This window comes from Lemur catta, chromosome 2, assembly GCF_020740605.2.
Source record: "Lemur catta isolate mLemCat1 chromosome 2, mLemCat1.pri, whole genome shotgun sequence".
In the NCBI taxonomy this organism is placed as follows: Eukaryota; Metazoa; Chordata; class Mammalia; order Primates; family Lemuridae; genus Lemur; species Lemur catta.
In genome coordinates this window covers 238,349-509,813 of record NC_059129.1, presented here as the reverse complement: position 1 = coordinate 509,813, position 271,465 = coordinate 238,349, and the positions used below count along the sequence as shown (strand labels likewise).

Sequence of the window (271,465 nt, the reverse complement as noted above, 5' to 3'; positions counted from 1 at the left end):
CTTTGTGACTGCGGCTCCCGTCCCTCCCCAGTCGTTCCTGGGCACCGCCTGGGCTGGCTGTGTCAGGGCTCGTGTGGCTCCGTGGCCAGGGGCCGCTGGTCCAGCCAGTAGAGGGCTCGTGGCCCTGTAACCTCCAACCAGAGAGACAGCTGAAGTTGAGCCTGTTGGTCTGACAGCGGCGGCTCTTGCCAGCTCCCTGCAGAGTGACCAAGGGCTGCCCTGGAGGGGAGAGAGCCCACGCACCCAGCAGACGGCCGCAGGAGGAGCCTTCACGGCTGAGATTTCACCACCCGAGGGGGGAACTGAAGGGAATGGGAAGATGAGACGGGGTCTTTGGTGCCTCTGTGCAATGTGCAGTCACCGGAAAGACTGTGTCACAAGACAGCAGGCATCGCCCAGCCGGGCTGTGCCGCATGCTGCACAGAGAAGGGCCACTACATTGGGGCAGTCAGGGTTGCAAGGGAGAAAGGGTTTCATTCCACAGAGTGCTAAGCCGGGAGACCAGACAGGGGGAATTTCTCAAATGTGCCTCCCTGAGACGGGTTTGGTGGCAAACGATTTAGGGGTGTAGAAATCATCTTGTGTTGAGTCAGTTCCTGGGTTGGGGGCGGTCACAATTCTGGTTGAGCCAGTTTTCAGAAACTACCTTTAGGTTTGGAAAAGGTGATGTTATCTATGGAGAAAGTTAAGAATTTTTGAGAGTCCAGAGCAGCAATTATAGGGAACTAAACGGGACGGTGGCCGCTATTATTGTTATTTTCAGCTAGGCCCCCACCACAGCTTTCACCTTGCACCCCTTTGTTGATTTATAAAGGGCAGTTTCACAGGCGTGAATTTTAAGACTACAGAGCAGAAGTGACTTTGGATTATTGTTGATTGAGCCCTGTCCCTGTGCCTGTGCGGTCCCGGCCCGAGGACACAACCTCACATGAGACAGACCCGAGGAGCTAACACAGGACAGCCCGCCCAGGACGACCAGCCAGCCCGTGCTCTGGAGGCCCGACAGGAAGGCATGATTCCACCTGGAGAAGAGGCTGGGAGGGCCAGACAGGAAGAGCTGAGCAGAGGTGGGAAGTGTCCGTTCTGGCACCCTTGGGGACAGAGCAGTAAACAACGTAGACCCCACTGCCGCTGTGGAGCGCAGACTGCAGAGGAAAGAGCACACGGGGAGGCTGATGGGATGGGCACAGGTGCGTGCCGCGGCCGGCAAGTGGGCTGGCTCACCTCTGACCAAGCTCCGACCGTCCCGGTGGTGCTGTGACTACCTGCTTGTCAGCCGCACATCCCTGGGCCCCGGAGGAGGGCAGCCTACCTGCGGGTAAAATACTGTACACGGGCAAGGTCCCCGGCCAGAGCTTCTGCCCTCCCCTGGGCTTCCTTCTCCAGGTTGCTGGACTCCAGCAGGTAGAGGGGCCAGGGTGCCATCTGGGCAGCGCCATGGGGTCTGGCCAGGCTCAGGGCCACATCCACATGCCAGCGGATCTTCTTCGGGGGGGGGGGGGAAGGGGTGCGGGGCAGAACTGACCACAACTCAATCTTGAGTGTCACGAGCCAACCCGGACATGACCCAGACAGGACCTACCTGGGGGTGCTGGCAGCCCTTTGGCCAGGCCACTGCAAGGTTAGGGGTGGAAGGCCACCTCCCAGGAGGGACATGCTGAGGCTCCCTGAGGGTACAGGGCTCCTCTGAGCAGGTGGGAGGGCAGGAATTTGGCCTTGGACACACCCATACCCCCCGATCTTCTCTTCCATTCTGCCCCATGTAGCATCCAGGACTCCCAGTCCTGACCCTGTGGCCTTCTCTCCTGGCCCGTGGGCGCCCCCTGGGGCCGTGTGGGCTGCCAGGCCTGGGTCCTAAGACTCCCTGGGCCTCGGTTTCTGCATCTGCATGGTTTGCTCCTGCGATGCCTGGGCTGAGTGGCGAACTCTTCAAAGCATGTGTTATGGGGACTTCTGGTCACTTCCCCTTAGAACCTTCTTCCTGCTGTCCCTGTGACGACAGTGGCATCTCAATGCCTGTGGGCTGCCCAGCCTTGCCCTCCAGCCCCCGGAGCCCATCGCCATCCTGGGCCGGTGCCTCCTCGCCTTTGGTGGCATGCTCCGCGTGCCCGCCTCCGACATCACCACCCTGTTCACGTGATGTCCGTCCCTGGGGGCAAGGGCACGGTACCTGTGACCTGTGACACTCAGACAGCCCGTGCTGCCCCTATGCCCAGCCACCTCAGTGTCCCGTCAGCAGCCCTCCTGGGCTGAACTTGGGGACCGAGTCCTGCCGTGACAGGGATGTGTGAGGGCTGCAGGAGAGACAGCAGCCCCCGGAGCCCTGGGCAGAGCACCAGGACTTCAGGGTCCAGACCCTGCCCGGCTCCCACACTGGCCCAGCCTGCAGGTGCAAACCTGGGGCCCCAGCCAGGGTCTCGGCCTGACCAAGCTGCAGAGCTGGTCTCCCGCGGTCTGAGCCCAGAGGAACGATGGCCCCAGATGCCCTGGGGGAGGCCGGGCCAGGCCCAAGGAGCACCCCAAGCCCGCCCTGCCCCTTGGGCCCTCGGAGGAAGACGCCAGCCTCTGTGTGTGCGGTAACAGCTTTAATCAGTGGGGCCCCTCCCCCTCCTGCATTCGGGCGGGAAGAACCATTTCTCGGGACTGAAGCAGGCGCGGTGTGCGGAGGTGCCTGTGTGGTCCCCGCACTGTTCCCAGCAGCTCACGTTTACAGCCGGCACCGCTGCGCGGCAGCAGGACGCGAGCCCACGTCACCAGGCCAGACCTGGGCACAGAGAGGCAGGCTCCAGTATTTATATATTATACATATATATATATATATATATATATTTCATGTGTATACACAGATAGTTTTCTCTCTTGAAAGTATTAAAAAATTGATCAACCTTCAATCTATAAAAAATACCTACTCTACATGATAGAAAAATCTTTCCTCCAAGTTTACACTGATTTACACCCAAGGCTTTCCCCAAAATGTACAATAGGAGGCAACATCCTCAATCCTAGCGTGGAAGGTGGCCGCAGGGTGCAGGGCAGCACACGTGTGCATGCGCAGTGGGGCCTCAGCCCACCTGGGAACGCCCAGGGGCGGGGTGGCACTACTGCCCCTGGGCAGTGGGGTGCCAGGAAGCGCAGGGCGCAGGGCAGGAAGGCCTCCCGCTCTGCCCGGTGTCCCTGGAGACACTTCCCTGCCCCACCCTCCTGCAGAATGCACCCTGCAAAGAACAGCGATTTGCAGAGGAAACGGGGTTCCCGACAGTCGGCTCTGGCCTGGGAAACGCAGACTTCACCCAGGGCAGTGACTGTGCGGAGCGGGTGTGGACTCGGGAGGCCAGGTGAGGCCACACCTGTCGAGAAGCAGCACCTGCACCTGGGAGTCAGGGGGCTGGTGGCATCCACCTTGTCCAGGGAGAGTTCCGCAGTCAGAATGTCAGTCCTGATTTCAGAGAGGAGGGTCCCAATGGCTCCTGCCCAGCCCCCACAGGGGCCAGAGCCCCCAGGGGCAACTGCAGCGAGGGCTGGGCCGTGGCAATGGCCGAGTGGCCTGGAGGACCCTGGACCCAAGGCTGGACTGTGGTGGCCCTGTCAGGCGGGGTGACAGCCTGAGCCGCTCAGGGAGAGCCAGGTGGGGCCACAAGCCAACCACACCCACCCATCCTTCCCACACCGCCACGCCTGGCGTGAGGGCCCGGGGGCCTGTGTGCCATGCGAGCGTGGCCAGGCATGGGCAGCACAGCGTCAGGGTGCGCGTGGCAGGCAGCACCCCCAGTGGGACCCGTCTTCCTTCCTGACAGGGCTGGACAGCAGGAAGAGCCCGGCCCGAGAACCACCCACATCTCCGCACGGAGAGGCCCCGGAGCCCGTCACTGCTGGGCACAAGTGCGGACGTCCACGTCGGGCCGACTCGGGGCTGGGAGGCTCTGGCCCCCAGAAGGTCAGCGCTGACGGAAGGCCCAGCCCACCCTCCCCCGCCGTGGGCCCCAGCCCTGGGGGCTTCCCTTCCCCCCCCTGCCCCCGCCCCTTCCGCAGCCCCAGTCTTCACTGGGCCCAGCCCAGCTGTGGGAGGGCTCCCTGCAAGCTCTGGGCTCAGTTGGCCGTGGGACCTGCTGGTCTCAGCTCCTCATGGTGTGACGGGGCCACCCCAGGGTGCTGGCGGAGTCCTGAATTCAGCCTGGACTGGGCCCTCCTGCCTCTACTTGACCTCCAGGATGGACGGGTTGGTCTCCATGATGGCCACGACGATCCTGTCGATGTAGTCCTGCAGGCGGAAGCTTATTTCCTCCTGCTTCTGAATGGCTTCCATGAGCTGCAGGGACAGCAGGGGCAGACCGTGGTGCGCGAGCCTCAGCACACGGGCCACGGACCGCAGGGCACAGACCACAGCACAGACCACACGCTGCGGCACAGACTACATGCTACAGCACGCAGACATGCCACAGCACAGAGACCACACGCTACAGCACGCAGACCTTATAGCAAGCAGACCACACGCTACAGCACGCAGACCACACGCTACACCACACAGACATGCCACAGCACAGAGACCACATGCTATAGCACGCAGACCTTATAGCAAGCAGACCACACGCTACAGCACGCAGACCACACGCTACAGCACGCAGACATTACAGCAAGTAGACCACACAGTACAGCACACAGACCACACGGTACAGCACACAGACATGCCACAGCACAGAGACCACACGGTACAGCACACAGACATGCCACAGCACAGAGACCACATGCCACAGCACAGAGACCACATGCTACAGCACGCAGACCACACACTACAGCACGCAGACATTACAGCAAGTAGACCACACGGTACAGCACACAGACATGCCACAGCACAGAGACCACATGCCACAGCACAGAGACCACATGCTACAGCACGCAGACCACACACTACAGCACGCAGACCACACGCTACAGCACGTGGACGTGCCACGGCAGACAGACCACAGGCGACAGCCTACAGACAACAGTGCGCAGAGGAGGGTGCGTGACCTCGTCCCGGGAGACGGAGCTGATCTCTGCCGCCAGGGACTCAGAGAAGGCGGTGGAGAAGAGGCTCTTGGCGCCCTGGATGCTGAGGGTTATGATCTGCCCGTTCAGCTCCTCGTTCTGCTCCTTAAGGCTACGGTTGTCCTGGGGGGCACAACAGCGTCACCGCGGGGCCACGGCTCCTGCTGGTGGCTAAGCCCGGGCAGGACCTCCAGCTTGGACACTGGCCCTCCATGTGCTCCCCTTCCCACCCAGCCTCCCGGAAACTTCCACGGGGTGTGAGGGTGCGAGTGGCCCGCACGGGCCGCACCTGCTTCAGCCTGCGGACCTCCTGCTCCAGCTCGCTCTCCCGGGCGCGGCTGTGGTACTCCTGCAGGCCTGCGCTGCTGCTGCGGCCGCGCCGCTGCTCCGCCTCCAGCTTGAAGAGCTGCAGGTGCTCCAGCTGCTTCCGCAGGTCCTCGATCAGCTGCCGGGCAACCGCGGGGTGAGCACCGAGGGCCACTGTCAGCCGTCACTTGGCTCTGGGACCTTGGTGGTCCGGCCACCCTCTCTCGGGAGGACGACACGGTTTTCCAAAGCTGCCATGCACAGCAGCTGTGCCAGGAGTGACCCAGCCACGGGGACAGAGGGCTCCGCGCTGCCGCCCCCAGGAGCAGGCCGCGCCCGGCAGGGGGAGGGCAGAGCAGAGGGCACGGGGCACTCACTCACCTCCTGGGTGGCCTCCTTGTCCCTCTGGAACTGGTGCCTCTCCTGGCTCAGCCTGTCCCCCATCTTCCTCTTATTTGCCTGCTCCTCACTGAGCCGAAGTGTCAACTCTTCAATCTCATCCAGCAACTTCTGCTTCTCCTGCAAAGACAACACCCCTGCATGGACACGTGTCACCTGCCCAACCTGTCTGTCCCCCAGGACCATCCCTCCGTTCCCTGACGCTGGTGTGGTGGCCCCGTGCTCAGAGTGCTGCGGGGCTGTCCTAGCCTTCCCTCCAAGGCCACCCTGCCTCGTGGCTGAGGGGCACGCCTCAGTGGTGGGGAGGCAGAAAGGACCCCTGCAAGGACGGGACCTGACCCCGTGGCTGTGGGGTCCAGCCTGGCTGCTCTGGCTCAGGTGGTCTCGGAACATCCTCCAGTGCTGGAGATTTCCGGAAGACCCTTGGTGAGAAAGCAGGGGAGGGAGACTTCTCAGTGAAGCAGCTGGCACAGGGCGCCCCACGGTGCCCCGGAGGACTGCACTCCCTGGATTCAGACCCTCAGTCTAAGAGGGAACCTCCGGGCCCTGTGGATCCTGAACCCAGGGGGGGACCAGAGGCTGGGCCAGGCCGGTGTCTTCCAGCAAGGGACAGTGACCTGAGCCCTGAGCTGGCCTCGTTCCCTCACACATGGTATAGCTCCCTGGTCAGCAGCCGCCCCACACAGCACACCTGGCCGCTGTGCAAACCTGGCACGTGCCGGCCCCGCCGTGCGGAGAACAGCGGGCCCAGCACCACGGCCGCGGCACGCCGGCAGCTCACCTCCTCCAGGCGCTCGATGCCAGCCTTCAGGCAGGGCATGCAGGACCGCAGCTCGCTGTTCTCCTCGTCCAACTGCTGCAGCCTGGACACAAGGGCAGGGCTGGGGTCCGCTGCCCAGGAGACGGGCCTCCGCAGGGCAAGGAGCGAGTGCCCCAGCACGCCTTGCTAGGCGCTGCCGCATGACCCACAGATGCCCCCAAGTGACCACGGCCAGTCTTTCGGCCCCCACCCAAGCGCTCGAGAGCAAGGCTTTCTGTCATCCACAATGGCTTTTAAATACACTTTGGGTTTGGGGTAATTTTAAGCTCACAGGGCAATCACAGACACAGCGCAGTCTCCGGGGGCCCGCCCAGTTCTGCTGCCCTGCTGCTGCCACGGAGGTGCAGCCAGGACACCCACAATGGGACATGCTGCCGGCCAACAGCACACTCCGCATTTCCCACCCCCGCCCCCACCGTACTCGACTCGGTCCTTGCGTCTCCCACGTCCCTCTGGTCGCGACAAGTCTCCAGGCTCTCCTGCTTTGCCATGACCTTGACATTGTGAGCAGTCCTGGTCACGTAGTTTGTACAACATCCCTCAAACTGTGTTTGTCTGATGTTTTCTTTTTGTTTGTTTTGTTTTGTTTGGAGACAGAGTCTCATTCTGTCACCAGGGCTGGAGTGCAGTGGCCTCATCACAGCTCACGGCTGCCTCCACCTCCTGGGCTCAAGCCATCCTCCTGCCTCAGCCTCCCAAGTAGCTGGGACTACAGATGTGTGCCACCACGCCCGGCTAGTTTTTCTATTTTTTGTAGAGACAGGGTCTCCCTCTTGCTCAGGCTGGTCTCGAACTCCTGAGCACAAATGATCCTCCCACTTGGGCCTCCCGAAGTGTCAGGATTACAGGCGTGAGCCACCGCAGCTGGCCTGACGTTTTCTTGTGACTAGACTGGGTGAGGGGCCTTCTCGTTGCACGTGAGGGCACCTGGCACCGCAGGACTCTCGTCTCCTGGCTCAGGTGTGTCTGCCAGGTGCCCTCTAACAAGTCCCTGCTTTCCCACCCTCTGTCCTCTGGATGCCTGTCACGAGTCTTCTGCCCCATTTGTTTGTACGTCGTCACTGATCTGTGTCACTACAGACTCAGGCACTTTTATGTTATGCTCTGGCCGAGAGTCCAGGAGTGTCCTGACCAGCTTGTTGCTCAGATCATCCCAGTTTTGGTCACTGGGCGCTTTCAGTTGGTCCCTGTGTCCCTTTGACCCACCCCACCAGTGCGTACGTGTGTGTGCTGTTTCACTCTGAGCCCTTCCTTGCTCTCTGGGACTGTAAGATACTCCAGGCTTGGCCCCAGAATCAGCCATTTCTCCAAGGAGCCCTGGTTCCTTTCCGTAGTCCGGCTGTCCTCACCATCCTGTCACCCTGCTGTCCCTTCCAATTCACAGCATCTGCTGTGAGATGGGAACCTCTGGGCAGCACAGCGCTGGCAGAGGGAGGGGACTATTCCTGCTTTGCAGAACCGACAATTAAGCACAGTGGCAGAGCAAATCCACATCCCCCTTGCCCGATGACACCCCGCTGGCCTCTGGTCACCCCAGGAAGCAACAGGAGGCCGAGAGGGGCTAGAATGCAGTGGCACTGATGGGTGCCTGGGGCGGGCAGGAGGTGGCTCAGGAGAGGCAGTGACGCCGAGCTCCACTTGCCCTGCAGGCCTCACGTGCAAGGCAGGACGTCTGACACGGCTGTGCCCCCATCTGTGCCCCACCCCACAGTCCCAGTGGAAAGGTCCCAAAGGAGATGCCACCGGGGGCAGGCGGAGAAGCACACCCGCATCTGGGGCCCACTCACCCGCACTGAGCCCAGGCCAGGGAACACACACTGCCCTGCTGCCCCGGCTCGTGTCCCAGGAGAGAGCCCCACCGCAGCGGCGGGTAAGGAGGCCTCCCTGTCCCGGTGACCCCGGCACAGCTCTCTGACTGCGGTCTCTTCCTGCCACCCACTTCTGAAAACGCCTAGGAGCTCTTCTTAGACAAGGTACGAGTGTATCATCCTACCTTTAAGAGCTGCAGAGGAACACAAGCTAAAGAAGCTGGAATGCTCTCTCATGAGTATTTAAAGCCACTGAAATCTACAAGCAGTGCAGGCTCAGTTAAACTGTGAGAAACAGCTTGTCTCACTCTGAGCCAGCACACAGGAGAGGAGTGCTGGGGAGCAAGGGTCACGCTAGGGTGGGGACCCAGCTTCCTCTGCTAACATGTTTCCGTTACCTGCTGGTGGACACGTTCTACAACCGTGCAGAACCAGCCCTTGCGGGTGCCCCTATAAACCACACCGGGACCTGCGGACACAGACTGTGGGGGTCGCCCGGGCAGCACCGTGCTGCTTTGCCCTTCGTGCCTTCAGGGTGCATGTCACTGCAGCAGACAGCGTGGTCACTCCCCTCCTCGCCTCGTGTTTCCCACTTTCTGTGACTCCTCTAAGCCTTCTGCCTCCAGATGAGCATAAAAGTAATTTTGAAAAGTTCCCTTGAAAAAAGCCTGTGGCTATTTCGATAGGGAAACACCAACAGGACAGACATTTGGGGAAGCTGACGCCCACACAGGGCCAAGTCTTTGAACCCAGATCTGTGGCCTTTAGGAGAGTTTTAAGCATTTATCCACATAGGTTTTTCCATTTTCCCAGAATTAAGTTTATCCCTAGAGGATGCACCCCTGGGGGTGGCTGCCTTGGAGGGCCACGCCCTACCTGGCCTGCAGGTTCTCGATCTCGATACTCTTCTCTCTCTCCAGCCTGCACAGGAGCTCCTTCTGCCTCCGGGTCTCCTCCAGGACCACCTCGCAGGCTCGCAGCTCCTGCTCCTTCAGCTGCTCCTCCAGGGCGTTGGCTCTGGGAAGGCAGAGGGGAGGGGATGAGCCTGCCGAGGCCCTGGGGTGTGCGGCGGCTCCGGCTTCATCCTGTCCCCACCTGTGCCCAGGGCAGCACCAGGACTGGGGAGAGCACAGCCTCCACGGGGGTGGGGGGAGGACAGGGAGGGCGTCCCAGAGCCTGGTCGGGCAGCTCTGAAGCAGGGCACACGCCTCCCAAATGGCCTTGGGCCCCCACGATGAAGGCGCCGGAGTGGCAGGGACAGTCTCCCTGCCCCCTGCCCCCCCCGACACCCACAGGCGCCGTTTGCCCCTGGCGTGGGGTGTGGACAGAAGCTCTGCCCGAGGGCCCCAAGCCTGCCAGGTGCCCACCCCTGCGGCACTTTTCACTGACACCAGCGCCACCTGCAGCCACCAAACACGACGAGCAGCTCAGAGGCCAGAAAGCACCGGGATCCAAGGTCCACAGTCCCTTCCAGAAAGTGAACACGTGATCCAATACGCAGAACTCGGCAGCTGGACGCCAGGGTTCCGCAGTGTGCCGAGGGGCTGGTCTGTGCTTCGGCTGCAGCACGAGCAGCTCACAACCCATCTCCCAACGGCACACACAAGGCTCCCAGGTCCCGCTGGGGCCACACCACACCAAGGCCAGGTCTGGCATTGGCTGCTGGGCACATCTGGGCCCCAGAGGCTGCCATGGGGCCACGGCTGGAGGGGGTCCACTCTGCTCCCAGGCCCCTCCAGCCTGGGGACCTGCGTATGTGGACCAGCCCCATCCGGGTCACCTCATAGCAGAGTAGGGAGGGTGTCAGTGAGACCATGGGGAAAAGGGAACACTCCCGAGAAGGCCCTGAAACCGTGGCCCCTTCCTGGACCATCAAAACCCCCTGCAGGAGACAGGACTTGATTATCCCCGGGAGAAGGGCCACAGGCCCAGCCCATGGACGTGGCAGAGCCCAGGTCTTCAAGCCCTGTCTGTGCACACGGAGCCTCACACCTAAGAGCGAACGGACGGCCAAAGCCAGCAGACACAGAGGGACGCTTCTAACGCCAAGTGGCCAGAGCAGACATAAAAGCCCGTGCTTCTCCTGTGTGCGGTTCCTTACTTTCTGCAGCCCACATTTTTTCTTCTTTTACATATTCATTTTCTGAAGACATCCCCGGATAGTACCTGGACAAGGGTACATAGTAGCCAAGTTCTCTGAGATGGGGTGTCTGGAGATGTGTTTGTTCTCCCCATCCCCGCCTCCAGGTACGGTGTAGCTGCGGTGTAGCTGCGTGTAACATGCTAGGTCCGAAGTCGGGGTCCCTGAGAATTTGAAGACTTGCTCGGGTAGCTCCCACCCCAGAGCAGACAAGGAAGCACATCGTGCGAGAAACAGCAGGGAGAAGCCTGTAACTAACATTCTCAGAGAGCTGAGACAGCACATCTGTGAGTGAAAGCAGTATGTCGTAGAACGGATAATTAACAAAAAGTACCACTTAAAAATTAAAAGCATGAGAAGAACAATTTAAAAATCCAGTATAAGAGTTGAAGCAGAAAATTTAGGATATTCTGTGGGAAAAGAACATAAAGACAAAGAGATTGAGAAAGTAAAAGAAACTGCGAGGGAAGGTCCAGAAGTCACTGTGTGACCAGGAACAGACGGACAGGAGAGACTGCACAGAGAGGTAGTCCGGAAATCTTCCTGAAGCCGAAGGACACGCTTTCCAGATTTAAAGGCTGACAACGGGGTGCACAGCACAGAAAACAGCAGAAGATGCTCGCTGAGTACCCAGGTGGGACGCACAGCTGACACAGGGAACAGCAGCAACTGGAGCAGCCTGGGGTGGGAGCTACCGGAGCAAGTCTTCAAATTCTCAGGGACCCCGACTTCGGACCTAGCATGTTACACGCAGCTACACTGTACCTGGAGGCGGGGATGGGGAGAACAAACACATCTCCAGACACCCCATCTCAGAGAACTTGGCTACTATGTACCCTTGTCCAGGTACTATACGGGGATGTCTTCAGAAAATGAATATGTAAAAGAAGAAAAAATGTGGGCTCCAGAAAGTAAGGAACCGCACAAAGGAGAAGCCACACGGAATTCCTAGGATGGTGAACGCTGGAAACCGTGCAGCAGGGCTAGAGAGCAGCCAGCTCAGAGTGGGGCAGACACTGGAAATCGGGGAACACCAAGAAACAGCAGCATAAGCATGTTGCTCAGGAGAACTGAGTGGCTGAGCCTGGGGCTGAGGCCTGCCAGGGGCTGGTAGGAAGCAGAAACACAGATGTCACGCCACACGCACACGGATAACCGACAGACACACACCAGACTAGAGACTCTACAACAGAATCTCGGCCTTCAGCTCAAGAAGACACGGAGACATCAGCAACGGTCTCTGGAGACGCAACACGTACGCAGCGCACCACTGGGCCCCAAGCCCTTCGTGGATGTGGCCGGCACCTCCTGCGGCTCTGCAGCGGGGGCTCGTGGCAGGCCCTGCCCGGGGGGAATCCCAGAGACTGGGCAGCGGCCAAGCCCAGGGTCTCCCCTCCACAGGAGACTAGTTCTCGCTCTGTTAAAACGTGCAAGTTATGCCTACAACACGATGCATTCTACGTTCACAGGGCAGACACCTCCTGCAGCTGAAGGACGGGTCATGAACGTTAATTTGCAGCATGGTAACACCGAGGCAGAAGTCAAATGTCCGGGGTGGCAGCAGTGCCTGGGTCACACTGCGAATGCCCTGCTGCCGACACAAGTGCATGTGGGCCTGTGTCCAGCACTGTCCAGAGCTCTGCGTCCAGCTGCTCAGGGACAGGACGAGGAAGCTGAGGCGCAGAAGGTCTGAGCCCTGGCTGGAGGCTGCGGAGGAGCCAGGAGGTCGCCCAGGCAGCCAGGCCAGGACAGAGGCTCAGAGGGAAGAACCCCTTGTGCAGGCCCCACAAGTGCCTCTCGGGCCTCCCTGCTGCCTCTGCCCCCAGAGGGCTGTGTGTGCTCCCACCACGCCCAACTCCCTGGGACACACCTGCAGAGCTGACTCCCCTGGGCCAGGCCCATCTCACTCCGCACCTGAAATGTCCCTGCACACTGGTGCTGGTCTGAAACTCACACGGCGCTCTAAGAAAGGTCTGCAAACCCGGACCGGCAAAAGCAGCTCCACCCTCTCCCTCCCAGCACGGCAGTTACACGGCTTCCTCCTCGGCACTCCGGCCCAGTGGTGATCGGGCTGCCCCTTCTGTCACTGCTGTAGCAGTTTCCACTCATTTCATTCTCTGCCGTTAAGAACCTCTACAACCTCCACTCTTCAAGCACGGATCCGGCCCCTGCGCAGACACCGGTACCATCCCTGCTCCTCTGGTGCACAGGCCCGGGCTGCCCCTCACACCCAGGGCCTCCACCTGCCATCGGAGGCCCGGGGCAATCGCCTGAGCTCCCTGAGCCTCGGTTTCCTCATCTGTGAAACGCAGACGGCAGCAGTACCCACCCCCCAAGGACAGTGTGAGGATGGGTGGGATCAGGTCACAGAGCAGATGCCCCTCCAGGGACAAGTGCCCCAGCTGGGAGTGTTTCCTCAGGATGGGTCGATGGGGCTCAGACACGGGGCTGCACGCTGGAGGGCCCCGATGGTGACTGCCAACTAGCTGCAGGGGGACCTCCAGCCCGTCCTGTGCAGACTCCCAAGGTCCCCAGAGAACAGGCCAGGAGAGGCTCTGGGCACGGCACACCCAGCAGTGTGACGAGGAGCACGATGTCTCCTTGTGGCTTCATGCCACACCTCCCCAACTGCTTGTGGGCCAAGCATCAAGTCCTGTGTCCCTCTGCTGCCAGCCCCCTGCTTCTGCGTGGGTGCAGGTGTCAGCTGTTCCTGGGATGTGAGGCAGTGCCGTCCCTTGGCTTCTCCTCTAGGCCACCCGCCAGGCCACCCGCCACTGCCAGCACAGAACAGATGGGCAGCTCCAGGTGAGAGCCACACACTGCGCCGTGGCCGCCACCTGCTCTGTGCAGCACAGAGACTCAAATGGGCATGAGAGCGGCACGGTGACAGGAGCCACAGATCCCCGGTCCCCGCCCTGGCTCACCTGTGCACCAGGTGCAGGTTCCCCGCCCCGGCTCACCTGTGCACCAGGTGCAGGTTCCCCGCCCCGGCTCACCTGTGTACCAGCTGCAGGTTCCCCGCCCCTGCTCACCTGTGCACCAGCTGCAGGTTCTCCTGCCGCAGACGGCTGTGCTGCTCACCCGTGGCCACGGTGTCCTTCTCCAGCTCCAACACTCGCCTTTCCAGGAAGACGACCTTGGCAACGAGAGCACAGCTTGAGGGTCAAGCAGAAGGAAGCGGAGGCTGTGCCCAGGGAGCCCCCTAGAAGGCGGCACTGGCACAGAATCGGACCCGCCTGGCTGAGCTGAGGTTGGGTCTAACTCATTTTTGGAGACTGTCCCATAAGCCCCCTGAAGTGTGGCTCCCCAGGGAATGACGGCTTGGGGAGCAACGTCACTGGACAGCTCAAGTGCTCACATCACCGGGAGTGCTGAGGCCTAGGGGCAGAAGAGGCCCTGTGGGCTAAAGCTCACCTGGGGCCGCGAGGCCCAGGCCCCAGTCCACACCCAGGTGGGGGCCCAGCTCGGCAGACCCAGCCACAGAGGCAGCCATGTGCCCGTGGCTATGAGGGACAGAAAGGCCCAGGACTCAGTCCTTCCCTCAGGGAGCTTGCATCAAATGAGACAGACACCCACCAAGTGGGAGGAAGAGTGAAGGCAAGCAGAGGAAGGCAGAGTGTGAGAGGACAGATGTCACAGGGAAGGGGTTACAGCGGGAAGTGAGACAGGGCTGAAGAAGGAGGCAGGGGGGTGTAGGAGGTGGGGGGGTGCAGGAGGAGGTGGGGGGGTGCAGGAGGTGGGGGGGTGCAGGAGGAGGTGGGGGTGCAGGAGGAAGCAGGGGGTACAGGAGTCAGGGGGGTGCAGAAGGAGGCAGGGGGGTGCAGGAGGAGGCATGGGGGTGCAGGAGGAGGTGGGGGGGTTGCTGCCACCCTCCCTTCCTGGGGGTCGAGTGGTTCCCTGAGAAGCAGGGCCGTTACCACAGAGGCTGCCCTGCCTCCAGGTGTCATCCACTTGAGCAAAGCTCAGGGAAGAGCCCACTGCTTATGTTGGTGGCTCTGCCTCCCCTGCAGGCCAAGACCCTCATCTCCCACCCCTGCAGGCTCAGACCCTGCCTCCAAGGGCCTGGTGAGCTGAATCTCTGGGGTCCCCAGGATGCTGCCAGCATCAGCTGCCCTCCTGAACTGACTCGGGGAACGCAGGGTCACACACGCTAGAGGTGCCTCTCGCGGCCGTTCCCGCTGCCTCTTCACGTATGACACAAAGGGCTCCTGTTTTATCCCAGGGCCGCTACACCCTCGGGGAAGCTTGCCAGGGAACGTCAGGGCTGGACGGGTGGTCTCACTGGCCCTGTGGCCCCACTGCCACCCCTGCTGTGCTGTCCTAGTAAGGGTCACCCGACGCTGTTCTCGGCTCACAGGGCGGCACATCTGGCCAAGCTGCCCAGACAGTGGCTGTGTCCTCTCCAAGCTGCTCTCTGCCACCTACGGGGGCCTCCAGCCGTCTGGGCCTACCTTGTCAGCAATGTCCTCCTCCGGGCCCTCCGCCAGCTCGGTGGCAGGGTCCTCTAGGGCCTCCATGGTCAGGGCCCCCGACTGGTGCAGGTACCTATGGAAAAGAAACAGCAGCAGAGGAAAGGGGAAAAACCAAAGGACAAGTTCTTTAAACACGAGTATTTCCAGATCAATCTGAAAAGCAGACGACAGCATCGTGTGGGTTCGGGCCCTCCCCTGCTCTGCCGAGGTCACCTCCCAATCAAAGCACTAAATAAGCGGGTGTCCCGGGCCAGAAGCCATTACCAAGGGGCTGGGAGCGAGCAGTTCCCACTCTGTGGCCCAGGTTCTCCTGGCGCTCTTTGGAGCCTGATGTGGAACACGACCTTGCTCCGCGCCAGCTGATGGGACGAGGGTACTTGGTACTCGGGTGCAATAAAACAATGTCGCTCTTCACCGCAATACGGATTGGTCTCGTCTTCCACCAGAGGCCCATGAAACATTGATTCAGGATCTTGGCTTCTGCACACATCACCTCTGCACACTCCCGATGTCGGACTTTCAAAGGTACTCCCGTGGCAGTGACAGCAAGGGACCGAGGAACAGGTGGACCCCAGAAGCCTCGCTCAGGGTCACACTCAGAGCCCAGTCCCCCATGCTGGGGAAGCACACGGGCACCCATGTGCTCTGCGGGCCACGTGACCCTGCAGTCTTGCGTAAGCCCCCAGGGCCCCACATGCTGCAGCCCCAGGGCAGGAGCTGCTCCTCAGCTGTTGGTGCCTTAGCAGGTGGTTCCTAGTTACCCCAAGTTTAAACTAACGTCACTAGTGGTGGCAAATCTATATCCACCCTAATTTGCCTGGAGTACATAAAGCTCTCCGAGTGTCTGTATAGAAGTGCTAACAGCAAGTGTGCACCCTGAGTTTCTTTTTCTTTCTTCCTTTTTTTTAAAGACAGAGTCTCACTCTGTCACCCGGGCTAGAGTGCAGTGGCGTGACCATAGCTCACAGCAACCTCAAACTCCTGGGGGCTCAAGGGATCCTCCTGCCTCAGCCCCCAAGTAGCTGGGACTAGAGGTGTGCACCACTGTGCTGGGCTTATTTTTCTATTTTTACTAGAGACGAGGTCTCGCTCTTACTTGGGCTGGTCTTGAACTCTTGAGCTCAAGCAATCCTCCCGCCTCAGCCTCTGAGAGTGTTAGGATGACAGGCGTGAGCCACCGCACCAGGCCACGTTTGGTTTCTTACCAGATCCTGGGAGCCTCAGGACCGAACCAGGCTCCTCGCTGCACAGCCTTATGCTCAGAGCTGTGTGACCCCGAGACAGCATGGACCCTCCCCAAGCCTCCCTCTCCTACGACATGGGGGTCTGCAGGCAACTGTGAGGTTTAAACAGGGTCATGCACATAAACAGCTTCGCTAAGGACAAAGCATAAAGTAAGAACTCAATAAAATGCTAACAAAAATTACATGGAAAATTTCTACATTATCAAATATATGAAGTTCTATTTCCTTTTTAGTACCAACGGAGCTTATACATTTACTCTTTTTTTTTCTATAAATGTTCCAAGGGGGAGGGAACAAAGGGCATCTCCTCCCCTGGGGCTGCAGCTCCCCTGAGTGCACTCGGGACACACGGAGGCTGCTCTGGGGCTTTGTCCGTGGATCTCGCCACATTCTCAAAAGGTGCTGATGACGGACGTGTTCTTGGCCAACTGCTGCTCTTTTTTTCCCTTTCTTTTTTGTGACAGAGTCTCACTCTATTGCCGGGGCTGGAGTGCCGTGGCGTCAGCCTAGCTCACAGCAACCTCACACTCTTGGGCTCAAGCGATCCTCCTGCCTCAGCCTCCTGAGTAGCTGGAACTACAGGCACCATCACCACACCTGGCTAAGTTTTCTATTTTTTTGTATAGACAGGGTCTTGCTTTTGCTCAGGCTGGTCTTGAATTCCTGACCTCAAGCAATTTTCCTGCGTCGGCCTCCCAGATTACGGACGTGAGCCACTGCAGCTGGCCCACTGCTGCTCTTAAGCACCTGTGGCCTTGACTCCAAACATGATGCCACCCCCAGGGCAGGAAGCTGCCTACCCCAGACCCCAGAGGCCACCCTGAGGAGGGGCTGTGGCCTGGGCCCTATCACCCCTTCTGCACCTTACTAGAGGCTGAGGTGCTTCCGAGGGCTGACCCAAGGACGGGAGGACGTGCCCATCCCTAAGCACCCAGCACGCGGCCTTGGCACGTGGCCACCCAGGATGCAACTGAAAGTTCTCGGAATGGTGAGCTGGGGGATGTTCATATAAACCCATCAGAAAGGGAGAGCTCTTCAGCCATCCACCCCCACTTGGGAGACCCTCCCCCCAAGGAGAGGGAGCTGTGGAAATGCCTAATCCACCCAGAGGGAGGCAGGGAAAGTCTGGCAGGTGAACAAGGCACTAGGACCCCTGAGACTTGCCTTCCACCCCAGGGACAGGGCTGGGGGCCCCCCGGTGCCTCCTCCTGTCCCGGCTAGGGCCAGCTCTGCCAGGAGCCCTGGGCTCCCTACACCCACAGCTGACCTGGGAGGGCCACTTCCATCCCACAGGCAGGGAGGAACAGGGCTCAGAGAGGCTGGGGACGTAGTCGGGTCACAGAAGCTACAACCGGTGACCGCAAAGCCCACCGTCACAGCAACAATGCACACGCAAAGGGCTGAAAACTACAAAAAGTGAATTATGACAGTTATTTCGTGTTTCCTTAGAATTCTGGTGGCGGATTTGGGGCAAAACGGCAGCAGATTACAATTAAATTCTAGAGAGTGTTTCAAAGGAACAAGCGGACACAAAGCCCCAACAGCCAGCCCCAGGGTCTGTCCACGCCGCAGGCCTCCGGCCGCATGGCGATGACTCAGCCGGGTTTTTACCTTCCTTCCACCAGCTGTAGCCTGTCTGGGGTAAGGTCTGGGTGGGAGTGAGAAGGACGGTGGTGCTGAAACAGCACCTGAAGTGTCCTGGGAATTCTTAGCCTCTTCCTAAGAGCCTGATCCTTCTCTAAAAGGGTGTGAGCGAGAAAAACCACCAGAAGAGGTGGGGTGATGACAGTCTCCCTCTAGAGCCTGAGCCCTTGAGAGGCCGGGAAACAGAAAGCAAGGGGTTTCCGTCCTCAAGGCCACACAGCAGAAGAGGAGATGGCACCGGACACTGGGCAGCAGAGGACGAGGGACATGCGGACCAGAGAGCCCAGCAGAACTGGAACCTGAGCGCACGGAGGACAAGATGCACGTGGACGGAGGCCGTGCGAGGACCGTCGGCGCCACACTGGAGACCAGGGTGGGGAGGCCCCGACACACGGCCACAAGCAAGACAGGAAACTGGGAAGCCAGTGGTGGGCAGGCCCAGCACAGGGGCGCCAGCTGCCGGGCAGGACTCTGGCTGGAGAAGGGACCTGGGCCCGTCAGCCACACGCCCACCGCGGGCCACCCGCTGGCTGTGGCTGCTCACTCCAACACGACAGCACCCCCAGACACCTGAGGGGAAACCTCTGACAGGGAGCACGGGGCCCACAGGGAACTCGGGGGACAGAGACAGGGGAAGGCTTCAAAGACATGCAGGGCTTCAGTGCTCGGCTGCCGTGAAAAAGAAAATGCAGTGGGTTTTCTTGAGACAGGGCCTCACTCTGTTGCCTGGGCTTGAGTACAGTGGCGTCCTCACAGCTCACAGCAAACTCACACTCCTGGGCTCAAGCAATCCTCCCACCTCAGCCTCCCGAGTAGCTGGGACTACAGGTGTGTGTCACCATGCCTGGCTAATTTTTAAATTTTTTTGTTTTTTTTTTAATTTTTCCCCATGCTCACCTCAAACTCCAGGCCTCAAGCGATCCTCCCACCTTGGCTCCCAGAGTGCTAGGATGACAGCATGAGCCACCACGCCCAGCCAAGAAAATAATTTTTTTTTTTTTTTTTTTTTTTTTTTTGAGACAGAGTCTCGTTTTGTTGCCCGGGCTAGAGTGCCGTGGCGTCAGCCTCGCTCACAGCAACCTCAGACTCCTGGGCTCAAGCAATCCTCCTGCCTCAGCCTCCCGAGTAGCTGGGACTACAGGCATACGCCACCATGCCCGGCTAATTTTTTCCAGATATATTTTTTAGTTGTCCAGATAATTTCTTTCTATTTTTAGTAGAGACGGGGTCTTGCTCTTGCTCAGGCTGGTCTCGAACTCCTGACTTCAAGCGATCCTCCCACCTCGGCCTCCCAGAATGCTGGGATTACAGGCGTGAGCTACCGCGCCCGGCCTAGAAAATAATTTTTTAAAAACTGTACAGGAGGCGCAAAAGGCAGAGCTGGGACCCTGTCCCCAAAGGTGACGAAAGCAGCAGGAGGGTCCCCCTGCGCCCTGGCACCGGCCACATGAGGAGCTCCAGAAAGAGGGAAGAGAAGGCACGAAACTGTCAAAGACACAGGTCAAGAAAAGTTCCAGAATTAAGGGGCACCAGCTTCCAGAGGCAAAAGACACGTTCTTCGTTTTGCCCAGCAAAATTAATGAAAAACAAGGACTGGAAACAACATTCATCATAAAATTTCTGAACTTTAAGGACAAAGAAATCATTTTAAAAGCTTCCAGCAAGCTGAGTGTGGCGGCACACGCCTGCAGTCCCAGCGACCGGGGGGCTGAGGCAGGAGGATCACTCGAGCCCAGGAGGCTCAGGGCTACAGTGCCCCATGATCGTGCCCAAGAGTCGCCACTGCGCTCCAGCCTGGCCACACAGTGACCGACTAAAAAAAAAAAAAAAAAAAAAAAAATCCAGGGAGGGAAAAATAGTCACAAAGAAAGCAAATCAGAAGGCATTAAACCTCTCAGTAGCAACTCGAGCACTAGGAGAGAATGAACAATGCCTTCAAAAAGTCTAAAGGAAAATTATTTACGATCCGGAATTCCAATCCAAAATATAAAAGTAAAGTAACTACCAAAGTCTCAAAAAATGTGTCCCCTGGGGTACTGCTTTTCTCAAGAGGCGCAGGAAGATGTTCCAGACAAAACATGGAGGGAAACCCAAGAGGGCAGACGAGGGACCAGGGAGCTGGATGATCCAACCCAACACAAGGCAGCTCGGGGGGTGGGGGAGACACACCCAGGACCACAGCCGTGAGGCCTGAACAGCACCCTGTGCAAAGGGGTGGAAAGGAACGTTCCAGAACAAGCCAGAGCGGCATCTCGTGCCCTGCTGCAGTGACTCGAGGTGAAGCAGGTGAAGGCGTGGGGAGGCCATGGCCACTTCAGAGCGGCATGCCTCGTCCCAGAACGGGCGTGTGGCGAGTGGGCGCACAGCTCCCTGCAGGGCGCGGCCCCTGGCAGGCCGAGGATGCTTGTTTGGTGACACCCGGCAGGGGCGGGAGGGAAAGGTGCGCAGCCCCTCCCGCGGCAGGAAGCCTGCAGACCCTCCACAGCAGCAGATGAGCAAACGGTCCTGAGGCATCGGAGTCAGGCCTGGCCCGTCAACTGCGACTCCCCTTGGGAAGCACAGAGGATGGGGAGGGTGCAGGTGTGGTGGGGGCCCTGGGCCCCTTGCTGGGCCTCCCCCCGCCGGGGCTAACCCACAGCAGACACTTGGGTGGGCGGCCTCGTCCAGGCCTTGCAGCTGACGCACAACGAAACCGCACGCACGCCAAAAGCTTTCAACACACGCCTCCTGGTCCCAGGTCTGGGTCCAAATCCACAGCCCTGGAAATTCTTGTCACAGCCCATTCCCTCAAAATGCTCAGTCCCAATCCATGAAAAGAAACTTTTAAAAGTTTTTTAAAAATGCCTTGGAAAGGAATATTTTGTAAAATGACTTTTTAAAAACTATGGTGAGTCATACATTTCAGAAGAATATTTTTCGATCAGTAACCAAGGATCTACCTACCTTGCCACCTTCTTGCTGGATAGCCGCTTTGCTGGGCTGCGCAAAAACCAAAATAAACAGGAAAATCGTGTCAGAGCACAGTGAGGAACAGGAGGAGACAGGAAGCTCGGGCTAAAGAGATAGGGGTCGGGGTCGGGGACGGGGGCGGGGTGGCTTCTCCATGCTCAGGCGTGCAGCTCCCCTCCCCCCGGCAGGCTCCATGCACAGAAAGCCACTCAGCACACGGGCGAGGACACGGCACAGCACCAGGGCTCAGTCAAGGCCTCTGCCAAGTCTCACTGCTCCATCCCCCTAAGAAATTTCCAGAGGAGGCCACACCAGACCTCAATTCGGAGGCCGACCCCAATGCCTAAACCCGCCAGGTGGCTGCACCAGGTTTGAGCCATCAGCTGCTACGTCCCAGATGCTTCTGAAGCGATGTTACCCCGCAAACGCTTGGCCAACAGACGCCCCCACGTGAAACCGGACACGGGCTCATCTGTGGCAGGAAAGTTTGTCGTTCGTTCCAGCTCAGGTGCTGATACTTCATGCTGCCAACATTTGCCAGCATTTTCCTGCTGCCAGTTCAGGTCAGTAATGTGGCTAATTTCAGCCTGTCTGACTCAGCCACCTGCTGCAGCAGAAAGGGCCAAACTCACCTTCTCGCTCATTTCCGAATTCCGGTGTTTTATATTTCCCAATTTAACTGCTAAACTATTGGCCTCAACCTGCAAGAAGACACACTCATCTCCCCAAGCACGAGAACCATCCCTGCTCTTGAACTCGCAGGAGCCAGACAGGCCACCTTCCTCCTCCGCTTCCTCAACCTGGACACACCTAGGACTCTCTCTCGGGGACCAGGCAGAAACCCTGTGGGGAGAGACACGCTGTGCCCGTCACCAGCGTATTGCCTCTCGGCCCCAGCTCCTCCTTTCGACTCGCTGTGTGGAGGTGCAGTCGGGCCCCCCGAGTCTGTCTCCTCCGTGTGCTGCCCTCGGAGGCTGCTGGACGGAGACCTGCCGAGAAGAAGGCTTGGCCTCCTGGCTCCAGGGTACTCCCGGCAGGGTCCTGCAACACACACAGCCTCCCCGTGGCTGCCCTAGCGCCAGCTCCCGGGCAGTTCTGCAGGGCAGTGCCAGAGGGCGGTTGTTCCAGCAAGCTCTAGGTGAGACCAGCAAGTCTTAGCACAGCACCACGGCGATGTCTCTGCCACCCAGGGTGCCACAGCTGAGCCGTCCCCAGCAGGCCCGGGGCAGCCTGGGTGGGGGTGGCTCTCTTGGGGGGGTGGCTCCCCGCAGCCCTCGGGGCAGGGGCTGCTGCTCTGTGTCCGCAGAGCTCTCTTAGCTCGTCCTGGCCGACCCTCTCTAGTCCGGTCCTGCGGTTCTTTGCCTCACACTCTCCTATTCACCTTACGCTGCGGCTCCTCTTCTGACGGGCCCCTGACTAAAAACGTGCATTTTAATACAAATCTAATTTTATCCTAGTATCACTGACACTCCCTAAAACCAACAGGACAGGACAGACTGGCCACTCAGTTCACCTACTGACCTCTCAGGGACCGGGCGGCCATCCTGTGACAGGGACTGCAGCTGGACAGACTCTGGGCAGAGCAAAGCAGTGTCTCAGTTTCCACACAGTGTTTGCTGTGACAGGGGACCCGGGTGCCCGGAAACCACGGCCCCCGCTGGTGTGCTCTGCGGCTCACCAGGCAGGCACCACATGTGACATCACAGCTGCTGTGCCCAGTCTGCAGGACTGAGTCACCTTTTACCGTCCACCAAGCATGACCAAGTAAGGTTTTTTAGGCAATTCCATGGAAACCAGGAGGCAAGATTCGAATTTCCTTAACTGAGTGTTTCGGGAGACATTTCCTGAGAGCTGTGTGTGGTTACACTGGATTTAACAGCACGTTAACCGGCCGTGGGGCGTCTTTCCTAGGGAAAGAGGGGCCTGAGGCTGCACCCAGGGCCTGGACGTGCTCAGCCATGTCCTAGCCCCGCCTGCCCCACAGAGCCCGGCAGGGGCTACCATGGCCATCTCGGGGCCGGTTCTCCACGTGGGAAAAGACCACTTCCACGCCAAACCCTCCAGAGACTGAGAGACGAGACACGCATCTTGTGTTTACTCTAGAACACGGAGACGACAGACCTGTACTCGAGCCCACCTGGCCGAGGGCGAGTCTGCGTGGGGTGAACAGACGGCTCCTCACCAGCTAGGTGAGCCGCCTTCCCCAAGCACTGAACACCTGGCTGACCTGCACGAAAGGTAAACACTGGTTTCCCCTAAAGCAGATGCAAACAGACCTTTGGGATTGCCAGGTGCCAGACTGCCTCAAGTCTCCAGGAAGCCCCCTCAAAAAGCACTTCTGGTTTCTCGCCAACACTGCCAGGACGCCCTGGTGCGAATGCCAGGGCCCCGCCCGTCCTCTGCGCCTGCCTGGGCGTTTGCTGGAGGCCTAGTGTTTTGCAGTGTTGCACGAACCTAACCCTGGAACTAGAGGCAGGACAGCAGGTCCCGTGCGGCTGTCGGCACTGAGGATCCACAGAGCAGAACGAGCCAGCCTTGGCGGAAGCCCCGGGAGGTGGGGCAGGCATGGAGGCAGGCTCCCTGTGACAGGCAAGCAGCTTCCAAGAGACCATCAGGATGGTCCACCTTCCACCGCCTGTGATGAACCCTCCCACCGGGCCAAGGCCCCTCTTGCAGGAAGCCGCCCTGCAGCCCACAGCGCTGCTGCCCAGCACGGGCCTGACCCCGGCTGGACGGGGTCCAGGGATGAGTCGGGAGCTACAGGCTCGCAGGCCGACCGCCCCGGGGCTGGAGAACAGAGACAGAATGGGGACGGCAGGGCCAGGAAGCAGTGGCACACGCTGGGATCCCAGGCACCCATTTGTGACAACAGGGTAGCAAAGCTACCTCATGTGATAACATTTTTGTAACTCAGTTGCCAAAGGGGTTTCTGCTGGTAACTGAGCCTAAGGCAGCCTAACAAAAACGAGCTCCAGGAGGGCTCACCTTGAACATGCACAGCCCCGATTTAAACTCATGTTCCTGAAAGTGCTTACAAATTGGTTTTTACTTATTTATTTTGCTTTGCAAAGATTTTACTTTTTCTTAACATATGACTGCTTTTTGTTTTCTTAACACTGTTTTTCACAAGCAAAACTTTTGAATTTTATTTTCTCTTTATTTCAGCATATGACAGGGGTACAAATGTTTAGGTTACGTATATTGCCCTGGCCCCACCTGAGTCACAGCTCCTCTAAATCAGTTTTTAAAGACCCAATCTTTAAATTTCCCAATTCTGTCTCATGACTCCATTAAAGAAATCTTTTAGTAAAATGCAGCAAGTATCCTCTTTGACCAGATGGCCAGCACAGCATCTAAAGATCATTTCCACCCGAGACAGAATGGCTGGTTAGACCACTGCATGCACAGGAGAGGAGTTGGGGCACAGGCGGCTCGAGGCATGCAGGGGGTGGGCGGGGCCCCAGGAAGAGTCCCGCTGTCCCAGCACTCGCCTCGGGTCAGGCGCTGGGGCCGGGCTCCGAGGAAGCACCTCCCGCAGGCCCACTGCAGTGGCGCCCCAGGCCAGGCCGACAAGGGGGCCGTGGGCAACGGGAGTCTCCCTCTGGCCAGGCACCACGACAGTTACCTATTCATTTCAAGATCATTCAGGCGCGCAGAAAGATCCTCAAGGCGGTTGATTTGTTTGTGGCACTGGCTACAGTAAAACTCAAAAGCCTCGTCAGTGAGGATGCTGTGCAGCTTTGCGGCCAGCGGGTCAGCGCTAGAGAGACAGAAGCACCAGGTGAGGAGAGCGAAGGTCCAGCAGGTTACCTGCGACTCCTCTCGAGGGGTGAGGACAGGACAGGGCAGGGGCTGAACAGAAACACGTTGGAAGAGAATTCGCTGTGGGATATTCTGGCTCTCACTTTTGACTGCGGGGAGCCCACGGCACGCACCCGCCAGCAGGAGAGGCCTGCACACAAATGCTCCTTCCCGGCAGGTGCACAGCAGAAACGCGGTGTGGCCGAGAGCCTCATCGTAAAACAAAAGGCCCTTCTTTAAGGTAAGCGACTGAGCACGCTGCTTTCTCTTTTGCCAAAAACACATCAGTGCCTCAACGTGACAGCGAAGAATGTCTCCAGGTGGAGTTTTAGATACTGCGCTGTGTTAGTAACTGCTCTAAAAACCACCAGGATCAAAAACTGTGCATCGATGGTGAATCAATAAGAGTTTTGTGATTTTTAAGACCTGCATTAAAAACTCAGAATTTTAATTTCTGGTGATGCTAGCTGACCTCCTCGACCCCCGACTTGACCCCCGTGGGCTCCAGTGCGCTGTTGGCTGTGACATTCCACTGCTGGGAGAGAACAGCCAATGGCAGCCTTGTCCCTGGGGCAGCAGGACCCACGGGCTGTTGGAAACCATTCGGAAACTCAGTTTAAAGAAAGGTTAAAAGTGAAACATAAAATATAGCATAGAGTCACACTTTAGACAGAAAAAAATGAGGACAAAGACAAGGACAAACTGAACAAACTGGAAGAGACTACCAAGGCAGGACAGAAACCACGTTTGAGAGACCCAAGTCCTCAGTCTCTCTGTGGACGTCACCCTAAACACACGGTCCGCGGAGGACAGCTGCTAACAAGGCACCGCCCTGCGCTCCCAGCTCCCGAGGGACACCTGCCAGGAACCAGCGCACCGGCCCTGCCGGCCTGCACAGCGGACGGCGGCTTTGGGGCCGGCGCATGGAGCAGGAAGGGAAACAGGACCTGTCAGGCAGACGGCTGGCTCGGCTCAGGGGACAGCCCCTCTGGCCACTGCCCTACAACAAGTCTGGGGGGCCTCCCACTGGTGGGTAAAGGAAGAATCTTCGGGTTGCTGCTTTAAAGATATTCAGCCTCTTTCATTGGCAGAGATGGAGAATTTCGAGAACCCAGTAGCAAAGGGCTCCCCCTGTGTGACTGGGGGGGACAGGCCACTCCTCCAGGTGTGGGCCTCACAGAAGAGGCAGCAGTGCCCCGAGGGGCTGCACTCTGGCGAGGGGCTGCCCAGGCCCGCAGACATGGCGAGCTCAGATCCCGTGTTTGGATACGAGCCAGGCGGACTCTAGACTCTCCACTGACTTCCACACACACAGCCTAAGAGGACGTGCAGCTGGGAAGGCAAGAGCTCGGCACGAACGAGCACCTCCTCTGTAGACAGCGAGGGTCAGAGCTGGCAGACAGCTTGGGGACGTCAGGTAACTACAAGGAAATGCATCCCAGGACTCACTGATGACCCTAAAGCCTCCCTCAGAAGTCTGCCACAGACCACGACGTGACTCTGATAGCAGCCAAGGAACCCGAAAGCTCAGCTTCCCAACACGGCTGTGAATCGCAGGGTTCCGCTGGGGCCTGAGAAATTTGCAGTGATCTGGGAATATAACTAGATGAGAGGAACTTCAACCAATTTTCATCCAAGTCTAAATTTAAAATTTGTCAATGTGGCGTATTTAATTACATTTCATCAAATAAAGCAAGTCCTCTCTTAAAAGTTTATGAGCCAAAAGGGAAACTTCATCGTCACTAAGCCTGAGCGGGTGAGGGAGGAGTGTGCAGCGTGGCCGCCTCACCTGGGGGTGAGGAAGGCAGGGTCGCCACAGCCAAGCTGCCCGCTGTACGGCGTCTCCAGAGACAGCTCCGTCTCGCTGCCCTCTCCGTAGTCCTCGAAATGCTCCTCCCCGCCGATGACTGTGACAACAGACTGGCCACGTGGGTGGGACCTGCCAAGGAAAAACAGCAACGACACATTGTGGCTTAAGGTGCGGAGCGGAGCTTCCCGGCAGGCATGTGCTACACGCCACACGCATGAGTTCATGTCAGAGGAGCCACGTTAAAAAAAAAAATAGGTGAAATTGATTTTTTTTAAGAGACAGTCTCGCCATGTTGCCCAGCTGGTCTCGAACTCCTGGGCTTAAGCCCTCAGCCTGCAGAGCGGCTGGGACTACCGGCGTGAGCCAACACGCCGGCCATGAAACTGATTTTAGCAAAGTATCTTACTTAGCCCAACATACTCAAAATGTCATCCCTCCAGGAACGTGAGACTTCCCACATCTGCTGTCTCGCAGTGGGTGTGCACCGCATCTGCGCCGGCCTTGCTGCGGGTGCTCACAGCGCACGGCCCAGGTGCCGGCACAGACCAACGCTGGAGCCCAGCCAAGCTCCTCTGCCTCTTCCTCACGGAGCTGCTGTCCGCGCACAACCCCAACCAACCGAGTGCAAACGTCTGGTCGATGTGACATTTGGAAGGGCAGATCCCAGCTAGGAAAGGGAAGGGGTTCCAGGCACCCATCCTCCTTGTGACAGCAGAGCGGCTCCTCCACACCCACGCTCAGGGAAACAGATCTTGGAGACCAGGCACTCAGGCACAGGCCTGGCCAGCTCCGTGACTCCCAGGCCCGCGGAGAGCAGCTGCACCTTCGGGGCCCCTCTGCACCACTGGTCCTCGTGAGACCCTGCAAAGCAGGCTCGGGAGCTGCTCCTCCGGGAGGGAAAGGGGCCTGGCAGAAGGAGGTGGCTCCCCTCGCCCAGGGAGCCTGGCAGTCAGGAAGGCCACGGCGGAGAAGTTCCACTTCCACACCCACAAAATATGCACATCACTGACCAGTCCTGAGGCAACTTAGGATGAATCACGAGGTCTTAAACACATGTGCTCTCCGTAAAAATGACAGCACTGTGTTATTAACTTGGTATATGCCCAGACTCCGCCTAAATAAGCTGGAACAAGTTGGCTGTCAGCTGCCTGCGACCAGCCCCCAGCCCTCACGCAGCGACAGGAAGAATCACCTCCCCCCGACAGTCTCCATGTTGAATCAGGCTGTTCCACAAGACCTGTTTCTCAGGGCTGGGCGCTTACTCTATCAACACGCCCAGGCCCTGTGAGAGAACTGCCCTCAGAGGGGAGGGACAATCCCTGAGAGGGAAACGCACGTGGCTCCGGCAGCCCGGGGAGCCCTCCCTGCTCCCCACGGTGGGGTCACACTGGAGACAGACCCGGTCCCCCTCAGAGGAGATGATGAGGGACTCGGCGTCCTCCCCTCCCTGCCTCTCCTCAGGGCAGTTTTTCCTAAGTCTGACAGGGACCAGGGGGGCCACATGCACCGTGTTTAGAGACCGAGGCCCGGACCACACAGCCGCGGCTCCACAAACCTGACGTTCATCACATGGACACACTTCCGACACCAAGTCCACAGAAATGGGGTGACATCCACTGGTAATCAGAGCCTGGCCACTAATAAGCTTTTCAAATTATCTGCCCCCTAAAAGATCTAGACTTCTTAAAAACTAGTGAGAAAACAGAAAATATTTCTCACATAATATCTGTAGCAGCTTTATGCTTAAAACCAAAAAACGATAACTACCCAAGTGCCCATCAACAATAGGATAAATTTTAAAGTTTCCGCATATTCATACAACGGAATACTCTAATTATAATAAACAGTAGGCCGGGCACGGTGGCTCACGCCTGTAATCCTAGCACTCTGGGAGGCCTAGACAGGAGGATGGCTCGAGGTTAGGAGTTCGAGACCAGCCTGAACAAGAGTGAGACCCTGTCTCTACTAAAAATAGAAAGAAACTAGCTGGACAACTAAAAATATATATACATAAAAAATTAGCCAGGCATGGTGGCACATGCCTGTAGTCCCAGCTACTCGGGAGGCTGAGGCAGGAGGATCCCTTGAGCCCAGGAGTTTGAGGTTGCTGTGAGCTAGGTTGACGCCACAGCACTCTAGCCCAGGCAACAGAGTGAGACTCTGTCTCAAGAAAAACAAAACAAAAAAATAATAAATAGTAAATGATTTACAATTATGCACAACAGGGAAGAATCTCATATCCTCAATATTAAATGAGAGAATCTAAAAAGACACACTCCACGGAAGACACAGAGCCAGGGAGAGCTGTCAGCGCCTGGCTGCCTGGGAGGAGGGAGGAGGGGGGAGGGAGGAGGAGGGGGAGGAGGGAGGGAGGGGGAGGAGGGAGGGGGAGAGGAGGGGGGAGGGGGGGAGGGGGGGGAGGGGGAGGGAGGGGGAGGGGGGAGGGGGGAGGGAGGGGGAGGGGGGAGGGGGGGGAGGGAGGGAGGACGAAGGGGGGAGGGGAGCGCTCTGGTGCCGACCTGTTTTCCTCTTGGCCTGAGCACGCGAGTGGTCAGTCTGAAAAGCCAGCTGGCCCTGCACCCATGGCACGCGCACCTACTTGTAAGTATATTATGGTTATTGAAGAGTAAAAAGCCAAAAACTGTGAGGGCAAACCAAAAATGAAATGGAATAAGCAAAACGAAACAAAAAACACTTCCAAGCCCGGTAAATATGGTGACTTCCCAAGTAGTTCTGGGTAAAACCAAAAGCCACGGTTGGGGTCCCCGTGGGCCACCGGGCACCTCCCTGATCCGACCTCCTGCCATGACGCTCCCCCCTTCCCTCCCCTCTAAGCCTAAGGAGCTCCTGAAGACCCCCTGAGGGCAGGGAGGGGACAGGACAGAGGGGATGTGGTCTGGCTCAGGGTGCCGCAAGGATGAACAGGGTCAAGACCGTGCCGGGAGACAGTCACTGAACACGCTGTCCCCTTGCTCTGGTTTTAGGAACTGTGCTGACAAAATCCAAACGACTGAGTTAAAGTTTTCCTATTAGAATTTCCATCTCCACAGCCCAGGCAGCTGTGCAACACTTCCAAGCACAGCCACTTGCTGTGGCAGGAGGAGCTTCCTGACTGGGAAGTGAGGGGACAGGGAGGCTGCTCAGGGCAAGCGTGTGGCTCCTCCAAGGACGGTAACGAGCAGGGCCCAAGCCCCACCCGCATCCCGTCCCCTACCCGGCCACGAAACGGACCCTGAGCGAGTGTGGCACCCACGCCTCCAAGAACCAAAGTGCCCGTCAGACAGGTCCACAGGGTGCGACATGCCCAGTGGTGGCCTCCGGGCACGCGGTGGGCACAGACCTGCCTGGGAGCAGCAGCAGAGCGCCGTGGTCGGGCTCCTCCATGGCGTCCAGGCACTCGGAGGGCACGGCCGAGCCCCCAGCACTGTCCGCGTCCCCTTCGGGCTGCAGCTCGGGGTGCACCAGGGTGCTTGTGTCCTCGTCGGTGAAGGTCTCGCACTCGCTGTAGGTGCTCTCGGAGCCCATGTACGCGCTGTCGGTCACCTCGTTGGCCTAGGAGAGAGTACGCTGACCGTCAGTCTGGGCACACGCCAGGGACGGGAACCAGGGGCACCGCACAACGCACTGTGGCATGTCACGGAGCCAACAGGGGGCTCACGGCACAGAGGAGTCCTGGTTACTTCCGAGCAGAAACATTAGCTTAGAAAAAAAATTCAGTATCTTTAAAAATGAAAAACAGACACGTTTAAGAGTAAGAAAAGATTACCTGGAGCATCCCAACACCATTTGATAAATCCAGCAGAACCACTACTTGTGGCTTCCAACACTGGAACTATGTGTATCCAAGGAATTAACATTCAGTCGTGTAAGAATGTGCCTTTTCAAATTAAAGAGTCATAATCAACAGCTATTACATGTGTTCAGGCTACACTGCTTTGAAATTCGGATTAAAGGTCTAACCTCGGCTGGGCATGGTGGCTCACACCTGTAATCCCAGCACTCTGGGAGGCCGAGGTGGGAGGATCACTCAAGGTCAGGAGTTCGAGACCAACCTGAACAAGAGTGAGACCCCATCTCTACTAAAAATGGAAAGAAACTAGCTGGACAACTAAAAATATATAGAAAGAATTAGCCGGGCATGGTGGCGCATGCCCGTAGTCCCAGCTACTTGGGAGGCTGAGGCAGGAGGATCACTTGAGCCCAGGAGTGTGAGGTTGCTGTGAGCGAGGCTGACGCCACGGCACTCTAGCCCGGGCAACAGAGCGAGACTCTGTCTCAAAAAAAAAAAAAGGTCTAACCTCAAAATACTCATTAATCAATTATTTAACCAATCAATTTTACTGACTGGTTAAATGTCGACACATCTTTGTTTTCACTCCCATGCACTTAGCAACTAGCACAGGGCCCAGCGTATGGCAGACAGGAAATATATGCATAGACTGCACAAATGAACAAAAAACTAAAGAACCGTTAAACAGGACATTTTCAATTTATAATCTCAGCTTTAATTAAAATGAAATTGCAGGTTAGAAAAATTGGCCAACATTTCAGGCTCGGAAGATTCTGAGGTTAACAATTTGCAAACAAGATCTCTAAAAAGTTGCAATTCCAGCGGAAGGCGATGCCCTTTGTACTCTGGGCTGGTGTCACATGCAGCGAGGAGAGTGTGCTCGGACCGGTGCTCGGACTGTGAGGGCTGCCAGAGGGCCTCGCCCTGAGCAGCACCCGCCGGCCTCATCTGAAGAGACCCGAAGGGCCTGGGCTGAGCTGGCGGGAGCCTGGCGTGGCCGACGAGAGGCCAGTCCCACCCCTGGTCCACTTACTAAAAGCTGTGTGACTTTAGGTGGAGTCCTGCTGCCTCATCTGTCCAACAGGGGCTGTGAGGACCGATCTCACACGGCAGGGACCTCATGGGATCAGGAGAGACACAGCCGGGTGCTTTCAAAGCACGGAAGTGAAGACCGCAGGGTACGCACGGGTGGAAGACCCCTGCCAGCTGTGTGCAAAGCCAGAATAAAACACGGAGAAACACCCAAGGTGTCCAATCATGTCACTCATATTTCCAAGGAAAAACCCAATTCCCTAGAATTTAAGGAAGTAATTCAAGAAAACTAATTCATAAAAGGCATTCGCTTCAAAATCCCAAACCAGGAAATCACTTTGGGAGACCCGCTCAGCCGGGTGCAGTGGCTCATGCCTGGGAGGCTAGAGCGGGAGGATGGCTTGAGCCGGGAGTTGGAGGCTACGGTGAGCGGTGATCATGCCACTGCACACCAGCCTGGGTGACGCAGCGAGACAGGGGGCGTGGGGACATCAGCTCAGTTTTGTTCATTGCCACTGAGCCCCTCTCTCTCCAGGACCCACCACCCAGCACAGGGTGGCTCTGAGCTGTGCCCGTGGGAACCAGTCGGCACACACAGGCGTGGCCAGGACAGCAGGCCAGGATGTGCCGGAGCAAAGGCGCAGCACAGCAGGACCCAAAGCGAAGTGAACGCCGGCCCGACAGAACTGCGCAGGCACAGGGGACACGCCGCCTCGGTCTCTGCTAAAGACTCACCGGGTGCCAGGAAGACCCCACAGACTTCTAAAAAGTGTGGCTATCAACAGCAGCAGCACAGACCAGACCCAGCTATCTGGCGTGTAGCCAAAGACGTCCAGAAGAACACTGCTCCTGGCCTGCGAGGACAGTCCCACGGAGACCTCCCAGCCCTCAGCAGGCAGGCCCAGGGCCGCCCAGACGTCAGCGGGGGTCTGCTCCTCCCCGTTCCCTCAGAGACGGTGTCCTGCATGTAGCAGAACGTGACTTGAGGTCCGCTTTTAAAACAGCCAAAGAACTGGTACTTCTGACAGATGCCCAGCGCTCTTCTCTGGCCAGCGCAGACCCTGTGTCCCCGACCAGCAGCTCAGAGGTTTGTGAGACCTGTGCACTAAAATGAAATCTTAAGCCCCCGGCAGCCAACCAAATGGACCTCCTCTTGGCCAAGGAGATCCACCCCCAAAAAACAAACAACCAAAAACCCTTAAAGCTGAGTTGCTGGCCATGAGGAGAAGGGAGGGCACACTTGCCTCGTTGTGCCCTGTCACTTTTGGAGTTATTCTTTGTAACAATAAGATACAAAACGATTAACAAGCCCAAGGCCATGGAAGAAAAAAGTCATCAATTTACTTAACAGATCATTTGAGTCTGGGGATATGGCTGGTGGCTTGTCTCTGATTAACAGACATCCTTATCTTAACTCAAAAGTGTTCCAAACCTTTACACAAAGCTTCATTTCTTTAACCAATTACCAACCAAAGAATCTTTAAACCCATCTATAACCTGCAATCTCTCACTTCAAGATGTCCTGCCTTTTAGGGCCAAACCAGCACACGCCTTCCATGTATTGATTGCAACTTTACATGCAATTCCTGTCTCCCTGAGACGTATAAACTGTAACCCAGCCAAGGGTTCTTGGGCATGGCGCTGTGGGCCAGGGTTGCACATATTCGGCTCAGAATGAACCTCTTTAAACTATTTTACTGAGTTTGGGCTCTTCTCCATCGACAGAACAAACCTATACTTCCTTTCTCTCAAACATAGGTCTCAGGAAGGGGACAAGGACTAAGCAAAGGAGCCGGTAGCCTGAGCCCTCCGTGGAGCTTAGACAGGGCGGTCCCTGTGGGAAATAATCCTCCACAGACACAGGAACTAGGAGAACGCTACAGAGACTGGCACTCCCGCAAGTCAGAGCTGGGGCTCCCTCCTGGGCACGGAGGGCGGCTGCTCACCCACCTTCACGCCTTGTTTCCAGAGTAAGCCCTGGTCCCCCCTGCTGTATGGAGTGGCTCAAGTCCATCACGTTAACAGATCACGTTAACAGATCACACAGTGACAGTGACGGTCACAGCTGAGCACCCCTCGGTGCCTTCCTGTTTGCACTCACCCCATCTGCTCCAAATATCAACCAACAGGTTGTGGAGGTCCCTCCCCACACTGCTGCAGTGAACACCTGGAGACACCTGCTGGGCCCCGGGGAGGGGCACGGCGCCCCGAGGGTGGTCAGGAAGGCTGAGCGCCGGGGCTGTCCCACTGCCCAGCGCCTGCCTCAGCCGCTGCCTCCTGAGCTGGGTCACGGCTTCTACTGGCCAAGGCCGGGCTGTGTAAGTGTCGGTGAGCTGGGTGCTTTTCCAGCGCCGGGAGGCGAACCGCCTGCCTTTCGAGAGACACACAATCATCTCAGAGGACAGTGCGTGTTCGCTCACAGGCTGTGGATAAGCAGCTGCTGAGCTGGACCAGTTTACACTTGCCAGCCACAGGGGACGTAGCTTTGCCCAGAAGCCAACTTTTAAAATTTTTACAAATTACGAAAAATGTCAAGATGAATTCACTTGAAAATCAAAGTGCACCTTAGACACCTTTGCTACCTGTTAACATTACATTCGCTGATTAACAAGTCCTGTAAATTGCCAACAGAGAACACAGCCATGTTCGGAGCCATCATCAGGGACTCGGGTGTGGCCAACACCGGCGCGGCCGTGGCTCCTGCCTCCCTGACCCTTCCGTCCCCCCCGAACAGCGAACACGGCCCAGCGCAGCCCCGCGTCTCTTCTTACCCGCAAACGCCAGGCTGGGCGGCCTGCACGCGGGCTCCAAGGGCTACCTGTTGCAGACGGCCTCCCCAGGTACCTCCGCCGGGACCGACTCACTGGCTTTTCTCAAAGAACGACACCTCCTTCCCATTTGCTGGTCACACTGGGGTTTCTGCAAAGCCTCTGTGCTCACCTAAGGCACCTCACCGCCCGGGAGAAAGTTTAACTGCTCCCGACACGCTCCATTAAACCTCCCGTGGGTGCTGGCCAGGGAGGGGAGGCAAAGTGCAGGAAGTGTCCTTGCTGGCTCTGACAAATAGTCAGTCAGGGCTCGAAACAGAGAGGCTTTTGTTCCTGACTTTCTGATAAGAGGTTGCACAAAGACGTATTTCCCCATTGTCTCACTAGGGCAGCTCTGTCCTCCAGACACCACCCGAGGTGGGAGCAGAGGGGAGGGAGGGAGAAGGCACAGCAGGACTCCACAGGACACACCTCACCTTCAGTTTGCGCCTGTTCTGAGACTTCCCAGGGCCCTTCCCGAAGTCCTGACGAAGGCCCACTTGCCACCCTGCAAGCTGCTCCGCACCCCCGGCTGCCCGGTTCTTAGGGTCTTCTCATCACCGTACCCAAAATGCAGTGGCAAACCTCATCCCCTTCTCGCTCAGAGATCCCCCCATTCCCAGCTGCAGGCCAGGAGGACCCCTGGGAAAATGTCCCCGGCAGGACGCCACAGCTCATCAGTAAGCAGCAGCACACACCCCCCTGGCCAACGTGGCGCTTGAGCCCTGCAGTGTTACCAGCCCAAAACATGGGTTCTGGGCCGGGCGAGGTGGCGCATGCCTGTAATTCCAGCACTCTGGGAGGCTGAGGTGGAAGGATCGCTTGAGCCCAGGAGTTGGAGGCTGCAGTGAGCTAGGCTGATGCCGCTATACTCCAGCCTGGGTGACAGAGCGAAACTCTCTTGGGGCAGGGGGGAGGTTCTGACTAGAACCCATTTCATCAGAAAACCAATGAAAGGCTTACTCACCTCTGAAGGTCCAAAGTGGAGAGTCTCCACACGGCATATCTGGATGGAACACATATATTCTCCAGTCCTATTTTTATCAGACATTTTAAGATTATATGATGTAAAAGTTTTTTTTAAAGAGCAATCTTTCTTCTATAAGTTTCACAGTATCTAGTTTCACGCTCCTGAAAATTATACCCAAACTTCAAAAAGCAAGACGTGGAAGGATGTTAAACGCGTGTTACTGAGAAGCCCGTCTGTAAAGGCTGCACACTGGACGTCCCAACTCCACGCCGTTCTGGAAAAGGCAGAGCTGCGGAGACAGCAGGCCAGTGGCTGCCAGGGGCTGGGCTGGGGACTGACTCTGCAGGGCCCCCGACTTTCAGGACAGTGAAAGTCCTGCGTGATACTCTCAGGGTGGATCTAAGCCACTGCACATCTGTGAGAACCACAGAATGTTCAACACCAAGAGTGACGCCAATGTAAACCATGGACTTCAGTTATCAACAATGTATCGACACTGTATTTGTAAAGAATGCGCCGCACCAACCCACGACGTTCACGATGGAGGAAGTGGTACGGGGTGCACGGAACACCCTGTACTGTCTGCTCCATTTTCTGTCCTAAAAGCACTCTAAAACATGAAGCTATTAATTCTTTTTAAGTAGCAAGAACTTGAAAAGAAAGTTTCTGGCCGGGCATGGTGGCTCACGGCTGTAAATCCTAACACTCTGGGAGGCTGAGGTAGGTGGATTGTTTGAGCTCAGGAGTTTGAGACCAGCCTAAGCAAGAGCGAAACCCCGTCTCTACTAAAAATAGAAAAAAATTAGCTGAACAACTAAAAATATATAGAAAAAATTAGCCGGGCATGGTGGCAAATGCCTGTAGTCCCAGCTACTCGGGAGGCTGAGGCAGAAGGACTGCTTGAGCCCAGGAGTTTGAGGTTGCTGTGAGCTAGGCTGATGCCACAACACTCTAGCCTGGGCAACAGAGCAAGACTCTGTCTCAAAAAAAAAAAAAAAAAAAAAAAAAAAGAAAAGAAAAGAAATGTTTCTTCCATTCTAAGAAAGAAACCAGGATCTAAAAATCTGCGAAGCAATCATTCTCTTAAACGTTGGGTTCCCACCACTTCTGACAGTACCAAGTGTCAGGCTTGTGCCCCGCAGGCCGCAGGCAGGGTGGGCTGTGCGGGGTCTGCCCACACAGGCCAGCTCTGCTACGCTGTCCAGGCCGCAGGAGGCAGCCCCAGCCTCGGAGCTGGGCTCTCACCCTTCCAGACCAACCAAGTTCTCGGCAGGGCCGGGTCCTTCCTGCGGCTTTTGGGGAGGTCGTGCCCTCACCTCTTCAGCTCCTGGGAGCCCCAGAGTTCCTGGCTGTGGCCATCCATCCTCATCTCGCCTCCCCTCATGCCTCCTCCCCTCTTCCAGGGATTTAGGGGCCGATCCAGCATGATCTCATCTGGAGATCCTTAACAAATTATATCTGCAAAGACCCTTTTTCCAAATAAGGTCACGTTCACAGGCTCTGAGGGGACATATCTTTTGAAGGGCCACCCCTCAGCCCGCTGTACCTACCCAGGTGTAGATTGTAAAAACTCAACATACCGCCCTGGTAGAAATATGCAAAGAATAACCAGAAACCCTCATGAGGAGGAAGAGTGGGCACCGGCACGGCACAGGCCCATGGGGAGCACGGATCCCAGACACGCCGACCGACAACGCTCTTCCTCTGACTGAGGTCCAGGCCTGGGAAGTTCATCGTAGATGGAACCTGTGCAGGGCCCTTGGCCTGGGCCCTCCTCAGGTCCTGGAGGCCATCTTTGCACGGCCAGAGTCCTGCGCCCCGCAGCCAAGCAAGGGCCCCTGCCTCTGCCACGCTGCTGCACACCGGTCACGTGCCAAGAAGCACAAGGCACCTGACACAGGAGCCAAGTCCCCTGCCCTTGGGAGCTCAGGCCCTGCTGGTCGTTTGGGACAAAACAATGAGAGATGACGGCTCCCAGGTGGGGCTGGTCCCGGGCAGGGGTCTGTTGGCAGAAGTGACAGACCCAGTCAGCACACGGGCGTGGCCATCCGAAGGGTGATCAGTGCCTGGGGAAGGTTCTCAGAGCAGGGACGTGAACCGCTGGGGAGGCAGCGGGACCCCGTGAACCCCAAGGTGCACCAGCGCTCACACGCTACGTACAACTACCGTGTGTGAGCCTCACTTCACACGGGCTCACGAACAGCCCGGCCCTGCTGCCTGTCCCCTCCCCGGGAGGCAGGGGCTGAGCAGGGCTGGCGGCTGCCGCCTCTACCTTTTTGTAAAGAAAATGTTCCTGTCCTGATCCAGCCACGTGGCTCCCCTGGCATCTGACCCCTCCCCAGACGGGAGGGTGTGACTACAGTGGCCTGTCCCCCACAGCTATGCCGTCCCCGCAGCTATGCCACCAGGCTCCTCCCCAGCTGTGGGGAGAAGGAGGGACCCACAACTGCAGGAGACACACGTCAGCGTTACAAGCCCGGCTGCATCTGGGAGCGTGGGAGGAGGAGGGCCAAGCAGGAGGCAAATGTTAGTCAAATGTCCCCAACACAGAAAATCATCTCAAAATCGGCAAAAGGAAACCTCCCAAGTCCTCCACTCTGCCTTCGCCTGGCAGACCGGTAGCAGATGACCACAGTGTCACCACCCACCCACCCTTGGCCCAACAACGGGGTCAGGGAAGCCTCTTGCCCAGCCCTAGGGATGCATGTGGGGCAGACACCTGTCAACCTCCTGCCACGGCCACCGTCCCCCAGAGCCCAGGAACCACCAACCACAGAGACCCCCAACAGCGTATGCAGGGCGGGAGACCCCACCCTCTAGGCAAGTTTCTGCAATAAAGAGAACACAGCCCAGCGGGGACCTACGGGAAGCAGGATGCGAGGTGTACAAGGAGGGGGTATCAGATCTCATAGGTGGAAACCACTTGCCTCATAGGTGACAAAGTCGTCAAACTCATCGGGACAGGCCAGGGGCTCCTCGTCCTGGACAGGTGCGACGCCGCCGTACAGCTGGCCATCAGGACCTGTGGGGAGAAGACCCTGTGCTCAGCAGGCCGCCCGGAGCCATCCGGTGAGGTCAAGGGTGAAGGTGCATGACTGGCAGCCCCGGGAAGGAGGCCTCCTGTGGGCGCGGGGGGTCCTGGGGGGTCACGGGAAGTGAGGGGTGAGGGTGAGAAACCCGGGGGAAGAGCCGCTTCCTCCACTTCCTGCCAGGACTCCGGGAGACGGCGTACGGGTAGGAGGATGAACTTTTTATTTCTTAAAAGAACCGGACAGTGTGTACAAGTGAAAGAGCAAGATGTCCCGCTCTGTAAAACTGCTTACAGCCTTTAAAAAATGTTAGGTACCAATAAGATTTAATTTTTTAAAAACATTTACTTTGGGGAAGGTGTAGGTGTGACAAAATAATACTGAAATAACATCTTGCCCTGGGTGCTAGGCTCAAGGGCAGTTTTTATTTTTTTCTTTTTGCTTAACTTATCTTCTGTAATAAATGTTTTATTGTACATAAGAAAACATTAAAGAAAAGGCTATCTTCTCTCACAGACTGTAGTTCTGACATCAGCAACAGACACGACCCACAGCACCCGCCTGTCCCCTCCTGTAATGAAAGACACTCACTGCCGCCTCTTGGTGGCACTCAGAGGAACGAGGCAGGTTCCCAGGAGCACGCAAGTGACGGGAGATGCTGTTTCCCGACACTGCCCCACTGTGAATGCAGTTACTTACCTAACATAAACTAGTTACCTGTATCAGTCACTCAACATGTTTAACATAATCTCATCTAAACTTCGTTAAACGTGAGACTCTGCTGAGTCTCCTGAGGGCCAAGCAAGGCCCCACTGCTGACTCCACAATGCCTTGCAGTCACGGGAGCATCTCAGACACAGCGGACAGACAACCGAGAGCCTTGCCCTACACGGCAGAGAGAGAGATGTGAACCCAGCTCACGTTTTTATATGCTTGATAAGAACTAAGTACAGTGCTTTTATCAGTTTTCTCTATAAGAACTAAAACAATTTTCAATTAAGTGGGAATTTTTAATGTGCATTTATCTTTTACTTTCAGAGCCCGAGGGTGTGTGAGCCGGAGTAATGCCCTATTTGTAACAACTCCCTCTCTGTCTCATTCTATTCCTGAAATAAGGCCTGTGGCCGTGACGGCAAAGCTCCTCGCACTTCTTGCAAACTGGGTCAGCACGTCACGCCTTGCTCGGACTGGCATCAGCGGCGACACTGGAGGTAAAACCTGAAGCTGAAATGCAGTTTGGGTAATCATGTTTTCCTTGCTTTTAAATGTTACGAAATAATTTCAAAATCATCTTTGACTCGCCTTTATCCTACTTTCATTCTCCTTTTCCCTATGAAAAGTAAACGACTAAGTCCCATCACAAAAGAAGAAGAGCAGAGCCCGCGGCCTGCAGCCCAGCATGTGGAGTGCACGTGGCAGGGCGAGCCCACGCGGGTCCCACCACCGCTTCTGCCCGCCAAGCCCACCCCGCTCCGTGGTCACTTTGGAGCCCCGCCCCTCACGTCGGCTCTGAGAGGTGGTCCTGCCGAGCTGGCTCTGAGGCCGAGGGGCCACGCCACAGGCCAGCCTCCCCAGGAGCCCGGGGCTGAGGAGGGACCTGTGAGGCCTCAAAGACAAGGCCACGTCCTCCCGTGGCATCCACAGCCCAGTGCGCCTGCTACCCTCACCCCCACCTCTGACCCTGGTCTCCCTGGAGCCCCAGACGTGCCAGGTGCAGCCCGGCCAGGACGCGGCCACCTGGCCTGGACGTACTCAGGGAGCCTTCCTAGGCCCCACCTTGCTGTCTGCCTCCCACCAGGCCAGCTCCCAGGACGGGTTCCACGCCTCCCTTCCGGGCCATGACCTGAAGCCTGGAATGGCCACAGCGCTCGGGGCACTGCTGCTCCTTGTGTCCACGTCCTCGGTCCTTACAGGACTCAGCTGTGTCCTCCCACGGCCGAGGCCACCTCCGTCCAGCCTGATTCAAGCTCTCGTCCCTGCAGCCTCCCCACAGCCCGCCAGCCTCGGGGCCAGGCCCCTCCCAGCCTTGCCACAGCTCCACGCTTCTCTGCCCCTGAACCCCACACTGGGTACAGACTGTCCCCCAGGGTCTACTCCGCACGGGGGATGCCCCCTGCAATGCACCCTCAGCACAGCATTGGGGAGGCCAGGCCTCAGCCTCTGAGGCTACCTCTGTTCCCAGAATGTTCTCACCACTCAAGAAACACGGCACCACTTCCCGAGCACTCCCAGTAACTCCAGGACTGCCTAGATTTTCAGTTTTAATTAAATCAAAATGGAAACATTACTCAAAAACAATGTAAAGCTGAGATTTAAAACCACCACTGTGGGACTTGGCACGGAGCGGTGCTGGGGGTGGAGGCAGGTGTCGGCCCGGGGTCCGGCCTTGGGGGCTCCGGCGACGCAGGCTGCTCCCCAGTCCAGCTCCAGATGCCCCTGGACAGGCTTCACCGGCGTGTGAAGCACAGGGACGAGGCTGCGGCTCTCACAAGCAGGGGGGCCAGGAGAAGAGAAGCCGGGGCCACTGGGGCTGGGCAGGCAGCCACTGGGACCAGAGAGGCCAAGAGCAGGGGTGGCTCCCCGCACAGGAAGGCAGGGAGGGGACCCTGGGTGCAAACGGGAGACAGGCACTCTCAGACGACCACTTTCTCTCACCAGAGACTGTAAAGTGTCTGCACACTCCTTCAGTCACTAAACGAAGACACATGCGACCCGCGAGACGGCCACGGGGCAGCACCTGGCACCCCTGGCCTGACAGACGGAGAACCCGCGGAGAACAGACGCATCACAACCTGACGGGGCCCCGCCCACCCGAGGGCACAAGTTTCCTGGGAGGACCTGACTGCGGAGCCCAAGAGCAGGCACGTCCCACGCCAAGACAGCCCAGGGACCCTAGAGCGGAGACCGCCCCTTCCGCACTAACTGCCGTAGCCAGAACAGACTGACCACCAGCCCAATGACACGATCGTGGACTCTGGACCAGAGAGGGTCCCACACCGCCCATCTCCTGCTGGCTGCCACCGTGGGCGGTCTCCTGCCTGTGCCCAGGGTGCCAGGGGCCGCTGCTCCTCCCAGCCTTCCCCCTGCAGGGCAGTCTGAGCGCCGCAACTGCCCGAACCCACGAAAATCCTCTCTCGACTCCCTGACATGTTCACCGCTGACCCACAGAGCCTAGCACACCGGCCGGCCAGGCCACCGGGTGTTCTGTGTCCTGCGGCACCCAAAAATGGGTTACTGTGACGCTTGTAACCAGACAGGCAGTAAGGACAAAGAATTACACATCTTTGTACAAAACCGAGTCACAGTTACATGCAATTCCACGCGCACACGTCACTCCCGCCCGTGCCAGGAAACGACCAGTGACGAGGCTGGCGGAGACAAACAGTCCCAGTGTGCTCCCACTCCACGCCTGTCCTCTCCTTCCCTGCACGCGGCCAGACGGCTCCAATGAGCTCTTGAATTCCGGAATTTCCTACTGACAGCCTGCCACGGTACATGTCGAATTTAGCACACCCATCTTCCCACCCTCGATCTCCCAAAATGGTCACCATGTTTGGTTACACGAATATTCTATGTAATTGCTATGACTATGCAAAATGCTGTCCATCACCGGGCCAAGAAGTATTCTGGAAGTGCTCTCCCTCTCGCTCCACTTCCTGCTTTTCCTGGAAATGGCGACAGGGGTCCCCCGCTTGGCCTCTGGCACCCACCCCCTTCCAGCCCCAAACTCTCGGGCAGAGCTGGGCGAGGTCCCCAGTGACCAGCTGGTTCTGGGGGTCCCCAGGCGCCATCACTATCAGGCTAGAACAGCAGTCCCCAACCTTTTTGGCACCAGGGGCTGGTTTTATGGAAGACCACTTTTCCACAGACAGTGGGGGGGCGGGGTGGGGCTCAGGCGGTGCCGTGAGAGATGGGAGTAACTGCAAATACGCACGCTCGCCCACCTGTTGCTCACCTGCTGCTGTGCACCACGCCCCACCCCAACACGTTCCCGACTTTCATGGAAGACCACTTTTCCACGGATGGGGGTGTGGAGCTCTGCGGCTCACGGGTTGGGGACTGCAGGCCCAGAAGCTACACCCAGCGAATCTGTCACTTAAGAGTGAAGACAGGCTGGGGCTGGTGGCAAGCCTGTAGTCTCAGCTACTCGAGAGGCTGAGACAGGAGGATCGCTTGAGCCTGGGAGTTTGGAGTTTGCAGGGAGCTGTGATCACACCGCTGCACTCCAGCGACAGATGGAGACTCGGTCTCAAGAAAAGAGAAGTTACCTGTTTGCATCCGTTTGCACACAGATTCCTGTAACAGCTCTGGGAGAACGCCGGCTCCTCAGCGCCCAGCGCCCTTGGTGCCGCTGCAGGCCTCCCAGCCAGCCTGGTTCTCCTCACATCACTTCCTAGGGCCATGGCAGCTGCTCCTGACCCTCGGGGACAGCTCTGTCCTCTTGCAGCTCCCATTGGTTAACTCCGGGGAAATTCTAGGTATAGGCTTTTCTCTTAGTTTTAAAAATCCATTATGATTTCTTCTTTGGTTCATCAATGATTTAAAGGCTATCTTAATTTCTGAATGTATTTTAAAATCTTGTCATTAACTTCAAACCCAATTGTGTGCATAATAGAGAACACAATCTGTGCGACATCAACGCTTTGCCCTTCATCACCTTTGTTTCACGGTCTGACAGCTGGTCAGATTTTTTTTTTTTGAGACAGAGTCTCAGTCTGTCACCCAGGCTAGAGTGCCGTGGCGTCAGCCTAGCTCACAGCAACCTCAAACTCCTGGGCTCAAGCGATCCTCCTGCCTCAGCCTCCCGAGTAGCTGGGACTACAGGTGTTTACCACCACGCCTGGCTAATTTTTTGTTTCTATTTTTAATTGCCCGGCTAATTTTTCTATTTTTAGCTGGTCAGTTTTTATGCACGTAATGTGCAGGCTTGAAAGCCTGTTTCTTCTCTGTTGATTCGGAGTTCAGGTGTGTGCCAGCTGGAGACTCACTCACGTCTGCTACGGGGCAGTTGCAGAAAGGAGAGAGGACCCAAGGAAGGTGGTGTGAGCTTCTGTTTTGTACGGATTTATTTCGTCTTCGCTTTTTTTTTTTTTTGGAGACAGGGTCTCCCTCTGTTGCCCAGGCTGGAGTGCAGCGGCATGATCATAGCTCACTTCAACCTCAAACTTCCACGGCCTAGATGACATTTTAAATCTCATATCTACTCTCAAAAAGTTACTTAAGGGTTACAATTTATCACTTGGACTCCTACGGGCAGAGCTACCCCAGCCCCAACTTGCTGTCCCAGCCTGGAGACTGTGAGGTCGTCTGATCATCCTCTTCTCTACCAGCACCAGGTGGAGCTGCTCACCTTCCACCCCTGCCAATACCTCCTCCTCAAGGAGCCACCAGCTCTCTCTGCCCCTGTGCGGGTCTCGTGTCCCTGGGAGGTCGTCCATACCCTCCCTCAGCCTCCAGGGACTGTAGTCTGTCTCCACTCTTGTTCTGGGAGCCCCCGCACCCCGCCACCAGCTTGTCACACAGGCCAGCTCTCCCCACCTCAGGACGGCTCCCTCCCCTGAGCCAGGTATCCTTCCTCCTCCCAGCCCTCCTCAGCGAGCGCTGCCTGCCTAGAGCTGGCCTGTGCAGCTCTCGTCTCGGCCCCACCTGCTGCACGGACAGCACCTCACCCATCTGTCCTCGCGCCACTGCCCACTGGCCTCACTGCCACGCTGGTTCACCACAGAGTCCCCAGGGCTGAGATCGGTGCCAGGGCCATGCTGGTCCCACGACGTGTGTGTGGGTGAAAGAACCGCAGTCAAAGCCAGGGCAATAATAGGCGACAACACAGAGAACATCCCCCAGAGCCATCTGAGGATGGGTATTTTAGAAAACCCGGCACCTAAGTGACACTGCCGGGCAGTAATTTTGGGGAAAGGAGAGAGAAGACCGTTGCAGAGAAGAGCTGAGGTCCACGGGCCTCCCTCCACCTGACCACACCCTCTGCGGTCCCAGCCGAGGTCTGGTTCACCTACAAGTGCAGGAAGGAGGAAGGGGGCTGCCACCACCCACCCCCAACACCTGGCCAAAGCTAGGAAGCAAGAAGGGACGGCCCGTTCAGACCTTCAGAATGTGACTGAAGGAAGACTGCAGCTGCGTGCTGAGTGTCAAACGGCACAGCCGCTCTGAGGAACAGCCGTGGTTTTAAGGAACTAAGTTTACACCCGGTTCCTGACCAGCCATCCCACTCGAGACGAGGGCCCCAAGGACGTTTTCACATGCATCCACCCAAAGACGTACACTCATTCTTAGGAGCTTTATTCAAAGTAGCCCCAAGCTAAGCTGTCCATCACCAGGAGAGTGGACAAATAAAACGTGGCACAAGCACACAACAGAACACTACTCCACACCAGAAAAAGCAGATCACTGACATGCAAACCACACGGATCAACCCCAAAGACATCACGTTGAGAGCACATACTGATTGGCTTATTTACCTGACGTTCACGAGAGGTGACAGATGCCAGCAAGAACGTGGCGACGGGAGGGAACTGCAGGGTGACAGTGACGCCCTTGACAGGGACCTGCACCACAGGCTCAGGGGTCTGTCCAAACTCAGAACCGGCTGGACGCGGTAGCTCAGCCTGTAACCCCAACACTTTGGGAGGCCGAGGCAAGAGTTCAAGCCCAGTAGTTCAAGATCAGCCTGGGCAACACAGGGAGACCCCTCTCTACAAAAAAACTTTTTAAAAATTAGCCGGGCATGGTGGCATGTGCCTGTAGTCCCAGTTACTTGGGAGGTTGAGGCAGGAAGATCCCTGAAGCCCAGAAGTTTGGAGGCTGCAGTGAGCTATGAACATGCCACGGCACTCCAGCCTGGGCAAGAGGAAGACCCTGTCTCTTAAAAAAAAAAACAAAAACTCACAGAATGGTACACTTAAGATTTGTACATTTCATTATACGTAAATTTTTACTCAAGACTGCAAACAAATATTGAAATTCGATATAATGACTGATATGCACAATTAAGTTTAAAGTGTGTGAAAACATACTGATATGAAATGCATCCCACTAAGAAACGCACTTGTGGACAGACAGAAGGACGGGTGGAGATGGGAGGAGGGGATACAGCCAGTGGGTGCACGCAGTCCCTAGACCACAGGAGGTCAGTACCTATGCGAGTGCTCACTGTGGAATTCTTTCAGTATTTTTGTATGTCTGAAAATTTCCGTCACAAACCTTTGAGAAAGGGGCAGTAGCTTTCTAACATTATGGATAAATAGTTGAGTCAGTTGAGTCTGGAAGACGGTGTGAGGCACAAAGATAAGAAAGCAGAGAGATCATCTTAAAACCCAGGGTATTTTAGGGGCTTCAGGGAAAACGGAAGATGCCGGAGGAGTGAGGGTGGTTGAGAGGGTGGGGGATGACTGACCTCCGTTTCTGATGGCCGCGATCCCCTGGTAGAAGTCTTCAAAACTGATCACGCCGAGCCCACTGGGATCCAGGTACTTAGTCAAGTCCTTCACCTGCGATTGCAAAGGAGACTGTGTTACCCAAGGCCTTTGCTTGGTCGGGTGGGGGCACATCATGCACTTGACCCCTTGCCAGGTGTGGTGCCAAAAACAAGAGCTGTTGGTTCCTCTGATCCAGGAGGCAGAGGCGGCCACCAAAGGCCACTATAAACAGCTGCAGCCACAGGACAGTGGCACCCTGGGAAGGAGCTGCAAACAGCGCTCAGGATCCCGAATGATGGAAATAAGATCCTGGCTCAAAACGTCAACAGCCGCCTGCTCGAGAGGGAAGCCCGGGAGTCTGGGAGTTTCAAGTACGCGGGACACGTACGCAGAGCATGAACCCACACCCACCACCCACGCAGAAAGCTTCCCCAGCCGCGCAGAGACCTCGGCGGGAAATAACTCAGGCAAACAGACTCTGGTTTGTTTTTTTCAACATATTAAAAACAATTTTTAATTTAATAAAACAAGTACCTGTTTAGTCCAAAGGAAGAATTTCAAAATCCAATGTATTTTATCACCCCAGTGTGTGATTAGTAAAACAATTTACTCCTAAAATTATAATTCTTTCTTACCACGATACAGAAGAACACTAGTCTGAACACCCCCCTCAGGCGCCTCTCAGAGCACTATCAGGTCGGCCACAAAGCTCCTCTCCAGCTAGATATTCTTCATCTAGCTCACGTTTCGGGGTTTTTACTTTTCCACGGGAAAGTACACGGACGATGCCCACCTGACACCGAGGCCCCCTGACGGCTGACGTGGCAGCAGCCAGCACCTGTTTTCACACTGGCACCGCGAAAGAAAGCACATCTAGTGCTTTGAACACTGAACTGCACCAGTATTTCCTTCTTGAAAAATGCAAACAGTATATGTTAAATGTAATTATAACTCTCAAAAATTGATCTCCTCCGTTTAAACCTACATTCAGATAAATTATCTATTTTAACTGTATTATTATTATTATTTTTTTTTTTTGAGACAGAGTGTCACTTTGTTGCCCTGGCTAGAGTGAGTGCTGTGGCGTCAGCCTAGCTCACAGCAACCTCAAACTCCTGGGCTTAAGTGATCCTCCTGCCTCAGCCTCCCAAGTAGCTGGGACTACAGGCATGCGCCACCATGCCCGGCTAATTTTTTCTATATATATTTTTAGTTGGTCAGATAATTTCTTTCTATTTTTAGTAGAGACGGGGTCTCACTCTTGCTCAGGCTGGTCTTGAACTCCTGACCTTGAGCGATCCACCCGCCTCGGCCTCCCAGAGGGCTAGGATTACAGGCGTGAGCCACCGCACCCGGCCTTATTTTAACTGTATTATTATCTACAATCAACACCCTAATTTAAGGGGTGAACGTGTTAGTGCCTTAGTGCTTTCTACTGTGAATTCTCTGATGTTTATTTAGACGTGATTTTTAACTTTTTTTCAAATTTACTATATCTGTAATGTACCTTTAAGTATGAACTCTTTGTTGTTTTCTAAAATCAAAAATCATAAAAGGTAAGTAGGATAATTCACACACGATGTTACAGAGAAGGAAACTATTCAGGAAGAAGAAAGGTTTATATCACCAAGTATAAACTGGATTTCATAAAAATGTAAAACTTTACACTTAAAAGACAACATTAGGCCGGCCGGGCGCAGTGGCTCACCCCTCTAGTCCTGGCTCTCTGGGAGGCCGAGACAGGAGGATCGCTTGAGCTCAGGAGTTCGAGACCAGCCTGAGCAAGATCGAGACCCCGTCTCTACTAAAAATAGAAAGAAATGATATGGACAGCTAAAAAAAAAAAAATATATAGAAACAATTAGCCAGGCATAGTGGTACATGCCTATAGTCCCAGCTACTCGGGAGGCTGAGGCAGTAGGATGGCTTGAGCCCAGGAGTTTGAGGTTGCTGTGAGCTAGGCTGACGCCACAGCACTATAGCCCGGGCAACAGAGCGAGACTCTGTCTCAAAAAAAAAAAAAAAAAGAACAAGAGACGACACAGACTGGGAGAAAGTATTTGCAAATCATATATCTGACAAAGGACTTGTATCCAGAATAAAGAAATCTTACAATTCAATAAGATAAACAACCCAATTTTTTTAAGTGGGCAAAAGATTTAACCAGCCATCTCACCGCCCCACGTGAGGGAGGGCACAGGAAGGGTGTGACCGTGCTGAGAGCACAGAAGCCCCAAAACCCACAGACACTCCCAGGGCACTCTGGGGGGGCAGCTGGCCAGGGTGGGTGCAGCCCCACAGAAGGCCTCATGGAGCCCCTGTCCAGGAAAGGAGGTAGACAGACCACACCTGATCACCCGCTGAAATGAACAGGGTGTCAGGAAAGGACAGAGCTGAGCCCAGGATACCTGGGGAGGTGACGTCACAAGCATCACCTCCTCACAGCAGTGCCCGCCTGGGCCACTGCCCTCACTTCAGGGTCACACCTAGAGGGCCTCAGCTCAGGTGGGCTCAGGACAGGAAGATTCAGTCCCGAGGGCCTCCACTGGGAGTGAAGGAGGGGGTTTCAGAGGCACCACTGCCAAGACATGCAGGGGACAGACAGCCGGGGGCAGAAGAGCAAGAAGTGAGGCTGCCTCGCCGACAGGGACAGGCACGGTGAGGCGGGGCAGGCAGAGCACCCTGGGCCTCGAAGCCAGGCATCGACGGGAGTTGTCTGCTGGCCTTCGGGAGGCAGGGTGGTCGGGGGCTCACCGCCCAGGGCAGCTGTGCATGTGCACAGGACGATTACTGACGTCCAGCGGGGGCTGCCACTGAGGCAGAGAACAGACGTTAAGCGCAGCCCCCCGTGGAGAGGCAGAAAGAGAAGCCAGAGACACAGCCACAGGAGAGTGGTCAGCAAAGCCACAGACCGGGATGCAGGGAGTCGGGGAGTGCTGTGACACCCCACGGACCCCAGGACAGACCACCCTGCTCAGCCCCCCACCACCATTTGCCAACACACACCACAAAGTCAGACTCAGGGGGACCGGCCCCCGCTGCCTGTCTGCACAGGGCAGGATGCTCCAGCCCTCACGGTGAGAAGACCGCGGCAGCCGCCGTCCATGATCCCAGGATCAACGTCCTGTTTCAGCGTGACGCTGGGCTTGGAAGTCCGTTTATCAGCTGATTTCTTGGAAACAACTGAATTGGAGTTTTTTATAAAATGTGTCCCTTCTTATCTCACAAGAGCCTTCATCCCTAAAGCACGTGATGTCTGGAGAGAATCTCGCTGGGTACCTGAAGAGTCATCTCGTCTGGAATCCACACTGGCCCACCCGTCCTTAAGATTTCTAAAAATGTCAATACCCGAGCTACTAACTGAACACAAAGTACCAAGGTGTTCATTCTGAAACATTAACCAAACACTTTTTAAATAAATCATTAACTATGAATAGGCCCTTTAATATGTTACCATGTTAGAATGAGGAAGGGTGAGTCAAAATATACATTTTTAAAACTTCATTTTAACTACATTTTCTTTCTAATTTGGAGAACAGATCAACTTCCACGTAGCTGATGATCTGAGGATGGTTCTAATTCTCCAAACCCAAAGCACTCCATTCAGAGGCTTTCAGGAAAAGCAGTGACGCTGAAAAATAAGACCAGTTGCCCTTCCCTGCAAAATCCGCTAGAGCCAGAAAACCGGGCCCAGAGGCGTGAGCCAGAGCGGTCAAAGCCGGCCCACACCTCGCCAGGGAACGGACACAGCGAGTGACAGTGGCCCATGGGAGAGCGGCCACTCTGCCACCGGCTCGCAGCGCTGGCGTTGGCTCCTGGCAGGATGACGCCAATACGAGAAATTCACTAAAAATGTATATCGTTTCTACTACAGATGCGGAAACATAACCCAGTAATCAGAGAAGAAACCAGAACAAGTTCTCTGAGCACAGTTAACCAGCACTCCAGAGACTCCTCAAAGTGAAGACACGGCACGGCGGCTCCACAGCACCTCTCAGCAAAGTGTCCCCTGTAGGGACAAACTACTCCCATTTCTGCACCCTGTTACTACCACACGTCAATTGTAACGTTTTCAACCAAGCTCATCTTACCAGAAACCGTGGTAATAACAGGCAAAACGGTCCCAGGAGCTCCCTGCAGCTGCGAGTAACCTTCACACTAGATCAGCGCTGGGCAGCGGTGGGCAGGAGAGAGGCAGCTCACAGAAGCCTGATTATTGACGATTCTAAATGTCACACTGAACGCACAGCTCGCCCAGCTCCTGTGCCCACACTCCTGAGTGCCTACGAAGGAGCCAAACACAGACACGGGGGGGTTCCCTGATGCTCCTGAGAGCCCATCCTGGACATCCTAGCAGCCCTGTGCCCCAGCGATGACAACCCAAAGGGGCCGGCTCACATCCCCAGCACCTACACTCAGGACACCATTCCCAACTCCCCTGACTCAGATTTCAGAGAAGAGCAAAAACCAAATCGTTTTGATAAAATTAGAAAAGACTAAATTTCAAACGATTTTCAAAATCTATAAACAGGACAGGAAGGGCATCTGTGTTCTATTTTTTTACCGACACCTTTGGAAACATGCTTGCAGCATTCAGTTGCTTCTGCAGGACCATGGGAAGGAAAGACAAGGTGAAGAGAAAGGGCACACAAGAGGCTACAGCTGCATCTGTAACGTGTTATTTCTTTTTTTTTTTTCTTTTTGAGACAGAGTCTCGCTCTGTCGCCCGGGCTAGAGTGCTGTGGTGTCAGCCTCGCTCACAGCAACCTCAAACTCCTGGGCTCAAGCGATCCTCCTGCCTCAGCCTCCCGAGTAGCTGGGACTACAGGCATGCGCCACCATGCCCGGCTAATTTTTTTTCTATATTTTTAGTTGTCCAGCTAATTTCTTTCTATTTTTAGTAGAGACGGGGTCTCAATCTTGCTCAGGCAGGTTTCGAACTCCTGACCTCAAACGATCCGCCTGCCTCGGCCGCCCAGAGTGCTGGGATTACAGGCGTGAGCCACCGCGCTCGGCCCAACATGTTATTTCTTAAAAAGAACCACAGCAAATAGAGCAAGATGCTAGGACCCATTAACTCAGGGTGGTGCTGGCAAGATAGCTGATGATATGAAATAATTACTTTAACTATTTTTAAATGTGATAATGTTTTTTTAAAGAAAAACCATCCTTATCTTTTAGAAATACATACTGCAATATTTATATTTATGAATAAAATTATACGATGTCTGGGATTTATTGTGTCTGCTTTTATACATGCTTGAAAATTCCCAGAACAGTAAGACTTTTTTAAATCAGAGAATTATATACCTCAGTGAACAAAAAAAAAGGAGGGAAAGACACACAAAGCAAAACAAAAAACAAGAGTGTAGAAGGCATATTTGCATACTGTCTGTATTTCTCTATTAGATTATAAAAATGATGGAAACTTTTGTGTCAGATTCTTGCAAGACAAGTTGTGGATTGAGAGGACATTTTACCTGACGTGAAATTGTCTGGGAAAAGCCCGGCTGTAAATCCAAGTCCTCTGAGAGTCAGCACATCCCAAACCTCCTGTTGGTTACTCTGAGGCCTCCACTCCCCTCATGTAACTCGTTATTAGTAGCTTTTCCGCAGAATAAAAACTCAATCCCACAGAGAAAAATAACCTCTCTGATGTGGCATAAAAATCTGTTATTTGATTCAGGCAACAGGAAGGAGAACTGGAAGGGACATTTATTTCAGTTTCCTTCTTTTCCAGGAGCCACTCCAACTTCAAGAAGCCCAGCTGGCGGCGGGACCCCAGATCCTCAGGGTCCACTGAGTCTGCCCCCAGCGCTCCTGTCCCCACCCCTTCCCCCACCAGAGGGAGCTGACAGGACAGGGACAGGCTGCAGAAACCTCAAGTCTTAAGCATTACATTTAAAAAAACAAAAACTGATACTGATTTTCATATGGGTTTTGGGCAGTAGGGGATGAGTCAAACCTTTCAGCACTGTGTCAGTCTTCTTTATGAAGCCGTATTTCTTACAGGAATTTTTGTGACCCACAGTAATGACAAGAAGGTCACATATAATGACTCTCACAAAATCTAAGCACAACAGATACACATTAGAAGTCAGTGATGTGGCCGGCACGGTGGCTCACGCCTGTCATCCCAGCACCCTGCGAGGCTGATGCGGGAGGACTGACTGAGGCCAGGAGTTCCAGACCAGCCTGAGCAAGAGTGAGACCCCATCTCTACGAAAAATAGAAAAATCGGCAGGGTGTGGTGGCGCGTGCCTGTAGTCCCAGCTACTTGGGAGGATGGGGTGGGGGGGAAATCACTTCAGCCCAGGAGTGTGAAGTTTCAGTGAGCTGTGATCCCGCCATGGCACTCCAGTCCGGGCAACAGAGTGAGACTCTGTCTCAAAAAACAAACAAACAAAAACACAGAAGTTAGTGACGCGGACAGACGCATGAGCAGGACGAGCCGAGGGCGGAAGCACACATCTGCACTGACCTCACTGATCCAAGCAGTGCCCGTTTGTGGTGATAATGTTTTCCCTCCTTCACAGTAAGTAATTTCATTAGCAGATACCGGCATTTCACACAGCGGAGTTGTTAAGTTTTGACCTCATACATGTACAGTCTACAGTAACATAATCCTAATCTTTCTGTGACATTCCTATGAAAAGCATAGTTTCAAAAGCCACAAGCAGCAGGCATCTACAAACGATTTATTCTGGGTTGAACTCTGAAGAAGCTTAATTCTTTTTTTTTTTTCTTTTTTTGAGACAGAGTCTTGCTCTGTTGCCCGGGCTAGAGTGAGTGCCGTGGCGTCAGCCTAGCTCACAGCAACCTCAAACTCCTGGGCTCAAGCGATCCTCCTGCCTCAGCCTCCCGAGTAGCTGGGACTACAGGCATGCACCACCATGCCCAGCTAATTTTTTCTATATATATTTTTTTAGCTGTCCATATACTTTCTATTTTTAGTAGAGACGGGGTCTCACTCTTGCTCAGGCTGGTCTCGAACTCCTGACCTTGAGCGATCCACCCGCCTCGGCCTCCCAGAGTGCTAGGATTGCAGGCGTGAGCCACCGCGCCCAGCCAGAAGCTTAATTCTTGATATTAATATTTGTAAAGAGCTGATACGCACTCAGTTGGGGGAACCCTGCTAGTTCTGTTTTAACAGAGAGAACTGAAGAATTCTCAAAAATGTAAGACTATTGAAGAAAATATTTTAGTGACACATTTCATATAAAACCTGAATTAAACCAGACTGAAGTCGAAGTACCAGGGAGCACACGCTTCCGAGTCCCCACACGTGATCCTCTCCCAGGACGTGACACGCACTGCTGTGGTCCCTCCAGGGCAGGCGCTGGCTTCAATTCTCAGACCAGGAAAAAAACAAAGACGAAGAAATGCCCCTACTTTGTTCTCAGGGCTTTTGAAAGCTAGACACAATGACAGATGATGCAAGATTCCTCTAAGCCGTGATTTTACATGTGCAACTGCCCAGAAAACAAACCAAACAAGAAAGCTTACCCTTTGTTTTTTCACTCTTGATTAAGGAAAGGGAAGCTTATTCTTACAAGCTCGAAAGAGAGAGTCTTGCTGTCCCATATCCTACAGCCACAGGAAAGCTGGCTTCTGTGCCGGGTCACTCCAGGGCTCAGGGACCTTGGACAGAGTTCCAGAGACGGTTTTAACCCCCAGTTAGTCTGCTTAGCACCAACTACCACAGGAAGTGACTTTGGGGGGCTTACGCTTGACAATTTATGCTCAAACACCCTGTTTCAGAGATTGCTCTAGATGAAAAGAAACATTTTTTTAAAAATTGACTGGTCTTGTGAACACAAAACAAACACTCACTCACGGGATGTCATAACCACACTGAAATTACAGGGTCCTGCTGAACAAAAATGAAGTCATTCAAGTAAATCTAATGTCTGTTTTCTTGGCAACTTAAAAGGCAAGGTATGTTTGCCGCTAAACTTAAACTTAAACGACAGGTAGATTAAATAACATAAGAGTTTTCCAACACCGAATGTTCTCTTTTGGAGCCCAGATTTGGCTGAAGTCCAAAAATAGCTTTCTCGGTCACACAACTGCACTGATCACCTGTGATGACTGATTTGCTTTCCGTGGCTTGGGGGGAGAGCTTAGAAAAGTCTAGAACAAAAGCATTGTGCTGGTCGTACATGGAAAAGGTCACTCCACATGTCACCAGAGAGGCATAAAACACAGTTAGGAATCCATTTTCATCCATCAAAAACAGATGCCGAAACATCACCAGCCGCGTGTCCACCAGAGAAGCGGCTCGCTCAGTGCCCAGCTCTGAGTCTTCCAGTCACTGCGCCTGGTCCTCTCTTGACAGGCCCTGGGACAGGGATGTGGGTCTTGTGCAGCATGGGACCTGCTCTCTCCCTTACGTCCTCCGTGGTCACCAGGACTTTGGCGGACGGCTGCTCACCAGTAAGCTCAGGCTCCACACTCGGTGAGGGTCTCCCGGCGTGGGCGTGGGGGGCACAGGTGGGGGGGGAACTGCAGCTGCTGCAGGGACACAGCAGGGTGACCCCCAGGTTACTTCTCTTAGCAGCTTTATTGAAATATAACTCACATATCATAAAATCACCCACTTAAAGGGTACGATCCAACGGTTTTTAGTATTATACATTCAGAACTGTCTCCATGTTATTTTTAAGACAGTAAACTCTTCAAATGCACGTGAGAATACTTGGGGAAACAGTCAAGTGGATACCATCAAGCTTTAAACAAACATGCTGAGGAAAACAAACAATTTATAAAAGCAACGGAAGAACACACACACCCAGCACTTAAGTAACTGTGCTAATCAGAGAAAAGGGTGTCCCTGCAGGAAGCAGAGCCTGGGGGCTCAGCCCTTCAATTCGGGCTGTTGTCACGGAGAAGCTCCCTGTGCCCTGGGAGAGGACAGTGAGCAGCCCCTAGCAAGGGCACTCGCGGAGCCGGTGGCCACCCCCAGGGCTGGGTTTTCCAAGGGGCTAATGAAAAGCTCCCCCTCCTGGCTCTTTGCTGGAGTGCTAAGGGACTCTACGGCTCACAGGCCCTGCCACAAGCCGTCTTCGCAGCCAAGTGCCCTCTGACCTGGGAACACTCAGCACCTCCGTACCCTCAGTCTCCTCTGCACACAACAGAGCAGCGGAGCCCTCGCTCATCCCGCCTGAGCAAGGGCCCCCACCAGCCCCGATGGGGACACCCTGCAAATCCTGGCTCAAACCTAGACTCCTGAGAGTAAGCAGAAGAGGAAGAAACATCAACTAAAAAGCCATCGAATACAGGTGTGTAGTTCAAAGGCTGCTGCACGGCTCCCGGGCTTCCTCGTCCGCCTCCTGTTCTTGGGGCCACTTTCTGCTCTTTAGTGCCACCTCTGGTCCTGCCTCTGTATCTCATCTGCGTGCCGCAGGGCTGCTGCCTGGCTCTTCAGATACCCATGCTTCACTTAAGTGGAGGCCAGAGCTCTCCCGACCCTGGGGCTGGCGAGGTCTCTGCAGGGCTTCTGTCCTTGCTCCGCATTTCCCACTACTGAACCATGTTCACACTGCAACACTTTCTTAGATTTTTTCCCCCCTATACTTAGAAATTCTCTTGCCTTTTCACTGCCTTAATTTTCTGCAAACCTATTGTAAAGGCCTCTCAAGACTGTTTCCACACAACTGAGTTTTTCAGGTGCCCCCTCGGGACAGACAGGCCGCCCTGGGTCCCACAGAGTCTGCAGCTCCTGTCACCACCTCCCGCTGTGCTACACATCCCCCCTTTCCTTTCCTGGTTAACTCATTTTAGAGTCACCTGCTCTGGTAGCTTCCTGAGGATGCTATAAACATGGATGTGCAAATGTCCCTTTGAAACTTTTATCTTTTATTTTTTTGCTTTTATTTATTTTTTTTTTGAGATAGGGTCTTGCTCTGCTGCCCAGGCTGGAGTGCAGTGGCGTCCTCATAGCTCACTGCAGCCTCAAACTCCTGGGCTCAAGCAATTATCCCACCTCAGCCTCCCGAGTAGCTGGGACTACAGGCATGAGCCACCACACTGGCTAATTTTTCTATTTTTAGTAGAGACGGGGTCTCGTTCTTGCTCAGGCTGGTCTCCAACTCCTGGCCTCAAGTGATCCTCCAGCCTCAGCCTCCCGAGTAGATGGGATTACAGGCATGAGCCACCTTGCCTGGCCGACATCAGGTTCTTGATCCACAAATTACAAATGCCAAGATTTCTCCCACTGGATATTTCTTAGTCAACAAGAAAGCCAAATGTTCCTAAGTGCTGATTAAGCCTCACTGACTGGCATTTCTTGTGGGATGCATCACAAGGCAGGCTCCTTGAAGACAGTTCTTAAAAATCAAATCACAAAGAGGAAGTGTCCAGCGACGTCATGGCTCTGTCTCTCCTCACCAGCCAGAGTAAACCATGCTGATAGGGATGGACTTTCTCATAAAAAGGCTTTTCATACCCAGACTGAAATATAATCAAAAGAAAAAAAGAAGAAGGGTTTTTCATTTCCAACAGCAAAAAAATTCAGCCTTGTTTTTCTTGGATTTCAGTGAAGTAAACCAACCCACCCAATGCTGGAATAAAATAAAACTTTGTAAACAAGGAGAGAAAAACAAACGGGTGAGAAGGAGTGGTGGTGGAGGATGGTGAAGAGAGGAACAAACACCTGCGGAGTAACCTCTCTAGACAGGAATCTCTTCCCACTCTCAGGAGAATTGCACCCATAAGACAGACCAGCTGTCTTTTTTGTTCAAGACCCACCTGCGGAAGCAGCAGGGCAAACCTGGGCTCCCACGCACGGAGGGCCATTCACAGCGCCACCTGCGCAACCCAAAGGCAGACACAAAACGCTTCCTGCAGACCACACCTCTGTGCCGCTACGTCTGAAGAAAGCAGCACGGAGCAGAAAAGCCATTCCCCCTGCTCGACCCCTGGGGACGGCTGCTGCAGCAGCAGAGACCCACGGATGCGCCCAAACACTGGCGTGGCGGCCAAGCCAGGCAGGAGGAGCAGAGCGTGGGGTCATCAGCCGGACAGAGCCTCACGCGTCCGTGTGGCCAACCTTCAGCTCCTTCTGAAGTAATGATTCCCTTCATGAGAGTTATTAAAGGCTCCAGAATAAAAAGAAAAAAATACTTTCTTAAATCTGAAGCATGTGCACCCACACCCATAACGCCCCCAAATTTCCTGCTGCGTGCACTCCATGCTGACTGCACTGAGCTGGGCAGGGGCAGGACCAGCCAGGAAACCTCCATCTGACAAAAGAACACTACAGTGACAAGCACAAAGGAATCCTGTCCCCAGGGCAAAGCACTGACTTCGAAGCCTGACTTCGAAACAATGTATTTGTTTATTGATTACTTAAAAAGAACATCTGATTCGGCAACAAAGGCCCCACGGACACAAGGGGGGGGGTGCAGGCCAGTCACCAGTCTTTCCTGCCTGCCCCCCAGACCACCGCCCCCCCAGAAGCAGACCTAACGTGGAGTGCCATCAGGCTTTGGGTCTGACAGCTATAGGTTCAGATTTGCCCTGTCTCGTAAAATCTTTCTGGCCTTCTCAGACCTGTTCCCCAGACAAGCTTCCTGGCCTACAGTGACAAATGAGTCACAGTCTGCGCTGAGAATCACCAAACCGAGGTACCCCAACACCTGTTCCAAGTTCAAGTGCTCCCACCTGCTTTGGGAAGAACCAAGGTTTTCCTTCACACAGAGGTTTTTTTTTTTTTTTTTTTTTGAGACAGAGTCTCACTCTGTTGCCCGGGCTAGAGTGCCATGGTGTCAGCCTAGCTCACAGCAACCTCAAACTCCTGGGCTCAAGGGATCCTCCTGCCTCAGCCTCCTGAGTAGCTGGGACTACAGGCATGCGCCACCATGCCTGGCTAATTTTTTTTTTCTATATTTTTGGTTGTCCAGCTGATTTCTTTCTATTTTTAGTAGAGACGGGGTCTCACTCTTGCTCAGGCTGGTCTCGAACTCCTGACCTCGAGCAATCCACCCACCTCGGCCTCCCAGAGTGCTAGGATTATAGGCGTGAGCCACCGCGCCCGGCCGCTATCTCAAGTTTTTAAAGCCATTTTTAAGTCTTTAATAAAAAGAAAAATAAAGGAACACAGAAACTTATCGTGGTCCGGAAACATTCTTAGCACTTTCCATTTTCTGAAACTATCTACCACCTTACTGGGTCATGTAATATTTAATATAGCAATAATATAACAATATATAGGATACAATCGGGGAAATGTAACAATATTTTTACAACACGCCTCTATTTAGGAAGAAAAGATACAATGAATATGCTGCTCCCACCCATAGAAATGGGAACAGGGGATTCCTAGCAGGTAGAACAAACTTTTCACATAATAAAAGTAAAATATAAATCAACCAAGAAGAAAAATAAGGTCTGACCTGCCGCAGCCAGGCCAGGAGAGTGACCCTGACTGGTCTGAGCCAGTGGCTCTCCGGCGCCTGCCCCACACTGCTGGGGTCCGCAGTGCCCGCAGCTGCACTCTTAATCCTGACAAGGCCCCAGGCAACACTGCTGTAAGGGGTCCCAGGACCCCACCTTGGGAAGCAGGGCTGTGGCCAATGCCTTCCCGGCCTGGGGAGCCCCTGGTGAGCACTGGCGGCCAGCACAGGGTTGGGGCAGGAAGGAGACACAGAGGAGAAAGAGGATCGTCGTTCACGCAGTGAGCAGCAGGCTGGGCGGCAGAGACAGAGTCAGACCCCAGGACCACCCCAAGGTATCATCCGCCTCAGGTCTGTCAGAGAGACAATGCGAGTTCTTTACTATCTGAGCCACTTTTATGCGGCTTCCTGTGACTTTCTGCTGAAGTCACTCCTACTGCTGCACTCAGCCTCAGGACACCCCGTGGGTCTGCCCAGCCCGCCTGCAGCAGGCTCCAGCCCCTGCTACCTGCCCCCACAGCCCATCCTCTGTGGGTCTCTACCCAGCCAGCACTTCAAACAAAATGCCCGGGAAAAGCCCAGGCCGGCCTCCTTGCTCCAGCTCCGGGGTACCGCCCAGTCCCAGCAGTGGCCAGCCTTGGCCTGACCCTCCTGACCCGCCTCCCGTCCACTCCTGTCCTCTCCAAACTGAGCCACCTTTTGAAACACTCATCACACACCCTCCTCTACTTTAAACTCTTCGGTGCCTTCCAGAGGCTCTGGAGTGAAGACCAGCATCCTCCGCAGGCCCACTGCCACCCGCCCCTCCCCGTTCCCAGGCTCTCTGAAGGCGCAGAGAACCTTCCCCTTCCCTTCCGGGCTCTCCAGAGCTGGGCCTCCACTCAGAAGCCAGGAAGGCTCCCTCCTCTCCGGCCCTGTGCCTCACTGAGGCCACACAGCCTCAGAACTCAGTCCAAAAGGCACCTCAAAAAAAAGAGAGAGAGAAAAGAGTTTCCCTGAGGGAAACTTTCCTAAGTAGGTCAGGTTCCCTGTTAACCTCAAAACCACCTCTGCCTTTCCTTCACAGCACCTGGACCAGTCAGTCACTGCTGGCGACTACCTGTTTAATACCCGAAGGGAGACGGGAAACAGGCCAGTGCTGCTCATCGTTCCACCCCGGTCCTGTGGCCCTGCCCGGCACCCGGAGGTGTCAGTGGACATCGCACGTGTTTGCCCAGTGACCGAACGAGAAGTGGCTGAGCCAGCCGTGACACCCAGGTCTGTTCGAGGCCAAAGCCCAAACACCGTTTTGTGTCCCTGAATGTAGCATCCATTTTGCAGACAGAAAAAACAGCCCTCACATACGTAAACACGAAAGAACACTTGGCCAGAGACACCTGGCCAGAATGCCATCGACCGGAGCACCTCGCTCCTCAGAAGGGCTCCTCACAGACAGCCAAGCAGCTCACCTGACGCTCGGGTCCCCAGCCCCGCCTGCCGCAGGCCGGGAAGGGGAGGGCGCCCGGGCAGCCCGGCCCGCTGCCTCCCTTATGGCTTCAGGGATTGCATTTCAGAGCCAGCAGCAGGAAGCTTTTCCTGAAACAGATGACATATTTCCAAAAAGCACAGCCAAGAACTATCTTCTCCCTTCACTACCTATTTTGGATGCCACAGAAAAGCTCTGAAATGCTAAGAAAGCCTGACTAAACCTCATCTAAATATCTAAAACTCCAAAGCCCAAGACAATAACCTCAATTTTCCCAACACAAAAAATAGGTCTTGCTAGAAGTTAGGTACATGGAAAGTGACCTGCACAGTTGGAGGCAGTGGCACGACTCCCGACAGGGAGAAACGACGCCTGGCCCCAGTCTATCAACACAATGGGACATTCCAGGGTTAAGAAACTAATTTCACGTTCGTGGACTTCGTCAATATGAAAACTTCAGTGCGCACACACAGAGTGAGGAAGGCTGCACCAGACCATGTGCTGACACGCTGGGGTGAGACTGGAAAGGGGCAGAGTTGGCTCCCAGCCCGCCCTCCCCGCCACGTGGCGCTGACCACGTCTGCTCTGCTTGCGCCATTGGAGGGGGACGGAGCCTGATCTGACAGACATACACATGGGATACTGAGAAGAGGAAGGGGCTTAAACACGGTTAATCGTGGTGAACTAACGCAGGAGTTTACCTCAACACCATCCTAAGCCTGCTGGGAAAAGGCCTCCAGAGGGGAGACCCCATCGTTCCAGATGATGCACGAGGACAGGCAGGTGCAAGCTCAGAGCAAAGAGCCTGGAAACATCGGCGCCACAACGGGGATGCCAACGAGAACAGAACTCCGCAGGCCCAGCAAACTCATGCAGTGGAAGCTGAGGAAAAAAGCCTAGTCCAGAGCCCGGCTGTGGAACCTCAGGTCCTCCCCAACGCCCCGAGCCAATTCCGGAGACTCGGGAGAGACCACCAGAGGTGCTGCTGAAGCCGGACGCTAGGCCCAGAGAGGGTGGCAGTGGCCCGTGCCTGGAACCGGGGCTGACGGGCGACGGAAGCGCAAGCACACAGGCCGAGCGTGGGAGCTGCTGACGGGTGCACAGAAACTAACCAAGGAGAACAGGGACCTCCGACTCCAGGGAAGGCAGAACGCAGTGTCAGAAAGGGGACGTAATCACAGCACACTGTATGGGCCAGCTGTGAGCAGTGTCTGCAATCGAAATAAGATGCCAACAATGCAGATTTAACCAGAATTATGATTAATTCTAATGTAAGAATGAGGAGACACAGGGAAATATGTGGGTGCACCTTCCACAAGAGAAAGTCAACAGAAACCACCAAAACTGAAAACAAAACAAACGTTAGAAGGAAGCCGCTAAGAGCTGAACACGGCTGGGAGAGGGAGGTGGAGATGTAAGGAGAGCACAGCTACTACATGACTTTTTAAACTCCATACGTAGGCCGGGCGCGGGGGCTCACGCCTGTAATCCCAGCACTCTGGGAGGCCGAGGCAGGAGGATCGCTGGAGCTCAGGAGTTTGAGACCAGCCTGAGCAAGAGCGAGATCCCGTCTCTACTAAAAATAGAAAAAAATTAGCCAGGTGTAGTGGCGCATGCCTGTAATCCCAGCTACTCGGGAGGCTGAGGCAGGAGGATCGCTTGAGCCCAGGAGTTTGAGGTTGCTAACGCCACGGCACTCTAGCCCGGGCAACAAAGCGAGACTCTACCTCCAAAAAAAAAACAAAGAAAGCTTCTTCCAGTTGGCTGGCCTTGCTTCTGGAGCGTCTCGTGGAGCAGAAGACGCTGAACCCCTGAACTCTGCAAAGCCTTAGAGCAGGGGTCCCCAACCTATGGTGAGCTGCATACTTATTTCATTATATATTACAATGTAATAATAACAGAAATAAAGTGCACAATAAATGTAATGCACTTGAATCATCCCGAAACCATCCTCCCCTCTCCCCAGTCAGTGGAAAAATTGTCTTCCATGAAACCAGTCCCTGGTCCTGGTGCCAAAAACGTTGGGGACCGCGGCTTCAGAGGACACGCCGCCTCCACGATCAGGATGCAGAGGTTCACCGTCAGTGGTGAGAACCCACTGTTAGGCACAAGCACACGAAAGCATACACAAACGTGGAGCGCTTCCTGCAGGAGGATCAGGCCACAGGCACGCACCTTTCCAGCGAGCTGATGGTGAGTGAGGACTCCACACGACAGCAGCTCCCTCCAAGATGCTCTGAGCTGGCCGTGGAGCAGATGGATAGATCCTCTGCCGAGGCGTGGCTGAAATGCTATTTTAAAGAGGAAAGATCACAGCAAGATTCTCTGTCTCCTCCTAGCGTTGGTGGGACCAGGCTCCCACTGACCCTGGACATCAAAGGAAGGAGTATGTGGCTGCTTAAGCCATCAGCCAACAGCCTCGTCTTGCGAAGGAGTCTTGGCCCTTCTCCTTCCTAGAGGCTGGTCTCACCCAAGCACACACAAAAGGCAAACCCTCATCAACATGGTCTCCCACGCAGGGGCTGTGTGGCTGCCTCTGTCCCCCACCTTTTGACACTGATTCTGAAATGGAGCTGTTCTGTGATTTTAAGGCAGTCCCTCCATGCAAATGATTACAGATATCCGAGGTACACTGAAAACCTTGAACATTTTACAACAGTCCCCTCAGCATATGGCTGCACATGGCTATTTCTATAATCCCAGAAAGTCACATGGCTTCTATATACCGGGACCAGGGAACCTCATTTGAGGAGGTTCCTCTTCTAGCTCACTGACAAAAGATTCCGCAGAATTATTTTGATGGATATGTCCAATATTGAGATTTTTCCAAAATTTTAGTACTTTGTTTTTGCAAAAATACGGGATAAGGATCTAAGATGTATTAATAATAAAATGCAATGGATGTGGTTTTTCATTTTAAAAAATTGTGAAATTAATGCTGGAATGAATACAACAGAGTCAGGAAAAGAACGGTATTAAAATGTGACTCGAGGTTGAGAAGTCTTTTAAGACCAAACATGTTCGATACACTTTAGACTCGGCTTTCCAAGAGTGACCCAAGACCAGGAGCAGCAGGAACTGGCTAGAAACACGTTTATCAGGCCCCACCCAGAGCAGCTACATCCGACTCGGGGGTGGGGCCCAGCAACCAGTTTTGACAGTCTCCCCAGAGGATTCCTGAGCAGTGAGGCCGGTCTCAACCAGTGGTCCTGGCGCTCCTGGGGACCCTGGTGTTCCCGCAGGGACATGAGAAGGAGCCTCCAAGCTCAAAGTGAGCCTCGTAATATTGTAAGACATTCTTTGCTTTCTTTCCTTCTCACTCTCAAATGCACAGTGAAGTTTCCAGAGGCTGCATGATACAACGGATCGACTACAGAATCAGATATAATAATCCAGCTCTCTTCAGTTAAGCCAGACATTAAACACACCTGCAAAAACGTAAAACAAGCCATTCTCTTAATTTTCAGAAATGGCTGTTTTCATTAAAATGTCATTTATGTTAGCAGAATGGATTATTATCTTTAAATGGATTAATAGATAGTTTAGATTTTCACAGTGGCTCAATCATCGCTCACTGTAACCTCAAACTCCGGGGCTCAGGCGATCTTCCTGCCTCAGCCTCCCAAGTACCTAGGACTAAAAGTGTGCGCCACCACCCCCGGCTAATTTCTTATTTCTTGTAGAGACAGGGTGTCGTTATTGCCAAGGCTGGTCATTGCCCAGGCTGGTGTCCGAACTCCTGGCCTCAAGTAATGCTCCCACCTTGGCTAGGATTACAGGCATGAGCCACTTTTTGCTTTTAAAAAGCACCAAATGCATACATATTCTTATTTCCCCTTCTTTCTTATTTCACATTCTTTCTTCCTTTTCCTTTTCTTCTTACAGTCGTATCCTGCTGGCCCAGCCTTCAAGGTCAGCCCTACCCTGGAGCCTGTGACTTCAGAGGCTTCTGACAGCCAGAGGGTCCCCACCATGAGGCTTCTCATTCTACCCACCTTCTCTTCTGCTCCCTCTGAGCTGAAGTCCATCACAGGGTTCTGGGTCTCAGCTCTTTCATCCTTTTTTTTTTTTAATTGTGGCAAATGAACCATTTTTAAGCATAAATTCAGTGACATTAAATACATTCACACTGTCATGCAGCCATCGCCACCATGCATCTCAGGGACCTTTCCAGCTTCCCTGGCTGAAACTCTGCAGCCGACGAACACTAACTCCCACGCCCACCCTAGGCTCTGGTAACCACCACTGGACTCCCCCTCCCCGTCGTGATCTGACGACTCCAGGCACCTCGTGCAGGAGGAATCACACATAACACCCGTTCTTTCTTACCATGTATTATATTAATTTATACATTCTTTTTCACTTAGTGTATCCTGGAAATCACTCTCCATCAGTTCACAGGAATTTTCCTTTTATTTTTTGCAGCCACACAGTTCTCTCTTACATGAGGTCGGTTTATTCAACCTGGCTGTTGCCATCTTTTTACACCACAGATAATCCTGCGGCAAGTAACCTGTGTGTCTGCAGTTCTGCATTTGTGGAGGTGCATGCTCAGGTTAAATTACTAGAAGCAGGACTGTCAGGTCAAAGGGTAAATAACATACAGATACTGCCACATCCCCCTTGACGGGGGCTGCACCATTTTGCCTTCACCAGCAATGAGAGGCCTGTTCCCCAAGAGCTTTTCCATCAGAATGTGCTCAAGCTTTAAATTTTTGTTAACATGATGGATAAGAAATGCTATCCCAAGTGATTTTAATTTCCATTTCTCTTATCATGAGGGAAGCTGAGTATTTTTCATATGTTTATGTTTCATATGTTCTGTCCATTTTTCTATCAGGTTTTAAGGCTACTCAAGTGAAGCAGTGGGAGTGGAGAAGGAACAAAGAAATCTGTGTAACTGGTTGTTATCAATTAGTTGTACACACCATTGCACTCAGACCAGCCCCTCTTTAAGTGTTTTATATCAGCCCTTTACCTGTGATTCTTATCATGTTTTTTTTTAATTAGTACTGAGGCTGGGTGCGGTGGCTGACACCTGTAATGCCAGCCCTCTGGGAGGCCGAGGTAGGAGGATCACTTGAGCCCAGGAGTTTGAGGTTGCAATGAGCTGTGATCACACCATCGCACTCTAGCCAGGGTGAAAGAGTGAGACTCTGCCTCAAAAATAAATAAATAAGTATAAAAATAAAATAGAACAAAAATAAAATTAGTACTGAAAGCACCTGAACTCAAGAACACGCTGGGCCAAAGTCTGACCATGTCCGCAGACATCTTACTGCCTGCAAGTGCTGAGGTCCGTCAGCTGGTGAAATCTGAGAACCAGGGATCGGGCTCGGCACACACCCCATGAACAGCAGCGGTGCCCTGCAGGGCAGCACACTGACCAGCCTCTGCCCAGGGCTCTCCACGACTCATTTTCTAACCGTCTTCCACCCTTAGTTTAAGTTAGAAAAATTGTTCTCATTGGCTTAAGTTTTTAAAGGTACTTTTGTACGTTTTCAGAGAAAATGTTAATCTCTCTAATCAATGTGGAATTTTGATTATGACTCAATCTGTTTATCAGTAAAATTAAAATTACCATATAACTTTTATTATAAAAATGATTAATCAGTCACTGGCCAGTTGACCTAGTCTAAACAAAAAATTGATAAACTGCCCCTAAGCACACTGCTGTGTTTATTGACCCAATGAGGTACGGCAACAAAGGTCTTCCCAACAATTCCTCCTCTAAACAGATAAACCACTTACAAAAACACTTAGCCAACAAGTACCACCCCATTCACAACCTGATTTTCAGGCTTTAAGCTGGGTAAACTTGCTAAAGGGGAAATCAGAATAAATTACGTGACATGGAAAAAGAACAATGAATCATAAAAGCCTCTGACATCAACAACTACACTGATAAGCTCGCAGAGAAGAACATGAACAGGTTAGCTCACCTTTGACAGCAGGACTGTTTACCTGTGGGTACAAACAGCTCTAGGCACCTTTTGAAAACTTTTGTAAAAGTTTTTTAAAGTAAGGCCAGCATGGTGGCTTGGCCGGGCCGGTGGCTCACACCTGTAATCCTAGCACTCTGGGAGGTCAAGGTGGGTGGATCGCTCGAGGTCCGGAGTTCGAGACCAGCCTGAGCAACAGCGAGACCCCGTCTCTACTAAAAATAGAAAGAAATTATCTGGCCAACTAAAATATATATAGAAAAAATTAGCCGGGCATGGTGGCGCATGCCTGTAGTCCCAGCTACTTGGGAGGCTGAGGCAGTAGGATCGTTTAAGCCCAGGAGTTTTAGGTTGCTGTGAGCTAGGCTGACGCCACGGCACTCACTCTAGCCAGGGCAACAAAGCGACACTGTCTCAAAAAAAAAAAAAAAAAAAAGTAAGGCCAGCATGGTGGCTCATGCCTGTAATCCTAGCACTCTGCTTGAGGTCAGGAGTTTGAGGTTGCAGTGAGCTACAATGACACCACAGCACTGTATCTGGAGCAACAGAGCAAGACTCTGTCTCCAACAAAACAAAGTCTGGAGGGAAATGCACTAAAATGCTAATGCTGTTTTTCTCAGGACAGTGAGATTATTGGTCATTTTCTGTTTTATATCCCATAGTACTCTGTGTTGTCTAGTTTTTTTTAAACAATAAACGTGTTACTTTTATAATATGATACAGGCATTTTTTTAAAGACACTAACAAAGCTGCCTATAATCCATGCTTCATCTGTCTTTTAGCAATTCAGTCAACATGCAGACCCACCTAGCACTCTGAGAGGCTGAGGTGGGAGGATCGTTTGAGGTCAGGAGTTCGAGACCAGCCTGAGCAAGATCGAGACCCCCGTCTCTACTAAAAAAATAGAAAGAAATTAGCTGGACAACTAAAAATATATAGAAAAAATTAGCAAGGCATGGTGGCGCATGCCTGCAGTCCCAGCTACTTGGGAGGCTGAGGCAGGAGGATCGCTTGAGCCCAGGAGTTTGAGGTTGCTGTGAGCTAGGCTGACACCACAGCACTCTAGCCCGGGCAACAGAGCGAGACTCTGTCTCAAAAAAAAAAAAAAAAACATGCAGACCCAGAGGTATACATGCTCACAGGCTCACACCACACTTCCACACACGTATCTCACTCTCACATACACACACCTGGGCTCCTGCACACACATGCTCCCACATGTATCACCCCACACACACTATGCACACACACCAGCTCACTTACACACCTGCTCACACACACGCTCACTCTCATTCACACACGTTCGCCCACTCTCGAATCCAAAGCCGGAAGAGAGACTGGAAATGACACTGAGGCAAATAAAAGGTGCAGCCAAATGTCTCTGGGAACCTCCTACTGCCCATCCCTAGAGGAGCAGGAGTGAGCAGCAAGCAGATCTGGGCAGCAACACTTTCTTCAGCAGTACTTCTGCAAGTGCTGAGGAGGACATATTATACAATGCCCACCAAGGTGACTGAAGGTCACTCAGTGCTTCACTTCTGCAGGATTCTCTGGGAAGAACCAGTGACTATTAAAACGTAAATGCTTCAGTGACTTTCAAAATAAAACGTGAAGATAATCTTTATAATCCTTTTAAAAAAGCAAAGAAACCAATCTTTTCTCACAACACTATTAGAATTTATTTTACAGTCTCCACTTTGTGATGGGTTTGTGGTGAATACAAAAGCACCAGCCCTCCTAGTATGAAGGGGTCATGTCCATCTTCAGAGATGGCGGAAGCCTTAAAAACAACCTATTCTAACTTCACACTTAATGCCTGGACACATCTGACTGTAAATTCCTGTCTCAACAAGATATAACCAAAAAGCTCCACGACAGTCCTCTTTCTCCTCCCACGGCTGAAGCCTGCTAGCATAACCCTGTGCTACACTACACCACACCTGATCTCTTACCAGATGATGTAATGAGATCCAAACACACCATGACATTGCTAAGGAATGAGGGACACACAAGCCATCTGTGTCATAAAAGGGAGCTGCTTCTATTAAAAATGCATATCATCCACTTAAATAATTTAAAATGCTACCTTCATAAACAGATTATATAAAAGACACTGAATATGCTGCCTCTGAAAACTTGACAAAAATCAAGATAATCTAGTTGTTACAGTCAAGGACAGGAATGTGACCAGCCTGAGAGTCTCTCATGCACACAGGATTTTGAAATCTGAAAGTGGAAAGTACAAAAATTTACAGTCTTTATTACTGTTATCCAGCTTATCTGAACCATTCCTAATGTTTTCAAAAAATCATTAATGTTTAAAAAAGAATCCTTATCTTTTAGAGATATATACTGAAACATATATGGATGACATGATAAAATGCCTAGAATCTGCTTCAAAAATAACGTGGAGGTGGGGAGCGGGGAGTTTACAGATGAAGCAGGACTACTGAAACGGCGAGTCAGCTATGGGGGTTCACAACACAAAAATCAGCCCTTCATTACCCTGTCCACTATCTGCTGCAGTTATGTTTTGTTGCAGTTGAGTTATGTTTTAACTCAACTCAAAGAAATCAAGAACTCTCCTCCACCATCCCAGGAAGCCAGTCCAGGTGCACACGTGTATCACACCAACCCGACACTGCTTCTTCCTGAGCAGTCTGGAAGAGCAGACAGAAGCAGCAATGCCAGGAGACCCCTCCCCTTTCCTATCCCCACCAAACCCTGAGTCATCTGGGCCTCACCCCAAACTTCAAATCCCACCAAGAACTGTCAGAGCAAAGAATTTTCACTCATTTCTACTTTGTAATTACAAGAAAGTTCAGCCCCAAATAGCCAATCCAAAGTTTTTTCCCACTATGATCAATAAACGAGGTTACAACAAAAGAGGTTTCTCAAATAAAAGAATTTTATGGAAGTCAGTTTGAGGAAACATAAGAAATGTCATCTAAACGTTAGGGGCCAAGAAACACAGGTTTATCCTTGCTCTAGCACTATCTGTGAGGCCCTGGGAAAGTTACTGAACGTTTCTGGGCTTCCAGCCTCTTACCTGCGAAGTGAGAATGGATGGATCCTGCTTGCCTAGTGAGCACCACAGAGAACGGCTGTGACGATCTGGTGAAAACACGCATGAGCCCCACACAGGCTGTGAGTGCTCCACCAGAGTCGGGCTACGGTAAGGAAGAGCAAGCGTGGAACCCTCCTAACATCTGATTGCTGTAAGGAAGCAAGAGTACATCTGGAGAGGACACAGCACACCAGTAAACCACCACTAAGGATGTTCAAGTGCTCTCCAGCCCGGGGGCAAGAAGGAAACACATCAAAGAGCCTGGACCAGCAACCACAAACTATCAGTCATATCTCTTTGCCCCTTAGACTAAGAGGTGAACACCCATCCTGACAGTATCTCCCAACCCCGAGCTAAGCATGTGAGCGTCACAGGATGCCCTGCAAGTACCTGTGTGCAATCACCTGAGGCCATAAACTCGGCAAGGAGCCCCTACTTTTTAGGACCCAGTTCGTTATTACCCTGACTGCTCAACGGATACTGTAGATACTTGGGACACACGGATCCCCTGTAAAGGTCCTTAATGCTATGACTAACACCCTAAATAGTCCTGTGTCAATGTTATCTGTTTTCTTATAGACCTCTTGGTTTAAACACGCATATGAACTTGAACACCCACCTAACAAACGTCTACCAGTGTGAAGAGTCAACAAAATATAAAAATTAGACCAGCACTTCAGCGATTTCCCACTACTAAGTAAAATATTTAAAGGCGAACACAAGTTTTATTCAACGTCTACCTGGTTATTAGCAGATCACACCCTGCTGTCATCTCCACTTAAACTTTATTAAGTGCAGAGGTCGACAGGAAGGACTGGCACTTGAGGCCCACCTTCCCCCTGAGCAGCCGGCACCCTGGGGACTGTGTGGGACCCTGCCTGGCTGCACTGTGCATTTGCTGCCTGTCTGTGCATGTCACCTCTCCTGCAGGAGTGGAGGTGGCCCCGATGGGGTTCTGCTAGCTTTTGTGTTTGTATCTGTCACAGAGCTCCAAGGCTCATTCCCTTCCCTTCCTCACCAAAGGTACCAAACTGAAATTTTTTAATTCCTAAGACCTTGTATCAGCATTCAATGTCTTCAAACAAGAAACACGGAGTCTACGCAGAACCCATGCCCATCATACACAGTAAAGTAACTGCTCAGGACAGGCGTCTATCAGTGTGGTCTCGGGCCGGTGCGGCCTGGCCACTGGCCCCGATTTGGGTACACTACTCGGGCCAAGCCACAGCTGGGCCCTCAGAGGGGCCACCGCCGGGCACCTCTCCATTCAGGGGCACTTGAATCAGGCAGCCCGCGAGGATGTGCCCAGGCCCAGAGCCGACCTCGGTTTACAAAGATCCAGCTGGTGTGGCGCTGGGGGGAGGGGACGAAAACGACTCCCCGGAATTGAACCTCGTCTTAACGGGAGAAGGGGGCTTCAGCGGAACTGAACCAAAACTCCAAGTCAAATTGGTGAATAAGAAGGAAAACCAGGACCCGCCGGTCTTAGCCGTGCCCCGCACGACCACAGGGCCGCGACGGCCCGTCCCACATCGAGCCCCCGGGAGACGCGCCCCTGCCCGGCCCCCACGCTCGGGCTCGGTACCTGCTCCGCCCCGTAGACCGTGGCGAACTGGACGAAGTCCTCGATGCGGACGAAGCCGTCCCCATCCCCGTCCAGGGCGTCGAACACGGCTCGGAGGCGGGGGCCGTCCTCCTGAGGCCCCGCGGGCTCGCCGGGGAGCGCGGGGTCCCGGCCGAAGTCCGAGGGCGGGTGCGGGCTCCCGGGACCCGCTTCCGGCGCCGGCTCGCCCGCCGCGGGCGAGGCGCGGGGGGCAGGGGAGTCCGCCTCGCCGCGCACCCGGCAGCCGGGGCTGCACTCCCGCACGCGGGCGGGCGCGCTCGCCGGGAGCCTCGGGGCGCCGGGATCCCCGGGCTCCTCCGCCCAGGGGAAAACTGGGTCGAGTTCTGGAAGCTGCATTTCGGGGCGCGGGTCGGGGCCCGCGCAGACGGGCTGGCCGGGCGGCAGGCCGGAGGCGCCCGGGCCGGGCTCGTCGGGGCCGGCGTCCTGCGGCCGCGCCCCCAGCCCCGGGGTCGGCTCGGCGCGCCCCGTCGGCTCCGGCCCCGGCCCCGGCCCCGGCCCAGCCGGCTCCGCGCGGCGGCGGCGCCCGCGGGGCTGGGGGGCCGGGGGGGAGGCCGGCCGGCCCGACTCCATGGTCGCGGGCGCGCCGGCGGGCGGCGCGGGCCCGCGAGGCTAGTGGTGCGGCGGGCGGCGCGGGCGGCAGACAAAGGCGCTCAGGGCGCGGCGGCGGGCGCGGGCATCCCCGCGGTGGCGCGGGCGGGCGCGCGCGGGACGCCCGGGCTGCTCCGGCTGGCGCTCGGGCCCTGCTCCGCCCTCGCCCATCTTCGCGCCGCGCCTCAGCTGCCCTCGGCCTGGCGGCGCGGGGGGCGCGGGCCCATGGCGGCGCGGCCCGGGGAGGGCGCCGAGGGCCGGGCGGCGGGCGTTGCGGCCGCCGGGGGCCGAGGGGACGCGAAGCCGAAGAGCCCGGGAAGGAGGCCGAGGAGGCCGAGGCGGCTGAGGCGCTGAGGTACCAAACGAGCGAACGCCGCCGCCGCCGCCGGGGCCCCGCCCTCTGTCAGGACTGACGTCAACACGTCGCGGCGCCGTCGGCCCCGCCCCTCGCCGGCTTGCTATAAAGGCGGGAGCGAGGCCCGCTCAGCGGCGGCGGCGCTGGAGCGGGGCCGTGGGGCTTTTGGTGGTCTCCGTAGTCGCGTGCTGCTCTGAGGTCCGGGGCCGGGTTCCGAACCCCGGGGGCGAGAGTGCCCGGGGGCTGCGAGCGCGGCTCAGGCCTGAGAACTGGCGAAGCCAGAGCGGGCCCGACGGCCACCCCCGCGCCGTGCGGACGAGCCGGGTGCACCGGGGCGGGCGGCGAGCACACGTACGTGCGGGCCCCGCGGCGGCGCACACGCCGACGGGCAAAGCCGGGTGGGACGGGGGCGGGCGCGCCGCTGCCCCGCAGCCGGTAGGAGGCCCCAGAGGCCACCTCGCGGTCACCAGAGGACGCAGTGAAACACAGGCCTTTCCTTTAAACCTCTGCCCAGGGCTTCTGCGGCGGGGAGCCCGGTGTCGCTCGCCAGTCCAGCTAACCTGCAAAGCGCCGAGGCTGCCTTTGACCTCTGGCCTCTGTGTCCCTGGCGTCCCCGTCGTCAGCGGCCGCAGGACGCCAGGCAGGGTCGCGGGCACAGGCGGGCTGGGCGGTCCAGCTGCGGCCCCGGCGGTGCCGAGCTTGGCCTGTCCGGGGACCGAACTCGCATTCGCACACTCGTGAGCAACGGCCCAGGCCGGGTTTCGTAAGCGGCTTTGGCAAGAGCCTGAGACCCTGAAACTGCTCCCAAGTGCACAGTCGGGAGCCGCATTGTTAATGTTAATTAGCTGAGTCATCTCCCAGATCGAGGCTGGCATTGGGAGAAGCAAGGCGAGAGGTTCGCCTCCCCGAACTATATTCTCATCTTCTTGTGAGAACTGTATTCAAAGGAAACTAAAATCACCTCCAGGTTCGGCAAGAGCTGGAATTTGGACTGATGGCTTTGGCCAGATAAAATGTTCAGAGTCCAGAGGCAGGTACAGTGTGTTAACTTTTCCAAATAAGGGTGTTGATGGGAGCAGGAAAACCGACAGAATCCCTCTGCCTGAGTGTGCTCAGGCCGTCAGGGCTGCTCCTGCTGCTGCGCCAGCGCTGGAGAAGTATTTATTGCTCGGCGGGCGGATGTGCCCGAGTAGAACCACAGCATGGCAAGCGTGTGCCTTCCTGCTTGGACGGTTAGAGACTGCCCATGAAAAACTAAAAGTGACAAGTTCCCAGTCAGCCGGTCAGCCATTCTGAGGTCTGTGGCAGTTTCTGACCTGCAGTATTCCCGATGAAGTGAGCCAGCTGCGCGGGAGGCAGCCCCCCACACCCACCTGTACACACACTTTTAAATTAACGAGGTAACAGGTACACAGAAGATGAGGAAGGGATGGTGGGGTGTAGCTCACATCTGTTGGTTTTCAGGTCTGGATGAATGTCTGTAAAAACCTCCCTCTGAATCTCTCCTTTTAAAAGGTACTTGGGGCCGGACGCGGTGGCTCACGCCTGTAATCCTAGCACTCTAGGAGGCTGACGCAGCAGGATGGCTTAAGGTCAGGAATTCAAGACCAGCCTGAGCAAGAGCGAGACCCCCCATCTCTGCTAAAATATAGAAAAAATTAGCTGGGCGTGGAGGCACATACCTGTAGTCCCAGCTACTCAGGAGGCTGAGACAGGAGGATCGCTTGAGCTCAGGAGTTTGAGGTTGCTGTGAGCTAGGATGACACCACGGCACTCTAGCCCCGGCAACAGAGTGACACTGTCTCAAAAAAATAAAAAATAAATAAAAGGTACTTGGGGTAAACACTTTCCTTTGGAACTCACCTAGCAGGTGGATGTCCCCAGTCCCTTCCCGGTGACTCAGCAGATCCTGGCTATATGGCACAGCCTATGTGGCCGGCAGGGAGGGAAAGTGGGTCGAGGACCTCAGGGGTGCAAGTTGAAGGACGTCTGCCCTGAGGTGGGGCCTCAGCACCTGGGTGCTTGCAGCGGGTGGGTGGTGTGACAGACAAGGCTGGACTTGATCACAAACCTCTTTTCCAAAACGCATACTTTTAAAACCGGAGAGGAAATACACTACAATTACAGTAGACCGTGCATATGATGTTCCCCATTTTTGCTAGTCCAGTGAACATAAAGTGGCGTCTTATCATTGTCGTATTTGTACTTACTGAATGCTAGTGCGGTTGAGTGTTTCGTAACTGTATTCATTGCCCACCTGGGATCCCACCTCTGCAAACCACCCAACTGTAGCGCTTGCCTATTTTTCTATTGGGTTCTCTGATTTTTTTTGCCCCAAAATCCCTCATTAGTTTTATATGTTGCAGATATCTTCTCCCTGCCTGTGACCCCTCCATGAACTCTGTGGGGGTCCTCTGATGGGGAAGAGTAAACAAATCTTTGAGTAGTCACATCCATCACTTTTACCTTGGTGGCTTTGCCGGTCATAAGGATGGACAACAGTCCACACTCATTAACAGTCCTCAGAGGATCCAGTTAGCCACACAGAAACCTCACAACTGGATCCCTACCTCACATCAGATGCAAAATAATTACAGAGTAATCAAGACATAAAGGTAGAAAGCGAAACTTTAACAATTTTAGAAAACATTGGAAAATATCTTTATGTCCCTGAAGCAAGAAAATTTCATCTTTTACAAGAATAAAAATCACTTCATGTGGCTCACTGCAAATGAAAAGAAAAAAAGATCACAAACCATTAAAGGAAAAAATGATTAAATACATTAAAATTTTAAGCCTTGCAAAACTGTGGAGACAGAAATCAAATCACTGGGGACCAGGAATGGGAGAGGTTTTGGAATGAAGGAACTGTTCTATAACTTGATTGTAATGGTGGTTCCATAACTGTATGTTTCCCGAAACTCACAGAACTGGACACTACAGAGGATAATTTTTACTGTATGTAAACTATACCTTAATAAATTTTTTTAGTTAAGACTTCTGTTGGACAAACACACATCATAGACTAATGTCTTGGCCTTCTTGGGCTGCTATAACAAAACATGACTGAGTTACTTAAACGACAGACATTTTATTTTTGATAGTTGTGGAGGCTAAAAGGGCCAAGATCAAGGTGCCAGCCAGTTCGGTTCCTGGTGAGTCCCCACTTCCTGGCTCGATGATGGTCACTGTCTTAATCTGTTTTCTGTTGCTTATAACAATACCTGAAATTGAGTAATTTATAAAGAAAAATTTATTTCTTATAGAGGCTAAGAAGTCCAAAGTCAAGGGGCTACATCTGGTGAGGGCCTTCCTGCTGGTGCAGACTCTGCAGAACCCTGAGGTGGCACAGGGCAGCACATGGCGAGGAGCCAAGAATGCTCACTCAGGTCTCTCTTCCTCTCACTCTGGCACCCAGGCTGGAGTGTGCAGTGGTGCCCTCATGGCTCACTGCAGCATCAAACTCCTGGACTCAAGTGATCCTCCTGCCTCAGTCTCCCGAGTAGTTGGGACTGCAGAAGTGTACCACCATGCCGGGCTACTTTTTCTTCATTTTTTGTAGAGATAGGGTCTCACTGTGTTGCCCAGGCTGGTCTCAAACTTCCGGCCTCCAGTGATTCTCCCACCTTGTCTTCCCAAAGTGCTGGGATTACAGGTGTGAGCCACCACATCTGGCTTCTCTTCCTCTTCTTGTAAACCACCTGTCCCACTCCCCTGATAACCCATTTTTCCAGTCCCCTCCTACAGGCCTTACGTCCCAATACTGCCACATTAGGGGTTAAATTTCAACAAGAGTTTTGGAGGGGACAGATATTCAAGCCATAGTAGACATCTTCTCACTGTGTCCTCGTGCCAGAGAGAGCAAGCAGGCTCCCTGTTCTCTTCCTATAAGGGCACTAATCCCATCGAAGGGCCCTGCCCTCGTGAGCTCATATGCCTAACTACCTCCCAAAGACCCATCTCCAAACATCACATTGGTGAGTAGGGCTTCAACATGTAAATTTTAGGGTAGCAACTGGCAAGAGATATTTAGAATGGATGTAACCGACAAAAGATTCATTTCTAGAATACACAAGGAATTCCTCAAAAACCAATAAAGAACAGCAACCCAGTAGGAAAACAAGCAAAGAATACAAATAAGCAGTTCATATTCAATTCAGAAATTCAAATGGCTGATGAGCATATAACAAAGATGCTCAACCTCCTTGGTAAATCAAGGAAATGCGTAAATACAGCATATGACAGGGAGTAAAAGTTGTCTGGTAACACCAGAGAATGTGGGCATTTGGCATCACTAACACAGCTGAAGGTGTGAATGTTCTTCAGTCCGGACTCTCCCTTCTCAGTCCCTGCTCAGTGCCTATGTTCACAAGGAGACAGGAAGAGCGTTCCCTACATATTGGTTTTCACGTGTCCCTGAAGGAAGAACTGAAGCCCTTCGGTGTAGTCTACCGAGAACGAAGACCACGTAGCAGTTAGATGAATGAACATCTGCACACGTGGACACAGGCAGACTTCTCAACCAGCGGGCTGAGAAAAGCAAGTTACGGAGTAACAGATACCATGTAATACCATTTTTGCAAACTTTAAAAACACATAATCAGGCCCGGTGGGTCACACCTGTAATCCTAGCACTCTGGGAGGCCAAGGCGGGAGAATCGCTTGAGTTGAGGAGTTTGAGGTTGCTGTGAGCTAGGCTGACGCCACCGCAGCCTACTCAGGGCAACGGAGTGAGACTGTCTCAAAAAAACTGGGGACAACCCAAATGCGTATCCATGGGTAAATGAACCAACAAACTGGTGCATCATACCGTAGACGACAACTCAGCAATATAAAAAGGAATGAATTATCGATACACACAGCATTGTGGATAAATCTCAGAATGATAATGTTCAGTACAGGAAGCCAGACGGAGTGCACGCTGCACGATCCCACGCACGCAGCTCTGGGAGATGCAGACTGACCTGTAGGGACAGCAGGTCCGCGGCCACTGGGGTAAGGAGAGGGACGGGTGAGAGGGAGGGGTCTTGGGGCCAGGGAAGCACCCAGCAGGTGCTGGGGACCCTTGTGGCCTTGAGCCCACTGAGGGCGCAAACGTGTCAGAACTCATCAAATTACACATTTCCCGTATGTGCAGTTCATCATGTCGTTATACCTAAATAAAGCTATAAACAAAAGCTACCTGCCAAATATTTTTAATTTGCAACTTTGAAAACTAGATTAAAATTTGCATTCAGTAAGGAACTTGGCGAGAAGTCAGATTTAGGTCCAGATCACACTCTCCAGCGGTCGAGAGCACAGAGCCTCACTTGTGTTTACTGATCTTTTATTCAGTGGGGAAGGACTTTTAGTCTCACCTTCAGATTGGGTAAAGTACATTTCTTAGAGTAAAAATAGAACATGAGTTTGTAAGGCACCATTTAACTCCTCCTGACTCAGCCAGAGGGCTTGAAAAATTTCTTATTTTAACATTTCACTCTGAAGTTGCTAGCACCTGCTTCCTGTCTTCCTGATGACAGCGCATCCAGCCCCCACTGCCTGGAGCTCTTCAGAGCCCCTCTGTGCCCACCACACCTCCCCAGGCCAAGCTGGGGGGGCCCGGAGCCGGCAGGGGAGGTCTGCGCAGGGAGCAGAGCTCCCTCAGCCACCTGTCACTTTCCAAAGAGGTGAAGCTCCGGGTCACATCATTCTCCTCCCCACTGTGTAAAAATTGTCCAAATCGCATGTGATGATCGAAGAGCCAAAAGTTAAATCTTCACATTTCTGACAAGCATTTCTCATTCCTTCTTTGACAGACACCTGTCAGGGACGATCTGCCGTCTTCCAACTGCCCTTTCAGCTTCCCAGGTTCTGGGCACCAGGGAGGCAGACCCAAGACCCCTTGGACCACTGGAAAGGAACACAGACACACGCTGAAAACGCAGTGCACTGGGCGACACTGGCCTGGAGCGACTTTGGGTGCTGTGAGTCAGCAGTGGTGCCAACTCGTGTTCTAGAAGCAGCCCCTTGCCAAGCCCGTGGGTGGGGGCTTGACTGCTGCAAGGCAGGCTTGGTCTGTCCCAAAGGACAAGGACAAGATGATGTGGGGGTCAAAGGACAACCCTCAAACCTCACTGCTGATGAGGCTCTTGGGGGCTCACCGTCTTGCTCTTGCTGCCTCTGTGCCACCAGTGAGTCCCCATGAGAGGCAGCGAGAAGCCAGGAAGCCGGGCAGGCACCAGCCCCTCCCCAGCAGGGTAGCACACACTCACTTCTGTCCCCAGCACCCGTGGACAGAGCAGGTGCATGTGCACACTCAGCTGGGGGACAAACGTCCAAGCAAGATTACCTACAACCCAAGTGTCCTCTGGCCCATTGGGGTGGCTCAGCCCTGGCAGGTACCAATGCCCAGGCTGGGAGGGAAAGAGAGGAAGACGATGGGGGGGGGATGAGAGACACACGTGGGGAAAGAGCCAGGCCCAGTGGCGGGGACGACCACGCTGGAGGTAGGAGTCTGGCCTGTGGGAAACGTTACTGCAGGATTTGCAAAACACACACACACACACACACACACACACACACACACACACACACACACGGGGCACAGGCTCCAAGGCCACAGAAGGCAGCACAGACGAACGCCCCCAAGTTAGTGCTGCTCACTTAGGCCGCTCCAGGGTTTTCTTGCTCTCTGTATACACAAAGCTCGGCACACACGGGCATCCACTGCATCCTGTGGGTCACAGTGATGCCTCAGGAGTAAACTGTGCGGCTCACAGCAGGTAGAGGGTGAAGAAGCCCCGTTCGTTTGTTCACTCAACACACACAGCACACAACACAACACTTTTTTTGTTTCTGAGACAGAGTCTCACTCTGTTTCTCGGGCTAGAGTGCCGTGGTGTCAGCCTCACTCACAGCAACCTCAAACTCCTGGGCTCCAGCGATCCTTCTGCCTCAGCCTCCCGAGTAGCTGGGACTACAGGCATGCACCACCATGCCCGGCTAATTTTTTGTATATATCTTAGTTGTTTTGGCTAATTGCTTTCTATTTTTAGTAGAGACGGGGTCTCGATCTTGCTCAGGCTGGTCTCGAACTCCGGAGCTCAAACGATCTGCCCGCCTCGGCCTCCCAGAGTGCTAGGATTACAGGCGTGAGCCACCGCACCCGGCCCACAACACTTTTTAAGATGTGCATCTGCTCCCTGAAACACTGGTGAAGACGTGGAAAGGGGACTGAACCTCGGACCTCCTCTGCGCTGGCTGATGTTTTTATGCACAGCTTTCAAAGGATGGAAGTTAAACACCTTCATCCTCATCAAATGGCGAAGCTCAGAGTTGGCAGCTTCCACAGCTTAAGTTTCAGAAAATTCTCTGACCAAGGTTCACACATAAAAAATGATCCTTCCTTTCAGGCAACCCAGCATTTCCTACATTTTCAAGATACGGTGTATTTGAAGAGAATTTTAGAGACTGCTGCTGTGAATGGGGACAGCCTACTTCTGTGCCGATTGCTGTGGTGTAAATGCCACCACCAAGGCCAACGACAGCTCCGTGAGCCCGAGCGCCACTGCCTCTCCTCGCTGTGCACACCTGGCCCCTCTCTCCCTCACCTGCCTTCCCCAGCTTCATGGCGGGCAAGTGACACCTGCCGGGCGAGCCTGTAACCATCCTTCTGGGTGGTGGCCTCGGCCAAACAGAGTGAGGCCAGTTTCTTGCAGCCAAACTGACAGCCACATCCACACGACAAACAAGGACTTCACTGTCTCTGCACGAAAAGGCTTGGTCCTGGAGCACCTGCCTCCAGACTCTCCAGTCCTCCCGGAGGTTGGCACTCCCACGGGCCCTGGCAGGTGGCCGTTTTTCTTAAACCCGAGCTCCATGCCGCACAATGTTCCCACCGCGACTGCAGAGGCCACAGGGCCTGGCTGCCGTGGCTGGACGCACGTTCTAGACGTAGGTCCACAGACAGGCTGCAGGCGCAGTCAGGTGATTCACTTCCACAGATGGTGCACTCGTGGGGATGTCAACTGTCCGTCCAGCTAATTCCACGCTCAGGGTGCATCGAGTGTCTGGTGCTGCCTGTGGCTGTCAGTTTTCAGTCACTTTGCTAAGCCCCACAGAGGCCACAGCTGGACTCTGAGAAGGCTGAACAGGTTGGACGCCAGGTGTGCTGGGGATGTGGCCCCAACGCGCCGGGCAGGAAAAGGACCTCGGCTAAACTCTGACTGCCGTGGGGTCACCACAGAGCTGCTGCTGGCAAGTGAGTGCTTCCTACTTTTGACCTTGCCTCCCGGGTGACCATGGCTGCTCCTGCTTTGCAGGTGAGGAGCCACGTGTTGAAATGCAGCCCCCTAGAGCTGACTCAACAGCTGTAAGCTTAATACCGTGTTTGCCAAGGTGCCAAACTTCTCTCCCCTTTCCAGGAAGTAAGGCCTGAACACATTCGGGATTTGGGAGAGCAGTGAGCTGGGAGCGGGGAAAACCAGAGTGGGAACCACCGGGCCCAGGGTGGTGCGTGAGGGAAGGGAGGGCACAGGCAGCCAGCCTCCCTCCGGCCTCCCGCTCACCCTCCTGTGTGCAGAGGGGCTGGGCCACGTTCACAAGAGCAAGAAAGGCAAGGCAGAGACCAGCCCGAGGAGAGTGGCCACCAGCGGGCGGGCAGAGGAGGCCGGGCTGGTCCCGGGCCGTGGCCCCCAGGCCCAGCCGCATGGTGGCAGGTTGCCTCCTCAGGGGAGCAGGTGCCCTGCCTGAGGACCGGGGCTTCGGCACCAGGCGGGAAGAGTGTTCCAAACATCACAGAGAAAGGCAGGAAGGAAACACAACCCCAAGCTCTAAGTATCACCAGTGATTCTTTTCAATCATCTTCTTTCTCCTTTCAAAAACTTTTGCAAAGCCCAATGAATACATATTTTTATGTTAAAAAGATTTTTTTTTTTAGGGAAATGCACCTTCTGGCAAGATTGCAAGAACTGTGCGTGTGCAAACTGCAAGTGCAGAAACAGCAGGGCGGCCGCACTTGTGGGACAGCCTAGGGGCTGCCCATAGCTCCTGGCAACTCAGACGAGCACCTCAAAGTTCCAACCAAGGAACCGAAAACAAGGCACAGGATCCAAGTAACCCCTCGGGCCCTGGACCCAGTGAACAAAGGAGGGGCTGGAAGTTCCCGAGGCTGCTGGTCCTGAGGGAAGGTGCCGGTGACAGGGACCAGCCACCCGAGGGCCTGGAAAGTGAGCCCTGAGTGGCCGGGACCAGCTCCTGCGGGGAAGCCCCCGTGGCAGTCCCACGCAGGCGGTGAGCAGCCCCAGCCTGTGTCACTGGAGGCTGACGTGGAGGGTGCCCCTGTCCAGCCAGAGAATCCCATCCCCCACCACGCACCCTCATGAAGGGGCCCAGGACACAGGGCCTGGTGGGTGGCTCAGACGCATCCCTCCAGCCTCTCTGGTTTGACTTCCCTCTGAGGACACAGACTGCCCAGGGCCAGGAGCGAGGAAGGGGAAACGGAGCACAGACTGCCCCATGCCCTCCACCTATGGCAGGCAGGAGCTGCCGAGGACACCCACTGCTCACGTGCAGGGAGGAAGGAGGCCAGCCTGGGGCTGGGGCTGGCAGGCCAGGGACACCCCAGCCGCTTGGCTGTACCCCCACTCCCAGCTGGCCCTCGGTCAGACGCCCACATGGGCAGGGCCAAAGGCCGGGCTCCCCGCCTGGTCGCTCCTGCCCCAGAGGTGGGGCCATGGGGCGGGACAGTGTGGAGGCAGCTAGGTCCCTGGAGGAAGGGCTGGACTCAGGTTTGGTGCTGGGCTCCACTGGGGTCGGGGCGGCTGGAAGCATCCCAGAGCTCAGGAGCGGGCTCAGGGCGGCCCACACTTCTACTGCCTCAGCCTTCCAGCGCTTGTCAGAAACGCCAGCAGAGGCCTAGGTCACAGGGCCTGACTCCCACGCAGCCTGGGGGACCTGTCTGCCCACGGGGCAGCGAGGATGAGGCCCAGGGAGACACCCACCACACTCCTGCAGAGACCTGCCCTCCAATTCCACAGCAGCCCAGCAGGGCGAGGGCAGGAGGGTCAAGGACACAGGTGACGCCGGGACACTCACCTAGAGCTTAGCAGAGAAGGATCCGAAATTTGCCAGCCGCCTGACGTCGTTTGGGAACGTCAGCCAGGCCCCACCGTCAACCACCAGCACGGCCCCTGTCACGTAGGAGGCCAGCGGGCTGGCCAGGTAGAGCGCGCTGTGGGCGACCTCCGTCTTGTTCCCCAGCCTTTGCAGGGGGCTCACCAGGACCTCTGTATTCACGCTGGCCTGGGGGCCACCTGGAAGGTAGCAGGTCAGGCCCCTGTGAGCCCTGGGACCCCCACACCCCCCAGGCCAGCCCTTCCCCAAGCCACATCTGGGAACAACGGGCACATTCAGTGTCACCAAGGCCTAGCAGACAGAGGAGTGCAGCTGCCAAGGAACCAGCACAGGGCTTTCAACATGCACCTGCCAAGGTTCTGGAAGCTTCCATGGGCAGCCTATGCCCCAGGGGAGGATCCGAGGGAGGCCCGCGCTCCCCAAGAGGCTTACCCAGGCGCCGCAATCCCTCTGTGCCACTGATGGGGCCGGGGGCAAGGCTGTTGACACGGATGTTCCGGGGGCCCCACTCCACAGCCAAGTGCCGCGTCATTGCGTCTGCATGGAAGGGAGATGGACATGAGGGGAGGATGCAGGGCCACAGTGCCCTCCGGGGTGGCCCGAGTGTGGGTGGGGGCCCAGGGCCAAGGCCAGGCCTCTCCACTGCCCACAGCTGGGCCCGGCTTCTCCTGCAGATGGCCGCCTTCCAGGGTGGTCAGGAGTGGGGCCCACAGAGAACCCAGGCGGCAGGCGGGGTGCCCCTACCCATGGCTGCCTTGGCTGAGCCCGCATGCACCTGGAGCACCTGGCCCCGGTTCCCCAGGGTCGCAGTGATGTTCACGATCACCCCTCCATGGTCCTGCAACACATGGGGGGGGCGGGGGCAGTGAGCAGGTGACCAGAAGACAGGAGGCTCAGCCGGGAGGACACCTACCCGGAAGAACTTCTCGTAGAGCACGCGGGACACGTTGAAAGTGCCAACGGTGTCGATGTCCATCACAGTCTTGAAGGCGTTGAAGGACAACGCGCTCGCAGGGCAGAGGAAATTCCCAGCTGCACCTGCAGAGTAAGGGGGACAGCAGGCGTGCTGGGGCCCTGGGACAGGCATGCCAGGAAGGCAGTGGCCCTGCAGGGAGGGCGCAGGACGGAGCCCGTGTGCCCTGCAGGCAGGTGGAGCACATGGACCCTCAGGGTGCTCCAGGCTGGACAGGGAGGAGACCCTTGCACTCGGACAGGACAGAGACAGGATATCATGGGTGGAACTGTGTCCCCTGGAAAGACACGCTGCAGTCCTGACCTCTGGCACCTGTGAACGTGGCATTTTGAAAACAGGGTCTTTGCAGATATAACCAAGTTACAATGAAGTCACACTGAATTAGAGTGAGCCCCAAATCCAATGACTGATGTCCCCATAATAAGAGAAGACGCAGAGACACACATGCCACGTGACACAGGCAGAGAGTACAGCAATGTGTCTATGAGCCAAGGACAGCCGGCAACACGGGAGCTAAGATAAAGGCATGGAACAGGTCCTCCCCTAGAGCTTCGGAGAACATGGCTCTGCTATCACCTTGACCTTGGACTTTCTGGCCTCCAAGTCTGAGAAAGAGTACATTTCTGTCGTCTTAAGCTGCACAGGTTGTGGCGCTTTGTTACCCCAGGACACTAATGCACAGGACAGTTCTAAAAGAGAATTTCTGCAAGTGAACATTAATGCAAAGTGTGGACTACCATTAGTAATGACAAATCGATACTCTTCGTCAACTGTAGCAAATGCAAGATGTTACTGGTAAGGAAAACTGGGGGTAGGTATATGGAATTCCATGTACTACCTGCTCAACGATTCTGTAAATCTTAAAGTGTACTAAAAACATAAGGTCTATTACTTTCCTTTAAGGGAGAATTTCAGGACACGAGGTACCCCTGGGCCTGTGTCAGTCACATTCAAGGGCAGTGGCGTGAGTGCAGGCTGTGCTGACCCGCCACCTGGAAGCAGCAGACTCTGGCCAGAGACAGAGCCCTGGGTCTTTGCCTCCGGTACCCACAGTGGCTGCAGCTGTGCCTGAGGTGGGCACCTAGGTTCTCTGGCACAGTCCCCATGCAAGGACCAGAGTTCTGGGGCCTCCAAATGGTATTGCTGACCTGCTAGAAGCCCCCAAGCCTTGCTCAACACTGACTCACAGTTAATGAGAATGTCGATTTTGCCAAACTCCTTTAGTGCCTGGTCCACAGCAGCCATGACGGCTGGGGGCGCTCGGACGTCCATAGACAGAGGGAGGCACCGCTGGCCAGTGGCAGCAGCTAGCTTCTTGGCAGCCTAGGAGCCAGACAAAAAGACACAGGGGGACAGCACAGCAGCCTCAGCCTGGAGGAACAGCCTTCAGAGTCCATGAGGATGACATGTCCAGGTTCTACCCGGACCCTGGATTTGCTGCTGGGCCCCACTCTGGGAAGTCCAGCCTCCAAGTGGCCCCTCCCTGCAGCCATGAGCCCTGGTGGGTGTTTGTAAGACATCCCACGCTCTCTATCAGCCCCCTAGCTCTCTATCAGCCCCCTACCCCTGCCCAGAATCCTCCCTTTGTTCTACCACCACTGGTCAAGGGCAGCCCCGCCTGAATTCCCGTCCCTGCCAGAGGTGGCACTGGTGAGATTCTAGGCTGAGTCAAGGACCCAGGTCAGTGGGACAGCTTCATAACCCTACTAAGCCCAGAGATCTCTCTGGTGGCCACATTACCCCCCAATATGAGGGCCCATCACAGGACCCAGTAATCACTTCCCCAAAGCTCCACATTTGGGAGAGGAGAAAGTTCTGGTGTCACTATCCCCTGCAGTCTCCTAGCCCAGGCTCAGGGGCCCCCACAGCTACCCGTGGATGGGGCCACCGGAGAGAGTCTCACCATAGACACTCTTGGCAGGCTCCGGCTGGCGATGACTGTGTGGCAGCCATGCCTGCAAAACCAGACGGCAGGCGTGAGGACAGCAAGGGGTGAGGGGCACTCCCAGGTGGGCTCCTGCCCAGGCACTCTAGCAGAGATCCCACCCCAGAGTTTCTGAGCCCGAGTCAAGGGCTGAAGGCACGACTGGCAGAGGGCATGGTCTGAGCGGGGCTCAGCAACTGTGGAGGGACCTCAGGCAAATGCCATTGTTGCCCATCCCGGGGCTTCTGGGCTGGGCCCCTCTGGCATGGGGTATCCCAGTCACATAGGCGTGCAGACCCCACCCTAAACACCTTGTGCATGCAGAGACAGCTGTGGGCCACAGATGCAGCCCAACATCTGCCCGGGGGTCTGCTTTGTCCCCCTGGCTCAGCCCCACATGCCTGAGCCCCCTTCCCCCCGTGGAGTTGGAGTGAAGGGCATAGAGCCCATTCTGAAGCAGGGTGCCTCCCCTGCCCCACACCCTGACAAACACAGCCTCACAGTAACAGCAAAGGCAGCTACTGCCTGCTAAGCAGGTCCTTGGGAGCTACAACAGCCCAGCTGATCCTCAAAACGACCCTGAGCATAAATGGCCGGGCTCTTCTGGGAGAAGCAACATGCTCAAAGCCTCAGCTTTAAAGACAAGTCCACCCAACCTCTCCCTGTGGGACTCACCTCTTTGGTATTTAAAGTAGGGGCGCTTGGGGGAACCGGGGAAGGGTCCCTCTCCCCCAGCTTCAGCCTAACTCTGGGCTTCTGCCAGGTAGGGTGACAAGTTGCTAACCCCAGCCTGAGGTCACAGAACTTGCTTGTGTCCCCAGAAAATGTGCTCTCCATGGTAGGGGGGTCTGATACAACCCGCCCTGACCCCAGCTCTGTGAGGCCCCAAGACCAGAGCCACATGACCTCCGTTGGCCTCTAGGAGACCCCAGAGTCCAGCCTCCCCGCTGGGCCAATACCTGACCCCTCCCCAGACCCTCTAGGAGGCATTTGGACCCTGCTGGGCAGGCGGGGGACGTCCACGCCCCACCCCCTAGAGTTCCACCAGCCACCGAGCATCTTGTCCAAGGAGCCCAGGATCCAGCAGGGGCGCGGAGGGGCCCCAGAGCAGTGCTCACCTCATGAAAATCTCAGCAATCCGGAACCCAATCCCAGAGCCACCGCCAGTGATAAACGCCACTTTGTCCCTGAGAGCAGAAAAAAGGAGGCTCTTTAAAAAGATCGCTGTTACTGTAATCCTAGCACTCTGGGAAGCCGAGGCGGGTGGATTCTTTGAGCTCAGGAGTTCGAGACCAGCCTGAGCAAGAGCGAGACCCCCATCTCTACTATTGAAAAAAAAATACAAAGAAATTAGTTGGACAACTAAAAATATATAGAAAAAATTAGCCAGGCATGTCCCAGCTACTCGGGAGGCTGAGGCAGGAGGATGGCTTGAGCCCAGGAGTTTGAGGTTGCTGTGAGCCAGGCTGACGCCACGGCACTGTAGCCCGGACAACAGTGACACTCTGTCTCAAAAAAAAAAAAAAAAAAAAAAAATCGATGTTCACAGGGGGGCAGGCGGGGGCCGCGGACGGCTCGGACCCTCCCACTGGGCGCTTCCGCCCGGTCGGAATTGTTGACAAGCAACGTGCATGACTTTTACAGGAAGAAAAGAAAAAGCTGCTTTTCGAAACCTGGTATTTCTGGGCTTTCTGGGTCTTCAGGAAAAGTGACTTCAACCTAAAACTCTGTTCAGAAGGTGACCGGGCGCGACCTGCTTTCAAACGCCCGAGCCGTCGCCACCCCGACCGCACGGCGCGGCGGGACGGACGCTCACCGGAGCAGGTCCGGGTGGAAGAGGTGGCGGTACTCAGGCAGGCAGGAGTCGTCCTCCACGTCGGGCGGCGGCTGCGCCATGGCGATCGGCGCGGCGGGAGCAGCGAGCGCCCAGGAACCCGGCCCGGAAACGGCCTCGACCTTCGCCCCCGGCGTTCTTCCGGGACAAGCCCCACCCCGGGCCCGCCCTCATAGAGGCCCCGCCCCCACGCGCGGCATGCTGGGACTGGTAGTCCCCGCGCACGGCATGCTGGGACTGGAAGTCGGTCCGGGCCGCGGGCGCAGGCGCAGTGCGGCGCGGGGCGCCGGGTGCGACCCCCGCGGCCTTTCCTGGGGCGGGGCGTCCGCGCCGTGGTCGGAGCCCGCCGGCCGCATCCGACGCTCCCGGTTCCCGCTGGGAGGCCAGGCTCGCGGGGCGGGGCGGCCCGGGGCTTCGCGGCCCCCGCCACCGCCGCGGGCCCAGCCGTGCTCCTGAGACACCGAGTTGGGGAGTCTGAGCCCCTCGCCCCGCACCTCGCCCTCCCCGGCTGCACCAATACGGCGGCGGAGCGAAGGGAAAGCGGCGGCGAACGAGGTGGCCTTTCCCTCGCGTGGCCGTCCTTAGGGCCAGTTCCCCGCATGACCGGTTTGGCGGCCAGTAAAGCGCCGCTGGCGCTCCATCCGCGCCCCACGTGGCGAATCAGGCGGTGGCGGATGCCCTGAACCCGGGACCCGGGCAACCGTCACCAACACGTCAAAAAGTAGAGTAAGTGACGCCCCAGTTGGCTTCAGCAGGTGTAATGACAGGCAGGGTCTGCTACCTGCGCTGAGGGCCCGAGGACACTCCTGTAGCACGCACCGACTCCCGGACCCAGGGGTGGGGTGCGGTGTCAACGCAGCCACAACTGGATGCCAGGCAGCTCCCGCCGGCTTTGGGCCACCTGAGGCCACAAAGTGGCGGAGGTCTGTGGTCACCAGGCTCATTCTGCCCTGGGGGCTCTCAGCCCCCACCTACCCCTTCCTGCCCCCTCGAGCTGCAGCCTCAAGGCTGCTCCTCCTGGGACAGCACCAACCCTGGGGCTGAGCCTGTATCCCCCAGATCTCCGGCTGGAGGTCCCTGGACCCTTGGCTGGCTCATACATTCAACAAAGTTTTGGATCCCTTCCTGAGTGTGCAAGACAGTAGGCTTCATTTTTATTATTTATTTTTGCTTTGAGTCAGAATCTCTGTTGCCTGGGCTGGAGTACAGTGGCATGATCATAGCTCCTTGCAGCCTCAAACTCCTAGGCTAAGTGAGCCTCCCACCTCCGCCTCCCCAGTAGCTGGGACTATCCGCGCATGCCACCACACCAGGCTAGTTTTTCTTACTTTTTTTTTTTTTTTTTTTTTGGTAGAGATGGGGGTCTTGCTGTGTTGCCAGGCTGGTCTCAAACTCCTGGGCTCAAGTAATCCTCCTGCCTCAACCTCCCAAAGTGCTGGGATTACAGGCATGAGCCACCCTGCCTGGCCACCTTCATTTTTAAACTGCTTACAACTTGCATAAAAGCGTCATTTCTACCTCAGAGAGGAAGAAGTCATTGTGACTTCATATGAGTGCACCACCCCCATGTCCAGCACAGTGAATTTTAATATCTCTGCTTTAGGAGAGAAGCGATTACACTACCCACCTTTGAAGACACCCCAAAGGTTGTCCGGCACTTTGGTACAGAAAAGATTTGGTCCAATCTTATGCTGGTTGTGATTCAGAAAGGCACATAAAGTTGGTGGCTCAAACTCCTCCAGGCTGGGGTGCAGCAGGTGAACAAGGAAGTGATTTGGGAGACGGGTATGGGCGTGGGCTTGAATTCTTGTTGACCGAGGTAGTTGGTCCTGGTTGGACGCTGGGGTGGCCAAGGGCAGCCTGAGCCCTCAGGCTGGGTACACGCTGCTCGGATGGCCCCCATCTGCCCAGTTCACCAGCTCACTGCTCTGGAACCACAACTGGATCTCTCTCCGGGCCCCCTCTATGGAGTCACTGGCGTGGATGATGTTCCTGTGCCAGGTGGCAGGAGGGAAAGGTAAGGCTCAGGCTGCAGTGTGCACCTCGGGGGGGTTCCAGCGTCCATCCTTTACTCCCCTGTTGCCCTGTGTCTAGGGAAACAAGCCAGGTGATTGTGCAGAGGAGAAAGAATAACAGGGGACTGGGAAACCGGGTTCCAGCCTGGCCTCAGCCTCTTGCTCACAACCTCCTGCACCAGCCCAGACCCCAGCTTGTGGGCACATCATTTCCCCCCAGCTGTCCCGCGCCAGCCCCTAGGGGCGTGTGGCAAGTTAGATAACAGGCAACGATGGCAGAGTAGACGCACAACACAAAGCAAATGCTTCATCTCCTACGTGCAGGAAAGGGTTGTGAAGAAAGCTCCAGCGACATAAGCTGTGATGTCCCACTGTAAGTCTTTTGGCTTCACCTTCAGCTCAGCAAGACACCTGGGTCTTGTGGATCTGCCTTAGGAACAGGCCATCACCCCAAACACTGGCCCTCCTTGCCCCCGAGTGGGCAGCTGAGTGTGCCAGGGCCCCATACCTGCTGATGTGGATGCTGAAGTCTCCCCGGATGGTCCCAGGGGCGGCCTCTGCCGAGTCCGTATGTCCTATCATGGCCCTTGAGGCACGGACCACATTGTACCCTTCCCAGACCTGCAGCAAGAGATAAAGTCTGGGGAGAAATCGAGAGAGCCAAGGGCCCCCAGGTTCAATCCAGGGCCCTTCCTTTTGCTCGGGGGAAGACACACCTGCAGCCCCTCCACTGCCCCTGCCCGCCATACCATAGCCACTACTGGCCCGGAGCTCATGTAGCTGATGAGGGCTGGGTAGAAGGGCTTTCTCCTCAGGTCCTGGTAGTGCTCAGCAAGGACGCTCTCAGGCGCCTGGGTGGATAGGGGGAGGGGTAAGACAAGCCCCCAGAGAGGGAACTCCGGGCACTGGACAGGTGGCTGTGGTGCCCTGACCTCAGAGCACCTTGAAGGTAACACCTACGTGGGTTCTCAGCCACAGAACAGATGCCTTCCCACCCGCCGCTTCAGCTACCAAAGCCAGGACATTCCCCTGACACTAGCTGAGATGTCCCCTCAGGGACACCCACCAGCCGTGAGCCCTGGTACCTGCAGCATCTTCATCCCCACCAGCTTGAAGCCCCGCCTCTCAAAGCGCTGGATCACATCCCCAACCAGCCGCCGCTGCACCCCATCTGGCTTCACCGCCACCAAGGTCCGCTCCCGGGTCCAGGAGGGCCCTCCTTTAAAAGAGGAGGGTTCAGAGCTGCTGCGGCTTCACGCTTCCATGTCCCCCCGACCTGGGCTCCTCTGCCAGGGCCCAGGCAGCACCGGGCTTAGGGTGTCTGCTTCTACCCGGGGCAGCTCTGGATGAGACTGGTATGGTACCCAGAGCCAGGAAGTGCCGCCGTGGCACTGCCTGTCGGGGATACCCAGGGCAGAATGTCCCCAGGTCTTCTAGCCTGTCGGAGGGGCCACAGCTTTGCTCAGGCAGTGGCAGAAGCTGCCGAAGATGGAGCCAGCTTCCCCTGTTGCCTAGGGGCCGGGGAGGCACAGCCCCGCTCAGTGACTGCCTGGAGGCCTAGAGATGCTGCACAACTCTGGCCTCGATTTTGACTACTGTCTCTCTGCGTGATGGCACAGACATGGTCTGGACCTCAGACCATCCCCTGGATTTGAGGTGAAGGAATGGCAGAGACCCAGGGAAAAGTGCTCTTCTTCCACCAGGTGGGCCCTGGACACAGGGACAAAAGGGGCCTGAAGATGAAGAGGGCAGGTAGAGGGTTCTTGTCTGCAGCCAGCAGACTCTAGCGGGCTTCTTTCTCTCACACCCTGCCAGGCGGGAACTCTGCCGCTGGGGGGTCCCAAGGCCAGCGCTGAGCTCTGCCCCAGCCTGTCTCCTCTGGAGGGGGGACTGCCAGGGAGCCAGGAGGCACGGTCACCCTCCTGCAGCAGCCCCAGGCCACTCCCAGAGTGATGCTGACCCCCTAGCATTAGGTCCAAAGTCAAATGCTGCTTTTAAAAAGAGCCCAGACCCTGGATGTCCTGCAAAAAGAGTGGACAGAACCAAAGGAGACATGGCCAGTTAAGGTGCAGGCAGGCTGCACGTCTGGCCTCACCCCAGGAAGGAATATTAACCACAGCTCACGCTGAGTAGCAAGCGGGCCGTGGGTGCCCACCACAGGCCTTCAGGACTGAATGAGGCCCACGCGAGGAACGCCCTGGCTTGTTTGTTCCCCCCAAACCCAGTTCACAGGGGTCCCTCTTCGAGCCTGGGGGCTCTACCGCCAGCTGCTCTGTGCCTTGGAGGATGGCAGTCACTTGTGAGGGCCTATGGAAGGAACATTATGGTATCTGGCTCTCAGGAAGCACCCTGCGAGTTGGCAACAGAGGGCCAAGCGGACATAGGGCCTAGTGTCCCCACTCTGGCCTAACTTGGCGGGAGAAGGCCCAGCCACAGCGGCTCCTAGGGAATGCTCCTCTGCTGGGGACGGGCCCCTCCAGGAGACCCCCGCCAAGGGGACCTCCGTCACCGCCCTGTGCGGCCTCCTGGCCTTTGGCTTTCAATCGTTCCGGGGCCCTCGGCCCCCAGCCGGACCGAGGCACCCTGGGGAGACGCGCGGCAGAGCCCCGGCCAGGTGGGAGGGGAACCCGGGGGCGGGGGAGAGCGCCGGTCCGAGTCTGCGCCTCCAGACTTGGCTGGACCCCCACCCCCGGCCTGCCCCGCCGCACGTGCGCGAACAAAGGCCGAGCGGCGCGCCCTCCCGCCGGCCTCCCGGGTCGTCCGGCCCGACTCACCCGAGCAGGTGCGCGCGAGCAGGCCAGGGCCTGGGGCGTGCAGGCCGCAGCGCAGCCCCCGCAGCGCGGCGCGCCCGAAGAGGCCGCCCATGGCGCGGGGCGGCGGGGAGCGCGGCCGGGAGCCGGGACGGGAGGGCGGTGCCAGGCCCCAGGCCCATCCTCCGGCCCCGGCCCCGCCCCGGCCCCCAGCCCACCACGGATCTGCCCGCCCGGCCCGGCCTCCAGCCCGCCGCAGACCCGCCCCGGCCCCGCCTCCTGGCCCCGGCCGCGCTCGGGGTCTGCGCCTGCACCGCCGCTGGCCCGCGCTCCAGGCCCCCTGCACCAGCAGAGCCCGGGGCTCACAGGCACGTAGGAGTGATGTGGTTTTTTTTTAGATAGGGTCTCGCTCTGCTGCCCAGGCTGGAGTGAAGCGACGTTATCACAGCTCACTGCAACCTCCACTCCTGGGCTCAAGCATCCTCCTGCCTCAGCCTCCGGAGCAGCTGGGACTACAGGTGCCACCACCGCGCCCAGATACTTTTTCTTTTTAGTAGAGACGGGGTCTCGCGCTGCCTCTGGCTGGTCTCGAACTCCTGAGCTCAAGTGATCCTCCTGCCTCGGCCTCCCCGGGTGCTAGAATTACAGGCGTGAGCCACCGCGCCCAGATGTGGGAATGTTTAATGTCGATTTGTGTCGAAATCAGAAGAAAAAACAAAATATAATAATAGTGAATCCAGCTTGGATTATATTCGTCTTTATACCAACGCATCATTAAATATCTTCTAAAATATTTTTCACGGGGGAAGGCCCCACCCAAATCCTAATACTGCCCTGTTGGCAGGGTCAGCGTCTCTAGAGCCGTCTCCTCTGGGACCCGGGCTCCCTTGGAGATGACACCGTCCCTAGGAGGAGGGCACTAGAGGCAAGGTTAGACCAGGGTTTCTCAACCTGCCCTTAGTCCGTGAATTTGAGTGGGAAGAAACTCCACCTTCATTGCCTACTGGCCTCCCACGTGAAGGTGAAGGTGAGGGACCAGCCCTGCCCCTAGATTCAGGCTGTGACTTTCCACGAACGGAAATCCCAGGTACAATAGTGTTGGTGTAGATGCCAAGACATGCTCCTGTCTGAAATAGGCCATCTCCTGCTAGGTCTTTCTTAATGAGTTTTTAGAAAAACATATATTGTTTTTGCTGCCATTGTGAATGGAATTGTCTTCTTAATTTCATTTTAAATTGTCCACTGCAGGTGTATAAAATGCAATTGATTTCTGTATATTGATCGTGTAACTTCCAACCTTGCTGAATTCATTTGTTCTAATAGTTTTTTTAATTGAATTTCTTGGGATTTTCTACATACAAGATCATGGCATATGGGAATAGAGATAGTTATACTTCTTCCTTTCCAATCTGGATGCCTTTTATTTTATTTTCTTGTCTCATTTCTCTGGCTGAAATCTCCTATACAATGTTAAATAGAAGTGGCCCTCTTTTTCCAGTGTGTTAGGTGGGAGGTTAAGTTGTTGGTTTGAGCTTTCTTCTTTCTTACTTCCCTCAGTAAGAGCTATAAATTTCTGCTTTAGTTGTATTACATAAGTTATGACATGTTGTGTCTTCATTCTCATTTATCTCAAAGTATTTTCTGATTTCCCTTTTGAGTTCATATTCCTATATTCTGAAAACTACAAATCATTATTGAAAGAAATTAAAGATGATCTAAATAAATAGAAAAACATTTCACATTCATGGATTGGAAGTCTTAACATTATTAAGAGGGCAGTTCTCGAACTGATCAGTAGGTTCAAATCAGTCTCTGCCAGAATCTCAGCTGAGTTTTTTGTAGAAACTGACAAGCAGATCCTAAAATTCAATGGACTTGCAAGAGACCCAGAATAGCCAGAAATTTCTGAAAAAGAACAAAGAAGAACTTGCACTTCCTGATTTCAAAACACATTACACAAAAAGCCGGAAAAAAAAAATTATACAATTACTGTAACACAGACAGTGACAGGGGTAGACATATAGAGCAATGGAATGCCACTGAATGTCCAGTAATACACCCCTACACGTATGGTCAACAGATTTTGGCAAAGGTGCCAAGACCATTCAATGGGGAAAGAATAGTCTTTTCAATAAATGGTGCTGGGACAACTGAATAGTCAGATGCAAAAGAATGAAGTTGAACCCTTACCTCATACCATACACAAAAAAATTAACTCAAAATGGATCAGTGACCTAGGTGTAAGAACTAAAATTATAAAACTCTTGGAAGAAAAATCAGGGGTAAATCTTCGTGATCTTGGATTTGGCAAAAGATTTTTAGATATGACATCAAAAGCATGGACAACAGGCTGGGCTCGGTGGCTCACACCTATAATCCTAGCACTCTGGGAGGCCGAGGCTGGAGGATTGCTTGATCTTAGGAGTTCGAGACCAGCCTGAGCAAGAGTGAGACCTCATCTCTATCAAAAAGGAAAAGAAATTTAAAAAAAAAGCATGAGCAGCAAAATAAAAAATAAACTGTACATCATCAAAGTTAAAAACTTTTGTGCTTCAAAGGACATGGTCAAGAAAGTACAAAAGCAACCTACAGAATGGGAGAAAATATTTGCAAATTATCTATTTGGTAAGGGACTTGTGTCTAGAATATACATAAAGAACTCTTCCAACTCAATGATAAAATACAAATAACCCAATTAAAAATTGGTAATAGGCTGGGTGCAGTGGCTCATGCTGGTGTTAATGGGAAAAAAGCCAAACTCTATAAAATAATTTTAAAGAGATTTATTCTGAGCCAAATTTGAGGACCATGACCCAGAGCCACAACCAGAAGCCTTGAGCACGTGAATTTGCTGTGGCTGGGTCACAGTTTGGTTTTATACATTTCAGGGAGACGGGTTACAGGTAAAGTCGTCATAAATCAATACATGGAAGCTGTACATTGGTTCGGTCTGAAAAGGCGGGCCATCTCGAAGGAGGGGGTTACAGGTTATAGGTGGGTTTAAGGATTCTTTGACTTGTAATTGGTTAAAGACAGGTGCCTCATGCCTGTAATCCTAGCACTCTGGGAGGCTGAGGCAGGTGGATCCTTTGAGCTCAGGAGTTCGAGACCAGCCTGAGCAAGGACAAGACCCCTGTCTCTACTAAAAATAGAAAGAAAGTAGCTGGACAACTAAAAATATACAGAAAAAATTAGCTGGGCATGGTGGCGCATGCCTGTAGTCCCAGCTACTCAGGAGGCTGAGGCAGAAGGATTGTCTGAACCCAGGAGTTTGAGGTTGCTGTGAGCAAGGCTGACGCCATGGCACTCTAGCCCTCTAGCCCAGGGAACAGAGTGAGACTCTGTCTCAAGAAAAAAAAAAAAAAAAGAAAGAAAAGACAGGAAGCTTTGTCTAAAGGCTTGGAATGTTTTAACATAGGAGCTGTTTATCAGAGACAAGCCACCGGACATAGATTTGTTGTGTAAATTGAGGCCCTGCAGGTCGTCTTGCATACCCTCAGGCCTGTTAATGGGTTACAAAAGATGTCTCCAAGAAGGGAGGGGGGCCTGATAAGGCACGTCTGATCTCCCTCCTCCTGGCAGGCAATTTAATTTTAGGATATTCCTTTGGCCACAGGGGGTCCATTCAGTCAGCTGGAGGGGGGGTTGAACGTTAAGATTTTATTTTAGTTCACACTGGTAATCCCAGCACGTTCAGAAGCCAAGATGGGAGGATCACTTGAGCCCAGGAGTTCAAGACTAGCCTGGTTAACATAGTGAGACCCTGTCTCTACAAAAAATAAAATTAAAGAAAAGCTGGGTGTGGCGGTGTGCCCATAGTTCCAGCTACTTGGGAGGCTGAGGCAGGAGGATCTCTTGAGCCCAGGAGTTTGAGGTTACAGTGAGCTGTGAGGACTCCACTGCACACCAGCCTGGATGACAGAGTGAGACCCTATCTCAAAAAAAAAAAAATTCGTAGCATATCTACATTATCACTTATTCACCCATTCCCCTCACAGAGCTCCCAGGTTTTTGCAACTATCAACAATTCCGCTGCAAGCACTCTTGCGTGTTGTATTACATGTTAATATTGCCACACTAATTTTCAAAAGGGTAAGGTGGCTCACATTCCTGCCCGCAAAGTGTGAGCTGCCTGTTGCCTGAGAGGGCTGCGTGAGCTTTGTTTGGACCAGGTGCCTGGTTTCAATGTGCGCCCTGGCCGCCAGCGTGCTTGAGCTGCGTTGTGTGTTGCAGTTCTTCCCCCTGCTACTGCTCGGCGACTCAGCAGAGCCCAGGGCTTCTTGTCCCCCTGCAAGTTCACCAGCCTTCATATGCAGCACAGGGTGGGGGGACTGCTGCCTCCCTTCCTCCCCAGTGGGGAACTTGGGCACAAGAACCTCACTAAGGTGACACACTCAGGGGAGGGCTGTGGGGGCGGTCTGAGCCCAGCCTGGAGCAGCGAGTGGACCTAGATGGAACAGTCCCGGTGCTGCTGCCCACAGCTGCTGTCCCCGCGTGACTCGGAGCCAGCTCAGTGGGGAGGCGCAGCACACTAAAATCACCGCTCAGCAAAATCCAGAATGTGACCTCTGTCCCTTTAAATTGAGAACCACCTGGGAGCCCCCTGCAGCCAGGGCTGAGGGGGGCCCAGCCCAGATTCCAGGGGAACAAAGGATCTGTTGATGGCTTTGTACCTAGGGCTTCCTTCCTCCCAGGCCAACACCCTCCACCTCCTTTTCTCTGGCCATCGGTGGCCTTGGGTTTTCCGGGTCAGCTTCCTCTCCCCCACCCCAGATCCTCCCTGCCCACCACCAAATACAGAGTTCAAAAGGTACAAACTGGTACAGTCGACACCACCCCCCCCCCCACGACACCAGGTCCCCTCCCCCAGGGTCAACCAGGCTAGCCGGCTGCTGGGTCCTTCCAGAGTTACTCTGTGCCTTCGATGCGCACCAATGAAATGTATTTTTCTCCCTTTTCTACAAAAACAGCAGCTTTATGAGCACACGGCCCTGCTCCTCCCTTTTGTTCCAGCTACTGCTGTATCTGGTAGTCCGTTTCCAACCAGCGCAAAGCGCTTCCCGTTCCTCCTTTTGCAGCCGCACCGGAGTGCGGCGTTTGAGCTGCGGTGTGCACAGGCACGGTCTGAACGCCCACCAGCCCATGCCCACGTCCAGGTGTGTGTGCACAGGCACAGTCTGAACGCCCACCAGCCCATGCCCACGTCCAGGTGTGTGTGAACAGGCACGGTCTGAACGGCCACCAGCCAATGCCCACGTCCTGGTGTGTGTGAACAGGCACGGTCTGAACGGCCACCAGCCAATGCCCACGTCCAGGTGTGTGCTGTGCCGGACAGCGGTGGGCACGTGCAGCCTCACACAGCGGTGGACGCGGCCGCGGGGACATTGGGATGTGGAATTGCCGCATCCGAGGCGCGGTGCTCTATTTTGGTGGAGGAGTCCAGAGCCTCCCCTGCGGCTCACCCTGACACTCACCGGCTACAACAAGCGCGTCCCTTGGCCACAATGTCACCCTTTCGGTGTGATTACACTTTTAGATCTCTGCCAATTAATTAGGTGAAAGAAAAAAGTCATTTCAGTGCCTTTGAATTTGCATTTCCCTTAGGAGGGAAGTGGATGCCTGTCCCGTGTCATTTGCATATCCTTTTCAGGAACCCAGTTGGCAAGGCATTCTCTGGTCGTTTCCTGGTGGGATCATGGATTTGTAGCTCTTTAGTGTTAACCTTAATAAGATTGGCCCTTTGTGGCAAGAGTTGCAAGCACACCCCCCACCCCCGTTTGTGGCTTGTTTTTTTAACTTCACTTAGGCAGTTTTTCTCTGCAGAAAAATTTTCATTTACCATATTGTTTCTCAGTCTTACCTCCGACGTCTTCCGAGTTTAGTGCTATACCCAGAAGAGCCTCCCCCCCCAGACTCTGACAAAGTCCCCCCAATTTTCTTTTAGCGTCTAGCGCTTTTATGGTTTCCTTTTTTGTGCTCAAATCTTTAATCTGTTTGGAATCCATTCCGGCGCGAAGCGTGAGGAGTTAATCCCGCCGCCTTTATCGCATACTAAAATCGCTCACAGGGAACCTTTTCATGTTTCCATAAAAGCATTTTTTACACACACTCGTAGTAGCAGCTTTTTGGCGCGAAGGCCTGAGGGTCCCGGCCTGGGGACCCCGACGCGGTCAGGGGACCGGCTCCGGCCCGCGCGGACCGTGGGGGGAGCCCCTGCGCCCGGCCAGAGCCCAGCGCCCCCCGCAGCCCCCGGGGGCTCGGCCCGGCCTCGTCGCCGCGCGTCCGGCCCGCAGCGTGGCTCAGTTCAGCGAACCGACCGACCGTGGGGGTCCCAGAGCCTCCAGGAAGAAGTCTGGGGCGCTCCGTCACCTCCCACCGCCTGGCATCTCCTGCGCGTTCCAATTCACGCCCCGCGCGACCCCTCGGTCCCGTGCCCCCGCGGCAGCTCTGGGTCGCGGGCGACTCCTCCGTCCCGTGTGACTCCTCCGCTGCCCGAACCCCGTGCACCCCACGTGACCCGGCATCCTCTCCTGCCCGGTGTGGCCCAACACCGCGCGCCAGGTCGCCGGTCCGCGTTCCCTGCCCTTCGTCACCTCCCTCCCACCCTCTTCCCTCGCGCTCCTCGGAGCTCGCGTCCTCGCGGGGCCCGAGCCCCTCGGCCCCGGCTCCCCGCGGGCCCCCCCGCCCCCCATCCCGGCTCCCCGCGGCCCCCCCGCCCCCCATCCCGGCTCCCCGCGCCCCCCCCGCCCCCCATCCCGGCTCCCCGCGCCCCCCCCGCGCCCCCCACTCCAGCTCTCCGCCCCCCCCCCGCCGGCGCCCCTCCGACCCGGTTTCCGGCGACCCCGCAACCCCCCGCCGGCGCACCCCGGACCCGGCTGCCCGAGCCCCACCCCGCCCGCGCCCTGGCGACCCGGCTCCCCGCGGGGCGGGGCCTCGCAGGCGGAAGTGCCCGGGGCTACGGCGGCGGGGACCCGCCGGGCCATGGGAGCCCGGGGCAGAGACTGCGGCGGCGGCCGCCCGGGTGGCGGCGGGGGCGGTCGGCGGCGGACGCGGGGCGGGTAGCGCCGGGCCGAGCGGAGCCATGGGCCGGGCTGGGACCCGGAGCGGGAGCGAGGCGGTGGCCGTGGCGGTGGCGGTGGCGGGGCCACTGCTACTGCTGCTGCTGCTCGCTCGGCCCCCGCCTGCCGCCGGCGACAGCAGGAAGAGCGGTGAGCGAGCGCTGACGGGCAAGCGCAGTCCGGGGGCGCGTGCGGGAGCCCGGGCGGGGCCGCATTGTGACTCACCTGCGGGCACCTGTGCGCTCACCGGGCTGCGGGCGCCGGGTGTTGGAGGGCGGGGTGGGAAGGATGGCCGCGCCCCTCCTCTGTCCCCGTCCCGGTCCGGCCAGATGGGCCCCCGAGCGCGCTCCCCCCCTCCCCCCTTCGCGCCCAGGTGGGACTCGCGGAGACGCCCGCGGGGAAGGACACCTGCGCCGGGAGAAGGGCAGAGGCGGGGAAAGTTCCTCGGGCTCTGGAGCAGGGCCCTGGGCGTCGTGTCCCCCCGCCCGGTGACCACCACACAAGCGCTTTCACTTCCAACGGCTGTCCCTGCTTCCGGGCGGCCGGGCTCCAGCCGGCCCCGAGCAGCCAGGGACCCAGGGCGGGTCTGAGAAAAGAGCATCCCCCTTCTTGGGGAACTTGTTGAGCTCCTTTTGCATTTCTGCTCCCAGAGGGTCCCCCACCCTGAATGAGGTCCACAGAGGTGGCTAGACCAGGGGGAGGGACTGAGGCCGGGACTGCCAGGCCGGGCAGTCCCAGGGGTCCAGCGTTCGGCTGGCTAGGAGGGTCCACGTGCCCCCGGCCACTCTGGTGCCCCCTGAGCATAGGCAGCTCTTCCCGTGCTGCCCGGGGCTGGCGGCCGGCCCCTGCCCCCCTTCTCTGAAATATTGCTCCTCCAAGCTCCGGTTTCTTTTGAGGGCTGCGCCTTCTGGCTTCTGAGCTTGGCACAGGGCACAGCTTGAAGTGAAAGGCAGTTTCCTCCCAGGATCGTGCTCCTGATTAAACTGATCCACTGGATACTGCCCCCCTTTCCTGTATTCCAGGGATCGGGCGTGGGTGAGGGGTCACGGTGGGGTGGTATGTGGAGAGGGAACACTTGGGTGGGGGCAGCGTGGGGGAACCTGGCTCAGCCCCTCACCCCCTTCTAGTGTGGGTGGGCAGGGTCCTGGTCTGCAGGGTACGGGGCAGAGGACCCTCACCTGGGTTCCCAGGACAGGCTCAGGGACCTTCCCCTCCCCGCTGCCCAGCCCTGTGTCCATGGAGGGGCCATGGGGCAGGGCCGGGGTGTGTGTCTCCAGCCCTCCTCACCTCTCCTGATGTCACTTCTGGCTCAGTCCACCATGCTAACAGCCTGGTTCACCAAGGTAATGGTGTGGGCATCTGGGGCAGGGCAGTCGGGCTGCAGAGCCCTCGGAGAGGCCCGGAGGGGCCGGGTGGCCCTGGGAGTTAGGGAGTGGGTGTTACAATGACCTTGAGCAGATCTTATCTCTCATGCACCTGCTGAAACTTCACCAGAGGGTTCTGGGTGCCCTCAGGCTGGTACTCCAGGACACAGGGCCCAAGGGCTTTGCCCGTGGCGGGTCAGGGAGCTGCACACTGCAGGTGACCTCCACTGCCTGTCCGCCTCGGAGGCGGGTGTCCAGCTGGCTGTTCCTCCAGGACACCGTGGTCCGGGGGGCGGCCCTGCCTCAGCTCAGGGCACTTTAGTTTTCTCTGCCCGTGTCATCTTCCAGCCCAGGGCCTGCAGCACCTCTGGAGTGTCCGCAGCTCCTGGCACTCAAGCCACAGCAGAGTGGGTGGGACTTGGTGACCAGCACCCACCTGATACCTGGAAAGCCTGGAATACACTGTGGGCGGAGCCTACCCCTGCCCAGCCCCCCGGCCCAGGCTCCTCTGGATGGAGCTTGGACTGGCTTTGCCAACAGGCCATTATGTCTTCTCCAGGTGCCTCTATGGGAGGGGTCAGGAGGCCGGCAGGAGAGCTGGCTGCTCACCTGGCACCCCACCCCCCTCCTGGAGGGGCTGGGACAGCAGGGGGCCTGCTGCCGGGGTGGCATGAGCCGGCTGCTCTCCCAGTGGGGCAGAGGGAGACGGCTGGGTGGGGAGCACCAAGCTCAGAGGAGAATGAGGCCACCCCTTTTGTGTCCACAATACACTGTTTCCTGAAACACTTTGCTGGTCATTAACCTAAGAGGGAGGGGCTGTCCACTTCAGCCTACCCAGAGGAAGCGGGGACCTACAGAGGGGACAGGAAGCCCAAGGTCACACAGGGCATGCGGCCGAGTTGGGGCCGGGGCCGGGGCCCTGGGGAGTCCTGGTCTGGGGCCGTGGGCAGTGCATCTCCTGTGGGCTCCTGTTTCGCCCTGCACCACGGGGCATGGGCAATGTGCCCTAAGGGTATGTCCACGGAAAAGAAACCAAACTCTGTAAAATAATTTTAGAGAGATTTATTCTGAGCCAAATTTGAGGATCATGACCCAGAGCCATGCCCAAGAGGCCTTGAGCAAGTGGACTCACTGTGGCTGGGTCACAGTTTAGTTTTATACATTTCAGGGAGACAGGGGTTACAGGTAACGTCATAAATCAATACGTGGGAGGCATACATTGGCTTGGCCCGAAAAGGTGGCCCATCTCGAAGCTGGGGGGCTTACAGGTTATAGGTGGGTTTAAAGATTCTTTGGCTTGTAATTGGTTAAAGACATGAAGTTTTTTGTCTAAAGGCTTGGAATGTTTTAACATAGTTGCTGTTTATCAGGACGTAGATTTGTTGTGTAAATTGAGGGTCCGTAGCTTTGTTTTGCATATCCTTAGGCTTGTTAATGGGTTACAAAGGATGTCCCCAAGAAGGGAGGAGGGCCTGATGAGGCATGTCTGACCTCCCTCCTCCTGGCAGGCAATTTAGTTTTAGGATGTTCCTTTGGCCACGAGAGGGTCCATTCAGTCAGCCGGTGGGGGGGGGGGTGAGCCTTAAAATTTTATTTTAGTTCACAGGTAGTTAGGAGCTTCACGCATTTGGAGCACAGAGGCCAGCTGCCCCTTGTCCCCAGGACTGGCCAGGCTTCTGGCATGGGGTGCCCTGCCCCACTCAGGATCTCTTCCTGGGTAAGGGGGGACTTGGGCTCCGGTCTGGCTGTGTCCCAAGTCTTCACAGGCTGGAGCAGCGGCCTCTGGACCTGAGCCTCCTCCTGTCCAGTGGAGTGGCCCGACCAGACACAGGCTGGGGGGGGGGAGCGGAGCATGTCCCCGTGTCCAGCACCCGGGGCAGATGTGAGGAGGGGCATGGACTCCTGGCTGACCACCCCCTGTGTCCTTCAGCTTTGACCTTGGCCTGGATGTGCCAGGGCTGCGGTGCAGGCGGTGGAGCTGACTGACCGCTGGGCAGGAAGGGGTTGGCCCTGGAGAGTGGGGGGGCCTTCTGAGGTTGAAGGCAGCTGGGGTGGCGGGTGCTGCGGGGGCCGTGCAGCTGCTGCAGTGGCGTGGTGTGACCAGGCCTTGGGTCCGGTGGGTGGGATGTGGGCATCTGGGAGAGGGGGCTGAGCAGAAACTTCGCACGGGCCCAAGACAACCTCCAGGGGCCAGAGTGGGCAGCGGCTTTTGCCAGGGTCAAGATTGGCGAGTCAGGGGCTCCAGGTCTGCCCACCCACGGCTTCCCGAGTCCTCTCCCTCTGGGGGCCTCCGGCTGGAGCCCACGTGCCCGGAGCTTCCTCGTCCCCCCGTCTGTGCCCTGCGTGACGGTCCCTTCTCCCCGCAGAGGCTGGGCTGGTGTCCGAGCACTTCTCGCAGGAGCCGCAGACTCTGTCCTTCTACAGCTGGTACGGCAGCGCCAGGCTCTTCCGCTTCCACGTGCCCCCCGACACCGTGCTGCTGCTCTGGCTGCTAAAAGTGTCCCGGGACGGTGGCCCGGCGTGCCCCGACGTGGAGATCACTGTGTAGGTGGTGGCCCGCCCGCCCACCGTGCCTGGCCGTGGCCCTGTCCTTGCCCCTGACCCCTGACCCTGCTCTGCTGTCTCCAGGCACTTCCGCTCTGGCGCGCCCCCAGTCATCAACCCGCTGGGCGCCAGCTTCCCGGACCACACCGCGGTGCCGCCGTCCTTCCACATCAGCGTGCCCCTGAGCGCCATGCTGCTGGGCAACGTCTCCGTCAACGTCTCCCACCCGGCACCTGGGGACTGGTTTGTGGCTGCCCACCTGCCCCCCTCCTCCCAGAAGATCCAGGTGAAGGTGAGGGCTGCCCTCCAGGGCTCAGGGGTCAGGGCGGAGCCCTGGGTGCGTGGACGGCCAGTCCCATTGTCCGCTCTTTGGGGCCGGGCCACCCCACTGGGTCCGACCCCCACACCTCGTCGTCTGCTCCCCAGGATTTTGTTCCCACCTGTAACTACGCCTTGCAGCCTGACATGCTGGTCATCCGGGCGCTCGAGGCCTCCATCATGGAGCCCGACGTGCCTCTTTTGCTGACCCTGTTCTCCCGCCCCAGCTACCTCAAGTGAGTGGGGGACGCCCTACAGCTCCAGCCTTCGGGTCTGGTGGGGTGGGGGAGCGAGTGGAGCCCGGGGCCCTGGGGTCACGCGCGGAGTGGGTGCGAGTGCTCGGCCCCCCTCGCAAGGCCTCCCCCTGGCTGCAGGATCTTCATCCCAGAGCACACGCAGGAGCTGCGGCTGGAGCTGCAGGGCTGTGCGTCCAACGGGAGCCTGGGCTGCCCCGTGCGTCTCACCGTGGGCTCCGTCACCCTGCCTAGCAACTTCCAGAAGGTGCTCACCTGCACCAGCCCCCCCTGGCCCTGCCACCTGCTGCTGCCCTCGCCACCTTGGGGCCGGTGGCTGCAAGTGACAGCTGAGAGCCTGGCAGGACCCCACGAGGCGGTGGCTTTCAGTGCTGTAGCTGCCCTCACAGGTGGGCTGCAGGGGGAGGGCTGGGAGTGGTTCTGCCCCTCCTTGGGCCCCGGGCCTTCCTGCAGCTGAGCCCGCTGTCCTCTGGCAGCCTGCAGGCCCTGGAGCATGACCTACCCCCACCTTCTGCAAAGCAGCCAAAACGGGACCTACAACACCTCCACTGTGCAGCTGTCCCCGGGCCCCAGCCGCCGGGACCTGGGCAGGAATGGCGGGTGGGGTGGCGGCCCCGTCTGCCTCCTGAGCTACCAGGTCATTCGGGAGGACTTCGATCTGCTGTCTGTGCACTTCCAGCCCCTGGACAGGGTCTCCATGACGGCGCATTTGGACACACCCTCCGTGATGCGGCTCCACCTCAACACAGGCATGGACAGCGGGGGCTCCCTCACCATCTCCCTGAGGACCAACAAGGTACCGCTGTCCTGGCAGGCCGCGGGGCCTGGGCTCGGACCTGTCCATGCCTTCGTGCACCCACTTTGACACACAGCCCGGATCAGGGCGACCTTTCAGGCCACAGAGTGCCCCGGCAGGCATGGGCCGGAATAGGGGTCATGTGAGGAGGGGCCCTCCCCTACGGGACACCCAGGCCGTGCAGTCGTGAGGATTCGAGGTGGTTTGTGGCAGGGCGTCCCACACCTGGGAAGGAAGGGTCGCGGGTCGGGCCTGGGCCTGTAGCAGCTCCAGAGAAAGGCACCCAGCACCAGACTGGCTCGCGGGGGCCAACCCTGCCCTGCTTCCGCTTACAGACGGAGATTGCGAACGGCACCTTGGTGGTGGTCTGCGTGAATGCTGCCTCACCCTTCCTCAGCTTCAACACCTCTCACAACTGCACCACAGGTGTGATGGGCAGGCAGTGGCGGCGGGGTGCCCAGCCGTCCCCTGGCTGCCTCTGACCGGCTTCCGGCACCCCCACAGCCTTCTTCCAGGGCTACCGCCTGTCTCTGAGCGCCTCGTCCCACAAGGCCAACCTCATCATCCCCTACCCAGAGACAGACAACTGGTACCTGTCCCTGCAACTGGTGTGCCCCAAGAGTCCAGAGTGAGTGCACCCGGGGTCGGGGCGTGGGCAGGCGCCAGGTCATCCCACTCAGGACTAGGCCTGGGGCTGCCCGAGGTTGGAGTCCGGGAGTGAACCCGGGGGAAGGGGCATTTCTTCCAGGGCTGTTGCTGGCTGTGGAGCCCCCAATTCTGGGTTCCTATGTCCATCGGCCTATGGGGAGCACCAGGGGTATGCCTGCCTGCAGAATGCTGCAGCTGCCCTCTGTGGCCCCTTCCCTAAAGGTACTGTGAGCAGGCCGGGGTCCATGTGCAGGCCACCTTGTACCTCATGCCCTGTTGGGACAGCTGTGGATCCTACGGCCAGTGCGCCATGCTCCGCAGACACGGCTACATGTACGCGGGATGCAGCTGCAAGGCAGGTGAGGGCCAGAGCCCTGTGTGCCTGGGACACGGCTGCTGGTGGCTTCCCAGCCATTCCTGGGGACAGCTCCACCGGGGGCTGGGGAGAGCACCCCTGCAGGGCACAGCAGGGGCGAATGCCTGCTCCCTCCGTCCCCAAGGCCCCCACCAGCTGCCCACCGTCCACCCAGGCACAGGCACAGTGAGGCATCCCCAGGGGTGGCAGTGCCTCCCCCCGATGCCCGCCGGGCTTGCTCCTGGGTGAGGAAGGGGGTTCGGGGTGGGCCCTGAGGTTCGCGGCCCGGCCTCAGCCCCGGGTGCTGCGTGGCCCCAGGCTGGCGTGGCTGGAGCTGCACCGACAACAGCACGGCCCAGACGGACGCGCAGCAGCGGGCGGCCGTGCTGCTGCTCACGCTCAGCAACCTCGTGTTCCTGGCCCCCATCGCCATCTGCGTGCACCGCTTCCTCCTGGTGGAGGCCGCCGTCTACGCCTACACCATGTTCTTCTCCACGGTAGGCCAGGCCGCTCCCACGGCGACCCTGGGGCGGGAGGCCTGGGCCTGTGCTCACTGTGCACCCGCGGCCCGCAGTTCTACCACGCCTGCGACCAGCCTGGCAAGGCCGTGCTGTGCATCCTCAACTACGACACGCTGCAGTACTGTGACTTCCTGGGCTCCGGAGTGTCCATCTGGGTCACCATCCTCTGCATGGCGAGACTGAAGACAGTCCTCAAATATGTGCGTGGCCTTCGGCCCTTGAGCACTGGGGGTGGGGCTGCAGGGGAGCAGAGGCCCTCGAGGGAGGTGCGCACAACGCGGGGAGGAGGGGGAGGCCAGCAAGGGTGCTGGGGCCACGGCTGGTGGTGCCAGCTTCTCGCAGAAGGAGCCGTAGGCAGCTGCCAGGGAACAGTGCTGGCTGTTTGGGGGATCCCAGGAAGGAAGGTGGTGGGCAGGGTTAGCCGAGGCCCCCAGGCCTTCTCCCAGGGCCCTGTTCTGAGAGGGGCCTGGAGCCCACCCCAGGCCAGGCCTCCCTGAGAATGCCCAGCCATGCTCCTGGGGTCCCTGGTGCCAGGGACACGGGACTTTCTGCAGCGGCGGGTCCTGGCTGATGGAGACTGGTGGCCTGGTGCCCACGAGCTGCACCCTTTGTCCCCACTGGGTCTGGTCTGGGAGCTGCAGGATGGGTGCTGCCCTGAGGGCCCGTGGGAGCCCCACGGTCAAGGCACAGGGTGGCAGAGGGGAGGCTTGGAAGCATCAGGGTCCAGCTGGGCTGAGTGTGGGGGACATGAGCTTGCAGAGAGGGAGAACTGCAGGTTGTGGGATGAGGTGTCTGAGGGAGACATGGCGTGGGAGCCCCTGCCCTGAAGCAGCAGTGGGGAGGCTGAGGCCACCTTGAAACCCAGGGGTGCTGGGAGTAGATGAGCGTATGGGCACAGAGCTGCCACATGTGGCCATCCAGTTTGTGTGACAGTGTCCTACCTTAGGGAGGGGCATCACCTTCTGGTCCCTTCTAGAGGTACCTGCCTGGCCGTGTCTGTGCCCCAGAACTGCCAAGGCCACACCCACCTGTGGATGCAATACAGCAGCTGCAGGAGGGGACAGATCCGCTCCAAGGAGGGCAGGCACAGGGGCTGGGGGACAGCGGGGTGCAGCCTGCCCCAGCTGTCTGTTCCTGCTGGGTCCTGTGCCCTCGCAGACGACCTACCCAGGGCTCCCACGGCCCTGCAGTCATCCCCATGTCTTGCACAGGTCCTGTTTCTCCTGGGCACACTGGTCATCGCCATGTCCTTGCAGCTGGACCGCAGGGGCGCCTGGAACATGATGGGGCCCTGCCTCTTCGCCTTCGTGATCATGGTCTCCATGTGGGTAAGGAGTTGGGGCAGGCAGGTGCTCCTGCCGGACCTGGCCCCTCATTCTGACCGTATTCCCACTCCTGCTCTGGCCACCAAATGCCCCAGGTCTACCAGGGGTTGCCAGCGGTGTCCAGAGGCCCGGCACAGCTGTGTGTCTGAGGCTGGGCCTTGTGCCCTCGAGCCGCCTCGGAGCAGCTCACCCTCATGGTTAGCTGCCCGGGCCTGGCTGGACCTCCCTGTGACCACCGGCCCTGGGCCCGGGAGCTGCAGCTGCAGCCCCACCTGTGCTGACACCTGCCCGGCTGTGTTCTCCAGGTGTACCGCTGCGGGCACCGGCGCCAGTGCTACCCCAGCTCGTGGCAGCGCTGGGCCTTCTACCTCCTGCCCGGCATCTCCATGGCCTCTGCGGGCGTCGGCATCTACACTTCCCTGATGACTGCCAACAACTACTTCTACACCCACAGCGTCTGGCACGTGCTGCTGGCGGGGAGCGCGGCGCTGCTGCTGCCGCCCCGGGAGGGACACACGGAGCCCTGGGCCTGCCCAAAGCGGCTCCCCTGCCACTATCAGATCTGCAGGAACGATGGGGAAGAGCTGTACACGGTGACGTGATGCTGGCTCGGGGCCCCTGCTCTCCGGTGACCTCTTCAGCCGGGAGCAGGGTCAAGCGGAGGAGCCCTGTCCAGCGCCTTTCGACCGATGTCCAGCTGAATAAAATTGGCCTGAACACCCTCTTGCTTCCTCCTCCCCAGGAGAGGCCCAGCCCTCACCAGCACTCACAGCTCCCTGTGACGGGTCACTGCTGTCTGGTGGCTGCTGGGGCCTGGCTGCGTGGGGAGCAGGGGTGCCCTGTGCAGAGGGAGATCTGCCCTGCTGACCTGGGAGTGGTTTCAGACGGGGAGGAGGAATCCTCACTGCCCTGTTCCCCTGTGAGGCTGTGATACGAGACCCACAGGGCCAAGGAGGCCTGAGCCCACCCCTGAGGCTGGCCACTGTGCCCTCCTGGCACTGCGTGCCCCGAGTGCCAGCCTGCCTTGGGTACAGGCATCCTCTGCTGCTGCAGTCACCATGGGGAGAGGTCAAAGTCCCCAGAGAGCTGGTGGCCATTGCCTGTCCTTTCACTCTGGCTTTGGAGCCTCCTGGGGAGGGAGCTGCAGCTGCTGGGGACGTGGTGTACAAGGCACAGCTTTCCCTGCTGTGTCACTGCCTACCCTGGCTCTGGGACCCTTGTGTGGGGAGCATGCTCTTGGTGCAGGGGCTGCTAACCTGGCTTTCCCGCTCTTGAAGCCTGGTGGAGGACGCTGGGGCCAGGAGCCCTGCCCCACCCCAGGCCAGCGTGGAGGGGCTGCTGTCTGCACCCGGGGTCTCCGGCCAGACCCCTGAGAAGCTGGCTGCGGAGGCCCAGGGTGGGGCCCTCCCTACCTCTGGCCCCGGGGACTTCTGCTCTGGGTCCTGTCCAGGGTGCGGCCTTCCTCCCTGGGGGCCTGCCCCACCCCCAGCCACCCTGCCCTTGACCACCAAAGCAATTTCTAGGCTCGTAAACGGGGGAAACATGGATATATGGTGTTTTTTTGGGTAAAATTCTAATATATTTTTATGTAGATCTGATATCAATGTGATTGGTGAATTCAATATTCTACAGTGATTTTCAAGCTAAACGCGTTTTCACATTTTTTCCTGCGCTCTTTCCCGGGCGGGCGGGCGGGGCCGCGCATTGCGGACGGTGCCTGGAGCCGCCGCCGTCTCGCAAGGTGCTGTCCACGGTCCCCGAGGACGGGGGCGGGACGAGGGGGGAGACGGACGGTCTGCGCAGCCAATCAGCGGCGGGCTGGGCTCGCGGGCGCGGCGGGGCGGCTTCCGGTTCCGGCGGGCGCGGGGTTCCGGGCGCGGCGCGATGCCGCTGCACAAGTTCCCCGTCGGGCTGTGGTGGCGGCTGCGGCTGCGGCAGGGCATCTGCGCGCGCCTGCCGGGCCACTACCTGCGCTCGCTGGAGGAGACGCGCGCGCCCGCGCCCGTGCACTACCGGCCGCACGGGGCCAAGTTCAGGGTCAACCCCAAGAACGGGCAGCGGGAGCGCGTGGAGGACGTGCCCATTCCCCTCTACTTCCCCCCGGAGTCGCAGCGCGGGCTGTGGGGCGGCGAGGGCTGGATCCTGGGCCACAGATACACCAACAACGACAAGGTGGGGCTCCCGCGGCGCTGCGGGGGCACCTGCGGGGGCCGCGGTCTGGGGGGGGCGGGGGCTGCGGTTTGGGGGGTCCGGGGTCCGCGGTGGGGGGGTCCGGGGTCCGCGGTGGGGGGGGCTGGGGTCTGGAGGGGGGCCGCGGTCTGGGGGTCCGGGGGCCGCCGTGGGGGGGGCTGGGGTCTGGAGGGGGGCCGCGGTCTGGGGGTCCCGGGGCCCGCGGGGGGGGCCCCGCTGCATCGGCGGACCGGGGCGAGGCTGTCGCGCTCCTCGCTCGCGGTCAGGAGGGCCGAGACTCAGGCCGGTCGGGCGGCTTGCGAGGGCCCGAGCCCAGGCTCCTGAGACTGCTCTCGGTGGGAGTCCTGGGGGGGCTGCTGAGTCCTCTGCGGGGAGACTTGTGCGTTTGAGACCTCCACGCCTATCACCTTGGGTTCCCGGCCTCCCAGGCTGGCTTCTCCCTCTGCTTCAGGCCCCTTGGTCCCTGGTTTGGGCTGTGAGGGCCTGTGCCCCCTGGGGGTACAGTTGTGTTCGTATCACCCCTCACATCAGCACCCTGGGGGCAAGGGTGGGGGGTGCCGAGCTAGCAAGGGAGAAGCCAGTAGGTGCACAGCCAGGTTGAGGGCCGGGGGCCTGATCCACCCAGCTCTGCGCCCCGGGTCTGTTAGCAGGGGTCTGTGATGGAGCGTCTTCCAGGGAAGCATGAGGCCATCTGGGGACCCCACAGGCCAGGCCCCCCTTGGTCTGTGGGGAGAAGCAGCCATACTCATGGGGCCTCTCTCGCATCTCCAGCTCTCGAAGAGGGTGAAGAAGATATGGAAGCCACAGCTGTTTGAGCGTGAGCTCTACAGTGAAATCCTGGACAAGAAGTTCACGGTGACTGTGACCATGCGGACCCTGGATCTCATCGATGAGGCCTATGGGTTTGACTTCTACATCCTCAAGGCAAGCGGAGTAGGGGTGGGGGTGTGCACGGGGGTCAGTGTGCGGGGGGGGGGGGTCTCATGGCCAGTGGGACTCCAGGGAGGCCCAGCACGGCCCCACACTGGGGAGCAACAGCAAAACGTGAGTGGGACCCTGCCCTTCTCTGGGCAGCCCCGGTGGGGCCCTCCTGCTGCAGGAGAGCCCGTCACTGCGGGTGGCTCGCCCTGGGGCTGAGCCAGCAGAGCCACCCGCTGCCCTGCTCATGGCCTTGCTCCTGTCCTGGTCCCCCCACGCCTGGCCTGCTAGAGAAGGGCCCCTTGGGGCTGGCTGGCGGGGCAAGTGGGGCCCTGCCGTCAGCACCTGGTCCCATGAAAGTCTCTTGCCAGACCCCAAAGGAGGACCTGTGCTCCAAGTTCGGGATGGACCTGAAGCGAGGGATGCTGCTGAGGCTCGCCCGACAGGACCCCCAGCTGCACCCGGACGACCCTGAGCGCAGGGCGGCCATCTATGACAAATACAAGGTGGGGGATCCATCCGCACTTCCTGTCCTGTGCCCCCGGCACCCTGCCCGGGCCAGCCCTGGGCCTCACTGTGCGTTCCGTCTTTGCCTGCCCAGGAGTTCGCCATCCCGGAGGCAGAGGCCGAGTGGGTCGGCCTGACGCTGGAGGAGGCGATAGAGAAGCAGAGGCTCCTGGAAGAGAAGGTGAGCGTGTGCCGGCGCTGCCACCCCAGTGGCCGGCCGGCGGGCTGGGGCAGCTGCTCTGCCTTGGGGAGAGCCTGGACGCGGTCCCTGCACTGGGTGGGCTTGGAGAGGAGCGGCCAGACGCACATGACATTCTGCCCAGCTGGGGGAGCACGGGACACCCCCTCCCCTGGAGGTCCCCAGCCCCTCCTGCCCCAAGACCCTCATGGGAAGAGTGGGATCCTCGCTGCTGTGGGTCCGCTTGGCCACTCGGTGTCCCCAGGGTCTTCCCTTTTGTGTCTGTTCCCTGGAAGGATCTGGACCCTGTGGTAGCTGGTGGGGCAGGGAGTGCACCGTGGCGTGGCAGCTGGCTGTCTGTCCACTCCCTCTGCTGGGTTTACGTTTGACCATAGGAAAGCCGGGGGCAGGCATGTGACTCCGGCCTCCCCAGGGGAGGGGGCACTCAAGTCACGGCAGGGCTCTGCTCTCCAGGTTGGGGGCCAGGGGGTGGCAAGCAGCCTGTGTGGCACCGTGGCCAGGCCTGAGAGCCCAGGTCCTCCACGCCCCAGTTCCCGGGCTCTGGGCTGCATGAGCCTCACTGCGTCCCCTCCCCTCTAGGACCCTGTCCCTCTGTTCAGGGTCTACGTGGAGGAGCTGCTCCAGCAGCTGCAGCAGCAGGCGCTGGCGGAACCCGCGGTGGTGCAGAAGAGAGCCAGCGGGAAGTGACCACGCGGCCCCTCCGTGCCCTGCCACCAGGCCCAGCCTTCCCTGCCGGGGCCTCTGACACTGTGGACACAGCCTGGGGTGGTCTTGTGGGTCACCTGTGGGCAGCGGGTGGGTTGGTTGGCTTTGCAGAGGCCCTTCCCAGACGGGGTCACATACTCCTTACGCCTGTGGGGCCAGAACCGAGTAAAGTCTGAGCCGAGTCCTGTGTGTGCTGCTGTGCTTGGAAGCCCAGAGTTCTCTGGTGGTCCTGGCCACGCTGCCCCTGCCCCAGAGACCTGGTGTGGCCTGTGAGTGCTGACTCCAGCTGCCCGTCCCCAGCCGCACTGCGCAGACTGAGGTTTGATGTGGCGCGTTCCTTTTCTTTGGGCAAAGGTCCACCGTAGGCAAAGGTGTCCTGGGGTACAGCTGATGGTGCTCGGCCCCTTTCCATTGCATGTCTCTGTCCGTTCTGGAACATTCTCTAGGGCAGGGAAGGTAGGCTGTGGCCTGGCTCTTAGAGGGACCAGAAGGGTTCCTAGTGTGTGCCCTGCGGGAACCAGAGGGCCCAGCTGGTGCAGCTTGTTGAAGTAGGAGCCTGTGTCTGCACCGTCATGCAGGACGGGGTGGGGGTGGGGGTCTGCGGCTTTGGTGCCCCCTTTTCCGTACCCACCGCCTGACCTGCTGCACGGGGGTGTGGCTCCCCGTGGGAAGCTGAGCCCAGTTCCCTGAGGCTGTTCCTGCCCTGAGGTTTAGGGGTGCCCCGGTTCCCTTCCCCTCCCCTGCCTAGGAGTCCTGAGTGTTGGGGCCCATTCAGTTTTCAGGGAGAACGAGGAGGGCTTCACGTGGAAGAGGCAGAGTGGGTGTTTGTGTCCCCAGGGCCCAAGAGGGGGTGGGTCGGAGGCACCTGCCCGACCTGGGCCTGGCACGACCCACAGGAGGTCAGTGCGGGCGGGGCCTGCCCTGGGGTCAGCCTGGGGGAACCCCCCTGCGTTCTTGGTCTGTCCGTTCCGGGGGTCTCTGCCCTCGTGTCCTGGTGCTGCCCACACGCCAGTGTTCTCGCACCTGACAGCCCTGCTCTGTGAACAGTCTTTTTAAAAATTTTACCAAAAGCAGACACTGCTCAGCCATCTTCTTTCTGGTGGTCCTGCAAGGCCTAGCCTGGTTGTCTGGACACGAATGCTGTGGTGTTCTGACCGCGCCCCCACACGCTGGTTTCCGTGTTCAGCCGTGAACTGAATCAGACAGAGCTCCTCCCGGCCCCAGTCTGCCCTGGTCTCCACTGGAGTGTGTGCCCAGGACACCCCTGCTGGCCACCTCGCCCACCTTGTGCCCACCCAGCCGGCGCCCAGGCCCAGTGGGCTCCTGCCAGTACCCGTAGGGCCCCTGGGTCAGACCCCTGGGGCGCCGAGGGGCTTGGGTCTGGCACAGAGCGGGTGTGGCCAGCTGGGCTGTGGGCCTTGAGATTCCAGACCCAGGCCTCAGTCTCCCTGTTGGCAGTGATGCGGTGAGTCTGTCCCTGCCTGTGTCGACTTGGGGTTGTGATCCTGGGCCCAAGGCCTGGGGTCCCCAGGTGTCCCAGGCTTGCCAGTGGGAGGAGCTGTGTGGGGGCTGAGCGGGTCACCAGACCCTTTGCCAGTCACCTCCCCTGAGGCCTGAGGCTGTTTTATTCCTCCCCACTTGGGGAGGTCAGGCAGGAGCGAGGTGGGGCCTGGGGGTGGCCTGGGCTGAGGATCCAAACAGCCTTCTTTTCTGGTAGGTGGTGACATTGCTTTCATCAGATTACCACAGACATCCTTGACTCAGAGAAGGCTGAGAAGCCCTCAGTGAGTGACAGACTCACCCCCACCCCAGGATACGACAGTGACCCAGGTCTGGGACAGGCCCCGGCTGGACCTGCCTTCCGGGTCGTGGGAGGGGTCCCCGCTGGGGGTGCAGGGACTGTGCAGTCCCGCTCACGTGCACAGAGACAGCTCGGGCTCACGGCTCACGCAGCACCCGTGGAACCGTGGGCCGTGTGAGCCGAGGGAGGTGCCTGGGACTGGCACCCAGGCCACGAGTCCCTGCCCTCCACGGGCCCCTGCCTGCTCCAGCTCCTGCCTCAGAGCGCCCTTCCAAAATCCTTGTTTCCGAGGCCCCATTGACCTCCTCAGGCTCTTCCTGAAGTCCGTGTGTCTGTTTAGAGCCTCCAGGTCCCCTCTGTGACCTTGCAGCCCCTCAGGCTCCCGGGGTGGGAACAGGCTGTACTGGCCAAGGTCACGTGGGCAGAAGGCAGAGCTGTGCCGCACTGGCCACATCCCTGCACCAGCTGGCTCTGACCGGCCACAGCCCTCAGGTGCCAAGAGCCACCCCCGCCCCCCGCCCTGTGTGTCCCAGGGACTGCCAGGGCCACGTGTCCGTGAGGGCAGTCGCCGCAATGTCAAAGGGGCCGAGGCTGGACTGGGGATGTGAGGGCGGGTGGTTGCTGCCGCTTTGGGCTGGGCAGGCAGGGGTCCCTTGGAGTTGGGGCCTCGGAGGCCTGGGAGGGTGGCAGGAGTGACCCCATCGCTCCACCAAGGCTGGAAGAGGCCAGCCTGCGCCCAGTCCGCAGTTCTGCGCCTGACCCTTCACCCTGAGGCTCTCAGCTGCCTCCTGAGTCCTGCTCAGCTGGACGGTGGCTGCAGTGTGGCAGGAGGGAGGGGTGTGGAGAGCAGGCGCGTCCTGGTGGTGGCCTGGGCACCCGCCAGCGTGCTAGAGCCCAGGGCTGCCACGGGAGCCCACCGCGAGCCCCGTGGCCTATGCGTGAGCTCTCCCACCCTCACGCCTTTGCCACCTCTCCCTGTCGTGTGGCACCACCATGGCCCACCTACAGCGGCTCCCTCGGGTCTCTTTCCCTCCGACACCCTCTAGCCACTCTGCACTGGAGCCCTGGCTGGACAAGCGTCCCCGTGGCGTGGCCCACGCAGTCCCTGCTCCGTGGCTGCAGTGTACCGGGCCCGCCCCAAGCAGGCCCCGTACCCCAGAGCGGGGCTCCAGCCTCTGACCCTTCTCCCCAACTGCGACCCTTCTCCCCAACTGCGCCAGCTGGCCCAGGCCGACATCCTGCCCACACCCCACCCTGGACCAGCACTGTCTGCTGGTGGCCCCCAGCCCGGCAGGGGAGGCCCTTCGAGGCTGCGAGCTCTGTCCTGACAGGCAGCTCAGGGCCGGGGTGGACCAGGCCTGCGTGAAGATGTGAAGTCTGGGGCCACCTCCAGGGGCTGGTCGAGCAGGCTCTGAGTTCTGCGGCTCTGAGACCAGCTGTACTCCAAGCCAGCTGCAGCCAGGCCCACCCCAAGCCCGACTGCTGGGACCAGCCTGGCCAGCCCTGAGCCCACTCCCTCGGAGGCAGGACCCTCAGGGACGCACATTCAGGATCCCCCTGGCTCCCAAGTCCCTCTGGCTTCCTGGAAGCCTGCGGCTCACATCTGCTCCTCACAGGCCTAGAGCTGTTCGCCCGGATTCTGGGCCAGGAAGTGGGACTCAGCCTTCAGGCGTTTGGACAGGCTAGGTGCTGTTTCTGGCTGTCAGAGACAGGTGTTGCGGTGGCCCCAGAGGTGTCAGCACCCTGCAGCACAGGATGGCCAGGCTGCGGAGCGATGGCAGGTCACACCCATGCTGAGAGGCCCTGGTCTCAGGGCCTGTGGAGACCTTGCCAAGGAGGTGGTGCTGGCACACCCAGGGGTGGAGAGGGGTTCCCATGCGAGCGAGCGAGGCTGTGTGGCCGACAGCCGAGAGTCCTGCTGGGTGAGGGCCGAGGTCCACAGGGAGCAAGGCCACCCTGGAGGCCTTGGGGGCTTTTGAGAGGGGACCGTGTAAGCACACCGGTGTGTTCAGTAGTCAGCGGCCAAGAGAGTGTGCTGGAGTGGTCTCCGGGCAGAGAGAGATAAAGCTGGCACGCTCTTTGCCGTCAGAGCTGGGTCACGAGGTGGCTCTGCCCACCTGGGGTGGGGGTTCTCCCTGCTCTTCCCCCCACTGCCCCCAGCGAGTCTTTTCTCACCAGACTGGGCCTGGCCTTTGGCCCCTGGGGCAAGCCTGACCTGAAGTCCTCCTCTCAGCAGAGGCTGCAAACGGGTGGCAAGGTCACTGTTCCTACCTCCACCAGGGGGTCAGGCAGGGCATGAAGTGACCTGGGACAGGCCATGAGGAGGACAAGGACCCTCACACCAGACATGAATGAAATACACACATGCAGACACTGAATAGCTGTTGTGGGTGCAGCTGCCATGCAGCCGTGCCGGTGCCCGACCTGCCCTCCGAGGGGACCCTGGCATGGGCCCACTGGCAGTGCTGCCTGCTCCCTCAGCAGTCAGGAGTGGCTTGGGGGTGGCGGTGTCTAAAGGGGCTGGTTGCCATGGCTACCATAGGGTTCCGAGGCCCGTCATCTGGTCCCTGCCTCAGCCAATCGGCGGCGGGAGCCCGAGCTGCAGCCTAGAGTCACGCTTCTGCCTCCCAGCCACACAGTGGCCAAGAGCAGGGACCTGCTTCCTGGAGTGGCTGAAAGTGCTCGGACGGACGGCAAGACCATCATGGCAGACGGCGGGATGGTGGGGCGCGAGCAGGCGCACGGAGCCAGGCAGGTGAGGTAAGCCGGGCGGGCGGGCGGACGGACGGGTGGACAGGTGGACGTCCTCCTGCTGCCCATTGTTCTCGTGGCTGCGGCCCTGCCCTGGGCCCAGCCCACCCCCAGGCGCGAGCCCACACGTGCGGCCGCACCCTCACCCTCGGACCCTCTCCCCACGTGTCCCAAGGAAGGGTCAGGGGCAGAGACAAAGGGAGCAGCGCGAGGCAGGATGAATCCCACCGCGCCACGGACCCCAAACCCGCCCTGGTGGGTCTTCCACGTCAGATATCGCAGAGCGGCATCAAAGACCCCCAACCGGCCTGGACCGTTGGCGTCCTGGCCTCTGCTCCGGGGCGGGTGACAAGCCATGAAAAGTCAGTGCGGTAGAAGGAGCATTTTTTTCGAGAAGAAAAAGAAACGATAAAAAGAAAAAAAATGTCCACCTATAACAGGGGGAGCAGCCAGCCCGGGTGGATCAGAAGTGCCAAATCCCATTACCCGGGACTTCAGGGGACAGGCCCCGCAAGGGCAGCTGCGATTAAGGGCTTGTCAATGCGATCTCCCCTGGAGATCAAAGGGGGCACGCTGGTGTGTGTGCGCACGCGTGTGCACATGTGTGCGTGTGCACGCGTGCGTGTGCAGGAGCGGGCACTGTAGGGTGACAGGGGAGGGCTGTGCGCTGCAGCGCAGTAGGGACGGTCCACCTGCCCGCCGTGGTCACCTCCATGTTGCTCGTGTCCTTGCTGCTGTGTGTGAGGTGTGGATGCGTCCGGGGGCTGGGCCGGGCCCGGCGCCCTGTCCCTCTGCAGGGCAGCCCGGCCCAGCCCGGTCTCCCTCCTGGGCCTCCACCCTCTTCCCCGGAGTCTGTCCCTTCCCCAAGTCCTGCCCAGCGGGGGTTGGCAGGAGCCGCGCACACTGGCCTGGCCGTGGGCTGAGCTGGGTGGGAGGACAGCGTGGCTGTGTGTCATCACCCTGGCCACAGCCCCGCTGCCCACAGCCGCCAGGAGCTCTCAGTCAGCCCGGCAAGCGCGTCCTGGGGGTTCAAAGCTTCCATCGACATGATTGTTAGGTTATTAGGTAAACTCTGAGAAGCAAATCTTTTAATCCACTGTGGCTAATCCAGTGCACTTTTGTTTGCCACAACAGATTCTGCAGCAACAAAGCGGCCGGGGGGACCGGCATACGTAATCACATGCTTAGAACTGGGCCCGGAGGCCGCAGGGCTCCTAGGCAGCGGACAGAGACATCTCAGGACAGGGAAGCGGAGGGCGGGCGGTGGAGGGGCACTGTGGGCGGAGGGGCGCAGGTGGGCCGCCTGTGAGGGCAGCTGGCCCTGCGGTGGCACCTCCTCCTTCCCTTCAGGGTGCTCCTTGCCACCAGCTGGAGGGGGGCTGGGACTGTGCGGGCTTGGGGGCACCACAGAGGTGTCAGTGGGAGGAGCAGTGATTGCCAACAGAGGGTACGAGAGCCCCGGTGCCTGCGGGAGCCCACGGGGTGGCGGTTGTCAGGGCAGGGAGGGCATTCCCGGAGAAGGGCAGTAAGGACAAAGGCTGGGTCGGTGCCACAGGGGCAGGCAGGTGTGCCCAGGATGTCATATGTGAGTCGCCTGCTCTTGCAGAGGTGGGTCCAAGGCCCCTCAGGTGTGTAGCCCTTCCACTCAGACACCCCCTTTAAAAAATTTTTTTAGAGATGAGGTCTTGCTATGTTGCTCAGGCTGGTCTTGAACTCCTGGGTCAAGTGATCCAGTCTTGAGGGGGAGTCACTGGTCTCGCAGCCTCTCGTGTGTCTGAGACTACAGGCGTGAGCCTCCGCGCCCGGCTCAGATACCTCCTTTCCTGAGAGAGTGGCACTGGGGCTGGGGGAGGCCAGCAGCCCCTTCCCTGTGCTCAGATGTCCCTGAGACACTTGACCTGGGCCACAGCCAGCTGTAGGCTCCATCTTGAACCTCTGAGGCCATGAGGCCAGGTCAGGGTCCACACTGTGACGCAGAGGATGCTGGTCAAAGGGGACCCTATGCCTGCCGTGCCCGGGGCCGTGGCTCCAGGCGGATGCTGGGCCGGCCCTGCCGCTCCCTGATGTCTGGGCTCCCAGGGGGACTGGGCTGCACGTGGGCCGCGCTCCCAGGGCCCTGTGGCTGGGGGGTGGGGGGACAGGGGCTGTCCTGGATCTTGCAGCTGTCTCCTGGCAGCCACCAGTCCCAGCTCCTGTGCCCCCAGAGACATTTCTGGCGTCAGAATCCCTTTGAAAGGAGATCAGGGCTCAGACCCTAGTTGGAGGTGTGGACGGAACCCTAGGACAGAGAGTGCTGCCCCTGGGGCCACAAACTGGCCGAGTCCCACCCTCGCGCCCACTGCCACTGCTTCCCCCCTGGCCTCGAGTCTGACCCTCAGCCCCTGGGAGCCAGCAGGGACATGAGGAGCTGTGTTGGGTTCATACAGGGGGGGACAAGCATGGTGCTGGCTGGCTGGGCCTGGGCCAGGAGGTAACACTGGACCCCAAGCCAGAGGGGACAAGCACAGTGACCACAGCAGCCATCTCTGAGAGCCCATGCCCAGCAGCAGCTGAGGAGCTTGCCCCCCACCCCTCTGTGTTGATCCTTTTTACCTGCGGTGTGGACGGCAGACCTAGCTGGTGGCATGTCCTGGGAGCACGTGACCTCCATGGCTAGCAGGGACAGTCACGTCGTCTTTCATGCACTGAGTGGTCAGCTGACACTCGAGGCAGGTCATGTGAGGCAAAGCCCTGTTACCGTGCACCCCACCCCCAGCTTGGCGTTAGAACCAGGTCGTTCCTGGGGCGTCTGCCCAAGGCAGCTGCGGGCACAGAGCTGTGGAGAGAACTCCGAACAGCAGGCGCGATGTCACGTGTCAGCCTGGAGGACACACCTGCCTGGCATGCGTGAGGACAACAGGAAGACAGACCCGTCACGGGCACATCAGTGCTGTGGTGGCTGCCAGGGGTGGAGGCCAGGGAGGCCCAGGCCAGAGGGACCCCTGGAGCTGGGCTGCCCAGGAAGCCCAAGGCCGTGTCTCTCGGGAAGGTGGTGGCACCTTCTGGCCAGGCCCTAGGCCACCTCAGGGTGACGTGGCAGTCAGCGGACGGGGCCGGCACCCTGCCCAGCAGTGCCCACAGGTCAGCTGCGTCCCTCAGGGCCTCACCTGGGATGCCTGTCTTGCTCTGATGGCTTCCACGTGACCGTAACAGTAATGTCACTGCTACCACCCCTGAAGGTGCAAAGAGGGAAGTGGAGCCCACTCTTCACTCTGCGCTCTGCCAACAACACTCGGGCAGTTTTTGAGTCTTCGTGCCTTTATAGACTTTTTTTATACTTTCACAAAAACTGGCACCTGGTACGTGTGGCCTTGTAACTTTTCCCCTGGGTGTTGTGTCTCCTCATGCTCTGTTGGGCTTAGGATGGGGGCCCAGATGACACTTTGCCCCTCCCCGGCGCTCAGAACTAATGGGAATAGGAGACTCCGGGATGGAAGGTAGACGAGGACTTGGCTGCCGGCAGAGGCCGTGCCTCCCTGCGGATGGACAGACAGGATGGGCTCCTTCAGAGCCTCCCTCTTCCTCCAGGATCCCGGGCTGGACCTGGCCCTCCTGGTCCTCCCTGGACTGTGCATGACGCCGCTGTCATCTGCCACACGGGGCCCCATCTCCCAGCTGACCCTCTGCTGCCAGCGTTCTCTGTCACGCCTTGTGCGATGCCAGGCACTCCTGGGCACAGGACTTCGGAGTGGCTCAGATGATTTCCTTCTTCAGTCAAGTGAATGAACACGTTTAACCCTTCAAAACTCACTTTATTTCAAGGAATTCCTTTTATGGTTACATTGAAGAAAATAATTTCATTTCTGCTCTTAAGTTTTTTGTTTGGTTCCTAGAAAGAAAGGCTGAACAGACATCACTAACAGCCAATCCGATCAAAGGCTTCAGTGGCAAACCGCTGCTCCCAGAAGGGGGTCTGCATCTCACAGGGCCCCCGTAAGGAAGGCAAGGCTGGCTCTGCGTCGGTCTCGGCTCCGGGTGGCCACGTGGCCCCTGCAGCCCCCATGCCCCCTCCCTGCCCCTCTCAGAGCCTTCCTTGGCTTCTCGTCCCTCCACTGGTCTCCCTTGTCCCTCACCCTGCTCAACCTCCCCACCATGCCCCCTGCCACCCACCTGAAGCAGGGCTGCTGCATGTCCTTCAGGCTTTCTGACCCACTTCCTGTCCCTGCAGGCCAGGGGCCCCGAGGAGCCAGAGGCCCAAGGGCCCTGTTCTGGTCCCAGGGCTTGGGGACACCCACCAGCGAGGGCCCGGAGGAGGATGGACACAGACACCACCCTGGGAGCCTGGCCTGGCCGCAGCGGCAGTTCTGCAGAACCAAGGCAAGCGCTGGGGGCCCATGTCTGGGAGGGGGGACGGCCCAAGGGCCAGTGTCTGGAGGTCCTGCTGTCCGTCCAGCCACCCAGGACTCCTCTGTCCCACGGAAACCCTGCTGTGCCACGGAGGCTACTCACTGCTGACCCAGGGGTCCCCTACTCTGTCTCCTCTGAGGTTCCGAGAGGCTAAGTCGGCTGGGGGAGGGGCTGCAGGGAGGCTCCAGCGCCCAGCACTGTGGGACCCGGGGCTGTCCAGCTGGACGTGGGGGAGCAGGGCGCCTGCTGCCAGGACCTGGTGACTTGACGTTGGCTTCGCAGTGCAGCCGTGTCCGCAGCCCCAGCCCCTGCTGCCTGCCCTGGGCGCGGCGCTGGCCGAGGAGGTAGCCTTGGCCCTTGGCAGGCCGGGGTGCCCCAGGAGCCGTTCCCATGCTGCTCCTTTCCCTGGGCGTCAGGCGCTATGCCAAGTCCCAGAGAGGTCGGCTGGCAGGGGCTTGGGCTGGGCTGCCTTCGCACAGTGACGGAGGAGGGGTGGGCACCGAGGATGAGCAGGTCCAGGAGACGACGTGGTGGTGCACTGGAGGGGCCTTGGGGAGTTGGGGGACGCAGGGAGGTGGGCAGGTGACCCGATGCACCTGGGAGGGTGGTGTGGGGGAAGGGCCCTGAGGGCTGCAGGCATCAAGGAGCCCTGGAGGGTTAAAGCAGAAGTCAGGCTGGGGAGGGCTGTTGGCAGAAGCTGGGACGGATGAGGTGTCGCGAGCCCCAGGCTGGCAGGAGGGGAGCAGGTCCTTCTGCGGCCTGAGCTGCAGCCTCAGATGTTACCTGGGGGTAAAGCTGTTCCCAGGGGCTGCCGGAAGCACCCTGTGAGCTGCCAGGCCTGACGGTGCCCTGGGAAGGACAGGCTCCCAGGCCGTCCCAGGAGCTGCCAGGCCTGACAGTGCTCTGGGAAGGACAGGCTCCCAGGCCGTCCTGGGAGGTGACAGGCCTGACAGTGCCCTGGGAAGGGCAGGCTCCCAGGCTGTCCCAGGAGCTGCCAGGCCTGACAGTGCTCTGGGAAGGACAGGCTCCCAGGCCGTCCTGGGAGGTGCCAGGCGAGACTCCTCAGAGGCAGCAATTCCCAGTGCCCACATCCTTCTCCTTGGGTAGGGGCCGATGGTGGGCTGAGGTCTGGGTAGGCCCTAGACCTGAGTGGGTTGCAGGTTCTGACAGGGTGGGGCTGGCCAGAGCTGCCGCAGGGGCTGCTGGAGCCAGGGGGTGGATCCCTTGGCCCTCAGTGCCTGGGGCTGTGGGCCTCTGCCCTGCAGCCTGAGGTGGGTGGGCAACTGGAGCTGGGCAGCCAGGGCTGCTGGCTCGGACTGGAGCCTCGGCAAGGGCTGCTGGGCAGCCAGGGCACAGGCTGGGACACATGCTCAGGCTGGCTGGGGCCAGTGGAACCCTTGTGCAGCCGTGAGAGAAGAGCCCCTGTCTGGATCCTGGCCGGTGCCTGGGAGAAGGCAAGGCGGAGGGTCGCAGCTGTGGCCAGCCCCAGCCCCAGCCCACAGCTCTTCCAAGTGACAGCCAGCATTTGCCGGGTGCAGGCTGTGTGCCCTGGCCTTGAGTCCCAACTGCCTGTGGACTAAGGGAGGCTGGAGCCCCAGCCCACCTTTCAGGGTCCTGGCCAGCTGGGGGCACAGGAAACTGAGGGGCTGCACGTCATCAAGGGCTCAGACTGCCCAGCTCCTGGGACACCTGCTTCCCTCGGTGCCCTGGGCCCGCCGGGCGGGGAGCCCGTGGAGGTCGGAGGCCGGCTGAGCGCGCTGGCTGCGGACACCGGCCTGCGGAGCCCGAGCTGGGGACACTGGGCCGCCTTCCGCTGTGCGGGCGGCAGACAGGGGCTGCGGCCGGGCGTGCGCCCCCCGGACCCCCAGCGGGCGGGGCCGTCCGCCCAGGGCAGCCTGGCAGTGGCCCCGCCCCTCCGCGCCGCGCCCCGCCCTCTAGCCCGCCTCAGGCCCCGCCCCCGCCCAGGCCCGGCCCCGCCCCCGTCCGGCGCCCCGGCCACGCCCCGCGCCCTGCCACGCCCCCGCACTTCCGGGCGCCGCCGGCGGGGGCGCTCGGCCTGGCTGCGGCGCTGTGCGCTCGGGCCCGGCTCCGGAGGCGATCGTGGCCGCCGCCGCCGCCGCGGGAGCCGGCCGGGTCGGGCCGGAGCCGCGTCCCCGCGCAGCGGGCCGGTGAGAGCGGGCGGCCGAGCCTCGGCGGCGCCCCCGCGGCCCGCCCCGCGCCCGCCTCGGGCCGCCGCGCCTTCGCCGCCGCGATGGGGGCCGCCCGGGGCCGCGCCCCCGCCCGGTCCCGCCCGCCGCGCCGCCGCTGAGCGCATGGGCCGCGCCGGGAGCCGGGCCCCGGGCCGCGCCGCCGCGCGCGGGTGAGTGGAGCGGGCGCGGGCGCGGGGCGCGGGGCGGCGGGCCCGCTGCGGCCGCCCGGTGTAGGCCGCGCTAGGCCGGCGGCCGCGGCGCGGGACCCGGAAGAGGGGCGGCGGGCGCGGGGCCGGGGGCGGAGGCGTGCGGGAGAGCAGGCCCGCGCGGGAGGGATGCTGGCAGGCCACGGGAGGCTGGGGCCGGGAGGCTGGGGCCTGCGAGCTGGGAAGGGGAGAGCGGAGGGAGCGAGGAAGGCCCAGGATTCGGAGGAGGGAACGGGGTGCCCCTGGAGCCGGTGGGATTTGCAGCGGGACGCGTTCGTTGGGAGCGTGGGGTGCAGGGCTGTGGGCCCGGGGCGTGCTCAGGGGTGGGTGCGGTGCAGAGCAGCTGCGGGGGCGGACGGTGTGTGCCGGGGTCCTGCTCGCCACCCCCCCGGGAAAAAGTAGGAGCGAGTCTGGAACCCGGGCGGGCGTCCCTCGGTCTCTGAGGCAGAGGTGCTGGGTTTGGCTGTCAGAGAACCCAGTTGCCTGGTGTCCGTGTTCCTTGAGGTTGAGGCTTTGCTGCCAAAACACAGGTCTGTGCTGTGAGTCTCAGGTTCTGCCCCCGCCCCGTGAAACCCCAGCGGCACAGCCAGGGCAGTGAAACTGTTAGCTCAGCATTGAAGGTGGTAGATCTGCCCTCGGGGGGGTTTCTAAGCCATCTCTAAGATAACTTATAGAGGGTTCTTAATGTGCATTTTGGCTCCTCCTTTTTCTCACACTTACCTTCTCTGCTTCTTCTGGAAGAATCTCAGGCTTGCTTGAATCTGCAGGCCCTGCTTTGGAGAACACATACAGTCCAAACCTGACTACCTTAGATAGCAGTAGCTGGGTTTCAGTTTTAAGCACTTCCATTCAGAGAACAAGGATGAGAAAGCATACAAAACACGGCGTTTTGTTTGATTTTCAGCAGGTGTTGGCTTGTCTTGGCTGTCTAGTTTCAGAAAAGCCAAGTGGACTGTTGTGGGTTATGCTGGTCACTGAGAATTTAGGTGATGGGGGAATGGGTTACACGTAAAATAGTGGCCCTAACCCTTTGAGAGTTTAATCAGTGTACAGTTGGGAAACGTCTGAGTCATGCTCTGTTACTGCCACACGCCCCACAAATCAAAAGATCAACAGTTACGTTTGAGTCAAATCAACGTGTGTGTGTGTGTGTGTATGTGTATGTGTGTGTATATGTATATAGAATCGTATGTAGTGTGCTGTCATCGTGCCCAGGGTGTGTGCCCTAGGCAGTGACTAAAGAGAATTTTAAATAAGGTATCAGACTTGTGGATTCCTTTTATGGAATCACTTTATTGATGGTGGTTACAGGCCGTGGGCCAGATTTGGTGCTTGTGGGCATTTGACTCTAACCTGAGTTAATATAACTGCCTCATGTGTGGTGTGTATGTGTGTGCATGCAAAATGCTTAGTGCGCTTTGCCGTGGAGTGTGTGGCGTGGACGTGTGTGCACGCGAAACGCTTAGTGTGCTTCCCTGTGGAGTCGGGAGGTTTCAGCAATTGGAGTGTTTCAACAAGGTCAGTAATTTGTGGAGGGTTCAGGTGCTTCCAGTTTCACCAAAAACTCTTATCCGTTGGCAGCCCAAAACAGATGTGACTGATAAGAAATTTTCTTCTGGGCTCTGAGAAACAATTTAAAATGATGAGAGTAGACTTGGTTCACATGAATTAAAATGTTAATTTTGAAATGCAGTCTTGTCATCAAGGGCTAGATCTTGAGTTTGCTCCTCTTTCTGTAGCACGGCAGTTCAGCACCTGTCAAGAGCCAATGTTTGGCATCTGTGACTGGTGTCTTTCTTGTTTATGTCGATGCGTTAGGTATTTACTGGTGCCCGTTAGTTTCGAGAACCTTGTGTGCGGTGGGTCCTGCTGCTGCAAGTACTTTATGTAGAGAAGACATAAGCACTTTCGGGAAAGAGATGGTGACTTGTGATTAGCTCCCGTTTGAACACATTCTTTGGCTAGTTACTTTTTGGTTTCTAGGGACTCAGTTTGTTCTTGAACCTAATGAACTGCAGGGAGTCCGTCGGGGTATGGCTCAGGTGGTCGGGGTGCAGGTCCCCTTTCCTGCGATGGTGTCCCAGACAGGGGACCTCAGATAACCACAAGCCGGTGTGGAGCTCGCTCCGTGCTGATGAGGCTCGTGAGAAAGTGCCTGCAGGTGGAGCGCTCCGTAAGTAGCAGGGAGCCGCAGCCCACCAGGCCTTGACCTTAAGAAACAGGCCGTTCCTGCTGAGGCCCAGATTGCAGCCTACCCAGTAGTTTTCATCAAAAGTTATTAGCAGCAGAAATGTCATTTGGGGCACGTAATTGTGGCCCATCCTCCATCTATGGGCGCTTTTTGCTTTTAGCTGTCAGCAGCTGTGGGCAGGTGAGGACGTAGGTGTGGGGACAGGGTAGGGACAGGCCAGGGCTCTGCCGTGTGTGGTGGTGGCCAGGGAGAGCCACTCTGTGTTGGTTTTATTTTGCACCCTCTGGCTTGTTCGGTGCTCCAGGCATTTGAACCTGACGTGCCCCACGAAAGCCTCCTCCAGCCCACTTGTAGCCGGGGCAGGGACGTCGCGGCAAGCTGTGTGGCCCTCACCCCCCTTGCCCGGGTTGACGGGCACAGCCAGAGCTCGTGGGCTCTGTAGGCTGCGGCAGGAAGGACCCAGCACCGCGGGGAGGGTTCCGTCTGAGTCCTGACCCCGGCTCTCGCGTGCCCCACGCAGGCAGTAGCAGCGACAAAACCCTTGGGTCCATGACCTCTAAGAGGGTGGGTGATTTGATTTTCAGCTTACAGAGTTAAATCCTGTGGACTATATGCTTCCTTAGCTACAGCGTGTAATTGTGTGTGTATTTCATTTTTTCTGTACCTGCTCTGTTCCTTTAAGTGCCCAGTTGCCATCAGAGGACGTTTTCCTGTAAGAGAGGCTCTAGCAGTGCCACTTTCTGACAGAAGCATTTTTAAGGTTGTCTGCCTTGGTGATGTCAGAACACCTTGTGTGCGTGGACGGTGTCCTTGATCCCAGTCGGTGGTGCGAAGGTGACCCGCAGTTGACTGCTCTGCAGGTGCATGCGGAAACGTGGAGGCGCCTTGCTGTGCCCACACGTGTTGCGAGGCGTGGTGGAGGTGTGCCTTGCTGTGCCCACACGTGTTGCGAGGCGTACCAAGCGTGCGATGTCGCAGCAGGCAGATAGCACTGGTGATGGCCTTGGGGACATGGGACTCAGAGGATGCCCACCTGCCCGAGGGGCTGTGTTGTGCCCCCCTTTCTTTCTCTGAGTGTCGCTGGGGCATCCCACGTTTGCACAGCAGTCGGGGCGAGAAGCACCGTCCTTGCTGCCCGCTTCCTGCCGTGCCGGCCACTGGGCTCGCTAGCTGCTGGGGGAGGTCGTCAGGCGGCTGTGGCACGGGAGGGGAGTGGCGTTCTCTGTGTGCTGGGCATTCGCTCCTGACTGTGAGAAGCCTTCTGTAGTTGTAAGAGTTTCCAGAAGTTGTTTTAATGTAGAGCAAACCTTGTGGCCAAAACATGTCTCCACTGAACATGTAAAGTGAGCTTCTGGCTGTGAGTTTGAGCGGGAGGGCATCACTGCGAGTCTTGTCTTGAGAAAACCTCTGGTCGTGTTTCCATGGACCCACCTTTCCTAATCCTTGTCCTCTTAATGGTTTCAACAGGACAGATTGATTCACTTTGGAGCTGTAAGTTCTGATGTATTAGGGTGCAGCGCTCATTGTTCATTGACGCAGAGCCCCAAAATGAATGTCCAAGAGCAGGGTTTCCCCTTGGACCTCGGAGCAAGTTTCACCGAAGATGCCCCCCGGCCCCCAGTGCCTGGTGAGGAGGGAGAACTGGCCCCCGCAGACCCCAGGCCCGTCAGCCACGGCTTCTGCTCTGGGAAAAGTGCCAGCACTAAAGGGGGGACGTCGACAGCCACTCCGCGGCGCTCGGATCTGGACCTGGGGTACGAGCCCGAGGGCAGCGCCTCGCCCACGCCGCCGTACCTGAAGTGGGCCGAGTCCCTGCACTCCTTGCTGGACGACCAAGATGGGATAAGCCTGTTCAGGGCTTTCCTGAAGCAGGAGGGCTGTGCCGACCTGCTGGACTTCTGGTTTGCCTGCAGTGGCTTCCGGAAGCTGGAGCCCTGCGACTCCAATGAGGAGAAGAGGCTGAAGCTGGCGAGAGCTATCTACCGAAAGTACATCCTTGACAACAGCGGCATCGTGTCCCGCCAGACCAAGCCGGCCACCAAGAGCTTCATAAAGGACTGCATCGTGAAGCAGCAGATCGACCCCGCCATGTTTGACCAGGCCCAGACAGAAATCCAGTCCACCATGGAGGAGAACACCTACCCCGCCTTCCTCAAGTCCGATATTTACTTGGAGTATACGAGGACAGGCTCAGAGAGCCCGAAGGTCTGTAGTGACCAGAGCTCTGGGTCGGGGACGGGGAAGGGCGTGTCTGGATACCTGCCCACTCTAAACGAGGACGAGGAGTGGAAGTGTGACCAAGACCTGGAGGAGGACGGAGGCAGAGACCCTGCTCCCCCCAGCAGGCTCACTCAGAAGCTGCTCCTGGAGACAGCGGCCCCGAGGGCCTCCTCCGGTAGACGGTACAGCGAAGGCAGAGACTTCAGGTGAGTCCGGCACGAGGGGTCCGTTTTCTGTGCTCACCTCCGAGAGCTGGCGAACACGCCCCTGCTGGCCACATGTGGGCTTGTCTCAGCCCCCAGCGGAGCGTCCTGCTGCTGCTGTGGCACGATTAGAATTCTGTCTTTTTCATGATGCCTTAACGTGTGTCACCGGGTACTTTTTTTTTTTAATCTCCTTGTCTCTGTCAGGCAAGGTACTGTTTATGTCTGTAATGTTGAGAATGCTTTTACTGAGAACAGACTGAAATACGTGGCTTTGTAAGTCGTTGGGAACATTGGGATTCTTAGAGGTTGTGATGACATTTAAACTTTACCCCTCAGCAGTAAAATACAGCTCCAGTGACCACCCAGGGATTACAGGGACAAACAGTGACGCCCCGGTCTCCAGGCCATGACGGCCCTCAGATTCCGTCTCATCCCTTCTTTCACACGAAGGGTAGATCTATCTGGTAGACACAATCCTTTGGGCATAATCAAGGGAGCAGAAGATTTTTTTTAAATTTTTAATTTATTTATTTTTGAGACAGAGTCTCACCCTGTTGCCCGGGCTAGAGTGCCGTGGCATCAGCCTCGCTCACAGCAACCTCAAACTCCTGGGCTCAAGCGATCCTCCTGCCTCAGCCTCCCGAGTAGCTGGGACTACAGGTGCCACCACACCTGGCTGACTTTTTTCTGTTTTCATTAGAGACCAGATCTCGGTCTTGCTCAAGCTGGTCTCAAACTCTTGAGCTCAAGAGATCCTCTGGCCTCGGAGGCGTACTGAGAGTGCTGGGATTACAGGCCACCGTGCCCAGCCTATAATGACCTTCTAAGGTCCTCCCTGGGGGGCTGAGAAATGGTGGCAAGGAAGTTTGTGTGGGGAATCGAGAGCACTTTGAACACTTCCTGTGGCTTTGGTTAGAGTTCCAGGATTGGGCCTTTCTCCCTGCCAGCGAAATGTGTTAGTGCTGTTGTGTCGTCAGTCCCCAGCCGCGGGGGTTCCGGGGTTCCCCCGTGTGAGCCAGCAGGCACCTGTGCAGCCTGGGAGGGAGAGGCTGGTGCTGAGAAGCTGCCGCGGCCTGGAAACTTGCTGCTTCCTCCTTTTTCTCTCTGTAATTGCTGTGTGGTTCCTGGAGGTTTACTTGGCTTGCGGGTTGGTGTCTGCTGCACTTGTGAGCAGACCGCTTGCCTTTCCTGCGTTTCCCCAAAGCTGGTGACTGAGATTCCCCCTGTGTAACTTTGAAAGCCCGGGATTCACCCCTGCTGATTCAATCCAGAGTCTGCAGACACGTCCCCGAGTGCTGGGACTCTCCCGTGGAGTTATTAAAAACCTGGATCGGTTCTTGAAGTTTACCGTGACAGAAAAATTGGCTGCTTGCTAATAAGCACAGGATTGAACGTTTCTAAGGTTTAAGCTCCTTCAGTTTAAGTGATATGATTCAAGATGAACTGTTCGAGGTAATGTTTTCTTCCTTTTGCTCAATGTTTTTAGCCAAATGCTATTCATTTAGCAATCTTTTTAGGACAGAACAGGCCATAAAATTATCCTGTTAAGTAAGGCTGGTATAACTGAAAGTTTCTAAAACGTAGCCTGAAAGTTTTCGTATTTGGTTAGAAGCATTTTTAAGACGGGACTAAATTTGAGGGCTGAGCTGTAGGGAAAAAAGCTTGAGCTCCGTGGTGATTTCTGGTTTCAGAATTCCCGCGTGCCCCTCTGCTCTTCCGTCCCTAGCATGAGCGGCAGCTTCGCCTTTCGCTCTTCGTGTTGCTCTGTTTGGGATAAGCAACCTTCGCCATGACGTTAACTGCATGTGCTGGCATCTCCCGTCTGCTGGCACTTGGCCGTAAGGACTGGGGCATGTTCTGGTTCCAGCTTGCCCACGTGGAGATTCTGGAGCTTGGGGTCCTGTCTGCAGCGGGGTCCCGTGTGTGGGTTTGCGGTGTGAGGGTCTCTGGTGTGGAGGCCGTTAGTTATTAGCGCTGGTGGGGTGGGAAGCCCGCGTAGGTAAATGCTCGTTGGCACGCGTTCTCCTGGCCACGCGAGGGCGTGCGGTCGGGAGGCACCGGGCTGGAGGTACCAGCAGGCCTGGCCACCTGGGCCTGGACCCTGAAGGGTGTCGGTGGCTCCCAGCGTCAAACGTGACTCGTTGGGACCTCAGCCCCCTTCTTCCTGCTTTTCTGACTTGGCCTTCTGGTGACCCGCTGTGTTGGAGGTGGCTGCCGCCCACGTGGGCTCTGGGTTCCCTTGTCCTGCAGTTTGGTCTGAGGAGGAGGGGCACGTGGGGTGCCACCGTGTCCTGCCCGTCCAGCAGTCATCGCGCAAGGGCCCGAGGCTGCGTGCGGGGTTAGGCCAAGTCGGGCCACTCAGAAGGAAACTGAGGCACCGCACCCCGACAGCACGGCTGCTCCCCCAGAGGAAGATGGGGGTCGCCGGGACAGGGCAGAGGAGCGTGGGCCGGGCAGGCAGGCAGAGGCACCTGTGCGGGAAGGGTGGGCTGGCGCTTCAGTGTCTCCTGAGGCCACGGGGCCGTCCAGGGTCCAGTCTGCTGGAGGGCGGCGCTGGGAGGGCCCGGCCCTGGCAAACGCCCTGGCGGTGATTCGGCGGGGCTGGTCCTTGCCCCTCTGTGGGCACCGCCGCCCCTTGTTCCTGGCGGGAGGCCTGAGCGCTGGTCCTTGCCTGTCTGCTGGGTGGTTCACGCCGCTGACTTGGGGACGGAGGGATGCGACGCCGGCTTAGACCTCTAAGGAGAGAGCAGCCTGCTGGCCTTTCCCTGCGCTCGCCTGGTGTCTCTGTCCCGCGTTCCTGTTGTCAGGGGAACTCTGAATGTGACTTCGGTTGGTTCACGTCCCCCACTTTAATCGGGGTGAGAGTGGTCTGCCAGTAGGGCCGGGGGCTGTGACTCAGTGGCTGGCAGCTCAGGTTTTGCCCCCTGGGAAGGGCGGCTCACCCGCCAGGGGGCCTCAGGCTGGGCTTTCTCCTGCCGGCTCTGCTCCTGCAGCCGCTGGGTGCGCTGTCACTGCCGGCGGTCCCCTGAGGACAGGCCCTTCCCAGCCCCGGGAGCCGCCCCAGACAGGCTGAGAGCGAGCGCCGGGGTGCTGTTCCCAGCAGGAGTGGCTCGGAGGCTCCATGCGCTCCTGGGTCGTGGAGCTCAGCCCCTCGGAAGCTCGTGGGTCCCTTCGAGGTTTATTGTCTGTATTTCTGGTAACAGCCTGAAAGGTCAAGAGAAGAAATTGTAAAAAAAAAAAAAAAAAAAAAAAGGAGCGCCCAAAATGTGTCCAGAGTTTTATGTGCAAGGTTGATTTTGGATTTCTGCCTCAGGTAGTGTTGGGAGGCAGCTCTGGGGAAGGATGATTCTGGGTTTCTGCATCGGGGGGTGGGGGCAGGCAGCTCTGGCGAGGATGCCTGGCTACAGAGGGGTGGAGGCTGCAGGGGACGGGTGGCTCAGGGCTAGGGACCAGGGTGGCTTGACCTTGCAGGGTGTCTTCCCGGCCAGTGTGCCGGAGGCAGCTGCTCCTCGGCCCCGCTCTCCCTGCAGCACCAGGGCTGCTCTGTGTGCGGGTGTGAAGCCGCTGCGCCCCGTCACCTTCCAGGTGTGTGGCTGGGTGAGCTCTTTTAACTGAACGGATGACCCCGAGGCAAGGTGACTGGAGGTGTTTCCAGGCACAGCCGCAGTGGGCAGCTGTGGGCTTCTCGGGTGAGAGTGTGAGTGTGAGCGCTCTCACGCCTTCTCCACGCGGTTCAGGGGGGCGGGGTGGGGAGGCCCTGTGCACAGCCCGGAGAGAGGCGTGCGGGGGAGGCGTGCGGGGGGAGGCGTGTGGAGTCAGGTATGTTGAGAGAGGCGTGCGGGGAGAGGTGTGCGGGGTGAGGCGTGTGGAGAGAGGCGTGTGGACTGAGGCATGCGGGGAGAGGCGTGTGGACTGAGGCGTGTGGACTGAGGCGTGTGGAGTGAGGCATGCGGGGAGAGGCGTGTGGACTGAGGCGTGTGGAGAGAGGCGTGTGGAGTGAGGCGTGTGGAGAGAGGCGTGTGGAGTGAGGCGTGCGGGGAGAGGCGTGTGGACTGAGGCGTGTGGAGCGCAGGGCGGCCGCCGAGTCGCTGGTCTCTGGGACAGTGTGCGGCTTGCTCGGAGTCTCCCTCAGGTGTACACCTTCCTTATTTGATCCAGATCCAAAAAGAAATGTGTTTTGTTTATAGAGGTTCAAGGAGAACATTAAAAATTATTCCTGAACTGAGTGGAAGAGCCCTGTTTTCCATGTGAACTGTTTTTATCTGCTCTGAGAACGTTAAGCCCGTGGTGCGTCTCATGGACTCCAGCTCCGCCACCCTTCCTCCAGCAGGCGTCTCGTGTGGTCGTCCTCCTGCGAGCTGTGTGACTGTGGGGAAGTGGCTGCACCTCTCTGTGCTTGTCTGCGAAATGGGAGCACTGAAGTAAGGGCCTGCCCGAGGAGGGCGTCCTGGGGTAGTGCCTGGAGGCGCTCAGACACCCAGGGGCTTCAGCTCTCTCTGCACTGTCACCACCACTGTCACCACCGTCACCAGCCATCCTCTGGACTGGCCTCTGGGTTGCAAATGGCTGCAAACGAGGCCAGTGAGTGACATTCAGATGTTAACAGTCGTCCTTCCTCAACGTGGCCCACCCAAACCCGTTCCTCTTCTAATCCTGTCTGAGGAGTGGCCCTGCCACCCACTGGGCCAGCCCGACACCCGCTTGCTTCCTGCCCCCGTCCCCTGCCTCTGCTGTCACTTCCCACCGCCCGTCCTGGGTCCCCGTAGGACCTTCTCGCGGGGTCTCAGCCCCCGTCTGTGTCCCCGGCAGTGACAGAGGGATCTTCTGTGGATCCCGTCCCTTCCTCCAGCACTGCGGGGACTTCCCGCTGCACCCAGGGTGAAGCCGAGCTCCTCACGGCAGCCCCGAGGTGCTTCCTGCATGTGTGTGTCCCTGCCGTGGGGTCGGACTCCAGAAACGGGTTTTCTCTGCTGTCGCTGTGTGAAACTCCATAGTCTTTGACGGGTTTCGGCAGAGTCCCCAGAAGAGCCGGTAGCCGTCCGACTGCAGAGCTCTGGGACAGAGAGGCCTCTTTGCCTCCGTCCCCAGGAGTGGCTGACGGTGGTGCCCGGCTGTCGTGTTGGTGGGTCTGGGACAGGGAGGCCCATGTGGGCAGCGGGGGAGCTGACGGCGCTGGCCGGGGCTGTCTGCGTGGGCCACGCTGCCCACGGTGCCGGCCTGCCGTGGCTGTTCCCAGGGGTGTGTGGGTGGCACGGGTGGCCTCCCTGGCATGGTGCTGTCCCAACAGGCCAGCCGCCCGGTCACCCAGCTTGTTCTCGGGTATGTGCACCCTTCGGTGTCACAGAGACTGGAACTGGGTTCGTACTCCCTGGCTCTGCTGACCTTCTGAGACGCAGGCTTCGTTCACAGAGGTTTGCCTGTCGGCAGCGTGGGTTCGGCCGGGGCTGGCTCAGCTGGGGAATGAGATGGTTCTTTCTTTAGTCCACGTCTGGCTTGGAGCCGTGCCCCTGTGCTGTCCCCGCGTCCCATCAGCAGGAACGCGCTGTCTGTGAGCCAGTCGGGGTCCTCAGAGCCCCCTGATTCCGGAAAGTGTCTGGTCTGACTAAGCGGCTCAGCGGGCCCGCTCCCCTGCTTGCCGAGGCTGGGGCTGGGGCTGGCTTGGTGAAGGAGCGCGGCCTCCGCACGGTGGCTGCGTGTGCGTGGACCCCACGGGGGCCCTGCGCCAGGCCAGGTGCGCACGAGCCACGCAGCCTCTGTCCCCTGTCTCCTTGTGCAGGGACCCCGTCCAGAGCCGGACCCTGGCTGTGTGGATGGCAGCCACGGCCCACGAACCTCCTCTGTGCACCGTTGAGACTTCTCGCAGCACGTGGGCTCCTCTCTGCTGCCTGGGCTGAGGTGAGCCCTGCTCCGGGCATCTCTGGCTCCTGTGTGGCCGCCGTCCTTGGCCCTGAGCAGGGCTCCTCTGCCCGTGCCCGGGCCCTGTGCTCAGGGAGTTTTGCACCCTTTGAGGAAATTTAAATGCCTTTTTTTCTTGGTATTGACCCACCCTGGATCTTGAGCTCATCTTCAGTCTACAGGGCTGGTGTCATCTCTTAAACAGACATTTAAAAATAATCATGTGCCGGGCGCGGTGGCTCACGCCTGTGTTCCCAGCACTCTGGGAGATTGAGGCGGGCAGATTGTTTGAGCTCAGGAGTTCGAGACCAGCCTGAGCAAGAGTGAGACCCCATCTCTACTAAAAAAAATAGAAAGAAATTGGCTAGCCAACTAAAAAAATATATACGAAAAATTAGCCGGGCATGGTGGTGCATGCCTGTAGTCCCAGCTACTCGGGAGGCTGAGGCAGGAGGATGGCTTGAGCCCAGGAGTTTGAGGTTGCTGCGAGTGAGGCTGATGCCACGGCACTGTACCCAGGCAACAGAGCAAGACTCTGTCTCAAAAAAAAAAAAAAAAAATGAAGAATGTTGCTTGCAGGCTGGACAGGGTGGCTCACGCTTGTAGTCCCAGCTGGGTGGGAGGCCAAGGCAGGAGGATCACTTGCGCCCAAGAGTTGGAGGCTGTAGTGAGTTGTAACGAGGCCACTGCACTCCGGCCTGGGCGACAGAGCGAGACCCCCATCTCTTGGAGGAAAAAAAAAAAGAGTTGCTTGCAGAGCTGCTTCTGAGCCGACAGTCAGGATGCCTCGATGTCCGGTAGCAGGGTGTTATACAGGGACTGTTTTCTGATTGGATACGTGAGCTTTTTGTTTTATTCCTTCTATTTTTCTACATTTTCCAAATTCCTGTAACAACATGTTTGTAATTAAAAGACTATTGGCTTCAAAAAAGGTCTGAATTACGTGCAGCTTTTCAAAAGCATATTTTTTCTTTAGAAGGGGTGCATGTAAATGTTCCCTTTCAATATGATCTTCGATCTCTGTGTCTCCACTACTATAGCAGTATTTGAAATTAATTTTAATTTTTATCAGAAAACACACAGATAAGGAAAAATTCAAATAACCCGCAAAGGCTGGTAACTGTAGTCCGTAGTCTCGCTCTGTCGCCCGGGCTGGAGCACAGTGACGTGATCATAGCTCGCTGCGGCCTCGAACTGCCCCTGCCGAGCAGCCGCTTCCTCTGTGTCTGACCCCGTCCAGCGCGTCCGCCTGGGCTGCAGAACAAAATACCACAGCCCGGACGGCTTCAACAAAGACGTAGATTTCTCAGGGTGCTGGGGGCTGAAGAGTCCAAGATCAAGGTGCCGGCAGGGTCGGGTTCTTTCTGAGGCCTCTTTTGTTGGCTTGTACATGGCTCTCTGCTCTATTTTTTTAAATTTTTATTTTTGTGAGACAGAGTCTCACTCTGTTGCCCATGCTGGAGTGCAGTGGCGTGATCACAGCTTCGGCACACGCACGGGGGAGACACGGTTCCAGGCAGCGTCAGGGTTTAGACGCCCTCTGCTGCCGTCCTCCTTCTCCACCTCCTGCCTGAGACTCGCGTCGAGCTTTGGTGTTTCCACTGTTGAGCTGAGTTGGGTCGAGCATTAGTTGGGTCGAGCATTTCCTTTCTTTCCCTTTTCTTGTTTTTTGTTTTTTTGTTTTTTGAGACAGAGTCTCATTCTGTCACCCGGGCTAGAGTGCCGTGGCGTCAGCCTCGCTCACAGCAACCTCAAACTCCTGGGCTCAAGCAATCCTCTTGCCTCAGCCTCCCGAGTACCTGGGACTACAGGCATGCGCCACCATGCCCGGCTAATTTTTTCTGTATATATTTTTAGTTTCCAGCTAATTTCTTTCTATTTTTAGTAGAGACGAAGTCTTGCTCTTGCTCAGGCTAGTCTTGAACTCCTGAGCTCAAACGATCCTCCCGCCTCGGTCTCCCAGAGTGCTAGGATTACAGGCGTGAGCCACCGCGTCTGGCCTCTTTCCCTTTTCTTGAGACAGGCTCTTGCTCTGTTGCCCGGGCTAGAGTGCTGTGGCGTCAGCCTAGCTCACAGCAACCTCAAACTCCTGGGCTCAAGTGATCCTCCTGCCTCAGCCTCCCCAGTAGCTGGGACTACAGGTGCCACCACCGCACCCGGCTGATTTTTAAATTTTTTGAGGAGATGGGGGTCTCATCATGTTGCCCAGGCTGGTCTCAAACTCTTGGCCTCAAATGGTCTCCCACCTCAGCCTCCCAAAGTGCTGGGATTACAGGCATGAGCCACCGTATCTGGCCTGTCTTTTAATTTATTGAACATACTTAATCACGTATATTTTTATATCTGTAATTTCAAAATGGAGACATTTTGTGATTATTTTGCTATTGTCTTTTTCTCTCATCTTTCAGTCGTGGGGTTCTGTCCCCTGGTACGCTGAGCAGCTTTTTGTTGAATACCAGGCATCGTCCGTGAGAAGCTGGAGCTCAGCTGCGGTGTCTGGAGTCTCCCCCGTGCAGACTCTGCCTGGCCTGTAGCAAGGCGCAGCGTCCCAGCCCCGTCCCGAGGCAGGCTGCCAGGCACCAGGCACCAGGCACCAGGGACGGCTGGGACTCTTCCAGATTCTCCGCTCTCCTGCACACAGCCCCGTGGGAGCCCAGCAGAAAGCGGGGGCTCACCAGGGCCCACCTGCCCCGAACACCCCCCTAAAACTTCTGGAAGTCCTCGGGCTCTGAGCCCTGGGTCGCTGCTTGAGAACCTCGAGGAGAGGGTGGGCCGAGTGTGGGAGCCGCCGCTGTTTCCCTTTCCCTGGGGGTCCCACTGCCCTGCTGGCTTCCCCGGTGCCTTCGAACAGAACGAGACGGTTTTGTGGGGTTTCCCGCGTTGCCCGTGCAGGAGGCGTGGTGGGCGGCAAGCTGGTCTTCCCCGTAAGCGGAAGTCTAACGCTTCCTTTATTTGCAGTGAAAATTTCTCCAAATGGAATTTTATTTTTACACCAGCTATTTATGTAGCACTTGAATGCTTTTATTAAATAGCTTTGTCGTGTGGCTTTGAAGTAGGAGTCAGGAAGTTCTATGGCGAGGTGAGCGGTGGTCGTTAGTTTGTCCCTGTGTCTCCAGATGTGCCTTACGGATGACCTCTGGTGACAGGTCGCCTCTGCGCCCCAGTAACCACGTGACTCGCTCTCCGAGCACCCCTCCCCCGGGGTCCCGCTGCCCAGGCTGCTGTCGGAGGCGTCCGCGAGTGGAGGTCGAAGCGAACCCTCTGCGGGTCACGAGACTCAAAGGGCTCAGCACCCCGAGCCCGGTTCTCCCACTCGGCATGTTGCTCGCCCGCCTGCCGGACCCCACCCTGTGGGTGTCAGTCATCCGATTTGCCTGTTCTGGAGTGTCTATTCCTATCTGTTCATACACGGGTTAACATGAACGTATCCTTGTTTTTTTAACACTTAATACTTGCGTCTTAGCATTTTTCTTAAGAGATGAGGTTTCACTGTGTTGCCCAGGCTGGTCTCGAACTCCTGGGCTCAAGTGATCCGCCTGCCTCAGCCTCCCGAGTAGCTGGGACTACAGGCATGCGCCACCACGCCCAGCTAATTTTTTCTATATATATTTTTAGTTGTCCAGCTAATTTCTTTCTATTTTTTGGTAGAGACGGGGTCTCGCGCTTGCTCAGGCTGGTCTCGAACTCCTGACCTCAAGTGATCCTCCCGCCTCGGCCTCCCGGAGTGTTAGGATTACAGGCGTGAGCCACCGCGCCCGGCCACTACTTGTATTTTTAACCATTACTTTGAGTGGTGTGAACGGGAGCTGTGGCAGGCGAGCCTGATGCCCGGTAGCCCCCCCCCACCGTCTCTCCTGTGAAGTGTCTGTTGTGGCACTCGCTGCCACGGGCCTTTCAGAACCTCGAGTGTCTGGGCCCCACCAGTATGTTCTTCTGACAGCAGAGCCTTGGACTCGATTGAGCCTTGCTGGGACTCTCACGGAAAGTTCTCTGGGGTTGTGGGACGTGACCAGGGCCTGCAGCCTCTGCCACCCGGCCCCAGTCCCGCCCAGGGCGAGGGTCCCTGCAGGGGTGGCGGCTGCCGGTCCGTGGCTTTCTGCATCGTGTGTCGGCCTTTGCCAAGAGCTGTCACTCAGGTGCTCAAAACCCTTTTGCAAAGAATCAGCCGTTGTCATTTCACTTCCCGGGTGAGGAACCGGTGGCCTGCTGCCGGGCGGGAGCTGCTGGCCCCGTTCTGCGCTGGCTGCGCCCAGGCAGCCTGCGCCCCCCCCACCCCCCCACGGCGGCAGGTTGGCCCTAACGGGCCTGTGCTGGGTGGTGCGGCAACAACACTGCGGGAGTGAGTGAAACGCCTGCCGCGGAGCCGCCCCGGGCACGGGCGTCACGGTGCCTGCGCAGGAAGCGCTTCCCTCGCCACCGGCCACCGGCCACCGGCTCGTCCCCTCAGCCTCTCACGCCTCCCGCCGGAGCTGTCGCGGAGCTTGGGTCTGCGTCCGGGCGGTGGTCACAGGCGTGCGTGGGCCTCCTGGTCAGCCGGCCTGTGACATGGCCTGTCCCTTCCCTGGGAGGTGACACCTAGCGTCTGTCGTATCAGCAGAGCGTGTGGTAGACGTGCAGGGTGTGTGTTGGGACTCCGTGGGCTGCTGGTGACCTTGGCCACTCCCGTGGAGAAGCCACATCCCTGATTGTCCATGGAGGAAGTGAAATAGAGATTATCACAGCTGACATTGGCCTGATTGTGATCACATCGTTGAGCATAAACTTTCTGGCCTTTGGGTGCAAAGATGAGTTGTTTTTTGTATAACTAAGCAGAAGGAGAGCGCTGAGGGTCGGTGTTCTGCATTTGTGGCATTTGTGTCACTGTTGATTTGCAGTGAGGACATGTTCCCTCTGCCCCCGGTGCCTTCGCCTTGGTCGTTTGCGTCCCGCTGTAGTGTTGCCCTGGTGGGAAACCTGCTCCTTCATGCTGGGCAGGGCTGGAGGCCCACAGAGGGTACGGGACAGGCCACAGTGACACGTGTGCACCGGTGGGGCGTGGGCTGAAGGCTGCAGGGTCTGTCTCGGTTTGGGTGACGCTGTCCTCACCCCCTTGTCGGCCCCTGCAAGCAGCGGTGCGAGCCCTTGGCCGGACCGTGGACTCGCCCTGCCGTCAGGGCGCGGGGCGGGAGGTGCTGGTCTCCACCTGGTGTTGGTGTCGGGGTGACTTGGCCAGCGTGGGGGGCCGTGCACAGGGAGCTGTCACTGGAGCGGCCGTGCTCCCGCGCCCCCCGCGGCGCTGCCAGAGTGGGAGGAGCAGCCAGACCACGTGTGCTGCCGTGGCAGGGACCAGCCGTGGTTGTGCATGCCGGTGTGGCTCTGCTCAGAGTCGGGTGTGGAGTGGGAGCGCACGGTGCCTCCCCGGTCACGCGGCATCCAGAGCGGCTGGACTCGCCCCAGTGATGCAGCAGCACAGCGGGGCCCGGGCCCGGGGCCTGGGCAGGTGAGTTTTGGCCGATGACGCCCACTGCCGTGGCCGTGGTAACGGTTTCCTGGGCGTGGACGAACGTCAGAACTCACCACGTAACAGGCTTCAGCTCTGTGGCACTTCCTGCGTGTCCGATCGTGCTTCAATAAAGCTCCTTTAAAAACCCGTTTACTTGGCTTCGTTTGTGCAGGGGCTCCGGGCCTTTAGGGCCCGAGGGCATCGTGCTGTCTTTCCCTGGAGGTGCGGGCGGAGTGGGCTGGCAGGCGGGGGCACCTGTGCCGGGTCTCGGACCCGGGCCCTGTGGGACGGACGGGCTGGGCCCGGGAGGCCGCTGCCATCGGGGGCGGGGCTCCCTGTTGTGCGGGTGCGATGCGTGTTCCTGGGACCCTCGGGGGTCCGCACGTTGGGCAGCTCACCCCCTGCCCTTCCTCTCCAGCATAAGCTATTACTGGTCTCAGAACAGCTGCCACGTGAGTTGTCTGCCATGCTGTGTGCGGCTCACGGCTCTGTGTCACTACTGCCAGCGACCGAAACACCGTCCGGAGCCTTCTGTGTTCACTTGTTTCTGTTGGGCTTTTGTTCATCCTCGTGCAGCCCGGCAGACGCTGGTGGCGGGTCCTTCTGAAGCCGCCCGTCCTGGCCTTGGCCACGGGACCCCTGCAGAGCTCTCAGGTGACCGTCTGCCGGTGCTGCCTGTACCTCGGTCTCCCTTCAGCATTGCGGCTTTCTGAGCTTCCTCCCAGCCTTCCTCCGGGCCGGGTGTTCAGGCCGCCTCCCTCCTTCCCAGGAGGGCTCAGAGCTGTTGCTCTTCCGCCTCACGTAATGAGGCAAGTGGATGCTGACCGGTGACTACTGTGACAGCTGGCTGGAAGTCTCCGCCCCACGGAGGCTGCCGGTCGGCGTGGATGTTCCTGGTTCCCGTGGGCCGTGGCACTCCTGTGGGCCGCGGGGCTCCCGTGGCTGCTGCTCTCCCATGGCTGCGTGCTCACAGCGTCCATTCTGCACTGTGGTCAGGCCTCGTGTGGCAGTTTGTCCCCAGAGCTGAGGGAGACCTGTGCCCACACCCCTGTGGTGCAGGAGCCCCTGCGAGAGCCCAGGCCACACCCCTCGGCCTCACCTTTCGGGAAGCCAGGGTCTCTGCCAGGGGACTTTTCCACCCTCTGGTGCCGGGGCCCCTTCCCTGGACACGGGCGTGGGTGTGAGGTCCCCCTGGCCTGGGAGTGAGGCCGATGCTCCGGACGGGCTGGAGAAGCCGTGGGCTGCAGGCATGGGTGGTCCTGCTCCCCAGCCTCGCCCGCCCCGCCTGTGTGGCTTCACGTGGCTTCCCGCTGTGACAGGGGGTCCTGACCCACACCCCCGTCCTTAGCGCGCTCTGGGCTCCAGGGGCTGAAGGACGCCCCCAGAGCAGTCCCCAGCTGTCCTGTGCGTGGACCCTGTCCACTGTCCTGAGCTGTCTGTGGGGTCCCTGGGGGTCTGCGTGAGTCTCCAGCCTCAGTGCCCACGGATGGGGTGTCCCACCCGCCCTCCATGAGGTGCAGGGAGCCCAGGTGGGGGGCTGGACTCCAGCACCTGCTTGCCGACCCTCAGCTCCGGCGCACTCTCCCCAGCCCGTGTCCCGGGGAGACGCAGCAGCACACCTGCCGTCCACCTGGGGCAGGTGCAGCACCTGCCGTCCGCCTGGGGCAACGGCGGCACCTGCCGTCCACCTGGGGCAGGTGCACCCTCCCCAGGGCAGGCGTGGGGTGGGGGTGTGTGGCCTGCTCCAGAGCTCAGACAGCTCTGAGGGGCTTGAGGGCCACACCCCCAGCCTGGTGCTCCCGCACTGGGGTTCCTCGTGGGGACAGGTGTGTGCAGACGTCCACGAGCACCTTGCCTCCACCTCACGCGGTTTCTTGGTCTCGTTTGGCCACGAGGTCGGCGCTCTGTGCCTCTGAGCAGGTCTGAGCAGTCGGCCCTGCGTCTTCCTCGCCGGCCTGTGTTTGTGTCGCCGCGTCGTTGGCGTGTTCCTAACCGTCCAGTGCCACCACGGCTTCCCGGGCCGTCACCGTTAGCTCCGGCCCCGTCCTTCAGAGCACAGATGGCCCCAGCTTAACGTGTGACTTTGTGACGGGGCTAGAGCGACCCACGTTCAGTGTCCTCGACTTCCCGTGGGGCCGGGTTGGGGTGAGCCCATCCTGAGCTGGATCTTCGTCCAGTCGGAGCAGACTTTCCCCTAGCGATGCTCCAGCACGCGATGGACTCGCGGGACGCAGCCCTGGGACTCGGAGAGGAAGGCGGTGGGCTCGGGGGGCTGCCTCGTGTCCAGAGGGTGGCAGAGGGTCCCCCGTTTACGCAGCAGTGGCACACTGACCCTCGTTGCTGACGCAGGGGTTGGAGCAGCGGGTCTCTGGTGGGTGAGCCACGCCGGGCGCCCTGTGCCGTGGCTGGCGTGTCCCTGCCGTGGTGTGCCCCGGCTGACGTGCGGTGGCGCTGTCGCAGCAGGGGTGGCAGTGGTGGGCTACGTGGGCAGCGCCATCCTGGGACTATCCCTTCTCACTGAGGACAGGGACCCCAAGTGACAGGAGGCGGAGGGGCCTGGACGGTGTGCTCCGGTGACTCGCAGGGACCGGCCCCTCCGGCCTCCTTCCCTCACCCCAGGGGACTCACCCAGCTGCTTGTGTGGCCTTCTGTCATGAAATACTGTTTGTCATTAATGTGTGTATCACTGAGTGTATTTGATAACACAGGCTTCAGGTGTTTGGTGTCTCTCGCGTGCACACGAGCTCGTCAGGGCCCTGGTGGGACAGTTTGCAGCTTGACCTGGTTCTCAGCTTCCGGAAGACACCATCACGGTGCGCTTTGGAATGTTTCTGACTTTTTGGTTTGAACTTCATCTGCCTCTGTGTCCTCATTGGTGTCTTCTTCCAAGGCACTTGTCCCTTTGTGTTTAGTTTAATTGAAATTACCTGACTGGTCTGTGAGTCCTCCCAGCTGGGTGCGCGGACGCAGCCCGCCGACCGCGCAGGAGCACGTCTGCCAGGTGTGTCCAGGGAGGTGACTTCGACTGACTCTTAGTCGGACGTCCTGGGGAAGCGGAAAGGTGTCTGGAACCACAGTGGCACCCACCGGACCCTTCTCTGGATCAGCAGAGAAGATGCGGTTTGGTTTTGTTGATTTTCTTTTACTGCTTTCATTTGGCCAAATAAACGTGTGGCAGTCTCATGTGTCCCTTAACATTTTTTTTTTTTTTTTTTTTTGAGACAGAGCCTTGCTCGGCCGCCCCGGGTAGAGCCCGTGGCCTCCGACTCCTGGGCTCAGCCATCCTCCTGCCGCAGCCTCCCAGGCAGCTGGGACGGCAGGAGCCACCGCGCCTGGCTGAGTTTTTTATTTTTTGGAGAGACGGGTCTCTCTCTCACCCGGGCTGGAGCTTCTTACCTTTTAAACCTTTTTATAGGGGTGTCGTTTTTTGGCCTTTTTAAAGTTTGAATATCCAGATGTGTTAGCTGCTCAGAAAATTAAATAAGTACCGTTACCTGTGAGCAGAGCGGCGTTTCCAGGTAGAGCCGCAGCTGAGGGCGGCAGACGGGACGGCCGAGCAGCGCACGGCTGCAGAGGAGGGACAGACGGGCCTCAGGCCCTGCTCACGGGACACTGCTGCGGTTTCCAGGGCGACAGAACGTGGGGGTGGGGAGGAGAGAGGGCGAGGGACAGGGTGAGGGACAGGGTGAGGGACGGTGGGGCAGCAGCTCATGGGCGGGAGGGACCGGGCGGGCTGCCCCCCGCATCCGTCCTGGGCTGTGAGACGGGGTGGCCTGGGCGGCTCAGACCTCGAAGCTCCGTGGCCTGGAGGTTGCTGGGGGCCCAGGTCCCGGGCGCGGTGGGGCTGCACGTGCAGCGGCGGGTGAGGCAGGGTCTGGCGGAGAGGTGGCCTGAGTGTGCCTCCGTGTGGCAGGTAGGAAGTGCCGCTGCGCTGGCTCTGCGTTTCCGTGGCGCCCACGGCCGCGTGCACGCGTGGGTATGCGTGTGCTGCCTCAGCAGGTCGGGAGGAGACACCCTGCGGGAATGGGCTTCCTCTTCCTCTGGCTCGTGGTCCCAGTGCTGGTGACAATCCTCCCGCCTCAGCGGCTCTCGCAGACCCCGAGTGGCAGCACTGCGGGGCCGGCCTGGCCTGCTGGACGCCTGCCCGCGAGCCTCCGTGGAGGCCGGACAGCCCTGACCCCTCACGCAGACGTGCGCTGAGCCAGGTGCTGACGCTGGGTCAAGGGGTGACGAGTCTGGACAGGAGTGAACCCTCCCCGGGGTGGGTACGGCCAGGCCCCGCAGGGTGGCGCTGACAGGGCAGCAGGGCCAAGACGTCAGGACGCAGAGCTGGGAAAACCCCAGCCCCAGGGCCCCGGCGGAGCGTGGCGTGGTGCAGGGTCAGCAGCGGCTCGCGTGGAGACAGGGCGATGAGCCTGCGGATGCTCACGCGTAGCCTCAGCGCTGGGCAGGCCACGTCCTGGCCTCGGTGAACGGATGCGCCTCTTGCACCGTGCGACTCCCCCGCTGCCTCCTGGAACTGCGGCTCACGCGTGAGCACCGCGGGGTGTCGCGTGTGTGTGCGCGAGTCCAGTGTCTCACGGCAGGCCTGGGATCTCGTGGACCCACAGAGTCACAGATGGGCGTTGGGGCACAGGCCGCAGAGAAGGTGGAAGTCGAATTCTGGGAGGCCCTGTTCTCTCCTCTCCCAGCTGTCCCGCCTGGGAGGCGAGCCTCGTTTTGTGGGCACGTGTCTGCAGGCTTGCACACGCATGCTCAGACACACACACTGCCTTACACGCACGAGCACACGCTCCTCCCGCTGCTGGATCCAGCCGCCTGTCTGGGAGGGTCCTGGAGTTCCGTGCGTGGCCCTGTCACGTGGCTTTGGCCGGAATGTTCTTTGTCGCGCACACAGCCTGCCGCGTCCTACTCAGAGGTCTCCGTCCTGAGAGCCGGTGTGTCATCTAAACTTTCCGGAAGATAAAGGGAGAACTGGTAGCTCTTCACGCTGCTTCTCCTTCCTCTCAGCTGTTTGTTCCTTCTCATCACGTGACCCTGGCTTGTGTGGCAGAATCTGCTCTGTGCTAGAGTCTGCAGGAAATGGAAAATCTACGTTTTTCCTGCTCATCGTTTGAAAGACAGGTTTTCCAGACAGGCGAAGGCCCACCTGGTGCCAGAGTGGGGCTGGGAGGGGGACGACGTGCTGGCGGGAAGGCTCAGTCCTGCCGCAGGCGGCTCGCACGTGGCAGGGCGGGTGCTACCGATGAGGACGGCGACGTGTGTGGAGCACAGACCTGCTCACGTGGCAGCGGCCTGTCTCTCTAATCCGAAACGGTTTTTTCTGACCAAACAAGTTAGCACTTAACCAGGATCTGAATTTCGCTGCAAGGTTGTCACAGTGGCGACATGGGTAGCTGACAAGCTGTAGCTTTATTCTGAAGCAGCAGAACACTGACTGTCATTTGGAAATATTTCATGGTACTCGAAGCAAAGGATGTGGAGTTGCAGCCTGGCGTAATTTCGCCCGCTCCGTGTCAGATAACGTAGGAGACGACACAGAAACCAAACTCAGGGCCCAGCCGCTGAGGACCCGGCCCCCGGGAGCCCCCATTCAGCCGTGATGTGTCCGTGGCCCCCAGGAGCCCCCATTTGGCCATGACGAGTCCGTGGCCCCAGGAGCAGCCTCAGGCGGTAGTAGGTGGGTCGGGGAGGTCCCCTGGCTGTGCGGCGTTGGCAGGGCCGTGGCCTCCTTGAGCACATGCCCTGTGGTGTGGGCCGTGCAGCCAGCTGACGTGGCCTCAGCGTCCTCCCACGGCTGGGACAGAAAGAGCGTGGCAACCGCGCTGTTCCGACACGACTGCGCTGTTCTAACGTGAGGCCCTGCACTGGGGTCTGTGCCCACCAGAGTGCTGGGGGGACGCGGCCCTTGGGGGGCGGCCCCCTCCTGCAGGGCCCAGCACAGTGGCTCGCACCATGTGGCGAGGGCGTGGGACTCGCGATGTCTGGTCCCACCGGCTTGTCAAGGGGCCTTGTCCAGAGTGCGTGGAAGTGAGTGCAAGCGGGGCTTTCCGGAAGGTCTTCATCGGGTGGGTGGGTCCGTCCACAGGGATCCTGCTGCCTGAGAAACAGTCGGGGTCCTCCTGGCCCCCGCTGAGAACGCTGACGCGCGAGCTGCCCGATAGTCGGCACGGGCCGCGGCCCCCGTGCGGTGCGCGAGCTGCCCGGTAGGCCGGGCTGGCTGAGACCCGGCGCCTGCACAGCGGAGCCCGGCCACGGTTCTGCCACACAGGCACGGAGCGTCGCCGTGGCCTTTTGCCATTTCACCGCGACCTGTGAGCATCCATGAACATGGTCGTCCCCCCTCAGCTGGGGATGTGATCCAAGACCCCTGCTGGGTGCCCGGACCCCCAGATGGCACCAAATCCTATACATACTACTTTTCCTACACGTACATACCTGTGTTAAAGTTTAATTTATAGATTAGATGCAGTAAGAGATTAACAGTGACTAAGACTCAGCTAGGACGACTGTGACATTCTGTAATAGAAGTTCCCTGACGGTGGCGGGTGGGGTATCCCTCCCTCCCTCCGAGTCGTGCCGGGCCGTGGTCACTCATTTTCAGACGGCGGGTGATTGCGAGTGACGGGCACCAGGGGAAGTGGAGCCGCAGCCGCGTGGTGACGACTGTAGTGCTGGTGGCCTTTAGGAAGGAGAGACGGCCTCAGGGCGCCCTGCAGCGGGACGGCAGCCGGGCCTCCGCGGCGGCGTGAGGGTCGGAGCAGCGTGGAGTCCGGACATGGGCGCACGTGAGGCAGCAAGTGCGGACGCAGGGCGGGATTTAAAACCAGTGGGGACCAGGCAGGTGATTCCGTGTTTAGTGCTGGTGGCTGCCTGTCCATTTGGTGCAAACAGGTGACTCAGATTTATACACATGCACTTCAGGTAAAGGTCTAAATTTAAAGGAAACTATTTAAGCATATAGGGAAAAATAGCAGAATATATGTGATATTGGGATGAGGAAGGCCTGTCTTTACAAGATACTAAAAAGCTATAAGGGAAAAGATTGGTAAATCTGATTTCATAGAGATGAAAAACTTTTATAGGACCAAAGCCAACATGAATAAAATTAAAAAGAAAAACGACATTTAGGGAGCACACATTTTTGCGTGTATAACCAGAGGTTAGAACCACTCACAGAGAAGGGAGGTGACGTGATCGTGGTGAGCACAGAGGAAGAGGAGGAAGGCCGGCTGCCACCCGGACGTGGCTCAGGGCGTTGCAGCTTGAGGGAGCTGCCGTTCTCTGGCCAGCCGCGGGGCAGCAGGTGGAGGTGGGCCCCCCGGGAGGGCAGGGCAGCCTGTTCTTGGTAGGTGGGGGCAGGAGGCCACGCCGGCCACAGGGAGCTCTCCGCCAAGCCCCGGTCGTCCTGCGGCCGTTCTCAGACCTGCGCAGGCTGTTAGCAGGGAGCGCGGGGCCAGCTGAGCCCGCGGCCTGGCTGGAGTCCCAGGGCCCTGCCTGGAGCCCAGCGTTTGCTGGAAACGTCCTGAGGGTGCTGGGAGGCCAGGTTCACCGCGGCCGTGGCAGGGCAAGGACCAGCGTAGGGAGGTTCCGTGGAAGAAGAGCAGAACGGCTGTACCCTGTGTCTGGTTACACGCAACTGTTGGAAACACAAGTGAGAAACAAATGCACATGGTAACCCACGTGTGTGCACGAAAGTGCCTGCCTGAAAGCAGAGGAAAGATCTGGAAGACGCCCAGTGCTTTAACCCACCCATGGGAAGGGCAGAGGGGCGGATGGAGACACTGGCCCTTCCTGCTCCGTCTTCTTTCCCAATTGCTTGCGTTTTAAATTCCCACGTTGGGCTGTTCAGGTGACCCTGAAAATGGGGATTGAACAAGAGGCTGTTGGGCGGCTGCCGCTAACGTGCTGACTGTTTGCAGGTGTGGATCCTGGCGGGAGCCCCTCAACCCCTACGTCAACGCCGGCTACGCCCTGGCGCCGGCCACCAGCGCCAACGACAGCGAGCAGCAGAGCCTGTCCAGCGACGCCGACACCCTCTCCCTCACGGACAGCAGCGTGTAAGTCCGCCCTGCCGGGCCGGGGAGGTCTGCGGCGGGCGGGCGGTGTCTTCTCAGAGGCGTCCTGGTCCCCAGGCCCCGGCTTGGTGTTCCTGTGCCTGGGACGGGCTGTGCTGCGCAGGGCCCGGCAGTCCCGCACGGGCTGCAGCTGAGGGTCTCACAGCCGCGGCTGCCCTCGGTGGCGGAGGCTGCTGGCACCCGGGAGGGGAGAGTCCGGGCGCAGCTGAGACGCTCCAGGCTGCTCGGGCGAGTGTGCTGGGCCGTTTCCGCTCTGGTCTTCGCAGTCCAGGGTTGCGTGTAAAGGGAGGCACAGGCCAGCTGCCTCACGGGTGGCTGCTCTCAGGTGAGCCTCCTGTCATCTGCGAGGCCGTTCTGTGCTGGGCCCAGCGCCTCAGTGGCCCCAGGACGGCCCGGTCTGGACGCCTGAGCCACCCGGGGCATGTGCCGTGGTTGCGTCCCAGCCTCTGTGCCCCTCGGTGTCCTCCTCCCCTGCGTTGTGACAGCTGTGGGCCTATTCTTCTGTTGTCACACTGCCGGGGGAAGCCCCCCTTAGGGAAAGGTGCTCGTTCTGTGGCCTCTCCTGTGCTTGAGCGGGGGCTCTTGGGCCCCGGGCCACAGTAGGCATTTCATGGGGAACGCGCTCCGGCTGCGGCCGGCACTGGCCTCGCCGTCTGGTGCGGTCGTCGGACTTAGGCCCCCGTGAGTCTCAGACCTGTGTCCCTCTCAGTCTCTGGGCCCTGACTCCCGCCCACGGTGGCCGGGCCCCCAGGTCTCCCTGCAGCAGCGTCAGGGCAGCAGGGACGCGAGTCGCACGTGCTGGAGCCCCTCACCGCCACCCACACTTGCCCCCACCCCTGCCGTGCTCAGCGCTGCCCGTGGTCCCAGTGCTGCTTCCCTGCCCCCGCCCGTCTGTCTGTGGAAGGTTGGAGAATCAGGAAGGTTAAACAGGAAGGAGCGGAGAGGCGTCTGACCCAGCAGCAGGTCCTGCCCATCTTTTTGTGGTTGTTTTTTTGTTGTTGTTGTTTTGTTTTTTTGAGACAGAGTCTCACTCTGTTGCCCAGGCTGGAGTGCCATGGCGTCAGCCTAGCTCACAGCAACCTCACACTCCTGGGCTCAAGCCATCCTCCTGCCTCAGCCTCCCGAGTCGCTGGGACTACAGGCATGCGCCACCATGCCAGCTAATTTTTTCTATATATATTTTTAGTTGGCCAGATCATTTGTTTCTATTTTTTAGTAGAGACGGGGTCTCGCTCTTGCTCAGGGTGGTCTCGAACTCCTGACCTCGAGCGATCTGTCTGCCTCGGCCTCCCAGAGTGCTAGCATTACAGGTGTGAGCCACTGCGCCCGGCCTCGTTTTTTTGTCTTTAAATCTTCTTCCAACAGCTGGATTTTAAATAAAGAGGCTAGCTTAGCACCTGCCGTTTCTGAACCGAAGTTGGCCAGCCCTGTGTCGCCACGCGCTGGGGCTGTCCGGTGTTTCCACGGCGACGCCGCGTGGTGGGGATGCTAGGGTCTCCGTCCCTCCGGGTTGAGGTTGTGTGTGTGGCGTTTCTCGTTCGTGTCATTCTCCTGCAATTTTGAATCTTCAGGATAACACGTTGGCACGTTTTCAGCCACGTTTGGCACTACCGGGGTCAGGCGGTGCCGGCCCCGCGTGCAGAGTGCGTGAGAGCGGCTAGAGCAGCCGCAGCCCCGCTGGCGTCCGGCTTTCCTCTTCTCCGGAATTGTTACTACAATGGAAATTAATCTGCCAACGCAATTTTCTCAAAAAGTCTCTCATTCTCTCTAAGAAAAGAACATATGTTTCCTAAAGGGAGGACCTAAAATAAATACATGTGTCTATTTTCCCTTGATGTTCTATTCGTCTTGGTTTGCACCGAAGCATTTAACAATTTGGAATGTAAAAGCGCTACAGATGTGTGACTGCGCCTCAGAGGCAGGAGTGGAACGACGGTGCGTCACTTCTGTGGCGGCAGCTGCACTCAGCCTCTCACGCTGGGGTCACGCTCACAGCTGCTCAGCATCGTGCCCCCCAGCCCTACGTGCGTGTCGAGGACGGCCTGGTCCACCGAGGCACGTGGAGTTTTAAGGTACCGGTCTGGCCGGCGCAGCGGTCACGCCTGTAACCCTGGCCCTCTGGGAGGCCGAGGCGGGAGGATGCTTGAGCCCAGGAGTTGGAGGCTGCTGTGGCTGTGATGACAGCACTGCACTCTACCTGGGGCAGCAGAGTGAGACCCTGTCTCGAAAGAATAAATAAAATAAAATAAAATAAATAAAGTCCCCAATCTAAGTAACAAATCTGAGAGACAAACAGCTTGGTGGCTGCAGGACACCTGAACAAGCCGCGAGGGCGAGTTGAGGGTGTTTCAGAGTCTTGGACTCGCCTGTCCCTGCGCCCCTCCTTTGCACGGGCCCTGCGTCACCCAGCCCCACCTGCGGCTCTGCCCCACGCTGCCCCTGGCACTCCGAGGTGCTCTGACAGCTCAGGTCACCTGAGATGCACCGGGGTCCGCCCGGTGGTCCTGGCCCAGCTCTCTCTGGTCGTCCTGTCTCCTGGCAGCTCCGGGGCACCATGACATAGCAGGTGTCTTGGGGCTGCCCTGTGTCCCCAAGCAGCTGTCTCACAGTGGTGGGAGGAGCTGGAGAGTCGCCAGGGGTTGTGCCATGCAGTGGATGGTGTGTCACGTCTGCCCGTGCAGTGGATGGTGTGTCACGTCTGCTCGTGCAGTGGATGGTGTGTCACCTCTGCCCGTGCAGTGGATCATATGTGTCACCTCTGCCCGTGCAGTGGATGGTGTGTCACCTCTGCCCGTGCAGTGGATCATATGTGTCACCTCTGCCCGTGCAGTGGATCATATGTGTCACCTCTGCCCGTGCAGTGGGTGGTGTGTCACCTCTGCCCGTGCAGTGGATCATATGTGTCACTTCTGCCCGTGCAGTGGATGGTGTGTCCCGTCCGTGTCTGTCTTAGTGAGTGGTAGCCGTGCATTTGGCTGTCTTAGCCCTGGGGTACGTAACCATTTACGGACACACGTGGTCGGATTCTGTGTTTTTCCTAAAGCGTCATGACGGCAGCCTGTTGTCTGAGGAAATGGCTCGCACTCCCTCAGAGGTCCCGCTGCCCGGCGGTTCTCCCGGGGCATGTGGGCTGGTGGGACTCGAGCCAGGCACGTGGGTGCCCGTGCTGAGCCCCAAGGAGCCGCCCGGAGCCCTGGCCCAGGCCGTGAAGCAGGGGCAGCGGGTGTTTCCCGTGAGGGGTCAGTGGTGAGCGTGTGATGTGTGCAGCCACGTGCAGCTGCTCTCCTGGGACAACCGTGCTCGGCTGTCGGCCTAAGAAACAGGCAGGCGCAAGCGAACGTCCACGTGCTCCGTCAGCACCAGCCGGCCGGGAACACGCAGTGGAGCTCCTGGGCTTTGCTGTCCTGTACATCCGTGCCGGTGTGCGGGTGCATAAGGCTGTGTGTGTGTGCACGCGTGTGACTGTGTGCGTGTGTCCGTGGCGGTGGGCAGTGTGGGTCCTGCACTGTGTCCCGCTGATGGTGGGCGGGGCCTGTGGGAGCTGCTGCTCCCGTCTGAGTTAACGGCTCCTCTTTCTCCCGGACAGGGACGGGATCCCACCGTACAGGATCCGCAAGCAGCACCGCAGGGAGGTGCAGGAGAGCGTGCAGGTCAACGGCAGGGTGCCTCTGCCTCACATCCCTGTAAGTACCGGCTCCGCAGCCCCGCCGGCCCCTGCACCCCCACCGGCCCCTGCCACCCCCGCTGGCCGGCTGTCCTGCCCTCAGAGCTGGGCCACGGCGGCACCGGCAGGAAAGCAGTTGCCTGTCCTCGAGCTTGGCTCACCGGCGTCAGCACGTGACCCGGGTGCTGTCTGCACACGCTCGCGCCCTGCCGGCTGCCAGGGGCAGAGCTGCAGGTGACACTGAGGACCCAGCGGCCACGGTCGGTTGATAGGAGCCCCCAGGACCCCCAGGGGCAGTGCGGCCGGTGTCTCCAGGGGCGGCAGGAAGCGTCCTCTGCACAGCACCCGCCATGTGGTCCTTTCTCGCTGTTGTGAAGTGGACAGCGTTTTTGTCACCTCCCAGCCGACTTGGCACAGATTTGGTCTAAACCGGGCACCAATGGTGTCTGCTCCTCAGAGAGTGGACGGTGCTACAGGCATGTGTGTGCAAGCAGGAACATGCATGTGTGTCCTTGAACGTGTGCGTATCCGCATGTGTGTGCAAATGCCACAGTGGGTCTGGGCCCTGCCTGGCGGTGGGTCCTGGCACTGTGCGTGGATCCCGGCGCTGTGCTTGGGGCCCGGTGCTGTGCGTGGATCCTGGTGCTGTGCGTGGGGACTGGTGCTGTGCGTGGATCCTGGCGCTGTGCGTGGGGCCCGGCATGCGGAGGGGCTGGCGCTGGTCCGTTCGAGCCTTGGTGGGAGGCTCCCTCCACGTGGCTCCCTGGTCCTGGGGGCGCCGGGTCCGAAAGTCCGTGTGCCGGAGACGCTTCCAGCGGCTCAGGCAATGGGGCGGCGACAGGCAGCTCCCTCAGAAGGTCCAGGGAAGACGTTCTGTGTGTTTCTGTTACAACTTTCCTGTAAGCTTGAGATGGTTTGAAACTACAAGCGTTTTAATTCAGTAGCTGAGTCGAACAGCGTCAGCGCCTAAAGCGCCAGTCCGCGGGCCAGGGTTGACTCCGCAGGGCAGCCACCAGCATCCAGGGGCATCCTGAGAATGTTCTAGAATCGAAAGCACAGTCCTCGTGGTCTGAGGGAGGCAGTGGGCGCGTGCGGGGCAGACCCCCACCCCGTGTGTGCGTGTCCCCTCGCGGCCCTGGCCGTGGGGGCAGAGACTGCACGTGAGCCCCCGCGAGGGCGTCAGGTGTGGTGGCCTCGTCCCCTCTCTCCGCACTCACCCCTTGGTCTGAGACGCGACAGAGCCGTCCAGGTGACCTGCGCTGAGTGGCAGCTGGGGGTGTGGCTGGTGACAGGTGGGCTGGGCCCGGGGCGGCCGCTCAGGAGCCTGGGCATGCGCTGTCCGCACACGCCTTGGCGCCAGCCCCGGTGCTGAGCCAGGAGCGGCCTGCGCCAGGCAGCCAGGCGGGCTGTGGCCACGGCCTGGGCCGCTGCGTGGGGGCCCCTGTCTGGTTTCAGACACGCCTTTCTCTGGGCATCTGGGACAGCCCGTAACCGCCCTGGTGGCGTGTGGGGTCGGGGCAAGGCTGAAGGTCGGCTGTCGGGGAGCGTGGCCCAGTGACAGCCTCGCGGGCAGCAGGAGCAGAGTAGCCCCTCACGCTCCAGCGTCTGGTCCCGAGACCCCTGTGGCTGGGGGAGGGGCTTCTCTCCCCGCCCCCCTATTTTTTTGAGACAAGGTCTCGTTGTCGCCCAGGCTGGAATGCTGTGGCCTCATCACAGCTCATTGCAGCCTCCAACTCCTGGGCTCCAGCGATCCTCCTGCCTCAGCCTCCCAAGCAGCTGGGACCACAGGCGTGAGACCCTCTCCTTTTTAATTCTTCAAAAGTTCCACATTTTAGGCCAGGCGCGGTGGCGGCTCACGCCTGTAATCCTAGTCCTCTGGGAGGCCGAGGCGGGTGGATCGCTCGAGGTCAGGAGTTTGAGACCAGCCTGAGCAAGACCCCGTCTCTACTAAAAATAGAAATAAAAATCATCTGGACAACGAAAAATATATAGAAAAAATTAGCCAGGCGTGGTGGTGCATGCCTGTAGTCCCAGCTACTCGGGAGGCTGAGGCAGGAGGATCACTTAAGCCCAGGAGTTTGAGGTTGCTGTGAGCTAGGCTGACCCCACGGCCCTCACTCTAGCCCGGGAAACAGAGCAAGACTCTGTCTCAAAAAAAAAAAAAAGTTCCACAGTTGCATTTACCTGGTTTTTTCCTTTATGATTATTTTTTTTGTTTCTCCAAAGCTGGAAAGTTTGCCCTTCGTCCATAAACCTGATGATTCTGATGGTTTTGCCATTCCCAGAATCTTGGTGACGCAGCCTCCAGGGCCCCCAGCGTCTCTCTGGACTGTCACTCGCTGCACACACAGGCAGCCCAGCCCCACCCCCCTGGCCTTGAGGCCCCGGGCTGGCTGTGCAGCTTCCATGGGAAAGGCCCATGTTGGGCCTCTGCGTCCCTCTGGGCATCCGGGCGTGCACAGCCCTCCAGACCACCCCGCCCCACCGGCCCCTCCGGCCCTTCCAGAAGTCCTGGGCACCCCAGCTGCCCCCTCCTGAGGTCTGGCCTCCCGCACCCCCTTCTCCCAGCCCCTGTGTCCGCCATGTCCTGGGCCTGCCGTGCTCCCCTCACTAGGAGTCCCTCAGCGCGAAGCCCCCTCAGTTTCTGGGGTCACCTCTGCACGAGTCCCACCCACCACGGGGCTTTCTCTGGGCTCGGGCTGTGGGCGCCGGTGACGTGACTTTCCTGTCTGATCTCGCTCCGTGTCCCTGGTGTGCTGGGTACGTTCCTGTCCTGTTCTGTAGATGAGGAACAGGGGCCCTGAGGCAGGCCCACTGCAGAGCCCCCGGGGAGGGCAGCGGAGCCGAGCCCACGGCGCCCCTCCCCGTGCCCCCACTGCTCCCTGCCTGTCCCCAGTCTCGGGGGGCCCCGCCCCGGCCAAGCCCTCCCCAGCCAGACCTCGGGGGCCTGCCTGGGTTTTGCGTGTTTTGTGAGGAGGGGCGTGGTTGGGCAGCAGGCGGAACTGGAACGGGGTCGGCGAGTAGGGGACAGTGTTTGCCTTCCCTAACTGCCGTGGCCAGGCGTGCGGACGCCCTGCTTTCCTGTAACCCACTCTGACTGGTTCAGAAAGGTGTGCGTGTGTACACGTGCCTGGACCTGTGCATACGTGCGTGTGCGCCTGTGCCCACCCGTGGGAGGGTCACGGAGCGGACGTGCAGGGTGTGGGTACCGGGGATGCCGGGTGGAGCTGGACCAAGTCCTTGCTCTTTTCCTGCCCTGCCCGGCTCCGACGGCCCCAGTGCCGGCCGCAGTGAGGGAGAGACCCGGCTGGCGAGACCCGGGGCGGTGAGGACGTTGATTCCGCCCGGAAACGGGGAAAGTGAACACTTGCTTCAAAATAAACTGGATTTTATACGTTGTTTCCTCTCCCACAAAGTGTTTGCAAGTGACCTTGAGCCGCCTGTGTCCCCCGCAGCGCACCTACCGTGTGCCCAAGGAGATCCGTGTGGAGCCGCAGAAGTTCGCGGAAGAGCTGATCCACCGGCTGGAGGCCGTGCAGCGCACGCGGGAGGCCGAGGAGAAGCTGGAGGAGCGGCTGAGGCGCGTGCGGATGGTGAGTGCGCTGCGCCGGCCCCGTCTGCTCACGGAGTCTGCACAGGTCGCCAGGCCAGGCCCGCCCCCGGGACCCCCTGCACCCGCCCCGCACTCCCCACCCCGCCAGGGCCCACGTTTGAGGGGGCGGGACCCCCCGCAGGCTGTCGCCCTGCACAGCCAGCAAGGAGCTGCGAGAGCCTGTGCGGGGCAGGAGGGGCCGCGAGGCCTTTGCACACGTGTGCAGGGGCCGCAGCGCCTGAGACGTTGGCCACGAATGTGGCCGGCTCTGTGTCCTTCCGTGTGTCACGTGGTTCTCGGAGACCACTGAACACAGCCCTCCGGGTGCCGTGGGCCTCCCTGTGTCGCCTGTAGAAAGGCCTTTGCTTTGCTCTCAGCCCGTGTGACTCCCTGCTGGTGGCTCATGGTCACTGCTGAGCGCTGGTCCTCCAGTCTTGTTTCAGCGTTTTGTGACTATAAGTGTTTACAGAATAGAAATGTTTTGTTTATGTGAGTTTCCACTCCTTGAGTTTAAAATGTGATGTCTGTCTGAGGAACTATGTCTTCATGTGATCCCGTGTTTAAGGTGCAGAGCCTTGGCCCCCTCAGCACCCGAGACCCCCAGGCAGGGCTGCTCTTTCCCTGTCGCAGGCTCCCAGGTCTGGAGTCTGGAGGTGCGGCCGCCAGCGTGGGCGTGGGACTGCCGTCTGCCCCAGCTGCGTCCTGTGCTCTGCAGCCTGGACGCCACGGGCCTGGCCCCGAGCTGGGGAGGCAGGCGGACTCCACGTCGGGAGCCGGCATTCGCGGCGGGAACCAGGTTTGATCACTGTGACTTTGAGAACGAGATGAATAGCCAGGCGGCTCTGCAGGAAGGGGTTTGCGTGAAGACATTAGCGGGCTCTCTCTCACACACACACACACACACACACACACACACGCACACGCACACGCACACACGCACGCACACACGCAAATTTTTCATCCTCAGTGAACCGTTTTGCCCCCGTGACCGGCAGTGTTCTCTCTTTCCCCTCCTGGCACTGGGCCTGGGGCAGCCCTCGCCCCCCGCCGAGGCCCAGGTATGGGCAGGTGCTGCCCCTCCCACCCCATGCGCCCTGTCCACGGTCCCCTGAGCAAGGGACTCGGTCAGTCCTGAGGCTCAGGAACCCGGCCAGGGCCACTTGTGAGGGCCGCCGTCCATCTGCGTAAGAGCAGAGTCACTCGCCACGCGGTTCTGCGGCTGGCGAGACTAAGACCTCCTCTTGGAGACCTGCCGTTCACCGGCGTGGCTGCCTCGCTGCCCAGGGCACCCGGTGGCCCCTGGTGGCCCCAGGCCATCCGCAGCCGAGGGTATGTGGCAGCCGGTCCTCCCAGGGCCTGTCGGCAGCCTGGTCCGGCAGGTAAGGGAGGAGTCGGAGTACGGTTGAGACTCCGATGCTGGAAACCAGATGTTGGGGACACAGTTGCTGAAATACTGAAGCTACGAATCCTGGTGGGCGTCACATCCCGGCTTGTGTGTTATGACAAAGTCCACATCGCCCTTCGGGTGGCAGAGTGCCCCACGGTGACATCACTGTTCATGTGAAGGTGGCCCTGGGGACACCACAGTTAACTCTCAAGACAAGTGTGCTTGTGAAGTGGGGAAAGGAACAATCCACCCCCTCTGCTGTGACGCCGAGCTGTGGTGGTTCTGCTGAGGGTCCCCAGGTTCCCGGCTGTGTGGCCGTGGTCCTGCCAGGCCAGCGTTTTTTGTGTTTGTTTTTTAAGATGAGGTCTTACCCTGTTTCCCTGGGTAGAGTGCAGTGGCATCATTATAGCTCACAGCAACCTCAACCTCCTGGGCTTAAACCATCCTCCTGCCTCAGCCTCCCAGAGGGCTGGGACTACAGGTGCCACCACACCCGGCTAATTTTTCTATTTTCAGTAGAGACGGGGTCTCGCTCTTGCTCAGGCTGGTCTCCAACTCCTGAGCTCCAGTGATCCTCCTGCTTCGGCCTCCCAGAGTGCTGGGATTACAGGTGTGAGCCACCGTGCCCGGCCTTTGAGCGAGACATTTTAAAGTCGGATGTAGCTGTAGGTGTTCAGTGTGCTTTTGTGATACCTGAGTCACAAACCCACGGAGTCCCCGGCTCTGTCCGCAGCAGCAGGGTGGGCAGGCCGCACTGTGCCGCCAGGGGCCGAGCACTGTTCTTCCACGTAACAGAAAATGCTAAGATGAATAAGCCCTGGTCTTTCTCTGCTGTCGGTTCAGGGCGTCATCTGTGGACAGAGGCTCCCAAGCTTGGGGGGCTGCCACGTTCTTGGTCCCGTGGCTGCCGCAGCTGGCGTGGGCCTCCTCTGTCCGGGGTGTGGCGTGTCTGCCGGGCAGCCGTGTAACCGCAGGGCTGATATGGTGTCTGATTTTCCAGTGCATCACGTTGTAGATAATAGTCCTTTTTTAAAAGGAATAACTCAAATTTTTTGAAATAGTGTATTTTCGTTGTGAAATGTGGTGCTGTTTGAGGCATCCACGGCGGGCACGCCTGTCCCCAGCACAGGGAGGCGTATTTGCATGCGTGAGAGGCTGGTGCAGACTCGCGGACGTTCGTATGAAGTGCGGGAGTCGCTCAGTTCCCTCCCCTGGTGCTCAGCGCTGAGCACGGTCTGGGCAGGGGGGAAACAGACATGAACCGTGGCTGAGGAACGGGGTGGTCGCGTCTGCACAGACAGGTCTGCTCCCCTAGCCGTCAGCTGTGCGGGAGGCAGATGAATCGAGGACCTCAGCCCGGGGCCCTGTAGGATGAGCAGGCGTCAGGAGCTCTTGTGTGAGGGCAACGTTGTTTCTGCAAACGTGTAGGAAATGTATCTACGGCAGTAACACTAACAAATAGGGAAACGAAAACCTTGAAGAAAGCACAGAAGGAGGCCCCCCCTGTGCGGCGCCGTCTCTGTCCGTGACTGCTGCGGTCCCTGGGCCCCAGGCATGGTCCCCTCTGGTCTGTGTCCCGTCCCGTCCCACGTCCCTAGCCTGCCGCCTGGGACCAGTGGGGGCAGGAGGCTCCCGGGCTCAGGCCCCTCGTCCCGGCCCTGCCCGGCCGGGCGGCGGCATCGTCGCAGGGGCTCCTGAGCCCAGGAACGCGGCAGGGCCGGGCCCGTTTCTGGTGTTTTCCCCAAGCGTCCGGTTTTCACAGTGCGGCTGGCACTGAGGTGACAATGCCGCCTTGTCCCCGCGCAGGAGGAGGAAGGCGACGATGGCGACCTGTCTTCTGGCCCCCTGGGGGCGGGTCACAAGCTGCCTCCCGGCCCCGCCTGGCACCACTTCCCGCCCCGCTACGTGGACGTGGGGTGCGCTGGGCTGCGGGACGCGCACGAGGAGAACCCCGAGAGCATCCTGGACGAGCATGTGCAGCGGGTGCTCAGGACGCCGGGCTGCCAGTCGCCGGGGCCCGGCCACCACTCCCCCGACAGCGGGCCCGGGGCCAAGGCCGTGCTGGGGGTCTCCGGGCACAGCAAGCACCTGCCCAAGCCGGGGGCGAAGCCGGATGCGGCCGGCCTGCACCACCACAGACACCTGCACCACCACGTGCACCACGGCGCGGCCCGGCCCAAGGAGCAGGTGGAGGCCGAGGCCACCCGCAGGGTCCAGGGCAGCTTCGCGTGGGGCCCGGAGCCGTACGGCCACGGAGCCAAGCCCCGCAGCTACTCGGAGGGCGTGGGCGCCGCCCCTGGCGCCGGCGACAGCCTGGCCCACGGGTGAGTGTGTGCCGGCCACACCGCGTGCCTGGGAGTCGGGGCTGTGCCCTTGTGGGAGGGAGGCCAGAACTTCCTGCGAAACTCACAGGAACCCACGGCTGCGGCCAACACGCGTGACCCAGCCTCCGTGGGGCGTTCTCGGGCCTGGTGAGGGCCCCAGCGCGGAGTGGGGCGAGTCTGGGCTCGGAAGAGCAAGCAGGGCCTGGTGCCAGTGCCCGGCCGTGCGGGGCGGAGGTCCAGGCTGCAGCCCTGGGCGCTGGCTCCATGCCGAGGCGCCAGGCCGGGAGGGTGGCCGGTGGCCGGCCCAGCCCGTCCCCAGCCGGCCGGGCCGCGGGGAGCTGCCTCGCAGAGCAGGGTGCCAGGGGCTCTGCTGGCAGCGGGGAGGCCATGGGGCGCGGGGGTGACCGCAGGTCTCGCTCTCGCAGTGGGAAGGCGGCTGTGCCCTCCAAACGGAGCGCCAAGAAGGCCGACTCGGGGAAGGGCGCCGGCGTGGAGGTGCCGGGGCCCTCGGAGGACGTGGAGAAGACGCAGAAGATCATGCAGTGGATCATCGAGGGGGAGAAGGAGATCAGCAGGCACCGGAAGGCCGGCCACGGGTGAGGGGCGCCCTGACCCCTGGACGAGGCGGGCGTCCAGCGCGGTGGAGCCCATCAGCACCCGCCCTGCCGGCCACGTGTCGGGGCCGAGACGCAGGTTTAGCGCGCATCACCTCTGGGTGCCACTGCGGCCTCCGCCAGGGCTCTCCCCCGACAGCCGGCTGCGGGCGCCCCTGCCCACGGGTGGGTGCAGCTGCCCCGGGTCTGTCTGGGCGGAGTCACCCGGGAAGTGAAGCAACCGCCCCGTCGCTCCGGGCCGAGCCCGCAGAGAGGCCTCCTGGGCGCTCCGCGTCCCCCAGCCGCCGGGGCTGGTCTGGCACCTTCTCCCAGAAGGGGAGGGTGAGGCGCCCAGGTCCAGCCTCAGCCTCACGGCCCCACGCGGGTCCGTCTCTGGGTGTCCCCACTTGGCCTGTCTTGTCCTGCGAATGTCTGGCAGAGGGGCGGGGCCCACCGAGCACTTGCCCCCACGTGGGCAGAGGCCTCAGGGTCTGCAGCGTCTGCTGGTGCACAGGCCCCCCGGCCTGCCCTGCGCCCGGCCTGGCCAGCGCCTGCCTTCCTCTTCTTGGCGAGGACGGCAGAGTGACAGGGCTGAGTGTCTGCTGAGTGTCACCTGTGCCCAGCTCCGGCCGGGTGGGGGCGGCTGTGGCCGGGGATCCAGAGTGCAGGCCAAGGCACGGGTCTGGGGCCCTGGGCCCGCCTTTGTTCCGACCTGAGGGGGCCGCGGCCTCTCCCTGTGGCAGCCTGCGGGGCCAGAGCCAGAGGAGGAGCCCCCCGGCCAGGCCGCTCCAGGGGCCCCTGGTCTTTGTTCCTGGGCCTGGGGCTGCCTGCAGGGCCCTGAGCCCCCACCGTAGCTGGGAGAGGCTGACACTGCCGCTCGAGTTCCACTGAGGGCTGGGACGTCTGGCGGGCGCAGGTGCCTCTGCAGCGTCCGGCACGAGGAGGCTGAGGCCTGTGTGCGTGGCCGGGCGGGAGCCGCCGGTTCAGAGCCGTGGCCGTTAACGTTCTTGACTGGCCGGGGGCCCAGCAGCGTCCTACGTGTGGTTTCTAATTTATGATATTGTGGATGATTTGCATTTTTATTTCAATTTCCCATATAGTTCAGGTTTTTCACAATGAACAGTTAAATGTGAAAAACTTTTTTGACCAAAAAAATAACACACTTTTTAAAACCCTCTACGTAGTGTATAATTTTTTATTTTTGTTTTAGAGACAGGCTCTTGTTCTGTTGCCCGGGCTGGAGTGCAGTGGTGTGATCACACCTCACAGCAGCCTCAAACTCCTGGGCTCCAGCGATCCTCCTGCCTCAGCCTCCTCGGTAGCTGGGACCAGTACACTACTTATATCTCAGTAAAACTATTAAAAATAAGGAAAAAAAAAAAGAAGCCTGGGCAGGCACAGTGGCTCACACTTACAATCCCAGCACTCTGGGAGGCCGAGGTGGGAGGATCCCTAGTGCCCAGGAGTTCGAGACCAGCCTGGGCAACATAGCAAGACCCTATCTCTGAAAGAAAATTCTTTTAATTAGCTGGGTGTGTTGGCACGTGTCTGTAGTCCCAGCAGAAAAAAAGAAGTCTGCAAGAAAGGGATGTTTTCATCACGTGTGCTGAGGGAGACATTCACGGGGCTCAGTGGCTGGGCCCCCTGGTGTACCCCCGCCCTGTGCCACCCCCAGTTGGTGTCGACCTGCCAGGCGGGGTGTCCAGGGTGCCAGCTGCTGTCACACACTGTTCTCTTGTTCCCAAGGTCTTCTGGGGCGAGGAAGCCACAGGCCCACGAGAGCTCCCGACCTGTGTCCCTTGAGCGCCCTGGGGCCGTGCACCCCTGGGCCGGCACTCAGCTCCGGGCCTCTGTGCAGCCCTCACACCTCTTCATCCAAGACCCCACGATGCCACCCCACCCAGCCCCCAACCCTCTGACCCAGCTGGAGGAGGCCCGCCGGCGTCTGGAAGAGGAAGAGAAGAAAGCCAGCAGGGTGCCCTCCAAGCAGAGGTACGGCCACACGGGGCGCGCGGGGACGTTCCTGGGGCCAAAGCCGCCTGGGACCTGAGGCCTGCACAGGGGCCTTTGGGGGGGGACACGACCCGCCGGGGGCCGTGGCTGGTGGCCCTGCCGAGGCACAGAGGGCTGGACGGCAGCCATCTCCATGCACCAGGGTCTGCCCCGCCCATTGTCCCCGAGGAGGAGGGACTCGTCCCTGCAGCTCACGCGGTTGTGCTGGAGGTGGCGGGAGACGGGCCGCTGGGCTTGGAGGTGGTGTTCTGGTGGCCGCCTGACAGCTGTACCCCTGAGAGCCCCAGACGGGCCGTGCGCAGTGGGCCGACGCCTGGTTCCCAAACTCTCCTCCTGGAGAGACCGCGGCCCACAGCCCCCTCGGCCTCAGCAGTTGGTGCTTCTGCCCCCGGGGCAGGGTGGCTTCTGCCCCAGCCGCGAGGACAGCCCCCGTGTGGTGGTGGCCCTTCCTCTCCAGGCGGGGATCTGCATCTCTGACCCTCGCAGCTGGGGCTGCGGTCGGCTGAGCCAGACGTGCGGTTGTGGGACTTGTGTCCGAGAGACTCTGTCTGTCACCTCAGTGCCGGGACTGTGGCTCACAGAGGCTGCCGTTGCCCTCAAGTGACCACTCTTCCTGGGCGTCTGAGCCAGTGCTGGGTGCAGGCCCTTCTGCGCGGCTCTGCGTGGTTGAAGGTTCACGGTGGGCACCAGGCCCTGAGCTGATGCCAGCTTTGGGACAGAAAGGGTCACCGGTACTTAGAACCAAAAGGGGGACCATTGCGTGGCTAAGTGCCCCTCAGCCTGTGAATGGGTTCAGCCCAGGGTGCCAGAGAGCTGCTCTGGGCAGGAGCCTCACACCTGGCTCCTTGCCCACGTCTGGCCCGACAGAGCTTGTCTGACCGGCAGGCAGGTGGACTGTGGGGCGTTGCCTGGGGCCTGCACGTGGCCCGACTGTGGGACGTGGGTGGGTCCACGGGCCTGGGGCCTCCAGAGGCCCCTAACGGGGCTTCCTGAGGCTGTGGACGAAGGGGCAGGATTGGAGCTTCCCGGACCGTGGCCTGGGCAGGGCTCTCAGGGGACAGGGTGGGGGTGCTACTGTTTCTCTCTGGCCAGTGACGCCCACTGGGTCATGACAACCGCTCTGTGCCGTGTATTCTGGGGAGCCGGTGGCTCCAGCGTCTCCACCGTGGGGAGGACCTGGCGGTGCAGGGTTACCTGCCCAGGGAACATGCGTGTCGTGAGCGGCTGCAGGCAGCACAGGCCGGGGTGTGGGCGGGAAGCTGGACACGTGGTCACGGTGACCCGGTGCAGCTGGGCATGTGCGTCCGCGTGGAGGAGCCGCTGCGTCGAGAACCCAGCACGGGCTCAGCCGTGAGCCGGCTCTGGGCCTTCCCCCGTGCAGCCGGAGCCGGCACCACACTCTGGCGTCCTCGTCATCTGGGGGCTCATGCCGGAGAGCTGAGCGGGGAGAGCCACAGCCCGGGGAGGGGCCGCGCACAGACCCCCCCAGCAGGCGCTTTGCAAGCTGGAGGCCACACCCCCCGAGGTGGGCGAGGTGCCAGGACTCGAGCCCCCCAGATCCGTGTCCCAAAGCGTGTTCCAGGGCACAGACCCGGCGCTCCGGACCGAGTCAGGGACGCCTGTTTCTTGGCCGTCTGGGGTCGGGGGTCTCGACGCCCTCCCCGCTGGGAGGCTCCGGTGGGCGGGTCCCGCAGCCCCTCAGTCTGGCGCCTGCGTGAGGCCGCTCAGGCCCCAGTGACGCGGTTGTTCCCTAGGTATGTGCAGGCCGTCATGCAGCGGGGACGCGCCTGCGTCAGGCCAGCGTGCGCGCCGGTGCTGAGCGTGGTGCCAGCCGTGTCGGACATGGAGCTCTCCGAGACCGAGTAGGTGCCCCGGCTCCCCAGCCCTGCGCCAGGTCCTGGGGGCACAGCCGTCCCGGGCGGGAGCTCGGGCAGCGCCCTTGGAAGCGGCGGTGGCTGGAGAAGGTCCCCCGGCGTCGCGTCCCAGCTGCCCGGTGGCCTTCCCACCCATCCCCCGGGGCTGCCATCCAGTGCCGTGACAGGTGACCGGCAGGCCTGAGAGGAGCCTGGGCTCGGCTGGCCCCTGCATCCTCCCGGCATCACGGCCGGGCCTTGCCGAGGGCGGACCTGCCCACCTTTGCCTTCCTGAGCCCCCGAGCCAGGCCTGGGGACACGCTGGTCCCCGACTGGCCGTCCCTGAGCGGGGTGGGGGACTCCAGCCACGGTGCCCGTGCGCAGGCATCGAGGTGCTGAGGGCAGCGGTCGCCACACTGCGCGCCTGGCACCCCCTGTGGGTCTGCCCTCTGTGCCCAGCAGGAGGCCACGCCAGGGCCTGGGCGGGAAGGCACGGCCGTGTCCACACCCCACGCCCCAGCTGCAGTGTAGACAGAGCCGACCGCCCCCTTCCTGCCCTTGTGCTCAAGACAGGACGAGGCTCGCCCCAAAGGGGCCTGGAGGGTGGGGGTCCCCAGGCCCCCCGTGCACTCAGAGCCTCTGCTCTGGGCAACGCCCCGGGGGCCTCCGTCCGTCTCTGGAGCGGCAGACCCCCCAGGCTCGAACACAGCATGGGGGGAGCCCAAGAAAGCAGGTGTCTGGGCGCCTGGGTCAGCACGTGGTGGTCACGGGGCTGAGGGGGCCCAGCGGGCCACGACCCGAGCTCTGGAAGCTTCTGGGTGCCCCCAGCTGGCGGGGCCCCACGGTCTGGGCCCGCGTGGCCTGGACAGCGCGGGGGCTAGGCTCTGCCTGTCGTCCCCGGCGCTTAGTGGCCACGTGGCCAGGCAGCCGGCGGCGGTGGGAGGAGGCCCCGTCTCTTGGGAAACGGCGCCGGCCTCACTCGCGGTGGTTCGGCCCCAGACGGGTCCAGTGCGAGGTCGCACACGGTTCGCTTGTCCACCGCGGCCCTTCCAGCGTTTGAGTTTCGGGGCTTCGGGGCCCACCAGGGTCCAGGCAGCGTCGCCGCTCTCCCGCCCTGGAGGAGGGGCTGCCACGGTCCTAAGGACCCGTGGGGGGGGCCCCAGCCCCCCGGCTGGACGCTGAGCGTCCTGTGCTCACTAGGGTGGTCGGGAGGGATCTGGGGCCTGCGTGGTGGCGTCACTGGGTGGGCTGAGGGGGGTGAGCTGGGGACATGCTGCGTCCCTGTGACCAGGCCGGTGCGGGACTGGCCCCAGGCTAAGGTGGTGCGTGGTGGGCGGGCCCCTGGCCTTCCTGAGCCTGGGGCAGGCCTGAGCCCAGTGACCGCCCCGTGTCTGTCCCCAGGACAAAGCCGCAGAGGAAGGCGGGCGGTGGCAGCGCCCAGGCCTGCGACAGCATCGTGGTGGCCTACTACTTCTGCGGGGAGCCCATCCCCTACCGCACACTGGTGAGGGGCCGTGCCGTCACCCTGGGCCAGTTCAAGGAGCTGCTGACCAAGAAGGGCAGCTACAGGTGAGCGTCCCGGGTCGGCCGGAGGACGAGGTTGCCGGGTGCCGGGTCCCGCCCAGCGGGTGGGAGAGCAGCCCAGACATGGTGCCAGACCTGCTGCCGGCCCCCCTGGTCAGCCCTTCTTGCCTGATGGCAAAGGCCGGGGCCCCCTTCCTGCCGGGAGGACAGTGCTGCTCCGTCCTGGAGGCCCCTGGGTGCGGCCTGGGGGAGGGGCAGACCCGGAGAGCCCGGGGCCGTGTCTGCCACGGCCGCTCGGTGGGTTCCTCCGCCCGCCACCTGGCTGTGACACACCCCGAGAGTGTTGGAGGGCGTGGGGGGCACGTCACCTGTCACCATAGTGGAGACAGGGCTCAGCCTAACACCTGGCAGCACCCTAGAGCCCCGGGCAGGGGCACCCGGGGATTTTCTTTCTGAGCAAGCTGTGAGCTGTCCTCGTGGCGGGTCTAGGTTCACACGCCTGCTCACCGTGGCCGGGGAGAGCGCACGCGGGCCGGGGGTCGCGGGCTGGGGTGTGCACAGGCCCCGCCCACCCAGGAGCCGCCCCCTGCTCACTGGCTGCCCCGCTGTGTCCCCCAGATACTACTTCAAGAAAGTGAGCGACGAGTTCGACTGTGGAGTGGTGTTTGAGGAAGTCCGAGAAGACGAGGCCGTCCTGCCCGTCTTTGAGGAGAAGATCATCGGCAAGGTGGAGAAGGTGGACTGACCGCCAGCCTGGCCGCGAGGACACATGGTCCCAGGGCGTCAGCACCAGGGACGCCCTGCGCTCGGCTGACAGGTGTGGCCCGCAGAGGCAGGGGAGGGCCGGCTGTGCCGCCCTCCTTGGTCTGCCTGGGTCTGGGGGGCCACCGCCCACAGCCACGCTCGGAGCCCGGCCCTGCCACCAGCCTCGGGGCCGACCCACTGGCACCCACGCTGCGGCACCCGCATTCCCGCTGGGGTTCGCCTGCGGCAGTCTGGTCAGGCCCAGGCCCGAGCACAGGAGCCTCTGTCAATTGTACATGTCACCGAGTGCCTTGAACACAGCGTGTCTCTTACCTGCCACTGTGGGAACCCGCGACAGGGCGCCTGGCCTCAGCCTCAGCCACGCGGTCGGCGGTCCCGGTCCCCCTCCTGGGGCCGTGTAAATATGTACATTTCTCAGGCCAGGGCAGCAGGGGGCTGCCCGCGCCCGTTTTTCACACGATGACTTGTACAATTATGTTTTCGAAGGTACTTGGATAATAATGAAATAAAACAGTTTTTGAACCTGCCCAGGCTGTGGAGCGCACTCTCTGCTGCTGGCGGGACCCCCGAGAGCCCGCCACAAGGGAGGCCACGCTGGCCTCTGTGGCCCGGGGGCGGGGGGCCGGGTGGGGGACCGGCCTCGAGCAGGAACCAGGCGCACAGAGCAGAGCAAAGCGCTTTATTCACAGCTCACTCCGGCGCCCACGGAGGTGCCCCCGGGGCAGCTACAGCTCCTCCTTGGACCCCACGGTGGAGTTCGCTGGTGACCCCTAGAAGAGGCCGCAGGCAGCTCAGGCTCTGCCCTCGGCTGCCCCCGCCCAGCCAGCCCTGCTGACAAGGGAGGGACGGTCCGGAGCCCTGGAACCCTGAGAACAGGGCACCCACCGGGACGGGGGCCGCGGGCTCCTCGGCGGGCTCCTCCTCGGCAGGCTCCACGGGCAGCTCACCCCCGTTGTCGAGGAATTGGGACAAGGTCTCCAGGTCCCGGGTGCTTTTGTACTCGATCACCTGAGGAGGAACTAGAGGGCCTGGAGGACACACACCCCCTCCCGGGACACGTCTGGGGTCCGGGGCCTGGGAAGGGGGTCCGGGCTCCCCCCAGCCCACCCGCCTCACCTTGCGCCCGGGCCCTGCCGGGAAGTACTTGAGGGTGGGGAAGCTGCGCACGGCCAAGCCCTGCAGCTCGTTGGCGGTGGCATCCAGCTCAGCGATGACGATGTCCTCGTGGTCCTGGTACTTCTCGGCCAGCGCCTCCCAGGCCGGGGCCATCTCCCTGCAGTGGGCGCACCACGGGGCGTCTGGGACGCAGGAGTTGAGCACAGCCAGCGGCCCCTGCCCAGCCCACCTGCCCCCGGCCCCCTCGGCACTCACAGAACTTCACAAACACATTCTTGGTTTCGTCAAAGGCCACCTGCTCGAAATTCTTGCCCACGAGGGTCTTGACCGGCCGCTGGTCCCAGTCAGGGGGGACCTCCTGGCTCAGGAGATAGGGCTGGGGGGCCAGGCGGGGCCCTCACTGGGGGCTCTGTGGGGGTGGGGGCCCTGCCAGCCGCTCCCGCCCCTGCCCCGTGGCGGGCAGTGAAGCCGCCCACCTGGACGTGACCGCCGAGGACGGCGTGGCAGAAGGCGGCCACAGAAGCTGCGGTGACGGGCTCCCCGTCCGCAGGCGCGTACTTCTCCGTGGTCTCGATGTTGACCAGGCGCAGGGTGGGGGCCGCCTCGGCCTTGAGGCCAAAGTACTGCAGCACATGGTCGTTGTCCGCAGACACGTCCACCAGCACGAACAGCACCTGCCGCAGGGAGTCCAGGCTGGGCCCCTGCCGCGCCGCCGCCCCGCCCCGCCGGCCCCACAGTACCTGCCCCCGGAACGGGGGAGCCGCCTCCCGGAAGCCCTCCAGGAGCTCCCTGTGTGGAGCCAGTGTCTGGTTGACAAACAGCAGCAGGTGGTTGAGGATCCTGGCAGCGAAGATCTTGGGGGACGTCTGCAGTGGGAGGGGCTCATGACTCGGGGCACCCCCAGATCTTAGCGGACATCTGCAATGGGGGGCTCGTGGCAGGGCACCCCCAGATCTTAGGGGATGTCTGCAAAGGAGGTTCATGACTCAGGGCACCCCAGATCTTAGAGGACGTCTGCTGCGATGAACGGCTCATGACTCAGGGCACCCCCACCCCCGGGGACTCCTGCCTGGCACCTGTGGCCCGACACACCTGGCTGTTGAACTCGGTGACCAGGCGCATGCTGTGAGTGACCAGGAAGCGGGACAGGTCCCCCAGGTCCAGGCCGAGCTCCTTGTCCACCGGGAAGTCCGCCCTCCCCTCGTCAAACTGATGGCACCGGGAGGGGGGCGGTCAGTGGGAGCCGCAGCCCGAGCCCGAGCCCGACCCGCACACCTCGGCCCTGACCCACCTTCTTGAGGAGGACCACGGTGTCGCTGGTGAGATCAAACTTCTGAAAGAGCTGTGGCCGGTCAGTGAGGCCAAAGGTCATGTCCAGGGCATCCTGGGCCAGGGCCAAGAAGGTGGCCACGTCCTTGTCCTGCAGGTCCTAGGGGACCCGGCCCTGTGAGGCTGGTGGGTGCCGCGGTTGCTGCCCCGCGGCCCAGCCCCCGGGCCGGCCAGCTTACCTGGAAGAAGCCGATGACCACCACATCCCGGGCACCTGCCAGCGCCTGGACACCTGCCTCGTCCTCCAGCCGTGTGGCACTGGGCCCCACCCGCCTTCTCAGCCACTCCGCGATGCCCTCAGCCTCTCGGGGGCCTGTGGAGAGTCCCCCTCAGCCTGGGCCCGTCCCTGTCCCCAACCCACGCCATGCCTGCCCCGGCACCTGTGTACTCCTCCGGGTCCGTGCGCTTGCCGTCACGGAAGAACTTGAGCGTGGGGTATTCCGTCACACCGAACTCCTCGGTCAGCTCTGGCTCCGCGGGCCCGTCCACCTTGGCCAGCGCGGCCGGGACCGACGTGGCTGCTAGCAGGGCAGCTGCCTTGCGGTACTCGGGGGCCAGCGCCTTGCAGTGCCCGCACCACGGGGCGTCTGGGGGACGGAGCCGTGAGTGCCCCAGGCCGGGCCCACCGCCTCCCTGCCCGACCAGAGCCCGCAGCGCCTCAGCTCCAGCAGGGAGCAGATGCTCGGTCCCACCCGCCACCTCCAGGGCCCCCTGAGCCTTGGCCCCAGCCAGGCCCAAGCACCAGAGACTCCTTGAGACCCCCCAGCCTGGGGGCACCGGGACCAGCGAGACGTGAAGTCTGAGAAGCCGCACTTTCACCACTTCCTAGGGCTGGGGCTCCCGGGCCACATGTGGCTGCCTGCCGTGGCCGCCAACTAAGAAAACATGGTTTTTATGTTTGCAAAGGGTTGTAAAAAGACCACAGACGCACAAATGCCCCTATCTGGGCTGTCTGGGCCTTTACTGAAAGTTGGCAGGATGCCACCGCCAGCTACCCGGAGCCGCGGCCAACCGGCAGCAACGTCAGCGTCACGGCCACAGCTGGCCCAGCAGGGAGGTCTCCTGTGGGTCCCTGCATGGCCACCTGCTCAGACCAGACCCCAGCCCAGCTAAACCCAGGGCTGCCAGCAGAGCCCCGCCCAGGGCCCAGGGTGCAGCGGGGGGCAAGTGCCTGCAGGAGGCCCCTCGTGTGCCGCTGCCTCTGCACATGGCCAGGCCAGCCCAGGGGTCCCAAGGGTCCCCAGCCCCGGACACACTCACAGAACTCCACCAGCAGGGCTGGGTGCTCCCGCAGGGCCAGGCCCAGGGTGCGGCGGCTCAGCACCAAGATCCCATCCTCCCTGGGCACCTGCTCCTCAGGGGGCTCCTCCAGGAGCTCCTCTGAGGACCCCTCAGGCCCCTGTCCCTGTCCCCAAGGGCCCGAGGCTCCAAGCAGCAGCAGCAGCACAGGCAGGAGCTGGCTGTCCATGGCGCTGCGGGCCCGGCGGGGCAGGAGCAGATAAGGGGACTGGAGGCCAAGCAGCCGCCGCCACGTGGCACCCAGGCTTGGTCACAGGGACGATAAGGCCCACACGGGAGAGGGAGGCAGAAAGAGGCGACACTGAGGGCACCGAGACAGGGCGATGTTTAATGGGACCTTCAGGGACAGCGCCAGGCCCGGGGGGAGGGGGGGGTCCCAGGACAGAGCAGAGGGCGGGGGAGGGGTCTGGCCACTCACGACAGGGCTGGGGATGCTGGGGGGTCCCTGTGGGGCAACGGAGGGAGGGAAACAAGGACCCCGTGTCGGGGTGGGGTCAGTCCTTCCACTCCTGGCAGATGTGAAGGCCCCACTCCCAGGACAGGTGGTCTGTCCTGTCGTCGTCAGTGAAGAGGGACGTGACGGTGTAGGGGCCCCGCACCAGGGCACCCCGCGGAGCCTCCTCCACTGGAGTCACAAACTCGTACTCCTGGGTGCTTGGGCCGTAGCTGCCCACCATGTAGACAGCCTTGTCCACTGGGGGAGGGGAGGGTGTCAGGGCTGCCCTCGGCCCCGCCGGGCCCCGTCACGGCCCCGCTTCCCCCCACTCTGCGCTTACCCCGCAGGCCCCGGCGGTAGGTGTGGTGCAGACATCTGAGGCCGCTGACAATCTCCCTGTTGACCTGGGGGACAGAGGCATTAGGGGGTCCTCTAGGGGCGGGGCCCCTGGCTGGCCCTTGCCCCCCACCACGGCTGCCCTCACCTTGAAGGTAATTTTCACTTTGTAATCAACGCCCTCCTTCAGGACAAACACCTGGTTTTTCAGCGCAGCCAGGTCCCCTGGTAGGGAAACGGCAGCTAAGGTCTGAACTCCTGGGATGAGCCGAGACCCTGCCCCAGAAGTCCCCGTGGGGGGCACCATGCCCACGAGGTCTACAGCGATAGGCCCAGGGTAAGAAGCACGGACGTGCCCCTGTGAGGGCCCCACCGGGCATCCTGGGAGTTACCTGTGAGGTCCATGGTGATGGGCCCCGGGGCCTGCTCGGACATCAGCGTCAGCCTCCTCACCTGCACGTTGGGCAGGGTGGGGTCTGCGGAGACACTGGAGTCTGCCGATGCCCCAGCCGGCCCCGCCCCACCGCCCCGCCCCAGCCCCCCGAGCCCGGCCCGAGTCCATACCCACGACAGGCGGCGAGGGCCCCAGCAGCACCCGCTTGTACTTGGCCAGGCTCTCGTCCTCGGGGTCCAGCTGCCGGATCTCCAGGACGCTCTTCCTGCCCGGCGCACGGTACTCCGGCACGGCCTCGTCCAGCACGTCATCCTGCTGTGGACGCTCCCCCTCCTTGTCAGTCAGCAGGACTGTGGGTCAAGGAGGGCGCGTGAGCAGCGGCCACCGGCTCACCCTGGCACTGGGGCTCCAAACTGGAGCGCCCGCCTGGCCACTGTGGCTCCCACTGCCCAGGGGAACCAAAGCGGCAGCCCGAGGGGGCGGTGAGTGCCGATGGCACCCAGCTCTCGAGGAGGGGCCCGGCAGCTGGAGCCTGGCCCGGCTCTGCGGTGGCTCCAGCTCCTCCCGGCCCCACTGCCCATGCGGGGCCCCTCCCGACTCTGAGGCCAAAGGTGGGGGTAACAAAGACCCCAAATGGAGGACGGCTCCAAGAGGTGGCGGCTGCTATCCCAAAGTGGTGACCCTCAGGGCCCTCCCTGGAGCAGACGCTGCCTTCCCAGTCTTCCAGGGCTCCCCACATTCTGGGCTCTTCCCACAACACCCTGGGACACCTCCGGGTCCCCCACCATCCTGCCCTGGGACGGGGTCTCTCTGAGCACCTTCCACAGTCCCAGGGGTTCCTCCCCAGGGTGCGCCTGGAGCACGGGCTGTTCTCGCAGCCCTGACCCGTGCTCCGGGACCACGTCCCCTGCCTTGGGGGGGCCTGAGTCTTGCCCACCGCGTCCAGACTTCTCGGGGACCACCACGCGCCCTGAGGAGCTCCAGCCCCACCCAGGAAAGACGGATCCAGGCCGCCGTCCCCAAGGGGAGACGGTCCCCCTGCCTCCCTGGTGTCACAAACACAGCCTTCCACTCTTGGCTTCCTTCCCGGGAGGGTCGGGCCCGGACGCGGCTCCCCCGACCCCGCCAGCCCCCGGCCGGGGGTCCGCGCCGCCCCTAAAGTTGCCGCGGGGGAGGGGCTGGCGCACCCCGGGCGGGGGCCCCGCCGCGACTCCCCGCCGCCGCCCCGCCAGGCCGCTCACCTCGGGCGCACAGCGCCAGCCGGAGCAGCTCGAGCAGCTGCGCCCCCAGCTCGCACGCGTCCAGGCCCAGCATGGTGGCGCGCGGCCCGGCCCGCCGCGGAGCCGCCGCCCGGCTCGGCGCTCAGCCCCGGCGCGACTGCGGTGAGCTCATCCCGGCCGGGAGCGCCCCCCGCGCCCAGCGCCGCGCCCGCGCCGCGCGCCCCCAGCCGCTCCGCGGACCCCGCGCAGCCCCGAAGAGACGCGCGTGTCGCCCGCACGGCGCACCCGGACCCCGCACAGAGGCGCCCGGACGCGGACGGACGCACGCGGCTGCGGTCACGATCCCCCGCGCCCGCCCGCCCGGCGGCAGCGCTGCCCCACCCCCACGGCGCCGGCGGGAGTCGGGGCCTCCGGGAACCGCTCCGGGCCGCGGCGGGGCTGGGGGCGCCGAGCGGAGCAGGTGCGCCCCCGCCCCCGCCTGTCCCCGGGCGGCCATTAGCCGCAGGCAGCGCGGGCCACACCTGCGCCCGCCGCCCTCCCCTCGCGCAGCAGCCCGTCGGGCAGAGGGGACCCCCGGGGCGGCCCAGCCTGCGGGGGCAGCCGGCGCTCCGCGCCCCGGAGGTTCGCAGTCATGACAGGGAGGAACCGCGGTGAACACGAGTCCCACCCGCACACCGAGGTGCGGTCTGGAGACGCCCGCAGACATACAGGACCCCCGCAAATGCTCACCGAGGCGGCAGGCCCGCGGGAGTGGCCGTTCCGGGGAGGGCGGTGGGTCTCTGCCGGGCCTGGAGACACGATGACCGAGGCCGCTGTCCTTGGGAAGAGGACGTTGCCACTACAGCACGACAGCAACGGGGGTCCTGCTAACGGGGCACAGTTGGAGCTTCTGATCTTGACGCCTCAACTGAGACCAGAGGGGGGTGGGGATGGGGGGCTGGTCAGCCAGGGGAGGGGGTGGCAGGGCCTTAGGCTGGGGAACAGGGGGGCCCAAGGCACAGAACACCAGCCTGAGCCCTCTTCCCTCCCAGACACTCCTGTCCCCCGTCCCCATTTCTGGGCCCCTGAGATCAGACCCGCCTGTGTCCACAGAGCATCTCTGAGCAGGAAACCACCCTGGGTGCTGGGGGGCAGTGGGGCTTGGGTTGGGACTGCTCCCCTTGAATTCCCCCATCTGCCCACAACCTTTCAAGGCAGGATCCTGTGAGCTGGGCCCGGGCTCCCCTAGAGCCCAGCTTGGCTGCCCCTCCCCTGCAGGGACTGGAGTGCTAGGCCCCTGGTCCCCAGGCTGGAGATGCTGCCTCCCGCCGGAACGCGGCCAGACCCTGGGGCCAGCCTGACCCACCAGAGGGGAGAGGGGATCCCGGCAGGAGAGCCCCCCTCCAGCCAGGGCCGACCTCAGCCTGGACCTGTCCTCCCCAGCAGTGGAAACGGACTCAGGCAGCCATGTCTGCAGGCTCCTGGCCCAAGGCCCACCCCCACCCTGCCCAGCCCCCAGGACCCTGAGTGCAGAAAGGGAGGAGAGGTACCTCGTCTACAGGAACGCAGAAACGCCTGTCGCGGCTACTTTTTTCGCTGCAAATGAATGAATAGTGTTTAGAGAGAAGGGGAGAGACCAAAATCTGAAGGAGAAAATGGCCTCCTCATCAAACTTCCTCCCCGTATTCGTTTCCAAGGACACGTGCAAAGGGCCAGTGCCGTTCGCTAATTTCTTTAACAACCTCCATAGAGGTCAGCTGTCTTCAGCTGAACTTTGCATTCAGCAAACAAGCAGCTTCGGGCAGGTGTTTTCGCCTGACCCTTCATTCACCTGCTCAGGGTCTTTCCATCCATCCACCCTTCCTTCCAGGGCCAGCCCCATACACAAGCCCTTTTGCACCTTTTATTTATTTATTTATTTATTGAGACAGAGTCTCACTCCATTGCCTGGGCTAGAGTGCCGTGGCGTCAGCCTAGCTCACAGCAACCTCAAACTCCTGGGCTCAAGCAATCCTCCTGCCTCAGCCTCCCGAGTAGCTGGGACTACAGGCATGTGCCACCATGCCCGCCTAATTTCTCCTTTAGATATTTTTAGTTGTCCAGATAATTTCTTTCTATTTTTAGTAGAGACGGGGTCTCGCTCTTGCTCAGGCTGGTCTAGAACTCCTGAGCTCAAAGGATCCGCCCGCCTCGGCCTCCCAGAGTGCTAGGATTACAGGCGTGAGCCACCACGCCCGGCCTGCACCTTTTAAAAGTAGTTCAATGACCCTATCCACTGGGGCCTGAGGGGCCTAAGCCTAGCTCAGGGGGTCTGGGACAGGTGTGGCCAAGCTGCTGGAGGCTGGGAGTGGGGCCCTGAGACCATGGCCGCTGGTGAAACTGGGTGGGGAGGGCATTGAGACCCCCAGCAGGAAAGTGCCTCTCCCCCAGTTTGAGTTCCCTGGGCAGGGTCTCTGCCTATTTCCTGGCTGGCCCACCCAGGCCCCTGTGCAACTGAGCCATCTGCCATGTTCCCCTCCTCCCCCCCTGGAAGGACCCGCTCAGGGACCCACAGCAGGAGATGGGGAGGCCTGAGGCCCACACACACGGCCTCCAGCCAATGCACAGACAGCGGCAGACCAGCCTGGCACACCAGCCCCGGCACCCGCGGCGGTGCAGGTGCCAGGCCAGTGCAGGCACATGCTCTGGGGGCAGCCACACCGTCCCCTTGGCCCCACAGCCCGTGGGCCGCTGGTCTCTGCACATCCTGAGGGCCCCACACGTGGGACAGGGTTGCAGTGGACCCCAAAGCCCTGTCCTCAGGCCTCCCCACAGTCCTTTCTCCTGGATCCTCCTTCACTGAGGCCCCGCCCCGTCTGAACCCCCATCCTCTGAGTCCTCACCCCTCAATGAGCCATGTGAGCCCCCTCCCCGCCTTCACCCTGTCCCAGCTGAGCCCGATCTCCTCAATCCCCACTTTCCATCGGGGTCCCCGCCCCGCCCAGGCCAGACATCTCCGCGTCCCACATCACCCCTAGGTTCTGTCCCCGCACGCGGCCCTGGCATGTCCCTCCTGCAAGAGCCTGTTTCTAGAACGTCGGTGGAGATTCGGGTCGCTCGCGCGGCGCCAACCCCTTTGCTTCGGGCCGTAGCGGGGCTCTCAGACCCGCGGTGGGACCGGGCGACCGGGGACTCCCGCATGCCGGGGCGCGGAGGGTTAACTCGGGCCAACTCGGGCGCAGGGCCGGGCGGGGTGGGGGCCCGGCGGGGTGGGGGCGGGGCAGCCTCGGACACCCGCCGGCCTCGCCCGAAGCCATGGCCGCCGGCCCCGCAGCCTCCGGCGGGCGCCCCCGCGCGCAGAGGCCGCATCTGAGCAAGGTGGGAGGCGCGGGGGTCGCGCTGTCCCCCCACCGCCCGGCGTCCGGGCCGGGAGGGCTGGAGAGGCGCGGGTGGGTGCGGGAGCGCGCGGTGCTGCCGCGGGGGTCTCCCCGGGCCTGCGCCCCCGCCGCGCCTCTGCCGCCAGCTGTCGCCGCGCTAATCCGGCCTGAGCGCGCCGACCCGGGGCGTCCGGGCCGGCTTGGGAATCGGGGACCGGGGACCGGGAACCTGGGGCGGCCGCAGCAGCCCCTCACGGCCCCCTCCGCCCAGATGGAGCGGGTGGTCGTGAGTATGCAGGACCCCGATCAGGGCGTGAAGATGCGGAGCCAGCGGCTGCTCGTCACCGTCGTCCCCCACTTGGTGACGGGTGAGGCGCTGCGGCCCGGGCGCGGGCGGGGGGCGGCGCGTGCTCGGCCTCCCTCCACCGCGGTCTCCTGCGCAGGCGGCGACGTCGCGGACTGGCTGATCCAGAAGTTCTGCGTCTCGCAGGAGGGTGAGGGGTCAGCCGGCGGGCCTGCCTTCCCCTCCGCCGGGTGGTGGCTGGCGGCCTAGGGCTGGGTCTTCCCTGGGTCACGGAGTCAGAGCCCTGCAGAGTGCGCTGGGGTTGGGGACCCACACTCCGGTCCCCCCAGCTGACACTCGCCACCCCACCCCTCCCAGAGGCCCTGCACCTGGGCACTCTTCTGGTGCAGCACGGCTACCTGTACCCGCTGCGGGACCCTGGCATCCTGGTGCTGCGGCAGGACGAGACTCCCTACAGGTTCCAGGTCAGGCTCGGCTGGGAGCCGGTGGGACCCCGGCTACCTACCCAGAAGGCCATAGTGGAGAGTCCGGGGAGGGGCGCCGAGCTTGCTGGGATTGGAGTGGGGTATGGCGGTGGCACCTTGGGCTGGTGGTCTACCGCCCCCTCCCCAAAAGGCCTGGACTGGAAGTGCCCATGGGGTGAGAAGGACTAGGTTAAGGGACGGAGTGTCAGTTTTTCTGGGGCCACAGCAGGGACCCCATTAGAGGTAATAACTGGAAGATTCTGCTGGTCTCCTGAGGGTCCTAGACCCTCACCCCTGAAGGAGGAGGCTACGTGCAGCATGAGGACGGGAGCCCTGCACTTCATGCACTCCAACGTGATGGAGACCCTTCCCACCTCCCCGACCACATCGGGGACCCAGTCTGCCTTCAGTGGTCGCCCCACCCCAAGCACAGACTGTGACTGCCCCCACCCCACCCTAGAGGGAGGGCGCAGGCAGCCACTGTCGGGAGGCTGCCCCTGCCCAGGGCTCCAAGGGGAGAGTTGAGCTCAGTTCCAGGGGGGCCGAATGGCCAACGAGCAGCAGGGCCTCTGGGGGGTGGGCAGACAGGGAGATCCTCAGAGACCCTCTGCGAGGCCCAGTCTCCTTCCAAGGGAGTTGTGAGGGTGGGGTGACACCCGGGGTGGTCCCAGACACCCTTCTCCCTGCACCACGCCAGACGCCGTACTTCTGGACAAGCACCCTGTGGCCGGCCGCCGAGCTGGACTATGGTGAGTGAGGAGGGCGTGGGCCAGCCGAGGACCAGCTCCCAGGAGGCTGGGCCCAAGCATGATGCCACAGGGCAGGAGCAGAGCTGCCCTCTGCAGCCTGCACCGTCTTTGCAGCCATCTACCTGGCCAAGAAGAACATGCGGAAGCAGGGGGCCCTGCTCGACCACGAGAAGGTGGGACCCCGCACCAGGCCGCGCCCCACTGGAAGAGTCCCAGGGCCCTGCGTTTGCCCCAGAACACGCAGCCCAAGCCCCGAGATAACCCCCTGCCCCCCCCCGCCCCGGCACGGTCTCCCTGGAGTGGGGGTTGCACGTCCCAGAGCTGGCAGGGGAGGGATCAGCCCCTGCGGCCCTGCTGCCCCCAGGAGCGCTATGACCAGCTACACAAGAGGATCAGCCACGCGTGGGACCTGGTGCTGATGCAGGCCAGAGAGCAACTGCGGTGAGGCCTTGCCGCCTGCCCGCGGCACTCACCGACCTTTCCGGAAGCTGTGGGGCCTGGGTCGCACTGCCCAGGAGTGGCCGCCCACCCAGGCCCAGGGCTGAGGGTGGGGGGAGGCACTGCAGTGGCTCAGTGTACCCCAACTCTGCCTACTCCTCCCAGGGCAGCTAAGCAGCGCAGGAAAGGGGACAGGCTGGTCATCGCATGCCAGGAGCAGACCTTCTGGCTGGTGCACAGGCCCCCGGTAAGCCCTTGTTGGGGAGGGGGTGTCACGCTCCCCTGAGCCTTCCGCAGGGCCTCCGTTTGGAGCACACGCCTTCCCGGTGCTGGTTTGCCCAGAGATCTGCAGCTCAGGGCTGGGGCCGCCCCACCCCTAGACCACAGGACAAACCGGCTTCTCTCTCTGTCTGAGGGGGACTGAAGACCCTCAGGAGGAGGCTGAGTGTGGGGCTGGCCTCAGCCACAACATGAGGGACTGAGTCACAGCCCCAGAGTTTCTGGGGTGCCCGCCTGGTATCAGGCCTTACCCAGAGCCGTGGTCCTGGCCGGTGGTTTGAGGTCCCACTACCATCTGAGGGAGCGGGTAGACCAAGTGGACAGGCCACTGGGGGGCACGAGCAGAGAGGGGCCGGGGCCTGGGGCCGGGTTGGGGCTCCGCTTCTGAGCTCCCTGGAGCGTGTCCACATTATAGGGGGAAGCACTTCAGCTGCTGGGGGGCTGTGGAGGTGGAACTTAGCCCTAGGGTGGGGTCTCCGAAGGCCACCAGAGCTGTGCCCCCACCACACCTCATCTCCCCTCTGCAGCCCGGGGCCCCCAACGTGCTGGAGCAGGGTCCAGGGCGGAGCTGCGGCACCGCCAGCCAAGTGCAGATGGTGAGCCCCTGCTCGCGCGCCCACCCCGCTCCACCGTGGGGCTCCTTGGGGGCTGGGGCTGCCCGTCCATATGTCCTCCAGACCACCCAGTGACACACGGTGCAGCTGCTGCTGGTCACCCTGCCCTCGGCCTCCCCACCCCCAGTGGCCTGCTAACCCATCTTCTCTCCCCTCCCACCGGCTGCCGTGCTGCACGTAAGTGGAGTGGTCCTGGGGAGGGAGGGGCTCTCCCCCAGGGCTGGGACATCAGGGCTCACAGGGACTTGGAGGGATGATCAGCAGGGTCAGGGGCCTGAGGGACGTGGGCTGAACCAGCCTCCTGCCTCCTGGGCCGCTGGTGGCCTCCTGGGCTGGAGGGAACCAGACCGGGACAGTCACATCCCCAAGTCGCAGCAGCAAAGCCCTTTGTTCAAATCAAACCCCACCAAACCCACAACCTAGAACAGATAAACAACTTCCTGAGTTCAAAACCCCATTCAGAGTCGGTGAGAGAGGGCTGGGGCAAATGTTGGAAGTCACCCGTGTCCTGACCACTGGCGGGTCCCCTGCCTCTGGCTCTGGCCCCGTGTGGGGAACATGGGTCAGCAGCCTCAGGGTCATGGCTCCTGGGTTCCTGGCCGGGCGCGGTGGCTCACGACTAATCCCAGCACTCTGGGAGGCCGAGGCGGGAGAATCGCTCGAAGTCAGGAGTTCAAACCAGCCTGAGCAAGAGCGAGACCCCGTCTCTACTAAAAATAGAAAGAAATTATCTGGCCAACTAAAAATATATACAGAAAAAATTAGCTGGGCATGGTGGTGCATGCCTATAGTCCCAACTACTTGGGAGGGTGAGGCAGGATTGCTTCAGCCCAGGAGTTTGAGGTTGCTGTGAGCTAGGCTGACGCCACGGCACTCACTCTAGCCCGGACAACAAAGTGAGACATTGCCTCAAAAAAAAAAACAACAAAGCCTGGGTTCCCCAGTGTCAGCCCATTAAGAGTGCTTTTCATGTGTATGTTGTTTAAAAAATGATTTAAATGCATTTGAAAATATGACACATTAATCACAGTTTGGGGACTTCAAGGCAACCGTGAGAAGCTGAGGGTTCTGTGGACCATTCCAGAACTCTCTGGACTACAGGCCCCCAGAGGTCTCCTGGAAAGTCAAACTCCCCACTGGAGGAGGGGCTCTGAGGGGCAGGGCTGGGGCCTGAGCTGTTCTCTGGGACATCGCACTGGGGCAGGGTCTTGGGTCGTGGGCCTGTGCTCTAACTGCGGTCACCGTCCCCTTCTAGACCAAGAGCTGGGATTTCTATAAGCAGGAGGTAGGTCCTGGCGTGGGCAGGGGTTGCGCCCCCAGCCCCAGCCGGGGACTGGGCTAAGGAGTCTCTCGTCCTAGATCGAGCGCTGCAGGAAGGCCCTGGGCAGGACCCGGGTGAAGTCTTCTGTCTGCCTTGAGGCGTGAGTTGGGGGGGCAGCCAGAGACCCCCAGCCCAGACCCTTTCTGGCGTGCCCTGTCCCTGAGGCCCCGTCCTGCCTGCCCCGGGCACTGTCCCCTCCAGGTACCTGCAGTTCAGCGTCCAACACAGGCTGCATGACCCCATCCTGTCGGGGTGCCTGCCCGGCAACCCCTGGATCACAGACAGTGCCGCCTACTGGGCCGTGAACTCGCCGACGTGAGCCCCGGGCGGGGCGGGCAGGGACCTCCGTGTGCTCCCAACCTGGGCCTGAGGCAGGGTCGGCCCAGCCTCCAACACCCCGCTTCCCCCAGGGCGGCTGCACCCACAAAGCTCCGCGTGGAGCGCTGGGCCTTCAGCTTCCAGGAGCTGCTGGAAGACCCCATGGGGCGGGCCCATTTCATGGACTTTCTCACGAAGGAGTTTAGTGGTGAGAAGCCCCCCGCCCTCCTGCTCTGGGCCCCGTCCCCCCAGGTTTCTGCCCTCCCCTCTCGAGTCCCCTCCTGGCTCCTGACTGGGTTCCCGGCCCCCCAGCCGAAAACCTCAGCTTCTGGGAGGCGTGTGAGGAGCTTCGCTACGGAGGGCAGGCCCAAGTCCCTGCCCTGGTGGACGCCGCGTACCAGTGAGTGCCCTGGGCTGGGTGCTGGCGGCTGCTGGGCACACACACCCGCCTGGAGGAGCCGACACCGTCCCCAATCCCAGGCAGTTCCTGGCTCCTGGCGCCGCCCGCTGGGTCAACATCGACAGCCGGACGATGGAGCGGACCCTGCAAGGGCTGCGCCAGCCCCACCGCTACGTCCTAGATGACGCCCAGCTGCACGTATACATGCTCATGAAGAAGGTGGGCCCTGGGCCAGCCTGCAGGGCGTGGGGTGGGGGCGCCCCAGCCAGGCCCCGCTGCCCCTGCCCTGTGGGAGCTCCTTCCCTGGGGCCTGGCTGGCCTGGGGGTCCGGGGCCTTGGCCGCACCGTGCCGGCTGCTCTCCGAGGTGGTTTAGTCCTGAGGTCACTCCATCCACAGACAGCAAACAGGGTCAGAGGGGCTGAAGCACCTGCCCAGGTCACCTGCTTAGTAAGGGTCCAGCTTCGACTTGGAAAAGCATTTTTTTTTTTTGAGACAGAGTCTCGCTCTGCTGCCCAGGCTAGGGTGCCGTGGTGTCAGCTTCGCTCACAGCAACCTCAAACTCCTGGGCTCAAGTGATCCTCCTGCCTCAGCCTCCTGAGTAGCTGGGACTACAGGAATGCGCCACCATGCCCGGCTAATTTTTTCTATATATTTTTAGTTGTCCAGATAATTTCTTTCTATTTTTAGTAGAGATGGGGTCTCGCTGTTGCTCAGGCTGGTCTCCAACTCCTGAGCTCAAATGATCCACCCGCCTCGGCCTCCCAGAGTGCTGGGATTACAGGCGTGAGCCACGGCGCCCGGCCGGAAAAGCATTTTAATATAGAAATTTTTAAGTATGAACAAAAATAAATTAAAATGAATCCCTGTGCACCCATGGCCTAGCTTCAAAAATTGTCAACTCAGGGCCTGTCCTGACAGGTCTACCCACCCCCTACCACCCTGCCCTTGTCACCTGAAGCCACTTCCAGACTTGCTATCTGTGGCTATTTCAGCACACACATATATATATACACTTCTCTACAGCATGTGGATACCTCCTGCTTTCAAACCTGACTGTAGATGCCAGGAGGACACTGTAAACAAACAGTGCTTACTTAATGCCCCCAAATACCTAGTCGGGGTTCTCACCTCCTCCCTCGGCCTCCATGTTGGTTTCGTGTGACTGCTGTAAGAAACCACAAAGCAACAGAGTCACGTTCTTACAGCTCTGGAGGTCAGCAGTCTGACACGGGTCTCCCTGGGCTGAGGTCAAGTGTCTGCAGGGAACTCACTTCCTGCCTTTGCCAGCCTGGCTCTTGGCCCTTTCCTGTCTTCAGAGCCAGCAAGGCAGCGTCTTCCCGTCCCTCTCTGACCCTCCAGCCTCCCCCTTTGCACTTACGAAGGCACCTGAGGTTATGCTGCGCCCACCAGATAACCCGGGCCCATCTCCCCTCTCGAGACCCCAAATGTAACCACAGCTGCAAACCCCTTTCCCACCCAGGGACTTCCTCACGGGTTGGAGGGTTAGGTGTGGACATCCCCGGGGGCAGGGGTTACTCTGTATACCACAGCCTATAGTTCTTTCTTTCTCTTTTTTTAATTTGCTTGAATTTGAATCCTAATTTCGTTAGAATTAGCCAATAAGTCTCTCTCTTTTTTTTTTTTGAGACAGAGTCTCACTCTGTTCCCCAGACTAGAGTGCTGTGGCGTCAGCCTAGCTTACAACAACCTCAAACTCCTGGGCTCAAGCCATCCTCCTGCCTCAGCCTCCCGAGTAGCTGGGACTACAGGCATGTGCCACCATGCCTGGCTCATTTTTTCTATAAGTTTTTAGTTGTCCAGCTAATTTCTTTCTATATTTTAGTAGAGACGGGGTCTCGCTCTTGCTCAAGCTGGTCTCGAACTCCTGACCTCAAGTGATCCTCCCACCTCGGCCTCCCAGAGTGCTAGGATTACAGGCGTGAGCCACCTTGCCCGGCCCCAATAAGTCTCTTGAATCTCTTTTTAAAGTATAGATTTTTCTCCTCCTCATCTCTCCCTTCTGTTTTGTTTTGGAGGCGCCGGACCCTTTGCTCAGCCTGTTTCTCACAGCCTGGCTCTTGCTGACCACATCCTTGGGGCTTCGTTGACCTGTTTCTCTGTCCTGCCTTTCTATAAAGTGGCAGTTACATTTAAGGCTTGGTCAGATTCACCTCCAGGGTTTGTGACTTGTTTACCTGGTTTTGTTGAGATGGTGTTTGGCATCTTCCATCAGGATACGTGAAGTGCAGCTGCCTCTCCTTTCGTGGCGCAAGCAGCCACTGCGCTTTTGCTGTGACTGCAACGGGGGCACGTTCTAGTTCCACCCCTGCCTCTGTACTGGCGGGATGGTTCCATGAGACGCCTCCCTCACCTGCTCTCTGGGCGTCCAGTGGGGCAGACTGCGGGGGAAAGGCAGGTGCTTGACACCTTCATTTACCACCTTTAAAAATAACGAACTGGAGTCAGGCACGGAGGCTCATGCCCGTAACCCCAGCACTCTGGGAGGCTGAGGCAGGAAGATCACTTGAGCCCAGGAGTTTGAGTCCAGCCTGGCCAATAGAGCAAGACCCTCTTCTCTAAAAACAAAAATTTTGAGTTGGACCCCTAGTATCTACCAAGGGTGGTCAGTGAGGTTTGGATGTTTTTAATACCATCATAAAATCACAGACGTCACCGTATCGGATGTGTTTCAGTCCCCGTGTTCAGTCCTTCCTAGGTGGTGTGCACATGGCCCCACAGTGGCCCTCTGGCTCCCAGTCATCTGACATGTCCCCAGCACACCGCGGTGGCTCCCCTGCTCCCAGTCGTCCCCGGCTTGTCCTGCCCAGGCCTGGAGGCGGCCGTTTCCACGGGAGCCGTGGCCCTTTCCAAGGGTGGTGTTCAGAAACCGCAGCCTGTGTTTCCGTGTTCCTTGCTCCTGGGGACAGAACAGGAAATACGTGTCTTAAGCAAAAGCCCGGAGCACACGCTAACACTTCACTCAGGATCCCAGGCTGTCCTGAAGCTCTGTCCTTGTGTCTCTGGTCCTCACTCCCGTGCTGCGGGTCCTGGTTTCAGCACGGCTGATACCAGTACTCGCGTGTTTCCTCACACGCCAGCCTCAGCCGAGCAACACGCACTACCGCCTGCAATGCGGCCACTGAAGACGGTTTTCCCCTCTTTCAGCCTGTGCACGTCCCCTATTTGGGACGTCACCTTGGCCGACTGGGTGCATGGCTGGTGTCACGTGTCCTGCTTTATTTTCAATGTTTGGGAATTGTTTCTTTGTTTTATAATTACATAAAATACCTGCTCCGTTCCAAAATCAGTTCTACAGAGCAAGGTCCATTGAAGTGAATCAAGCTCATAGCCCTGCCCCCTCCCCTTCTCCCCTCCTTCCCACCACAGTTAACAACTTAAAATGTATTTTTCTTTAAAAATGTAAGCAATTATAGTCATCGAGTCTTCTCCTTATTTAGCCCCATGCGGTTTCCCTCTGCCCCGTTTTGTGTTCACCCCATGCCCTGCCCCCGCTCTGCTCAGGGCCCCTCGCTGGAGGTGCCCTTCTCCTGCCTGGGTGCCAGGGCCCTGCCCAGCTTCTGCCGTCAACGACCCAGGGGACGGGAGCCCAGGTGTCCCCAAGTACGACGGTCCGGCAGGGCTGGGTGCCTGCCCACAGTGCCCGCGCACGGGGGCTGGGTTAGAGGAGGCCCGGCGGTGCCAGCTGCACCTTGGGGGGCCGGCTGGGAGGAGAGGGGCCGGCTGGGTCAGAGCTGGACGCCATCTCTTGCAGGACTCTTACCCCAGGTTCCTGAAGTCTGACTTGTACAAGGGCCTGCTGGCGGAGGCAGGGATGCCGCTGGAGACAAAGAGACGGTGAGCCAAGCAGTGCCCGGCACCCGGCTGCCGCTGCCCCGGAAACGCTGCCCCTGCCCCTGCCGCTGCCGAGGCCTGTGTGAGGTGGGCAGGACTCTGCCAGCCACCTGCCATCAGCCCCCTTCTCACCCACAGGGTGTTCCCGTTCCCACGGAAGCCGTGGCACTCAAGCCCCAGCCCTGCTCTCCTTCCTACCTCTGGGGAGCCCACGGTGGCTGGTGGCCCTGGGGGTGGTGACAAGGTGGCCTAGGTGGACCTGGCCCTTGTCATCCTCACCTCCTGCTACCTCCCCGGCCTCCTGCCCAACACCCTGCTGACTGCATGGTCACCCTCGTCCTGGCCCAGGGTCCTGGCAGCTGCTGCCCCCTAGCACGGGTGTCCCTGTGCCAGCCTTGCTGTGGGGCACACAAGCCTCCTTGAGCTTCCCTCTCCTTTCCCTTTGGGCAAGTCCTCCTGCCAGGGGGACTGGTCCACTGTGATGCCAGGGAGGGGCCTGCACTGGCCACGCGTGGGTCGGGGCAGGCCCTGTTACCTGCAGAAAGGTGAGACCACACGGAGTTCCTGGCGAGCTGTGGTCTTCAGTTCAGCACTGGGTGCCCATCCCCATCTCTGGAACCGTCACGTCAGCCGGTGACTACCTGGAAGCAAGAGGCACAGACACGTGGCTTCCCACAGGTGGCACCTGCCACGTGGTGAGGAAATGCAGGTCTCAGGGCAGACTCTGCCCTGTCCGGGAGCAGCTCTGCTGTGAGGACCCCAGAGAGCTCCCTCGGTTCCAGGGAGGCCATGCTGAGCCTGCATCATGCTCGCCGCCTTCCAGAGCTGTGCCCGCACCACCCTGGCCTGGACTGGCACCACACATGTTCCAGAACTTGGTTGTCCACCTTGGAGCTGCGGCTTCTGCACCAGATTCGTAGAGATGACTCTGGGCCCCTCTTTCTGTCAGGGCAGATCTTGGCCGGTGTCCTCCCTGCAAGCCTTTCTGTGGGCGCCCCACCGTTCCCCAGGCGCCGTGAAGGCACAGGCAGCTCCTTTGGGGGTACAGCTCTGACCCGCTCAGCTGGGCGGTGCCACCCCTGCCACAGGGCTTGCCCGCACATCAGGCTCCCAGCCCCTTCCAGCAAAAATAAAAGCCCCTCGGGCCCTCACTTTGGGCCCATCCTGCTCAGTGCAGCTCATGACCAATGTGCACACATAGGATGCGTGTGTGCATGTAGTGCATGTGCATGACGTGTGCGTATGTAGTAGCGTGCCTGTGGTGTATGAGGCATGCATGTGTAGTTTGTGTGAGGCATGCATTATGTAGTGTGTGCACACGTGTAGGGCATGCATGTGAGGTGTGCACGTGTGTAGTGTCTGCATAGAATGCATGCACGTGAGGCATGTATGTGTGAAAGCACACGTACATAGGATGTGTGCATGTGTCTCCTGTTGCGGATATGCGTGCGTGTGCAGTGTGCACGTGAGGCATTCATACGTGTGTGGAGGCATGCATGTATGTAATGTGTGCGTGTGAGGCATGTGCATGCATGGTGTGCGTGCGTGTGGTACGCACGTGGTGAGGGAGGGGGAGAGGGCGAAGGTCACTGGGGGCTCAGGTGTAAAAAGCAGCATCTATGGAGGGTCCCAGGCAGGAGGTCCCATGGAGGAGGAGGGACCAGCCCTCTCGGGCCTCGGCACTTGGTCTTCAGGAGGAGACAGCTGGGGTTCTGCCTGCACTCCGGTGGGCCAGGGTCAACCAGGGAGCGTGAGGGGAAAGAGTGAGAAAACTGAGTCCAGGGAGCCCGTGGGGAGGAGGGGCTCCTGGCACTGAATTGGCAGTTGTGCCCAACCTGCCCTAAGTCCTCCAGAGATGCAGAGCCCCCGGGACCCCCAGAATTCCCTCCCGTGCAGGGGTGCAGACTCTCCCCACCCCCGTGGCAGATCTTCCCCTCCCCTGGCCCCTCCCATCTCGGTATCTTGGTTTTCACTCATGGGACTTGGCCCATGGCCCTGTGGCTCCTTCATGCTCAAGGCTGGGTGGGCTGGGTTACTCTTCTCAGGAACAAGGGACCCACTTCTTGGCACGAGGGCTCCCACTTGTTCAAACTTCGGCCCCCAAGTCCCCCTCCCAAGCCTTGGCGAGGAGAAACAGGAGCAAAGTTACCCCCGTGCAGCTATGAAACAGGAAACTCCCGCAGGGTTCTCTAAAGCAACTGCCCCCTGCAGATGCCCCTGGAGGCTGTGCTGAAGCCTGCAGGGCCCCCCGCTTCCAGGGGGCAGGTCCCGGTGTGGGGTGCTCACCTCCTCAGTCATCCTTCCCCCCCTGACCAGGAGTGGCAGCACACTGCCGGTCACCGTGCCAGGAACAGATCCATCCCACTCCCTTGGGAGCAGAGAGACAGGCAGGCAGACATCAGCTCACACCCGACCACCGGGCTTTTTCAGACAGTGCAAAAATGTTTATTCTGGTTTCTTTCGTGGTGACTGGAGTCATCAGACTGCTTTGGCTACAAAGCTTGGGCTCTGTTGTCTGGGCAGGGCCCACAGCTGCCCTTGGCCTCGGAGCAGCAAGGCACAGAGGTGAGTCCTGGACCAGGCGACAGACTGGTGGGAGTGACAGCACCAGAGGGGCAGGCAGGAGGCACGGGGTGCTTCCCATGCCCGGGGCACAGGGCCTCTCGAGGCACGAGCAGCTCCAGTGTACACTGCCCTACGCATGCATCTTACGCCCGTTCCCTGGGACATTCACAGCACACACAGCAGCACAAGGGGTGTGAAGCCCCCACGGGACCTGGGAGCAGCCGCTGGCTCCAAGCTCCAGTGCAGCACCCTACCTGTCAGGAGCCCACGGGCCGCGTCACCCACCGTGCTAGAGGGTCCTCCCCCACCCCGGGAAGGGCTGGGGGCTAGAGCTGCCTCAGGTCCCAGCTGCTGCCCTGAGGCCACCCCCGGGCCCCACCCTCTGAGTGCCATGACTCCCGGGGACAGTGCACAGAAAGAATCACACAGGAGGCGGGAAGGGACTTTGCAGGAAGTGAGGGCAGCACATCCTCGCGGACACCCTGGGCCCTTCCAGTGATCTCAGCCTGTCTGGCCTGGGGAGAAGCTGGTGGGGGGAGGGCACCATTGAGGACGGGAGCCGTGGGGCCGAGCCCTGCCTGAGGTGGCCCGGGGAGGCGCAGCACGAGCCCTGTGTGCAGACTCAGGACAGGGTGTGCCGGGCAGCAGGGGAGGCCTGGGCATCCCTCACCCACACAGCGCTAGGGCCTGGGGTGGGCACTCAAGTATGGAGACCGGGGAAGGCCGACGTCTAACTTCAGTGGCTGGAGTCGCCCCTGCAGGGTGGGGGGGCACGCATCTCACACCCCACTCCAGTAGCGCAGCCGGGAGAACCGGTCCCTGATGGCCTGGTCACTGTCCGGCCTGGCCTCCCCCAGGTGGACCACCCTGCTGCTCGGGACAAGGTCCCGAACCTTGTGCTTGATCACGGAGACCAGGCCGGGCACACTGGAGCTGGCTGGGCCCGTCAGGAGGACGTAGGCAGCATGGCGGCTTGGCTCAAACAGGACCACTGCGGGGCACAGAGCTGTTAGGGCCAGCAGAGGACCTAATGGTGGGGAGACCCCAGCCCCGGCTCAGGGCCACACTCACCATCAGAAGTGACGATGTTGGCAGAGACGTTGGCCAGCTCCAGCAGCACGCTGGGCAGGGTGGGGTGGAACAGGTACAGGCTGTGCCAGGCGGCGCTGGTCTCCTGCAGCGAGAGCCGGCAACGGCCTTCACTGTGCCTGGGCCACAGCTGTGTCCTGGGCAGTGCTCAGGCCACCACTGCAGGGCGCTGTGGTCACAGCGGCCGTGCCCGGAGCTCCGCACCCACCTCCACCCCTCCCTCCCCCACCTGGCCCTGACCCCACCGGCGCTCTGCCCCCCACACCACAGGGCTACCCAGTCCACCCTCAACACACCCAGGACACCTCCTCTGGCACCACCTCATCGTGACAGATCTCAATTGATCTGGGGCACCCAGTCACCGATTAGCTTCTGGGCACTCCCAGTGGGACCCAGGCCTGGTAGCTCCAGCCCGGGCTCCTGGCAGGGGCTGCTCCAAGGTGCCCCGTACCGTCTGGTTGGTCTGGTTGGCACTGCCCAGCTCGTGGAGGCCCCAGAAGAAGAACGCCGAGCGGTGGTCTGCGGTTGGCAGACTGGAGGACGGAGGGCTGCCGGGAAGGCTGGGCAGGGCGTGGCTCCACAGGACGGCCCTGGTGCTGAGGTCCAGGAGCAGGATCTGGGGAGGGCGAGGTGGGGGCTCTGGGGCAGCCTCGGGGCTGCACAGGCGTGAGCACCCCGCCCCCCACGCAGGCCCTGAGGGCAGCTGCTCCGTCCCCCGGGCCAGCCCCAGCTAGGGACAACAGTGGGACCTCAGAAGGAAGTACAGCCAACCTGTCTGTCAACACCAGTTCCATTCTCAATGACCACAGCCAAGGCGTCTGGTTTGTAGTGGCCGAAAATGGGTTTTCTAGAAGAATCAGGGAAGAACAGCTAACAGGGGGCCTCTACAGAGACTGAGATGTGGGAAATACCTGGGGACAGGTGTGCCCCTCACCCTTCTGTGGCGCCCGGGCAGGGCCAGGGCAGCCCACAGCAGCTCCAGGATGAGGTGCTGATGGCTGAGGGGGGTTGCATGGGCCCCTCCCCCGTGAGGGTGGCAGGGAGGGCGGGGGCGGGGGCGGCAGCGGCACAGCCCTCTAGTCTGCCCCCTCGGCCCTTATCCCTGGGGTGTCTCCTCGTCCCTTGGGACCTGCCGGGCTGCGGGGGGCGGTGGGGTCGGGTGGGGACTTGGGTGGGGACTCGGGTGGGGCCGGGCAGCAAGCGCGGGGCTCCCGAGGATGACTCCTACCTCAGCACCCGGGCCGTGCTGAGCGTCCAGCGGGGAGTCAGCTCCTGCCCATCCAGCAACACACACGCCTCCGCGCCCACGAGGAGCACATCCGCGCCAGCTTTCCCCGGGACGTGCACCAGGTAGCGCACTGCTCCAGCGCTAAACGGGGCAGGAGGGAAGGGCACAGGGGCCCGGGGGCGAGTGGGAGGGCAGCCCCTCCAGCTCTGCCTGTCCCAGGGCTGCTTCTCTCAGGCCCCCCAAAGCCCCATGTTTCTTAGTTCTCCAGCTGGAAAACGTAAAACGAGACCCTCACTTCCTGTGCAAACGAAGGTGAGTGCACCACCGGGAACCTTTCTTCTCCCAGGTTTTCACTCAGCTGCTGCCTGCCAGTTTCTGGTGTCTGAGCCCAGGGTGGCCTCCTGGCACCAACAGCAAGGCCCTGGCATGCCCAGCCCACGTGGCGGCCGTGGGCTCCACACACCCCCTCTGCGCACCGAGGCCGTGAGCTGACACCCGTGAGTGGAACGCGGCCGCCCAGACCAACCTGTGCACCAGCGTCCTGCAGGTGGTGGCGTTGAGGGTGCTCTCCCACAGGGGGTCTCCCTTAAACGGGCCGTCTCTCCTGGTCACCTTCTCATAGAGACCTCGCACGGAGCAGCCGCAGAGGGAGCTTGCTATTCAAAACAGAGGAGGCTGAAGTCACCAGGGCCACCCGCCGGCCCCACCTCCAGGGGCGCGCGGGGCCAGGCCCGCAGGCTTTCTGACCCGCCAAGGACTGAGCAGCACCAGGGCAGGCAGGGACCAGCCTGCAAGGACGGCACAGTTCCCTCCCACGCTGTGCTCTCCGAGGGTGCTGAGCGGATCGTTTTAAGGCCAGCACTGCCCGAGAGTGAAGCCAGTCCTGGGGACGTGGCGGGCACAACGTACCGCAGGGCAGGAGGATGTAGTGGGTGCCGGTCCTGGTGACGTGCAGGAGGAAGCCGCTTTCCCCGTCTATGCCAAGGCTGCCTCTGTGCCCGATCTGGTGCCCGGTGCTGCCCGAGTAGATGTAGCCGCTCACCTGCAGGGACAGAGGGCGGTTGGGGCTGAGGCAGACCAGACGTTCCAGAGGGAGGGCGTTTTTAAGTGGTGCCAAAGGATAAGGGGTCAGCGTTCTCCGGGTGTGGAGGAAAGAGTGCTTTGATAGGAGCGTGTGGCGGGCGTGTGGCCGCACAGGGGCTCCAGGTCCTCACGCTGGGACGGCAGGAACGCAGGTGCAAGCGCTGCCGCCCTCGGGAAGGCCCACAGGCTCCAGCCACCAAGGAGCCCTCAGCACCCCGGGCGTGAGCATGGGGCCTGGGCGGACCTCCAGCAAGCGGCCAGACCCGAGTCCTGTCTGGGCAGTGGGCGTGACAAGGAGGCGGGGCAGAGGCTGTGGCCCGTGTGGGCCTCGAGGATGGGAGGTTGGCGCTGCCGGGGTGTACCTCCTCCTCCTCCCGGGCGAGAATCAGCAGGTCGGGGGCCCCGTCGCCATCCACGTCAGGCACCTGGAGCAAAGGGCTCAGGATGGAAGCGTTCCTGCTGGGGCTGCCGGGACGGGTCCACAGGGTCTCGCCTACAACCAAGCACACGCTCAGCGAAATGTGGCTCCAAACCCCCCTGCAGCAATCTGGCAACGGCACAGCCTCTGCCGGCAGATTCACGCTGAGGCATCCGTCCCGTACCCTGAGGCTCACCGCACCCTCAAAACGGAATCGCTTGCCCAGGGAAGGGCAAAGGCGTGCGCGACCGTCCTTGTACAGGGAAGGCAGGTACAGGGTGGTGTCAACAGAATGTACAACGTGACCTTGTGAAGGAGGTCTGGAGGGTCACATGCCAACATGGTCACAGTGGTACTTCTGGGAACTGCAGGGCTCCCCCTCCTTTTCTGGTATCTGCGTTTCTAACACTTGGCACCAAACAAGCACCAATCCAGAACGTGTCCCCGACGTGGACAGGACCGGACCTCAACCACCTCTCAAGGCCCCTCAGAACCCTGCCTCCACCTGTACCAGGCACCGCTGGACCCACGCAGGCCACACGGAGTGGCCCCTCTCTCTGCCGTGCACACAGAAGGCAGCCACCTGCTGACCGCAGGTCCTGATGTGATACTTGGTTTTTCTGCGACAGGGTCCTGCTCTATTCTCCAGGCTGGAGTGCAGTGGTACGATCACAGCTAACTGTGACCTCGTACTCCTGGGCTCAAGCCATCCTCCTGGCTCCCCTCCCACGTAGCTGGGACTATAGGCGCATGCTACCACACCCAGCTTTTTTCTTTTTTTTGTAGAGACAGGGTCTTACTATGTTGACCAGGCTGGTTTTGAACTCCTGGTCTCAAACGATCCTCCTGCCTTGGCCTCCCAAAGTGCTGGGATTATAGGCGTGAGCCATTGCACATGGCCTGTTACAGCTTCTTACCCAGGCATGAACTCAACAAACCCTTTTTTTCAGACTGATTCCTCGAGTCTTAAAATAGTTCCAGCCTGCTCTTTGTTTTCCTGGGTATCTCTCAAACTACAGCTTACAAGGGAAATGCTAGCATCCACCAAATCTGGGCAGAGGATTTCTTCAGACCTTGGTAAGGTGCAAGGGACTGTCCAGCCAAACCATTTTTGCTCCGCCGTGTGCTGCCTCCCTTGGTGACGTGACCTGTGACATCAGGGCTCAGAGACATGTGCCCTCAAGGTTAGGAGCACCAACAGGCTCCGACCTTGCCTGGGGGGTGAAGTACGGGTTCAGGCTCTGGGCGTGCCCTGGGCACTGCCCCGTGCGCCACAAACAGCTGGCAGCCTCCTCTCTGTGTCTCCACCCCACAGGTTTCTGACCGACTCTGCTGCACATCCACAGCCAAAATGTAAACCGGAGGTGACAAGACAGCAGTAGGAGGCTGGGCGCGGTGGCTCATGCCTGTAATCCCAGCACTCTGGGAGGCTGAGGCCGGTGGATCGCTCGAGGTCAGGAGTTCGAGACCAGCCTGAGCAAGAGCGAGACCCCGTCTCTAGTAAATATAGAAAGAAATTATCTGGACAACTAAAACTATATATAGAAAAAATTAGCTGGGCATAGTGGTGCATGCCTGTAGTCCCAGCTACTCGGGAGGCTGAGGCAGGAGGATCGCTTGAGCCCAGGAGTTTGAGGTTGCTGTGAGCGAGGCTGACACCACAGCACTCTAGCCAGGGCAACAGAGCGAGACTCTGTCTCAAAAAAAAAAAAAAAAGGCAGCAGTAGGACACATCAGAGCAGCTGAGGGAGCTGAGGCATGATGAGGCCTCCGAGCAGTTGCCCCCTTCCTTGGCGGTGCCCCCCGCCCCCCAAGCTCCCTTCCCGCCCAGCCAGCCACCTGAGATCTCAGGGCCGACCCTGTTAGAGCGTCCTGGCCTTGGCCCTCCTGGTGAGGAGGCTCCGGTGCAAGCCCGGTGTGCTGCCTACCTGTGAACAAGTCGACTGCAGTGACGGAATCGGGTCTGCCCACGAGGATGCAGGCAGATGACACCTCGCTGCCCCGTGGCTGGGACACGGCACACTTCACGAGGGCCACATCTGGGGCCACAGGCCTCTCCCAGAGCGTGCTGCCGTTGGCCCCTGACACAGCTGCCACAAAGGCGCAGGGGGAGGACAAGCCTGCAGGGACAGACGCGGGCAGCTGGGCTGGCCACAGCCTGTGCTCCGCCAGCCCCAGCTCCCCCACGCTCCACCCCGGCCGCAGCCCCGCCGCACGGCGTGTTTCCTCTGTCCCTGGGCCCCTGGTGCTTCAGGTCCAGGAGGGCTCTAGTTCCGACCCCAGGGGTCACAGCCCAGGAGGTGCTGAGAGCTGAGCCTGCTCCCTGCCTCTGTCTGGTCCTGCTAGAAGGAGAAATGACGTCATGGTTTCCAGAAATGCCACCGTTCGCTTCCCCCAGACACGGCTAAAGTGAGAGGATGACCTAAAACAAGGATTCCTCCTCCTACAGGGGGTTCCTCCTTTTCCAGATAAAATCAAAATTACCTTCATCAGCGCAGGATTGGTTGAAATTGTTGATGCCGTTGGTATTTTTATAAAGAAACAGAACATCTCGGATCCTGTCCCTGTTTACGTCTTCCAGAGCCAGAAAGTCATAGGTGACTGAAAAAGAAAACCACAGACCATATGCCATGGGCCATGCCTGGTGACAGGGAAGGACAAGTCTAACCCCGCCCACACCTCTGCTCCATGGGGTTTGGCACAGTCAGAATCGGCCACCGTGAGATCAGCCCACAAGAGAAGTGGCTTCTGTCTCACTAGGATGAGAGAATTCCTACACCTCTTCAGAACCGCAGCAACTCTTCATGGACACGGCTGGGATCGGACAGTAGCGCCAGGTGCTAACCTTTAGGAAGGAATGCGCAGGACACCTGGGTATCACGAACCCTTCTGTTCAGGAACGAGTCCCTCCCTAGACCAGGTTGGGAGCCAGACAGTCCACACTCCATACCCGTCGGGGTCTGGTATTTCCTTTCATTCAAGGACTGAAATGATAAACTATATGCCTTGAAATAGAACACCAAAAGAATGAAGTTGGACTTTTACCTTATACCATGTATTTTAGCTGACACAATGTATCCAAAATGGATCAGAACAGTGGGTGTGGTGGCTCACATCTATAGGCACAGCTACTTGGAGGTTCAGCCAGGAGGATTGCTTAAGCCCAGGAGTTTGAATCCAGCCTGGGCAACACAGCAAGACCCCGTCTCTTAAAAAAAAAGGGGGGAGGGGGACAAAGTCCTAAACATAACAGCTAAAATGATAGAACTCTGAGAAGAAAACAGAGGGAAAATCTTCGTGACATCAGATTTGATAATGATTTCTTGATATGAAACCAAGAGCACAGGCAACAAAAGTAAGAACAGGCTGGGCTCACGCCTATAATCCCAGCACTTTGGGAGGCCAAGGCAGGAGGATCAGTTTGAGACCACCCTGAGCCACACAGTGAGACCCAGTCTCTACAAAAAGTACAAAAATTAGCCAGGCGTGGTGGTGGCGCCTGTCTACCTGCTACTCGGCAGGCTGAGGCAGAAGGATCGCTTGAGCCCAAAGTCTGAGGTTGCTGTGAGCTAGGATCATGCCACTGTCATCATGCCCAGGCAACAAGGTGAAACCCTGTCTCTAAAAAAAATTTTTTAAATTAAAAAAATAAAAGCAGGCCAGGTGCGGTGGCTCACGCCTGTAATCCTAGCACTCTGGGAGGCTGAGGTGGGAGGATTGTTTGAGCTCAGGAGTTGGAGACCAGCCTGAGCAAGAGCGAGACCCCGTCTCTACTAAAAATAGAAAGAAATTATCTGGCCAACTAAAACATATATATAGAAAAAAATTAGCCGGGCATGGTGGTACATGCCTGTAGTCCCAGCTACTCAGGAGGCTGAGGCAGGAGGATTGCTTGAGCCCAGGAGATTGAAGTTGCTGTGAGCTAGGCTGACGCCACGGCACTCACTCTAGCCCGGGCAACAAAGTGAGACTCTGTCTCAAAAAAAAAAAAAAAAAAAGAGAAAAACAAAAAGATTCTATATCAACATCTAGCAGATTTTTATCCCAGGAACGCAAGATTGGTTTAACAACTGAAAATAAATTGATGTAATATACCATATTAACAGAACAGAGGACAAAAATCCCACAATCATCTCATAGACACAAAAAAAGCATTTAATGAAATCCAGTATCTTTTCATGATAAAAACTCAACAAACTGGTAAAGGCATCTATGAAAAACCTACAGCTAACATCATACTTAATGCTAAAACACGTAATGTTTTCTCCCTAAGACTGGGAAGCTGATATCTGCTCTTACCAGGTCTAGTCAAACTTGTACTACAGTTCTAGCCAATGAAATTGGTCAAGAAAAAGAAATAAAAGGCAACCAGATGGGAAAGGAAGAAGTATCTTTTTTCTTGGTGGATGACACCATTCTACATACAAAATCCTAAAGAATACACACACCGCTACTGGATGTAATAAATGAATTTACCAAGGTCATGAGAAAAAAGTCAATATAATATCAATAGTATTTCTATATAAAATCAATCAACCCAAAAATTAAATTCATGAAAGAATTCCTTTCATAATAGTATCAAAGATAATACTTCTGGAATCCAGAAGTGTAAGACTTATATATGGAACACTACAAATCATTGTTAAATTAAAGATCTAAATAAATGGAGATACACTCCATATACATGGACTGGAAGATTAAATATTGTTAAGACAGCAATTCTACCCAAACTAATCTATAGGTTCTATACAATCACAGCTCACTGCAACCTGAAACTCCTGGGCTCAAGCAATCCTCCTGCCTCAGCCTCCCAAGTAGCTGGAAGTACAGTTGGCACCAGCACGCCCGGCTAATTTTTCTATTTTTTGTAGAGATGGGCTCTTGCTATGTTGCTCAGGCTGGTCTCAAACTCCTGAGCTCAAGCAATCCTCCCACCTCAGCCTCCCAAAGTGCTAGGATTACATGTGTGAGCTACTGTGCTCAGCCTAAACCTGCCTCTATTTCTAAGGTAGTACTGCTAGCAAGGAAGGGTGAGGTGACAGTTTTCAAAATTCTACCATTTGCTTCCACCAAACACTGTGCACAAAAATTAACTCGAAATCGATCACAGGCTTAAATATAAAAGCAAATACTGGCAGTAGGGTGCGGTGGCCCACGCCTGTGGTCCCAGCTACTTGGGAGGCTGAGGTGGGAGGATCTCGAGTGCAGAAGCTCAAGTCCAGCCTGGGCAACATGGCAAGATCCCCATCTCTTAAAAAAAAAAAAAAGATAAAACTACTGGAAGAAAACAGAAGAAAATCTTCCTGACTTTGAATTAGGCAGAGTTAGATAAGACACCAAAATCACAATCCGTAATAAAAAGCCGATAAATTGGACTTCATCAAAATTGAAAACTTTTATGCCTCAGAAGACACCATTAAAATAAACAGACAAGGCCGGGCGTGGTGGCTCACACCTGTAATCCCAGCACTCTGGGAGGCCGAGGTGGGAGGATCGCTTGAGGTCAGGAGTTCGAGATCAGCCTGAGGAAGAGTGAGACCCCCATCTCTACTAAATATAGAAAAGAAATGATCTGGACAGCTAAAAATACATAGAGAAAAAAATTAGCCAGGCATGGTGGTGTATGTCTGTAGTCCCAGCTACTCGGGAGGCTGAGGCAGGAGGATCGCTTGAGCCAGGGAGTTTGAGGTTGCTGTGAGCTAGGCTGATGTCACGGCACTCACTCTAGCCTGGGCAACAGAGCAAGACTCTGTCTCAAAAAAAAAATAAAAAATAAATAGACAAGCCACATACTGGTTGCAAATATTTGCAAATCATATACCTGATAAAGGACTTGTATCTAGAATACTTAAAGTCCTTTTATTATTTAATAATATGACAAAAAGTCCTATGAAAAATGAGCAAAACACCTGAACAGACATTCACCAAAGATGATATACAAATGGCTAAAAATCTCATGAAGAGATGTTCAACATTTTTACTCATTAGGGAGATCCAAATTAAAAACACAAGACACCACTAAACAAAGATGGGTATAATAAAAAAGACCGACAACAGCAAGTGCTGGCAAGGATGCAGAGAAACTAACATCCTCCCTGACACTGTTGGTGGGAAAGTAACACGGTACAGCCTCTCTGGCAAACAGCTCGGCAGTTTCTCAGAAAGTTAAACATAAACCTACCATATGGCTCAACAATTCTACTCCTAACAATCTCCCCAAGAGAAATGAAAACATATAGCCACGCAAAGATATGTACGTGCATGTTCACAGCAGAATTATTCATAACATCCCCAAACTGGAAGCAATCCAGTGTTCACCCCCCCAGCACACGGATAAACATTCTCTCCACACGCACGAATACTATTCAGCAATAAAGACACGGGGCTGCAACAGGAATGAACTTAACATTCCGCTGACTGAAAGAAGTCACACTCAAAAGGTACTCACTGCACGATGTAATTTATATGAAATGCCCAAAAAAAGCAAATCTATGGAGACTGAGAGCAGACTGAGAAGGGGATGGGGACTGATGACGGGTGTGTCCTAAACTGGAGTGTGGCGATGGCCGCACAACTCTGTAAATTGACTAAAAATCATTGAATTGTATTTCTCTACGAAGGTCACAGAAAAAAATTATTGAATTATATACTTAAAATAAGTAAATTTTATGGTATATAAATTACACTACAATAACGCTGCAAAAAATAAAGAGAAATATATATCCTCTTCCTCAAAACGAGGCACTAAATCCTGCAGGGAAGTGGCCCTCAATGGGAAGTCCTCCTTCCCCACCAGAGAAGCCCTCAAGCCTGTGCAAGGAACACCCCGAGGCTGTCGGCATTCACCCCGCCTGCAGAGCTGTTCTCCCGGGGACAACGTCCTGGTTAAGGCTGCCTCAGTTGCTGCTCGAGGCCAAGATCACAGACTGACAATTTCGAGACAGAAGTGAAGGCGCGTTCTTGGCTAACGAGAGTGCTCGCCGGAGCACCTCAGGAAGCTGACCACACAGTCCACTGCATGTTTTCACACTTCATGACCGTCTTCTCTGTATCTTTCAGTCAGTTGCTCTGTTTTATTAATTTTTTTATTTAGAAAAGTAACCAACAGGGCCACTTTCATTTCTCTACCCATCCCATTCTCCCTAAAAAAGGGAGAGCAGGCCACGCCTTCCTTTTCCCCCCCGGGGAGCTTGCACCTTACACGGAGGCTGCTCCGGAGCTTCCTAAAATCCCAGGAAAACCCTGGACAGAGAACCGGCCGCCACTTGGGTCTGATCGCTGCTAACGCTGCTAACGATCGGCCAGCCTCAGACACGCAACTCCGCTCCCTCCCCGCGAAGAGGCGCAGGGCAGCGTCCCGGGACTCACCTGCTGCGTTGTAGTCGACCCTCCACATCCGCTGCGACACAGGTCGGTCCGGACAGGGGATGATGAAAGAGACGACAAACACCACAAAAAGGCAGATAAACAAGGAAAGGAAAAATGCCACCGTACGGCATCGGGAAAGCCGGGACCGCAGATGGGTGCTTTTTAAGTTGTCTTCATTTTTCAGTTGGTTTCCCAGATTTTCCTGTGATTTTCTGTCTTCGTTCTTCAAGGGGTGGATTTCAGCTTCTAAATCCTTGTTGTCCATTATCGTGTGCACATCCCAACGTTTAATGACTGGTCACTGTGCCAATAAAACGAGAGGCAGGCAAAAGGCAGTGCCACGGCACGGAGCTGCCGCACACAGACGACTCTCCCACGACCAGGGACCACAGCCCAGGAAAGAGCAGCTGGAGGGATGCTTAGGGTGTCAGTCTCCACAGGCTAGGCTGTACTTAAGGTTTCCGATTAACGCAGAAAGGTACAGTAGTTGTGTAGGGCCAGCACTCGTCCTCAGCATGAGTGGAGTGAGCCGTAGAGGAGGGCTGGGGTTGGTGCCAGGAAATAAGCCCACACATTACATATTAACCAAACCCCACCTGCTCCGCACCTGGGCACACCCGGCAACCTTCCGCGAGCCTCAAGCACAGACGGAAACGGTGGCCCAGGGAAGAACTTGGTGAAACCAGCATTCTCACACACGGACTCCCCAGAGGGCCACAGACCCAACCCCGAGGCATCCTAAATGAAGTGGACTCTGGACTGACAGCTGGCCCCACACTGACTGTGTGACCTGGGACAAGTGATTTAACTGTGCTTCAGTTTCCGTATCTACGAAAGAGAAATAAGATCTACTTTAGGAGACTGAGCCAGGCATGGTGGCTCACACCTGTAATGCCAGCACTTCGAGAGGCCAAGGTAGGGCGATCACTTGAGGCCAGAAGTTCGAGACCAGCCTGGACAACATAGTGAGACCTTGTCTCTACAAAAAATTAAAAAACTCGCCAGGCGTAGTACATGCCTGTCGTCCTAGCTACCCCAGAGGCAGGAGGATGGCTTGAGCCCGGGAGGTGGAGGTCTGTGCCATTGTACTCTAGCCTGGGCAACACAGCGAGACCCTGTCCCAAAAAACAAATAAAACAACAAATCTGTATGCATTGTCCTCAGTGCTGAGGCATGACCTTTTACGTCTTGGAGGTCAGAAAAGGTGTGCCTATCCAAGGTAATGAGTTGGACACAAGGAAATGAGTCAAACAATGGGGACCTCATCAGACCCACGCGCCTGGCACGGGGTGGGTGGGACAACAGCAGTTGTTGGAAAGGGGAACTGGGGCAGGGCCAGCAGCAGCAGAGCCTGGGAGTGGCTTATCCGCGGCGCCTATGGGGCTGGGGACCAGGGCTGAAGAACCCCAGAGAGCTGTTTATTTAGCAAATCTGGTGACCATGTCCCCAGTGAAGGGATGTTTGAAATGTTTCGAACATAAATTCTTTTGGCAAAGGAAAAAAACTGAATGAGAAACCAGAATGCTAAAATTCTAGATTTCTATCTTTAAAGCTTTAAAATTTCAGGCAACGAACTCAAGCTCTTTGAGCCTCAGCGGGCCCCATCTGTCTGGAGCCAGAGTATCTCCAGGGAAAGTACAAGACGGTGCCGCTAAAACTAAGAGGCACTGCACAAGAAGGAGCATCTGCTCAGAATGACACCCGGAATCGGAGCACACGGCCCATCCGTCTTGTGTGCCCCTGCTCCCCAGACCTACCTGGTGGCAGGAGGACGTGTTCAGCACTGGCTCCTGGCCAGCCACTGGTGCATCTGGTCGCTAGGTTTGGACGGGGACTCTGTGCCTTTATAAGCCCAGGCAGACCTAGGAATTGTAAAGCCATTGGTGAAATTCATCTCTATGAATGCATCAGCTGAAGGACTTAGGTCCTTCCAGAGCCATGACTCTCAGCCTTGGCTCCACAGTAAAGCCTCCTGGGTGCTTCCACCATCTGATGCCACACCAGAGGCACCAGCTTCTCTGGGGAGGGGTTCCCAGCAAGAGCAGCTGCTGACGCTCTCCGGGTGATTCCAAGGTGCAGCCAAGGGGAGAAGCACTGGCCGAGCAGTCTGCCCTTGTTCTGTCTCACTTTAACCATTAGATGATGACTAGATGTCTCCTGGCCCCTGAAGTGGAGACTCTGCCCCCACTGCCAGCCTGGGAGAAACCAAAGCAAAGGGAGGAAAGAGCCTCCCAGTTTCACCCACACACCAAAGCTATATTCCGGGTTTTCTCGTCCTTGGAATTCTCAGCAAGTGAGTAACGCAGACCTCAAGCTAGTGAATTAAACTGCTCCTTTTCTTAATCGTTCGTCTAATCCCTAAACTATGTGGATTCCCAACTCTAAGACCAAAGGATAGTGCGAACAATTATTAGTGTAGTTTAGATTTTTAATTTTTTAAAAATCAGCAATAAGGGCAGGTGTGGCGGCTCATGCCTGTAATCCTAGCACTCTGGGAGGCCGAGGTGGGGGGATCGCTTGAGGCCAGGAGTTGGAGACCAGCTTGAGCAAGAGCAAGATCAAGATCTCGTCTCTATAAAAAATGCAAAAATTAGCCAGGGAAGGTGGTGAGCGCCTATAGTTCCAGCTACTGGGGAGGCTGAGGCAGGAGGATCGTGTGAGCCCAGGAGTTTGATGTTGCAGTGAGCTAGGCTGCTGCTGCTGCAGTTCAGTCCCGGCAACAGAGCGAGACCTGGGTCTCAAAAACAAAACAGCACCTCTTGTTTGTTGCATATAATAAAGAATAAGGATTGCTGCATTTTCCTGGTGGACTGACCTATCATTATATAATGTCTACTCTGTCCCTAGTAATTTCCTTGCTCTGAAGTCTGCTTTGTCTGATGTTAACATAGTCACTCATCTTCTGATTGGTGCATCTCACTGTTCCCACCCTTTTACTGTTCGCCCACCTACATCTCTACATATTTGAAGTAAGTTTCTTTCAGATACCATAAAGATTTTTTAAGCCACTCTGCCAATCTGTCTTTTAATTGGTACATGCAGACTACTCACTTTTAACATAGTCATCGATGTTTGATCTTAATTTGCTTTTTTGTTTGTTCCCTCTATTTTTTGTTTCTGTTTTCTTTTTCTTGACCTCCTGTGCGTTACTTGAACATTTTTTAGAATTCCAGTTTGATTTATCTGTAGTGTTTCTGAGTGTATCTCTCTGTATAGGTATTTTAGTGGGTACTGTATTACATTATACACACTTATCACAATCTACGGAGCAGGCATGGTGGCTCACGCCTGCAATCCCAGCACTCTGGGAAGCCAAGGTAGGAGGATAGCTTGAGCTCAGGAGTTCGAGACCAGCCTGAGCAAAAGCGAGACCCCGTCTCTACTAAAAAGAGAAAAATTACCCGGGCGTGGTGGCGCCTGTAGTCCCAGCTACTTGGGAGGCTGAGGCAGGAGGACTGCTTGAGCCCAGGAGTTTGAGGCTGCAGTGAGCTGTGATGACGCCACTGCACTCCAGCCTGGGTGACAGAGTGAGACTCTGTCTCAAAAAACAAACAAACAAACAAAAAAACAAAAAAACAACTACTGGAGTCTACATTTTACTAGTTGGAACATATTACTAGTTGAAGTATATAAACCTTAACTATCTTCATAAACCTTCCCTGTTTACAATTGTATCAGATATTTTCTCTACATACATTGAGAATCACATCAGATGTTACACTTTCACTTTGTCAAACATAATTTAGAAAACCCAAGAGAATAAAAATCTATTACATTTACCCACATTTTTGCTTTTTCTGTTATTCTTTGTTTCTTATTAAATGTCCCAAGATTTTCTTTTACCATTCCTTTCTGTTTTAAGAACTTCCTTCAACCATTCTTTAGGGTTGGTCTGCTGGTGACAAATTCTCTTAGTGTCCCTTCACTCGATAATGTCTTATTTCCCCATCATTCCTCAAGACTAATTTCACCGGATATAGGATTCAGGGTGTGATAGATTCTTTTCTTTCAGCACTTAAAAAATGTTATGCCACTTCCTTCTGGCCTCCATGATTTCCAATGAGAAATTTGGTGTCATTTGAATTGTTTTTCCCCCCAAGTAAGGTATCAATTCTCTCTTGCCCCTTTCAAAATTTTCTCTTTGTCTTTATTTTTCACAAGTTTGATTACAATGTGTCTCGGCATGGATTTCTTTGGGCTTATCCTTTTTGAGGTTTGCTTGGTTTCTTGAATCTGTAGATTTATACTTTTTGCCGAATTATGAATATTTTAAGCCATTACTTCAGTTTCCTGGGAGGGCTTTAGGGATGCAAGAACTGTAGCCCAGGCCATGGGGGACCAGGGGAGAACAGTGGGAGCCCAGGGCTCGGGGCTCCAGCCAAGGTCCTCTGCACTCTGTGTCCTCAACCGCTTCATCATTTCCTTTTAAAGTATATTCATAGAGAAAAAGTGAGTTGATTAAAGAAGTATTAAGTAAAAATAATACAACTGTTATGCAGACATGGCAAAAATCATGAATGGTGCACGGAAGAAGTCTGGGAAACACTGCTTTCTGTGATGCTGCAGATGGTGGTTAGCCTTACTGTGAACCTGTCTGGGAAGAGAAAACCAAAATATCTCATATGGTGCTGCAGTCCCAGCTCTCTGAGAGTTCGCTGTATTCTGAGCTAAAACTCTGCTTTCCTACAACCACCTCCTGAGCCAGATTCTGTGCTTTGGAATAACATCAACCCCCTTTCCCACATGTAGCCTTTCCCGTGTTTAAAGAGCATTAACAAAAAATGTACTCAGGTGGTTTCAGCTGCCATTAATATATCACAACTGTTGTTCACATGACATGGGTTAAAACCGCATCAGAGTCCTCGAAAAGCCTAAGCCTAACACTTTGCAGTCTCTTGTCTACTTAAAAATCTTTCCCTTCCAAATCCTACCCATCCCTCCAGGCTCACAGCAAAGGACACCTGACTTGCGAAAACTTTTTCTGGTTTTTCTAACCAAATGTGACTCAAAGTGAAAAACATTCCTGACTATTTGGGGAGGAGCGGGTAGCTGTGCGAATTCGCCATGCCAAAAACGGAGCATCACAGTTCAGGAGCACAGATGTCTGAGAATTGTTTCTGAAGTCACACGCCACTGCCTAGCCTCCTCCACTCAGGGTGGGAGCGCCGTCTGGCAACACGGCTGTGCCCGCATCTGGCCCCACCTCCTCCCGCCTGCAGCACAGCAGGCCAGCACCAGCCTCTCTCCATCAGTCGAGGTTCTTGGATATAAAAAGGTGACAGCTAACTTAGGTAGAAAAGGAGTTTGTTAGGAGATTGGACAGTACCCAGAAATGATGGGAAGACTAGAGCGCCACGCTCAGAACGGGGTAGGTACCAAGGGATGCAGGTAGCAGAGACTCCAGGGGGTCCGTGGCCATGGGCGCAGGCAGGTTAGGGCACTGCTGCTGGCACCATGCACCCGCTATCTGGGTACTGCCCCCAACAACGCCCCCAAGACTCTCGCAATGGGCATTCTCCCAGGACAGGCTGGTCACACCTCAAATTGGCAATTCTGTGGACAACCCAGTGTCCTCAGGCTGGGCCTTCAAAGTGCTTATCAATGTCCCTTTCTCTCCCTCTACACTCACCAGTGGCCTAGAGAAGTTTGGAGACAGCAACTAGCATATTACACAAAGTCCTACGGAAAAAACAAATAAGAACTATCCTCTGGTTACCTTTTCAACGTAGAGAAGTAACAGGAAAACGTCCATCTGGGTTTTCTCCTATGGGCTGTGCCACAAAGGTGCCCGGGCCTCACCACATCACAGCACAAACAACGCCAAAAAGCCTTGGTCCTCACCCCAGGGAAGGTCTGGCCTCGGGGTCATTTTTATACTGGGGTCAATAATAAATGACTGATAGAAGTGAGACATGAGCAGATGAGTCGGATCATGCCCATAATCCCAGCTCTTTAGAGGACAGTAGTTTGAGGTCAGGAGCTCGAGGCTGCAGTGAGCTATGATCACACCACTACACTCCAGCCTGGGCGACAGAGCAAGACCCTGTCTCAAAAAAAAAAAACGAAAACAGAATCGAGACGTGAGATATTGAATCCTGCTTGGTGACATCTTCAAATGTTTGCAAGTCTTCCCATGAAAGGCGGCGCTGGGATGGACGAGCCTTAAGAAGGCATTCCCAGGTAAAACAGGAGGGACTTTGTCAGCATCGGTCAGAAATGTAGTGAGCCTCCTTGCGAGACAACAATCCCCCGTGGAGAGTGCAAGTGCAGGTGAACAGACCACCTGGCACGGATGTCTTAGGAGACAGCCTTTGAGTTTCCTTCCAACCCTGCCATTCTGTGACGAGAGGCTGAACTCCAAAACTGGTCTTACATCTCCAACTTGCCTGTTGTCTCTTTGAGAACAAAGACTCCCGCTGTTTCGGCATAAATGACTGGCTCACATAATTTACCCTGAACTGTCTCTTTCTTTTTTTTTTTTTTTTTTTTGAGACAGAGTCCCACTCTGTCACCCAGGCTAGAGTGCCGTGGTGTCAGCCTAGCTCACGGCAACCTCAAACTCCTGGGCTCGAGCAATCCTCCTGCCTCAGCCTCCCGAGTAGCTGGGACTACAGGCATGCGCCACCATGCCTGGCTAATTTTTTCTGTATATTTTTAGTTGTCCAGCTAATTTCTTTCTATTTTTTTTTACTAGAGACGGGGTCTCGCTCTTACTCAGGCTGGTTTCAAACTCCTGAGCTCAAACGATCTGCCTACCTCGGCCTCCCAGAGTGCTAGGATTACAGGCATGAGCCACCGCGCCCGGCCTTCTTTCTTTTATTACAGAGTTCCAAGATTCTTGTCCCAGTAAAATTAAAGATACTTTATAAAAATAGGTAAAAGATACTGTGATCTTTCTCTAAAGGTTTCTGTTCTTTATGCTAGAAAACTGAAGAACTAAACACTGGGTAGGGACCACATATGCAATTCAAATAATGTTGGTTACCTTAAAAACAAACCAGAATTAGATGGATGGAGAGATGATAACCACAGCACCCCCCAGGAATATTCTCACTGATTCCTTCAGGAAACAATAAATTATACCCAGGATTTCCTTCCCACTAGAATCACCCACCCGAGCCGACCAACAGGTCCCTCCGCCAGGTCTGCAGCCAGACACAGCCAGGCGGGAAAAGTGGGCAGGGGAGCATTCGTGTGCTCAGAGCAGTCCTGGGAGTCAGGGACGAGGACACGGGGAGTGCGGAGGGGTCCAGGGAGTTTCTTTGTCAGGGTCATTTCCGTAGCCTGATTTTGGTGCTGGCTGCACGACATCTACTCGTGATGGAGTCTCATAAAGTTAGAAATATACAAATGAGTGCATGCACAACTGGTGAAATCGGAAGGAGGAAGGTCTGGAGTCTGCTCAGCCGCAGTGCCAACGTCCATTTCCTGCTTTTGATAACACTGGTTACGTAAGATGTTACCTTCAGGGAAGCTGCGTCTAGAGTACAAAGAACAGCTTGGTCCTATTTTTACAACATCTTGTGAATCTGTAAGTAGTTCAAAACCAAAAGTTTAAAAAAAAAATCAAAAAAAAGAAAAGAAAACCTTTAGTAAGGGGGTGGGGCGGGTCAGAGACTCACACAGGTGAAGCGGCTTCTCCACAGGCAGCCGCAGTTCACACCTGAGAGCTGCCTTATCTGCAGCCGCTTTGTTCCAAAGGGTGGGGTTTTTTGTGTTTTGTTCTGTCTTTGCAAGAATATCAACAATAGTGGAATTTTGTGGTAAATAAAGAAATACTGAAAGAACAGCCAAATCTCTTGGCATGCTACAACAACTCCCCATGACAAAATAATTACTGGCTGCTGGAAACCCACCCATCGCAGCCATCTCCCTTTCCACTGCGGAAAACAAGAGATACTTGTAGTTCCTCACAGCGCAACTCCCCAAAGCACCTCCAGCACAAGGCAAACGCCAGAGTTCCACATAGGTCACTTCAGCCCGGCAACCGGGGACAACATAAATGCCCACAGATGTTTCCAAGTATGAAACGTCCTCCACACAAGTTCCACGCCTGCTTCGGAAAGGGTGTGCGTGTGTACTTCACCCCGACAGGGCTGTCTCTTGCAAATAAAAAGTTACCAGAAATTCCTTCTTTGGGTCCCCAGGTAAGATTTTCCTGGAGACTCTACTTGGCCACCAGAAAACCAGGGTAGTTATTAAAGCAGCACAGCCAAAGCAGCCACCTCGCCAGTCAACCAGTTTGCAAATGCCAGCGTGAGACAGGTTCCAGTATCTGCTCATCAATGGCGAGAAGATATTACTGATTTGCCTTTCCTGTGGTCATTAAAAATACCAGAGGCAGCGGCCAAAGATTCAGGCAACCTGATTGCCAGAGAAAATCCTTCATGGAGTCCAGGTCAGGAAGGCTTGAGCCAGGCACTGCCCTTGGTGTACTTTAGCATCTACACTCACAACCAGGGAGAGTCAGGCCATTTGCTACTTAAGAAGACAAAATCCAAAACTCAACAAGCCAATAACCAAAAATTTAACTTCCCAATCCTAGTGTTAACCTGAAGCTTCTGACACGAGCGGGCTCCCAAAGTGAGTACTTTTTAGTTTTTCAGGTTACTACCTGGGTTTCCTCAGGGCTCTTTCTAGCGTAGCACAAGAAAACTTTCCAAGGAACAAAGTCCATGGAAACAAGGTCTAACCCCCACCGGATTCCCACCTGGCTTTATCTTTCAGCCTCCTCATCCCGTATGCCCTGAAGCTTCTCAAACAATGCAGTGCTAGAGCCCTCTGGTTTTGTTGCCAGGGTGAACGGGGTGATCTTCTAGAAGCTTTGGGAGCAGGATACAACATTCTATCTCCTGTGGGGGGCAGGGAAGCTTCCAGACCCTTCGGGGGTGTGTTTTCACTGCAGCCTGCCATCAGGAGCAGAGGAGAGTCTCCGAGGCACTGGTAGGCAGTGCTGGGTACAGTGTATCTTTCTACTCCGGAAAGCACCAAGGAAGACACTAGAATTGAATTGAAGGACAAACCTCTTCTCCCCCAGCTAGGAGTCTGGGGTCCTGCTGTCCACTGGGCCACAACACAAGGAGCGGAAGTGGCTCAAAGTACCAAACTGACCCTCATAGCCTCAAAAATAAAGTACCTGATTTCCCCCGAAACTGTTTTTGTATTTCTACGAATTTTGAGCTTTTCCCTTTTTGTTTCAAACTGCAACTGCTGTTGTTAAATTCCACATAGAGGAGTGTAAGAGAAACTAGGTAGTTTGCCTCTCGTGCCACAAGGAAGCATCTGCAAACCACAAATTTAGGACAAACTATATCCCTGATACCAAGTATGATTATTAGTTCATTTGCTAGCACAGGGAAGACCCACAGTCAGTGGGCTTTATGAGCTTTAAATAACCATTCTCACTTAAAAGAGGGAACTTCCAAATAGGGACAAAAATGTGTATCTCTATGCTAGCAAAACTCAGTGTGAGAACTGAGAACACAAGTCCTAGGGAACTGTTAACATTTATTAACAACAAGTCAACAGATATCTTAAAAGGAAAACAAAATCCCTACTTGATCTCTTTTTGTATTTTTCAGTGAAGGGGGCAGGGTCTCACTCTGTTGCCGGCACTGCAGTGCAGTGGCCATCGCAAAAACCACTAGGGTCAGGCGATCCTGCCGCCTCAGCCTCCTGAGTAGCTGGGACTACAGGTGCAAGCCGTCATGCCCAGATAATTTTTCTGGGTTTTTTGTAGCGATGGGGAGGGGAGTGGGGAGGGTCTTGAACTCCTGGCCTCTAGCGATCCTCCCACGTCAGCCTCTCAAAAGCTGATTACAGGCAGGAGCCACTGCAGCTGGCCCCAGATCCCTACTTGTATACACATACATGAAATTAAATGAACAGTTTCAAGACACCAAAAGGGAATTAAGAACTTTTTCATCTAAAAGAAAAGCTTTAGTTAAGATATAACAGATGAAAGAACAATGCTAAAGGAAAAAGACCATGAGGTTAAGAGATCTGTATTTTTACCTCATTGGCACCCAGTGTTCCTGCCTGTCACTTCTAGCAAGGCCGCTCTGGCTCTCGAGGACAGAAACTGAAAGCTGGTTCACAGAATTGCAGATAGTCAACGACTGGAATTTTCTCCTGTCAGTTCTGAGCTTCTGACATGGTAACTATAAAATCCACTTATTGATTTAATGCCACATGGAACAAAACAAGATGTAGAGAAAAATGTGTGCGATCCGAAAGAAAACACATCAATATAACACATATTGATGAAGGTGAAAGATCTAACTTTAAGGATAACTTCAAGTAAGATGAACACAGAATCCCTGCGGATGTTCATTCAGACAGGTTATTCCCTGGCACGACAGCACTACAGTAAACCAGCCACTCAGCCACTGGTCTGGGTCAAGGCCTCTGCGGATGCCACACTTGTCCTCCAGGGAGTCCACAGGCTGAGTCCACAGTGGAAACTCTGATTCTGGGGAAGAATAATAAAACCCAGCAACAGTTCATGCAGCCCACTGATATTTGAAGGAGGCAGGAAACATATAATATATATGCAGAGAGGAAGTAACAGGTGCCGGGCTCCCTTTTCTCCAAGGGTTCTTTCTCTAAGAACAATCCACTGAATCAGAGAGAACAGGAAAAAAAAAAGAAGTCTCTTAACACAATGCATCAAAAAATAGGCAAGGTGAGCAGTGGTACATGCCTGCAGTCCCAGCCACTAGGGAGGCTGAGGTGGGAGGGTCACTTGAGCCCAGGAGTTCAAGGCTGCAGTGAGCTGTGATCATGCCGCTGCACTCCTGGGTGACAGAGCAAGACCCTGTCTCAAAACAAATAAACAAAACCAAAACACGAAAAGATCACCTCACCACTCTAGTAATATATACTGATAAGGTCAAAAGTCATTCTTAAGGTAAGAGCAGCACAGACTTATTTCTTTTGGCGGGGGAACTCCTGCCCCTAATTTGCACTCAGTTGGATTACTCTTCTAAAACGTAGTTATGTAGTGCTCACTTTGGCAGCACATATACTAAAATTGGAACGATACAGAGAAGATTAGCATGGCCCCTGTGCAAGGATGATACACAAATTCGTGAAGTGAAAAAAAAAAAAGAGAGAGAGAAATATAGTTATCTGGAACAGGAAGTGAGGGCCATCTGGCTGTGACCTGTCACCGGCGGATCACCAGGGATGCTGTGGCTGATCTGAGCGGGTGGCTGCCCCCTTCCTCCCTCGCCAGCATGCGCATCCCGCCCAGAGCTCCACCCTGGGTCTAAGAGGATGACCCTCCCCAACAGACGAGGACCATCCTAGGTTCAGGGCACACGAGCAGCTGTGCACCCCTGCTACAACCTCCAAACAAGCTCTCAAGTTACCTAGAACAGAATATTCTGCATCTTCTCATGTATTCACTGGGGGCATTTGTGTTCTTTCATCTGTGAATTATCTGCCGATAGCCTGTGGCCACTTAGCTCGAACCGTGACTTGACAGGTAAGGGATATTAATTTTCAACACTTCACAAGTGCTGGTCCTGCTGCCTGGAATGTCTGTCTGGATTTAATCCTCCAAGGCTCAGCTTTAACAGCACCAAGCCCTGGAGCTGTTTGGTGTGACCCTCTGCTGACCCTGGTTAACCACCTTCCACCCCAGAGAACTCAGTACTTTTCTTTCAAAGCACCCATCATACTCCTGTTACGTGCCAGAGAGCAAGCTACTTAAGGGCAGGAGGATGTCTGCTGTTCCCCTCAGCCAAACACATAGTAGGCACGCGATACATACCAGTTAGATGGATGAAAGATGTTTATGGAGCATGTCTCTAGACAAAAAGATGAATAAGATAACTCAATCATTCTCTTTGCTCCAGAGCCTGGATTTTCCCATGGACTCCATGATCTACAATCACTAGCCAGTCCCACAGCGAGTGTGCCCAAAGGCTTGTTCCCAAAGCTAGCTATTATAGACACAAATGATTTAAGAATGTCCTCTACGTTATGTGGTTTGTATCATTGCCAAGAGTGGTCTATATATTTTGACAGCAGCTGAGTATGAGGTATTTGAGAGAAACACCCACAATAACCAACTAGGCAGTACTGGATTTTTCAGCTGAGCAAAGCAGATGTCAGACAATGACAGCTACAGTGTTCAACTGTTTACAGCAAGCAACTCTTTCCTCCCTTCCCCAAGAGTAATCCAAAGACAAAGAATAGGCCCATACTCAACTTCCAAATGAGAACAAATTTAAAGGTCATGCGTGGATCCCAGACAAAGCAAAAGTATCTCAGCATGTGCAGTCAGCACTCACCCCCACACCAGAGCCTGCCTTTAGATAGATGAAAACCCTTTACAGCAACTGAGGACTCACAGGACTGTAACAGAGTGGTCGCCCCGGCCCCCACAGATATGGAAGGGAAATATGAAAACAGAAACAGCAAGTGTTTTCTGTCTCTTTAAAACCTTCTCACTCTCGGCAGGGCACGGTGGCTCACGCCTATAATCCTAGCACTCTGGGAGGCCGAGGCAGGTGGATCGCTCGAGGTCAGGAGTTCGAGACCAGCCTGAGCAAGAGCAAGACCCCGTCTCTACTAAACATAGAAAGAAATTATCTGGCCAGCTAAAATATATATAGAAAAAATTAGCCGGGCAAGCTACTCGGGAGGCTGAGGCAGGAGGATCGCTTGAGCCCAGGAGTTTGAGGTTGCTGTGAGCTAGGCTGACACCACGGCACTCACTCTAGCCAGGGCAACAAAGCGACACTCTGTCTCAAAAAAAAACAAACAATAAAAAAAAAACAAAAAAAACTTCTCACTCTTTTTGACAACAAGGACCCGCATCCCTGCTTCGGGCCAGCTTTGGAGGGGAAGGGGAACGTCTTTTGCTCTTTGTGGTATAAGAGCTGGCCCACCCAGCCAGACCCGGTGAGGGCGGAGGGAGGTCCTGGGCGGAGGTCAGGGGACTGTCCTCAGCAAAGATGGGACCATCGGGAGCATCAACTGCAGTTGAACAGCAATTGCCTGAAGCTGAGAACCCTTTAGCAGCTCTGTTATTTCTGCTTATTATTAGGACATGGCATCAGAGACAGGAGTCTCCATCCTCCTCATTTGCCGGCAAATTAACAAATCTCTCTTTTCCTTCTCCTCAAAACACTTGTCCTTATTCCTCTGACGCAGGCTTGAGGACAAGTGCCAACCTTTTAGTAAAAGAATCTCCTAAAAACAAGTTGAGGATCAACAGCTACCTGCATTTCAGATGAACAACTATTCTAAAGAATAAGTTTTGCAGGTTTGCCCAGAAAATAACACGGAGTAAGCCTTTCTCCTGAATTCTGAGGCAGACTTTATGTCCTGCGACTGCTCCACAAAAGGGGGGGAAGGGTGGAGAAAGAAAGCAAAACCTCTTAAAAAGATAAAGTATAACTCAAACTTGATCACTTTTGCTCAACTCTACAAGTAAGCCTTAGCTTCAATTTACTTCTTTATCATTATTTTTAAAAATCTTTTATTATGTAAATGTTCAAACATTCACAAAAGTAGAGAACACCAGCCCCATGTACCCATTACCCAGGTTCAACAATCACCATCGTATAGCCAATCACTTTTTTTTTTTTTTGAGACAGAGTCTCACTCTGTTGCCTGGGCTAGAGTGCCGTGGCGTCAGCCTCGCTCACAGCAACCTCAAACTCCTGGGCTCAAGCGATCCTCCTGCCTCAGCCTCCCGAGTAGCTGGGACTATAGGCATGTGCCACCATACCTGGCGAATTATATATATATATATATATATTTTTAGTTGTCCATATAATTTCTTTCTATTTTTAGTAGAGGCGGGGTCTCGCTCTTGCTCAGGCTGGTCTCGAACTCCTGACCTCAAGCAATCCTCCCGCCTCAGTGAGCCACTGCGCCCGGCCTAGCCAATCACTCTTTTCTTTTTTTAATTTCAAAATGTTAAGCAGTACACGTTTTTGCTACATGGATACCTTTTATAATGCTTAAGTTGGGGCTTTTAGTGTGTCCATCACCCAAATAGTGTCCACTGTACCATACAGCTAAGGTTTTACCCCTCCCCTCCTCCCCCACGCCCCCTAAAGTGATTTTCAACTATAAGCCACCACACTTCTCCCCCATGCCCCACCTCTGATTATTTTTAAATTTGCTCCACTTTAGAAATAAGTCACTTGATTTCTTAGCATCTGCTTTGAAGTTGTTTGATTAAGAGTTAGCATTTTGTTTTCTTTCTTTTTTTTTTCGTTCTGATACCCTAAGTTTCATGAACAATTTTACAAAGTGAGAGGGGAGGCCGGGTGCCGTGGCTCGTAGTGCTTGTAATCCCAGCACTCTGGGAGGCCGAGGTGGGTGGATGGTTTGAGTTCAGGAGTTCGAGACCAGCCTGAGCAAGAGCGAGACACCCCCCCACCCCCATCTCTACCAAAAATAGAAAGAAATTGGCTGGACAACTAAAATTATATAGAAAAAATTAGCCGGTTAGCCGGGCATGGTGGTGCATGCCTGTAGTCCCAGCTACTTGGGAGGCTGAGGCAGGAGGATCACTTGAGCCCAGGAGTCTGAGGTTGCTGTGAGCTAGGCTGACGCCACGGCACTCTAGCCCGGACAACAAAGAGAGGCTCTGTCTCAAAAAAAAAAAAAAAAAGGAACCTGAGAAAAAGGCCAACACAGAGGGAAATAGGGCAGAGAGAAGGTATATGAAAGGGTGGAGAACTAGTAAGACATCCCCCACCATGCTCTCACTCCAGTCTCAGACCCCGTCTTACTCCTGGTTCTCTAGACCTTCCGCTGTGAAAGCCAGTGGAATCCTGCCATAGCTGGAATCAGTTTTAATGGATTCCTGATACTTGAAGCCAAAAGCCTCCCAACCAGTGCAATGAGGACTCAGAACTGGTAAACTGCCTGAATAAATGTCCACTTGAAGCCTGGGTCAGTTCCGTTATTTCCTCCTTCCCTGTTTACGTGCTCCATATTTTGATTATTTATCTAATTTATTATCTGTCTCCTGCAGTAGACTTGCTCCTTGAGGACAGGAATTGTGTGTGTTTTGTTGAGTACCATATCCTCAGCACTTAGAAGCCTGGCACCCAGCAGACACTCAGGAGTATTTGTTGAGCTCGTCCCAGCTGCTCTAACTGAACGCTCCCTGTGAGACTGCAGTGACAGAAGTGGGGGTGATGTGGTGCTGTCAGCAGAAAGACAGTAGCAGCCGGTACATGCACGGGAGTAAATCACCCAAGCTCTTCAGCTGAAATCACTAGGTTACTGGGAACCCACAAGCAACCGAAGTTGCCTACTCTGATAAAATAGCAGCCTGCTCACGGGCAAACTCTCTGCTCGACAGCTCTCCTCCATTCAACTTACGGGAGAGCTGGGAAACCTTCCACAGACTGTTTTCTTCCCTTTTAAACGCCGTCTTGCTTTCTGTTCAGTAAAACAGACTAGACGTGAGTGATCTCCCTACAGGTGTGCAGACACCAGCTGGGTTCTGGGTTCTCTGCCAGTGTGTCTTAATGTCCTGATAGAACAGACCGTGAGGATCTGACCTTTGTAAGAGACGTTCTCGTTTTGCTACTCAGCGCGGCACCCGCAGGCCCCCAAGTACCGACGGCGGCTGACACGCTGCGGAGCCAACGCGGGGCGCGCGGTTGCCCGGTGGGAGTTAATTAATCCCGTCTCCGGGGAAACCTGGGGCTCCAAGTGCGCGCCACGGAAGCCCGGGCTGCGGGAGGGGCGAGGCCGGGACTGACCTTCCGCTCCGGCCGCAGCCGTCTCACCGGCGCCTCCGCCGAGCGGGCGGCGGGGACCCGGGGGGCTCCGTGAGGGGCCGGGGTCAGGAGCGGCGTAGACAGGGGCCGGGGGCGCCGAGGCGGACAGACCCGGCGCCAGAGCCAAGAGGGGGACCCGGTGGCTGCCCGCCGCGGGCACCTGCCAGGAGGACCCGGCCGCGCTCACTCACCTGCCAGCCGCACTCCGCAGGCCCCGCCCCGAACGTCACTTCCGGCCGGCCGGGCGCCCAGAGCGGAAGCACGCCACACAGACCCCGCGTCCGGCCCGCCTCGGTTGCTGAGCAACGCGGCTCTCCGGCGCGAGGCGGGGCCGGGTCTGCAGCTGCCCGGGCCAGGCGCTGCCCCTGCCCGGCCCGCCCTGACCGCTGACCCTGGCCCGGCCCCTGCCCGGCCCCTGCCTGGCTGCCGCCCCTGCCCCTGGCCACCCGTTTCCCCTGGTCTCTGCCCCCCGCCCGCACCCAGCTTGTCACCATCATACAGGGTGCAGAGCGTCCTGGCCCTCCCTCCATCCTCACCTGCCCTCCTGGTGCTGCTGTCTGGAGTTTCTCCGTTGCACCATGAGCATGGTTGCTCGTGGTGGGGATGCGAATTTTTGGCCTGGAAGGATTGTGCCAAATTGGAGTATCACGTGTTTGGACTGACAACCCTCACCCTTGTCTGGAGATTCAAGTTGTCACTCCCCAACACTAATATTATGAGGCATTAAAAACTTTTTTTGTCAGTCTGATGGCTCTTTCTGGTTTTTATTCCCACTTCCATGACAACGCATTTGAGCATCTTCTCATGTTTATTGGCCATGTTTCCTCTTCTCTGAATACCTGTTCACTCCTGTCTTTGTGCCTACCAGTTTTCTACTGAATGGTTTGTCTTTTTCTTATTGTTTTGTAGTGCTATGTTTTGGATATTACATTTTTGTCAATGATGTTTGTTGTAAATATCTGTGATTTATCTTTACACTTTGGTGTTTGATGAACACAAGTTTGTTTTTTTTTAAAGACAGAGTCTCACCCTGTTGTCCAGGCTAGAGTGCTGTGGCGTCAGCCTAGCTCACAGCAACCTCAAATTCCTGGGCTCAACCAATCCTCCTGCCTCAGCCTCCCGAGTCGCTGGGACTACAGGCATGCGCCACCATGCCCGGCTAATTTTTCTCTATATATTTCTAGCTGTCCATATAATTTCTTTCTATTTTTTAGTAGAGACGGGGTCTCGCTCATGCTCAGGCTGGTCTCGAACTCCTGACCTTGAGCGATCCTCCCACCTCAGCCTCCCAGAGGGCTACAATTACAGGCGTGAGCCACCGCGCCCGGCCAATTTTTGTCTTTTTAACATCTACTTTCTGCTATATTTAGTTGTATTGTTTTCTGACTCTGTAAGTTGAATGCTTAGGTCATTAAATTTCAGCCTTTTAAAAAAAAGCAGCTTAAGTATTTTAGATTTCCTTTGAAATTTTGGGAAATTCTGGTGCATTTTGGTACATTTTTCACGTTTGAATGTGTAGTATTTTCATTCATTTCTAAGTTTCTTGTTTTTGTTTTTAGGGTTTGCTCTGTTGCCCGGGCTGAATTACAGTGGTGCTATCATAACTTCCCTGCAGGCTTGAACTCCTGGGCTCAAAGGATCCTCCTGCCTCAGCCTCCCAAAGTGCTGGGACTACAGGAACCAGCCGTTGCTACTGGCCTACTTACCTATTTATTATTGGCTTCTAATTTAGTTGAGTTGGCTCGGCGCAGTAGCTCATGCCTGTAATCCTTGCACTCTAGGAGGCTGAGGTGAGGTGGGAGGATCACTTGAGCTCAGAAGTTTGAGACCAGGCTGAACAAGAGCAAGACCCCATCTCTACTAAAAATAGAAAAATTAGCCGGGCATGGTGGTGGCACCTGTAGTTCCAGCTACTCAGCAGGGTGAGACAGGAGGATCCCTTGAGCCCAGGAGCTTGAGGTTGCTGTGAGCTAGGCTGATGCCACGGCACTCTAGCCCGGGCAACAGAACGAGACTCTGTCTCAAAAAAAAAAAGAGAGAATTAAAACAAAGCATAACAAAATGACTTACCAAATAGAGAATATCAATAAAGGGAGAAAAATTATTTTTTAAAAAATGGTAATTCTGGAGTTGAAAAATATAATGGCTAAAATGAAAGAAATCACTAGAGGGGCTTAACAGATCTAAGCTGGTAGAAGGAAGAATCAGCAAACTTGAACATATACAAACGGAAATTATCTAATATGAAGAACAGAACGAAAAATTACGAAATTATTTGATATTTTTCTGCATGGCAGATTTGTCTATTGTTCCTTATTTATTCAGTTATTTAGCCACTTATTGATATCAGTATGGACTCATGGATGTTTATTTCATGCTTTGATATCACTGTATTTTTTTGCTCAAATTGTTCAAGCTGTGGGCATTAGTAACTCTTTCAGTTGCGTGTTTCCCTTTAACCTATCCCCATCATTGTGGGGTTTGTTGTTTGTTAGTTTTGTTTTTGTTCTTCGTACTTTCTTACTTTATTAAAAGATCTTCCACGTTCATCTTCTATATTTCTTGCCTCAGTCCTAGAATCAGAAACAGCCATTTCTTCTAGGAGCCTGTAGGATATTTTTAAATAGCTGCACATTATGTCATAAGGCAAATATGCTGCTTTTTAATTAATCATTCTGCTATTATCAGACATTTTTGTTTTTCCTCCATTTCTTGCTATTTAAACAATTAAGCAATGAATGCTTTTCATGTCTGTGACCATATTATTAGACGTGAGAAGTCTAAGAGATCCTGTCTCTAAAAAAAAAATTAAAAATATATAACTTGGGCCAGGCATGGTGGTTCACGCCTGTAATCCCTAGCACTCTGGGAGGCCGAGGTGAGTGGATTGCTTGAGCTCAGGAGTTCGAGACGAGCCTGAGCAAGAGCAAGACCCCATCTCTACTAAAAAAAATATAGAAAGAAATTATATGAACAACTAAAATATATATAGAAAACTTAGCCAGGCATGGTGGGGCATGCCTGTAATCCCAGCTACTCCGGAAGCTGAGGCAGGAGGATTGCTTGAGCCCAGGAGTTTGAGGTTGCTGCGAGCGAGGCTGATGCCATGGCACTCTAGCCTGGACAACAGAGTGAGACTCTGTGTCAAAAAAAAAAACCCATATATATATATACATAGCTTGTCTTAGAGTGTATTTGGATGCTTCTAGACCATGAACACACTCTTGGATTCTCACAGAGGAAGTCTGTTTTTTCCTCTCTGGGGCAGCGATGGTATTAAGTTATCATTTGTGAAAATGCTTTGTTCTTTTTATAATTACAAGCAGTCCTGTGCTGTTATACCCACACCCTGCAAAAGTCAGCTCCCTGCCATCATGTTTTCCCTCAGATACTACGATCTATTCATGGTTGGAATTGAGAAGTAAAAGAGTGTCAGTTAGCTCCTCGATCGGATATCCTTTCCTTCAGCCAGGAAGTTTTTGATTGTTTGGTCTTGGCAGCAAGAATTACTGTTCTTGCATTTGTGCCTAGATTATTTGCAGGAACTAGAAATAATCTGTAGATGAGAGGCCTGAGCACCTCAGGGCAGAATGGGCACAGTGCCTGAGAATGGGCACAGTGCCCGAGCTCCACCCGTGTCTCGGTCATTCACCAGCTCTGTGACCCTCAGCCAGTTAGTTACTTAGTCCTTCCTTGCCTCATAAAGTAAGGAGGCAGGTGCTGCACCCATAAAGTAGAAACATAAATTAAGACCTATCTTTCTCTCCTCAAAGGGTTATTTCAAGGAGAATAATAAAAATGAGATGACAGGCCGGATGTGGTGACTCACATCTGTAATCCTAGCACTCTGGGAGGATTGCTCGAGGTTATGAGGTCTAGACCAGCCTGAGCAAGTGCGAGACCTCCTCTCTACTAAAAATAGAAAGAAATTAGCTGGACAACTAAAAATATATAGAAAATATTAGCTGGGCACGGTGGCGCATGCCTGTAGCCCCAGCTACTGGGGAGACTGAGGCAGGAGTATCACTTCAGCCCAGGAGTTTGAGGTTGCTGTGAGCAAGGCTGACGCCACGGCACTCACTCTAGCCTGGGCAACAAAGTGAGACTCTATCACAAAAAAAAAAAAAAAGAGATGACATAGGTAAAAGCACATGAGTGTGTGCTCTTGCTCTCTCTCTTTCTCTCTGTCTCTGTGTGTGTATACTGAAATTCAAATATTAGGTGTTATTATGAGTCTCTGTGGAGCGTGAGGAAATGAAGAGAATGGTGTCATGCTGTTTCTGGTCCTGAGTCTCTATGCCACAGAATGTTTCAATGCCAGAAAGGGCATTAAAGACCACAGTACCCAGAGGCAATATAAGCATGGAACCCATATGAGGTGAGGTCCCAGGAGGGCTAAATCTCTCAGGCCTAATAGGCTATGGAAAGGAGTTCGAATTTTATTGTAAGTGCGATGGGAAATTATGACATAATGGAATTTACAAATCTACTGCTTTGTGGAGACATTTAGTGTGTGCTTGGGGGAGGAGATTGAGAATGGAAGCGAGGAGACCCTATAGGAAGTGGCTGTTGCTGTCTCCAGTTAAAAGATGAGGGTAGCCTGGCCTATGATTTAACCGGACAAACCAGGATCAGTAATGAACATTTAACACAGAAGTACGTGCGGGACTATTCACGGATGCGCACTGTAATCCTATTGCAACATACAGTAACTGCCTACATGTATGTCTCCTTTGACCCTCTGGATGGCAGGCTGTGAGCTGACAGAGTGACTACGAAGTAGAAACACAGAACCTCCCTGCTTGCTTTAACTTTCACATAAATCACGTGAGAGGCACCTTTACAATCCCCATTTCACGGAAGAAAAACACGGAGCGTCAGGGTAGCTAAACAATACGCTCGCGGTTTCACGGCTAGCCAGAAAAGCACGGGCTACACTCTCTTGTTCTGGGTTGACTACGTTTTATTTTATCGCAGTTCAGCCTCAGTAGAGTGCAGCTTGAGGTCTTGCAGTTCCGAGTAAAATCAGGGTGGGGGTTTTGGCTCCGCCCCTTGGGCGACGCGCACGAACCACTCGGAGTCTCAGTGGCAGTTCCGCGCCCCGCCCTGGAAACTACATTTCCCAGCAGGCCGTGCGCCAGCGCAACGTACTTCCTCCCGGCGTCCCCCGCGGCGGAAAAGAGTCGAACGGGCTCGAAGCCGACGCGACTATCTTTCGTCGCCGCCGTCGCCGCCGCCGCCGCCGCCCCTTGAGGAGCCGTCGCGGTCCCCCCCGCGCCGCCCCCACCGGCCACTATGTCCGCCCAGGCGCAGATGCGGGCCCTGCTGGACCAGCTCATGGGCACGGCCCGGGACGGTGAGTCAGGGCGGCCGGCCAGGCGAGGGGTTGGGGCGGGAGTGAGGCGAGGTCGCCGGGCGGCCTGAGGCGGGGGCCGCGATCGTCTGCGCCTGCGCGGGGCGCCGCTCCCCCTCCCCCGCTCGCCGACCGCGGGCGCTGGGCCTTTGTCTAAAGCGGTTCGCCTCCGCGGCGGCCGCGGCCGGGTTCTTTCCTGGCCTGCCGTGGGTCCCGGGCGGGCTCCTCCCTCGGAGTCCGCACCGCCAGCGGGGCTCCCATGTACCGTCCTGCGGCTTCCTCCCCAGCCGGCGCCCCTCCGCAAACTGCGGGCTGGAACCAGCGTAGGCTGCCAGGTCGCTGGCAGCCGGGTGGCGGGACTCGCCGAGGCTCCTCGGGGAAGAAGCTACACCCGCGGGAGCCGGAGGGGCCTCGAGACCCCGGGCCGTTGTTGTTCTGTACCATTGCAAGGGGGGCTGTAAATTGAGCTTTTCTGACGTGGGTTCCTGCCGAGTATTTTTGCAGCCTCCCCCTCCCCCCTGCCACACAGGAGAGCCTCTGTTTAGCCAGCGCTTGGCAGTCGGTAGGTAGGTTGTGCTGTAGGGAGGAGTGCAACATCGTGACGGTAGTCTCGCAGAAAGCGGTTGCATCTTTGCAAAACTATATACCTGCTGTGATTTGTGTTTTCTTTTCTACTGAAGTAACGAAGTTGTAAGTTCACACTGGCACATTTCGCAGGGCTGTGCAGATTCTTTGCACTTTATTTCATAGGTGGATAAGTGCTTTTTAGCTTTCTTTGTATATTGAGTTGCTTTTGAATTGCTTCCCATATTTTTATTTCATACAAACTGAACAATTGTGGCCCCTCTATTTTATTTATAAAGGTTCAGTGTATCTTTGCCTGCCTACATCAATCTGCAAGGGAGTTGCAGAAAAGCCTCATGTTCATCGAGCCGTGAGTCACAACCAATTTCTAAGCTGTTATAACAAAAAAGTGTTTGCTTTTTTTCACAAGTAACTTTAAAAGTGTAGTTTAGAAAGAAAACATTTTCAATAAAAAGACACTACATTAATCCTGGATGCTTGCAAATCCTAAAATATATTCCTCCTTTAGTATTACACAGCTCTGTGTCATATACACAGCTTACCTTTAAAATTTGTCACATACCACTTTGCCTTTACTTTTATGTATCATTCCCCTGACTTCCTTACTGCAGGTGTGGGCAAGAAAACTTTTCCTTTAAAACTTTTCAACAGCGGGCATAAAATTCTGCAGCTGAGGTCTTGAAGAATGCAGATGGGTACAGTATGTGTTGGAACTCACAGTGTGTATTGACTAACCTAGTTCCTTTTTTGCTTTTTTTGGTATTGTCTTGTTAAAAGTGACTCCCAGGTGCCAACTCTCTTTGTTAAGGGTGGGGCTGCAAGGGGGCTAGGAAGAATAGTTCTAGATTATTTAATAGTCATCGGTAAAGTTAGAAAGCTTTTTTCATGTAATTTTGGGCAAAACACTGCCTATCCTATGCATCTGTCCATACAAAAAGATTAGATTAATGAGTAGCTTTTGTTGGTGGAAATTACCAGCTATGTGAGTCATATGTGGTTATTCGTGGCCCTCTGATTGGCCTGGGTCTTTGGAACCTCACTGCCCACATGTAGATGTGGGGCTAATGACCTTTGAGTGCTCAGCCTTTTACTTCTGACTCCCTGACTTCTTTGGCACAATGATGGAGTCAGATCTCATTAAGTGTGATTCTTCATGATATACTTGGCCACAAAAGTGTATTCCACGCCAGTTGTAAATATCTTTAGGTCAGCATTTCATTGTATTTGATGGGGAGAACACAGAAATGATAGCCTGCAAATCATTGAGATGAATTGTTGTACCAGATAACCTTTTGTGGTTAACATGATAATATTGTCTTATTTAAAACCACAAATGAATTTCAGGAGACGAAACCAGACAGAGGGTCAAGTTTACAGATGACCGTGTCTGCAAGAGTCACCTTCTGGACTGCTGCCCTCATGACATCTTGGCTGGGACGGTAGGTGCATTTTGGGGGACTTCATGGAACACTCCCACATGGGTGGCATGTAGGCAGGGAAAGTTTTTCAGGTTGAACCTGTCTTCCTTTAATAGGCAAAAATCCTTGATGCCCTTCAGATTATAGATTTTGATGGTTTGGTGTGATTTTATATTATGGAACAAATTTCACTGCTGTAAAATTCTGTCTGTAAAGTTATCAGATATTTGTAAAGTCATTTGTATTGAGATATCACTACTAACTTATGCAAGAATTGTAATATAGCTATAGCAAAAAGTATGCTTTAGGTCAGCCTGTAGTTTTTTTTTTTTTTTTTTTTTTGAGACAGTGTCTCTCTGTTTCCAGGGCTGGAGTGAGTGCCGTGGGGTCAGCCTAGCTCACAGCAACCTCAAACTCCTGGGCTTAAGCGATCCTCCTGTCCCAGCCTCCCGAGTAGCTGGGACTACAGGCATGCGCCACCATGCCCGGCTAATTTTTTCTATATATATTTTTAGTTGTCCAGATAATTTCTTTCTATTTTTAGTAGAGACGGGGTCTTGCCCTTGCTCAGATTGGTCTCAAACTCCTGACCTCGAGCGATCCACCCGCCTCGGCCTCCCAGGGTGCTAGGATTACAGGCATGAGCCACCGCGCCCGGCCCAGCCTGTAGTTCTTTGAAGATTCTGAGTGAGTTTGCTTGATTTCAAGGTGAATGTTACCAAGACTTTTGATCAAGCAAGGTACATTCTCTTCCTCCAATTGTTTGATTTTTAAAAAATAAGTTGGGGATAACATTGGTTGTGTAGTTTTGTATTATGCCACCCTTTCAAGAAATAACACACTATCCAATGAATATAGACCTGTAAAATTTTTATTTTAAGTCCACTTCAGATGAGCAAAACAGATAAATGGCTACTTTTGTGGAATGTGCATTTATTCAAGATTGGATAGAATTTAAGAAAATTAAAGAGTGGAGGGTTATCTACAGGGATTGAGCCACCTGGAGAAAGGGAGTCATGCAGATCACCCCATTTTAAGATGTTACAGCTCCTTCACAGGACACAAAAACCGTCTACTCATTTTAAGGGTGAAGTGTCCATGGACTAGGGAACATTTTCTTCATGATTAACTGTTGCTTTTATTACTACCATTGAGGGGACATCTTCTGGAAAGCCACTCAGATGTGTTAAATCTCAAGCTGGCTTTTCTGACAGCAAATACAAAATGAACCCCAAACCTCGTGCAGGGGCTCATTGGGGTGCTGCCTACTGTTTGACCTGGTGTAGGAAACCTGTTCGCTGTGGATTGTTGTGAGTGTGGCAATCAGTGTGGATTAATGACTCCACTAGTCAAAAGCAGTTTAGCTGTAGGGTCGTTGGGTAGAATGCACAACCTGGAATGTTTGGTAAATCCTTAGTGGAAGAAGTCAGAGGGAGCAGGTAGATGAGCACTCTGGTGATGATTTCAGGCATGTTTTCCTTGGTCAGCGCCCTGTGTAGCATTGTTCTGGAACAGTGGTGAGAAGAGTCAGAATGAGGGCATTTTCCACAAGTGTTTATTGTTAGGTATAGACTGGACACGTGCTGTGTGCCAGGCACTAGGGTTACTGTGTCAGTAATAAAGTCTTTACTCTCATATAGTCGGGGAAGAAGATGGACAGTAAATAAGTAGGTGAGCAGATAATGAGCTATTTCTGATGGGTTTTTGGAATCCCATTGCCCACATATATATGTGGAGCTAATGGCCCTGTGGTGCTCAGCCTTTTACTCCTTGACGACTTTGGCACAGTGGTGGAGTTCTTTCATTCAGGTCAGGTTGCCTCATTCCGGTCTCTGCTCAGATGTTTTCCTACACCTCAGGGACATATGAGCAGAGACCTGAATGATGAGAAAAACACGTGACATTTAGGGATCCAGTGCTGTGGATGGAGGAGAGAGCAGAGGGACTAGAGATGCCGCTGGCATGTCGACTGGTGTGGATGAGGGGACAGGGAGGCAGAGGCTCTGGAATCAAATTAGTAGTGAGAAACCGTAGACCGCACAGGGTCACTCCAGTGTTTGGGATCGGGCCTGTGCAGTGCAGCAAAGGGACTTTGAGAAGAAGCAGGCTGAGAGCGAGGGGGAAACTGAGGAGACCCGTGTGCATGTGAAGAAAGTGCTTTGTAAAGGTGTAAATGAACAGATGTCAGAGGCTACTGAAGGTCAGAATACGGATTGGGAATAAAGGTTGAGCCTTGCTATCATGGGATACACAGAGGCGAGGGATAGTTGAACTGATAGTTCTGTAGAGTTTGTGTTTTGTGATAAATTGAAATGGAATGAGTATAGTTGTTTACGATATAGCAGAAAGATAAAAGTAGTTGTAATCCTCAGTCCTGCTAAGGGCTTCTCCGGTCCAAGTTTTTGCTCATACCGTCTCCTGTCATGAGTAGGAAGTGGGTCAAGGAGGAATGGAAGTGATCATTTTACTGAGGCTTAAGAGAATACATAGGGTCTTTTTGTTTGTTTTTGAGAGGATCTTGCTCTGTTGCCTGGGCTAGAATGAAGTGGTGTCATCATAGCTCACAGCAACCTCAAACTTCTGGGCTCAAGCAGTCCTACTCAGCCTCCCAAGCCCTCCCTGGGCTACATTTTTTTTTTTTTTTGTAGAGACACAGTCTTACTATGCTGCTCAGACTGGCCTCAGGTGATTCTCCTGCCTTGGCCTCCCAGAGTGCTGGGATTACGGGCATGAACTGCTGCACTTGGCCGAAAATGTAATATTGGTTAGTAAATTTGGAACAGTAAGGTAGCAACTGGAGGGAAGGTAGTGTAGTTTGTCTCAGTAGAAGAACTTTGTTTTCTGAAGGTTCTGAAACCTTTAGTGCCCTTCCCTGTCAGCAGTGTTAGACCACTAGAGGGTAGAGTAGAGAACACAGGTGTTTGTTCAGTAAAAATGGTCTCACACTGGATTTAACAACCACTTGGAATATTCTGCTTGGTGTTAGGCCGCCAGGGAAGTGGCCAGTACTTCCTGCCTCCTTAGCAAAGCTAAAAATGTTCATCCGAAGAGGGTAACTAACCTTGGAACCCAAGTCTGTCCTTAGTTTGCTTCAGCAGTGACTGTTTTGAGAGCTCTCTTGTCAAAGAATACAGTGGTGAATTTTGTTTCATGTGAGGTTTCCTAATGTTAAAACTATTGACAGTTGAAGTTTTTATAATGGAAATCAGTTTGTACTTAGACTTTGTTATACTTAGGGTTTTAGTGCTTACTTCCTTTGGTGGTAGTTTTTTCTTTGAACAGAGCCTTCATTAGTTTAAAGCTGCAGTCCCCAACCCCCAGGCCACAGGCTCTTACTGGTCCGTGGCCTGTTAGGAACCGGGCTGCACAGCAGGAGGTGAGCAGCAGGCCAGGGATTTTAGCTGCAACTTTGGCTTTTAGAACCACTATTGCCCCACCCCTAGATCTCACATGTAACCAGCATAACATGAGCTACATCTGACTTCGGAGTAAGAATAATGAAGGAGAAAAGCCAGCTTTTTGTCAAAATGAAGACCTCTACACTAGGCAGACCAGTTGTCTCCCCAGCCCCAGTGTTGGCTTTGTCGCTGGGGATACTGAAGGATATTTTATTAGTGAGCATGGCTCGTGCTTTCTGTGAGACTGTGTCTCAAGAGTCGCTCACTGTAAGCCTAATTTGTCTGGAATGGTAAGGACCTCATAACCCATGCAGTTTTTGAAATAGTCTTGGATACAGTTGTAGTTGGAGCTTAAAGGAGTTCTGGACTCAGCATTCTTTTTTTTTTTTTTTTTTTAACAAATTATATATAGACATGTTCTTTTGTCTGATTGGGAGTGTTTCCTAGTTGGGGTGTTGGGTTTTGTTAACATGCACTCCATAATTTGGCACCATGATCCTCAGCATACGAACTTCCCTGTTGCTGTGTGGATGGCCAGAGGTGGGAGGTGTCTGTCTGCACAGAGTCCTATACTCAGGATTTAGATTAAAAATATGCACTGTTGTCTAATTGTATTACCCATGTGGCTAGAACACATGATAGCACATCAAGCTAATCTTACTGATAACACTGATCATTTTGTTTTGATAATAGAGACTTCTGAGTGGGCCAGTTACATGTCCACAGTCAGTTGCCAGCTTAGGACAATGTTAGGAGAATTCATCTGCTTCTGAATCAGCCTGTTCTGCTTTATTCCCTTTGGTATACAAAGAGCTGCACAAAGCCAGGTGTTAGGTTGTGGTGTAATTGCCAAAACCCAATTTCTGTCTGCTATTTCCTTTTCTTGTCGCTGTGTCAGGCATTGAACATCTTGGGTAGTCAAGACTGCAAGAAGGAATGCCTGGAAACTTGCTGAGTGGATGCTGTTTCTGGCTCTTTCCTTGCCAATCCCCCACAGCCCCCCATGTTACCAATTACTGAATGTACAGACTGACGCAAAAATAAAACTGGCAAAAGCTAATTAGTGTAATTTTCATGATTACAGTCCCATTATCTCTGGGCCTAAAAGAGATATAAACCTTTATACTGTTAAATGCGTTAGTTCCAAGTAGAAAATAATAATGATAGTAAAAGAGAAGGCTTCTCAGCCATATTCTGCTTCTTAATTTTCTTGTTATAGCTATAATATTGAAAAAATAGCGTTTAAGCTGGGTGTGGTGGCACGTGCCTATAGTCACAGCTACTTCGGAGGCTGAGGCAGGAGGATCACTTGAGCCCAGGAGTTCGAGGTTGCAGTGAGCTGTGATTGGCCCACTGCATTCTGGCCTTGCCAACAGAGCGAGATCCCATTTCAGAATAAACAAAAATATTTATTTGGTGATAGTTGAAATACCAAGTCATGTTATATGCTTTCTACAGTGGGTAGGTGTTCATGTGTACATTTTTTGTTTCTTTCCCCCAGCGCATGGATTTAGGAGAATGTACCAAAATCCACGACTTGGCCCTCCGAGCAGATTATGAGATTGCGAGTAAAGAAAGAGACCTGTTTTTTGAATTGGATGTAAGTTTTATTCAATAATGATTCATTCCTACTGCAAAGAGCCAAATATTGAACTAACAAGAATAACTTAACATATATAAGTTATGAAACAAAATAATAAAATAGATACTTGTACTATCACTCTGAGAGCTAGAACATGGCAAATTCCATTTTATATGTCTGCTACCCCATCACTATCCCAATGTTGCATGTATCATTTACTTTTAAAAATATTTTCATTACATATTTTTATGATTCCTTGGATAATATGTTTATTCTTGTTTTTAAGATTTATAAAAATGGCTCCATAGTATTTAAAACTTGATTTTTTTCGTTCAATATTATGTTTCTATTTACCCGTGTTTTTTAGTATTGTTTGTGTTCATTGCTACTTGACTATTTCTCACACTATCCTTTCTTTATTCATAGACCTTTGGAATGATTCCAGTTTTTTTGCTATTGCGAATAGTATTATGAATATTTTTAATACCTTCTTGGTCATGTATGTAAGGATTTATCTAGGGTATATTTCTAGGAGAGGTTTTGCTGGCTTGTGGGGGTACCCGTGTTCATCTTTGTAAGATAGTTCTGTAATGTTGCTCTTTTTCTTGTTTCTCATTTAATAAAGTGGCTGTATCGATTTACACCCCCAATAACAGTGCACATACTCTAACCAGCACCTGATATTTTCAGACTATTTAATTTTCGAGATTTAGTGGTTCTAAAGTGGCATGTCACTGTAGTCTTTTTTTTTTTTTTTTTTGAGACAGAGTCTCACTCTGTTGCCCGGCTAGAGTGAATGCCGTGGCATCAGCCTAGCTCACAACAACCTCAAACTCCTGGGCTTAAGTGATCCTACTGCCTCAGCCTCCCAAGTAGCTGGGACTATAGGCATGTGCCACCATGCCCGGCTAATTTTTGCTATATATATTTTTAGTTGGCCAGGTAATTTCTTTCTATTTTTTTTTTAGTAGAGATGGGGTCTTGCTCTTGCTCAGGCTGGTCTCGAACTCCTGACCTCGAGCGATCCACTGCCTTGGCCTCCCAGAGTGTTAGGATTACAGGCGTGAGCCACCGTGCCCGGCCCATTCTAGTCTTAATTTGCATTTATTTGGTCTTTAATAGTTGTGATATTTAATCTACATCAGTAAATCAATCAATTTAGAGTAGCATTCTTCAGCTTTTTTTTCTATTGTCCTCCAAAGGAGCGTTTTGTTTTTTTTTTTTTTCCCTACCCCTAAAGTCAGGGTCTTGCTCTGTCTCCCATGCTAGAGTGCAGTGTCCTTATCATTGCTTGTTGCAACCTCAAACTCCTGGCCCTGAGTGATCCTCTGGTCTTGGCCTCCCAAAATGCTAGGATTTTAGGCATGAGCCACATGCCTGGCCCAAAGGAGCCTTTTTTAGATTTTTTTTTCCCCTAATTGTCCCCTGCCAGTGAAATTTTGATACCACAGATACCCTGCATATGTGTTTATGTACTGTGATCCTTTACTGGGCCATACAAACCATTGTAATATATAAGATTTTTTTTCTTTAGGACCAGTTTTCACTCCTGTCCCTGTCCAGAATACATTATTTAGAGTCCCTTGATTTTTTTTTTTTTATTTTTTGAGACAGAGTCTGGCTCTATTGCCTGGGCTAGAGTGCCGTGGTGTCAGCATAGCTCACAGCAACCTCAAACTCCTGGACTCAAGCGATCCTTCTGCCTCAGCTTCCCGAGTAGCTGGGACTACAGGCATGTGCCAGCATGCCCAGCTAATTTTTTCTATATATATATTTTTAGTTGTCCAGATAATTTCTTTTCTATTTTAGTAGAGACGGGGTCTCGCTCCTGCTCAGGCTGGTATCTAACTCCTGACCTCGAGCGATCTTCCCGCCTCGGCCTCCCAGAGTGCTAGGATTACAGGCGTGAGCCACCGTGCCTGGCCTAGATTTTAATTCTTTTTTATCCTTTATCCTCCATCACTAGCATGACAGAGTTAGTGCCACTGCACCCCAGGCTGGGCTGCAGGTGTGGTGCCGTTCAGGTCACTGAGTGCAGAGTGGTCAGAGATTGAGCATGGCATGAGGGAGCCAATAGAAGCACAAAACTCAAGGAAAAAGGTCCCCCAGTGATATTGCAGAATAATTTGTTTAAATCAATAGTCTTAAAAAGTGATTAAAATTGAAATTCTTTTTTAAATACATTCTTTAACAACATAGTGTACCCTCAGTGTTGAATCTTTGAATTAACTAAAAATGTCTCTACCAACAGCTTAATTAACCGCTGGGGCTTAGAAATGGAAATTTTTTATATTTCGAGTTTTATTTCCGTAACAACCTGCCAATGTTTATTTAAAGAGGCCATTACCTTAAGACATTGGGTTTCAGAAACTCTGACAGGTGTACAGACATCGGTTAAAATCTCAGTTGTTTTTTTTTTTTTTTTTTTTTTTAAACAGTCTCACTCTATTGCCTGGGCTACAGTGCCGTGGCGTCAGCCTTGCTCACAGCAACCTCAGACTCCTGGGCTCAAGCGATCCTCCTGCTTCAGCCTCCCAGGTAGCTGGGACTATAGGCATGCACCACTGTGCCCGGCTAATTTTTTCTATTTTTAGTTGTTTTGGCTAATTTCTTTCTATTTATATTAGAGACAGGGTGTCACTCTTGCTCAGGCTGGTCTTGAACTCCTGAGCTCAAGCAATCCTCCCGCCCCGGCCTCCCAGAGTGCTAGGATTACAGGCGTGAGCCACTGTGCCCAGCCTAAAGTCTCAGTTTTAGTAATATACCTTTTTGATCATAAACCTAAACCAGAATGTCAGTTCACTTTTTAAATGCCTGATTAATGCTAGAGAATGAATTAATGAATCAAAGAAATTGAGACCACGGGAGATTGAAACATAAATAGTAATATAATATATTGTGAAGGGTGTGTGTTCAACCAGTGTGTAGCAGAAGGGTGTCAATGAACAATGTTTAAAACTATGCATTGGCCAGTTGGAAAAATGCCAAGTTGGATCCCCCCAAAATGAATTTTGTTTTGTCATCTTGAGGTGTTATAAAGCCTAGACACTTTAAGAGAAAGACACATATTTGTGTATATAAAATTTAAAATATTATCACATCAAAAGGTCCTATACACAAAAACAGTTCTGGAGATCTAATGTATCTTGGTAACTATAGTTAATAATGGTATAATATATACTTGAAATTTGTTAAGAGTAGATCTTAAGTATTCTCACCACCAAAAAAAGGTAGGGCTGGTGATAGTGGCTCATGCCTATCGTCCCAGCACTTTGGGAGGCTGAGGGGGGAGGATCCCTTGAGGCCAGGAATTTGAGGTTGCAGTGAGCTATGATCATGCCACTGCACTCCAGGATAGGCTACAGAGCAAGACCCTGTCTCTTTTAAAGTAAATAAATGAAATGGTAGCTATATGAGGTAAGAGATATGTTAATTAGTTTGGTTGTATACATATATCAAGACATCACGGCCGACACAGTGGCTCACACCTGTAATCCTAGCTCTCTGGGAGGCCGAGGCGGGTGGATCGCTCGAGGTCAGGAGTTCGAGACCAGCCTGAGCGAGACCCCATCTCTACTAAAAATAGAAAGAAATTATCTGGCCAACTAAAAATATGTATAGAAAAAATTAGCTGGGCATGGTGGCGCATGCCTGTAGTCCCAGTTACTTGGGAGGCTGAGGCAGTAGGATTGCTTAAGCCCAGGAGTTTGAGGTTGCTGTGAGCTAGGCTGACGCCACGGCACTCACTCTAGCCGGGCAACAGAGTGAGGCTCTGTCTCAAAAAAAAAAAGCCATCATGTTGTACACTTTGAATATGTCCAATTTTTGTCCATTATATCTCAAAGTTAGATTAAAAATATTCACATAAAATAAGTCAATAAACTGGGACACATTATTTGCAGTGTGTATGAGGATGAACTAGTTTCCTTCATATATAAGATTATTCATGATTGACAAGAACAATATATGTAAATATATGCACGTATAACACATACATAGCTCATTGGAGAAATGGGCAAAGGACACAAAAGGACATTTCCTAGCAAGCATCTAATCCTTTGCTCACCCTGACTCTGAACTAAAGAGCTGGAGAGCTGAGTGGTCCTGATAACTCCTCCTGGGTAATTTCGCAGCTTCTCAAGGTGGAAAAGCACCTGCCAGCAGCGCCGGCCCTGAGAGCACATCTGAGTGGTACTGGCATATGCGCAAAGATAAATTTGCTCCAGATCATGAAAGGCGGGAACTCAGCAGACTTCCTCAGTAGGGAACTGGTTGTCGTAGATAGCTCTTCGTTTGGTGAAAGGAAACAAAGCTGTGGAGAGAGAATGAGGTAGTTCAGTGTGTGCTGATGTGAACTTACCTCTAAGATAAGTTGTCAAGAGGAAAACCAGTGTATGATGTGATGTTTCTGTAGTGTGTGTGTTTTTTTAAGGGAGGGTGTTGTACACTCCTTGACATGCTTAGGTGTGTAGAGAGTAGTTTTAGAGGAATCCAAGAGGTGATGAACACTCTTGTCTTGGGGAAGTGGGTTAGAGGGCTAGGGCAGATTAGACACCTTTTTGTACTGTGTGAAAATTTACCATATATAGGAATTACTTGTTGAATTAAAAAGGTTGCCACCCCTTCCCCCAACTCTCTAAAAGTCATTTTTTTTTAAATTGAATATTTCTAGTACACATGTTCAAAGAAAAAATCATTTTTGACCTTAAAAGAGGCTCATATTAAAATGTTTGGTAACTGGCCAGGCACAGTGACTCCTGCTTGGAATCCCACCACTTTGGGAGGCTAAGGCAGGAGGATCACTTGAGGTCAGGAATTCGAGACCAGCCTGGGCAATATGGCGAGACCCCGTCTCTACAGATAGTTAAACAATTAGCCAGATGTGGTGGCATGCACCTGTAGTTCCAGCTACTCAGGAGGCTGGGGCAGGAGGATCCCTTGAGCCCAGGAGTTCGAGTTGCAGTCAACTACGATGATGCCTCTGTACTCTAGCCTGGGCGACTGAGTAAGAACCTGTGTCCTGAAAAAACAAAAAGAGAGTATTTCAGAAACAGAACTATGTTCCTGTTGCTTCACAGTAGGAGATGTGTTGATTAGTGGGCTCAGGAATTTTTTTTTAATTTATTAATTTTTATTTTTTCTTTAATTGTTATTTTTTTGAAAGACGTGTCATCCTTGCACAGGGGCCAGTGCTAGTCTTTGTGTCATTTCAGTTTTTAGTACATGCGCTGCTGAAGCGAGCACGTGACATGTTAATTGTAAAGGTCCCTGACAGCCCTTGGCCTAATGCTTTAATTAGCTGTTGAAGATTATGGCCTAGATCAATTATTTCCTTAGGATTGCAGTATCTGTTACTAATTTTTAAAATAAGTAGAGCATTCATGTATTTTCAATTTAAAAGATGCAGGAAGTATGTTGTAAAAACCTCCCTCTAGTTCTGGTCATCAGCCACCTGGTTGCCTCCAGAGGTAAACCAGTTGTTAAGTTTCTTGTGTTCCTTTAGAGTTTATGTGGATACGAGAGGGGATAAGTATATCTATATATTTTTTTTCCTTGTACACAAATGGTAGTCTACTGTACGCCTATTGTACACCTCCCCCAACCCAACCCCTTTTTTTTTGAGACAGAGTCTTGCTCTGTTTCCAGACTAGAGTGCCATGGCATCAACCCAGCTCACAGCAACTCAAACTCCTGGGCTCAGGTGATCCTCCTGCCTCCCGAGTAGCTGGGAGTACAGGTGTGTACCACCATGCCCAGCTAATTTTTTCTATTTTTAGTAGAGATGGGAGTTTCACTTTTGCTCAGGCTGGTCTTGAACTCTCGACTTGAAGCTATCCTCCTGCCTCAGCCTGCCAGGGTGCTGGGATTACAGGTGTGAGCCAGGGTGCCCTTCCTAAAGAGTTTTCTTACTCCTTTGTGTGACAGCATAGTATTTCAAAGAATGGGTGTCTGTGTTATATGAGCAGTCCCCCATTGGTGGTCGTGGTGGTGCATTGCACACTGGCGTGTTAGGGGTATATCTGGAAAAGATTACCAGGTGTAGAACTGTTGGGTCCGAAAGGTGTGTATATTTGTCATTTTGGTAGATAGCCCCAACGTTCTCTCCAGAGGGGCGAATGCTCCTACCATCGGTGTATGGGAGGTTCTTTTTTTTTTTTTCCTTTTAAGATGAGTCTTTCTCTGTTGCCCTGGATAGGGTGCACTGGCATCATCACAGCTCACTCCAGCCTCGAACTCCTGGGTTCAAGCGATGCTCCTGCCTCAGCCTCTAGCCTAGCTGGGACTATGGCTGTCTGCCGCCACACCAGGCTAATTTTTCTATTTTTTGTAGAGATGAGATCTCGCTATTATCCAGGCTGGTCTGCAGCTCCTTGGCTGAAGCAGTTCTCCCGCCTCAGCCTCCCAAAATGTTAGGATTGCAAGGTAGTTCCCATTTTTACATGTCTTTGTTAGCATAGCCAGTTACCAGACTTTTGGGTTCTCCAGTCATGGAGGTTTAAAAAGGTATTTGTCAGCTTGAGCTTAAGAGTGAGACTTGTGGCACATTTCCCCCAAATTTGCTTGGTTTATGATGTTTTTAGATTTTCAGAACAACGCCCGTCAGCTTATTTCCAGACTGTCTTTAATAGACCATCTAAGACCGGTTCTGATTATACGTAGTTTTTCTATCTTACAAATCTACAGTATAGTAGCTATGTTTTTCTAGGTGAGATATCCTGGGTTAGAGAGTTTGAGTCCCTCTGCAGGGGTTTGGGGGCATGTGGAGCACTCAGCACAGCACGGGCACCTGTGGCTGTGACAGTTCTGACTGACAGCCGGTTGTCTTACCCTCTTCTGTTGATCTATAAACTGGGCTGGTGCTGATGGCCTCAGTTGTTAGGAATAAGTGCAGGGGCTTTGGAGCCAACCCACCAGGGTCCTTGCCTCCTGACTGTTACTTAGCAGTTTGACAGGTATATTTCAGTTTCACCATGTGTAAGAGAGAGAGAGTCCCTCTGCGGAAGTTTTATCTGAAATTGAGAAACACTTTGAAGGGAGGGAGAGGGGTGCTGGACCAGAGAGAGCCACCTTTTAAAGAACTTGGCAGCTAAAAGACCTTTTCGTGGTTTCCTTGTTCTCTGTTGTGGAGTTTGCCATTTAGTTTTTAGGTTATCAGACCTCTGAATCCACGGCCTATTTGGATTCTGCTTAAGGTGCAGGTAATTGCTTCTGTTGGTAAACACATCGCCAGGTTGTCTGGTGTCTGTTCCGCATTTGACCCTGATGAGTGGATCCTTGGGTCTGTCTCAGGTGTGTGATTCCTCTGCTTGGGGAGAGAGTAGAGGACCACTGCGCGGGTGAACCTGGTACATCTCAGGCTGGTCTGTCATCTTAGGTGAGCACAGATGGCACAGAGACCCTCACCAGCTCACTGGCACTTTGATCTTGGTGAGCTCCAGCCAGCTCTCCCTTTTACCAGGAAGTATAGCATACACAGTGCATATGCGAACGAATGTGTATAAGCAAACAACTGCCAGATCATTTGTTTTCTTGATTCTCTGATTTGAATGTAGTAAAATGTGTTACCACAGTACATTCGGATGACTAGCAGGAGGAAATTTTGAATTACAAAATTACAGAGTAATACCTGGGAATTGTACTCCGTGAGTGAGGGTAGTGTGGCACTTCTGCAGCTTTCTGGGAGACTTGGCACCGTCACGGGAGCTTCTTCCTTCCCTGTCTTGACCTTCTCCCAAGTATGAATTTATTTGAAAAAGATACTTAAGATTGTTGGAGGGAATCATAACCCTTTCCAGCGTCTCTGTGATCCATTCCAGTGCTGCACTGTCTTTGTGCAGCACTTCCTACAGCTGTGCCCTGCTCTCTCCTGTCCGTCTTGGGACGGGGATACAGATGATCACTTCTTGGTCTGTTGTCCTAACTTTCATCTGGCTTATCTCCACTCAGAGTTTTCTTTTCTCTATTTTTTGGTAATAGATCACGCTGTTGAAACCTGTCATTACTGCTAAATGCATTTGACATCATGCTGACATTAGCAAGCTGACTCATAGTATAACTTGGGTGTTTCTTATTCGAAAAGTGATGTCCTGTTTGTGTGTTTTTCTGAAATTACACTGGCCTTTGTTTAGTTATGGCACATTAACTTGAGCATATGTGACGGCTTACTCATTAGTTTCTGGTTGTTTCCTGCCAACTCTTTTCAGAGCAATTTGATTTCTGGAGTTTCTTTTTTTTTTTATCTCTTTGGGTAAATAGTAACCAGTTTTCCTGCTACTGTAGACAATAGGCAAATGTCTAAATGTATTCACAGCTCTCAGTAATATTTGTTCTGTTGTTTTGTTTTTGAGGTGAAAGGGGGGACTCTACCCTTAGAACATGAGGGAATAGTATTTACGTGGCTCACAGAGACCAGTGAGTATACCACGTGCATCTCCCACAGCTCCGGAAGAGGCCTCTAGCACTCGGGTCAGCCTTCTCTAACCCTCAGAGAACTCTGTTGATTGTGGCCATGTGTTTTAATTTTCCTCAAAACTTCTTGGTAATGTTGTTGAGGGTTGGGGGTTCTTTTATAAATTTCAGAAATAAACAAGTAAATTGGATGAGAGATCTGCTTCTGAACAATCGTTTGGTTTAACAGATCTCCTTAATTTAATGCAATGATGAATGTGTTAGCTTCAGTGTAGTTTAAGATCTTCCCATTGAACCTGTGGGCTTTAAGAAACCAACCCAGGAGTGTATTTCTTATCAAACAAAGGAGCACTGAGACTGTACACGTAAATGATTATAGCTCTGCTCTTCCGGTGCCAGGCAATGGATCACTTGGAGTCCTTTATCGCAGAATGTGATCGGAGAACCGAGCTTGCCAAGAAACGGCTGGCGGAAACACAGGAGGAGATCAGTGCGGAAGTTTCTGCAAAGGTGTGCCTGGTGGCTGCAGTGTAAACCCCATCTTGCAGATAACTGGGTTGTTGGAAGCTGTTAACTCAGCAGCAGCACTGACTGCGTGACTGGAGGGCCAATAGTACTCTCCGCCTTACCCTAGGAAGGACACAAGGCTGTCACTGTGTCAGTGAACTCACCCCCTTAGGAGCTGCTGCCTCTGTCCTTATTTTTTTTTTTTTCCTGTCTGTTTTTTCACCTTCTGTACATGTTTTTTAAACTTTGTTTAACATCCCCACATACAGCAGAAAACAGGAAAAATTTAATGGGAAATGGTCAAACCATGGTGTATCCATATCATGGAAGGAAGAAGGAGGTAAATCTGTATGTATAATAATTAGCCTGAGTGTCAGCTGCATCATTCTTCTGTTTCTCCCTTTAGTGGAACTGAGTCCATTGTTTTTTCTATTCAGTATTGAAAAGAAAGCATTTCTTAGGATATATGCAATTGCTAATTGGACCAAAAGTGCTATTTTGTTTCTAAAGTTAAATCTTAGTAATTAGGTGTTTTGCTTATAGCACAAGTTTGTGTGTGGGGGTTTTTTTGTTTTGTTTTGTTTTGTTTTTTTGAGACAGAGTCTCGCTCTGTCTCCTGGGCTGGAGTGCAGTGGTGTCAGCCTCGCTCACAGCGACCTCAAACTCTTGGGCTCAGATGATCCTCCTTTCTCAGCCTCCTGAGTAGCTGGGATTATAGGCATGAGCCATGGCACCTGGCCAAGTTTATGTGTTTAAATCTAGACATTTTATTACCCATACCCAGAAGATTGAACTGTTATAGAAGACATTAAAAAAAGCCTGGAGGCCCGGCGTGGTGGCTTACGCCTGTAATCCTAGCCCTCTGGGAGGCCAAGGCGGGAGGATCGCTCAAGGTCAGGAGTTCAAGACCAGCCTGAGCAAGAGTGAGACCCCGTCTCTACTAAAAGTACAAGGAAATTGTCTGGCCAACTAAAAATATATATAGAAAAAATTAGCTGGGCATAGTGGCACGTGCCTGTAGTCCCAGCTACTTGGAAGGCTGAGGCAGGAGGATGGCTTAAACCCAGGACTTTGAGGTTGCTGTGAGCTAGACTGACGCCACGGCACTCTAACCTGGGCAACAGAGCGAGACTCTATCTCAAAAAAAGAAAAAAAACCTGGAAAACGACCACATATAATCCTTGGAACAACATTTGAGGTGACAGAGATGCCACTGGTTTATTGAAATACAGCAGACGGGTTTAGTTTAGGGTCAGAATCTCAGTGGTGGCAATAAGGATACACGTGTGGATTTTTTTTTTTTTTTTTTTTTTTTTTTTTTGAGTCTCTCACTTTGTTGCCCGGGCTAGAGTGAGTGCCGTGGCGTCAGCCTAGCTCACAGCAACCTCAAACTCCTGGGCTTAAGCGATCCTACTGCCTCAGCCTCCCGAGTAGCTGGGACTACAGGCATGTGCCACCATGCTCGGCTAATTTTTTCTATATATATTTTTAGTTGGCCAGATAATTTCTTTCTATTTTTAGTAGAGACGGGGTCTCGCTCAGGCTGGTCTCGAACTCCTGACCTTGAGCAATCCACCCACCTCGGCCTCCCAGAGTGCTAGGATTACAGGCGTGAGCCACCGCGCCCGGCCTTCGTGTGGATCTTTATCTGTTCCATTCACTGTCAGTAGGACAAATTGCAAATGCAGCAGGAGAAACACTTGTTTCCTTTGCATTCAAACTCTTGTGTTTTTAGATATCTGCTTACCGGTTTCTTTCTGTCCTTTCAGGCAGAAAAAGTACATGAATTGAACGAAGAAATAGGAAAACTCCTTGCTAAAGCTGAGCAGCTAGGGGCTGAAGGAAATGTGGATGAGTCCCAGAAGATTCTTATGGAAGTGGAGAAAGTTCGTGCAAAGAAAAAAGAAGCAGAGGTTGGTGAGAGAAATGTTTTAGAGAAAGGAGAATCTTAGTAATTTGATGGTGTTGGCCATTTTGACTAATGTTAAGCCATGCCTGCATTTTATCTAAAAAAATTAATAAACTTTATTTTTTAAAGCAATTTTAGGTACATAGCAAAACTGAAAGTACAGAGATTTCGCGTGTATTCCCTTCCCCACACAGTCTCCCCCATTAGCGACATCCCCCCAGTAGGTATATGTGTTACAATCAGTGGGTCTACCTGACACATCATTATTGCCGCAGTGCACAGTTTCCATGGGGATTCATTCTTGGGTGTTGTGTTTCCTGTGGGTTTGGAAACATGTATAAGGACGTGTGTCCACCATTGTAGTGTTGTACAGAGTAGTTTGACTGCCCCTAAAATTCCTCTGTGCTCTACCTATTTATCCCTCCCTCTCCTAACCCTTGGTAACCACTGATCTTTTTTCTATAGTTTTGCCATTTCCAGATTATCACATGGTTAGAATCATACTATATGGTTAACAGTTGAACACAGATTTGAACTGTGAGTCCATTCACTCATGGAAAATACTCAATTGAAAAATTTCTGAAGATTTGTGAGAATTTGAAAAATCTTGCAGATGAACCTTCTAGCCTAGAAATATAAAAAAAAAAAAAAATTAATCAAAAGGCTGAGCACGGTGTCTCATGCCTATAATCCTAGCACTCTGGGAGACCCAGGCAGGAAGATTGCTTGAGGCCAGAAGTTCGAGACTAGCCTAAGCAAGAGCGAGACCCTGTCTCTACAAAAACATGTAAAAATTAGCTGGGAGTGGTGGTGTGTCCCTGTAGTCCCAGCTGCTTGGGAGGCCAAGGCAGGAGGGTCACTTGAACCCAGGAGTTTCAGGTTGCAGTGAGCTATGATGATGCCACTGCACTGTAGCCTGGGCAACATAGCAAGACCCTGTCTAAGAAATTAATTACTTAATTAAAAGGTATGTTGTGAATGCCTGAGGTACATGTAGATACTAGTCTGCTTTATCATTTACTACCATAAGATATTCACATATCTATTATTAGGGGAAGTTAAGATTTATCAAAACTTATGGACACACCTGGGTGTGATGGTGTGCACCTGTAGTCCCAGCTACTCGGGAGGCTTAGGTGGGAGGATTGCCTGAGCCTAGGAGTTTGAATACATCCTGGGCAACATAGGGAGACCCTATTTCTGGTGGTGGTTGGGGGGGTAAATTGTGCACACACTTACAGACTGTACATGGCAGCATTTGTAGTCAAAGAGATGTAAACACACTTAAAGATGTAGTGTTAAATCAGTTCTGCATAAAATTGATGCAGTGCACACTGTGCTACTGTAATAATTTTGTAGCCACCTTCTGTTGCTATTGTGGTGACCTCAAGTTGCAAGTATCTGCTCAAAACACTGTGTAATGCCTGTTTCTCTGAATGAGCAGTTCGTCTCTAGTGAATAGCATAGTGCAGTAAAAAGTGGTCTCAGCCAGCCGGATGCAATGGCTGAAGCCTATAATCCCAGCAGTTTGGGAACAGGGCGGGTGGATCACTTGAGGCCAGAAGTTTAAGACCAGCCTAGGCAACATAGTGAGACCCTGTCTCTACAAAAAAATTTAAAAATTAGCTGGGTGTGGTGGTGTGGACCTGTGTCCTGGCTACTTGGGAGGCTTAGGTGGTTGGATCACTTGAGCCCAGGAATTCAAGGTTACAGTGAGCTATGATTGGGCCACTGCACTCTGGCCTGGGTGACAGAGCAAGACCCTGTTTCTTTTAAAAAAGAAAAAATGGTCTTGTGGTTCTTGGGTAGTTTTCCTTGTGTTTAGTATAATGCCATAAACTTGAGTAAGACCATGGGACCCCCAAGAAGTGCAATGCTAGAAGTGCTCCCAGGAAGCAGAGAAAAGTCATGACATTAGAAGACGAAGTTGGATTGCTTTGATACGTGCTGTACGTTGATGTCTGCAGCTGTGGCTGCCCCCATTTCAGTCACATAATTCATCTTGTAAATAGGCAACATAAATTTATGAAATCAATAAATACAGTACAGTAAACATTTTCTTTACCTTACAATTTTTTAAATAACATTTTCTTTTTTCTACCTCACTTTATTGCAAGAATAGGGTATATAGTATATACACAAATTATGCGTTACAGCCTGAGCAATATAGCAAACAATATACAGCCTCATCTCTGCAAAAGGTTAAAAAATTAGCCAGGTGTGGTGGGGCGTGCCTGTAGTCCTAGTTAGGTTGAGGTGCCACTGCGCTTCAGCTGCCCTAGGCGACAGCGAGTCCCTGTCATGGGGTCTTTTTTCTTGGTTTAATAATAAATTAACCTTAGCTTACTTTTACTTTATAAACTTCTAAATTTTTTAACTTTTTGATGCTTGCATAACACTTAGCTTAAAACGTAAACACATTGTTATAGCTGTACAAAAATATTTTCTTTATATCCTTATTCTATAAGCCGTTTTCTATTTTAAAACTTTTTTTTTTTTTTTTTACTTTTTAAACTTTTTGCTAAAAACTAAGACACAGGCGGGACAAAGTGGCTCACACTTGTAATCCCAGCACTTTGAGATGCCAAGGGTGATCACTTGGGCCCGGGAATTTGAGGTTACAGTGAGCTATGATTGTGCCACTGCACTCCAGCCTGGGTGACAGTGGTCCAGAATGTAGTAAGACCCTGTCTCTTGAAAAAGGAAAGAAAAACTAGGGCACAAACACGCACGTTAGTCTAGGCCTATACAAGGTCAGGATCATCCTCACTGTGTTCCACCTCCACATGCTGTGTCTCCCTGGGCACTGAGATCCATGGAGCTGTCATCTCCTCTGATAACGGGGCCTGCTGGATACTCTTGAAGGACCTGCCTGAGGCTGTTTTACAGTTAAAAAATTTTTTTTTTTAATAAGGAGAAGAAGCAAACTCTAATGATAAAAGTATAGTGAATACATAAACCAGTAACGTCGTTTATTCTCATTATCACGTATTATGTACTGTACATAATTTATTGTGCTATACTTTTATGCCTTTAGGAGTGCAGGAGATTCGTTTACACCAGCATCACCAGAGACACAGGTAATGTGTTATGCTTACAGAGGCTGTGGTCTCACTAGGTAATAGGAATCTTTTCGCTCCATTATAATCTTTTTTTTTTTTTTTTAAGACAGAGTCTCTCTCTTGCCCGGGCTAGAGTGCCATGGCATCAGCCTGGCTCACAGCAACCTCAAACTCCTGGGCTCAAGCGATCCTCCTGCCTCAGCCTCCTGAGTAGCTGGGACTACAGGCATGCGCCACCATGCCCGGCTAGTTTTTTCTATATATATTTTTAGTTGGCCAGATAATTTCTTTCTATTTTTTTTTTTTAGTAGAGACAGGGTCTCACTCTTGCTCAGGCTGGTCTCGGACTCCTGAGCTCAAACGATCTGCCTGCCTCGGCCTCCCAGAGTGCTGGGATTACAGGCGTGAGCCACTACGCCTGGCCTGGAATTTATTTTGAAAGATGTTAGAGGATGGTATTTAAAGTTTCAAATGGGATGGGATAGTATCACAAATATCTGTGTACTCACCATACCATTTTTCCTCAAGGTTTTTTCTTTCCTTTTAATAAAAGATGTAGCATATTGCAATGGAAATGCAAGTTCTTGATGTTTCCTCTCTGTGGTCCCAGAGGCAGGTGCTAGTTTGCATTCAGCACATGTTCTTCAGTTCTGTCTTCACTCATCTGTACCCATCAGCGGTGTAGGTGGAGGGTACAGTGTGTGTGATATGCATTTTAGTAATCCTGCATTAATTAATGCTGCCATAATATACATGCTTTTCTGCAAGTTGGGTTTTTCACTCAGCATTGTTTGTGAGGATCTCCATGTTCCTATGTATAGATCTATTCAATTAGTTTATTGCCATAGGGTTTCACTTTATGAACATAACTGTTCATTGGCAATTCTCTGGATTATTGGTGATTTCTCACCATTACAAACAGTTGTGTAGTAAATGTCCTTCTTCCTTGTGTCTGCTGGTGCGTATGCAGGAGTGTTCTAGGACATACACCTGGCAGTTTCTGTGTAGTGGTGCATACTTGTGCCTTTTTGACAGGTAGGTTACTAAATTGTACTCCACGTTAAGTGTGCTAAGACTCGTACCAGCAGCGTGTGAGAGCATCTGCTTTTGTACGTCTTTGCCAGTTTGGTGGGAGTGACTTTAATTTGCGTTTCCTGGAGAATGTTTAAATGTGTAAATTAATGGAAGATTATATCCGTATTCACAGCTCCTTTAAAAAAGGATAAATGACTATTGAATTGCATTTCTTAATCTGGATCTCAAAAGGAGTATTTTAACTTGAGCGCAAGCACCGGTACCTGTGACCATGGTTCCATTGCTTTTGTGCTTGGTGTATTTGCTGTGAGGCTGAGTGAGATGTTTACTATAATTGGACTCAAGACTGCAATGGCTTCCGGAGGGAGTGTGTTTTGTTCTATTCTGTTATACACAATTTTTTCTTATAAGAGTGTGTCTAATATATTTGTCCTTCCAAACATTAGCTCTTGGGCTGCACTGGGGTGCCATTTCCTAGACATTGGGGCAGAGTCCCCGTGGCTTGCTGAGTATTGTTTGTTGAAGACTCTCCCTTCTGCTCAGGACCTGATAAAGCTCTCGTCACGCAGAAATGGAGACCTGTCTTCCCTCCTGGTCCCTGAGAACAGTCCTGGTTATCTGAGTATTTGGAATGTTCCTTGTTACTTTGATATCATGACTGTTACTTCATTTCTTAAATAAACAATGATAATTGAATTGGTTACAAATATCTGAACTTTGTGAACAATCCTGTTTTTATTAAAAGCCACCTCTGTCCTCTCATCAAATACTTCCATTTTGAAGGTTGTATACATGGAAGCAATTCTGTACAGCTCACTTCCATCTCTGTTCCCTTTCTCCAGGAAGAATACAGAAATTCCATGCCTGCATCCAGTTTCCAGCAGCAAAAACTGCGTGTCTGTGAGGTCTGTTCGGCCTACCTTGGTCTCCATGACAACGACCGTCGTCTGGCAGACCACTTCGGGGGCAAGTTACACTTGGGGTTCATTCAGATCCGAGAGAAGCTCGATCAGTTGAGGGTATGTTAATGCCTTGTGTTCTGGAGACCTGAGGAGTCTTGTGGTTGTCTTCACATTTCTTTTTTTCTCTTTTTTTTTTTTTGAGACAGAGTCTCGCTCTGTTGTCCGGGCTAGAGTGCTGTGGCATCAAGCTCACAGCAACCTCAAACTCCTGGGCTTAAGCAATCCTACTGCCTCAGCCTCCTGAATAGCGGGGACTACAGGCATGCACCACCATGCCCGGCTAATTTTCTCTCTCTCTCTCTCTCTCTCTCTCTCTCTATATATATATATATATATATATATTTTTAGCTGTCCATATAATTTCTTTCTATTTTTAGTAGAGATGGAGTCTCACTCTTGCTCAGGCTGGTCTTGAACTCCTGACCTCGAGTGATCCTCCCACCTCGGCCTTCCAGAGTGCTAGGATTACAGATGTGAGCCACCATGCCCGGCCTCTTAGATTTTTAAGTTGATTTTTCAGTTGCCAATACTGAGATCATATAAATGTGCTTTGTTAAGTAGCATTCACACTGTAGCTTGTATAACTTGCTCTTTCTTGTTTCCCTGTTTTTCGTTTATTTAGAAAACTGTGGCTGAAAAGCAGGAGAAGAGAAACCAGGATCGCTTGAGGCGGAGAGAGGAGAGGGAGCGGGAGGAGCGGCTGAGCAGGAGGTGAGCCTGGGGCGCTGGCACGGGGGAACCCTGCCCCACCCTTTGAATTGTTGCTTGGAATAGTCAAGATCTGGTAAATAGCCAAGTGGTGTTATAAGAAAAATAAGTAAACTCACGGCATATTCAGTCTGATGGAGTGTGGACAGGCCGGGGACTGTGTGTAGCTGCCAAGGAAGGGCTCTGGGGCCAAGTGGTTAAAGGCGGTGTGTGGGCTCTGGTGGTCACGACTGAGTGCTGGGGGCCATCGGCAGGCAGAGGAGGGGCGGGCAGGAGGTGCCTGCCACCCTGTGGTGCGCAGTTGGGTGGAGGCAGTGGAACTTGGGGGAGCTGGTTGGAGGGACCCAGGTGAGTCTGGACGTGTTCTGGGATTAGGACAGGATCTGCTGATGGTGTGTGAGGCGTGCAGAGGAGGAATGGAGCTGGCGTCCTGCTGTCTGGCCTGGAGCTCCCTGACTTGCCAGGGCAGCAGGGAAGACTGGGAGGGAGAAGCGTTCGGGTGAGGAGGAGGTGAGGCGGGGAATGGAGTTCGCCTCTGGCCACAGTCAGTGTGAGATGCGCACTCGGGGGAGATGGTGCCTGGACTGCAAAGGGGAGGTGGAAGCCAGCACTAGCTGTGCTCCCCTGAAGGACATAGCTCATGTCCTCGAAAGTTCCAAAATGTGTGCCTTCCAAGAGGAATTCCTCAGTGCATAACTCAGAAGAGGCAAATGTTTGTTGTATTTTATGTTTCTTTTTATAGTTTCAATTATCCAGCAGTAGATTCTGATTGTAAAGAGACTCAAACAATATGGAAACATATTAAGCAAAACACAGTTCCTTTTTGCACAGAGGTGACCGATGTGGTAATTGTGAACGTTTGCATGCAGTTGAGTTTTAGGCCACGAGAACCGCAGGTGTGTGTGGGACCAGTTGTCTCTAATGGCTACACAGTGCTCTCAGAGTGTGTGTAGAATGAGGCCTCGCAGCGTGCCTGTTTCAGATTGCTAGTTGGGTAGCAGTACAGCCTCCCGTGACCCACCTGGCAGTGAGCCTGTGTTTGGCACTTAGAGCTTTACTTTGACTTCAGTATCTTTTTGTTGAGGTTAGATTCGTGCTCAGCCCAGTGTCTGTTCTGTGCGTAAGTTCCGTGCTCATATCCATGGTAAAGGCTTGGAGAGCCATCTAACCAGGTCCAGTGCGGCAGTTAACCCTCAGCATGTATGGATTCCCTACGGGCCTTGTGACTTTGCAGGGCTGTGTCTGATACCTGGGTACTGAGGTGCCACCAAGTGTGCCATAGAGCAGCTGGGGAGGGAGCCAGCAGCCGCCCGTGGGCAGTTACTCATTGCAGACTGGGGGTGACCAGCCAGAAGACACCAGGTCTTGGGGGCTTGGGGCACCTCCAGTCAGAGGGTGACGAATGGGGGTGCTTTGGGGAAATTGTTCACATTTTTTCCCTTTTTAGGTCTGGATCAAGAACCAGAGATCGCAGGAGGTAGGTTTCCAGATCCATTAGTGTGTTCTCAGTCAAATGTCTTTTTCCATGAGCGTTTCTCCTAATACTTTTAACCTGATGATTGTAATCTGGTGGGGGGGGGCGTTGGCTTGTGAAGGGCACAAGGCACAGGGGTTGCTTGTGGCTTAGCGCAGTGGGCAGATCCACTGCCGACGAGTGGGAAGATCTGAGGGTGACCGGGAGTGTCCAGGCTAAGTGCTCTCAGGAGCCATCCTTAGGTAGGGTCTGCCTCTGAGATTAACTGCTAGGAATACGTTAATCCTAAATGGTGAATTTGTGGGAGGAAGGAGGGTTATGTTAGTAAAGCAGCGGGCAGAGCTTCCCGCGAGAGGAGGAGCCTTGCGGGGTGGGGGCCCTCGGGTGTCCGTGCTGGGGCTGGTGGTGTCTCCACCCTCAGAGCCTTCTGGTGGTTCTAGGTCACGCTCCCGGGACCGGCGTCGGAGGCGGTCAAGGTCTGCATCCCGGGAGCGACGGAAGTCTTCCCGTTCCCGGTCCCGAGACCGACACCGGCGCCACCGCAGCCGTTCCCGGAGCCACAGCCGGGGACACCGCCGGGCTTCCCGGGACCGGAGTGCGAAATACAAGTAACTACTCTGACTCCTTCAGTAGCTGCAGCCAGGAGTGAGCCCCTTCTCTTTGTGTTCCCAGGGTCTTCTGGGGTCTGTCCTGGGCCCTGGGCCTGCCTGGTAGGGGTGGGGCTGGGCTTGCACTCAGCAGTGCGGCTGGGTGCCTGTGGGTCCGAGTGTCGGGGCTCTGGGGCTCTGCGGGCTGTGGAGGCGCTCACGCAGCACTGCGGGGCCTGCACGTGCACCTCCCCAGCTTGAGCTCTGGGTCCCCGTGCACTGTCACCGACACGCACAGCGGCCGAGACTCATGGCCTGACCAGGCGCTGTTTATACCTCTGTGGTTTTTGATTCCGGGCTTTTTCCCATTTTACGTAGTGGATCATATTCCATATGTATAATCTCATTGTATTTTCCTTTGCTCCCTTTATGTTAAATGAGGGTTTACCTTATTAAAATCTTTGCAGAGGTCACTTTTTAATGGCTGCCCAGCATTCTCTGTGCAGGGGGCAGGCCTGGCTGCCCCCCAGCCTGCCATAGCTTCCTGGGGTGCAGTGGGTGCGTGGCCTTCCCTGGCCTGGTGCTGAGGCCCACACTGTCGTCCTGAGCAGCCAGCCAGGAAGGGGCCAGCAGCCTCCACTGAGCCTCTGGTTCCCACTCCCCAGGTTCTCCAGAGAGCGGGCAGCAAGAGAGGAGTCCTGGGAGTGTGGGCGGAGCGAGCGGGGGTCCGCTGACTGGAGGCTGGAGAGCTCCAACGGGAAGGCGGCTTCACGGAAGTCAGAGGAGAAGGAGGCCGGCGAGATCTGAACCCACACCTGGGCTTTGTAAATAGTCTGGCAGATCTTCAACACAGCCTGAAATTACCCTTTATATTTGCTGAAAACAACTCATCTTTTGTAGTTTAAAATTTCTATTGTTTTGGAGCTAGCTGTGAGTTTCTAGGGTTGTACAGCGTTGCTCCTGTGTTCTGGGGTTGTGTTGGGTGGGAATAAATAAATCTGACAGACTGCCTCCTGACAGCTGCGGTGGGGGTCTGTGCTTCCTCTGCTCTGGGGACTTCACCCTGGCCCTCAGCAGGTGGAGGTGACCCATCGGTGCTACTGTCACCCCCAGAGAAACTGCGACTTACTGTTGGATACTTTTCGGCTTTTGGCACCTGGTGTGTGCCAGGTGTGCGCGGCTGCTCACTTGGTTCCGCACACCCTTTCTCGGTGTCTGAGCTGCCATCTCCACCTGCAGTGCAGACACCGAGCTCGCTCCACGGGGAGGAGGGAGCCGCTGCTGTCACAGCCTCAAGCTGGGACTCTGGCTCACAGAGCTGTGCTGCAGTTCTCCTGCCGAAGGTACTTAGGTTAAAGAAAGACTGTGGATAATACCCACGTGGCAGCAGGAGGTCCTCAGAGGAGAGGGATGCTGGCTTTTGGGTCACGTCCCTTGGGCATCGTTGGGGTTTGCCTTATGCCCAGGTGGGCCGGTTATGTTACCTGCTCTCAGCTCTTTGGCTCAGATACCTTAAGACCAAAATGAAACCCTTCTGAAAAGGATGACAGCTGACTGGCTTACACGTGTGGATGCTCCTTCCCTTCTTCACTTTTCTGGGGGAATTTTTGGTTTATTTTTAGAGGAAGCCTCTGGTGGTCACATCGTCAACACAGCCGTTCCCGTCCTGTCTCTGCAGAGGCGTAAGTGCCGTCCTTGAGCTGAGTGCTCACAGGGCGCACGTGGGCACCGGGGTCTGCGTCCTGCAGCCACCAGCCTCTTGGTGTGGCCGATGTCCTGCTTCTGGCTCCCCCGCCGCTGTCTGTCTCCTGCAGGAGGACGTGTGGGTAGGTGGGCTGCTCTGCTGCCTGTGACAGTCTTCCCCAGCCAACTGACTCCACAGGAAGGGGTCAGGAGGAGGCGTCCTGTGTAGGACCCACTTGGGCTTGGTGCTGTGCCAGGCAGTGTCACCGTATGTCTCTACTCCTTCCTAGCACCCTTTCCTGCAGTGGGACCGAGGACATGGGTTCGGAGTGTGTGCTCTCCTGGTCTCCTGTGAGCGAGGGGTGGAGTCTGGGCTCCCTGTTCCCAAGCCAGTGTTGCGGGCGTGGCCGTGGCTGCCCTGGCCCTGGGTTGGTTTGCATCCTGGCTTCTCCTGGGACTCAACCAGATGGCCCCACCCTCAGAGCCACTACCACCTCGAACGGTTTGGATCCTCTCTAGACATAAATTTGCGTGTGTGGACAAACAGTTGTGTTTTGCTTTTTTGTTTTTTGGCCAAGGAATGAGGTTTACCAGAATAGGGACTGTACCAGTGGCCTCCAGTACCCACATCCCCTCTGTCCTCTGGTGACAACTGAGGGACGAGTTCCTTGGGCTGCAGTGTCTGTGCCCCTGGGCCGTTCCAGCCCCAGGCTGGCGCAGCCTTCTGGGGCTCCCTCTGTGTCAGGAGAGGGAATGGGGTGCATGCTCCTGCCTCCTACCGGCAGGGACAGTTCAGTGGACCCTGTGGACACCTGTCAGGTGGTCCTGGGCAAATTGGGCTCGATGTCCCTAGGGCAGCCTTCGCCATGCACTCAGGATGGCTCTTCCTCCCTCCAGCTCTCCCTGCTGCTCCCCGGCATACTGCCTGTACCAAAGTCTACTCTCAAGTCTGCTGTGGGGGACCCAGGTTTTCACTTTTCACCCACTGCAGTGAGCGAGCTCGTCCCGTGCACAGCGGTGCCTGCAGGTCTCGCTGAGGACGGGCAGTCGGCAGGTGTGTGGGTCTGGGAGTGCGTCCCTCCCTTGTGAGGGGACCCGCGGTGTCAGGAGGGCCTCCCAGTTGGAACAGACCCACAGGGACACCACCAGCTCTGCCTGCAGCCCAGGCTGGGCCAGAACAGAAGGGGCCTTGCTGGAACATTCTCTGCTTACAGTGTAGGAAGACTTTTGCACGCATTGGTGACTTTTTTTTTTAAAGAAAAGCAGGGTCAATGGCTCTGGGTGGTGGGTGGAGTAGCCAGCTGGGCAGGGGCTGTGCCTGGCGCCACCACCTTTTCCTCCTGTGCAGGGGTCCCCTTGGGTGTGGGGAATGGGCAGGAGCTGGTGGGAAGCCCTGAGCAGGTTGAGCGTAGTCCGGGGAGGGGAGAGGAAAGAGGACGAGAGCTGAGGTCGTGGGTTCCTGACCTGGCTGTGCAGCCATCACCTGACATGCAGGTGCTGGGATGCAGCAAGCAGAGGACCCCACTTTGGGGGGCAGGAGGTGGCAGCCTGGAGCCAGGGCTGCAGAAGGGAAAGCGTGTTGTAGCATTTATTATAGTAAAATATACATAAAATTCACTATTTTAAGCATTTTTAAGTGTGCGGTTCAGTGGCATTGAGTGCATTCACATTGTTGTACAAGCTTCACTAGCGTCCGTGGAAAGATGGCTTTGGAAAGGCACAGTGAAGATGTCCTTGGACCCGAGCACAGGCCTGCCCTCCCAGACAGGAAGCAGGGGGGCCCATAGCTGCTTCCCCAGAACTGGACGCTCTGGGTGGGTCCCAGACCAAGTGGGCTGAGCCCTGGGCCAGGGCCAGCTTCCCAAGCCCTGCAGAGAGGGTGGGACCTGGCTCTCCCCGCTCTGGTGCTGCCCTGGTGTAGTGCTCCTGCCCTGGTGTAGTGCTCCCCCGTCCCGCCCACGGCTGGCTGCAGGAGGCCGAGAGCCTGATCCTTCCGGAGCTCCAAGTGCTTGCTCCTGGGCATGGGGGCACAGCGGGCCCCAGGTCCTACGCTCTCGTGGGCACAGAAGTTGATGTCACTCTGACTGGGATAATGGATGCAGGAGCCTAGAGAGACCCAACCCAAGTGGGTCCTGGGAGGGCAGGGACCCTGCAGGTGCTGAGAGGAGGTCCACGGGTGGGGGTGGGTAGAGGTTTCACCTGCTTTGAGCCTGGCTCTCTGTAAGAATACAGTAACGGGGGAAAGAAACGTTTGTTTAAAGAGAAGCAACGGGGACCTGGCGCTAGCCTGTAATCCTAACACTCTGGGTGACCAAGGCAGGAGGATCACTTGAGCTTAGAAGTTTGAGACCAATCACAGCAAGAGCAAGACCCCGTCTCTACAAAAAAATAAAAGAATTAGCTGGACATGGTGGTGGCACCACTGATAGTCCCAGATAGTCCTAGCTACTCAGGAGGCTGAGGCAGGAGGATGCAGTGAGCTGTGATGACGCCACTGCACTCTAGTCGGGGTGACAGAGTGAGACCCTGTCTCAAAAAAATTAATAAAAAGAAGGAAAGCAGGGATACAGGTCAGGAGGCAGCTGCCGTCCTCCCCACCCCCTGCCAGGAAGGAGCCGGCTGGGCCAGTGTGACGGGATCCCCCAGTGGGTCGGGTCACGGTGGATTCCAGGCCCCTCAGCTTCGCCCAGGCGGGGTTTCCACCGTAGCCCCACGCCCAGGGAGGAGTCCTGCTCTCCTCGCCCTTTCCTTGGTTCTGGCGGGGTCCAGGTGATCGCCACCTGCTGTGGGTCTTGAGGGTCTCCTAACCCTGCGTCCCAGGCTGCCGGAGCGGAGAGACCCTGCAGCCAGGGCAGGCAGCACTTGTGGGGCTGCCTCCCCACTCACCCTGGGGTCTGGCCCGCCCAGGACTGAGCCGAGGGAGGGAGGACTGGGAGGCCCGTGCTGGCGCCGCAGCCTGCAGGGGGTCCAGAGCAGGGCCCCGCTGGGGTGCAGCCCCTGGCGTGCAGTGCGCCCTCACGGGGCAGCCAGCTCTGCTGGGGGCTCTGAGGGCTTCCTGGGGGAGGTGGGTCTAGTGCCATTCCTGGGCCCCACGGCAGAATAGCCTGGAGGACCTAAACCGGGTTGCTGGGCCCCACCTTAGACCTTCTGTTTGTTTGGAAGTGGCTCAAGAATGTACACATTTTTTATTGATACAATACTGATATGAAATTTGATATTTTAACCATCTTAAAGTATACAGTTTAGTGGTTTTTAGTATATTCACAATGCTGTGCTGTCCAGTTTACCACTGTGTAGCTTTAGACCATTTTTCATCACCCCCAAACGAAACCCCCTGGCCCCAGCCCTACACAACCTCTACTTGGCCTTTTGTCTGTGGATTTGCCTCTTCTGTGCAGTCATGTAAGTGGAATCACAGCGTGTGACCTCCTGTCTGGCTTCTCAACGAGCACGTTCGCAGGACGCGTCTTCGCTGTAGTGTGCATCGGTGTCACCTCCCGAGGGAGCAGCGGCCCTGACTGCTGGAGCCACTGGACACTTGTCCTCTGGGGCAGCAGGGAGGCGGCCCCTGGAGCTCGGGCCAGCTCCAAACCCGAGTGAACCTTTAAGACCAGCATACACTGGGCCCTCTGGTGAGGGCTCAGGCAGACACAGTTTGTGTTCTGTCTGGGCCTTCATGTCCTCCGTTTGTGTCCACCGTACTGTCCCTGCTTGGCCACAGACAGCCCTCCACTGTGCGTCCCCACACACCCACAGGCTGTCCCGCTGCTGCCCCCGGGCACTCTCCAGCTTCTGAACCTGGCTGGGGCACAGGGTCTGCAGACACTACTGGCACATGCAACTTGCATACAAACGCAAGGAACAGCCCGGTGTGGAAGGGGTGGGCGCTGGGAGGGTCGGCCCAGGGCTCCTGGGGGTCTCAGTTTCCTGAGCATCCTGCGGTGACCTTGCAGCCTTTTGCTTGTGCTCTGTTCTCCCTCCCTGCTGCCCCACCTGCCAGCGGGGAGGGAGCGGGTCCTGCCCTCCCTGGGAGGTTCTGCGAGGGGCTGTCTATAAGGGACAGGGCCTCCTAGCAAAAGGGGCATAAAATTAATCATGGCAGTGACATCCCATCCCCTTTACCAAATTCTCTGGGTTAACAGCAAGTCACGGCAGCCACTAGGATGGCCCTAATTAATTTAAAAGGAAAGAAGAGAATTGTTGGTGAGGATGCGGAGAAACTGGAAGCCTCGTCCATTGCCAGTGGGAGTGTAAGATGGTGCCGCCGTGTGGAACCAGTCTGGCCGTCCCTCGAACAGTTACACAGAGTGACCATGCGGCCCAGCAGTTCCACTGCACACCGGGAAGAATTGAAAGAGGAGCCCAAATGCTTGTACGTACGTGTTGTTAGTACCACTACTCAAAGTAGCCCAACGTCTTTCAACAGATAGTGAATGAGTAAACATGCGGTGTATCCATGCGATGGAATATTATTTGACATAAAAAGGAATGAAATTCTGACACATGGCACAGCACGGATGAAACCATTACGCCAAGTGAAATAAGCCAGACACAGAAGGCCACAGGTTGTCTGATTCCTTTCACAGGAACTGTCCAGAGCAGGTGTGTCCCCACGGAGTAGAGCAGTGGTCTCCAGGGGCTGGCGCTGGCGAGGGCAGGGGGGTGGGAGTGGCGGGTCGTGGGTGCAGGGCTTCCTTTCGGGGCAGTGAAGACGTTCAGGAACTGGATGGGGATAGTGGTGATGGCTGCACAACATTATCAATGTACTAAGTGCTGCTGAACCGGATACTTAAAAATGGTTGATTCGGGCATATTCTCAACTGTCGACAACCAAAAATGGTTGAAAGTATAAATTTTATGTTGTGTGTATCTTAGCGTATTTTAAAAAGCAAACCCCACATTCGAAAGGAGGTGCCTGTGCACAGGTGTGAACATCAGGAGGTGGGATTCACAGGGCCACCTTAGCATCTGTCCCCACCAGTTCTTAGTGACACTTCCTTGCCTCTGCTTTTTGTCTTAAAGTCTATGTGTCTGATCTTTATCCTTTATTTTGGTAAATTAAGTCATAATCAATGTACTTAACAATATAGTTAGTTTTATTGCTACCATCTTATGTTCTAATGTCTCCCCACCCAGTCCCTGTGTTTGAGAAAAGGAGGGAATTACTCTGTGGGTGTAGCAGTTTGGGGTCCCAGCTTTTTTTTGGGGGGGGGGATAGGGTCTCACTGTGTTGCCCAGGCTGGAGTGTAGTGACATCATCAATGCTCACTGCAAACTCAGACTCCTGGGCTCAAGCGATCCTCCTGCCTCAGCTTCTTGAGTAGCTGGGACTACAGGGTACATCACCATGACCAGCTAATTTTTAAAAAATTTTTGTAGAGGTGGAGTTGTGCTGTGTTGCCCAGCCTGGTCTTGAACTACTGGCCTCAAGTGATCCTCCCAGCTCCGCCTCCCAAAGCTGGGATTACAGGCATGAGCCACCACACCCAGCCTTGTTAGCTTTTTGATGCTTTTAAGACTCACAAAATTTTTCTACTGAAAGAAAGCTGAAAAAAAAAAAGGTTTATAAAATTGTACCCAGTTTTTTGGTTATGCAGGAGTGAAATTGTAGCCTCTGCTCCCAGGTTGGAAATGGCGGCCCTGAGCAGGCAAAGTCTTAGGGCCAGTAATGGGGGCCCAGAGGCCTGAAGGAAGAGGGAGGCAGAGCCCCCAGGGAGCTGTGTATGACCAAAGGATCACCTCCCAAAAATAAAAGGCAGAAGAAATGGGCAAGTAATTGCAATAAATAATTGGACTAAGAGGTCTTCTACACCCCATAATACTCTGAGATAAAAAATAAAAACAAACAAAAAAAAGTAATGGAAAACATCCTAACAGTTAAAAAAAAAAGTCTTCTACAGGTCTACAGAAGAAGGGCTTCTATAAGCAACACCATGGCGGGAAGACAGGCAAAAAACACACACGGGCAGTTCACACAGCAGATGAGACGACAGGTGTAGATGGGCCTTCACTAATCATCAGGGAATAAACGTAAGCTCCCGACCGGGAAGAGCAGTCAGGAACCCGGGCTCTGGCCTCCCACTGATGGGACTGTAGTGAGGCAGTTTGGACAACACTGTGCAAAAGCCATAGCAGTGGGCACGCCCTTTACCCCGAAATTCCATATCTATAAAAATTCCTCAAGGAAGTAATTATGTATGTTTGTGTGTACAATTTTAGCTACAAATATTCAGGGCAAGGTTTTCTGCAAGTTATTTGTAAAAATGAAAACCACATAGACCTAAGTGAAAAATCACTCACACCTCAATCACCGTCCTTTTCTGGGATTATATAAAGTGGTGGCAGTTGCCTTCTCTGTCCCCGTAGTCCCACACCCATGGAAAACTGCCAACATTCAGTATGTATTATTTTCAACTTTTCTTGTGACTACATTAATATAAAGATGGATTATGCTCTATACATCGGCCTGCAGTGTGTTCTGTTACATGAATGTCTTGGCATGCTCCGTGTCTATGCTCAGAGACTGATTCTCTGTAAAGGATACAGTGTTTCCTCGTGTGACGCTACCATAATCTGTTTAATCTATCTCCTAATGATGAAGGTGTTGGTTGTGCAACATATTTTTTTAATTTTTATTTCTCTGCTCTAATAAACAGTTTTGCAAAGAATATCACTGTGTATACATCTTCATATATGTGTGCCACTATTTTCTGTAGAATAAATTCCCAGAAATAGGATTGCAGACTTTCAGAGTATGCACTTTTTGGATTTAAAAGATAAAACCAGTGGTGTGTTGTCTCATGTTAAATTTTCAGTAATTTTGAAAACCAGTTGTTAAACACAGCCACTGTTAAAAGTTAAATCATATTAATTTACAAATAGATCATATTAAAAATAAAAGTAATAAATACCAAAAATTCATTGCTTCCTAATTATGTTACTACATTTCACTGTTATCTATGTTCTTATTATCTATGTTTATGTCTCTTGTATCTGGAGAGTGGAATATAATACCATGGTAGCTGCTATGCATCTATTCCTAATTCCCTGTTTGGTGAACCACATTGGTAGCTTGAAGTCAACCATGGTGGCAGTATTTACAACATGGAAATTGTTGAATGCTACAAGTCATCTGCCCTCCCCCTCTTCCAGAGTACCACTTAAACATTTACCAGCTCACAACTGTACACAGACAGCTGAGTTACCTTCCTAAAAGTTTTAATTTGCATGGCTTTGAATATCATTGCAAATGTCTATTGGCCAACTGTGAGTTGCCTGTTGATCCTTTGGCTTATTTTTTCTGTCAAGCTGACCGACGTAAAATAATATGGAGGTCCATCTTGTGTCATAGAGATAACCTTTTTCTGCTACATGTAGCAAATATTTCCCCCCCCCATTTCTCTTTTAACATTGCTTATGATCTGTTTTTTCCTCCCTGTATTAGCTAGGGCTCTCCAGAGAAGCAGAACCAACAGGGTCTATAGAGATACAAAGGAAGAGATTTCTTGTGAGGGGTTGGCTCACAGAACTAGGGAGGCTGAGAAGTCTCCTGATCTGCCGTCTGCAAGCTGGAGGCCCAGGGAAGCTGCTGGTGTAGTAGTTCTGGTCCCAACCTAAAGGCCCTAGACCCAGGAGAGCTAACGGTGTAAGAAAGACCTGAGAACCAGGAGCACCGATGCCCAAGGGCAGGAGAAGATGGATGTCCCAGCTCAAGCAGAGAGAACAAATTCGCCCTTCCGCCACCGTTTTGTTCTGTCCGGGCTCTCAGTGGATTGGATGAGGCCCACCCGCACAGGTGAGGACTCTTTACTCAGTCTACCAAGTCAAATGCCAATTTCTTCACAGACACGCTCAGAAACAGTGGGACTACCAGCCATCTGGGCAGCCCTTCGCCCAATCAAGTTGACATGTACGATTAACCATCACAGTCCCTGTACTGTTTTTCTCTTTATATAGTCCAATCTCTCCACTCTTTCTCAGTGTCACTTCGAGGATACCATTTCTGAATGTGTCTAGAGGACCTGAAAGTCTGTACATTAAATGTCGCGGCTCTGGGTGGGCCCTGTTTCTGCCCCATGTGTGTGGTGTGTCTGTGTGTGTCACGCTTGTGCTCTTGGAGCCGACTTCCACATCCTCCACCTGTTCACACATGACAGTTTGCCATGTGTCGAGTAGGAACCGAAGGCATGTTGGAGACACGGGACCGTTCCTGGGCCCGGGGTACACAAGGTGCAGTAAGTGGAGCAGTTATTTTCTGAAGTTTCTGCAGTGACTGTGATGGATTTTATGAGGAAAAATGTAAAAAAAGGAAGAAAAAAGCTCCAGCTTCCCTCTCTGTATAGCTGTGGGGTGAAGACAGGGTCCTGGGCTGGTGCGGGGACCGGACCTGCCTCCTCCCACCAGACCCAGAGTCCAGCAACAAGGGGCTTTCCCCACGAGCCTCCCGGTACCCCCCAGGCACTGTGCGGCTGTGCGGGTGGGGCCCCGTGAGCCTCTCGGTACCCGCCAGGCACTGTGCGGCTGTGCGGGTGGGGCCCCGGGAGCCTCTCGGTACCCCCCAGGCACTGTGCGCCTGTGCGGGTGGGGCCCTGCAAGCCTCTCGGTACCCCCCAGGCACTGTGCGGCTGTGCGGGTGGGGCCCCGGGAGCCTCTCGGTACCCCCCAGGCACTGTGCGGTTGTGCGGGTGGGGCCCTGCAAGCCTCTCCGTACCCCCCAGGCACTGTGCGGTTGTGTGGGTGGGGCCTCGGGATCCTCTCGGTATCCCCCAGGCACTGCGCGGCTGTGCGCGTGGGGCCCCGCAAGCCTCTGGGTATCCCCCCCAGGCACTGTGCGGCTGTGCGGGTGGGCCCCGCAAGCCTCTGGGTATCCCCCCCAGGCACTGTGCGGCTGTGCGGGTGGGGCCCCGCAAGCCTCTGGGTATCCCCCCCAGGCACTGTGCGGCTGTGCGGGTGGGCCCCGCAAGCCTCTGGGTATCCCCCCCAGGCACTGTGCGGCTGTGCGGGTGGGGCCTCGCAAGCCTCTGGGTATCCCCCCCAGGCACTGTGCGGCTGTGCGTGTGGGGCCCCGCAAGCCTCTGGGTATCCCCCCCAGGCACTGTGCGGCTGTGCGGGTGGGCCCCGCAAGCCTCGCGGTACCCCCCAGGCACTGTGCGGCTGTGCGGGTGGGGCCCCGCGAGCCTCGCGGTACCCCCCAGGCACTGTGCGGCTGTGCGGGTGGGGCCCCGTAAGCCTCTCGGTACCCCCCAGGCACTGTGCGGCTGTGCGGGTGGGGCCCCGCGAGCCTCTCGGTATCCCCCAGGCACTGTGCGGCTGTGCGGGTGGGGCCCCGCGATCCTCTCGGTACCCCCCAGGCACTGTGCGGCTGTGCGGGTGGGGCCCCGCGATCCTCTCGGTACCCCCCACAGGCACTGTGCGGCTGTGCGGGTGGGGCCCCGCGAGCCTCTCGGTACCCCCCAGGCACTGTGCGGTTGTGCGGGTGGGGCCCCGCGAGCCTCTCGGTACCCCCCAGGCACTGTGCGGTTGTGCGGGTGGGCCCCGCGAGCCTCTCGGTATCCCCCAGGCACTGTGCGGCTGTGCGGGTGGGGCCCCGCGAGCCTCTCGGTATCCCCCAGGCACTGTGCGGCTGTGCGGGTGGGGCCCCGCGATCCTCTCGGTATCCCCCAGGCACTCTGCGGCTGTGCGGGTGGGGCCCCGCGAGCCTCCCGGTATCCCCCAGGCACTGTGCGGCTGTGCGGGTGGGGCCCCGCGATCCTCTCGGTACCCCCCAGGCACTGTGCGGCTGTGCGGGTGGGGCCCCGCGATCCTCTCGGTACCCCCCACAGGCACTGTGCGGCTGTGCAGGTGGGGCCCCGCAAGCCTCTCGGTACCCCCCAGACACTGTGCGGCTGTGCAGGTGGGGCCCCGCGATCCTCTCGGTACCCCCCAGGCACTGTGCGGCTGTGCGGGTGGGCCCCGCGCCGGCAGGGGACGCCGCTCGCTCATTTTCGCAAAGGCTGCGCCGCACGGTCCCGACCCGCGCGCCACCCCAACGCCGCCGTCGCCGCAGGTGGGCGAGGGTTCCTGCGATGGCACCAGGCCCGGCTTCCCTGGGCCTGAGATGAGCCCGGAGGAGGACTAAGGGGACAGCCCTGGGGACGGGCAGGGACGGGGACCGGGGCCGCGCGGCAGCCCCCCACCAGGAGCGGCTGGGACCCCCCACCTACTGCCCGCTCCGGAGGGGCCAGAGTCGCAGGCCTGTGTCCCCGAAGGGGCATGGCGTGTCAGGCGGGGTTCGCGATGTGGGATTTGGGACCCGATGCTCGAAAGCTGTCGGGGTGGGGGCGGCCTGCGCCTCCCCCGGTCGCCCCCGCGGAGGGGCAGCGCAGGGAGCGCCCGGTCGGCCACTTGGGGGCCGGACCACGTTTCCCTTGGCAGCGCCGTCCGCCCTCCGCCGCGTCCTGCCCCGCGGAGAGAACACGCGCGCCAGGCTGCGGCCCTGGGGGCTTTACTGAAACACTGGGGCCTCCGGGAAGGGGGCGACCGGGGCGTCCCGCGACCACCCACCCCCCTTTAGCGGTATCCGGAGGCCAGTGCCGAGATCACGTGGCTCAGAAACTTGTCCAGCGAAGCGTGCAGGGCCGGGCTGAAGTCTCCGGGGAAGTGGCGGGCGAGGGTCACCAGCAGACAGTGGGCCAGGAGCTGCGGAGACAGGGGTGGCTCACCCGTCCCCACACCCCGTCCGGATGGGACCCCAGCCCGGCAGCGGCGGCTCCAGCCCCCCGGCGGCTGCTCACCTGGAAGCTGGCCGGGTCCACGCGCAGCCTGTGCGCGTGCAGGTCGCTCAGAGCCGCCAGGGCGCCGGGCGGGCCGTCCAGCTGCTCCACGGCGAGGGTCAGCGCGTCCGCCACCTTCTGGCCGTGGGCTTTGAGCTGGGCGGAGCCGGGGCTCAGGTCCAGGTGGGCGAAGTAGGTCTTGGTGGACGGGAAGGCCAGGAAGGTCCTGGGGGGGGACGGAGGCTGAGCGCGTGCGGGCGGCGGAGCGGGGCGAGCGGCGAGCCGAGGGGCGCCCCGCCTCGCCCGCACCTCTCCAGGGCCTCGGCCGCGTAGACGCCGACGTTGCTGCCCAGCTTCTTCCAGAGGGCGCGCACTAGCGCGCGGTCGGCCGCCGACAGAGCCATCCCGGCGCCGGCCCGCTGCGCCCGCGTCCCCGCCAGGCGGCCGACGGGTCCCCGCGGGCCGCGAGGGGGCGCCGCGCCGCGTCCCAGCTCCGACCTGGGGCCCTCGGACCCGCCCCGGACGCTCAAGCCCTTCGTCTCTCAGTGTTTACTGTATGAAAAATAGTATCTAATATGTATTATCATCATTAGGGAACACTGGATTTTAGCGTGGATCTGGGCACTGGAAATCAGTGAATTCTGCCTCGGAGTCTGTTTTCTCATTTTCTGTATAAAATGAGGATAGCGATTTCTCGGGCTGCTGTGAGAGTTAAAGGGACAGCGCATGTCAGGTGACTGGCTCATACCAGACGTTCCTTTCAGGACAGTGAGTATTTATCGAAAGTATAGGATGTATCCCAACAATAATAGCAGGTACCCATGCAGCACTCGCTCTGTGCCAGGTACCACTCTATGCATTTAAAAAAAAAAAAACCTGCTAAAATTCAGATAGTATAAATTACAGTTTTAGCCATTTTTAAAAGCGTACAGTTCAGACATTAAGGACATGCACACTGTTGTGTAACCTTTACCGCGCTCTAGTTAAGAACTTTTTCATCATTCCGGACAGAAACTAGCAGTAACTCTCCAACCTCCTTCCTCCAGACCCTAACAACCAATAATTTGCTTTTTGCTTCTGTGTATTTGCTTGTTCTGGGTATTTCCTGTGATGAGATTACACAGTACGTGGCCTTCTGTGTCCGGCTCCTTTGATGGCGCATATTCAAGTTTCAGCCACATCCTACCTGCAATTCATTCCTTCTTGCGGCCAAATAACATTCCGCTGTGTGTGGAGACCACGTTTTGCCTGCCATTCGTACACTGACGTACACGTGCCATGTTTTCACCTTTATCTCAGGCCTCTGTTTTTCCCAACAAAAGAATGAAGATGGCCTAACTGACAGTTCCTACGTGCCACAGGCCGTGCTGAGGGAATCACAAACTGAGGCAGAGGGCCTGCCATTAAGTATTTTCCCAGGGGGATTCTTGGGCCCAGGGAAGAAAGGACATTGCTCTCGGGGGAGGGCTGGGGCTGTATGGCTGCCATGCCTGGGCACCCTGCACCTTCCCCGCCATGCCCCAGGCACTGGAGGCCTACGTGGCAGAGAGGAAGCACACTGGGGGGCAGGCCTGCCTGGCCCTGGCTGCCTCTCCACTGCCCCACTTGGGTAGAGCCAACAGCCTCAGGCCAGCTGAGAGGGTGCTGGGCTGGGTGCAGAGACGGGGCCTCCTGACCTTGACTGCCCCAGGATGTCAGTGTCTGAGAGTGACATCAGCCTGGAGTGGCACTAGGGTAAAAGGGGCACCTCCAGAGAATTGGCTGGCATCTGCAATTGCATCACTCACTCCCAATTTCATCCAGACTCTGCAAGTATTTGGGAGGCTTTAGGGAGACGAGTGGGGGAGAGGGGTGATTCAGCCCACCTGGGACCTCCTTGGCCTCCCCACATCTGGCAGGAGCCTAGGAGAGCTGGCGGTCCCAGCCTGGGGGCCCGCCAACTCTTAGTGCAAGTGCAAGTGTGTGTGTGTGTGTGTGTGTGTGTGTGTGCGCCCTGAAACGTAAAGGTGGGGAACGAATTCACTACTTCAGCAAACATGCATTGAATCTGCCAGTCCCTGACTAAAACGCGGGAAGGGGCAAATAAATGCAGAAAAGAACTCCAGGGTCACCGGTTTTCCAGGGTATCCTGAGCAGCAGCGACCTCTGGACAGCTCAACTCCCCTCTCTTCCCTCCCCTCCTGTCCCCTGCTCTTTCCTGTCCTCACCAGCTGCAGAGACCCTTAGGGCTCCTGCCCCAGACGCTGCCCACCCCCACCCTGGCACCTTCCCTGACAGAGCACTCAGGCACACGGGCTGCCACCCACTCAGACTTTATTCAAAGACCAGGAGGTGCAGTGCCGAGAGGGAAGAAGGGCCTGGCCCAGAGGCCCAGAGGTCCAGGGGCAGGGGGGCGGGTCACCGAGGCTCCAGTTAACGGTATTTGGAGGTCAGCACGGTGCTCACCGCAGCAAAGAACTTGTCCAGGGACGCGTGGACCGCAGGGGTGAATTCCGCCGGGTGGTGGCTGGCCAGGGTCACCAGCAGGCAGTGGCTCAGGAGCTGCGGAGAGGCAGTGTCAGGAGGTGTGGGGGCCACAGCCTGCCGCCTGCGCTCCCCCCCTGGGAACTCGCCGACACTCTGCCCCTGAGGAGGGCCCGCGGCCCTCCATCCCCAGGTGTCACCTCCCCAGCTGGCCGGCTGCTCACCTTGAAGTTGACCGGGTCCACACGCAGCTTGTGCGCGTGCAGGTCGCTCAGAGCAGACAGGGCGCCGGGCATGTCGTCAAGGTGGCCCACGGCGTTGGTCAGCGCGTCCGCCACCTTCTTGCCGTGGGCTTTGACCTGGCCGGAGCCGTGGCTCAAGTCGAAGTGGGGAAAGTAGGTCTTGGTGGTGGGGAAGGACAGGAACATCCTGCCGGGAGAAGCAAAGAGTGGGGGGGTGGGGTTAGGTCCAGGGCAAGGGCAGTGAGGGTCGCCGGTGGGCCCTGGGCAGGTGCTGGGCTCCAGGTGGGAGCGGGGACAGAAGGGTCCTCACCTCTCCAGGGCCTCCGCGCCATGGTCCGCAGCTTGGCCACCAATGGCACCCCAGGCGGTCTTGATGTTGGTCTTGTCGGCGGGAGACAGCACCATGGTTGGTTCCTTCTGAGTCTGGGTCAGGACCAGAAAGGTGCCCGGCGGGCGGGCGCCGCGCCTTTATGCCCCGGGCACGCGGGGCGCGCCCAGCCGGGCCGTACTCATTGGCTGGCGCGCAGCGGGCGCGCGGCCCCGCGGGGACCTCGGGGGCGTGCGGGGCGGGGTCCGCTCTAGGAAGCCGCGTCCTCGCCCACCGCGGAGGGCCGGGCCTGGTGGGGGCGGGCCGCGTCGGCTCCCCCTGTCGCATCTCCGCCTCCCGGGTGCCTGAGCGTCCCTGGTCCACCCGCCGGGGGCCTGAGCTCAGCACGCGCTGGACGAGCGGGCAAGTGCGCGGGGAGGAAGGAAGGCTCGGCCCGTCGGGGCGGAGAGAGTCGCGCGCACCAGGCCCCGCTGCCCGCGCGCGCTCCAGAATTCCCGACGGGGTCCCTTCTGCTGTCTTCCGGCCTCGGGTCTTCCAGCCCCCTTTCCTTCCACGAACAGTCGTCCAGTGTGATTGAATGACAGTCACAGGGAAGGAACCGCTATCGTTGCGCAAAATTCGCGGGCATGAGGGTGGGTGGCTCCAGATTCAAGCTCCTTTACGGGGCGGTGTTTGCTGCAGCCCCAGGTCATGAACTCACAGCGGAGCCCCCGCATTCGGGACCTCTGTGTAATTGTGGGAGTGCCCGTCTCTCTCCCCACCGGCCCAGTGGTCTTGGTTCAGGACTTGCAGGTAAATGGTGGTTAAGTGGATAAACAACAGGCGAACGAGGCCTGAGCATTCAACCCGAGGGACACAGGCAGTCCTCAAATCACACGAGTCCACAGACCATCGCGAAGCTTGCTAGAGGCCTTGGTGAGGTCGAGGGGACCTGGGTTAGTCTGAGGATCAGGGTGGGCTTCCTGGAGGAGGTGAGACTTAAGGATAAGTATTAGGTGGAGTAGGGGGAGGCTTGGCTTGAGAGTAGGGGAAGGATGGGGAGAGAAGTTCCCGGCCCTGTGGCTCCAGAATGGAGGTGGGGAGATTCGGGGTGACGAGGCTGGGCAGATCCTGCAGGGGGAGTAAGGGAGGGCAGGTGTAGGCTAGTACAGCCCCTGCTGGTGAAGAGGGTGGTTCCTGGGACTAGTGGGTGGGCGGAGGGTACGCAGGAGGAAAGGGGATGAGAAGTCGTTGATGTGTCCTCTCCTAGGGGCCTGGTGGAAGGCCTTGCCCTGGGGAGTGGGTCGTGTGGACTCCCTGATCCTGCTGTGGGTGTCAGGAGGACGTGAGGCCCAAACCGCTGTGGGCTGAGAAGGAAGTAGCTCAGACAAGCCGTGCAGTGCTCCCTGTGTAGGCTTTTCTCGATTTCCCTTCCCAGCCCCGCGCCTGGGCCTGGCTCTGAAGGACAGAAGGGGTAAGATGATGAGTGCTCAGAGCACCAAAGACACCCCCGCCGGGCTTGGGACAGCCCTCCTGCGTCTTGCTCCAATTTCTCTGCCACCTGAGCCCTTTTAAGGCAAGACTTGGGGAACGTGTCTTGGCCAATGGCTTACAATCTTAATATGGAAAGAACTCCATCGTACAAACAGGAAAAAGACAAATGACTTATGAGGACGGTTGACAACAGACCTTAACAGGAAATTAACAGAAATATAGAAATGATCAATAAAACTGTGGAATGAGTCAGAGCTGAATGAACTGGCTGGAAGGGACTAGAGGACACAGTTCAGAGAGAAGAGCAAGTTGCAGATAAATATCTACAGTATGACGATACTTTTGTCCAGTAAGAGGAAGGGCACAGAGCAGTAGCTGTCGATGTAGCTGTGCTCCCTCAGCACAGACGGGACCCCTGGGGTCAATCCCAAACTGTTCACTTTGTCTTCTTGGCAGGGCGGGAGGCAGGGCAGAGGGACTCTCTCCTTAATGAAGTGACACAACAAAAAGGGTGCATGTGTGGAAGCATGGGTCAATTTTGGTTTATTCCTTAAATATTTTTCTATGTTCAGGTAAAAATGGGTTGGGCTGTGAGGCAGAGGATGGTGGAGAGGGGGGAGGGATCTCCCTGGCAATTCAGAGAGGCCCATGTCCACAAAGCAGGTGGGCAGCAGGGCCCTTGTCACCCTCCCCGAAGTTATATCCAGCACGTGCGAGCGCGTGTGTGTGTGTGTGTGTGCGTGTGCGTGTGTGTGTGTGTGCACACGCGTGCAAGGGTGGGCTGGCTCTGGGGTCAGGGCTGGGCTGGAAGTGCTGTTCCTAGGGCAGCTGCGGAGCCAACTGGGGTGTGTGACGTCCCAGTGCAAAGCTCAGGACTGCAGCACCTGGACAGCCACCTTTCCAGAAGTTGCTCACAGCACTCCTAGCAGAAGCACTGGGAGACCCCAGAGGCCTTGGGGAGGGGGACCAGAGAAGGGGGATAGGGAGGTGGGCGCACAGTGGGCTATTAATGTCCCCTATGAAGTGCAGGAGCAAGGGGGCAACATACTCTGCTGAAGAGCTTCCTCAAGTGCAGGTGGTCTGCTGTGGACACCTCGTCCCCCTCTCTCCTTCCCTGACCCCGGGCCTGCTTTCAGGGGTTAATGTGACAGGGGACGTGTCGGTGGGGCCAGGACACTCACTCCAACCCACATCCTCTGGTAGGAGGACTGGTGGGAATCAGGGAAATCAGGCACCTGCCTTTGCATCAGGAAGAGCCTGTACTGTTAGTTTTGCTCTGCTTTGTTTCCATCTAGAGTGTGTTTAACCGAGGTCAGGCAGGGAGATTTCAAAGGAGGGTGCCCCGCTAGGGCTCCCCACATCTTTCCCCTACAAGGCGCCCTGGATGCCCTTCTCTCCTCCCCAGGTCCTGAGCCTGCCTGCTGGCCTGGCGCCTCCCTCCCTCCCCCCGTGCAGCTGCAGAGAGGTCCTGGGTCTGAGATAAGGACAAACACCCCCCACCCTGGCACCTTCCCTGACAGAGCACTCAGGCACACGCGCTGCCACCCACTCAGACTTTATTCAAAGACCGGGAGGTGCAGTGCGGAGAGGGAAGAAGGGCCTGGCCCAGAGGCCCAGAGGTCCAGGGGCAGGGGGGCGGGTCACCGAGGCTCCAGTTAACGGTATTTGGAGGTCAGCACGGTGCTCACCGCAGCAAAGAACTTGTCCAGGGACGCGTGGACCGCAGGGGTGAATTCCGCCGGGTGGTGGCTGGCCAGGGTCACCAGCAGGCAGTGGCTCAGGAGCTGCGGAGAGGCAGTGTCAGGAGGTGTGGGGGCCACAGCCTGCCGCCTGCGCTCCCCCTCTGGGAACTGGCCGGCACTCTGCCCCTGAGGAGGGCCCGCGGCCCTCCATCCCCAGGTGTCACCTCCCCAGCTGGCCGGCTGCTCACCTTGAAGTTGACCGGGTCCACACGCAGCTTGTGCGCGTGCAGGTCGCTCAGAGCAGACAGGGCGCCGGGCATGTCGTCAAGGTGGCCCACGGCGTTGGTCAGCGCGTCCGCCACCTTCTTGCCATGGGCTTTGACCTGGCCGGAGCCGTGGCTCAAGTCGAAGTGGGGAAAGTAGGTCTTGGTGGTGGGGAAGGACAGGAACATCCTGCCGGGAGAAGCAAAGAGTGGGGGGGTGGGGTTAGGTCCAGGGCAAGGGCAGTGAGGGTCGCCGGTGGGCCCTGGGCAGGTGCTGGGCTCCAGGTGGGAGCGGGGACAGAAGGGTCCTCACCTCTCCAGGGCCTCCGCGCCATGGTCCGCAGCTTGGCCACCAATGGCTTTCCAGGCGGTCTTGATGTTGGTCTTGTCGGCGGGAGACAGCACCATGGTTGGTTCCTTCTGAGTCTGGGTCAGGACCAGAAATGTGCCAGGCAGGCGGGCACCGCGCCTTTATGCCGAAGGTGTGGGCTCAATGCCCCTGCTGGGCTGTGCTTATTGGCTGGGGTGCTGTAGCGGTGCCCAGCCCAGGGAAGTGCCAAGGGGAGGGAGTAGGGCTGGGCCGGTTGGCAAAGGCTGCTCGTGTCTCTGGGTCCTGCCCCTGCAGAGACCCTGTTGTGTTTCTCATGCTTCTCCACCCAAAATGCCCCCATATGTGACCCAAACCCAGGGCAGCTTGGGGATCCCTATTTGTTAGGCTGAAGAGGGAAGCACAGTCCTTTCCAAATTGAAACACAAGCCACTTTTGCACCAAACTTTGTGTAGGACTGAAAGCTGCTATTATTAATAATGATCCATGCAAACAATGGAGGTGAAGGAGGTAACATGGGGTCAAGTTCTCCAAGCTCTCCTCTCCCCACTGGTGGACTGGCGCTCCCAGGCAGTGCAGGGTGACAGGTTGCTGGCACCAATCGCAGGGGCAGTTTGGCCAAACTGTCTCCAGGGCCCAGCTTCCAGCATCCCCGTGCAGACCTGGGCACTGACTGCCTGGCAGGCTGGTTCTCCCCACAAAGACCCATAATTGTCCACTGAGGCACTGTCCTCGTTCAGAGTTTGGAGAGTTCCCAGTCCTGATCACGCCTCAGCCCTGTCTACAAAGCTGGGGTGGACCCTACCATTCTTGCTCCTGTCCCGCCTGGGGAGAGAGGAGGGGGACCTGGGGGAGGTGGGCCTTGGCCAGGGGACCTGCATACTGAGATGCAGCAGCTGGGGCTGGGCTAGGGGGGGTTGCCTATGAGCCTGCCAGGCACCCCCCCTTCACTATGATCTCAAAAACTATTTCAGCCAGGCTCAGTGGCTCACGCCTGTAATGCCAGCACTCTGGGAGGCCAAGGTGGGTGGATTGTTTGAGCTCAGGAGTTAGAGACCAGCCTGAGCAAGAGTGAGACCCCGTCTCTACTAAAAATAGAAAGAAATTATATGGACAGCTAAAAAAGAAAAAAAAATATATATATAGAAAAAATTAGCCAGGCATGGTGGCGATGCCTGTAGTCCCAGCTACTTGGGAGGCTGAGGCAGGAGGATCGCTTGAGCCCAGGAGTTTGAGGTTGCTGTGAGCTAGGCTGACGCCACGGCACTCTAGCCAGGGCAACAGAACGAGACTCTCTCTCAAAAAAAAAAAAAAAAAAAAAACTATTTCAAAGATCTAGTGAGTCTGGTATTGTTTTTTCATCTGTTGCTGAGGCTCAGAGAGCTCAGGGACATGCCCAGGGTCATATAGCTTGTCAGCGTTAATCGGAGCCGAGCTGTCTGCCAGATTGCGCTACTGAGAACTTCCTCCCTGCTGTCCCCAACATGTCATGGGGTTTGGAGGAAGAGTTGACTTGGCTAGCACAGGTTAGCTGCAGAGTGAGTGTTTCCCAGGGCAGGAAGTAGAAAGAAACAGGGAGAGGCTAGGAGGAGCCCTGGCCCCAGTTTGGCTTGGTCTGAGGTCACACACTTGGCCCTGGGGCCTCAGCTCCCTCATGGCTGTAAAAGGGGCGAGGGCTCCTATCAGCAGGTGCCAGGGGGCAGCGGGGATGCAGGAACAGTGAGTGAACGCAGACTCGCTTTTCCAACCTCGCGTGGGCAGGTGCCAGATCTGAGCTGAAGCGGAAGACACTCTCCCTCCTCAACCTGAGCACTTCTCTGCCCTGTGGCACTGCCCGGCCACGGCCGAGTACACCTTGGGCAGGCATCAAAGAGTCCTAGGAGGCTCCCTGCGGAGGGGAACCAAACCTCCCCACCGAGTAACAGTGAGGTCACCTTGCCCTCTCCCCAAAGACCACGCACACCCAGGGTCCGGATGTTCGAGGCCTCTGTTTATTGACAGGCACAGACCAAGGTCTGCAGGTACAGGGCTCAGAGGTACTTTTCGGTCAGCACCACAGCCAGGCCCGGCAGGAACTTGTCCCATTCAGCGTGGTCGCCGCCGTGAACTCTCCTGCAAGTGGGAGGCCAGCAGCCCCTGGGAACACTGGACTAGCACTGCGGCCGGTGAGGCGGCGCCTGCCCCCACCAGCTCCTCCCTGAACCTCACCCCACTCCCACCCTCGGCGGCTGCTGCTGCCCCCGGCCCGAAAGGGCCCAGCTCCCAGTCGGCCGGGCCCACGCGCAGCACGAGCGCGGCGAGTCTCCAGCGGGCGCAGAGCGGCCCGCACGTTGTCCGCGCGCCGCGGGCCTCCCCCGCCGCCGCGAGCGTGCTTGGTCCGTGGCCAAGCAGCTGCGGCTCGCGCAGACTGGCGCCAGGTGCGGGAAGCAGGGGCCCTGGGCCGGGGGTCCGCCGTGAGGAGCTTCCAGGGCGAGCGGCGAGGGCGGCTACGTGCGGTTTCGCTAGCGCCGCGCCCGCACCGTCTCGCCTGCCCCGCCCGGAACTGCGCCTCTCGGGCCCGCACTCGGGGCCCGGACCCGCGCGACTTGGGCCCGCTCCCGGGCGCGCTCGGGGGCTGCGCCCGCCACCCCGGCCTCCTTATAGGGCCTCTCCGGCCGCGCCTCTCGCCATATCGGCCCGAGCGCGGCGGGAGCTCGGGGACTCCCGGCCCGTGCGGAGAAACGGAGCCAGCGCGGTCCCTGGGTTCTGGCCCCGCCGTGCGTGGCGCCCTCGCTGCAGACTTTGGCGGGGGTCTGTGGTTACTCCCCTCAGATACAGTCACTGTTCTGCCAGGAGGGAGCTTACGGAGGGACCCAGGGAAAACACGGGGCAGGAACCCCTTGTTCCCTTAGGGGTTGGCAGGGGAACAGCCTCAGGGACCTCCGCAGCTGCCAGAGTCGCGGGAGTTGGGACCAGAGACGTTGAGAAAAGTCCCTCAGTTCCTGACACGCTCCCAATATGCTGATTGAAATGACAATCTTCAGGCGCTTTGGGAAGGTGGGGAGAGGCGCAAACGCCCTTCTGACCCCAGGACCCGCGGAGACCCTGTGGCCCGTCTCGGGGCTGCGCTGCCCCCTCTGGGTTGCGACTCTGGGGTCCCCAAGGGGAAGAACCTCCCCAAAGAACCCTCCAATTGTCTTCCAGGCCGGGGATGACTGCAGGGTCAAACGCGTTCCTGCAAAGCTCCCAGCCCATCCCTCGGTGCCCCGACCCCCAACACTGAGAATGCAGGACCCGGACAGCTTCCTCCTCATTCATTTATTGGGGAGTCGGGGGAGGAACAGGGGGAAACTGAGGGGCAGAGGAGGGGTCGCCGCCTGTCCTGGGGGTCTGGGCGGCGGCGCTCAGCGGTACTTCTCTGTCAGGACAGAGGACACGACGGACATGAACTTGTCCCAGGCGGCGTGGGCCTCGGCCGTGAAGTCGGCGGGGAAGCGCGCGGCCACGGTGACCAGCAGGCAGTGGGACAGCAGCTGCGGGGCGCGGAGGGCGGGTCAGCGCGGGACGGGCTTGTTCCTGCCCCCGCCCCGCCCCGCCTGGCCCTGCGGGACCGGCCGCGGCCCTCGCCCCCCCGCCCGCGCGCCCACCTTGAAGTTGACCGGGTCCACGCGCAGGATGTAGGCGTGCAGCTCGCTCAGCTTGGCCAGCGCGCCGGCGATGTTGTCGATGCTCTTGACCGCGTCGCCCACGGCGGCCACCACCTTGGAGCCGTGCGCGCGCAGCTGCGCGGACCCCGCGTGCAGGTCGAAGTGCGGGAAGTAGGTCTTGGTCTGCGGGTAGCTGAGGAAGAGCCTGGGGCGGGCGGGGCGCGAGCTCGAGGACCCCTCTGCGGCGCAGCGGCAGCCCCCGCTCCCTGGCGTGATGCCCCTGCGCCCAGCCTGCCGCCCCTCCTGGAGCTGCCCCGACCCCAGGCCCCTGTCTGCCGGCCGCGCCCCGCTGCCTATGCCCGGCAGGCAGCTGCAGCCCCGCCGTCTCCTCTTTCCCGACGGGGTCCCCAAGTCCACCGCGCTCGGCCTCCAGCCCCCGGGGCGTCCCCCGCCCGCCGCGCCTCTCCCTGTCCACACAGGACCTCCTTCCTGGCCCTGGACCGGGTGGCCCGCTGTGCCTTCTGGCAGGACTGATGTCCTCCCAGCAGCGTCTACAGAGAGGTCTCTTCAGAAAACCCTCCTGCGACCTCTGCCCGAGACCAGATGCCCCGATGTTAGTGGCGGTAGCAACGTGCCCGCCTGCGAGGCGCTCGGCCTGGGAGCGAAACTTCCCACCCTCTGCACGTGGGAACCTGGGCCTGCTGCCTGCTAAGGCCTCAGTGCGGGCCTGAGTGCCTCGGTGCCTGCTCTCCCTCCCTCACTGCTCCTCCTGCAGACCTTCCTCCCTGTCTTCTCCTCCACACCCCTCCTCACTGACCCCTCCTCACCCACCCCACTCGCCCACCCCACTCACCCACCCGGCCTCTGACCTGGTCCCTCAGGCCGTCCTGTCTGGGACTCACCTCTCCAGGGTCTCGGTGCCGATGGTGTCGGCCTGCGTGGAGATTTTGCCCCACATGGACACGATGATGGCCCTCTCAGTCTTGGTCAGAGACATGGCGGTGGGTGGCTGGGCTGCAGCTGGGCCTGCTCAGGACTGGCCCCGGTGATGCTCAGCCCCCTGGGGTCGCTTATATACAGGCAGCCCCACGCCCAGCCAGGCTGTGGCTGTGGGTGGGGAGAGGGAAGGGGGCTGCAGGGGTGGGATTTCTTATCAGATCCAGTGACCATGGGGCAGCCAGGGTCTGTGGGACTGGCCAGGCTGTCACTCCTTCCTGCATTGCTTGACCTTAGAGGGGGCGTTGGCCACGGTCTGCCCGCAGAGTCCAGAGAGATAGGGCGCAGTTGCAGGCCAGTGCTGCGCTGTCCTTATCCATCTCAGAAGCACAAAATAGGGGAAACCGGAGAAGCAAGGCCCAGGGCGCATCCTCCTGGGGAACGTGCCTGCGCTGTCCTCTGGTTAGCCTAGCCCAGCCGCATGTCAGTCCCTTCCCTTTGTCTCTGAGATTCCTGGGTATTTGCTCAGAGGAGGCAAAGGTTCTGCTGACCCAGAACTGATGGAAGAGGTGCTGGGTCTGTTTCCTAACGAGCGGAAAGAGGTAGCAGGTTGATAACGGAATTCGTGTAATAATATACTACTAGGGATTGCACTATTGCCGTCCATATCAGTCATTGTAACAGTGAGGCAAATATTCCTTTCAATTTAATTTAATTTAACTCTAGTTTAAATTTTTTTTTTTTGAGACAGAGTCTCACTTTGTTGCCCAGGCTAGAGTGAGTGCCGTGGCGTCAGCCTAGCTCACAGCAACCTCAAACTCCTGGGCTTAAGCGATCCTACTGCCTCAGCCTCCCAAATAGCAGGGACTACAGGCATGCGCCACCAAGGCCGGCTAATTTTTTTCTATATATATATATTTTTAGCTGTCCAGATAATTTCTTTCTATTTTTAGTAGAGACGGGGTCTCACTCAGGCTGGTCTTGAACTCCTGACCTTGAGCGATCCACCTGCCTCGGCCTCCCAGAGGGCTAGGATTAAAGGTGTGAGCCACTGCACCGGCCTTTAATTTTATTTTAACATACTTAAAACAATAAAATTGACTTTTTAAAATACTTTTGCCTAAATTTGACACATGTTGGGCTGGGCATGGTGGCTCCCACCTGTAATCCTAGCACTCTGGGAGCCGAGGGGGAGGATTGCTTGAGCTCAGCAGATCAGTCCAGCCTGAGCAAGAGCGAGACCCCATCTCTACTAAAAATAGAAAAATTAGCCGGGCATGGTGACACGCACCTGTAGTCCCAGCTACTTGGGAAGTTGAGGTAGGAGGGTTGATTGAGCCCAGGAGTTTGAGGTTGCCGTGAGGTACAATGATGCCACTGTACCCAGGGTGACAAAGTGAGACTCTGTCTCAAAATAAACAAATAAATAAATGTTTGCCACACATATGGATTGACATGACCACTGCCATGTCAGGACACAGAGCAGCTTCATCACCCCATGAACTGCCCCACCCTGCACATTAGCAGCCTTGCCCCATTCCTACCCCCAACCTCTGACAAATGCTATAATTTTTCAAATTTATAATTTTAAAAAATATAGTATAAATGGAATCATATAGTATTGTAATCTTTTAAGACTGGCTTCTTTTATGTAGCATACTAGCCTTAAAGTTTATCCAAGTTATTCTGTGTAGCAAAAGTTGGCTCCTTTTTACTCCATGGTTTGAATGTACCACATCTATTTCCTTCAAATTGAGAAGCAATAATATAAAAGAAAAAAAAAAGAGAGAGAGATTAAAAAAAAAATGAATGTACCGCAGTTTGTTCATCCATTTTCCACTCAAGGATATTTGTTATTTTTTTCCAGTGTGGGGCTATTACCCATAAAGCTGCTATGAATATTCATGTATAGGTCTTTATGTGAACATAAGCTTTCATTTCTCTAGGGTAGCACCGTATCAGTAGGATTGCTGGGTCATGTGCTAAGTATGCATTTAATTCTACAAGAAACTGCCAAGCTGTTTCTCAAAGTGGCTGCATTACTCCGCTTTCCCATCAGCACTGAAGGGCGGTTTTAGTTGGCTGCACCTTTGCAGGCATTTTACATTTTAGCCATTCAGAGCCGTGTGCAGTGACAGTCACTGTGGCTTCAGTGTGCATTTCCCTGGTGGACAGTGATGTGGAGCATCTTCTCACGTGTTCATTTGACGTCCATATATCCTCTTTGGGAAGTATCTTTTCAAGTATTATGCCCATTTTTAAATTATTTGTTTTCTTCTCTTTCTTTTTTTTTTTTTTGAGACAGAGTCATGCTAGAGGCTACAGTGCCATGGCGTCAGCCTCGCTCACAGCAACCTCAAACTCCTGGACTCAAGTGATCCTCCTGCCTCAGCCTCCCGAGTAGCTGGGACTACAGGCATGCGCCACCACACCCGGCTAATTTTTCTATATATATTTTTAGCTGTCCATATAATTTCTTTCTGTTTTTAGTAGAGACAGGTCTCGCTCTTGCTCAGGCTGGTCTCGAACTCCTGAGCTCAAATAATCTGCCCATCTCGGCCTCCCAGAGTGCTAGGATTACAGGCGTGAGCCACCGCACTGGCCTAAACTTTTAAGAAGAGTAAAAAACATTGTGCCCAAATGCTGGAGTGAAGAGAGTATTCTAGGCCCCATTTCTAAAAGCTTTATTGTGTGGTCTTTTGTGTTCGGTGACAGCCTGGGTTGATTTTGTGTGGTGTGAGGTGTGTCTGCTTTCAGCTGACATTATGGAGTGAGTGCTAAGTCCTGTGCACAGTCCCAAACACTTTTCGTGTTGGGTACCTGACTCTCACAACCACTATGTGAGGGAGGTTTATTTCATCATCATTATATTTTTTAAGATAAAGAGGTTTTGAAATGTGTCCAAGGTTTCCACGGAAGAGGGAGACAGCCCTGATGGTTTGGTGTGGGCTGGGCTGCTGGCTGCAGCTGGGGCAAGTCTCTTCCTGTCTCTGGGCCTTGGTTTTCCCACCTGTGACAGGAGGAGCTTGGGTCTGTGCAAGGCATTTGGCTGCTGGTGCCCGGGCACAATTCCAAGCTCCCAGGCACATTCTGAGCCTCAGAGGCTGAGGCTAAGCTCCGAGGGGTGCCTGGTCACTTCTGAGCGGCTGGACACTCAGCAGAAGTCTGGGAGTCTGCAGACCCTGCCCTGAGAGTGGACCCTGGGTGCCCCTGGGCAAGCTAATGAATCTCACGAGTCCCAGGTTCACTCTTTTAACCTCTATGATGGGGGTTAGACTGGCCCCCACCTCAGTGTTGGGAGTGATCATCTGTGGTCACCGGAGCTCAGGATATGGTGGCATGAATTCAGGATTATTTTTGTTGCTATCGTGACTGAGTGGTTCCTCCCTGGTGAGGCAGGAGCACTGCAGCAGAGAAGGTGGAGGGGGCCAAGGCAAGTCCCAGATAGTGTCTGCGAGCCTCGCCCAGCCTGCCAGCAGAGCGCACGGGGCGGTGGCCCTCTCAGGCCCAGACCGAGTGGCAGGACTGATAAGCCCTCGGGGGACTCGCACAGGGAGGGAGGGTTGGAACTTTCAGTCTCCAAAAATCCACTTCCCTTCAAAAAAGCAGCTTATGAAACAGAGTTATTAAAATTTAACATGAGGAGAAACCTAGAGGTGTGGGCCTTAGCAGAGAAGAGTTGAAGACGTGCCCTGTAGTGAGTGAATAGAGGCTGGCCCTGGCACTTCGTTGCTCAGGAGACAACGTAAGAGCTTAGAGCTAGGACTCAATTGGAGACCATCTGCTCTGAATCCTGTTACGGGTGGGGAAACTGAGATCCAAAGTGGGGCCTGCTGACTCTCAGGCCAGGGTGTGACAATGAGGTCTCATTTCTACAGTGCTGATAAGGTCGACAAACATGGACACTGAGGTGCTGCCAGGTGACACTGGGATCCAGACCACTGCTCTGTGGGCAGTCCTGTGTCCGGGTCCTGCCGGGGCAGCCCGAGGAGGGACACACCCAGGAGCTGTATGGGCCGGGATCTCCCTGCACTTTTCCCAGATGCTAGTGCTCCATACTTTTAACTATAGTCAGAAAAATAAACAACTAATACTCTTTCAAAGTTTACTGACAAGGCCGGGCGCGGTGGCTCATGCCTGTAATCCCAGCACTCTGGGAGGCCGAGGCGGGAGGATCGCTCGAGGTCAGGAGTTCGAGACCAGCCTGAGCAAGAGCGAGACCCTGTCTCTCCTAAAAATAGAAAGAAATGATCTAGCCAACTAAAAAATATATATAGAAAAAATTAGCCAGGCATGGTGGCGCATGCCTGTAGTCCCAGCTACTCGGGAGGCTGAGGTAGGAGGATCCCTTGAGCCCAGGAGCTTGAGGTTGCTGTGAGCTAGGCTGTTGCCACAGCACTCTAGCCAGGGTGACAGAGTGAGACTCTGTCACAAAAAAAAAAAAAAAAGAATTTGGGCCTGAGGGGGTGACGGGGGGAACAGTGGGATCCTCCAAGTCTGAACCTTCCCCTGACTCAGAGATGGCCAGCCTGGAGACCCAAGTTCTGCCCAGTGGGGCAGCAGCATGGCCAGGGAGTCAGAGGAGGGAGGCCTGAGACATAGTCCTGGTCCATGTGCCTGGTCACCTGAGGACTCTCAGTGCCCCTGTTTATGAGCACAACTGGCCAGGCTCCCCATCCCCATCTGCTCCACCCTCCCAGCGTCATCTCTGCCCCTGCACCCGCATTTCCATCCCAGGGACACTGCTGGGAAGTGTGGGAGAACTCACAGACCTTTTGATTACACATAAAATCAAAACATAGAAGTCTGGGATAGAGGCTTGCAAAATCTGTAACAGAGGGTAACTATCCCTCACAAATACACGTAAACCATCAAAGGAAGGCAGAGAACCCATAAGGAAAATGCAAAGGCAATTCTTGGACACTGGCAGATTATTATATGATACAGTTCTCTCTCTCAGAGATAATCAAAAAATGCAGCCTAGAACAAGACACCATCTTCCTGTTTTGAAATTTTGGAACAATTAAAATAAAATCCACACTATGCAGCCCCACACAAGGCAATGCGTCTGGTGGTAGCAGCTGACACATTTCAAATGCATGTGTCCTTCAGCCTGGTAGGGTCAACCCACAAATCTGTCCTGCAAAATACACGTTTGTGTCAGCGTCAGTGCGAGAGGGCTACTTCCAGCAGTGAAAATGCCTGTCCCTTAGTCAAGTGGTGAGGTTCCGATGCATTTGGCATGCTTGGAGAAGATTTGGGAAAAGACACTGGAGACCGTTAACTTCAGTCACTTCCTGGGGAAGCCTGGGTAGGGTGAGTGGGGTGATTTTTTAAAACAATTTTATTGAGATATAATTCACATACCATAAAGTTTATCCATTCAAAATGTACAATGTTTTTTTGTACATTCAAAGAGGTGTGCCACCATTAATTACCACAGTCAACTTTAGAACATTTTCAGCACTTCCTCTTAAAAACCCATATCCATTAGCAATCACTCCTTACTTCCCCCTAATGCTCCCCGTCCTAGGCAGCCACTAATCTACTTTCTGTCTCTATGGATTTGCCTATTCTGGAAATTTTACCCAAATGGAATCTTGTATTATGTATGTTTTCAAGGTTAATTCATGTACCA

The 271,465-nt window shown here is 56.4% G+C and overlaps 15 protein-coding genes, 1 long non-coding RNA gene and 1 other non-coding gene across 35 annotated transcripts; 6 read left to right on the top strand and 11 right to left on the bottom strand.

Annotated features, from left to right (window-relative positions):
- Nucleotides 1-4,000: 4,000 nt before the first annotated feature.
- Nucleotides 4,001-70,365, bottom strand: RAB11FIP3 (RAB11 family interacting protein 3). Its single transcript, XM_045540954.1, has 15 exons — nt 69,934-70,365; nt 45,458-45,551; nt 37,945-38,039; nt 29,759-29,970; nt 26,398-26,547; nt 24,433-24,567; nt 20,802-20,837; nt 14,950-15,043; nt 13,531-13,634; nt 9,235-9,375; nt 6,512-6,593; nt 5,713-5,850; nt 5,315-5,470; nt 5,008-5,148; nt 4,001-4,306 (listed from the first exon to the last, which is right to left on the bottom strand). Exons 1-15 carry the CDS (start codon nt 70,306-70,308, stop codon nt 4,193-4,195), a joined length of 2,067 nt encoding a protein of 688 aa, XP_045396910.1. The 5' UTR covers nt 70,309-70,365; the 3' UTR covers nt 4,001-4,192.
- A 3,621-nt stretch (nt 70,366-73,986) lies between these two features.
- DECR2 (2,4-dienoyl-CoA reductase 2) lies at nt 73,987-85,900 on the bottom strand. 3 transcript variants are annotated; one of them, XM_045540977.1, is made up of 9 exons: nt 85,742-85,900; nt 85,044-85,112; nt 83,905-83,956; nt 83,189-83,324; nt 81,942-82,066; nt 81,773-81,866; nt 81,461-81,565; nt 80,990-81,207; nt 76,095-76,804 (listed from the first exon to the last, which is right to left on the bottom strand). In XM_045540977.1, the coding sequence occupies exons 1-8, from the start codon at nt 85,819-85,821 to the stop codon at nt 80,990-80,992; spliced, it is 879 nt and encodes a 292-aa protein (XP_045396933.1). In that variant the 5' UTR covers nt 85,822-85,900; the 3' UTR covers nt 76,095-76,804. The 3 variants fall into 3 exon arrangements, with proteins under 3 accessions (XP_045396932.1, XP_045396933.1, XP_045396931.1); XM_045540976.1 differs by lacking the exon at nt 76,095-76,804 and adding an exon at nt 73,987-74,139 and having other exon boundaries at nt 81,773-82,066; XM_045540975.1 differs by having other exon boundaries at nt 81,773-82,066.
- A 1,428-nt stretch (nt 85,901-87,328) lies between these two features.
- Nucleotides 87,329-90,649, bottom strand: NME4 (NME/NM23 nucleoside diphosphate kinase 4). Of its 4 annotated transcripts, none has more exons than XM_045540983.1 (5): nt 90,549-90,649; nt 88,860-88,993; nt 88,524-88,625; nt 88,283-88,414; nt 87,329-87,751 (listed from the first exon to the last, which is right to left on the bottom strand). In XM_045540983.1, the coding sequence occupies exons 1-5, from the start codon at nt 90,637-90,639 to the stop codon at nt 87,731-87,733; spliced, it is 480 nt and encodes a 159-aa protein (XP_045396939.1). In that variant the 5' UTR covers nt 90,640-90,649; the 3' UTR covers nt 87,329-87,730. The 4 variants fall into 4 exon arrangements, with proteins under 4 accessions (XP_045396939.1, XP_045396937.1, XP_045396938.1 ...); XM_045540981.1 differs by having other exon boundaries at nt 88,283-88,395; XM_045540982.1 differs by having other exon boundaries at nt 87,689-87,849.
- Nucleotides 90,650-97,570: 6,921 nt separating this feature from the next.
- Nucleotides 97,571-107,355, top strand: PGAP6 (post-glycosylphosphatidylinositol attachment to proteins 6). 2 transcript variants are annotated; one of them, XM_045540952.1, is made up of 13 exons: nt 97,571-97,732; nt 101,313-101,490; nt 101,575-101,782; nt 101,917-102,044; nt 102,183-102,451; nt 102,539-102,858; nt 103,194-103,284; nt 103,363-103,486; nt 103,729-103,865; nt 104,180-104,358; nt 104,436-104,582; nt 105,594-105,710; nt 106,013-107,355. In XM_045540952.1, exons 1-13 carry the CDS (start codon nt 97,606-97,608, stop codon nt 106,307-106,309), a joined length of 2,322 nt encoding a protein of 773 aa, XP_045396908.1. In that variant the 5' UTR covers nt 97,571-97,605; the 3' UTR covers nt 106,310-107,355. The 2 variants fall into 2 exon arrangements, with proteins under 2 accessions (XP_045396908.1, XP_045396909.1); XM_045540953.1 differs by lacking the exon at nt 97,571-97,732 and adding an exon at nt 98,909-98,925.
- A 198-nt stretch (nt 107,356-107,553) lies between these two features.
- MRPL28 (mitochondrial ribosomal protein L28) lies at nt 107,554-110,409 on the top strand. The gene is made up of 5 exons (XM_045540979.1): nt 107,554-107,879; nt 108,669-108,821; nt 109,187-109,321; nt 109,417-109,503; nt 110,101-110,409. The coding sequence occupies exons 1-5, from the start codon at nt 107,592-107,594 to the stop codon at nt 110,206-110,208; spliced, it is 771 nt and encodes a 256-aa protein (XP_045396935.1). The 5' UTR covers nt 107,554-107,591; the 3' UTR covers nt 110,209-110,409.
- An 11,081-nt stretch (nt 110,410-121,490) lies between these two features.
- Nucleotides 121,491-163,873, top strand: AXIN1 (axin 1). 4 transcript variants are annotated; one of them, XM_045540950.1, is made up of 11 exons: nt 121,491-121,523; nt 125,218-126,176; nt 145,476-145,613; nt 149,218-149,314; nt 152,712-152,888; nt 156,081-156,598; nt 157,024-157,194; nt 158,938-159,183; nt 160,959-161,066; nt 162,459-162,626; nt 163,200-163,873. In XM_045540950.1, the coding sequence occupies exons 2-11, from the start codon at nt 125,299-125,301 to the stop codon at nt 163,324-163,326; spliced, it is 2,628 nt and encodes an 875-aa protein (XP_045396906.1). In that variant the 5' UTR covers nt 121,491-121,523; nt 125,218-125,298; the 3' UTR covers nt 163,327-163,873. The 4 variants fall into 4 exon arrangements, with proteins under 4 accessions (XP_045396906.1, XP_045396907.1, XP_045396905.1 ...); XM_045540951.1 differs by lacking the exon at nt 160,959-161,066 and having other exon boundaries at nt 152,751-152,888; XM_045540949.1 differs by lacking the exon at nt 121,491-121,523 and having other exon boundaries at nt 125,221-126,176; nt 152,751-152,888.
- Nucleotides 163,874-164,026: 153 nt separating this feature from the next.
- Nucleotides 164,027-167,341, bottom strand: PDIA2 (protein disulfide isomerase family A member 2). 2 transcript variants are annotated; one of them, XM_045540967.1, is made up of 11 exons: nt 167,052-167,341; nt 166,172-166,378; nt 165,971-166,104; nt 165,754-165,891; nt 165,555-165,671; nt 165,203-165,328; nt 164,939-165,136; nt 164,718-164,838; nt 164,463-164,644; nt 164,232-164,354; nt 164,027-164,116 (listed from the first exon to the last, which is right to left on the bottom strand). In XM_045540967.1, exons 1-11 carry the CDS (start codon nt 167,257-167,259, stop codon nt 164,072-164,074), a joined length of 1,599 nt encoding a protein of 532 aa, XP_045396923.1. In that variant the 5' UTR covers nt 167,260-167,341; the 3' UTR covers nt 164,027-164,071. The 2 variants fall into 2 exon arrangements, with proteins under 2 accessions (XP_045396923.1, XP_045396924.1); XM_045540968.1 differs by lacking the exon at nt 164,027-164,116 and having other exon boundaries at nt 164,265-164,354; nt 164,463-164,619.
- A 117-nt stretch (nt 167,342-167,458) lies between these two features.
- ARHGDIG (Rho GDP dissociation inhibitor gamma) lies at nt 167,459-169,599 on the bottom strand. The gene is made up of 6 exons (XM_045540980.1): nt 169,498-169,599; nt 168,427-168,606; nt 168,255-168,338; nt 168,011-168,087; nt 167,867-167,930; nt 167,459-167,784 (listed from the first exon to the last, which is right to left on the bottom strand). The coding sequence occupies exons 1-6, from the start codon at nt 169,568-169,570 to the stop codon at nt 167,585-167,587; spliced, it is 678 nt and encodes a 225-aa protein (XP_045396936.1). The 5' UTR covers nt 169,571-169,599; the 3' UTR covers nt 167,459-167,584.
- Nucleotides 169,600-173,082: 3,483 nt separating this feature from the next.
- Nucleotides 173,083-182,099, top strand: RGS11 (regulator of G protein signaling 11). The gene is made up of 16 exons (XM_045540992.1): nt 173,083-173,179; nt 173,255-173,305; nt 173,473-173,579; nt 174,277-174,328; nt 174,443-174,501; nt 174,693-174,769; nt 174,932-175,013; nt 175,573-175,641; nt 176,915-176,944; nt 177,019-177,080; nt 177,182-177,295; nt 177,391-177,506; nt 177,611-177,698; nt 177,779-177,917; nt 181,472-181,554; nt 181,690-182,099. Exons 1-16 carry the CDS (start codon nt 173,083-173,085, stop codon nt 181,802-181,804), a joined length of 1,341 nt encoding a protein of 446 aa, XP_045396948.1. The 3' UTR covers nt 181,805-182,099.
- Nucleotides 179,838-182,105, bottom strand: LOC123631400. Of its 2 annotated transcripts, none has more exons than XR_006733156.1 (4): nt 182,087-182,105; nt 181,481-181,537; nt 180,351-180,616; nt 179,838-180,139 (listed from the first exon to the last, which is right to left on the bottom strand). It is a non-coding gene; the product is annotated as an uncharacterized LOC123631400 (long non-coding RNA). The 2 variants fall into 2 exon arrangements; XR_006733157.1 differs by having other exon boundaries at nt 180,374-180,616.
- Nucleotides 182,106-183,973: 1,868 nt separating this feature from the next.
- FAM234A (family with sequence similarity 234 member A) lies at nt 183,974-211,285 on the bottom strand. Of its 4 annotated transcripts, none has more exons than XM_045540964.1 (13): nt 211,255-211,285; nt 197,060-197,164; nt 195,303-195,603; nt 190,419-190,535; nt 189,863-190,054; nt 187,879-188,009; nt 187,343-187,475; nt 186,960-187,089; nt 186,434-186,574; nt 185,977-186,052; nt 185,657-185,821; nt 185,188-185,290; nt 183,974-185,107 (listed from the first exon to the last, which is right to left on the bottom strand). In XM_045540964.1, the coding sequence occupies exons 3-13, from the start codon at nt 195,565-195,567 to the stop codon at nt 184,896-184,898; spliced, it is 1,665 nt and encodes a 554-aa protein (XP_045396920.1). In that variant the 5' UTR covers nt 195,568-195,603; nt 197,060-197,164; nt 211,255-211,285; the 3' UTR covers nt 183,974-184,895. The 4 variants fall into 4 exon arrangements, with proteins under 4 accessions (XP_045396920.1, XP_045396922.1, XP_045396921.1 ...); XM_045540966.1 differs by lacking the exon at nt 211,255-211,285 and adding an exon at nt 211,046-211,132; XM_045540965.1 differs by lacking the exon at nt 211,255-211,285 and adding an exon at nt 210,842-210,861.
- Nucleotides 206,305-206,411, top strand: LOC123633649. Its single transcript, XR_006733676.1, has one exon. It is a non-coding gene; the product is annotated as a U6 spliceosomal RNA (small nuclear RNA).
- Nucleotides 211,286-216,215: 4,930 nt separating the features above from the next.
- LUC7L (LUC7 like) lies at nt 216,216-243,069 on the top strand. Of its 5 annotated transcripts, none has more exons than XM_045540974.1 (11): nt 216,216-216,419; nt 217,280-217,350; nt 218,346-218,440; nt 223,319-223,417; nt 232,208-232,318; nt 234,085-234,228; nt 239,164-239,340; nt 239,906-239,994; nt 241,439-241,468; nt 241,906-242,073; nt 242,718-243,069. In XM_045540974.1, the coding sequence occupies exons 4-11, from the start codon at nt 223,322-223,324 to the stop codon at nt 242,857-242,859; spliced, it is 957 nt and encodes a 318-aa protein (XP_045396930.1). In that variant the 5' UTR covers nt 216,216-216,419; nt 217,280-217,350; nt 218,346-218,440; nt 223,319-223,321; the 3' UTR covers nt 242,860-243,069. The 5 variants fall into 5 exon arrangements, with proteins under 5 accessions (XP_045396930.1, XP_045396925.1, XP_045396927.1 ...); XM_045540972.1 differs by lacking the exon at nt 216,216-216,419 and adding an exon at nt 216,785-216,982; XM_045540969.1 differs by lacking the exon at nt 217,280-217,350 and having other exon boundaries at nt 216,227-216,419.
- Nucleotides 243,070-254,208: 11,139 nt separating this feature from the next.
- HBQ1 (hemoglobin subunit theta 1) lies at nt 254,209-254,931 on the bottom strand. The gene is made up of 3 exons (XM_045540988.1): nt 254,796-254,931; nt 254,508-254,712; nt 254,209-254,412 (listed from the first exon to the last, which is right to left on the bottom strand). The coding sequence occupies exons 1-3, from the start codon at nt 254,888-254,890 to the stop codon at nt 254,284-254,286; spliced, it is 429 nt and encodes a 142-aa protein (XP_045396944.1). The 5' UTR covers nt 254,891-254,931; the 3' UTR covers nt 254,209-254,283.
- Nucleotides 254,932-256,782: 1,851 nt separating this feature from the next.
- LOC123631394 (hemoglobin subunit alpha-like) lies at nt 256,783-257,636 on the bottom strand. Its single transcript, XM_045540987.1, has 3 exons — nt 257,502-257,636; nt 257,174-257,378; nt 256,783-257,027 (listed from the first exon to the last, which is right to left on the bottom strand). The coding sequence occupies exons 1-3, from the start codon at nt 257,594-257,596 to the stop codon at nt 256,899-256,901; spliced, it is 429 nt and encodes a 142-aa protein (XP_045396943.1). The 5' UTR covers nt 257,597-257,636; the 3' UTR covers nt 256,783-256,898.
- A 2,895-nt stretch (nt 257,637-260,531) lies between these two features.
- LOC123631393 (hemoglobin subunit alpha) lies at nt 260,532-261,392 on the bottom strand. Its single transcript, XM_045540985.1, has 3 exons — nt 261,251-261,392; nt 260,923-261,127; nt 260,532-260,776 (listed from the first exon to the last, which is right to left on the bottom strand). Exons 1-3 carry the CDS (start codon nt 261,343-261,345, stop codon nt 260,648-260,650), a joined length of 429 nt encoding a protein of 142 aa, XP_045396941.1. The 5' UTR covers nt 261,346-261,392; the 3' UTR covers nt 260,532-260,647.
- A 3,166-nt stretch (nt 261,393-264,558) lies between these two features.
- Nucleotides 264,559-266,145, bottom strand: LOC123631396 (hemoglobin subunit zeta). The gene is made up of 3 exons (XM_045540989.1): nt 265,794-266,145; nt 264,892-265,096; nt 264,559-264,777 (listed from the first exon to the last, which is right to left on the bottom strand). The coding sequence occupies exons 1-3, from the start codon at nt 265,886-265,888 to the stop codon at nt 264,649-264,651; spliced, it is 429 nt and encodes a 142-aa protein (XP_045396945.1). The 5' UTR covers nt 265,889-266,145; the 3' UTR covers nt 264,559-264,648.
- Between the last annotated feature and the right edge of the window lie 5,320 nt (nt 266,146-271,465).

Bases quoted from the DNA above. Each gene is read 5' to 3' on its own strand.
- RAB11FIP3 (XM_045540954.1), bottom strand. From the start codon at position 70,308: ATGCAGCTTCCAGAACTCGACCCAGTTTTCCCCTGGGCGGAGGAGCCC. The intron at 24,568-26,397 runs GTGAGGCGGCCA...CTGTCTCTCTAG, and splicing joins CCTGCCTTCCTCACCCCCAG to CGCTGACCCGCTGGCCGCAA. The intron at 4,307-5,007 runs GTCACGCACCCT...CTGTCCCTGCAG, and splicing joins GCTCCGTCTCCCGGGACGAG to CTCATGGAAGCCATTCAGAA.
- DECR2 (XM_045540976.1), bottom strand. From the start codon at position 85,821: ATGGCGCAGCCGCCGCCCGACGTGGAGGACGACTCCTGCCTGCCTGAG. The intron at 83,325-83,904 runs GTGAGACTCTCT...TCTGGCTCCTAG, and splicing joins GCCTGCCAAGAGTGTCTATG to GCTGCCAAGAAGCTAGCTGC. The intron at 81,208-81,460 runs GTAAGCCTCTTG...GCTACCTTCCAG, and splicing joins AGAGGGATTGCGGCGCCTGG to GTGGCCCCCAGGCCAGCGTG.
- NME4 (XM_045540981.1), bottom strand. From the start codon at position 90,639: ATGGGCGGCCTCTTCGGGCGCGCCGCGCTGCGGGGGCTGCGCTGCGGC. The intron at 88,994-90,548 runs GTGAGTCGGGCC...CCTCTTTTAAAG, and splicing joins GCTCGCGCGCACCTGCTCGG to GAGGGCCCTCCTGGACCCGG. The intron at 88,396-88,523 runs GTATGGCGGGCA...CTCTTGCTGCAG, and splicing joins CCGGGCCAGTAGTGGCTATG to GTCTGGGAAGGGTACAATGT.
- PGAP6 (XM_045540952.1), top strand. From the start codon at position 97,606: ATGGGCCGGGCTGGGACCCGGAGCGGGAGCGAGGCGGTGGCCGTGGCG. The intron at 101,783-101,916 runs GTGAGGGCTGCC...TCTGCTCCCCAG, and splicing joins CCCAGAAGATCCAGGTGAAG to GATTTTGTTCCCACCTGTAA. The intron at 102,045-102,182 runs GTGAGTGGGGGA...CCCTGGCTGCAG, and splicing joins TCCCGCCCCAGCTACCTCAA to GATCTTCATCCCAGAGCACA.
- MRPL28 (XM_045540979.1), top strand. From the start codon at position 107,592: ATGCCGCTGCACAAGTTCCCCGTCGGGCTGTGGTGGCGGCTGCGGCTG. The intron at 108,822-109,186 runs GCAAGCGGAGTA...GTCTCTTGCCAG, and splicing joins TTGACTTCTACATCCTCAAG to ACCCCAAAGGAGGACCTGTG. The intron at 109,504-110,100 runs GTGAGCGTGTGC...CCTCCCCTCTAG, and splicing joins AGAGGCTCCTGGAAGAGAAG to GACCCTGTCCCTCTGTTCAG.
- AXIN1 (XM_045540950.1), top strand. From the start codon at position 125,299: ATGAATGTCCAAGAGCAGGGTTTCCCCTTGGACCTCGGAGCAAGTTTC. The intron at 126,177-145,475 runs GTGAGTCCGGCA...GACTGTTTGCAG, and splicing joins AGCGAAGGCAGAGACTTCAG to GTGTGGATCCTGGCGGGAGC. The intron at 156,599-157,023 runs GTGAGTGTGTGC...TCGCTCTCGCAG, and splicing joins GGCGACAGCCTGGCCCACGG to TGGGAAGGCGGCTGTGCCCT.
- PDIA2 (XM_045540967.1), bottom strand. From the start codon at position 167,259: ATGGACAGCCAGCTCCTGCCTGTGCTGCTGCTGCTGCTTGGAGCCTCG. The intron at 165,672-165,753 runs GTGGGTCAGGGC...CGGTGCCATCAG, and splicing joins CCGTGGTCCTCCTCAAGAAG to TTTGACGAGGGGAGGGCGGA. The intron at 165,137-165,202 runs GTACTGTGGGGC...TCCCTGCGGCAG, and splicing joins CTCCCCCGTTCCGGGGGCAG to GTGCTGTTCGTGCTGGTGGA.
- ARHGDIG (XM_045540980.1), bottom strand. From the start codon at position 169,570: ATGCTGGGCCTGGACGCGTGCGAGCTGGGGGCGCAGCTGCTCGAGCTG. The intron at 168,339-168,426 runs GTATGGACTCGG...GTGTCTCCGCAG, and splicing joins GCCCTCGCCGCCTGTCGTGG to ACCCCACCCTGCCCAACGTG. The intron at 167,785-167,866 runs GTAAGCGCAGAG...CCCCTCCCCCAG, and splicing joins CTACCGCCGGGGCCTGCGGG to TGGACAAGGCTGTCTACATG.
- RGS11 (XM_045540992.1), top strand. From the start codon at position 173,083: ATGGAGCGGGTGGTCGTGAGTATGCAGGACCCCGATCAGGGCGTGAAG. The intron at 177,081-177,181 runs GTGAGTTGGGGG...TGTCCCCTCCAG, and splicing joins TCTTCTGTCTGCCTTGAGGC to GTACCTGCAGTTCAGCGTCC. The intron at 177,507-177,610 runs GTGAGAAGCCCC...CCGGCCCCCCAG, and splicing joins TCTCACGAAGGAGTTTAGTG to CCGAAAACCTCAGCTTCTGG.
- FAM234A (XM_045540964.1), bottom strand. From the start codon at position 195,567: ATGGACAACAAGGATTTAGAAGCTGAAATCCACCCCTTGAAGAACGAA. The intron at 187,476-187,878 runs GTACACCCCGGC...CTGTCCCTGCAG, and splicing joins TCGCCCGGGAGGAGGAGGAG to GTGAGCGGCTACATCTACTC. The intron at 187,090-187,342 runs GTACGTTGTGCC...TGTTTTGAATAG, and splicing joins CTACATCCTCCTGCCCTGCG to CAAGCTCCCTCTGCGGCTGC.
- LUC7L (XM_045540969.1), top strand. From the start codon at position 216,359: ATGTCCGCCCAGGCGCAGATGCGGGCCCTGCTGGACCAGCTCATGGGC. The intron at 223,418-232,207 runs GTAAGTTTTATT...TTCCGGTGCCAG, and splicing joins ACCTGTTTTTTGAATTGGAT to GCAATGGATCACTTGGAGTC. The intron at 232,319-234,084 runs GTGTGCCTGGTG...CTGTCCTTTCAG, and splicing joins GTGCGGAAGTTTCTGCAAAG to GCAGAAAAAGTACATGAATT.
- HBQ1 (XM_045540988.1), bottom strand. From the start codon at position 254,890: ATGGCTCTGTCGGCGGCCGACCGCGCGCTAGTGCGCGCCCTCTGGAAG. The intron at 254,713-254,795 runs GTGCGGGCGAGG...GTCCCCCCCCAG, and splicing joins GCGGCCGAGGCCCTGGAGAG to GACCTTCCTGGCCTTCCCGT. The intron at 254,413-254,507 runs GTGAGCAGCCGC...CTGTCTCCGCAG, and splicing joins TGGACCCGGCCAGCTTCCAG to CTCCTGGCCCACTGTCTGCT.
- LOC123631394 (XM_045540987.1), bottom strand. From the start codon at position 257,596: ATGGTGCTGTCTCCCGCCGACAAGACCAACATCAAGACCGCCTGGGGT. The intron at 257,379-257,501 runs GTGAGGACCCTT...TTCTCCCGGCAG, and splicing joins GGCGCGGAGGCCCTGGAGAG to GATGTTCCTGTCCTTCCCCA. The intron at 257,028-257,173 runs GTGAGCAGCCGG...GCCTCTCCGCAG, and splicing joins TGGACCCGGTCAACTTCAAG to CTCCTGAGCCACTGCCTGCT.
- LOC123631393 (XM_045540985.1), bottom strand. From the start codon at position 261,345: ATGGTGCTGTCTCCCGCCGACAAGACCAACATCAAGACCGCCTGGAAA. The intron at 261,128-261,250 runs GTGAGGACCCTT...TTCTCCCGGCAG, and splicing joins GGCGCGGAGGCCCTGGAGAG to GATGTTCCTGTCCTTCCCCA. The intron at 260,777-260,922 runs GTGAGCAGCCGG...GCCTCTCCGCAG, and splicing joins TGGACCCGGTCAACTTCAAG to CTCCTGAGCCACTGCCTGCT.
- LOC123631396 (XM_045540989.1), bottom strand. From the start codon at position 265,888: ATGTCTCTGACCAAGACTGAGAGGGCCATCATCGTGTCCATGTGGGGC. The intron at 265,097-265,793 runs GTGAGTCCCAGA...CGCCCGCCCCAG, and splicing joins GGCACCGAGACCCTGGAGAG to GCTCTTCCTCAGCTACCCGC. The intron at 264,778-264,891 runs GTGGGCGCGCGG...CGCGCCCCGCAG, and splicing joins TGGACCCGGTCAACTTCAAG to CTGCTGTCCCACTGCCTGCT.